Source organism: Anabrus simplex, chromosome 10, assembly GCF_040414725.1.
Source record: "Anabrus simplex isolate iqAnaSimp1 chromosome 10, ASM4041472v1, whole genome shotgun sequence".
NCBI classification, from domain to species: domain Eukaryota; kingdom Metazoa; phylum Arthropoda; class Insecta; order Orthoptera; family Tettigoniidae; genus Anabrus; species Anabrus simplex.
In genome coordinates this window covers 127,743,901-128,015,824 of record NC_090274.1, presented here as the reverse complement: position 1 = coordinate 128,015,824, position 271,924 = coordinate 127,743,901, and the positions used below count along the sequence as shown (strand labels likewise).

At 41.9% G+C, this 271,924-nt stretch overlaps 1 protein-coding gene across 1 annotated transcript; it reads right to left on the bottom strand.

The window, feature by feature from the left end:
- Positions 1 to 120,824: 120,824 nt before the first annotated feature.
- Positions 120,825 to 271,463, bottom strand: LOC136882136 (putative phospholipase B-like lamina ancestor). Its single transcript, XM_067154679.2, has 10 exons — positions 271,291 to 271,463; positions 210,169 to 210,313; positions 180,408 to 180,564; positions 174,105 to 174,254; positions 160,330 to 160,576; positions 159,674 to 159,774; positions 153,270 to 153,440; positions 135,604 to 135,856; positions 125,563 to 125,877; positions 120,825 to 123,156 (listed from the first exon to the last, which is right to left on the bottom strand). The coding sequence occupies exons 3-10, from the start codon at positions 180,515 to 180,517 to the stop codon at positions 122,650 to 122,652; spliced, it is 1,854 nt and encodes a 617-aa protein (XP_067010780.2). The 5' UTR covers positions 180,518 to 180,564; positions 210,169 to 210,313; positions 271,291 to 271,463; the 3' UTR covers positions 120,825 to 122,649.
- Between the last annotated feature and the right edge of the window lie 461 nt (positions 271,464 to 271,924).

Below are 271,924 nucleotides of genomic sequence, written 5' to 3'. Positions count from 1 at the left end.
CAACGTGTGTTTGGTAGTGGAAACACTGTACTGTAGGCTTATACGTACGTCGTGACTACACAAAGACTATTTGCACAAGTTGTAGGCATTTCTGAAAATTATTCACTTCGTAGTGCTTGAAAACTGTGTTCACGTCCGTGTCTTTATCAAATGAATTTGTTGGAGAAGCAAGGTACACTGACATCTCCCCTCCATGAATACAAGAAATAGAAATTCCAAATCAATTTTCATAACAGATTCGTTTCTTAAAACATGAATTGCATTTATTACGAAGTTTAACGGTACTTATTATTATTATTATTATTATTATTATTATTATTATTATTATTATTATTATTATTATTATTATTATTATTGCTGCAATGTTTACTTAATTTATTGAATTGTTTCGCCCAAAATTGTAGTAATTTAGCATTATTTATAAATCATACCATAAACCATTTTGTTGTCAGTCTGTAACTATTTTGAAATCATGCTGTTATTTATTTTCCTGTTGGAAACCTTGGCACATTCAGAAGCAAGTCAAATGAAACCTACTTGTACTGTCGTAACTTACTTTATTTAACTTCATGAAGGTGCTATTTTTATGTTTGATATGTCATATTTTGTTTCTATCTTTAATTTTGATATTCGATTATGTTATGAAGTAAATATTTAACATAACTTAATAACAATGATGCCAACAACATTCTTCCTGCTAATCCTCGCATCTTCCGAACGGATGAACAAGCAGCGCTCTCACATTTCTGTACATAAGAGATAGACATTCTGATTTGTTTGTGCATAATAATCTCAAAATGGCAAATGTTATTTTCTATTAAAAGTCGCAAAATACCAATAAATGTAATGAATATTTGTCCATCTTGTAAATACTCACAAAAGAATGTTAAGTTGTTATCAATGTGTATGTTTGTTTGTACAACCTACTTAGCTGAAGAGAAGAACTTCAAAGAAATATAGAATAAGCAAGTGTCAGATTTATTTATTAGTTTCTGCGACTGAGCTGAGATATTTCATTAGATATAATTTGTTTAGAATACTGTGCATCAGCATGCTCCTTTAATACGACAAACTCTAATATAACGGAGCTGAGCAGAAGCTGAAGTAGGATCCCATGGGACCTTCATCTTATTCAAAGTCAAATTATAAAGTTGAAAGTTTTATGACAATCAAACTCCTGTGGGTTTACGAGATGGAAAATCTCGAAATAATAGATTTTTTATTTTTCATTTTCATTTTTCCACATTTCTGAGCAATGTACGACTGAAATATGAAGCTCACTGACACTCCTCTAACGCTACTTCAATTGCACGTCAGAAAAGAAAACACGTTTTTGGTCGATTCCTGTCACTTCTGTTCTATATTTCAATGTGTTCTAATCTTGCATTCCTACAATATTTTCAATTTTGTGTTGAAGTACAAAATAAACTCTACTTTTTGTTTTGCACATGCGGTATGTGTTTCGCCAGTGTTGTTATATTATTTCAGATGTATCATTTTATCAACAAGGATGTAGAGATGTGATGCGACGTTGGAAAGGACACGAGGAAGACACTTTAATTCACATCATGTGTGAGTGTGATCGCTGTTAACTGGCGAGGTAGCCTTGCTCCAGATCCTTGAAATGTCACTTCGGAAAGAGATCTAATTGGAAAGTTAATGGGAATTACTCGATGGAATCATAGAGCCGAAACTTATCTCGGCTAAAGCAGAACGTCACCGTCTAGATTTTGTATTCTACTTTGAATAATTTCCTTCACGTAAGTACAAAGCCGAGGGGATACGCTGACCGTGCGTCATCCCGTAATCTGCATGGTTTCGGGCTGAACAGCTCATAGGCCAAGATCCTGCCCTGATAATCAGTTGCTGAGGACGGCCCTTCCGAGAAGATTGAAAGCACCCACACGCGGTAATATGAAGATGATACGATATTTCTCTGTCCAGTACTGTCTAATTATCACACATTTATTGGTTCCAAATACCTGAGAAAAACGGTGGATGAATTGTATGAGATATTTGGATGTTAGAAAACTCTACTCAATGAGATTTCAACGTAATCTGGAGTCAAGTTGCCTCGCAAAGAGTATGAGAGTACATTTCGTGACGAGCCTTTGTCTTTGGTCTAGACCTGCCTGACGCGCGCCGTCGACACATCAATGATTGAAGAATCGTCTTACGAATAGCTCTAGCTCTTGTCAAACACTTCATTTATAAGGACAGGACCAAAGACAAATGTTCACAGTATCATTCATATCATCTCATTTATAACGGTAACCTTTATACATTGTATTACATCTGAAAGCAATAAAATAAACTCGTTGTTTGTAGTTTGTCTTTATGATTTTGACCACTCACTGCACTACTAACCTTAAGCGATCCTCAAACATCAAGCAGAAAGTGGTTGGTATGTACCACGGTTACTAGACTTCACGCGCAGGATTGGCGTTTCCCTTAATGATCGTTTGTTTTTATTTAACCACTTGCAAAATATTATTCAGCTCTGTCAAATATATTTGTCATTTGTGCATACACCTAATTATATTGTAATTTATTCATTTTGCAGAATATTACAACACGAACTATTTCGGTAGCTTTCTCAAGTAAAATGTTTACGAATCAGTTTCGTATTTTCTGTCTAACCAGCGATTCTGAGAACCATCGCTTGACCAATCACACGGGCATGCGTTTTAGAATTGATTTGGCGGTTTGTTGGTGTTAAGCAGTGTTGTAAACTCCTTTCCTTTAACAATGTAAAAACTCCTTAATTTCTTAATAGAGTTTCCATGGAAGGCACTAAATTAATTTTCCATTTTAATAATAGAATTAATGCACTCGTCCGCGGGTTGCATTAAATACCCCGTTCAAATAGTTTCTTGCCAAATGTTGTCGCTTTATATTCCGTACATACTGGCTTTGTGTACAGAGTTCACATGATCACTCTCAACAGTAAATGAGTCATTAATCGACTTTAATTTAATTTCACAGCTGTTCGGAAAGCGATTAAATGTAATGTCGAAGACGTTCTGGAGTCTTGTGTGGTCAGAACACAGCACAGCTCGGCTTGGCGTGACGAACTCGGTCAGCGCGTGGTCAACCGGGGATTTTACGTTCTACGTACGCTTCCTCGCAGTACCGTGTCAACTGGAAGCAAGTACTTTACACTGACTTGACACAAGACATGTAGGTTTCACATATTTCACAAACAGGGTAGCTACCTCTGTCAATCAGTGGTAGAGTGTCGGCCTTCGGATCCCAAGATAGAGGGTTCAAACCCGGCAGAGGTAGTCGGATAATTGAAGGGTGGAATAAAACTCCATTCGACACTCCATATCGAAAGATGTCGAAATGTAAAAGATCTCTGGTGACACATTTGGTGTTTACCTGACAAAATTCATTAAATCTCAGCCATAGACGTCTGTCATCTAGTGGGCCTAGAGTAAACCAGAACGTCGACATAGATGAGCAGACAGCCTGATGGCGTCAAACTAAAATGTCTGCACACGGTATGATTATTATTACAAACGGGGTACAGAGTAATAGCGTGTGTCTGTGACATGGGTGCAGCGAATCAAGGGTTGTGGAAAGCGTACGGAATCGATTAAACCAAAACGTGGTTTCTGAACCCATGAACGTCAGAAAAAACTACTACTTACCTCTTGAAACTGATTAGCAACTGGTTTCTCGACACCGGCTTCGAATTGTGTAGTGGTACAGTTGTCTGGGTGCAAGTTTTGGTGTTACACCACAAACTGTACGAGAGATGGAGGCCGAGTGCGAAGAGGGTCGGGAGTGATCTCCTTCATGTGATGTGAGTTAGAAGATTCTTCTGTTGAAAGCTATTTTGAAGAAGGCACATACCGCATGATACTGTTCCAATATGTACCGGTAAAAATGGCACTGAAATTGAGGTTTGAATTGCATTGCAGGCTGTACGACTAGAACACCCTCAAAATCACTCATGCATACCGTAGTTAGTTTTTCAAACAGACATAGGAGGAACAGAACACAGTACGTAACGTTCCGGGTGCAGGACAAAGTACGAGATATGTAGAAACGTTTCTGTTCTTAGAAGTCCGAAGAGGGAGAACCTGTTTTTTTTAATAATATCTGCAAATCATCCTAATTTAAGTACTGTTCTAGTAGCCATGTTTGTAAAAATGAGGACATATCCTTATATACATTCTTAAACAAACATGAAGAAAAAAGGGAAAAAAGTGGAATCACACGTAGGATAAAGTCAAGGAGATAAAGAAAGAAGATGCGAAACTTCCATGATGTGCGCAGTTATTTAATTCTTGTTGAACCGTGTTGTTGTAATACATTGCAGTCGATTAGCGCCTGGGAGACTGATATCGCGTATCAGTCGCCTTGACATTATATTCGAAACGTCGGCAAACTAACAGCACGGTTCAAGAAGAACCAAATAAGAAAAAAGATGATGAAACTTACCGGTTAACGTCAGCACTGTTTGTTCGTTCTTTCGTTCCCTTGCCACTTTATTCGTAATATTTAAGACCCACTTTTGCTTTAACGCAGAATGGATTTCAGTAGCGCAGTGTGTCCAATAAAATCCTCCGTCTTGAGTAATACTGTACACTCTTGTGTTCGTTGTCAGTACTATTTTCAAGTCAATTTGAACTGGTATAGGAGACACACGAGCTCCGTTGGGAAGCTCTCCTGCGGACGATTGACAGAACAGCCAATGACCGAGGGCTCTACATCCAAATACCGTGATACAGTCCTACAGCTGAGTAGACATGGTCAATGTCGTATAAACCAAGCCATGCCGGAACTGTGGATCTGTCAGTCAACGAGACATGCGAAATTATCGCTGGTTGTTTACTTTGAAAAGTTCCACTTTCTTGCTGGATAGCACTTTCCGCAACTATCAAGAAATAGAAGAAAGAAAAGAAGAGGTTCTGGCGGTGTGGTATCAGTCGACATCTCAGATGAAGAAGCAGTTTATTAAGATCTACTGAGACACTTGCAGGAAGGGCTTCAAGAGTGGCAGACCATCTCCCTACTGGCAGAGAGTGGACTGCGTTCTAATGTTCAACACTTCTTTCCCAGTATTTTCCTTGACCGGATGGTGTCTACTTTCATTCCTCATGCTATGTTCTAGGTTTTCACGGTGTTCAGTACTTCCTTGTCTTACTTCATTTTCTGGGCAATCTCAACATTTGTTACATGGTCTGTAATATCCTCCTGTACAAGTAGATCTCAAAGCCTCCAAAACTCTGTCAGAGTCCGTGTTTCATCACCATAAAACAGGGTAGAGAACTCCTTCGCAGTAATTGTTAACCCATCATCTTTAAACAGATTACTCATCTTAATAAAAATTGCCCTGGATTTTCGAACTCGAGACCTCACCTCATCAGAAAGATCCCACTCGTCATTTATGGTGATGCCAAGATATGTGAACTTATGTACTTTTTCAAAGAGAATCCGGTTTTACTCATTATTATCGTTCTTGTGTGTTGAGGATTTCCATCTGGAACATATTCTTGGCTTTTTGTGTGTAACTCTACCGATACGATATTCTAGGCTATCTTGAATATCCGCAAACAATTGTCATTTAAGATCACTCGCATCTCCACATCCTGGAGAGGTTCTAGAAGATGCATTCTGAATAGATGTCAGTCTTACACGCCAAGGATTTTCTTTAAACTTTCGGCCATCTTCTGTCGGAAGCCTTCTGGTAATCAATGGAGCAGGCACATCTCTACATCTTTGAAACAGTACCGGGATGCTAAACAAAGCTTCACGTGTACCCGTTGTATTTCTGCAAACCGTACGGAATGACTTTGCTCCGGATTTGTTGGTAAGTTTCAAGCATTCCCGAGAAATGTTGCCAGAGTCGTAGTTATGATTGAAGCTCACATGGTCAGGGCCGGTCTTTCATCTAAGCTTGTACTTCTCGGTCCCGTTTCCCCATTTATTCGAGAAGGTTCTGGTCCATTATGATAAAACAGCTCTTCCATTTATCTTTTTAAATTCTCGTACCCAGCAATTATGTTTCCTTCATTATCTAGCAACTTGGTCCCTGTCCTACTTCTTTACCTTCGTGTCAGTTCTTAACTTCGCGATGAACATCCAAACTGTCATATTTCAACTGCAGTTCTCCTTCCTTAGCTGTTCGTATCTCCTTGTTGATCTTCCTATATTTATCAGTGTTGTTTATCGCTTTCCTCCGCTTGTTCATCATTTTAAAGATGTCTTCAGTCATCCACGACTTCTTTTTGGTGGCATCTGTTGTCAGATGTTCCTCATCAATTGATTGCATGGAAGAGGTTAGTTTCCCAACTTTTTCTTTAGTAAATAAGGCAGTAGGCAGGCATCTGAGTTAAGTACTGAGATGTACTCTCTCTTACCGAAGGTTGTTTTAATTTCCGTGCATAACACTCCATGACTATTTTCTTTTTAATTTATTTCGTTCTGGTTTTAAAACCACCTGCTAGGGGAACATGATCTCAGTGAATGTCAAACCTGGATATGTTTTCATAACTTTCTATAGCTTTGATTTATCAAAATGTAATCGACTACACCTCACGGTTGGAGGGAGGAGGATGGAGGAGGATAGGTTACCTAGGAGAATAATGGACTCTGCTATGGAGGGTAAGAGAAGTAGAGGTAGACCAAGACGACGATGGTTAGACTCGGTTTCTAACGATTTAAAGATAAGAGGTATAGAACTAAATGAGGCCACAACACTATTTGCAAATCGAGGATTGTGGCGACGTTTAGTAAATTCACAGAGGCTTGCAGACTGAACGCTGAAAGGCATAACAGTCTATAATGATAATGTATGTATGTATGTATGGTTTTAAAACCACCTGCTAGGGGAACATGATCTCAGTGAATGTCAAGACCTGGATATGTTTTCATAGCTTTCTATAGCTTTGATTTATCAAAATGTAATCGACTACAGCCCACGGTTTGTTCAGGACCACCTTTTGGTCTACAGTTTTTTCCATGTACAATAACTCATTTTCGACACGATCAATAAATAAATTGTCTCTGAAGTACATAAAATTAAAAAACGATTTTCCCTGGCTTATGAATCTATCGGGAGGACCACTCACGAACAGTGACGATCTCTCTTTCTGAATTACACCCAAATAGGGTGTGCAAAACGGTGAGATATGGAAATTTCCAATGATTGTTGCAAAATATCGCACAAGTAGCATTTTATCTGTTGTTTCCACGCCTTTTCTACACTACGGTGGTCTTCCGATGGATGTGGCTTGCCTGAAGAAAGCATTTTCTTGGATAAGTATATTTGCTGGTATTCCGTGTTATGAATATCAGTGGAGGTTCGGGTGACACTGGGTAAGAATAAGAATCCTGAAGGAAGAATGGGAGAGGTATTTGCGAAGCTTACACCGCCAGCACAATGACAGGTAAGTGGAAGGGCCCTGTGGTCACCAACGCACACTCGGCGTGGGGAATTTACGGCCCACCCCACTTCTTTTAATAGGTGTTAATAGGACGAACGCGAAGTTCATTAGGAAAACACACTTTCTCTTATGCTCGTATATGTGTTATTTGAATTCAGAAAAAGTATTAGCAATCTGCAGGTGTTTTAGTACGATATGCAATGAAGTAAGTACAAGGATAGAGAAAGTGAAGTCCGTCTGTGGACGGAGGAAATGAGACAAAAGTTCCGAAAAATAGGCAGTAAGTGGTGGTGGTGATTACTGATTATTGTTTTAAGATGAAGTACAACTTACACTAATTGGCACGTCAGCTCCCCTTTCAGCCGCCTCTTACAACAGGCAGGGAATAACACAGAAATGCTGGTTCATAGCAAGATGTGATGTCTTAAATGTCATTCTCTTATTAATTAACACATTTTTTTCGGGAATTTTCTACAGTTTGCTGCAGAAGGTAATTTTAAAAGAAAAAAGGAAATGTAAGTACTCATTCAGGAAGTCGCTGCTGTCGTATTAACGGGTTCGAATGGGATAAAGGGTATAAAGCCTGTGATTTGAAAAGTAGCAGGCACATAAACGCATGTATATATGGAGGGAAATTACAATAGAGTTCGTATATGTTAATAATTGATAAAGAATAGTAATAATAATAATAATAATAATAATAATAATAATAATAATAATAATAATAATAATAATAATAATGAGAATGACAGAATATTTCAAAGAAGGATTTAGAACATTCGATGTTGCGTAGAAGCTCGTAAGCCAATATTGTGAAACATTGTGTAAGTTAAATACGCATTTCTTCTGAGTTGGACACAATCACGTGTAAGGAACATAGGGATAGCTTCTCAGAGCTTCTGGAACAATGTGTGTAGTGCAACGTGACGGGGAGGTTCCATACTAAGGAACCAATCAGAGAACAGTGCCGTCGTGACGTGAATTAGTGACTTGTGGTGATGGTATATGAATCAGTAGAATTGTTCGAGAAAGAATAGAAATCCCCCTGTGGGTGGGGACGGTAGAATAACACCCACGGTATCCCCTGCCTGTCGTAAGAGGCGACTAAAAGGGGCCCCATGGGCTCTGAACTTTGGAGCGTGGGTTGACGACCATGGGGCCCTTAGCTGAGTCCTGGCATTGCTCCCACTTACTTGTGTCAGGCTCCTCACTTTCATCTATCCTATCCGACCTCTCTTGGTCAACTCTTGTTCTTTTCCGACCCCGACGCTATTAGGTTTGCGAGGACTAGGGAGTCTTTCATTTTCACGCCCTTCGTGGCCCTTGTCTTCCTTTGGCCAATAACTTCATTTTTCGAAGTGTTGGACCCCTTCCATTTTTCCTCTCTGATTAGTGTTAAATAGAGTATGGTTGCCTAGTTGTACTTCCTCTTAAAACAATAATCACCACCACCACCACCACCACCAAAGAATAGAAAGAAACTATATAACTTGGTAACTGGTAAACAATAGGGCTTTTGACTTTCATCCCTCAAAGGAGGCTTTTGACTGTGAACTCTCGGAGAGAGCTTTTGACTCTCAGACTTCGAAGATAGCTTGTGACTGTCAACTAGTGTCGGCCGGAGGTCCTATCATTCCGAGAACTGTTGGAGTGCTGGTAGACTTTGTGTAGAGCCGCAAGTACGCAGTAAAGTAATAGCAAGTTAGAGGGATATTAGGGTCTGAAAGTAAGTGTGATTCGTGAGTGAGCGATCACAAGTGTTTACCACACCGATAGTCAAAGTAGGTGTTGGAATATAATCATCGTCATAACCTAGTAAATACTTATATTTGGGAGAATAACGCCTCGCCGCGAAGAGTGACGGGTTCCAGGGATATCTACGCAGAAGAACGAAGAGAGAAGACCTCAACTGGACGAGCTTCAATTCTACTTCGTAGTTAAGTATCCAACCAGTGAACATAATAATAATAATAATAATAATGATAATAATAATAATAATAATAATAATAATAATAATAATAATAATAGACTTAGAGACTTAGAGACTTAGAGCCGAATCAGAAGGATCTGAAGTTGAGAAGGGATTGAGAGTAAATGGTGTCAGAGATACTGTATTGAAATTGTACATGTATCTTATATATATATATATATATATATATATATATATCTGTGTGTGAATAATCTTGGGTTATAGAATATAATTAATATTGAATAGCTGCCTCTGTGGATCCGTGGTAGAGTGTCGGCCTCCGGATCCCAAGATAGCGAATTCAAACCCGGCAGAGGTAGTCGGATTTTTGAAGGGCGGAAAAAAGTCCACTCGACACTCCATGTCGTACGATGTCGGCATGTAAAAGATCTCTGGTGATACATTTGGTGTTTACCCGACAAAATTAATTAAATCTCAGCCATAGACGCCCAAGAGAGATCCGGTTTAGTCTGTCTGCCATCTAGTGGGCCTAGAATGAAACGGAACGTCGAAATTGACGAGCAGACAGCCAGATGGCGTCAAATCGAAATGTCTGCACACGGTAGCTGAGGCCATACTATTATTATTATTATAATATTGAATAGCTCAAGACTTCCTAATTCCGAACTCGAGTCCTCAGTCTGTTGTTATCCCTTAGGGCGGGGATGGCGAACCTTTTCCAACTAGTGTGCCATTTGAAGTCTGGTTTATTATTCTTAACTGTCTACTGTGCCAATTGTTATTTTCGTTTGTAATAACCACCTTCCCCAACCACCACCACCATCACCACCGACTTCCATCCCTAATTCAAAATTGTGTTTCCCATTAGGGGCCGATGACCCTCGATGTTAGGCCCCTTAAAACAAGCATCATCTTTATCATTAAAATTGTGTTTCATAATATTTTATTACTTATACATATATACATTGTAAAACAATACATATTATTGTATGTTTCCTGGTCGTATTTTGCCAGTACTGCCAGGCATGTCATTCACGTTAGCTTCACTTCTTGTCTTCAATAACATACGAGAAGCGAAACGATTTCTAATTGTTGACTTTACAACGTTCATTGTAGAAAACGCCGCTCGCAGGCGTATGCTGACCAAACAAGATAACTAGCAAATTTCTTCATGGCCGAAAACATTTGTGGCAGGCTGTTCCACTGTTCAAGTATTATGTTCTCCGGTTTCTGAGAGAATATTCACCATCAACAGCACACTCGATTTTCACCATTGCTTCACCCAGGTGTACGAATTTGTTTACCCATGCAATGTTTTCTTGAACTTCAGTCAACTCCATTTCTAAATTGTCAATATCTAACCACACGAAACATTGATAGGCCTAATATCACTCATCTGTGTGAAAGTGCGATAGTTTCCCCGAACCTCGAAATTGGGATATTCTCTTTACAACTACGAGTATTAGTCTTACAAAGTTGAAAACAATAAATAGTTACTCACGAAGAATAATTACGCGATGCCGGCAAGCACACACATGCCAAACTTCACAAATCGACCGATGTAGAACAGCGAATGGCTTGTCCGTCGCGTCTGACGTGTATTTCCACTGCCTGCTCGATCTGCATCCGATGGCTGCTTATACTGCCTGCTCATTACAACATTTTAACATGGCACTAAATGAAACACTCCGTTTACAAATACCCACAGCAGGTGGCAGCACCAACCGGCTCCAGCGGCTCCAGACCTGTCGGAATGAAATAGCGGAAATAGGATAGACTGTACTTGTTTTCAGTGAAAATGGTGTACTGCTGCGTGCCTTTCTGCAAATCAAAGAAAGGGAAACCAGAATGCCGTAATATTTCATTCCATGATATACCTTCAAGTACACAATTGCGTCGAAAGTGGTTAAGTATTATATCCAGGGAAGGAAACAGCAAGGGAAGTAAACGGATTCCTTCTGATTATTCCGTGGTTTGCATTCTACATTTCGTAAATGAAGATTTCAAAGTGACCAGCAAAACGCGAAAATTAAAAACAGGATCTGTACCCAGCCCTCTCCCTGATTATCCAGCTTATAAACAACCGCTAATTTCAGCGATGATTAAGAGAAGAGATTCAAGCTCACAGACGTCTAACAAGAGCTCTTCAAACACCATTGCAGAAAATGGTAAGCGTAAGGTTTGAAGTATTACATACTAAGTAATATAATATATGGGGACACTGTACTGTTAATGTGAAGGTACAAAACAGAATAATATGTTGTCATAGATTCCATTGTCCGCCTCTGTGGTGTAGTGGTTAGTGTGATTAGCTGCTAACGCCGGAGGCCCGGGTTCGATTCCCGACTCTGCTACGAAATTTGAAAAGTGGTACGAGGGCTGGAACGGGGTCCACTCAGCCTCGGGAGGTCAACTGAGTAGAGGTGGGTTCGATTCCCACCTCAGCCATCCTGGAAGTGGTTTTCCGTGGTTTTCCACTTCTCCTCCAGGCAAATGCCGGGAGCTTCCTTCACCCTTCCTTGTCTATCCCTTCCAAGGCCCCTGTTCAGCATAGCAGGTGAGGCCGCCTGGGCGAGGTACTGGTCATCCTCCCCAGTTTCATCCCCCCGACCCAGAGTCTGAAGCTCCAGGACACTGCCCTTGAGGCGGTAGAGGTGGGATCCTTCGCTGAGTCCGAGGGAAAAGCCAACCCTGGAGGGTAAGCAGATTAAGATTCCATAACGAGTCTTTTGCTAGCAGTATAAAATCGTATCAATATACTGCTCTTTTTATTACTATTATTATTTACGCAAGTAGGGCCTATTTAGTTAATTGGTTAATTCCAGTGGCTCGGGGGCTGGGGTGTGTGTGGCATCTTCAGCATTAGAAATCATCCTAGGTAGGGCTTTCATCTTCACAGATATGCAAGTCGCCTAATAGGCCGTCTATTATTATTATTCCCTGAGTATGTACGGTACTTGATTTAAACTGGAAGATTTTTCGTGAGCCCCTTGAGTCAGTGTGTGTCACTTCGGAAACTGCTTACCAGGGATTAGTGTGTGGTTATTTAGTGCGTGTAATCGAAGAAAAAAGCAGAATGCAGCACGTGCTTGAATAACGTTCCTACCTCATTTAATTCATCCCCATTGATAGCTGCGCTAGCCCTAGCAACGATTTATTGGCCTAATTATGAGGCTTCAGAAATTTGTTGAGGCGGCTCTACCGTACTGCAAGAAATCTGCAAGTCTGCTCCAGACTATAAAAAACTATGTTCTACCTTCTTTGTGCCAATGTAAATTTTTAAAGAAACCTCTACTTAGTAATGTAGGCAAGTACCATACAGACAAAGTTTCCAGGTTTTCTTGTTCGTCGAAACCTCTTTCTCGAAAAGTGCTGAAGCTATAACTCTCTAGAGCACCACTTTATACGTAAAATTCTTTAATATTTCTCTTACTTTCAGATTTAAAATTTTGCTGGTATGCTTATCTAGTTGTATTTTCGCGGTAAATGGGTACGTTTGGTGCTGCCATCTAGCGGCAGATTGTTTGTAAGGCGTGTTACACGTTTGAGTATGGAATGAGCAGGCAGTTTAAGCAGCCGTCGGATGCAGATCGAGCAGGCAGTGGTATTTCACTTGGCTTCCGGACCTATCAGTGTTGCACTGTTGCCATAATACACGTCCGAATGGAAGAAGAATTTAGGTTTTTCAGTATTTATTGGTTAAACCTGAAACACTATGACGTTACGATGCACGAGATATGTATAGTCTATAGTAGAAGACGTACAGAAAAACATTACGGTAATATGTGCATGTGGTGTGCCACCGAAATCGTGTTCTCGTGTCAGCTAGTGACACGCGTGGCATAGGTTCGCCATCCCTGCCTTAGGGTCACGACACTACTGCTCGTAAACATACAAAGTAACGACCTAGATTGACTTCTTCTTCTTCTTCTTCCACGGTTTAGACACATTGTGGGGTCGCGGGTGAGAGCTGTGTTTTACGGCCGGATGTGTGTTGTCTGAACATAAAGTCCCCGAGCCACAAGAATGAATCCTCTGAGCCGAACGCCTCGACACTGACCACTGAATCGACGAGACTGCCGTAGATGAAAGTAATAAAGCAGAATAAGTCATGCGAGGTCCTGAGAAAGAGAGGAGGGACATAACTCATCACTGCACAGGAACAACAATACGCTCGACTTAGTGCAGCTGATGACCAGCATCAAATAATATAATATAATATAATATAATATAATATAATATAATATAATATAATATAATATAATATAATATAATATAATATAATATAATATAATATAATATAATATAATATAATATAATATAATATAATATAATATAATATAATATAATATAATATAATCTCTATAATTATAAAAGGAAGTGTTTGTTTGCCTGTCTGTGCGCGATGCCCTGCAAAATCTACAGCACGCAGAGATCTGAAATTTTGAACATAGGTAGATGGAAGGAGGTCCGAATGCACCTCGAAGCCGGAATTTTTATTTTCGCTTTCGTTGTTGAGTTATGAACGAAAAACCATCGGAAAACGTTCATTGGGATAAGAGAATCCAACGTGCTGTCACCAAGATTAAATGCATACAGTCGTTGTCGCTAGGCAACGTACATAAGATAGGTAGAGAACACAATATTCAAGGAGCCATTTTACGTCCAGGACGTAGGAAGCTGTTTTTGGTCCTATATGGTGTGAGGGCATATGACGGTGTTGATGATGATTCGTCCGTCGGATCGGGACGTTAAGTCTTGAGCTATTCGACAGGAGTGGCATATGTGCCGGCGGCGGGTTTCATCCTCTTCATTCTTGCTATAATATATCATGTCATTCATTTCTTTCAACAAGCAACTTTTACAAGAATTACCCGATGTTCTACACAGTTACAAGTCTATCGACTACATGGCAGAGCTTTTGAAAGACTTGGAGTCACCTGGAGTACCCTCGAACATCTTAGAGCGGACGATTGTGGCACCAATTATCCTTCTTAAGAATAAGAATCCTGCCCTCTGCAATGAACACCACTCTGAAACTTATGACTCATATTATTGAAGCCATTCTCATGATTGGGCATGCCGCGAGCGAAGTAATATTCATTCCTCGGATTCGAATAATTTCTTCGGATATACAGTGAAGTTTAGATGTCTGCAGTGTTCAAAATAAAATTTCTCCATGTAATAATAAAGCAAACATAATCTTCTTCTTACTATATGGATGTATGCATGTATGTGTGTAAATGACACATCTCCTCCTAAACCACTGGAGCAATTTCATCCAAACTTACGACTTACTATCTGGAGACAAACACTGTGGGTTTAAGCCATCCGTAGCTCCCTTAGGGGTCGGGGGCCAGGGGGGCAAGATATAAAAATAATCAAAAAAAGTGCCGAATCCACAGTTTTCGGGGTCGCTGAGATGAACAGTGACACTCCCGATTTTTCAAAAGTCAAAGTTCAGCTCCCTTTTGTATGGGGGGCGCGGGGGGTGATATATAAAATTAAACGAAAATAATGCCGAATACATAGTTTTCGGGGGTCGCCGAGGTGAATTGTATACTCTGCATTTTTAGTATCACGAGACAAACCACGTGGGGATAAGACAGCCCAGGAACCCTTAGGGACGGGGGGGGGGCGAGGGGGTCAGATAAACAAATTAACGAAAATAGTGTCGAATCCATACTTTTTGGGGTCGCTGAGATGAATAGTGATACTCCGGATTTTTTAAAAGTTCAAGTTCAGCCCCCTTTGGAGTGGGGGCGATGGGAGAGTGATATATAGAAATAATAGAAAATAGTGTCGAATACATAGTTTTCGGGGTCGCTGAGATGAATAGTGACACTCCGAATTTTTAGTATTAGGAGACAAACCACATGGGGGTAAAACACCCCAGGAACCCTTAGGGGCGGGGGAGGGGGCAAGGGGACTGAGATATACAAATCACCGAAAGTAGTGTCGAATCCGTACTTTTCGGGATCGCTGAGATGAAATAGTAATATTCCGATTTTTTAAAACTAAAAGTTTAGCCCCCTTTAGGGTGGGGGAGGAGTGAGTGAGATATAATAATAATCGAATATACTGCCGATTCCACAGTTTTCCGGGTCGCTGAGATGAATAGTAACATTCCGAATTTTTAAAGTCTAACTTCAGCCTCCTTTGGCATGGGGGGTTAGAAAGGGTGAAAAAATAAATTGTCAGAAATGACCGAGGTAATGGACGTGTGTGTTCCAGTAATACTTTCAAGTATAACTTACTACCTGGAAAATATACTGTGGGAGTAAGACGCCCCTAGAACCACTAGGGAAGCGGGTGAATATAATCCACACTAATAAATGGAAGTCTGTTTGGCGCGATCTATATATATATACTGTATATATAAATTAAGGTATAAAAATGAAAACAGACGCGAATTAGTGAGACCATTCTAGGCATCTTAGAAATTTAAAACTTGGTACCAGACAAGCTGATGAGTTCAGGATCCCTAGAAACATCTCAAATTCCCATAATTCTCTGAGGGGTACATGCTGGGAGTTTCAAACCTGCATAAGAACACAATCAGTGATATTTATGCAGAACCTACAGGTTTCATGGGCTTAAAAGTTTCCTGAAAGTCCTGATTTTTAACCCACTCTCCCATATCAAGGTCACAGCACAATCTCCCGGACGAGTTAGAAAATTGAAATTTTGCAAAATTATAGCTTTTAGCATGTAACCGACGGAAAATTTACCAGATGTTTAAATTTTTTATTTTTACCCCCGAAAAATATAGAAATATGGAGGCAATTTTAATGACGGTGCAGTCCTTCTTTCGATGTATTTCGTGGCTAAACGGTAAGTCGTATCACAAAACGGAAGGCTCAATCTGCGTTCAATTAGGAGTGATCTACAACTTCGGTCCTATGACCTTTTGTCGTATCTCTATCACTTATACATTAAATGTTTCTCTATTTCTGGATTTACCTAAATTTTGCACTGTGTACACATATAATTGATGGTTTGATTCACTTATAAGAAAGATGGGATCATCAAATTCCACACGAATATTGGCCCATCCAGTAGCCATATGTGAGCCAAATTCTATGTTTGAAGCTGTCGCATAAGTATCTGAAAAGTAATTCACTGTGTGAAAATCTTACACAAATTTCACCCTATTCAACGTTTCTAAAACATAATGAATTGTGGTAGACAAGTGCACCTGTCGTTATCATCACAACTCCACAACTCGCACTTTACATTGGAAACATTGTCTGCGGACTTCCCTATGCTTTTTCTCGGATAACGCCAATTTACATGCAATTTAAAAATTATTATTTACTTCATGTACAGTAATTTACTTCGATATCCGTATACAATCTGAAATACCGTAGCGAAGCACGGGTACAATTGCTAGTATAATAATAAACTCAAGTGTTTGTGTGTCTGTGCGCGATGCCCAGCAAAATCTAGAGCATGCAGAGATCTGAAATTTTGAACATAGGTAGATGGAAGGGGGTCCAAATGCACCTCGAAGCTGGAATTTTCATTTTCGCTTTCGTTGTTGAGTTATGAACGAAAAACCATCGGAAAACGTGTATTGGGATAAGAGAATCCAACGTGCTCACACTGTCGTTAGGCATTTTACGTGCGTGGCGTAGGAAGCCGTTTTTGGTCTTATATGGTGTGACGGCATATGGCCCTCTCGGTTGGGGACGTAAAGTCTTGAGCTATTCGAGAGGAGAGGGCTATGTGCCGGAGCCGAGTCTCACCCTCTTCATTCTTACTATCATATATCATGTCATGATTAGGTTGACGTCATGAAAGATATCCAGTCGTAAAAACTCGCTAAGAAAGATTCATCTCACTTCATACCCTAACCGCGTAGAGAAAGGGGACAAGGGTTGGACATGTGTACATTTATAGGATACACTCTGAAGAATATGGAAATTGCAACACCCTGAAGGAGTGGAAATGCTTGTTCCTGTGTAGTGGCAGTGCGTCTTATATCCATCTGTTAAGAAGAACTGCACTTCGTTTGTGGTTTCCAGAGGGTATTTGTGATTTTATTTTAGGTGCTGAGTTTATGCTAGTGTTATCTAGGGAGTCCACGTTCATTTAATAGTGTTTTAGGGTCATATTTATTCTCAGTTTTGTGCCCTAAATATCTGCCATCTTGTTCACTGCTACAATAGTTCCACAGATATCACTACTTAGATGGAAACTCGCTATATCTCTTTTAAACATTTTGCCCTAACTGGCACCCATCTTGTCTCGTCTGCCATCACTACACAAAGAAGATGTGCACTCTACTCTCTTTTCACGCGGTTGCCTAGGACACAGAGCCTGCCCATTTTGTCAGCCATCTTAAGAAGGGCAAATTTTGATACGACGTGTAGCGTCTGATCCAGAGTGGGCGGCTACACCCAGCGTCTGTTCTCCATGTTAGGAGCGGCTGTATTCATACAGGGTAAGGCAACGGGTTTGATAGCTGGTAGAGACCCTCCTTGGAGGCAGCTCTACCCAGGGAGTGGCGCCCCTGCCTATGCGCGTCCCAGAGCACGCTGACCCGGTGTGTAGTATCTGGTAAGGGTCCCAGCTCAGGGTTACGAGTGAAGACCTCAACGACATCAACGGCGGAGAGGGTGACCTTCGGTACGGCGGAGATGTTGGAAGAGGCAGCCCTGTACATGGGGATTAATACGTGTACAACACACAAAGGGCACGACGGTTCCACATGTTAGTGGCGGTACCCCGACAGCGTCTGTTCCCCATGTTAGGGGCGGCTGAATCACAACTCACCAACACGTCTGGCAAGCGTGGTGTTTTATTGCCGAACACCTTCCATAAACTCCTATGACTTCGAATTTTCAAACGAAACTACCCCAGGTGAGTAGAGTGAAAGACTCAGAATCTCACACTGACAATACGTCAGTCTGCCTCAAGGATTCTGGGGGAGGCAAAAATTCGAAAAGAACGACTAAAAAAGTAAGAATAGCCACATACAACATAAGAACTATGAGACTAGCTGAAGACCTTGAAAGGCTAGAACAAGAACTGCATGACATAAAATGGGATATTCTGGGTATTTGTGAGACTCGCCTTCAAGGAGAGAAAGCTGAGACCCTTCCATCAGGTCATGTCATCTTACGTAATAACGGGGATGCTTCTACACATGGGGTTGCTATTCTTGTCAATAAAAATATCAAAGAATTCATACACAAGATGATTTGTGTCTCTTTCAGAGTGATATATATCGTCCTCAAATTGAATAGTAAATTCTCCATACAAGTCATACATGTCTATGCTCCAACCAGCACTTCTGACGAAGAGGCAGTGGAACAGCTGTATGAAGATATCACCAAAGCGAAAAATTCAGAAAAGACACAACTCTGTATCATCATTGGAGACTTCAATGCAAAAGTGGGTCAAAAGGAAATCGGAGACCCAGAGAACATTGGTACATATGGACTAGGCGATCGAAACGAAAGAGGAGAACGATTGCTAGAATATCTCACAGCCGAAAATCTCTATTGCATGAATACTTTCTTTAAAAAGCCCATCCAACGAAAATGGACATGGAAGAGCCCCGATGGACAAACCAAGAATGAGATAGATTTTATCCTGACCAACAAGAAGAAATATTGTACAGATGTTACTGTTCTCAATAGATTTGATACAGGAAGCGACCATAGGCTAGTTCGAGCAACCTTTACATTTGACCTCAAACTTGAACGGTCCAAAATGACAAGGGGGTACACTTTTCCAAGAGTAGAGGACTTAGAAACACATCAATCATCATTTCAACAAGCTCTTACCAAAAAACTTAACCCAACAGAAGATTTGAAATACTTGGACGTGAACGAACTTAATGAGAAAATTACAGTCAGTATTCAAAATGCAGCAAAGGAGATCCCATTGAAGAAAACTAATAAGAAGAGCCGACTTTCACTCAATACCATGCAGCTCATTAAGGACAGGAAGACAATGGACAGGGATACAGCAGAATACAAAAATCTTAACAAGACCATTCGCAAGGAAATAAGAAAAGATCTAAGGAAATTTAATAATAACATGATCATACAGACAATTGAAGAAAATAAAAACATGAAGATTTTAAAGAACAGCATGTCTACAGGAAGACCAAAAATTACAAAACTTAAGAACCAAAATGGAGAAATAGTCACAGATAGGCAAAAGATTACTGAAGTTATTAGAGATTTCTACTTCAAGCTGTATACATCAATCATTAATAAACCATCCAGTGATGAACAACTAGCCCAGAATTATACACATGAAGTAACACCGGAAGTAACCACTGCTGAGATTGAAAATGCTCTTAAACAACTAAGGAATAAAAAATCCCCTGGGGAGGATAAAATAACGAATGAAATGCTGAAATTAGGTGGAAGAGATCTGCTATAAGCCGTGAGAATACTCATGAACAAGTGTATTAACTCTGGAAGAATACCAGAAAATTGGAAAAATGCGGAAGTGATACTTCTCTTCAAGAAAGGTGATAAGGAAAATTTAGAGAACTATCGTCCTGTGAGTTTGTTATCACACCTTTATAAGCTCCTGACTAAAATTGTAACCAACCGCCTCACAAGAGGATTGGATTTTTATCAAACTGCCGAGCAAGCGGGATTTCGTAAAGGTTTCTCAACTGTTGAACACATCCAGACTATTCGTCTTCTTCTGGAGAAAACCACTGAGTACAACATCAAGATTCATCTGGCCTTCATTGATTATAAAAAAAGCTTTTGACTCAGTGGAGATCTGGGCAATCATGAAGCCACTTCAAAATGCCAAGATAAACTCAAGGTATATAAAGCTTCTGGAAAACATTTATGATCAAGCAACAATGGTAGTCAGAGTGGACGAAGACCTCATCACCAATAAAATCCCAGTTGGCAAAGGAGTTCGACAAGGTGACACAATCTCTCCAAAGCTGTTTACCCTTGCCTTGGAAGATGTATTCAAAACCCTTCATTGGGATAATAAAGGAATAAAAATCAACGGGTTATATTTGAACCACCTGCGTTTTGCCGATGACATTGTGTTCATAAGTGAAAATCTAGATGAGCTAGAAAGCATGATCCAAGAATTAAAAACTGCTTCTGCTAAGATTGGTTTGGAAATTAACATTAATAAAACGAAAATACTAAGCCCAGAGAGTCGACCACTTAAAATGGGAAACCAATATATAGAAGCTGTCGATGAGTACATCTATCTTGGACACAAGATAAAACTTGGAAAAGACAACCAACGTGCAGAAATTCCTCGCAGAATAGGTATGAGTTGGACTGCATTCCGAAAACTAAGATTCATCCTCACTAACAAGGATGTTCCAATTAACCTGAAGACCAAGGTTTATAATACGTGCGTGCTGCCAGTTACAACTTACGGTCTGGAAACGATGACTCTGACGAAGGAAAATGCTCGCAAGCTTCAGCGAACACAACGAGCCATGGAGCGACAGATGCTAGGGATCAGCCTTAGAGATAAGATCCGTTCAGAGGACATCAGGAGAAGAACTAATGTAATAGACATCCTAGAGATAGTAGCAAAACTAAAATGGCAATGGGTAGGACACGTAGCTCGACAAGACTACAACAGGTGGACCTCTAGGATTGTTCACTGGAGACCATGGGGACACAAGAGAGGCATTGGAAGACCCCTGAAGAGATGGCTCGACGACATAAAGCTGTTGGCTGGAACACGCTGGTTCCAAGTGGCTCAAGACCGAAGACGATGGAAGCACATGGAAGAGGCCTATATCCAGCAGTGGATTGAAATAGGCTAGAAAAGAAGAAGAAGAAGAAGGAGTGGTGCTGCAATTGAACAAGCAGGACGAGTGTTTGGTTGTGATTCGATGATTACACTTTCAGGTCCCTCTGACCGCAACTTTGGACAACAATCAATACAGGATGTGCCCACCACGAGCTGCAATACATTGATGAATTCGTCAAGGCATGGAGTCAATAAGGTCCTGGATCGCTTCCTGAGGAATTGTGGTCCATGCTTGCTGCACTGCACGGGTCAGTTGTTCGAGAGTTGTGGGTGGCTGAGGACGGTTGGCCAGTTGTCGACCCATCATGTCACACACATGCTCAATAGGACTGAGGTCCTGGGATCTGGAGAGCCATTCTAAGGTTGTGATGTCGTGGAGAACTTCTCTGGAGATGCGTGCAGTGTGAACCCGGACATTGTCCTGCTGAAACATCCCATTAGCAATGTTCACCATCAAAGGGACAACCACTGGATTGAGTACCCTATCGACGTACTGTAGAGCAGTCATAGTGCCCTCAACAAGCACTAATTGTGATTTCACATTAAAGCCAATAGCTCCCAAGACCATAATGCTTGGTGTTGGCCCTGTGTGCCTCTCGACAATAAGATCTGTGTGGCCCCTCTCCCCGGTACGTCGGTGCACACGATTCCGGCGATCACCGCGGGCAAGACAGAAGCCCGATTCATCACCAAAGATGACCCTATGCCAACCGTCGACCTACGTCGATCTTTCTCGACACCAGGCCAGCCTTACATGTCGCTGTTGTCGAGTCAATGGAACACCTTTTGCAGGGACACGGGCTCATAAGCCAGCTGCACGCAGGTGATTACCAACTGTTTGTTGTGTAACGTGGGGTGCCACAGCTGCTCGAATTTGCGCTGCTGTTGCATGCGGTTCCGTCCGGGCCATCCGAATGATGCGGCGATCCTCTCTCACAGTTGTCTGTCGCGCTGGGCCTGTGCCAGATCCACGAGTGTGCGTACCTTCATTTGACCACTGTTGCCATACACGTTGTACCGTAGATGTCTGTCGGCCAACACGTGCAGCGACAGTCCTTAGCGATAATACAGCATCACACAGCCCAATCATCCGAGCCCTGTCAAACGGCGACAGTTGTTGATAGCGTGCTCTTCTCTGTCGTCGAGGCATGTTTGACGGGGAACACTTCACTGCACAGACTGCAAGTCAACTACGCTACACCAGAGTCCGTATACTGGAGTTGATTCCTCCGCGACCAATCCCGTGGGGTGACCTGTAGCAACTATCCAATGGGTCTGACACTTTGATCGTTTACAGTTTACATACCTACATGGCATCGTTCCATATCTTGAAAATCAACACAAACGACCAATGCCGTCATGGTGTTGTAATTTGCATTTTCTTAAGTGTATAGGATGCAAGATAGACGATCAGAATAAACAAGGAATAATACATAAATATCAGTCAAGATGCTATTTTAAGTCCGTGGAATAGGAAGCCTATTTCCTTCGGCCCATGATGTCTGTCTGTCTGTCTGTCTGTCTGTCTGTCTGTCTGTCTGTCTGTCTGTCTGTCTGTCTGTCTGTCTGTCTGTCTGTCTGTCTGTCTGTCTGTCTGTCTGTCTGTCTGTCTGTCTGTCTGTCTGTCTGTCTGTGTGCGATGCCCAGCCGAATCTACGGCAAACAAAGATCTGAGATATTTGTCATAGGTGGGCACAGGTTTTTACCTAAGACGAATGGCTATGTCAAAGAGCGATTCTTGCTCCAAGAAGTGAAGCTGTCAACGTCATCAACAAGCAACTTTTACAAGAATTACCCGATATTCTACAAAGTTACAAGTCTATCGACCGCACGCCAGAGCTTTTGAAAGACTTGGAGTCACCTGGAGTACCCTCCAACATCTTGGAGCGGACGATTGTGGCACCGATTATCCTTCTTAAGAATAAGAATCCTGCCCTCTGCAATGAACACGACTCTGAAACTGATGACTAATATTATTGAAGCCATTCTCATGACTGAGCATGCCGCGAGCGAAGTAATATTCATTCCTCGGATTCGAATAATTTCTTCAGATATACAGTTTAAGTTTAGATGTCTGCAGTTCCCCGTTTGTTTCAGTTTCGCTATGAACATCAACATGAACAATATCTTCAAGTTGTAGGACTCCATCTTTGAAAAGGCTGCTTCTCGCATTGTCAACTGTACGTGGTTTGCTCAACAGTGGGAAAGGCAAACGCACTGTGTATCTCAGCTCCATTTGAAAGGACACTAATATATTTCAACCGGAAGCTCTATAAGGGAAAAATAGTGTTTTTATTATATAAAACAGTTGAATTAATAACCGCGGGCAAAGCCGCGGGTATAATATAATATAATATAATATAATATAATATAATATAATATAATATAATATAATATAATATAATATAATATAATATAGAGTTAGAAAAAATAGTAATACACATACTGAGGGACTCTCTGCAAATCATTCACTTCCATCTGTACCTGAGAACGTGATTGACATTTCTCCCCCACTAACCCCGGGAAAAAAGAAGATAACAGCTTCAAAGATTAAATCTTCATTTCTGGATATTTTTAAACTCCATTGAAACTGAAACTGTATTCCGGATCCAAATGGTCACCCTCATTGGAGGACGGACGATTTATTTCTTTAATAATATAATATAATGTTTATTCTTCCTCAAATGACTGAGGTTGCCAAACGGAGAAAGAATATATTACAATATAAAATTAGTACCCAATCTGATTACAATACAGAATAATAACAACAACAGTGATAATGTAGAGGAAACAATGTAAAGAAGCAACAGATAAATGACTTAATTAAGAGAGGGGTGTATGCACGTGGTGTCTGATGGATGATGATAATACTCGTAATAATGTTATCGGTCTTACGTCCCATTAACTACGCATTAATACCGTTTTCGCAGACGCCGAGGTACCGAAATTTCGGACAGTATCAGTTGCGTTAAGCCGTGGTAAAGTCTGAGTACCAGACTGTACTAGAGAGGCTTGCCGATAGAATCCTGAAAGGCGTAACAGTCTATACTGTATGTGGAGGAGAAAGGAACACGTGAAGCGGCACATAAAATAATGTGATAAAGTTATTATTGGACATCGCCCATAAAGAACTCAAAATATTGTTATAGCAACGTAATATACGACTGTGGCATAACAAGAAGCGACTGCTACATTCCAGTGCAGGGAGTGTCTCCTTCGTCTACACTGTAAAGTGGCCGTTCTTTCATCCAAGTAACAGTTCAGTTTACACCGTAATTAAGAATAACATCTTATGAAGTGTTGATCGTAGGTACTCCACTTTAAACCACTGGAACACCGCGTTACAAATGTTCACTTGGGATCGTGCTTTGTGCTCGGTTTCAGTTTCTATACAGTTGTTCATTAATCGTCATCTTTTATTTTAAGGCTTTCACTTTTTATCTTACATAACGGATAATGTTCTTAAATATGAATTTTTTGCATAAGCAAACATGCTTCACATTGTTTAAAAGCTTCTTCGGTGCATAATTCTCTTGATCAACAAGTTACACGTTAGCATAGTTCATTCATGTTTAAAAGCACTGTACGTTATAAACGAGAAACTGAAATTAAATTGAAGGGGAAAGACTGCAGTAATTGCAAGTTATTAAATCAATTTAGCCTAATCTTTTTACCCTCCAGGTTTGTTTTTTCCCTCGGCCTTAGGGAGGGATCCCACCTCTACCGCCTGAAGGGCAGTGTCTTGAAGCGTGTGACATTTGGTCGGGGGACACAACTGGGGATGAGGACCAGTGCCTCGCCAGACAGCCTCACCTGCTGTGATGAACAGGGGCCTTGTGGTGGGATGAGTAGATTGGAAGGGATGTGCAAGGGACGGGGAAGGAAGCGGCCGTGGCTTAAGTGGAGGAGCAAAGGGAACCAGAGAAAATCACTTCGAGGGCGGTTGAGGATGGAATCAAACTCCTGTCTACTCTGTTGACCTCCCGAGGCTGAGTGGACCCCGTTCCAGTGGTCGGACCGGTTTTCAAATTTTGTGGAAGGGGCGAGATTCGAACCCGGGCCTGCGGATGTGGCAGCTAATCACACCAACCATTTCACCACAGATGCGGACTTTATCAATGTAACAATTGGAATTATATTAAAAAATTGGGAACTGAAGGATGTAATAAGTTTTCTTGGTCGAAAATTGCATGTCAGACACAATCGTGGGCGGTGAAGAAGGAACATGAGCATTAGAGGGTGATGAGCTGCCAGGCGGAGTTGATGCGGCCCCTTACCAGGTCCCGACACAGAGATGTCGCTGTATGTGGTCTGTTTCCTCGTTCATGCTACACGCCTTGCACGGTTTTGACGAAATGTGGAATGGACTCCAGTCGTCATACCGGAAGTACGTCTTTCCGCACAACATTGTCGCACTTATTCTGTACTTTGAGGAGACCGAATACAATACATAATATCGAAACCAAAGTGGCGGACGCCGACTGATGAAGGTTAGGTAGCAGCCAATAACTTCGTGTCAGCGATAAACCGACGCATACTCATAATAATAATAATAATAATAATAATAATAATAATAATAATAATAATAATAATAATAATAATAATAATAATAATAATAATAATTTTACCGGGAGGTACACCTCAACGATGCGCATTCAAAACCAGCGCCTAAATGAACTCAACTATTGGTAAAACAGTGAAACTGAAACTACACCAACTTGGAACTTAATCAGAAGATGTCACCACTAAAATATTGAGTAATTTTGTTATTGTGAAGTTTCCTAAACTGACTGAATTTCTCCTAGTTTTGTTCGCTATACATCAAGAATAAACATTTCTCCACAGATGACACTACCCACAAACTATGATCATGCACCCTGGTGCAAAGGAAAAGAACTTATAATTTAAAGAAGTTTTGTATTTCTAGGTTTTTTAAACTGATTGATGATCATTTATTTTTGTGTTGGCAATACTTCCTTTTTCTTTCCGCCAGTTTCGAATCTGGCCAATCAAAAATTTCTATAAATAATTTTCAACTTATCGCAGGTTTCTTGTTCGATTATGAGTGTCACTTTTGTGTTTAACCAATAAAATCAAGAGGGCATGTCCTGATTCATCTTGAATGATCTCGAACCTTCCCTGAGAGTTTATAAACTGCGGCTTTTCACGTTTCTTGGCCAATTGATCGAAGTCTATCTGAGTGAGTGTGTGTTAAGCGGGAGGCGGGCGGCCTCTTTCGTCGGCAGCAGAACATCTATAACGTAATGGCCACATAACTTTATTCTTTCTTGCTACTTCCGCAGTTTAACCCTAGGGAAAGGTCCGACTCTTTAGTTATGTAACAAGCTTTTCTAAAATGTAATTTTCTTCCGGCTAATGTAAAAACCTTCATAAAATCTTTAACTGTAAACCGGGGATAGGGAGTGAAGTACCCTCTCGAGCTCCCCTTCATCTTGGTTCGGGGTGACTACGTTTTTCTCTAATTGGTTTTCCTACTGTAATGTGTTAATGTAATATTGCTATGCGAGTCACCTCAGTCGTTTAGGAATAGCCCCTGCTTCATCGGCCTAGAACCCCTTAGGTTTTATTGGGTCCATATCTTGGAGCGCAGTGTGCCTCCATTCACCTTGTGGTTGGGTCAGTTATCTAACCTGTTCTTTTCCCATGAATGCCTAGTAGGTTGGGTATTAAATACCCCTGTATAAATTATTTTCAAATTGTAAGTTGTGCCTTGAGAGGCTAGTAATTGTAAGTTGATGTTGCCTTAAGTAGGCTTGAGAAACTGAGAGCCTGTTAGCTCTTTTTCAAGTTTTGCAATTGTAACGAGTGCCTCTGGAAGGCTTGATATTGTATTGTGGAGAGAAAGTGCTCTTGAATGAGGGGATTTCTACCCTTGAGTAAACTCGTGCTCTTTTGTAAATTTGAGCTGGGAGCTGAAGAATTGTAAATTGAGGGGCTTGAAGCCCAGGACCTGTAGAATTCACTAATATTGTATTTTCCATAACTTGTTTCAAAATTGCTAATTGTACCTGTTATGTTGTTATTTGTTGATTTTTGAAATTCTAAAGAAATACAACCTTTGTTAAAGTTTAAATTAATTTTGAGATTGTAGGTAGACCCATTCACTCCGGCACCTTCTTTAACCTCTTTCTGCTCCACGGGTAACCCCGTAACAAGTGGTAGTAGAGCGTGGTTGAATGGGTCTCAATTAAGCCCTTTTTTTGACGGATAAACATAGTATCCGTATCGAACTCTAAGAATTTTCTCAGTCGGAATTTTTCTTAGTCGCTGGAATTTTTTCTTCAATTTTTAAAAATTTTCCATCATCATGTCTGGCCCTCGCGATGTCCTCCATCCTGGTTACTTACGCAACGAGGAATTGATCTAGGAGTTACTCCTTAGGAATGTTCAGTCTGGAGGCACGGTTGCGGCAGATACCACCAAGCTTAAAGAGTCATTAGAATTACCTAATAGTATACCAACTTTGGGAGAGAAAGAAATTGATGAGGCTCTCTCCACTATCACCGGCAACACCACCGAGCTAGCATCTGTAGTCAGTTTTTTTTTAAGTGAGTGAGTGATCCATCTCCTAATCAGCTTAAGAGAGTACAAGCTAGATTGTTCCATTTTTATAATAGGGTTAGGGACCCATTGTCTCTCAAGTTAAAAGAAGATCGTGCTAAGGAGGCTAGTAACCTTGTTGAACAACTTTCTGAAATGTCAAATAAAGTTAGTCGATTGTTGACTGGGGCAGCTGCTCCCAAAACCGACCAAGCCCCTGCGATAAACACTGCAAGTGAGGAGGATTCTTCCCAGGGTGTAGAAGGTAGGAAATCTGTAGCAACGCGAAAAACATCAGCCCCAGTAGGAAATGAGCCTGATCGTCGCACATCCATTCCACCTTTCTTTTTAAATAATGCCAACACCCCAGGCCGTTACAGATTATGTCACCTGGGTTTAGTAGTTTGCCTCACCCATTGGCTACGTTGCTTAGGGGAATGTCTAAGTTTTGTGTAAATTCTACAAACGAGGTCATTTCATTTTTGAGGTTTTTAGTTGAATTTCAAGACCACGCGCCAGTGTTTTCCCTCTCTCACTCTCAAATTCTTCAAATTATTTACCCTTACTCCATAGGTCTCCTCTCGGATAAAATAATCAAAGCAATAGATGAACAATCTTCCATAGAAGACTCCCACGCCCATCTGCTGGCTAACTTCATTCCGGCTCGAGCCATGTCTTCATTAATTCAAAAGTACTACTTCAGAGTACAGCGACTGGATGAACATCTTGCAGACTTCATCCAAGATATTAAGTTTTACACCAGGGTATTCGCTCTTCATTTCCCTGAAGGTCAAATCGAGCAGACGATTGTTGAAGGCATTTCCCCGCCCTACAGGTCGTATTTGTGTTTCGCGTCGCGTCCTCAAACTTTTGCAGAATTGGAGGCAATGGCTGTCTCAGCCGAAGGAGTGCGGTATGCCGACACCTTAAGAGTTGCGAAGGAACCCCGTCCGGCTTCTAATAATTTTCAGCCTTCACCTCGCCGAACTTTCACCACCCGTAAGTGCTATGCTTGTGGGTCTACGGATCATCTGCGTAACAATTGCCCAGTAATAAAATCGAGTGGGACAAAGAATGGGGCGGAGTCATCTCAAGGATGTTTCAAATGTGGCTCGTTTACTCACCTCGCCAAAAATTACCCTAATGCCTACTGCTAAACTCCTGGTGCAACCTCCACGAACTGTAAGTGACTAGTGTCATCGGCTGAGTCGGCGTGTTCCTCTTCCCAAGGCTCAGCCTCTGTTAAACCCACCGAAAGCTCCGCCACGGGTAAAAGTTTTTCTAACCCATCATTAGAATGCCCTAAAGAATGCTTCAGGATTGCGGTGGAGACCCCCGCACTTGTACCTTTTCTTAAAATTGAGTTGAACAATGAACCGGTCATGGCTCTATTAAACTCTGGGGGTGTTTGTTCTATTATTTCAGCCGACTGGTATTCCAAATGAAAGTCTGTCTGTAAGTTTCCTGATTATTGTTCGTCTTTGATCCAATGCGTTTCGGCTAACTCCTCTTCCTTAGAAATTTTAGGATTCATCTTTGCCAAAATTCGTATTTCTAAATTTACTTGGAAAATAAAATTGTTTGTGGCCTAACACTTGTCTTGCCCTGTAATTTTGGGAGCTGATTTCATGTCTTATACCGGTCTGGCGCTCGACATTCAGAGCAAGTCGTGAACCTTCAAATTTGCTAATAATTGTAAAATTCCATTGCTTAAATGTAATTCTGTGTCATGTTCATCTGTTTCGCCTACCCAGGATGAGATGTTGTTAGACCTTAGACATCTACCTGAGGAGCAGGCTGAAAGTATTCGTAAATTGTGTCAGTCATTTACCGATGTATTTTCCGATACTCTCGGGGTTACTGACCTTATTGAGTACAAGATTGAGGTCATGGATTCGATCCCAGTTAGGTTTCCACCTTATAGGCTGTCTCCACCTAAAATGAAGGCTCTAAAAGAGATCATCGACCAAAAGCTAAAAGATGGTTTTATTCGACCCTCTAAGTCGGCGTATTCATCGCCCATTTTCCTGGTGCCGAAACCTCAAGGTGGCTTCAGGCCTGTGATTGACTATAGGGCTTTAAATCGGAAGGTGGTGTTACAATCTGTGCCTCTTCCCAACCTTCACTCTTGTTTTTCATGGTTTCGGAAGGCTAAGTTCTTCACCATCCTTGATCTCAATCAGGCGTACAATCAGATCCCTCTAGCTGAAGAACCAGAACATACAACAGCTTTTGCCACGGATTGGAACTTGTATGTGTACAACAGCGTGCCTTCCTGGTTCTCACTAGACTGCTAGATAGGGTCTTCTCCGACATCAGATTTGAATACTTGTATCACTATCTTGATGATGTCGTCGTATTTTCTGAGACCTTTGAAGAGCACGTAGATCATACGAAGGAAGTACTCAGTCGCCTTCGTAAAGCTGGGTTAACTGTCAAATTATCCAAGGTAGCGTTTGCTAAACCTTCTATGTCATTCCTAGGGCATATTGTGTCGCCCGATGGTGTTTCTATCGATCATCCCAGAACACAGGCCATCCGTGATTTCAAACCTCCCAAGGACATCAAAGGTATTGCCAGGTTCATTGGCATGGTGAATTTCTTCAGGAAATATATCCTTAACTTCGCTAACAGAGCGGCGCCCTTGAACTTACTTTGCAGGAAAGACGTCAAATTAAGGTGTGTGCCGTCTCAACAAGCCGCTTTTGCAGATTTGAAATTAGCTCTTTGCAACGCCCCTGTCCTTGCTATGCCTGATTTTTCAAAGAAATTCATCGTTCAAACCGACGCCTCGTCATCGGCGGTAGCTGCTGTGCTTCTTCAGGAAAATGAACTCGGAAGGCGACCCATCGCTTATGCGTCTAGGACTTTATCGGCCCAGGAGGCCAAATATTCCATCTATGAACTTGAGGGTTTGGCTGTTTTATTTGCACTAGAGAAGTTCCGACTCTATCTGGAACATGTCAAGTTCGACCTAGAAACTGATAATCAAGCCTTAAGTTGGGTCCTAGCTAGGCCGCGTCATACTGGTCGTATAGCCCGTTGAGCCATCAGGATTTCGGCCTTCCAGTTTGATGTTAGGCATATCAGAGGATCTGAAAATGTTGCGGATGGACTAAACCGCATGTTTTCTCATGATGTGGAGACCACCGAACAGGAAGATGGTTCTTCTCGTCTAACGCCCATACCTGCGGGTATTAATGCCATCCTAACAGATGCCCCCGTGTTGTTTAGGGACATTGAAAAATATCAACGCGAAGATCCCGTGCTGGCTCCTATTATTGAGACTCTTTCTTCTGGGGAACATGTCGCCACTTATATATTGAGGAACGGGATTTTATATTGCCAGTCGAGGCATGATCAAAAGATGAAAGTAGTGGTTCCAGCTGTTCTTGTGTCTATGATCTTCAAGTACCCCATTAGGGGGCATTTAGGCATCTTCAAAACTAGGGAAAAGATTCGAGAGATGTTCATTTGGAAAGGTATGATCGGTGAAATTCGTGAATTGGTAAAAGCTTGTAAATAGTCTTTGCTTAGTAAACCCACCATGTCCACTAAGCTATGTCTATTATCATCTCGCCAAGCGTCGCGCCCCATAGAACGCCTCTATATTGACTACGTTGGACCCTTCCCCCAATCAAAGGGGAACGCCAACAAATTCGTTTTAGTGTGTGTAGATAGTTTCACTAGGTTTTTCTGGTAATTTCCGACTAAGCTGGCAACTGCTCAGTCCACCATTTCTTGTTTAAATACCATATTTGCTTCTTTTGGTCCTTGTCAATATATAGTTTCTGATAATGCTAAAGCCTTTACATCCAACCTCTTCCGTAAATTCTGATGTTTAAATTTGTTCTTAACACGCCGCTCTCTAACCTTTGGTCACTTAATGAGGTATTACCAGAGACATTAGATCCCGATAATATTAGAGCTCTATGGAAGAAGGCTAAGGCCAATCTTAAAGTGTCCCATGGAAAGGTTAGGGAAAGATATGATCGTGGACGGAGGCCCACCAATTTAAAAGTCGGAGATCAAGTCATGCTTAGGAATTTTGTTCCTGCGGGCAAGCTTGTCACCATATTTCATGGGCCGTGCGTCATTTTGGTTTTTTTGACACCTGTTACCTTATCAGTAAGCAACTCAGCCACAGAAATGATCTTCAGAGTCCACCTCTCTCAGGTGAATCCTGTATAATTGATTTGCTATTTTCGTTAGCCGCTAAATTTAGCAGGAATCGGTTATATTTTTATTATTATCCGAGGCCTTCTGCCCCGATTATGTTATTAAGTGTTCTATATGATCTGTATGTACGATCTTCCCCTCTGGTTTTCCTGCTGTCAATTCCTTAGTGGCCATTACCAAGCCCCCGACTCCTGCATCTCCGCACTATTGGCACACAAGAACCTTCCACGCCACCCGCCCCTCTGCATCACCAGTAAAGATCGTACTCTCCTATCTCAAGCAACAACACTTCTAAGTCGCCTAGATCTTATTGTTCCAGTGCCCCCTCAGCCGTTCGCCGCCGTACTGCAACACCTGGGGAGGAAAACAGAAGTGGGGTAAGGGCCCACTCCACTCCCGTGAACGGCGCGCCGGAGTGCATCTCCCGGCAAAGGCTGAAGTGCGGTCACCCTACCGCCAACTATCTGGGGACTGTACATGGACTTCTAATAAGCGGCGACCATCACCACGACTACCCCTCTCATAGTAGCGGGAGAGGTGTATCTGAGAGTGCTTGAGGGGTCCGGGCGACCTCAACTGGGTAACGGCAAGCGGCGGCAGGTCTTGCCGTCAAATCCATCAAAATGTATTTAACATTATACAACAACAAGGACACTCTATAAAGCTGGAGTTAAACTAGTTTCTACCTATCGACTTCAAAAAAAACTTAGAATTTTTTTTTTCAACTGAAAATGTTTTCTCAAAATTCTTCTGTGTCACCCGCAGGAAAGGACATTTGGGGGGGGATGTCTGTACCGGGAGGTACACCTCAACGACGCGCATTCAAAACCAGCGCCTAAATGAACTCCTCTATTGGTAAAACAGTGAAACTGAAACTACACCAACTTGGAACTTAATCAGAAGATGTCACCACTAAAATATTGAGTAATTTTGTTATAGTGAAGTTTCCTCAACTGACTGAATTTCTCCTAGTTTTGTTCGCTATACATCAAGAAGTTCGGACATTTCTCCACAGATGACACTACCCAAAAACTATGATCATGCACCCTGGTGCAAAGGAAAAGAACTTATAATTTAAAGAAGTTTTGTATTTCTAGTTTTTTTAAAAAACTGATTGATGTTCATTTATTTTTGTGTTGGCAATACTTCCTTTTTCTTTCCGCCAGTTTTGAATCTGGCCAATCAAAAATTTCTGTAATTTTCAACCTATTGCAGGCTTCTTGTTCAATTATGAGTGTCACTTTTGTGTTTAACCAATAAAATCAAGAGGGCGTGTCCTGATTCATCTTGAATGATCTCGAACCTTCCCCGAGGGTTTATAAACTGCGGCTTTTCACGTTTCTTGGCTAATTGATCGAAGTCTATCTGCGTGTGTGTGTGTGTGTGTGCGTGTGTGTTAAGCGGGAGGCAGGCGACCTCTTTCGTCGGCAGCAGAACATCTATAACGTAATGGCCACATAACTTTATTCTTTCTTGCTACTTCCGCAGTTTAACCCGGGGAAAAGGTCCGACTCTTTAGTTATATAACAAGCTTTTCTAAAATGTAGTTTTCTTCCAGCTAATGTAACAGCCTTAATAAAATCTTTAACTGTAAACCGGGGATAGGGAGTGAAGTACCCTCTCGAGCTCCCCTTCATCTTGGTTTGGGGTGACTACGTTTTTCTCTAACTGTTTTTCCTACTGTAATGTGTTAATGTAATTGCTATACGAGTCACCTCAGTCGTTTGGGAATAGCCCCTGTTTCATCGGCCTAGAGCCACTTAGGTTTTTTGTTGGTTCATATCTTGGAGCGCAGTGTGCCTCCATTCACCTTGTGGTTGGGCCAGTTATCTAACCTGTTCTTTTTCCATGAAGGCCCAGTAGGTTGGGTATTAAATACCCCTGTATAAATTATTTTCAAATTGTATGTTGTGCCTTGAGAGGCCAGTAATTGTAAGCTGATGTTGCCTTGAGTAGGCTTGAGAAACTGAGAGCCTGTTAGCTCTTTTTCAAGTTTTGTAATTGTAACGAGTGCCTCTGGAAGGCTTGATATTGTATTGTGGAGAGAAAGTGCTCTTGAACTAGGGGATTTCTGCCCTTGACTAAACTCGTGCTCTTTTGTACATTTGAGCTGGGAGCTGAAGAATTGTAAATTGAGGGGCTTGAAGCCCAGGACCTGTAGAATTCACTAATATTGTATTTTCCATAACTTGTTTCAAAATTGCTAATTGTACCTGTTATGTTGTTATTTGTTGATTTTTGAAATTCTAAAGAAATATAACCTTTGTTAAAGTTTAAATTAATTTTGAGACTGTAGATAGACCCATTCACCCCGGCACCTTCTTTAACCTCTTTCTGCTCCACGGGTAACCCCGTAATAATAATAATAATAATAATAATAATAATAATAATAATAATAATAATAATAATAATAATAATAATAATAATAACGTTTCCTACGTCCCACTAACTACTGTTCACGTTTTCTGAGATGTCAGAATTTTGTCCCGTAGAAATTATTTTACGTGCCTGTAAAACTACCGATATGAGACTGGCGTATTTGGACATCTTCATATCAAGATTAATGTTAAAACGTACATACTAAGAAGAAAATAATTGAAATGATGCACATTAAAGAACAAGTGCCTAAGAGGCTACTGAAGATAAATTCATGTAGTTATGTAAAATCACTTCCTTTAGCATCAGATACGTTATGAATAACACAACACTGGCATACAGAAATATGCTAGTAAATAAATACCACACACAATAGGCTTCTTTCTGAAGCCTAAATGAATAGTAACAAGACTTAAGAGAGAAGAGTTAGAAAATAGAAAGGAATGTTATGTAAATAGCAGTTTACCTGGTAAGTTAACATGCTGTTGAGCTTAAGACCCTTGCGGATCTTCAGCTTCGTTCCTAAGTCCTCAGTATTGTTCCTCTTCATCTGTTGATTGTGAATTTTTTTAGCAATGTCCTCGGAGACATTTTTGTCATGCAGAAGTTCTGAGTAGTTTTTGACACAAATGTTGGCCAGGACATTAATGCACTTCTTCAAAAATGTTATTAACAGCATCCGACACTTGCAGACATAGTCAGCTTTACTTAAGGTATTTTCAGCCATTTGAAGACCTAGTTTCACTACTGCATCTCTCTGATTGTCTAATATTAAAAAAATATTTTTCATATTCAACACTGATAAGGGTTTGGAAAGGGCAATAGACATCAGAAGTAATGGATGGAAGGAAAGCTGAAGGATGCTTCAATCCACCTCTGTTTAGCTGAGTGAAGTATGAATAAAGTTCCATATTATCGCAATCAAGAAGTAGCTCTTCATCAGGCTGTAGCATAACTTTACATTCCAAGCACTTCTCTCTTTTACTTAGTTTCTCCAGTTTGGTCATGTTCGTATAACTAGCAATACATTCCAAAATTCTCTGAGTTTCAACATGAACAGTTGAACAGCGAGACTCATCAATAGCAGGTTCCATAACATCCAAGGGCAGACTTTAACTTCAGCAAATGTAGGACTTTGAGTCTTCGATCACATTCAAGTTTGTATTCAACAGATGCATTGTACGTGCAACCACTCAGTCTCCTATAAGCTGCGGAGGATCCCTCCAAACTATCTGTCTGTGACTTGGATGTGACTACATAGTCATAATTGTACTTATCAGAAACGTATTTACATAGATCAACAACTGAGAGGAGTGTATGAGTTAGAGATGTGTATGTGTCATTAGTGAGTTTCCCTTCGATCTCCAACATGTGCCAGGTATCCATATAACAGTTCAAAGTTTGCAAAAAGAGGAGTTTGGTGTCATTGGCCACACTAATTGGGTTTGCATCCTCATCTAAGGTTTATGTTCCTTTTACAACATGCTGAACATTAACAATGTTCCACCATTTAGAGATTTTCTCCATAAGAGCTTATGTATAGCCACCATATTGCACAGTAATCTCTGATTCAGGTTCTAGGAGTTAGTCTCATAAGAGCCCGTTTATAGTCGCCATCTTGTACAATCGCCCATTGCCGACATCTTTCTCCATAAAAAGCCGTGTATAGCCGCCATCTTGCGCAAGCGCCCCTAGGCAATCTCATAAGAGCAGCCGCCATCTTGCGCAAGCGCCCCTAGGCCGTCTCATAAGGAGCTGTGTATAGCCACCATATTATGCAATTGGTGTCGGGGAGGGTATCTTGCCGTGAAACTAAGGATAGTCCCTTCAAGATGGCGGATGTGAGGTAAGGCTCGCTCTCTCTTAGGCATCGGGAAGGGCAACTAGCCGTTAAAGTAAGGTTAGGCCCCTCAACATAGCGACTGAGGTTAGGCTCGCTCTCTTATGCAAAATTCGCAAATCGTAATTGCTCACCTACTATACTAGGGGTCAATGACCTCGGGTTAATGACCTCCGAGTTGGAACGGCCCTAGGTACACTACTGGGGGGTCAATGACCTCGGGTGCTGACGCAGCAGAAAAAGTGCTGACACTGTGGGGTTGAACTGTCACTGCTCCCCTACTGTCAGGTTCCAAGTCGTCTTTAATTAAAAAGTGGTTACAGGAGTTCCCCCATTTCACATCGGATGGTAAAATTCTGAGACGTTTGTAGCAAAGAGACGAGTTATTTTCAATTTAATAAAATAAAATAGTATTTTAATTGATGCCTATTAAAATACGAAAAATTGAAGCTGCCTAAAAGTATTTTAGAGCTATTTGAGAGTCTAAATAACATTTTACCAGCTTTAACTCCGATAACTGGTAACCACTATTGCATGTATCTGTGGTGGTTGGAGTTGTCTGAATACGAAGAGAAAAGTGTTGCAACATACACAAACCCCCAGTCCCCGAACCAGAAGAATTAATTAGAAGCGAGTAAAATCCTCGATCCCACCTGGAATCGGATGCGGGAACAGAAGGCCTCAACGCTGACCATTCAGGACAAAACGAAATCGTTATCGAGTTTCATCATTTCTATCAGTATTAGCTTTCAATATTCGTAGTAAAAAAAAAAGCAGAAATAATTACTTAGTTTCATTTTTTCTATCAGTTTTAACGCGCAACTTCTGTAGTTTCAGTCTTGCCGCCTGATGTTGAAGGTCGCACCGCCTGGAGCGCCACTGTCAACATGTCTCTCAGTTTAGTGCGGGAGAATACGGAAGTGTCCACTATTGTCTACAGTGTATTTGCTTGTACTTAGGTAACAGATTCTATTTCAAGACAGTACTCGTTCTATTACTTTTTGAATGATTAAACAAAATACATAATATTGGCGCAGTCGGTAGGACAAAATGACAGAAACGAAAAAGGGCGAAATTCTGTTCGTGTTGCCAAAACCTCATTTCAGTTATGATGTGTTTAAAACTGCTCAGTTCTTATTGTTCATGTCCACTGATCTTTCACCAAAGTCTCTTTGAAATGTTAGAGCTACAAGAGACCCATCAGGAACGCAGCTTAAATCTGAGGAATTTTATCTTGTTGACTTATTTTTAAGTCATTATATTCAATTTCCTTGAGAAACCAGGCATTAAGTGTCATTTGTGTTCTTAGCCACAGCAATAGAACTGTACCCCCTCCGGTCGTTCCCTCCTGTTATCGTAGATCTTTTTTGATAAAGTTGTCAAAAGCGCAGCGCCTGCCTGCTTTATAAGTATGTAAATTGTCTTCTCCAATTACTGAACAGATGATAGCATCGCCGGAACATTCAAGAGTGTTATCCGCTGACCAATCAGAGATAGCCGCTATTTACTTTACTCAGGCTACAGATTATTGAATACATCTTCTTTTTTAACTGAGGAACAAGGAACACATTGGCAGCAATGAGCCAACAAGAGGTATGCATGTCCAGTTGCTCTGCGGGGTCAACCTCATCAGAGGAGTTAATGAGGTCAGTTGTGGTGGTGATTATTGTTTTAAGAGGAAGTACAACTAGGCAATCTATAAACATTAGTCAGAGGGAAAAAAATGGCAGGAGTCGGACAATTCGCAAAATGAAGGAATCAGCCACAGAAAGACAAGGGCCACGTAAGGGCGTGAAAATGAAAGACTCCCTAGGCCTTTACACGGAATACCGTAGGGGTCAGAAAAAATAAGAGTTGACCAAGAGGGCTCGGATACGGTAGATGAAAGTGAGCGGAAGCAATGGCAGGCCTCTGGGGCCCTTTCTAGTCGCCTCTTACGACATGCAGGGTATACCGTGGGCGGCGGCGGTAGACTCTCGTAAGAGGCGACTAAAAGGAGCCCCAGGGGCTCTCAACTTGCTGACCACGGGGCCCTTAGATGAGTCCTGTCATTGCTTCCACTTACTTGTGCCAGGCTCCTCACTTTCATCTCTCCTGTCCGACCTCCCTTGGTCAACTCTTGTTCTTTTCCGACCCCCTCGGTATAAAGTTTCCGAGGGCTAGGGAGTCTTTCATTTTCATGCCCTTCGTGGCCCTTATCTTCCTTTCGTCCCTACCTTTATTTTTCGAAGTGTCGGATTCCTTCCATTTTTTGACTCTGATTAGGGCTACACACAGGATGGTTACATAGTTGGATTTCCTGTTAAAACAATAATCTTACCGGGCGAGATGGCCGTGCGCTTAGGGGCGCGCGGCTGTGAGCTTGCATCCGGGAGATAGTGGGTTCAAACCCCACTGTCGGCAGCCCTGAAGATGGCTTTCCGTGGTTTCCCATTTTCACACCAGGCAAATGCTGGAGCTGTACCTTAATTAAGGCCACGGCCGCTTTCTTCCCACTCGTAGGCCTTTCCTATCCGATCGTCGCCATAAGACCTATCTGTGTCGGTGCGACGTAAAGCAACTAGCAAAAACAAAACAATAATCACCACCACCATCATCGCCCCAAGCCACAGGGGTATTAATGAGATAACATGAGTGATGTATGATAGTAAGAAGGGAGAGGGTGAAACCCGGTACCAGTATGTAGCACCAAGGCTTAACGTCACCGTCCGACGGACGAGTTATCATCAACAGTGCCATATGAACAATGTGGAGAGATAGAGGCACATACCACCACGTCTCGTACCTTATCGGCCAACATTCTCAAGATGAAAAGTTTGACGACGAATGGGACTCGAACAGGCAAACGACGGTGTCACAAGGGAGGACAGCTCGCCGTGAAACTTGACCAAGTACCTGCCTCAAGAGACGTCCATCATACTGCAATACCAAGAATGTGAGAGAAAGCTAGCTTCTGACAGTAATGTATGGAGATTTATTAGGAATTCTTCGAGATTGTATATTCATAGAGGTTTCATTCCACAGCTGCCGATACACCGTGCTAACCAAATGTAGCCTTATTTACATCCAAAGAGCTTGGTGCATTTATTATCAAGTCATCAAATACTTACTTTAAAATTGTCTTTAATAAAATGATGTTAGCTTAAGTGGCTTCACACGTTAGATCCATGGGAAATTTGTTAAACGCTGTTTGTTGTCACCCAACACGGGCAATAAATTACTTGTGAAGATCACTGAACCATTAACCCTTCATTCCTCAATGTTGGAAGTTCGGACTTAGGTAGGGTCTCGTGTAGAAGTAAATCTTTTTTACATCGTTTTATGTATTCATTTACGTTTCCATTTGCACAGAACATTGTACAACGGGGAATGATGCGAGAATTTTGTCACAAAGTTTTCAGTTCTATTCTTACAGTATATTCGGGCGGTTTGTACTGCTGCAGTTCACTCGAAATGCTATTTTACAATGTCTCAAAACACCGATCTTCTTCTCATTCACACTCTCCACTGACGTCGAAGTCACCAATTTTTGTTGTAACAGCAATGAAACTACCTGTTTCACTCTTTCCATAATTCACAGCTGTATATTTAAAGATGCAATTAACTTTTACAGGAATCATAAAGCTCAATACAGTGGTAACATTCGTCTTTTTTTCAAACCTAACACACAAGTTTACAGCAACATCGCTGCTTGTCCAGAAGTGACAAATAATAATAATAATAATAATAATAATAATAATAATAATAATAATAATAATAATAATAATAATAATAATAATAATAAAAACTGAAGTAAGACAAAGATGTGGGCTCTCACCTTGACTCTTCAACTGCGTCCTTGAGAGAGTGATACAAGAATGGCGCAAACAGAAGTTAGTCCGCGAAATTCACCAACCAGTAATTTTAGACAGAGGAAAATTACCAATAGATTGCCTAGCATTTCCAGAGGATCTAGCAATCTTAGCCAGAGACATTTCCACAGCACCAAAGCAGGTTGAATTCCTGGAAGAAACTGCGGAAAAAGTCGGCCTTCAATACTTCTGAAAAGACACAATACATGAGCTGTAACAAACAAAATACGGCAAAGTTAAACTCGCATCACAGTTCAAGTACCTTGGTGAAGCAATTCACGAAAATAGACTCGAAACAAAAGCGAATGAAATTAGATGCCAAAAGATGGAAACTACATATTGACTAACCCAAAATATCTACAACAAAAAATGTATCTCCAAGCACACAAAACTAAAACATTACAAAACAGTCATTAAACCAGATGGTCTTTATGGGTCAGAAACACTAATTCTGAACAGGAAATCAGACATTGAAAACGTTGAGAAAAAGGAACACAAAATCATAAGAAAAGTTCTAGGCGCAAAACTCACCGACGGACAAACAGCACAGAAATATTCAGTGGCCCCTCCAGGGCTAAATTTAATTTAATGATTCCATTTTCCTTAATTTTCCTCAAATTGCATGGATCATTACATAGGAAGTGTATTCATACCTATTTGAAGGGTATTTTCAATAAGTTTTTCATGTGTGAAATAATTTTGGGCTGGGGAGGGTTAACTGGAAACAAGACCGGGACTCAACTAAGGGCCCCCCTTGGTCGCCAACGCACGCTTCAAAGTTGTGAGCCCCTGGGGTTCGTTTCAGTCGCCTCTTACCGCCCTCATGCACAGTAATTCTAGCTGAAGAAAGGAAGTAAGTGTAGCGTTAGGAGCTGGTGCAGCTAGCGCGGTCTGGATGAGAAATGTCCTCATGATAGTATCCGACGTTTTTGAAGGGAAGGTATGCGCTTTTGAGAGACCTCCGCGTCGACATTTCAACCTTCCAATTTGTCGTACTGGCAGAGACAGGAGGAGAAGGAGCGAATATCTGTAGAAGAGTAACAAAAAATAATGTGTTGTCAACCCTTCTTCTGTCGTGCTTCTTTTATCATGCTCTTTGAATAACAGATTATTTTTACCGTGGCGAGGTCAGGTACGAGCTCTAGGACACAAATAATAATAATAATAATAATAATAATAATAATAATAATAATAATAATAATAGTACTTTCAGAAAACCTGAAAATGCAGCAATACATTTGAAAGGAATAGCCAACAGAACAGGTTTACACATTTATGTAGAAAAGAATAAATTTATGACAAATATGAAAAATGCTCCAGAATTTCTAATAACAGAAACTGGTCGAATAAGAAAGGTAAAGAAATTCAGATATTTGGGGAAAACAATTCAAGAAAATGGTTTGAAAAAATCCGCTGTAGAAGAAGGATGGAAGAAGCATGCGGTATATCTAGGAATATCTACAATACAACAAAAAGTGTTTATCCAAAAACCTCAAAATACAGCACTACAAGTAGTCAAAGCGGAATGCCTGAACGCGAGTGAATGTTTAGTACTGAATTACAAGCTGAATACATTAAAGTAGTGGAAAGAAAAAACATCCAGAAAATGCTCGACCCGCTAACAACTACAGAACTCCGGAAATCAAGAGGTAATATAACGGAACATAGAAAACAATGCGGAAAAGACGATTGATATGTTTTGGACATTTATACAGAATGGATACAACAGGTTAACCGAACAGATCTTCAAATACGTTTGGAACAAGAAGTGAGTACCAACCTGGATTCATGAAGTCAAGGAAGATTTGGAAACAAATAACATAAGAGGAGAAGCAGCAACAGAGAGAGAGAGAGGGGGAGAGATATTTAGAAAGAAAGTGTTAAAAATGGACGGATTCCAAGGTCGGGAGAGAAAGGAAACAGGCTCAAAATGGTTCGAGGAGAGAAAAAGGAGGCACAGTGAGCTGATAAAGGAGTGTTGAAACAAGAAGAAGGAACAAAGGATGTCACGTGGTCCCTACAAGACCCTCACGAAGGAAGAAGAAAATAATAATAATAATAATAATAATAATAATAATAATAATAATAATAATAATAATAATAATAATAATAACTCAGGCACTGTCTTTAAGACTTTCTTCTCGTTTCAAGTGTGTTCACTTGCTCCTGCCAGTTCTACCTTCATTACATTCTGGTTCCTCAGCAGCGGTCATTTGCTGTACTGTTATTGTGTACTCCTGTGTTTCTCTGAACTACGGACAGTTTCATGATTGTATTGCTATCAAATGATTGGCCGAGCTATTGCTCAGGCCCACTTTCTTTAAGGAATGTTTACTGTTACCACCACTGTAAAGGAGACTAACACACAATTTAACAAAATGGCCGTCTTATCAAGAATGGTTAACTCTAACAAATTATTAATACTTGTATTAAATTAACATGACAACAGCCCTGTGTTAAAACATGGTAGGACCTAGAAGTCGTAAATTCGAAGCTATATTGCTGTATTATTATTATTATTGAATTTCCCATTACAAACCCTATTTTACAAGTAGTATATTAGGGCTATAGATAGTAAGACTAAGTTAATACATGACAATTGAATTAAAATAGAGATGACTTATAAATGAGATGGAGAAGTTTAACAAATACTTTATAACAGCATCTTTTCTGAAATACCATAGTGAGAGGTGCTTGGTATTCTATATTGTCCAACCCTTGTCCCGTTTCCCTACGGGGTCGGGTATGAGGTGAGATGAATTTGTCGTGGCGGGTTTTTTTATGACCGGATGCCCTTCCTGACGTCAACCTCATCAGAGGAGTTAATGGGAGATGAAATGAATGACGTGATATATGATAGTAGGGAGAGGGTGAAACCCGGTGCCGGCACATAGCCTACTCCTGTCGAATAGCACCAAGGGGTCTGCTCAAGGCTTAACGTCCCCATCCGACGGACGAATCACCATCAACAGCGTCATATGCCCTCACTCCATATGAGCACTGCGGAGAGGTTTGGAATTTAATCCAGGCTTTTGGCACGCAGTCTAGTATACCAGCACCTCCCCTACCCTGCCGGCCAACATTCTGATGGTAGAATGTTTTCGACCAACGGGACTCGAACCGGCTAACCTCGGTGTTAGACCGTTTTAGACTTCAGCGCCTTAACGATCATGGCCACCAGGAGGGCTGCTTGGTATTCTATATTACACATGTTTAAATGCATTAATAATTCATATCTGCTCCTGTTAAAAATCGGACACTCAAATAAAAGATGAGGAACAGTTTGTTGCATTTCACAGGTACAGCTGTAGGGCTTCTGGGTACTGATTCCAAACCTCTCGAAGTATGATCCAAACTTTCCATGTCCTGTCAAAAACTGAGTTGTAATATGTTCATGTTGCAAAAACCTACTTTGTAGTCTGTCTTGAATATTTGGAAAGAACAACTCCCTTGTTAGCCGGCCATTAGTGCTGGTGATTCATTGGTTGTTCCACATATCTTGTGTATACTCCCTCAGTTCCTTTTGTACATGAGACATAGGGGACTTGTCATATATCAACAAGGCGTCAGAAGAAGTAGTAGCTGCTTTGGCAAGTTCATCAGCTCTCTCATTTCCTTCTACTCCGTCATGACCTCGGACCCATTTCATGCAGATATGGTCACTGTAGCCTAATATGTGTGATCTTATATTAACAGCTACCGGATGAAAGTTATATTTTTCTTGGATTGCTCTCAAAGCTGCCTGAGAGTCACTCAATATTTGCGCATCACAACTGTGTTTTTAATCCACATAACTGTCTGTTGTATAGCGCACAATTCGGCTTGAAAGACTGAACATGAGGGAGATAGTCTAAATTTTTCAGCATGCACCTCACTGTTATTCTGTATCACTACAAAAGCACATCCTACAAGCCAGCCATCTTTTTCTTTGCTAATCCGGTATCCATCCGTATAAATATTGTAATGATGTTGTGTGTTGCACACTTCTTGCACAAGATTATTGGCAAATTGACTTGGGTGACCTGCTGTCAATGCATTAGCTTGCAGTTCAGGAGTGACCGTTAATATCCTATCAGGATACAAAACATCTTTTTTTTGTTAATGTAAGCTCAGCTTTGGCAATGGCTGTTAAATACAGAGGTGGGATTCCCGCCACGACAAGGGCTGCTTCCGTGGATAGTGTGCGGTACGCACGAATAATTCTGAGTACAACACCTCTTTGAATTTGGGCTAGTTTGGCTTGAACCCACTTCCTTTTCAATACATTACGATAAGCAGATGAACCATACAGTAATAATGGTTCCACTGCTCCATGATACATTGTCTTTAATAGTTCTGGATTAAGACCCCATGTCAGTCCGGTAGCAATACTGAAGCCAGACAGCAATTTGCTAGCTTTGATAGACAGAGCATTGAAATGAGCTCTAAGTGTTAGTTACCTACGTATGACATTTGGTCCACCAATTTTATAACTTGTCCATTCATGTGTACTCCAGGTGTTTCAGCTTTCCTCTTCCTCGTAATGAACATGCCGCTCGTTTTTTGAGGGTTGAACTCAATTTATTTTCAAATCCCTAGTTGTAAATTATATTCAGCGCTGTATTAGCTCGAAAAGTCAAATTTGAAACATCATCACTTTTAAGTAAGAGAAGGGCATCATCTGCATAAGCAATTATGTGACAGTCAGTAGGTATGAAGACTTTCTCTAAACTGAATCAATCAATCAATCAATCAATCAATCAATCAATCAATCAATCAATCAATCAATCAATCAATCAATCAATCAATCAATCAATCAATCAATCAATCAATCAATCAATCAATCAATCAATCAATAAATACTGATCTGCATTTAGGGCAGTCGCCCAGGTGACAGATTCCCTATCTGTTGTTTTTCTAGTATTTTCTTAAATAATTTCAAAGAAATTGGAAATTTATTGAACATCTCCCTTAGTAAGTTATTCCAATCCCTAATTCCCCTTCCCATAAATAAATATTTGTCCCAATTTGTCCTCTTCAATTCCAACGTTACCTTCATATTGCGATCTTTCGTACTTTTAAAGACACCACTCAAACTTATTCGTCTACTAATGCCATTCCGCTGACAGCTCGGAACATACCACTTAGTCGAGCAGCTCTTCTTCTTTCTCTCAATTCTTCCTACCCCAAACATTGCAACATTTTTGTAACGCCACTCTTTTGTCGGAAATCACCCAGAACAAATCGACCTGCTTTTCTTTGGATTTTTTCCAGTTCTTGAATCAAGTAATCCTGATGAGGGTCCCGTACACTGGAACCATACTCTAGTTGGGGTCTTACCAGAGACTTATATGCCCTCTCCTCTACATCCTTACTACAACCCCTAAACACCCTCATAACCATGTGCAGAGATCTGTACCCTTTATTTACAATCCCATTTATGTGATTACCCCAATGAAGATCTTTCCTTACATTAACACCCAGATACTTATAATGATCCCCAAAAGGGAACTTTCACCCCATCAACGCAGTAATTAAAACTGAGAGGAATTTTCCTATTTGTGAATCTCACAACCTAACTTTTAACCCCGTTTATCATCATACCATTGCCTACTGTCCATCTCACATCATCTCATCTCACAACGCCATACTAAGAAATAACGACTTTTTACAGTTGTCAGAAGAAAGTTTTCTACAAAGATGCCTAATTACCAAAGTCATAATTAACAAGGTACTAGAAGAAGGTTAAAGTTTACCACAGATTGCAACTTATCTGTATCTCCATAGCAGCAGTTGCTTCGATATTATGCTTCAGACTCTAGGAGACCCTGTACATGAGTACAAGACAATAGTGTGTAGAGAGTTTCTGCTGGATTTGTGGCGTTGGCAACGCATTACATTATTTTCCCTGCAGTAAAAGAATGCCCGAAAATTCATTCAAGACTTATATCAATTTCACACTTTCCCGGTGTTGCAGGAGCCTTAGATTGCACTCATATATTTATTGAATGTTGTGATATAACCGTCCGTCCTTCTATTTTTCAAGCACACTCGCATACTTTCAAATTAAATTTATAATAACGCTTTAGTTGCCTCTTACTGCACATGTTTAGGACGTCTTAGCGGTATCCACTAACCATAACCTATAAAAATTTCAACCATGTTTGATAAATTTAAATTTCATTATATCGCTCGGAGTGCTGTACGTAACGAAACAAAAGATGCTCACTGCCAAATGCGTTCAGGAATCTCATGGATACGTGTTAATTTGTCTTTAACAATCGTTTCGTAACAAATATGTTCCTGAAACAGGGGAAGAGTTAAATTGATAACAATTGATTGTTAAATAAACTTTAACACAGTTGAATAAACCGTGATGTGAGTATAATTGTGTGTCAGTAAGAGAGACGAAAACGCGTTGCTTCTGCGCAGGTGACGTCACGCGGGGAGCACTGCGAGAAACTGGCTCCGCGGTTATATTGCTTGCCGCAGTTGTATTTTTAGTGTGATAAACATGCGTTATGTATTGAAATACGTGCCGTATATAATTTGAAGCTTTGTTATTTTTCTCATTAATCTGAAAATGCCGGGCTATGCAGTAGCAGGCTGTTTAAACTACTGCAGGAAAACCAAAGGATCGAACACAAAATTTTTTTCATCTCCGAAAAATGAACACCCTGCAGACTGTGGGAAAACGCTTGTCGGCACAATGATAAATTTAGTGTGAAACACGGCACGTATTTATAATATATGATAAATTATTATTGTCTTTATTCAATACATGCTGTGTTAAGTTAATACAAAGTCTTTTAATACTTTAGGTCGAGTTTGCTGGCTTTCACCATGAAGTGCTTTGAAATCCCTTTAAGACAACAACTTCTAAATTATCGGAATAAAAACAGCCGGCTATTAAAACCGGATGCATGAGTATATACCTCTAGGAGGAAATATATTAACTCCTAATAGTGTCAGGTGGGTTGAGAGGAAAAAACAGATAAATAGACACAAGGATCTAGCTGAGCTTCTAAGATCGCCGGCTGCTGAGTGAAGAAACTCAACAAATACATGTTTAAATGTTATATAACATTCCCATTTTTTCAACTGAGAGAACTAACGAGTTAGATGATTTGAGAAGAAAGACCCTACTACTGGAAAGAGAAAATAGTGACTTAATGAAACATATGAACAGCTATTGAAGAATGAATGGGAATTACTACAACTAAAAAAGGCAAATGACATTTCTGAGAGAATTATTTCAATGTTCGGACAAACTTTTTCTCCAGGGCAAATAAAAGTTTTAATGAACCGTGAAAATAAAATCAAAAAAGATTTCGTTGGACTTCAGACGATAAATGTAATGAAATGGCGTATGGCTTTTAGTGCCGGGAGTGTCCGGCCGTCAGATTATATATCAGCAGCTGTATCATTGCGAAGTGTCAGTCCAAAGGCATACCGTTGCCTAAGAGCCCACCATTACCCGTTTCTGACTCCTTCAATATTGAGCTCATGGGCAGCATGTATCAATATAGAACAGGGTATAATACGCGATTTGTTTTAATGGAAACCAAGGCCCGTGAGTTTAGCCGTCAAGAGCGTTTAACTGTTCTGGTATTTGATGAAATGTATTTATCGAATGAAATTCGCATCGATAAGAAACTGCAACACAGAATAGGACCACACAAGACTTGACAAATCGTCATAGCTAGAGGCTTAGTTAAAGTGTGGATGACTCCAGGGCGCATAAATATGCTCGAAGCTTTCGAAGTTATGCTATCAAAAGAAGCAATTAATCAGGAAAGCTTGAAATACATTGCTGGCTATACCGCTCACAATTTTCGCGACAAATACTCCTATTTAGGTACAACTGATCGGCAGCCATAAACAAACAAACAAACTGATTTCAATGTGTCTCAAGAGGAAATTTAATGAGTTCCAGTTACGAGTTATTGAAAGTTACAAATATACTGGAGAAAGAATGTAATGACCTTCACCGTAACTATCTTTGCGGGGAACCCCACATATTTGACAAACTAATAGACAGAACCATGAACAATTACCGCCAATGGTGAAAATTCCTCGAGAAGTGATTTTAACCTTAGCGTACACAAGATCTTGTATTCGTTTAAAACGGTTAAACAGGAAGAAAAGTAGATAATATACTCTGAGAGAAACGTCCAAGAAAATGTCAAACATTATAAACTGCTAGAGCTATAACGTTTATGTGTAAGGCATTCATTACTTGAATGTAAGAGTAAAGTACTTAGAATATGAATAACATAATAATAAACTGACTGTATTGACATATTCGTGGTCTTCCGATTGCAAACGAATACATTTTGAACGACGCGCTCTCTTCACAGAGCGAGAAATGTTACCGCCTTCCTTGCTTTGCTACCAGGGTGACGTCACTGTGGTAGACTGGATGCGCAGTGACACACCATTGTACTTACATCATGGAATAAACTGGGCGTTAGCTGGTTCTTTTCCTTTCAAGGTGCCTTTTCCTTGTTGATATTTCCTTATTATATTCCGTACCTATTGTGCCCGTTGCATTTTCCAGACGTTTTCAAAAATGGCGCGGAAGGAAGGTATGGCCCACTCAAGCTGAAAAGAATACAATATGAAGTCATGATATCGAGATTTAATAGGAGGCCATGTCTAACTGGGAAGGCGGTGCAGAACAGTGCAAGGTCAAGTAGATTGTTAAAAAAAATATAATAGAAGAGATTATTATAAAAATACACTTGACAAATTGAACTTGCAAAGATAAAACGTGGATTGCGATCGCGCTATAAAAAAGACGAAGTTTGACTAGATTTCAGCGGAAATTCATTAAAAAAAACTAGATTGATCAAGAAGAAAACGGGATAATCAACCCATAGAAACACTATGAATAGATAAAATACGTCCAGATAAGCGGAGTTTAAGTCAAATACGCATATTGGGAACCCGAGGCGCAAGATCGACGATACTGCAGGGAAGTATTGTACGAACTGCAAGAGGAGAAAGGAATTAAGAAAAAGTTATTGTATTGGTGGAGAAGCTGAGAAGGAAGAAATAATTCTGAAGAATAATTAAGCTGAATTTAAAGATTTTCTCGGAACAAGATAAAAAATATATATTGAACAGAGTAATTCCAAGTAAAATCCCACTGGGTGATACGTTGTTCAAAGAGTTGGCCAGCTGTACTCAGTCGTCCATTACAAACCGATGTCCAGCCCCAAACATGGGCTCTAGGGAGGTTCGCATTGAGGCGCTGGGCATGTTCACTCAGACGTGTGCGTTGATTGTGGTCTCATGTTCGCCATAACCCAGTCACGTTGCGTTATAAGGCATTCAACTTTAATCCGGAGTTTCAGGAACTTCACCACAAACAAACAGACCATTCCACAATCAACTAGACAAACAAAACAGACAATCGCACAAACAGACGCACAAAACTTAAACTGAACCCACTTCTGAATTTTATTTAGCTAATTCGAGATAGAAACGAAGTACATTATGAGTCAAGAATCAAAACAAAATTACATTTGTATATAGAGTTAAGAAAGGTGTTGGAAACATTTCCTGAAGCAGCCTGTAGCTCTGTCTGCATCACCGTCGGAAGCCAAAGAGGAGATCGTCGATCGTGCTAGCATTAACATAGCGACAGGAGTGATGCCTCTAAGAAAGGAAACGGAGCATGAAAGACGTGAAATTCATTATTGTTTTGAGAGAAAGTAATAAACCACCAGAGGAAGAATGGCGGTGTTGACGAAGTACGTCAAAACAACAGCTGAGCAGAAACAACCTGTGGTCTTACGTCTTCCAAGGGACAGGACACCATCCACACAGAGACCAACAGAGGTGCATGAGATTACGGCGGTCTAAGAGGACCAGGAAGATATCTCACCCTTGGCACCACGAAGCATGAACATTAACGTTTTGAGTGTTAAGCATTTCCAAAGGAACAGATAATTTTAACTCCACAACCGGTTTATCAACTCATTATCACACCTAACAAACTCTTTCTGGTATGATCGTGTCTTAATTAATAATAATAAATTATGTTATTGGCTTTACGTCTCAGTAAGTACTTTTTCAGTTTTCGGAGACGCCGAGATGCCGGAATTTAGTCCTGCAGGAGTTCTTTTATGTACCAGTAAATCTACCAACACGAGGCTGACGTATTTGAGCACCACCGAACCTGCCAGCGCTTCGACCGCCCGAGCTACTCAGCCCAGTGATCGTTTCTTTGAACATCGTACCTCTGAAAGTGAGCCAGAGATAACGTCAGTTAGTCGGGCAAGTGTGAACTGTTTCGTCCAGTCGAGTTCTTGACCGCGAGGAGACAGAGACAGAGCTCCCAGAGTGACGCGAAGTAACCGTGTGCTTAGGCTCGCACAGCTGTCAGCTTGCATTCGGGAGATAGTCGGTTCCAATCCCACCGTCCGCAGTCCTGCACACGGTTTACCGTGGTTTCCCATTTTCACACCAGGCAAATGCTCGGCTACTACCTTTCCCATCCTTCCGTCGCCGAAAAGTTTCGATCTGTTGGTGTGACGTTAAAGTAGTAGTTCATACTTGAGAAGACCTCCATAAAGTAGCTCCCCTCCTCCATTCGTCTCACCGAAGCCATTTTATCATTAAGAGTTAGCCTTTCTGTCCTCGTTCCGAGTAACGTACCCTCTTGACATTGTTCCCACCTCTTTCTCGCTATTTTCATATCTGTTACTCCGACGTTACGAATAACACACGCTGGGTCCATTCACCTTTCACTCCCATACAACAAATTTTGGTCTGAAAATAAACAGGTGTAAAGATAGTTTCGTCTTTTATCTTACAGAATACTGTGGATCGCAACTGCGAGCTCACAGCAGGAGCTTCCTGTACCTCGATTCAATCTCAATTTCCCATCCTGGGAGAATACACATCCTAAATACTTGACATAATCTACCTGTTCCAGTTTTGTATTCCCAACCTGCCATTGAATTATTTTCGATTTCTTTCGTACTTGGTCCTGGAAATGCTCATATTCGCTGTATCTCCGAGACTGCAGTCATTCACCACAGTCTGCCATTCAGATGAAAACGTCCACATAGGCGCCAAATTGCTTCGGATATTCCCACCCAAGTGAATCTCACCCTTTCAGTAAGGCCAGTTTCTTTAATGAATGTGTTCAGTGTTAATCCTGCTGTTAAGGACACTTAACGCATAATTTTACAAAATGGCCGTCTCACCAAGAATTGTTAACTCTAACAAATTTTTGAAACTGTACTTCTGTTAAATTAACATGGCACCAACCCTGTGTTAAACTTCTTAACAGCTCTCAACATTTCAAAATGGTAGCATGTAGAAGACGCACGTTGGAAGCGTTACTGCTGTATAAAGACTATTTATAAATTGAATAAGGCAAAATACGGCCCATACTACGAAGAAAGGAATTTTTAGAGTTTTCTGTAGTAAGCTTTATACAAAGATAGCTAATTACCAAAGCCATAATGAACAAGGTACTAAAAACAATGAAAACAGGTTAGAGTTTCCACAAACTGCAGCGCAGCACTTGCTTATAGTTCTTATGCTTCAGATTCTTTTCATGTAAATGTACGCGACTATGTTCATGAGTGCAAAACAAGTGTGTGTAGATTTCTACAAAGAATTCCTGCTGCCATTGGAGCATTAAGAAGGCATTACGTTATTTTCCCCTCACTATAAGAATGCCCGAAAATCATTCAAGCCATATCAATTATCACATTTTCCAGGTTATGCAGGAGCCTTAGACTGGACTCATATGAGAATATAACTTATTGAATGTTTTGATATAACAGTCCGTTCTTTCATTTTTCAAACACACTCTCATACATTCAAATTCAATATATAACAACATTTGTCTCGCATTCGTGGTAATAACGCTTTTGTTGCCTCTTAATTGATATGTTTACATCTTAGCGGTCTCCGCTAACCATAACGTATAATAATGTCAACCATGTCTGACAAAATACTATTCCAACACACCGCTAGGAGCGCTTTATGTAAGGAAACATAGGCGTTCAGAAATCTCATGGAAACGTATTAATTTGTCTTTAACAACAAATGTGGGAATGTGTACGTGAAACAGAGTACTTTTAACCGAAGTGTTAAATTAATAACATTGTTAACATTGTTTTGTTTAGTAAAATTTATCACAAATTTGAAGAAACCGGGCCTAAATGTTTTATATACACCATGACAACCCGTGTAATTACTTCGAACGGAACCAAGAACTCATTTTACTATCAGTTCCTACTGCCACCCGGTTGTCGAAATAAATGTCTTTGACTGCCTTTTTCCTTGTTAATCTGCCATGGTCTTCTTCTACGTCCACGAAACTTAAACAGAACTTAGTTATAAGTGAATAAAAATGACACTTTTAATAGCTACTGTTTACTATTTTCTCCGGACCCAAGCTGCTGTGTTCAAAAGACGAGAGAAGACAGATGTGTTTCATATCATCTCCGCTAAGCTCGTCACGCTGCCTTATAAGGGACACAGTGGTGGGGAGACCGTGCACGTCAGCGCGGCTCGGAGACAGAGGATGACCACCTTCATTATCTTCCTGGTCCATGAGCACGTGGTTTTAAAACACTCGCCAGTTAGTCCATTGGCAACAGAAATCTCGACTAATAAATTACCTCATAAGGTAAAATGTAGCCTATCCGATGTAATAGATGGCCAATCAGACCCACACTTTGTACATATGTCGTCGTTCGGTAACAACACAGGTGTACGAATCCTGCTGACCCGAACCGCTCATGTTAACGGAGGAATTTCACTTTAACTGCTAGGCGGCACTTCATGCTATTGTAATAGGGGCTGGAAGTCGCTCATTCAGATATAAGCTGCGTGTGGATCCATCCTATAGGCTACGTGTTCGACCGTGTCCGACAATCAATGAGGCGGCGTGAGTTCACTTCTTGTAACATGCCGACATCTACTCGATGTGGGATGTGCCAGGTACAAAGTCTACAAGCCGGGTTTCAGCAATTTTCCCGTAACGAACGAACAAATTGAGCTGAGCCCATTTCCGAATGTTGTACCAAGAATCAGGCAACAATTTGAAGTGTGTAGACAAAAGACGACCGTTTGTAAATGTAGCTTCCCCGCTGATCTCTGAGAGTGTTCGTGGTGTAATAGCAGAGGAGGAAAGCTCACTCTGCATCTTGCTTAATACGGCTCATTTCGGTTTCCCTATAAGCACATCACCTTCAGTAGAGCAGTGGTATTCAAAGGTTTGGGTTGGTGTACCCCCAAATCCAATTGTTTAACTTTCCTAACCTCGAGAAATAAACAACTGATTGTTGCTGGACGTGGCACACAGATAGCTGTATGGCCGCACGCTCTTCTCCCCACCATCAACAGGAATCAAACCACCGTCCCACGGGCAAGGGATACCGCCCCCAGCTACAGGGATATATAAATACGGGTGTGTTTTAATTCAGGTAGGCAAGGTGACGCCGATCAGAAAATAACGCAGCTAGCTCCGCTTACATGTGCTATCTTCACGCGCGGTCTCCTCTAACAGCCATGACTTGTCACCGAGGGGAAGAACACTTTACGTCAAAAACAATTAAGATAAAGCATATATTGATTTCCCCTTACCTAGGTTAATGCCTACGTCTGGAAGAAGACAGAAGGAAAAAAACTTGTATAATAAGGTGCATAAAAACTGCTATTGGACGGAAGCCAAACTGCTGCGCCCAAGTGCTGGCTTCCCCAAGGAATATTTAAATCATGTCAAGAGAACACCATTCACTACTTCATGTCGATAGTTTCCGCGGCAAGGTAAACTACAGGCTGGCCAGCGATCGCAAATTAAAGTTGTTTTTCCCGGTTTAACAGGTTTTCCTCCTAGTTCTACTCCCCGCCACTAACTGAAGGTGGTGATTTATAGTTATTGTCTAACTGTTGTGTTTGATTCAGTGTCACTAAGCACACAGTTTAGGGAGCGTACCTTGGCACTACACAGTCATTTGCCACTGCAATATTGTAAAAATCACTAGTATTACATTTGCGGGTAGAATTAAAATATATTTCCTTTTTCTGTGGTAAGTAGAATTGAGGCATGGTCGAATTTAATGACGTAGCTGATGAGAAATGACGAACGCAGCATTTTATTAATACGGTCTTATTTCGTCCAATACTTACGTGTAGAATTCGATTAGAAGCAAGAAAAATCTGCAAGAACTGCTCCGGAAAGAAAAGCAACATTAGCTCCTCTATAACGATCAGTTCATTTCAAATGGTGGGAAATTTCGTTATGAACGTGATTTAACCTAACCTTGTCTTGTCTCGTCACGACTTTGGTACGGTTTGCGGACTTAGGCTCTATTGTACATATGTACATGAAATATACTGTATTTGCTTGTGTGCATTATCACAGCGACAATCCCACAAATAATAGCGTATTTCAAGAAGGGAGATGAATTATTTACCGAAGAATGCGGTTATAGTAATGCGTATATCAAAATAAAGGTGGAAAAATATAACATTAAATTGAGTGAGAGTGAGAGAGTGTGTATCTTCCTAATTCCTCATTAAGCTTGAAATTTGACTTAATTATGAATACCTTGACTGATCACTTACTTGGGTAAGGGAACCACTTTCACTTTTACTGGGTGGATATCATACAGTCAGGAGATTAATTTTAAATTGGAGCTATATTTCTTTCTCTTTTTTAAAAACTGTTCACTTTGCCGAGCAAATAACAATAGATCAGGAACGAGACTAGCTCGTGATCTTGCGTGACAAAATTAGAAAAGCCAACAACTGTTTACAACATGAGCTCGGAGCTCCCAGATCACAACCTTCACAACTGCAACCAAGAGTGAAGGGGACAGATCCCCCAGTTTCTTTTACACCGCCAGGAGACAAATATGCTATCTTACAGGACCACCATTGCTTCACAAAATGTATCCAGGAGATAAAGGCACCATTCAACCTCCACATTAATAGCAAGACTGTCCTTGCTTTGGAATTTACACTTAAGAATCTGTTTACGAAAATTCACACTTTCCAGGCCTATCTAGGCACAGCCTGAATTTAACAAAATTAAACAGTATTCGCTGTCTTAAATGCTCAACAGTCTGATCCCTTTAATATGAAAAGAATGACATCGATTGTAACAGGGGTAGCATGTACTCATTCTACAAGGCCTTTGGTAAAAGCAAAAGGTTAAATTACTGGCCCAAAAACCAAAATGGTGAAGAGAAGAAGACTTGCAATCCTTAAAATTTACATTAAATTCATAAAACCCTATTTGGGCTTACGGCTCGACGTTACAGACGCTAAGCCCATACTACTGGGCTGATTAGATGGAGAAAAATATTTAAGTTACAGGATTTACAAGGTAGGAAATGTTACAAAATCACAGTCACCTCAAAATCAAATTGAGAGGGGATACGAGAGGGTGCCTCACGATTTCGGTTAAGTTCTTCCGACTTTACACTTTAAGAAATAAAGTTACATTACTAAAGATCTGAAACATTCCCCTCGAGCTAGCTTTATACTGGATCTGCCATTACCTTGAGCTGGTGGACCTGGACGAGACGCCCCCGCCTCCTTTATCAACACGGTGTACACTGGAGCTAGATTTTATAGCCGAGAGGAAAGTTCCAGAAACTCTGGGCAAAGGCCCTAACACACCCCCAATTCTCATTAGATAATCAAATAAACATCAAAACGTTCTCATTGGTGAATAAATAAATGTACAAACTTTTTGATTGGCCAACGCCTTGAGTTGGCGGGAAGAGATCGAAGTGTTGATAACTTTTGAAAAAAAAAAACACTAAATATTCCAGTTTAGGAAACCTTTACAGACAAAATTATTCTAGAATTTTAACAGTTCATCTTCACACCAGGGGGCACAACATAAGTCTATAATAGTGACATCTGTTGAGAAATGTGCAAACTTCTTGCGCTAGTTATTGCAAGTTTTATATTTCAGGTGGCATTCTCCAAGGCGCTTAATTTAAATGCGCGGGGCGGGTGTACCTCCGGTACAGTTATGTCTCGTGATTTCTTTATGTAACTAGCCAAGGTGGCAGCAGTGATGAGAGAATAGGGCGGTGATAATTTGCCTCATAGTGAATAGCCTTACGTGACGAGTACTGGCGCCATAGAGCAGTGCAGATAGGGTTTTAGTGACAGATTGTTGGCATGCCTGGATTTACTTACAGATTCTCCTCAGCTTCCCATTCTTTTTTGTGTAAATGTTCGGTATCCGTTTTATTCAAATTTTGTTCAATAAAAGTCTTGATGCATTGAAGTTCTCGCTTATTCTCACTTCATTTACTGTTCATCTTCTTCACGTCGCCTTACACTTAGAAGCTGTTTCATTTCGACATGAGGATCATCCAGCGAGCTAGGATGACCACTATACACTGGCGGGCTGTGAATCCACTTGATCGCCGCGTCTGTGGGAGGGGGTTGCTCGGTTCAGCCGGAACGACGTGGGTTCGATTCTCCGTCAGGAAGTAGAAAAATTTAACAAACGCGATTTCCACTTCCGAAGATGAACATGGCCCTGAAGTTCACTCAAAGTGGGGGCAAAGGCGACCGGGCGTAGAGCTAACCACTCTACGTCACCAAGTGCCGAGGAAGCCTTTACCTTCCACATCTCCAAACCCCCTGTGGGTGGGGGCGGTAGAATAACACCCACGGTATCCCCTACCTGTCGTAAGAGGCGACTAAAAGGGGCCTCAGGGGCTCTGATCTTTGGAGCGTGGGTTGGCGACCACGGGGCCCTTAGCTGAGTCCTGGCATTGCTTCCACTTACTTGTGCCAGGCTCCTCACTTTCGTCTATCCTATCCGACCTTCCTTGGTCAACTCTTGTTCTTTTCAGACCCAGACGCTATTAGGTTTCCGAGGGCTAGGGAGTCTTTCATTTTCACGCCCTTCGTGGCCCTTGTCTTCCTTTGGCCGATACTTTCATTTTTCGAAGTGTCGGACCCCTTCCATTTTTTCTCTCTGATTAGTGTTATATAGAGGATGCTTGCCTAGTTGTACTTCCTCTTAAAACAATAATCACCACCACCACCACCACCACCACATCTCCAAGGGCCACGATGGCAGACTCAAACAAGTGGGCGTGGTGATCAAGGAAGTATACAGGCTTGAGGAATAAAGGCTGTTGTACAGGTTTCTTCATTAGAAAAACGTTGAAAGGTGCATAATGTCTTTTTAAGAGGGCATTAAAATACAAGACACTCTTAGTCTACACATTGCATAAAGAAGGGGAATTAACATATTTGCAGTGATTACAAAAGAAAGGCAATTCATTGTCATTAAATACATTTAGTCACAGGGAATGAAAATATAGAACAGAAAAGCTTGATATGACAACATGGAGAAATTATGCATATCACTTGAAATCTTTGTAATAAAACAAATTACTGGAAATTGCCGGAAATTAATCATATATCTTGAATAATAATAATAATAATAATAATAATAATAATAATAATAATAATAATAATAATAATAATAATAATTTACCGGACGAATTGCCCTTGCCCTTAGGGGCGCGCAACTGTGAGCTTGCATCGGGAGGTAGTGGGTTCGAACCCCACTGTCGGTAGCCCTGAAGATGGTTTTCCGTGGTTTCCCATTTTCACACCAGGCTCTACCTTAATTAAGGCCACGGCCGATTCCTTCCCATTCCTAGGCCTTCCCTATCCCATCGTCGCCATAAGACCTATCTGTGTCGGTGGGACGTAAAGCAAACAGTAAAAAGAGGTAATAATAATAATAATAACTACAGTACTGACCGTCAGTACTATACGCCTTAGAATCAGGCACAACAATGAACTGTAGCAACAATTAGAGAGTATTAGAAGATCTGTGAGGAAGAGGAGATTGAACTTCTGTGGTCATGTCATGAGAATGGACAATCAGAGGCTCACCTCCATCTCTAGAGGGGAAGCGACGTATGCCAAGTGGGAAGACTTGTCAGCAACTGGACATTGCTCCCAGTGACAGGAACATCAAACTCTCTCCAGTCACTAACAGTGCGTCCGGGACGAGGTGTGAAATGGACTCAGGATGTTCACAGTGCAAGCATGAAGGAGTACTGGTCCATAGCAGCCCTAACCGGAACTAAATAATAATAATAGTAATAATAAGAACAAGAAGATGTAGTATAAGCGGACGAAACTGTATGGATGGGTCTTACATTATGGCGTCCGCTATTTCGCCTTGGCGCCGGCCAGAACGCTGTACCAGTCATGTTAGCCTCTCTTTCTAGCTCGATGGGGTCATCCGAAAATTTGTATAAAGGAAATCTGCAACGGCATTGGCTATGTCTTGTGGTGATCAACAGCCGCTGACGCATGGCCATGCGGAAATTTGACACCATCGTCGACGGATTGGTTGTGGCAGTCAAATGTCCTCTTTTATAACTGTACCGGGCGGTACACCTCTACACCGTTTATTTAAAAGTTGCGCCAGTTGAAACTCCTCTTCTGGAGGAAGGTTGAACTTTATCTATTCTATTAATTCTCTACTTTCTCAGAAGATGTCACCACGTGGAAAATTTTGAGTTTTTGAACTGTGTCACTTTTGATGTGTTTTTGTTTCGCTTGAAGTAAGAAGTGTGAACTTTCTCTTCTAGAGGACACTACTGAAGATCAACAATAGTGCAACCTAGTGCGGAGTCAAAGAACTATTTTGTTGAAGAAATTTTTATTTCAAATGTTTGTTCTTTGCTAAATTTCTTTCTGTTATTGTTTAAGTTGGCTGTATACCCCTCTCTTTCCCCTTGTTTTGCATGTAGCCAATCCCGAATTTCTTAAATTAATTTCTATCCAATCAGATGTATCTTACCCCAACTTGAATCGATTGCGGGGTCCTATCCAATAAAAACATTGTGGGCGGGTGTTTTCATTCCCCTAACGCCTAGAAACTTCCGCGAGAGTATATAAACTGCTGATTTTAGGGTCTCCGGGCCACTTCTGTTCCATCTTTCAGTGTATTAAGTACATAGCAGGAGGCGGGAAGCGCCTCTTTCTTCTTCAGCCGTTCAACACCAGGTAATGGCCTATTAATAACTTCTTTTCTTGCTAGGTTGGCAGTTTAACACTCGCGGCGGGTTCGAAGCATTTCCATCATGTAACCTTTTCCTAAAATGTAATTACTCTTTTCATCTTTTTCTTGTAAAGCTACATATTGGGATAGAGAGTGCTAACCCTCTCGAGCTCCCACTCACATTTGTTTTGAGGTGAACTTATTTTTTTCAAACTATTCTTCGTTTATGTAATGTAAAGTGTTCTTCTCTAAGTCACCTCTGTAGTATGGGATTAGCCCTTGCGTTAGCGGCCCAGAGCCAGATTAGGTTTTAAAAACAAAGTGTATTAGGAGTGCAAGATCGCCTCCTCTCAAATTGTTATTTTAGAGGTCATGTAATCAACCTTCTTTTCATGTAATAGACCTCCGTAGGTTGGGTATTTTACCCCTGTGAATACGTCCTTAGAAGGACAGCTTGAAGGTAGAGTTTGGTGTGGCCTTGTGATAGGCTTACAATTTTGAGAGCGGATCGCTCTTTGAAATTTGTTTCTGTATGCCTTGTGCAGGCTTTATCTGTAATGTTTGGAGCCAGTGCTCCTGGGCATGAATGGGGTTTTCTGCCCCTTGGCTAAAATTTTTTTTGGAGTAAGGCGGGGCTGATTGCCCAAGAGTTATGAAGTAAGGGCACTGAGCCCGAATCCAGTAATATTGTACCTACATTTTTGCTACTCTGTACCTGTTATGATTGTTATCTCTTGTTTTTGAAAAGAAAATATAACCTAGTTAAATTTTAAATTAATTTTACATTGCACGTTAATTTCGTAGCTTGAAACCCATTCACACCCGCACCTTCTTTCACCTCTACCTACCACGGATATCTCCGTAACAAGTGGTAGCAGAGCGTGGTTGAATGGGTCTCAATTTAGCCCCTTTTGACGGCTAAACATTGCTTTGATTCGAACTCTAACAATTTTCTCAGTTGCTGGAATTTTTTGAGTTTTTCAAAATTGTTCTGTCATCATGCCCGGCCCTCGCGATGTTCTCCTCCTTAACTACTTGCGCAAAGAGGAGTTGATATACGAGTTAACTATCAGAAATGTGCAATCTGGAGGCACGGTTGCAATCGACACCAACAAGCTTAGAGAGTCCCTTGATTTGCCCATTTCCATCCCCAATTTGGGAGAGAAAGAAATTGATGACTCTCTTTCCACGATCGTCGAGAATATTACTGGGCTAGCATCTGTAGTCAGCTTTTTTGATGAAAACGATCCGTCTCCTAATCAAATTAAGCGTGTGCAAGGCAGGCTGTATCACTTTGCAAATAGAGTTAATGATCTGTTGTCTCTAAAGGTGAATGACGTTCAGAGGAAGGACGCTAATACGCTCCTTGAAACTATTTCTGAATTGTCTAATAAGGTCACTCAATTGCTAACCGGCGAAGTTCCTCCCAAAACTGATCAACCCGCCACGGTGAATGTAGGTAACGAGGAAGAGCCTCCTCAGGGAGAAGTCAATAGGATAACCGTTGCTGCTCAAACTATCTCTGCCCCATCGAACAACGAATCTGAACGCCGTGCGTCATTGGGTAACATCCGCTCAGAATTAACTTCTTTGCCATTGAAACCTTTAACGACTATGTCACCTGGGTTCAGTAGCTTGCCTCATCCATTGGCAATGTTGCTTAGAGGTATCTCTAAGTTTTCCGTCAACACCACCAGTGATGTAATTTCATTTTTAAGATTTCTAGTGGAATTTCAGGATCATGCTCTTGTTTTTTCTCTTTCGCCATGTCAAATTTTGCAAATTATCTATCCGTATGCTATTGGTATTCTCTCTGATAAAATCGTAAGAGCCATTGCCGAGCAATCATCTATTGAGGATTTCCATGCCCATTTGCTAGCTAACTTCATCCCGGCTAGGGCCAGGTCCTCCCTGATTCAGAAGTACTATTACCGTGTACAGCGCTTGGATGAAAACTTGGCTGATTTCATTCAAGATATCAAATTCTACACTAGGGTGTTTGCTCTGCACTTTCCTGAAGATCAGATTGTGCAGGCTATTGTAGAAGGTATTTCGCCATCCTACAGGTCATATTTGTGTTTCGCGGCGTGTCCGCAAACCTTCTCTGAACTTGAAGCATTGGCCGTCTCAGCGGAAGGAGTTAGATACGCCGATTCTTTGCGTGTCGCGAAAGAACCCCCGCCTTCCTTTAGTAATACTCGGCTTCCACCTCGCCGATCAGTCACCCCTTGTAAATGTTATGCTTGCGGGTCGCCTGACCATCTGCGCAATAAGTGTCCTCTGATCAAGTCTAGTAGGGCAAATAATGGAGCTGGTTCATCACAAGGCTGTTTTAAGTGTGGGGCCTTCTCACATATCGCCAAGAATTGCCCAAACTCAAATAGCACCCCCTCCTGCTCAACTTCTGGTGCAAATTCCAGCTATGCCAATAATAAAAAGTGACTAGCGGCGTCGGCTGAGCCGACTAATCCATCTTCCCGAGACTTAGCCCCTAGTAAACAGGTTGTAAATGCAGAGAACGACCAGCCTTCAAATTCATCTTTTGAATGCCCTAAAGAGTGTCTTAGGATTGCGGCGGATACCCCCGCACCTGTTCCTTTTCTTAAGATTGAGTTAAATAACGAGCCTATAACAGCTCTCTTAGATTCAGGCAGTGTTTGTTCCATTATTTCGGCTGATTGGTATTCTAAATTGAAATCTGTTTGTAAACTCCCTGACTATGACTCATCTCCTGTTAAATATGTTTCGGCTAATTCATCTCCATTAGAAATTCTAGGTTCCTTACATGTCAAAATTCGGGTTTTTAAATTTACATGGAAGATCAAATTGTTTGTGGCCAAGCGTTTGTCTTGCCCCATCATATTGGGAGCGGACTTCATTTCTCACACTGGTCTTGTGCTCGATCTCCAGAGTAGGTCGTGCACATTCAAATTTGCGTCCAATTGTAGAATTCCCTTGTTAAAGTGTAATTCTGTATCATGTTCATCTATTTCGCCTACCCAGGATGAGATGTTGTTAGACCTTAGACATCTACCTGAGGAGCAGGCTGATAGTATTCGGAAACTGTGTCAGTCGTTTCCCGAGGTGTTCTCTGATACTCTTGGTGTTACTGACCTTATTGAATACAAAATTGAGGTCACGGATTCGATTCCTGTCCGTTTTCCACCGTATAGGCTATCTCCACCTAAAATGAAGGCTCTGAAAGAAATCATCGATCAGATGTTGAAGGATGGTATTATTAGGCCCTCTAAGTCAGCGTATTCTTCGCCTATTTTTCTAGTCCCGAAACCCCAAGGAGGCTTCAGGCCTGTCATTGATTACAGGGCTCTCAATCGGAAGGTGGTGTTGCAATCTGTGCCCCTTCCCGACCTTCATTCTTGTTTTTCATGGTTTCGTAAGGCCAAGTTCTTCACGATCTTGGATTTGAATCAGGCCTACAACCAAATTCCCCTTGCCGAAGAGTCTAAACATCTTACAGCGTTTGCCACGGACTGGAATTTATATGAATACAACCGCGTGCCTTTCGGGCTCCCCACGGGGGCAGCTGTGCTCACTAGGCTACTAGATAGGGTCTTTTCCGACATCAAATTTGAGTACTTATATCACTACTTGGATGATGTCGTCGTATTTTCCGAAACCTTTGAAGAACATCTAGATCATCTGCGAGAAGTTCTCAATCGCCTTCGTAAGGCTGGGTTAACTGTTAAGTTGTCCAAGGTTGCCTTTGCTAAGCCCTCTATGTCATTCCTAGGGCATATTGTGTCACCTGATGGTGTAGCAGTCGATCATTCTAGAACACAGGCCATCCGTGATTTTAAACCTCCCAAGGACATTAAAGGTATCGCCAGGTTCATTGGCATGGTGAATTTCTTCAGGAAGTTCATTCCTAATTTTGCTAATAGAGCGGCGCCCTTAAACCTTCTCCGTAGGAAAGGCATCAAATTCGAGTGGGGACCGTCTCAACAAGCCGCTTTTGAAGACCTTAAATTAGCTCTCTGTAATGCCCCTGTACTTGCTATGCCTGATTTCTCGAAGAAATTCATCGTCCAAACCGACGCGTCGTCGTCGGCGGTAGCTGCAGTCCTTCTTCAAGAGACTGAACTAGGGAGGCGCCCCATCGCCTATGCATCTAGGACTCTCTCGGCTCAAGAAGCAAAGTACTCCATATATGAGCTTGAAGGTTTGGCAGTTTTATTTGCCTTAGAAAAGTTCCGTCTCTATCTGGAACATGTCAAATTCGACTTGGAGACAGATAATCAAGCCTTAAGCTGGGTCTTAGGTAGGCCGCGTCGTACTGGTCGTATAGCCCGCTGGGCTATTCGTATTTCCGCCTTCCAGTTTGATGTTAGACATATCAGAGGTACCGAAAATGTTGTTGCTGATGGACTCAGCCGTATGTTTCATAACGACGTAGAGACCCACGAACCGGTCGACAGTTCATCACCTTCTGAGTCCATACTATCTGGTGTTAATGCCATCTTAACAGATGCTCCCATGCTTTTTAGGGATATTGAGAAATACCAACGTGAAGATCCTACGCTGGCTCCGATAATGGAAACCCTTTCTTCTGGGGAACATGTCGTCCCTTATGTTCTGAGGAATGGTGTTTTATGTTGCCCTTCGAGGCATGATAAGTTGATGAAAGTTGTTGTTCCAGCGGTTCTTGTACCTATGATCTTCAAATACTATCATGAGACCCCATTGGGGGGGCATCTTGGAATCTTTAAAACTCGTGAAAAGATTCGTGAAATGTTCATATGGAAAGGTATGGACGGTGAAATTCGGGAACTTGTAAAAGCTTGTAAATCTTGTTTGATCAGTAAACCCACCATGTCCACTAAAGTAGGCCTTTTGTCTTCTCATCAAGCGTCGCTTCCCATGGAACGCCTGTATATTGATTATGTGGGACCCTTCCCCCAGTCAAAGGGTAATGCCAACAAGTTCATCTTTGTGTGTGTAGATGGTTTTACAAGATTTTCCTGGTTATTTCCGACTAAGCTGGCTACCGCTCAGTCAACCATTACTTGCTTAAATTCTATTTTCGCTTCTTTTGGTCCGTGCCAATACATTGTATCTGATAATGCTAAGGCTTTTACATCTAATTTATTTCGTAAATTCTGTTTTGACTTGTCCATCTCTCATGTAACTACTTCCGCTTATTACCCTCAACCATCTCTGGCTGAACGGGTTAACCGTAATCTCAGGTCCGCACTTATTGCCTATCATCATGAAGATCATTCTAGGTGGGACACGTCCCTGCATTGGTTAGCTTTTGCTTTGAATTCGGCGGTCCATGAATCACACAAATTTACTCCAGCTTCTTTGATGTTCAAGTTTGTTCCCAACTCGCCGCTCTCTAACCTCTGGTCTTTGAATGACATTCTACCCGAGACAATAGATCCGGATAACATTAAAGATCTTTGGAAGAAGGCTAAAGCCAATCTTAAAGTGTCTCATGAAAAGGTTAGGGAAAGGTATGATCGTGGACGGAGACCCACCACTTTGAAGGTAGGTGACCAGGTTATGGTCAAAAATTTTGTTCCCGCGGGCAAGCTTGCCCCCAGATTTCATGGGCCTTGTATCATTCTCGATTTTCTTACGCCGGTTACCTTATTGCTAAGTAATCCAGCCACCGAGAGGATATTTAGAGTTCACCTGTCCCAGGTGAAACCGGTGTAATTTCTGTGTTAACTTGCTTCATATTATTTTGAAAGGATATGAAGGTTATATTTTTTTTGAGTTTCACTTTTAAGGCATTCTGCCCCTTCTGTAATATTTTGGTTTTAGATGTAAGCCTTGTGTAAAACCTGCCCCGACCCGTTAAACTGCCATCCTGTTCTTGCCACGGCCATTACCACGCTCCCGTCTCCTGCTCCACCTTACACTGTGGCTTCATAATAGTAAATGCCATGGATATCTACACGCCGCTGGCCCCTCAACCTCTCCACAAGCCTGTACCCTCAAAGAAGATGATAGTCCAACACAATTCTGCCGCCTAGCTTTAATGTTTCAGCGCCCCCGCAGCCGCGCAGCGCCGTGCAGCGACTGGGGAGGGGGATGGGCCCCCTCCTCTCCAGCGAGGACGACATGTGAACGGCGAGCCGGAGCTCTCCTCCCGGCCAAGGCTGATGTGCGGCGCACGACCTGCTACATGCCCGCAGCCTGTATCTGTTCACCGCGGGCGCGGCGTACTTCAACACCTCTGCTCCCCTCATAGTGCGGGCGAGCGGTATCTCAGGGTACTTGAGGGGTCCGAGCGGCCTCCGTTGGACGCAAGCTGCAACGGCCGGTCTGGCCATCCGACTCAATCTACATCAACTACATGGACAGTCACCATAAGCAATAACTACACTTGGGAATTCAACAACAATATTTGGTGGACATTGCAAAATTTTTCTTCACCTTTAAGTATTAAAAGTTTATCTTCAGAAATTCAAATTCTACAAACATAAAGACTTTCATTCACCTGCAACAACAATATTTTGAAACTGAATTAAGAAATCTTGTAAATGCTTCTGCTATCTATCTTCGTATCAACATCATTACTTGGACTTTGTTTCAAACTGATTTCATGTGTCACCCCTGGAGGAACTTTTGGGGGGGGAGGTCTGTACCGGGCGGTACACCTCTACACCGTTTATTTAAAAGTTGCGCCAGTTGAAACTCCTCTTCTGGAGGAAGGTTGAACTTTATCTATTCTATTAATTCTCTACTTTCTCAGAAGATGTCACCACGTGGAAAATTTTGAGTTTTTGAACTGTGTCACTTTTGATGTGTTTTTGTTTCGCTTGAAGTAAGAAGTGTGAACTTTCTCTTCTAGAGGACACTACTGAAGATCAACAATAATGCAACCTAGTGCGGAGTCAAAGAACTATTTTGTTGAAGAAATTTTTATTTCAAATGTTTGTTCTTTGCTAAATTTCTTTCTGTTATTGTTTAAGTTGGCTGTATACCCCTCTCTTTCCCCTTGTTTTGCATGTAGCCAATCCCGAATTTCTTAAATTAATTTCTATCCAATCAGATGTATCTTCCCCCAACTTGAATCGATTGCGGGGTCCTATCCAATAAAAACATTGTGGGCGGGTGTTTTCATTCCCCTAACGCCTAGAAACTTCCGCGAGAGTATATAAACTGCTGATTTTAGGGTCTCCGGGCCACTTCTGTTCCATCTTTCAGTGTATTAAGTACATAGCAGGAGGCGGGAAGCGCCTCTTTCTTCTTCAGCCGTTCAACACCAGGTAATGGCCTATTAATAACTTCTTTTCTTGCTAGGTTGGCAGTTTAACACTCGCGGCGGGTTCGAAGCATTTCCATCATGTAACCTTTTCCTAAAATGTAATTACTCTTTTCATCTTTTTCTTGTAAAGCTACATATTGGGATAGAGAGTGCTAACCCTCTCGAGCTCCCACTCACATTTGTTTTGAGGTGAACTTATTTTTTTCAAACTATTCTTCGTTTATGTAATGTAAAGTGTTCTTCTCTAAGTCACCTCTGTAGTATGGGATTAGCCCTTGCGTTAGCGGCCCAGAGCCAGATTAGGTTTTAAAAACAAAGTGTATTAGGAGTGCAAGATCGCCTCCTCTCAAATTGTTATTTTAGAGGTCATGTAATCAACCTTCTTTTCATGTAATAGACCTCCGTAGGTTGGGTATTTTACCCCTGTGAATACGTCCTTAGAAGGACAGCTTGAAGGTAGAGTTTGGTGTGGCCTTGTGATAGGCTTACAATTTTGAGAGCGGATCGCTCTTTGAAATTTGTTTCTGTATGCCTTGTGCAGGCTTTATCTGTAATGTTTGGAGCCAGTGCTCCTGGGCATGAATGGGGTTTTCTGCCCCTTGGCTAAAATTTTTTTTGGAGTAAGGCGGGGCTGATTGCCCAAGAGTTATGAAGTAAGGGCACTGAGCCCGAATCCAGTAATATTGTACCTACATTTTTGCTACTCTGTACCTGTTATGATTGTTATCTCTTGTTTTTGAAAAGAAAATATAACCTAGTTAAATTTTAAATTAATTTTACATTGCACGTTAATTTCGTAGCTTGAAACCCATTCACACCCGCACCTTCTTTCACCTCTACCTACCACGGATATCTCCGTAACAATAACGACTGAGCAATATTTTTACGTCAGCGATGCTCTATTCCAGCTCCCATGAAAAAAAAAAAAATATCAGACTGAAAAATAAATGTTTTTTGTTTATGTTATAAACGTATTTGAAGTAGAGATATTTGGAGGTGTGTCATAATCTCCGTTCTTGTTCATATTATTCGTAAGGTAACAATATTAAACACTGAAGATCAGAAATTATATTTTATTTCATACTATGACGTAACTTACTCCTTTCCGTACTGAAAATGGCACTTGACTGTGTTCCCATCACCGCCGTCTCAATCCTATATACTGCCTGCTCTATGCTATGCGGTTAACATGCTTCTCAGCGTGAGCTCTTAGTGTCACGAACCTCCGCTAGGGGCGCCAGCTAACGCACCCAACTTATCTCCGTACCCACGTTATTGTGTTCCAGTGCGTCTGCATCGAGCATTTGTGTGTGTGTCTCTGGTTGTAAAATGATTAATTGTTGTGTTCCTCTCTGTATATCAAAGCAGGAAATCCAAATTCTTCAGGTGTGAGGATTCCTGTTATCCCCCCAAGTAAAGAAATTTGGGAAAATTGACTTAACGCTATATCAAGGCAAGGTTCAACCAAGGGTAGTCAATGGATTCCATCCGATTATTCTCGTGTTTGTAGCCTGAATTTTACAGATGGAGATAAAAAATAAAAATAAAAGAAAAATATATTGAAGCCATAGAGCGTGCCTAGTCGGTCTTCGAATTATCCCCGTTACCTTCGAACCAGAAAAATAGCTCCACGAAAGATCAGACAGCGACAAGATATTTCTTCGGTAGAAATCTGCGATGAAACAAGCTTTTCAACCGCAGGAAATACACTGGATGACGAGTACGAAATTCATTTGAACAACGATGTATCACTCCAAGTCAATATTCCAACGAGTAAGAATGACAGCAGTGGTCAGAAAATCAGACATTAGAGGCTCCGATCAAGAATTCTGAGACTGCGATAACAGCTGATGACTAACCATAATGAAGTTAAAGACTACAGAGGCAATTCGAAGACAACCCAGAAATTGATCGTCTGAATAAAGTAAAGGAAGCAGCCAGATATAAAGGAAAAACAACCGTTAAAAAAAAAAATCCATAATATTCGCAAGACAAAATTCGGCCAGTCAGAACAAAATAACGCGGTAATATGTGGGGTAGAGAATATTAACCCAAACGGTTACGGATATGGCAGGACTCCTGGTCTAGTGTCAGCTCCGTCACAAATTACTCTGGACAGGTAGCCTAAATGGAAAATGTTGATAGTGTTTGTCGGGATTTCCCAATTAGTGAAGGAAAGATCTAATGTAAAAGACTCAGACCAACAGAGAGGAGTGTAACAGCGATCGCCGATTAAATGGCTAATTAGGTACGGCTCCTCTGCGACCGAACCAGTGACAAGTTCGTTTGCGTGGTCAATGTTGTAGGTACATGCGACACAGATATTGTAAAATCTCCTGCTCTACCGAATAAACTGTTGTGTTTCCGAGTAACCCGACTTTGAAAGAAGTTCTCTAGTCCTGCTGCCTAGTTCCTCGTTAAAGGCTTAGAAGTCTCCGATGTATCCTTTTCAGTTCAGAAATTATTATTGTAAAGCCTTTCGGCAGAACAATCCAGATTGTGTGCATTTCTATTCACCAGGAGATAATGGTTGAATGATGATTTCATCGAGTACGTTAAAATAATTAAGTTGGAATCAAAACGTAAAAAACTGAAGTGTCTGACTAATGAGACGGTAGATGCAGTCTCGCTAACTGTGAAATCTATAGTGGAATGTGTGTCTTATCTGTTACTAAATCGGTTATTTTATTATCTCACTGGATGATTTTCTGGAGACGCAATAGAAGCTCTATTTAGTTCAGTGAGATTGGGTGGTAGATTTAATGACATGACGAAATCACGCACTGCATTATGTGCTATAAAACGTATCCTGAAAACTGGTCATGAACAAAGGGTCGGCGAAATAGTGATTTAATACTTTTTGCCTCCGCTGCTGGTAAATAACAGTAAGGAAAGGACTGAAAGATGCTCTGTTACTCGTGTCGAGAAAATTCTGAAATTCGTATGTACCATGCTGCAGTGGGATGATCGTAATATATCTACTGTAACTGGTAAGATTTTATATATTTTACGTTTCTGTATCTTAAGCCAATCTCAAATGTGAAATTTTACATTCCGTATGGGCATTATCTTACAAATTAGTAACATGGTAAGGATTATTTTTCATTTTATATTGATGTTACGGACCAACTCTCATTTAACCAACATGTGCTCTGGGTGCGTTAAGTGCTGCCATCTGCAATGTCGCTGTAAACGCAATTCTCGCTGCACAGAGCAGGAGTGGCAGTATATAGAGATTGAGACGGCGGGGGTTCCCATTATTTCCGTATTGTTTCTTAGATATCGTCTGTGATTGGTTGAACTCTGCTCAACACGGATCACAGAACAGCTTGGTGAATTGTTTCTCCGCCAGATCGCAGCACTATAGTTCCGTAACCATCTAATGCTTTTCTAGCTCAAGCAAACAGATACACATCACAGTTCGTATTGCCTTCATTACCATGTTTGCGACCCTGGACTGTTCAAATAACATTAATGTTGATGTTTTGCTACCATGTTCACACTTGTTATTAATCCTTCTTAGCCACGTAGGCCTACACACACCAAAACAATAAGCTACTCCTCCTTTGCAGAAAGAATCTTCAGGTTAGGGGAAATTTCATGATCAATCCTTAGGAACAGACTTCACATGAATACCCTTAAATCATAACTGCCAATCAAAATAAACTTTGGAGTGAGTTGTACATATATCTATGATGCAATACTGAACGGTGAAGGAATTTGGGCTTGTGCAGAGAGTGCTTTCAATCAAGATAAATGACATACCAGTAATAGTTTTACTTAAGTTGAGGTTTTCAGTATTTCTAAACTAGAGCTCGGAATATAGAACAAGTGCTCTTAGAAAGTACTTCATGTAACTGATAAATCTAAGAAGTGCCATGAATATGTAACTTTCTTCTATTTTCATTTTTTTTAAACTTTCGCCAACATTTAGGCTGTAAAATGTTGAATATTTATTTTATTACTTCAGAATTTGTTGACTTGTGTATGCAAGAGTCTTTAGCCCACAGACCTGATGAGGGAAACTGCCTACACAATACTTTTGAAAATGTTAAACTTTTTGTCGTTACTGCTAAAAATGTAGCTCTCTCCCAAAATTGTAGAATGTGCCCCTAGTTTTTACTGCGTCCGCACTTCAAAGAACAGGGCAGCTTGTCAGAATTCGAAAATGTTCAGGCGACCGAGCCGCAAGGTCACCATTATTACTCAGTTTGATGGTCCAGCTACTGAATGCTTCTCATGACTGCTCTGAAATTTTACGTAAAATAACGAGAAACAACTATATTTACAACGTAATCTACAAATAAAGCAAAGACCCATCAGTTATAACAATAATGTATTCATTTAATTAATGAATGTAATAATTTTCTTAAAAGCTAACACAGCATTATGTCACAAACGATTTCAATGTGGTGCCCGATTATTGTTATTGACATCTGCACAAATCGGTACCAGTTCTCACTCATCGACAAAGCTCTTATTCTCGTTCAGGAATCCAAGTTCCGGGTTCGATACTGATGAGAGAATTCTGTCCCTAGGTGGCTTTGAACCGGATGGTCGGGCCATCCTACGCTGTCCGTGAACATCACGAATTTTTAGTTGTTGATGGGTATGGAATAGCCCCCAGAACAGCGAGGAGTCCGAGGATCGTCTCCGGGAAAACTGTTGACAATTGGAGAACAAAATGGCAACCTCTGCATGTGATTTTAATCACAAAACACTGTGACACTGGCATAGTTCTGTATTACTATTGTTAATACAAATTAATGGTGATGAAGCGAAAATCTATTTGTAGTTCATTTGTGCCAACTTATAGAATGTAAATGTTATATTGTTACACTCGTAGATTATACAGCATACAACATTAGTTATTTATTTAACTTCTTTATTATTCGTAGAATAATAACAATAATACTGCAATATTGAAATATCAATGTCAGTTATATCAGGTGTTTGAACACTAACTAGCCACCTGCTTCAAAAGCGTCGTCATAAACACATCCACTTTATTTGTAACATTCATAAATCGCATTCAGGTTTGTTTGCTCAAAGCCTCCCTCTCCCGTACACAAAGTCAGAATATGTCGCGCGCGATCTCATTTCCAAGGCTTGTTGGATCCCCATCAGCTCCAATAGGCACCTGTAGAAGTGAAGTGTGGGTTCGTTTCCCGTTGCTTTCCTCACCGTGTAATCTATATTAATAAAATGATAATTCTGACTGTACACTTCACTTTAAAGAAAGATAGAGCAGTCAGCGCCACTGTAATGTAAGTGAGACTTGACTGGAAATGCAAGAAGGTGAGATCGCTTTCACCAGACGTGTTCAACAAGTAAACTACTGCATCAAATTTGCTGGTGAGTGATGACTACACCCGGTATTTTATATAATTACATAGCTAATTACAGATGTCTGTGTACAAGGAAAGTTACAGCGAAGGCCCATCATTCCCAAGTTTTAAGTTACATATTTTGATGGATGTGTATTTTGAATAAATTAATGTATTCTATAATTATCCACTATAAAAATGTGTTCTCTCACATACTGGACATCTCTTTGTAATTTTGCCGAAGAAGTAACGGTATAACAGGGAGGGTGAAGAACAAACAGGAAGTTACCCTATTGGTATGTCCGTTCTGCAAAAAACACCTCCATTGTGTCGTTCTGAAAGAAAAGACTTCCTTTTCACTTTTCTTGAGAATTTTTTTCTTACTCCTCATCCCGGCCTTGAACGACTCCGTGCATCAGAGTAGTTTCAGCGCTCGACACGTGGCGCTGCCAGCCTACGACTGTGCCCTAGAAACGGATACTCTTCTGTGGAATAGGTATTTGCCGATTTATCGTAATTCATAGGTATGGAGATAGATAAAATGATTATCCTAAAGACTATCCTAATTAATCTTTGCCAAATTAACGTTGTGTGAAGGTGATGAAGCAGTCCAGCTGACTCTGCTATCTACAGTACAGTATTTAGATACACAGGCCACTAGAACTTACCGCAATGTGTTAGGAAAGCAATGCCCTTCAGATTAAGCGTTATTGTTCAATCAGGAGTGGGCGGGGTTAAAAATGAAATTCTTATACTGAAACCTGTTTTTATTTCATTCATATTTTTAGTAGAGTTTTTCATAAAAATTTATCGAGAGAAAAGTATTTTTAGTAAAGATTTGGTAAGCTGTTGTTTCTTCGAAACAAATAATTCCATGTAGAAAAATCGTGAAGTTTTATTTGTACCTTTACAAGAGAAGCAGGAAGAACAAGTCTACTGTTCAGTCGAGTTACTTTCACACGCAACCGGTTTATCGTTCTTACCATTTCCTCAATATGTGAGACATAGTCTGGGTGCCCGGCTCATGCACGCTGGCCTTTGGTCGAAGGGTTCGATTCTCGGAGAATCGGGATCTTATCCTCCGTAGGTTTATTCCGATAGCTTGGGGCTGGAAGTGTGCCATCTTCAGCGTTAAAATTCACCATAGAGTACCGTTGTCAAGGACACGCAGGTCGCTATGAGGCGTCAACTAGATAGACCTGAGCTAGGCGTCTCTGGAGGCCACACGCTATTATTATTATTATTATTATTATTATTATTATTATTATTATTATTATTATTATTATTATTATTATTATTATTATTATTATTATTAGTTTGGGCTGATGTAGCTATCGGAGGAAGTAACCTGTGAGCAGCAGTCAGGAAAGGTGTAAGGCAGGGCTGCTCTCTCTCACCGTACCTTTTTAATGCATTCATTGAAGAAGCCATAAATAAGTTTCCGAAGGAGTGAGCGTAAATGGACATCATGTCCAATGCATTCGATTTGCAGACGACCTAGCAGTTGTAGCGGACTCCGAGGAAGAGTTGTCGAAGATGCTGGATGTATTGTCATCAGTCTTGTTACATCACGCTTAAACATTAACATCAAGAAGACCAAGATATTAGTTGTGAGTAAACATCAATCTTACTGATAAGGCAGAGGAACAAGTCACCAGCTTCCCTTATCTAGGAACCCTGATCACCGATAACAACAGGTGCAGCACAGAGATCAAAAGACGAATAGCGCTTGCCAAACAGGCGTTTAGTAATAAGTGACATCTTTAATCGGTGCAAATTTAGATTTTGGAACTAGGAAGACATTTGTGATTTCTTTTGTATGGCTGTGAATCTTGGACAAGCAGAGATCGGGATTGGAAACCAATGGAAGTGTTTGAGATGTGGGGCTGGAGACGAATGCTAAGGATTAAATGGATTGAAAAGAGAACAAACAAAAGTCTTTACCAAGAAATTCAAGCGAAAAGAGAATTGATGCGATCGATACAAAGAAGAAGAGCTAAATTCACTGGCCACACCAATTTGCTGGGAGGAAAAATGACAGGGAAGAAAGGCCGAGGACGAGGCACAGTATGAAAGGAAACGAGGAGCTGAGAATCAGGAAAGAAGACAAGGCACTGCCCTTAGACACTGATGATGTATCGCTTACCTCTTCCTTTATAGTTGGATGTTGAACAGATTGCATCACGATTTTGACAATCATAAGCACATTCAGCTCTTTTGCGTTTCTCAGGTGAGGGTTGCCGATTTTGTATTTTTTTCTGGGACTCTTGTTACTATTCAGCTTATAACTACAATAGTGATGGTACAGACCCCCTGTTGTCTCCTAATTTTGCCTATAGATGAATAATCGTCTTCTTTGAAATGAAGGCTACAAAGAACAGAAGAAGCAGAATTACTGTTTGGGACAAAGTTATCGCGAGAAATCGCTTTGAGCCACTTTGTACTTGTTTGAAGGAAATTCCTCAAATACAGTAATAGTGTCCCTTTGCTTTCCTGTATGTTTGAAATACAAAAAGACACATAAAAATACCACATATTCGAAATCAGAACAATCCACAATAAAAAGAAATTAATTAGCGGTAAAGTATCAACTATCAATAACAAACATGTTATTATGAATCCATTAGCAACATAACAATGCACCTGAAACTGGCTGTACAGCTTTCTGTCAGTGCCATGAGCTGTAATTACAGCTTTATGATGGTAATAATAATAATAATAATAATAATAATTGTTACGGGGACGAAAAAGAACTCCGTGAAATAATTACAGACTTAAAGAACAACAAAGCTGCAGGGGAAGACTCTGTCACAGCAGAGATGCTGAAAAGTGGTGGAGAAATCGCAATAACAATTTTAAGGCGAGAAATGGAAAAAATATGGGAAATGGAGGTAATCCCTGAAGATTGGAAAAATGCTATCATTCATCCTCTACACAAAAAAGGAGATAGAGCAGATCCTAACAACTACCGCGGCATTTCCATCACATCTGTAACTTATAAGACACTCTCTAAAGCACTACAGAGGAGACTTGTGGAACAAGTGGATCATCAACTAGGCGAGTATCAAGCGGGATTTAGGAAGGGAAGATCGTGCGTTGATCAAATCTGGAGTCTGAAACGTGTACTAGAGAATCATCTCTCAAAGGATCTGGTAGTCGTTTTTGTAGACTTTAAAAAGGCGTATGATTCAGTCGACAGGGAAGTGCTATTCAATATATTAGTGGAATTTGGAATTGACGCCAAAACAACAGCAATTATTAAGCAGACTTTAACTGGGACACATTCGAAAGTTAAGTTCATGGGAGAGAACTCCAAACAGTTCGAAATTAAAACAGGAGTCAGGCAGGGTGATGGATTGTCACCAATTCTTTTCAACTGTGTGTTGGAGAAGATTATCCGGGAGTGGGAAAAAGAACTGGACAGAAAAGGATTACTTAACCAAGTATACATTGGAGGGTCAAAAAGTGGTGTCATGATTAATTGCCTTGCCTTTGCTGATGACGTTGCGATGCTATCTAGGAATACTGACACAGCAATAGAACAGCTGAATGTACTAAAACTACAAGCAGAAAAAGCAGGACTACAGATTTCTTTCGAAAAAACTAAATATATAACAAACATCAAAACAGCCCCTCGGTACCTGAAGACAGAACACGGTAAAATAGAAAGAGTTGATAGCTTTAAGTATTTGGGTGAAATAGTGCAATTGAAAACAAATGAAAGAGAAGCAAACAACACCAGACGGGAGAAAATGGCTGCGGCTTTTCGTAGGACATATCCTATATACAAGAAGAAAACCATCTCCAGACGAGCTAAACTAAGGCACTACAATACAGTGATTAAAACGGAATGTCTGTATGCTAGTGAGTGCCTCCAAATGACAGGAAAAGCGGGACTGAGAGAAGCTGAGAAATTTGAAAGAAAGATCCTTCGCAAAATAATGGGTCCAAAGATTGTGGATGGACAGTATAGGCTGCGAGGAAGGGAAGAACTTTACCGAGACAATGAAAGGCTAACTGAGTGCATGAGAAAACGGAGACTTAAATTCTATGGGCATTTATTTAGAATGGATGAGAAGAGACTAACGAAAAGGATTTTCACAATACTAGACAGCAGACCTAAAGTGTCGGACAAATGGTTCAGGGAGGTGAGAAAGGATCTCAGACAGGTAGGACTAAATTCGGAAGACATCTCAAACCGAACAAAGTTTAGGTCAGTGATCGACAGATTTCAGGGATTCCATGACGAACCAAAACTTAACCGTGGGTGGACGGACGAAAGAAGACAGGCTGCCAGAGAGAGGATGCTGAAGTTCTGGGCTGTGAGGAAGGCTTCCAGAAACATGTAATTGTTATCTAACGTGGTCTCTAATGGCCGTAAACGAATATATATAAATTGTTACGGGGATACCCCTGGAGCATAAAGAGGTTAAATAAAGTGAATGGGTCTATCTATAATATCAAAATTGAATTTAAAACTTTAACAAAGGTTATATTTCTTTATAATTTCAAAAATCAACAAATAACATAACGGGTACAATTAGCAATATTGAAACAAGACTAGGAAAGTCCAAGATTAGTGAATTTTACAGATTCTGGGCTTCAAGTCCCTTGTTTTACAATTCCAGAGATACCGGATTCAGTTTACAAGTTTAATTCAAAACAATGAATCATTTACTCAAGGGCAGAAATCCCCTAATTCAAGAGCACTTGCTCCCAAAACACAATATCTAGTGTCCCAGAGGCACTCGTTACTCTTACAGAACTTTGACAAAGAGCAAACAGGCTCTCAGTTTCTTACTGCCCATTCAAGGCAACATTACAGCAAACCTTACAATTTCTGGTCTCTCAAGCCACAATTTACAAATAGAACTGGTTTTTACACAGCGGTATCTAGTACCCGACCTACAGGGCCTTTGCGAAAAAGAACAGGTTAAATGAACGGCCCGAACACAAACTGAATGCAGGCGTACACAGCGCTCTAAGATAATGAAAAAACCTACAGGGCTCTCGGCCGATAAAACAGGGTCTGTTCTCAAACTACTGAGGTGGCTCGTATGGAAATTACTTTAACAAATTACAGGAGAACACTGTTACGAAAACATAGTCACCTCAAACCAAGATGAAGGGGAGCTCGAGAGGGTAACTTACTCTCTATCCCCGATTTACAGTCAAAGACTTTATGAAGTTTTACATTAGCCGAACGAAAATTTACATTTTAGAAAAGTAGGTTACATAGTTAAAGATTCGGACCTTCCCCTCAGATAAAGTTGCGGAGATAGCAAGAAAGATAGAATTTTATGTGGCTATTACCTTATAGATGTTGTGCTGACCGAAGAAAGTGGCGTCCCGCCTCCTGCCGTAACACACACACTTATAAAGACGGCGATCAATTGACAAGGAAATCCGAAAAGCCGCAACTTATATACCCTCAGGGAAGGTTCGATAGAATTCAAGACTAAACCGGTCACACCCTCTCAGTTTTATTGGTTGACACAAAGTGAACAAGAAATGCGAGATTGGTTAAAAATTAATTACAAAAATTCCTGATTGCTAGATTCAAAACTGGCCGAAAGAAAAGGAAGTGTTGCCAACCCAAAAATAAATGAACATAGAGTCAGTTATGGACAACCTAGAAATAGGAAACTTCTTTAAGTTATAAGTTCTTTCACCTTGCACCAGAGTGCATGATCAGAGTTTTTGGTAGTGTCATCTCTGGAAAAATGTCCAAACTTCTTGATGTATAGCAAAATAAAACAAGGAGAAATTCAATCAGTTTAGGAAACTTCACAATAACAGAATTACTAAATATTTCAGTGGTGACATCTTCTGATTAAAGTTCCAGCTTCATATAGTATCAGTTTCACCTTTTGATCGATAGAGGAGTTTATTAAGGCGCTGATTTTGAATGAGTGGAGTAGAGGTGTAGGCCTACTTCCCGGTACAACAATAATAATAATAATAATAATAATAATAATAATAATAATAATAATAATAATAATAATAATAATAATAATTGTACCGGGAGGTACACCTCCACTCCGCTAATTTAAAATGTGCGCCAGTTGAAACTCCTCTGCTGGAGGAAGTCTGAACTTTATCTACGCTATTAATTCTTTACCTTCTCAGAAGATGTCACCACGTGGAAAATTTTGAGTTTTTGAACTGTGTCATTTTTGATGTGTTTTTGTTTCGCTTGAAGTAAGAAGTGTGAACTTTCTCTTCTAGAGGACACTACTGAAGATCAACAATAGTGCACCCTAGTGCGGAGTCAAAGAACTATTTTGTTGGAGAAATTTTTATTTCAAATGTTTGTTTCTTGCTAAATTTCTTTCTGTTATTGTTTAAGTTGGCTGTATACCCCTCTTTTCCCCCTTGTTTTAGATTTATCCAATCCCGAATTTCTTTTAGTAATTTCCGACCAATCCGATGTATCTTCCCCCATCTTGGATATGTTTCTGTACCCTAGCCAATAAAAAGTTTGTGGGAGGGTGTTTTCATTCCCCTAACGCCTAGAACCTTCCACGAGAGGATATAAACTGCTGATTTTAGGGTCTCCGGGCCACTTCTGTTCCATCTTTCATTGTATAAAGTACATAGCAGGAGGCGGGAAGCGCCTCTTTCCTCGGCAGCGGTCATCAATAAGGTAATGGCCGATTAATAAATTCTTTCTTTGCTAGCTCAGCAGTTTAACTCTCGGGGCGGGTGCGAAGCGTTCCACCATGTAACCTTTTCCTAAAATGTAACAATCTTTCTTCTATTCTCTTTTAAGCTACCTTCTGGGATAGAGAGTGCTAACCCTCTCGAGCTCCCACTCTTATTGTTTTGAGGTGAACTTATTTTCTCAACCTATTCTTCGTTAATGTAAAACAAATTGCTCTTTTCTAAAGTCACCTCGGTAGTATGGGATTAGCCCTTGCATTAGTGGCCTAGAGCCAGATTAGGTTTTTAAAAACAAGTGTATTAGGAGTGCAAGATCGCCTCCTCTCAAATTGTTATTTTAGAGGTCATGTAATTGCCCCTTTTCATTTAATAGACCTCAGTAGGTTGGGTATTGTACCCCTGTGTCTATGTCCAGTGAGGACAACTTGAAGGTGGAGTTTGGTGTGGCCTGGGAGAGGCTTAAATTTTGAGAGCGAGTGGCTCTTTTGAAAATTAAGTGTTGTATGCCTTGTGGAGGCTTTTCTGTGTAATTTGGAGCAAGGGCTCCTAGGTATGAATGGGGTTTTCTGCCCCTCTGTTAAAACTCGTGTTTGGGGTAAAACTGAGCTGATTGCCCAAGCTGTGTAAAATCAGGGCGCGAAGCCCAATTCCTGTAAATATTGTAACTACCCTTTTTGACTTGCTACTTTGTACCTGCCATGCTTGTTATTTCTTGTTTTTGAAAAGAAAATATAACCTTGTTAAATTTTAAATTAATTTTGCTTTCGTAGCTGGAGACCTATTCACACCCGCACCTTCTTTCACCTCTACCTACCACGGAAAAACTCCGTAACAATAATAATAATAATAATAATAATAATAATAATAATAATAATAATAATAATAATAATAATAATAATAATAATAATGTTATTGGCTTTACGTCCCGCTAGCTACTTTTATGACTTTCGAAGAAGCCGAGGTGTTGGAATGCTGTTCTTTTATTATTAATATTATAAATGAAAATGTCGTATGGCTTTTAGTGCCGGGATATCCCAGGACGGGTTCGGCTCGCCAGGTGCAGGTCTTTCTATTTGACTCCCTTAGGCGACCTGCACGTCGTGATGAGGATGAAATGATGATGAAGACAACACATACACCCAGCCCCCGTGCCATTGGAATTAACCAATTAAGGTTAAAATCGCCGACCCGGCCGGGAATCGAACCCGGGACCGTCTGAACCGAAGGCCAGGACGCTGACCGTTCAGCCAACGAGTCGGACATTCAACTGGGAAATGTTCCGCTGGCAATGATAACTTACAGTAGTGTTAACACCCAACAATAAGCAATTCCACGGAAAGAAACTATTACAAGAAATGCTACTAGTATAACTTTCTATATCTTCTGTTTCTTTCTGATATTTGCTTTACATCGCACCCACACAGATATGTCTTACGGCGACGATTGGATAGGGAAGGCCTAGGAATTGGAAGGAAGCGGCCGTGGCCTTAATTAAGGTACAGCCCCGGCATTTGCCTGGTGTGAAAATGGGAAACCACGGAAAACCATCTTCAGGGCTGCCGATAGTGGGGCTCGAATCCACTATCTCCCGATTACTGGATACTGGCCGCAATTAAGCGACTGCAGCTATCGAGCTCGGTTTTCTATATCCAGCATTACAACTTAAGTATATCCAGTTCTTAACACTACGGCTATAGGTTGAGCTTAACCTTACAACAGCGTCATACATAAATTCATAGGTACCTTAATTATTTCAAAATTTACACTATGACGTACAGTAGATTGAGCGGTCCAGTTACTAATTATTACGTTTGCACTGTAAATACAGCGCATTCATATACAAATTCACACATAACTTAAATAATTCAGATGCCTCAATACTACAATTTACAGTGGGTGAGTGTAGCACGATCACATAGAATTTTACACAATACTGGAGTCTATTCTTGAAGCATCTTATATTTTGGAAAAAAGGATTCTAAAACAGCTCCACCGATTTACAAACGAATGTTTACCACACTTAGTTTTCAGCGATCTGCCTGTTACTTTATGTGAGAGCGCTTTTCTAGTCGACTGTTGAACTCTTCCCAAGATGGCGTATTCGTGTAGGCATTATACATGGCACATAACCTTCTTGTCCCCAGTGTCTCCCACCCAAGAGTTTCTATCATACTTGTCACTCTACTTCTACGATTGAAGGCATTAATCACGAATCTCGCAGCCACTCGAGTCCTGTTAGGTATAGATCCCATGTAGCCCTGCGCCTTCTTCTGGGAGCTGCTGTGCCTTACCACAATGTTTATTGTTTATTTATGATTCCCATGCACTTGCCTGAGTCACTCCTTACCAGACCGTCCGATCCAAGACAATATTGAAAGTCCCCTTGCCTATAATTCTTTCCCATTCTTATAAGACTGCATTTTCGACAATTAATTTTCATTTTGTTATCGAGTACCCACTTACGCAGTATAGTTAGATCGACAGAATCGCCAGCGTTCTGTATTCACTACGTTCACTTCGAAATTCTTTCGGCAGATCCACACCCCCTTTCTTGAGTTACGATAATACCATTATGAACACGAACATCCTTGCAGTTCAAAGTGAACTATTCCGTCATCATTTATGTATTTTTCTTCCACACAGATTTGTCTTCACACTTTCTAACACTTGAGCATTGTTTTCCCCTCAGTCCTCCCGCAATCGATGAAAACAAATTTAGGCTGTCACTGCGGATCCATTCTAGTGTTTAAAATCTCTCTAATTCTGCATGTGACTATCGAAATATAAGGCACGGTAGCTTCTTATATGGATTGGTGTTACTTTACAATAGAAATTATTGGCGTCCATGGCTTGAGACCATTTTTCAAGTGATATATTAACCTTCGCGTTAGCGTGCACGTTACATGACTCTATAACAACGTTCAGTGAAAGAAACGAGACTTTATCGTGAAAGACAAAGAAACAGTCTCTGAAGCGTTCCTTCTTTATTTTTAAGGGAATCCCCTACAGTTCAGGTGATCCCCGTATAGCCTTTGGATGACAAGTTAAACTATTTCAATAGAGTACCCTCATTCATACTGCATAAAATTTTAAATAAAAAACCCACCCCAATATCCTATGACAATAAGCATGAAAAAGACTGGATTTCCCACTGCCCACAATATATTAAAACGACCAAGAATAAGGAACCTAGTTATAGTAGGAAAATTATGGTGTTGGCAACACTGCTCGAGTGCGACTTGATAGGACAGTACTGAAAATATAAGAGTTCACACCTTCCCATCCAAATTAACCCTAGAAAGAGAATTTCCAACGCTTCGACATGACACATTCATGTATTAGGGAATTAGCTCAGTGGCTTCTCACCCGGAAGCCTCAGGTTTGAATGCCGGTCAACCCTTCGCTGAGATTCTCACCAATAAATTCCAGTAAATTCCGGCCGTAAAACTCCGGGAGCTATGTTTTCAGTCAGTGGCTCGCTCTGTAGATTGTCGGACTCTGGTTCGAACCCCCAGACAATACCATATAAAACTCAGCCATAGACGGCGCAACGTAAAATTGACGCGTAGGCAGCCCACACGATGTTGAATAAAATTACCTGCACGGTACAACTACCGTGATATCTCGAGTCAACCCAGCTTTCACTCTCCTTCAGTCAGTCAGTCAGTCAGTCAGTCAGTCAGTCAGTCAGTCAGTCAGTCAGTCAGTCAGTCAAGAACTGTTACTTCTAACTTATAAATAAGATATCTTGAGTCAACCCAGCTTTCACTCTCCTTCAGTCAGTCAGTCAGTCAGTCAGTCAGTCAGTCAGTCAGTCAGTCAGTCAAGAACTGTTACTTCTAACTTATAAATAAGATATCTTGAGTCAACCCAGCTTTCACTCTCCTTCAGTCAGTCAGTCAGTCAGTCAGTCAGTCAGTCAGTCAAGAACTGTTACTTCTAACTTATAAATAAGATATCTTGAGTCAACCCAGCTTTCACTCTCGCACAGCCAGTCAGTCAGTCAGTCAGTCAAGAAATGTTACTTCTAACTTATAAATAAGATATCCTGAGTTTACCCAGATTTGACTGTCCTACATTCAGTCAGTCAAGAACTTTTACTTCTAACTTATGAATAAAATATCCAGAGTTTACCCAGATTTCACTCTCGTACAATCAGTCAGTCAAAAACTGTTAATTCTAACTTATAAATAAAATAAGATAACTTGAGTTTACCCAGATTTCACTATCATACAGTCAGTCAGTCAGTCAGTCAGTCAGTCAGTCAGTCAGTCAGTCAGTCAGTCAGTCAGTCAGTCAGTCAGTCAGTCAGGAACTTTTACTTCTAAATTATCAGTAAGATATCTTGAGTTTACTCAGTGTTAACTTCCGTACAGTCAGTCAGTCAGTCAGTCAGTCAGTCAGTCAAGAACTTTCACTTCTATATTATCATTCAGATATCTTGAGTTCACCCGGCATTTACTCCCATACTGTTACGTCTAAGTTATCAATGAGATATCGTGATTATCAATCGATAGGAGTTGATGTCTTCGACGGCACGGGCATAGGTTCCATAGGTCGTTGTTTGATGCCGGAATTGATGCAACTGAGCGCTTTTCCCCAGATGAATCGGGAACCGCTACAGTTTAGCAGAGTGTTTATCACGTGAAGTCATATGGAACGTGTGTGTGACAGATCGCCGGTCTACGCATGGGAGTCTGGGTTCGATGACACGCGTGGGCAATGTAGCGTGTTACATTTATTTTATTGAGGGTTTTACCTCGACGTTATCCACACGTTTAGCGTTGATGCTTAAGAAGCGTAAGGGAACAGTTAGGACGATAGGAAACTGTAGAAGCACATTTCTTTCTTTCAGGAAGCTACAGGCAAGTGTGACGGTCAATGAAGAAACTAAAGCAGACCAAGTTAAACTTTTCCTTGTAATTAAATTTTAGTGTAACCATTGTTCTTTTCTTTAATATTTCGTTTATTGAGGACATGCAGATGACATTTATTAATTAAATCTTGTTAGGCGTAATGGTGGTAGTTACTAATTTAATGCATTGATTTAATAATTATTGTTTCATTATTTAACTTCGTTCCCTGGCATGAAAATGCATTAGATTTTATTTTGGGATCTTCAATCCAGTAATCAGTCGATTCAACTTATCCTTTGCCATCAGCCCTGATAACTTAAATTAATTTTGTTAGTCGATCCACAAGCACATCGGATGATTCGATTAAGGGCTCATGCGACTGCCAATAATCCTGTGCGATGTTGAACTTAATGAGCGGCAGTAGTATAATGCAGGGATTCGGCCGCCTCCTCCTCCCCCCGCCGCCTCCTCCGCCGCCGCCTCCGCCGCCGCCGCCCGCGGGAAATTTGAATTTTGGCGGGAAATTTGAATTTTGGCGCGAGATTTGAATTTGTAAACAAAGCCACGTGCTTTTTGACAGCTGTCATCGCCAACAACGCAACGCTAACCTCACTGCTGCCATCTTGACGGGCCTAAACCTCACTAGTGCCAACTTAACCTCACTAGCATGAGGTAAACAAAGCCACGTGTTTTTTGACAGCCACGTGCTTTTTGACAGACAACAACGCATCGCTAACCTCAGTACTGCCATCTTGACGGGCCTAACCTTAGTGGTACCAACTTAACCTCACTAGCATGAGGTAAACAAAGCCACGTGCTTTTTGACAGCCACGTGCTTTTTGACAGATTTGTAAACAAAGCCACGTGCTTTTTGACAGACAACAACGCATCGCTAACCTCAGTACTGCCATCTTGACGGGCCTAAACCTCAGTAGTACCAACTTAACCTAACTAGCATGAGGTAAACAAAGCCACGTGCTTTTTGACAGCCACGTGCTTTTTTGACAGCTGTCATCCGCCATCTTTAAACTACAGAGCACCGTGCTGCCCTCTTTCGTCACCTGTCATCGGCAGTGCCGCCATCTTGACGGGCCTAAACCTTAGTGCTACCAACTTAACCTCACTAGCTCGAGATAAACAAATCCACGTGCTTTTTGACAGCCACGTGCTTTTTTGATAGCTGTCATCCGCCATCTTTAATCTATAGAGCACAGTGCTGCCCTCTTTAGCTACTTACCTTTGAAATGTGGTGGCGGATAATTTGAAAAATGCTTTTCGACAAGCAGCCATCTTTAATCCAGAGAGAACCGTGCTGCCCCGGTGACGGCAAATTCCACGTGCTCTTGTTTGAAAACAAACTCACGTGCTTTTTTTGACAGCTGTCATCTGCCATCTTTGAGCACAGTGCTGCCCTCTTTAGTTTGAAATGTGGTGGTGGTAAATTCCACGTGCTCTTGTTTGGAAACAAAGCCACGTGCAGCTGTCATCCGCCATCTTTAATCAACAGAGCACTGTGCTACTATCATGCGGGCAATTTCATCACCTGTCATCCGCCATCTTTAATCCACAGAACACCATGCTGCCCTCTTTGTGGCTACTACCTTAAGCACGTAGTAGCGGGCAATTTGAAAAGTTCTGTTAGCCATCATCCGCCATCTTTAATCAAGAGAGCACCGTGCTGCCATCTTTAGCTAGATACCTTTGAAATGTGGTGGCGGCAAATTGAAAAATTCCACGTGCTCTTGTTTGGAAACAAACTCACGTGCTTTTTCGACAGCTACCATCCGCCATCTTTAATCAACAGAGCATAGTGCTACCCTCTTTAGTTTGAAATGTGATGGCGGCAAATTCCACGTGCTCTTGTTTGGTAAACATAGCCATGTGCTTTTTTGACAGCTGTCATCCGCCATCTATAATACAGAGAGCACCGTGCTGCCCTCTTTATCGTAGTAGATGTAAATTCGTCACCTGTCATCCGCGGTGCTGCCATCTTTAGCTAGATACCTTTGAAAAGTGGTGGCGGATAATTTAAAAAGAAAAATTCTACAGCAGCCCTCTCTCGACGCTAATTGCATAAGATGGCGGCTATACATGACTCCTTAAGGGTGCTTACGCAAGATGGCTGCTATACACAGGTTCTTATGAGACGCCCTTGGGATGCTTGCGCAAGATGGCAGTTATACATGGCTCCTTATGAGATGCCCTAGGGATGCTTGCGCAAGATAGCGGCTGCTCTTATGGGACGGCTTAAGGGTCCTTGCACAAGATAGCTTGAGACGCCCTAAGGATGCTTGCGCAAGATGGCGGACACAAGATGGCGGCTATACACAACTCCTTATGAGACGCTTTAAGGGTGCTTGCGCAAGATGGTTGCTACTCTTAGCTTAGAGGCTAACGTGTCGTGATAGTTCGATTCATTAAATTTAGGGCTTAAATGCAAAATGTTAAATATATCGAAAACGGTGCACCGTAGAGCAAAACGGACAAAATTTTTCTGCCTAATACCTAGGTTCGCAGTATGAGGAACAAGAAAATCATAGTCTAATGATGGGATCAACGGATCGGTTCCTACTTAGGCCCTTTAGCATTTGCTCTGTTTTAGCTTGTATTGAAGCGAGTCTTCGTAACATGATCAGGTCTAGCTATGGTAGAGAGTATAACGTACCGTGCAGGTTCGATTCATTAAATTTGGAGGCTTAAATGCAAAATGTTAAATATCTCGAAAACGATGCATCGTAGAGCAAAACGGACAAAATTTTTCCGCCTAATACGTAGGTTCGTAGTATCAGGAACAAGAAAAAACATAGTCTAATGATGAGATCAACGGTTCGATTCCTACTTAAGCCCTTTGCCATTCGCAGCTATCTATTTCTACAAGATGGTGGCTGCTCTTATGAGGAACAAGATGCCTTGAGACGTCCTAGGGATGCTTACGCAAGATGGCAGACACAAAATGGTGACTATACATAGCTCCTTATGAGACGGCCTAGGGGTGCTCGCACAAGATGGCGGCTACTCTTATGAAGAAAGCTAGCTTAGAGGCTACTGCGCAAGATAACAGCTGCTGTTATGCATGTGGTGGAGGGCAATTTGAAATTCTATGTGCTTAATCAACAGAGCACCCTGCTGCCCTCTTTAGTTTGAAATGTGGTGGTGGATAATTTGAAAAATTCTTTTGACAGCTATCATCTTTAAACAAAGGCGACTATACATAGGCTGTTAAGGCCTTATCATTCTCCTCCTCCTCCTCCTCCTCCTCCCCCTCCTCCTCCTCCTTCTCTACCTCCTCCTCCGCCTCTTATGTCAAGGCATAGCTTTATATCGAACAAGTTTAAACCTGCATCGCGAAGGCAAGCGTGTGCAGCGATAACATTATTGTGCATGTTTAGACTTTCGAAACATAAGAAGAGTAGAATCAAACGCTGTACTCGATACGACATGTGATCAGAACATTGATTGATGCGTTCAGAAAACAAAATAAGTGATCAAGACTAGAATCGAACAATGTACTCAATACATCATGTGTTTAGAATATGTCAGGGGATACGCTTGTTCTAAGAAGATCAGATTGAAACATAACAAGACTAGAATAGAACACTGTAATCGATGTTGTTAACTTCAACATGTGATCAGAACATTGATTGATGTGTTCAGAACACAAAATAAGTGATCATGACTAGAATCGAACACTGTACTCGATACAACATGTGATCAGAACATTGATCGATGTGTTCAGAACACGAAATAAGTGATCAAGACTAGAATCGAACACTGTACTCAATACAACATGTGTTTAGAACATGTTAGGGGGTACCCTTATTCTAAGAAGATCAGAATGAAACATAACAAGACTAGAATCGAACACTGTAATCGATGTTGTTAACCTCAACATATGATCAGAACATTGTTTGATGTGTTCAGAGCAAAAGTACAATTTTGATGATTTGCGCAGCTAACTCGCTCGGTAAACGATATAGCCAAAGTATAACTTCAAATTATTTACCTTCCATCATTCGTCTTGTGTGTAAAAATCAGTCGAACAAGTTATCGCATAAACATGGCTGAAAAAAAATCGTGATAGGGTATGGAACCCAGGGGTTACATCTTATCAGAAGGGCAAAAAGGATGAAAGGACTCTTCCTCCTCCTTACCGCACATTCCTTGGCTAAAGGGCTAATGAGCTAAAGGGCTAAAGGGCTAATGGGCTAAAGGGCTAAAGGGCTAAAGGTGCAACAACCTCATCGATCGCTATCAGCAAGAACGCTTGTACTTTGTTAAGTGTAGAAAATTAATCTTTATTGGTAAATGGTTTTATGTTCAGAACAAGGAATGGAACCTAGGGGTTACGTCTTACCTAATAAAATCCCCGAGGTGCGATGAGTTACGTTTTTCGAACTAGTGTTTGGAACACTGAACTTTTCAAGATGCCAAGAGTGAGGTTAGCAATGTTCTGTTGTTGGATTTTAAATTCCGCGCTACAACATGCATAAGGTGGCAGCCCTTGAGGTTTACTCCCGTAAAGATGGCAAGAGTGAGGTTAGCAATGTTCCGTTGTTGGATTTTTAAAATTCCCCGCTATAACATGCAAAAGGTGGCAGCCTTGAGGTTTACCGCCGTAAAGATGGCAGCAGTGAGGTTAGCGACGCTCCATTGTCCTTCAAAGTGAGGTTAGGGTTCGTCAAGAAGACAGCTGTCAAAAAAGCACGTGGCTATGTTTACCAAACAAGAGCACGTGATCGTGACGTCACGGTCACGTAATCAATCCTTAGCTCGACGTCGCTAAGAGCAGCATTAGGATTAGCTATTCTTAAAAGTCTTGGGAACAGAGCAGCAGTATGAATTGCTATGTTTCAAAGCGTGTACACATCACCTATCGATTTTACATACATCGACCATCGAACTAAACTCTATCCGCTAGATCGTGCTGCTATCTTAGCATGACTTTAAAGTACAATGAATAGCCATGTTTCAAAGCGTGTACACATTACCTATCGATTTTGCACGCATCGACTCTCGTACTAAACTTCTTCCGCTAGATTGTGCTGCTATCTTAGCATGACTAAGATGCATGAACTGAAAGTACGAAGAATAACCATGTTTTAAAGCGTGTACACATTACCTATCGACTTTGCATGTATCGACTCTCGTACTAAACTTCTGCAGGTAGATTGTGCTGCTATCTTAGCATAACTTATACGCATGAACTTAAAGTACAGAGAATAGCTATGTCTCAAAGCGTGTACACATTACTTATTGATTTTGCATGCAACAAATATCGTACTAAACTTCTTCCTCTAGATTGTACTGCTATCTTAGCATAACTTATACACATGAACTTAAAAGTAGAAAGAATAGCCATGTTTCAAAGCGTGTACACATTACTTATTGATTTTGCATGCATCAAATATCGTACTAAACTCCTTCCGCTAGATTGTGCTGCTATCTTAACACAACCTATACGCATGACCTTAAAGTAAAAAGGTGTGTACACATCACCTATCGATTTTGCATGCATCGAATCTCGTACTGAACTTCGTCCGCTAGATTGTGCTGGTATCTTAGCATAACTTATACACATGAACTTAAAAGTACAAAGAATAGCCATGTTTCAAAGCGTGTACACATCAACTATCGAATTTGCATGTATTGACTCGCGTACTAAACTCCTTCCGCTAGATCGTGCTGCTATCTTAGCATAACCAATACGCATGACCTTAAAGTAAAAAGAATAGCCATGTTTCAAAGTGTGTACACATTACCTATCGACTTTGCATGCAACAAATATTGTACTAAACTTCTTCCGCTAGGTTGTGCTGCTATCTTAGCATTACCTGTACGCATGAACTTAAAGTACAAAGAATAGCCATGTTTCAAAGCGTGTACACATTACTTATTGATTTTGCATGCATCAAATCTCGTACTAAATTTATTCCGCTAGATTGTGCTGCTATCTTAGCATAACCTATACCAATGAACTTAAAGTACAATGATTAGTCATGTTTCAAAGCGTGTACACATCAACTATCGAATTTACATGTATCGACTCTCGTACTAAACTTCTGCAGGTAGATTGTGCTGCTATCTTAGCATAACTAAGACGCATGAACTTAAAGTACAAAGAATAGCTATGTCTCAAAGCATGTACACATTACCTATCGATTTTACAAGCATCGACTCTCGTACTAAACTTCTTCCGCTAGATTGTGCTGGTATCTTAGCATAACCTATACGCATGGCCTTAAGGTACAAAGAATAGCCATGTTTCAAAGCGTGTACACATTACCTATCGATTTTGCATGCATTGACTCTCGTACTAAACTTCTTCCGCTAGATTGTGCTGGCATCTTAGCATAACTTATACACATGAACTTAAAAGTACAAAGAATAGCCATGTTTCAAAGCATGTACACATTACCTATGGATTTTGCATGCATTGACTCTCGTACTAATCTCCTCCCGCTAGATTGTGCTGCTATCCTAGCATAACCTATACGCATGACCTTAAAGTAAAAAGAATAGCCAAGTTTCAAAGTGTGTACACATCACCTATCGATTTGCATGCAACAAATATCGTACTAAACTTCTTCCGCTAGATTGTGCTGCTATCTTAGCATAACTAAGATGCATGAACTGAAAGTACGAAGAATAACCATGTTTTAAAGCGTGTACTCATTACTTATCGATTTTACATACATCGACTCTCGTACTAAACTTCTTGCGCTAGATTGTGCCGCTATCTTAGCATAACCTGTACGCATGAACTTAAAGTACAAAGAATAGCCTTGTTTCGAAGCGTTTACATATTACCTAATGATTTTTCACGAAACGACTATCATACTAAACTTTTGCCACTAGATTGTGCTAAAATCATGTAAGTGTGCTGCTATCTTAGCATAACCTATCGATTTTACATGCATCTACTATCGTACTAGACTTCTTCCGCTAGAGCATGTAGCAATCGCTTTTGTGCATCCCTAACCCATGTGCACGAACTTAAAGCATAAAGATGAGCTATGTTCTAAAGCGTGTACACATCACCTATCGATAATGTATGTATCGAATATCGTACTAAACTTCTCCTGCTAGAGCGTACGAGTATCGCTTGTGCGTGCACGAACTTAAAGCATAAAGAATAGCAATGTATAAAAATCTTGTAAACAAAGCAGCAGCATTACGTATAGTCAAGATTAAATGCGTGCACACATCATGTATCCATGGCGCACACAGTACTAAACTTATTCCATTAGAATGTACAAAGTTCGCATGTGTTTGTGCTGCTATCTTAGCATAGCCTATGTGAATGAACTTAAAGCATAAAGAATAGTGATGTATAAAAATCTTGTGAACATAGCAGAGTGTTAACTACGTAGGTGTAGACATTGAACTTTACATGCTGAGGCAGCATACTACGTGACCGTGACGTCACGACCACGTGCTCTTGTTTGGTAAACATAGCCACGTGCTTTTTTGACAGCTGTCTTCTTGACGAACCCTAACCTCACTTTGAAGGACAATGGAGCGTCGCTAACCTCACTGCTGCCATCTTTACGGCGGTAAACCTCAAGGCTGCCACCTTTTGCATGTTATAGCGGGGAATTTTAAAAATCCAACAACGGAACATTGCTAACCTCACTCTTGGCATCTTGAAAAGTTCAGTGTTCCAAACACTAGTTCGAAAAACGTAACTCATCGCACCTCGGGGATTTTATTAGGTAAGACGTAACCCCTAGGTTCCATTCCTTGTTCTGAACATAAAACCATTTACCAATAAAGATTAATTTTCTACACTTAACAAAGTACAAGCGTTCTTGCTGATAGCGATCGATGAGGTTGTTGCACCTTTAGCCCTTTAGCCCATTAGCCCTTTAGCCCTTTAGCTCATTAGCCCTTTAGCCCATTAGCCCTTTAGCCAAGGAATGTGCGGTTAGGAGGAGGAAGAGTCCTTTCATCCTTTTTGCCCTTCTGATAAGATGTAACCCCTGGGTTCCATACCCTATCACGATTTTTTTTCAGCCATGTTTATGCGATAACTTGTTCGACTGATTTTTACACACAAGACGAATGATGGAAGGTAAATAATTTGAAGTTATACTTTGGCTATATCGTTTACCGAGCGAGTTAGCTGCGCAAATCATCAAAATTGTACTTTTGCTCTGAACACATCAAACAATGTTCTGATCATATGTTGAGGTTAACAACATCGATTACAGTGTTCGATTCTAGTCTTGTTATGTTTCATTCTGATCTTCTTAGAACAAGGGTACCCCCTAACATGTTCTAAACACATGTTGTATTGAGTACAGTGTTCGATTCTAGTCTTGATCACTTATTTCGTGTTCTGAACACATCGATCAATGTTCTGATCACATGTTGTATCGAGTACAGTGTTCGATTCTAGTCATGATCACTTATTTTGTGTTCTGAACACATCAATCAATGTTCTGATCACATGTTGAAGTTAACAACATCGATTACAGTGTTCTATTCTAGTCTTGTTATGTTTCAATCTGATCTTCTTAGAACAAGCGTATCCCCTGACATATTCTAAACACATGATGTATTGAGTACATTGTTCGATTCTAGTCTTGATCACTTATTTTGTTTTCTGAACGCATCAATCAATGTTCTGATCACATGTCGTATCGAGTACAGCGTTTGATTCTACTCTTCTTATGTTTCGAAAGTCTAAACATGCACAATAATGTTATCGCTGCACACGCTTGCCTTCGCGATGCAGGTTTAAACTTGTTCGATATAAAGCTATGCCTTGACATAAGAGGCGGAGGAGGAGGTAGAGAAGGAGGAGGAGGAGGGGGAGGAGGAGGAGGAGGAGGAGGAGAATGATAAGGCCTTAACAGCCTATGTATAGTCGCCTTTGTTTAAAGATGATAGCTGTCAAAAGAATTTTTCAAATTATCCACCACCACATTTCAAACTAAAGAGGGCAGCAGGGTGCTCTGTTGATTAAGCACATAGAATTTCAAATTGCCCTCCACCACATGCATAACAGCAGCTGTTATCTTGCGCAGTAGCCTCTAAGCTAGCTTTCTTCATTAGAGTAGCCGCCATCTTGTGCGAGCACCCCTAGGCCGTCTCATAAGGAGCTATGTATAGTCACCATTTTGTGTCTGCCATCTTGCGTAAGCATCCCTAGGACGTCTCAAGGCATCTTGTTTCTCATAAGAGCAGCCACCATCTTGTAGAAATAGATAGCTGCGAATGGCAAAGGGCTTAAGTAGGAATCGAACCGTTGATCTCATCATTAGACTATGTTTTTTCTTGTTCCTGATACTACGAACCTACGTATTAGGCGGAAAAATTTTGTCCGTTTTGCTCTACGATGCATCGTTTTCGAGATATTTAACATTTTACATTTAAGCCTCCAAATTTAATGAATCGAACCTGCACGGCACGTTATACTCTCTACCTGATCATGTTACGAAGACTCGCTTCAATACAAGCTAAAACAGAGCAAATGCCAAAGGGCCTAAGTAGGAACCGAACCGTTGATCCCATCATTAGACTATGATTTTCTTGTTCCTCATACTGCGAACCTAGGTATTAGGCAGAAAAATTTTGTCCGTTTTGCTCTACGGTGCACCGTTTTCGATATATTTAACATTTTGCATTTAAGCCCTAAATTTAATGAATCGAACTATCACGACACGTTAGCCTCTAAGCTAAGAGTAGCAACCATCTTGCGCAAGCACCCTTAAAGCGTCTCATAAGGAGTTGTGTATAGCCGCCATCTTGTGTCCGCCATCTTGCGCAAGCATCCTTAGGGCGTCTCAAGCTATCTTGTGCAAGGACCCTTAAGCCGTCCCATAAGAGCAGCCGCTATCTTGCGCAAGCATCCCTAGGGCATCTCATAAGGAGCCATGTATAACTGCCATCTTGCGCAAGCATCCCAAGGGAGTCTCATAAGAACCTGTGTATAGCAGCCATCTTGCGTAAGCACCCTTAAGGAGTCATGTATAGCCGCCATCTTATGCAATTAGCGTCGAGAGAGGGCTGCTGTAGAATTTTTCTTTTTAAATTATCCGCCACCACTTTTCAAAGGTATCTAGCTAAAGATGGCAGCACCGCGGATGACAGGTGACGAATTTACATCTACTACGATAAAGAGGGCAGCACGGTGCTCTCTGTATTAAAGATGGCGGATGACAGCTGTCAAAAAGCACATGGCTATGTTTACCAAACAAGAGCACGTGGAATTTGCCGCCATCACATTTCAAACTAAAGAGGGTAGCACTATGCTCTGTTGATTAAAGATGGCGGATGGTAGCTGTCGAAAAAGCACGTGAGTTTGTTTCCAAACAAGAGCACGTGGAATTTTTCAATTTGCCGCCACCACATTTCAAAGGTATCTAGCTAAAGATGGCAGCACGGTGCTCTCTTGATTAAAGATGGCGGATGATAGCTAACAGAACTTTTCAAATTGCCCGCTACTACGTGCTTAAGGTAGTAGCCACAAAGAGGGCAGCATGGTGTTCTGTGGATTAAAGATGGCGGATGACAGGTGATGAAATTGCCCGCATGATAGTAGCACAGTGCTCTGTTGATTAAAGATGGCGGATGACAGCTGCACGTGGCTTTGTTTCCAAACAAGAGCACGTGGAATTTACCACCACCACATTTCAAACTAAAGAGGGCAGCACTGTGCTCAAAGATGGCAGATGACAGCTGTCAAAAAAAGCTCGTGAGTTTGTTTTCAAACAAGAGCACGTGGAATTTGCCGTCACCGGGGCAGCACGGTTCTCTCTGGATTAAAGATGGCTGCTTGTCGAAAAGCATTTTTCAAATTATCCGCCACCACATTTCAAAGGTAAGTAGCTAAAGAGGGCAGCACTGTGCTCTATAGATTAAAGATGGCGGATGACAGCTATCAAAAAAGCACGTGGCTGTCAAAAAGCACGTGGATTTGTTTATCTCGAGCTAGTGAGGTTAAGTTGGTAGCACTAAGGTTTAGGCCCGTCAAGATGGCGGCACTGCCGATGACAGGTGACGAAAGAGGGCAGCACGGTGCTCTGTAGTTTAAAGATGGCGGATGACAGCTGTCAAAAAAGCACGTGGCTGTCAAAAAGCACGTGGCTTTGTTTACCTCATGCTAGTTAGGTTAAGTTGGTACTACTGAGGTTTAGGCCCGTCAAGATGGCAGTACTGAGGTTAGCGATGCGTTGTTGTCTGTCAAAAAACACGTGGCTTTGTTTACAAATCTGTCAAAAAGCACGTGGCTGTCAAAAAGCACGTGGCTTTGTTTACCTCATGCTAGTGAGGTTAAGTTGGTACCACTAAGGTTAGGCCCGTCAAGATGGCAGTACTGAGGTTAGCGATGCGTTGTTGTCTGTCAAAAAGCACGTGGCTGTCAAAAAACACGTGGCTTTGTTTACCTCATGCTAGTGAGGTTAAGTTGGCACTAGTGAGGTTTAGGCCCGTCAAGATGGCAGCAGTGAGGTTAGCGTTGCGTTGTTGGCGATGACAGCTGTCAAAAAGCACGTGGCTTTGTTTACAAATTCAAATCTCGCGCCAAAATTCAAATTTCCCGCCAAAATTCAAATTTCCCGCGGGTGGCGGCGGCGGAGGCGGCGGCGGAGGAGGAGGCGGAGGAGTCGGCGGGAGGAGGAGGAGGCGGCCGAATCCCTGCATTATACTACTAGCGGCCTTAACAATTTAAGGGAAAGTGTGAAGCTCGAATGTCTGGTGCTATACTTTCCAGAATCTTACGGAACAGTCCACGGTTTTCAGTGGAATTCGACAGATAGATTTTCAGTTTGTGTTGTTGTTAGGATTTTACTTTTTAATAAATAACATTTTAACCTCACACAAGTCTTTAATTTCACGTAGTTAGTTTCTTAATTGTTCCCGTAGTCATATCAGCAAGTGATGAAGAAGGTGAGAGAGCTCAATGGTGCTACCTACTTAGCCGGACGAAGGAATTCACATGCTGACAGGCTACCACGGGTTCAGTACTTCTGTCTGTTTTCCTCGGTTTGGAGATTTTCTACCCTTATTCGTCTGCAGATAGATTCCCGTTCTAACACCTGTTGAGATCACTTTATTATCTTCTCTCTGTTCCTGGTTATTTCCGCTTTCTCGTATATAATTAACTCCTATTACATTCAGACGCATCCTCTTTGCTGACTCAGCCAGCTGTACTTTCTTTTTTCCATAAGCCCAGTTAATATTGACTGGTCCCCGTCGAATTCCATTTCGTTCTCCAAGTTGTTTCCAAGAAGTCCCTCGCCTGTCAAATGGGACTGGGACTCCGTTACTCTCATAGCCTGAGGCTTGCTGAGCGTGCTCGGTGAAAATTGTGTGGAGCACGATGCTGCATAGTCCAAGTGAGGATCTGTCCTCTAACGGGTTAGGGACCACCGGTGGATCGTATAGTCCTAGCCGCCTGAGCACAAGGAGGACCATGACTCAGAATATGTCCGAGATGCCCACTCCATTCCATTGTCTGGTATCTCGACTCTCATGACTGGTCACTCAGCCGTTGCCTATGGTTCCTGATGTGGGACGTGTCTACAAAAAGGCACACTAAGATTCACTTACATATCACAAATATTAAGAAACAAATATTTAAAAAATCACTCTATTCACAGTTTTACTTTCAAGTTGTTAAGTTGCTTCCACTGAGATCGTCTTTGTAAAGCACTGGTAGAGGCACTTGTTTAACGTTTTCAGTGACACAAGGATAGGATAGAGTATTTAGGTGGAGGTTCCAGTCCACACCAGGACTATTTGATACGAGAACTGGAGAAAAGCAGCTCGAAGTGAATTCTGACAAAGGAGTGGTGTTACTGGGAAGACTCGAGAGTGAGGAGACGAGCTGCTATGTTTGGAGCTGGAGATGGCGTGGAAGAATAACATTGATGGAGTTCTTAAAAATAGGGAAGGTCATGAAATGAAGATAAAGACTGGTGAAAGCCTTCTGATGTGGAATAACTGTTCCTCTCAGTTCGTCAATATTCCTGCGAGATCTTCTCCGCCTTTCCCTCACCTGTGCGGTTGTCCCTGTTTTACGGCCGGATGCCCTTCCTGATGCGAAGGATGTAATCGCTATTACGTGTTACTGTGCTGGTTGCTAGTGTGGTATGTTGCCTGAATGTGAAGAGAAGAGTGTTGGCACAAACACAAATACCCAGTCGCCGAGCCAGAAGATTCAATTAGACGCTATTAAAATCCTCGACCCGGCCGAGAATCGAAGCCAGGCCTTGACGCTCACCATTCTACCACTGAGTCAGCAGTCCTGCCAGGAGATGGCTCCGAAGAATATGAGAAAGTTGAACCAGTCAACAACTGTCTATCGCCACAGTTTTGTCATTCTCATCTGACTTCTTCAACGCCATCGCTGCACGAGCGCTTGTTAAATATGACGTACATGTTATACTTATGAAGCTGGCATATTCCGCTTAAATGCAAAAATAACACAGTACAAAGATATTCAAGTTCGGACAACGCAGTGACGGAGCACTATGACCTTCATTGGCCTTTCGGTTCTGTTCTATGCCTTCCATTTGTTTCGTATTTATGCGCATTACTTTATCAGGGGCGGTGCTGGGTATCGTTGGAGTGCTGCACAACTCCCAATCATTTTACACTTCATTTGCCGTGTTTTCTTCTAATTTTCTACTTTAATAAACGTAACATACACTCTAAAATACGTTAACATCAACCTTGTTTCGTTGTTCGATGCTTCGTAATGGACCAATAAACGCTGCCGGCTTCGAATCGAACTCAAAGGGTTTGCTTTCCTATGGCAAGTGCCAAACGGACAGCGCGGCGCAGTGTAGTGTCACCAGGGCTGAGCCTAAGTCTGTACGTAGCATCAGGCAGGACGCGCGGCAGTATCCGTCCCTGGGTGTTGCAGAAGACCAGCAAGCTCCCTGTCGAGAAACAGTTCCAAATGTTCCCGTCAGATTGCGCCACTTCATTCCTGCAACGGTAATTTCTTTTCCACTTCACTAGGGCACGCCATACTGATCCACCCATAATATCACCAACATTTTGCATCAATGAAAAACAGGAGGGCAAATTTTCAAATCAACTGAGGTAAGCGTAACTGTAGTTATACTTCGTAATTCGCCTCTTATTGCTACTTGAGCTTCTTACAGAATGACGCCCTCTCTCACATACGGTAATTTGTGATTTGACAAGGTGAGGAGGTTGGTGACCATGGAACTGCCCCATAGAGCAGGAGAATGCACAGCTATCGTTATATTACCAGAGACAACATCAAGTGCTCGTACTGATGTTCACACGTAGCCTACTTTGACAGCGCTCCTCAACATATTAAGAAGGAACCCATCAGCGATTCATCGTTGTTCAGCTTCGATGCGTGGCACCAGTCAGTCGTCAGCCCCATTCCCCTCTATCGCCAGTTACATCCATCATTAGAGGTCGCACGGTAATGCTACGTCCACGTTTTAGATAGTTCCCCGAGATATTTGAAGATTGTAATCTTGTACCTGTAATAATAAAAATGTGCCTTTTAGTTTGAAACCATTCCGGGCCCTTTAGCCCTTCAACTTTCGGCACGATAGTATGTGGACTCTACTTTGCCTGCTGAGAATGCAGTGTCTTCATGGCGGAGAGATTTGATATTTCCTGTTGTGATCCCCTTAATTTACAGTAGTCTAGTCCACAACCCGGGTATCATTCGAGTTTTGTTGAGCCCTTTTCCCGTAATGTCGCCACAGACAAAACTTGAGCTGGACCTACCTACTACGGTACACGTACGGTGACGTACTGCGGACGAAGGTGTCTTAGAGGAAGCGCAAGAATTCGGGTATGGCTCTACCGGAAGTGTCTGAGCCCCTGGGCACGGCGCAAGATGTCCATGACCTGGTTCCAAAAGTTCACGTTCCTTGATTATGAAGTCACTATTCGTCACTGTTTGTTTAAGGACATTTTGACAGCCGAATTGTTTCTTTATTGTGAACTAACTTATCTGAATGAGATGGCGTGAGCTTACGTTACTCACAAGTCAACGGGAAGCAAGTTACAAAATGTTCACGTAAGTTTGACCTAAGGGTGGTACGTACCACCATGCTGGGCTCAGACAAAGCTTTCCAACGGTACGGGGTGGCAGTGGCGGCGATTGGGGGGGGGGGGGGCATTATAATTTTAGAATATAGCTACAAGATCGTAGGTTTATGATGCGCTCTGTGCGAACGTCGATAGACGAAAAGGTTAGCAGTCTACCAATGAAATGCGGTAGGTGATAGTAGTTTTTTGACTTATGGATTCAATACTATACAACAGGCTAATGTGGATTTGAGGGTCAGAGAGAGAGAGAAATAACGAAAATGAGTGTCTGCTCTGCGGAGAAGAAGAATTTGTAGGTCAACCTAAGCAGTGAGCGTGAATAGAAAACAAAATAGAAAGGCAGAGAAAATTCTATACAATCCCCAAAATATAAAGTAAAGAGTGGGTTAGACCGGGAAGAATAGCAGTTTTTTTGTATTTTTAAAAAATATGTGGAGAAACGAAATCAAAAACATCAAACAAATGCACACTGACGCAGCACATACTACAACATACTGCCACGTGAATCTACCTGCTTGCCACGGTGCTCTACAAATCGGCTAGCCTCCACGAACGACATCTTTTGCATATTTCCGCTGTTTATTTTTCTTAATAATTTAAGAAATTAAACAAAAGAAATAGCTGAAAAAACATCAGGGTTTGCACATTTTTAAAATATAATTTCTAGCTTCAGGCTACTGATACGAAATAAAAAAAATCTCCAGAAGGCCGGGGGGGGGGGGGGGGGTGGCATCTGACCCAGTCGACCCCTACTGTTCGCCGCTATGGGACGGTCAAATCGCCATGTTTGCTCCTTGTTGGAAGTGTAGGCCTACTGAGCTACTCAAAATCCGAGGATGATGACGTCAGCCGTGGCCAACTCGATGGGTAGTTCCGTCCTGCTACGCTTGACAGTTCACACGCAATCCACGTTATTGACGGTCTCCCTACACTGCCCAGCACAGTGTTTCATTTTAAATGTCAGCAAGTTTTTATTTGTCAATCAAGAATGACCAATCAGATGAGAGGACTTTGTACCTCAATACGTTTTTTAATTCAATAATCATGATCATTGTCATTTCACTTCATCAAGATTTTTAATTTGTTTTTGTGTTATGTAATAATTGCACTGGCCTTGAGAATAGGCTGAAACATGTATGGATGGTGTTCCATCTAACAGATGATTTGATTTCTATTGATAAGGAGGATTTTATAAATACTTTTATTTGTAAGGTGATAACCGTCAATACAGAATGAGATTTATAACTTGCAATGTGGAAACGACATCTTCGTAGATGAAGTAAATAATGTACTGAAGAGGAGGACAACTGATACTGTGAATAAACCAGTCTAACATACAATAACCTGAAGTTCTAAAAAATGGATGAACATATGGCATATGGGCAAAGTTTTGGTGTACAGGGCATATTCTTTGTGGGCCACACGCTATAAGAACAGACTCTCAGGAATATACTACACGATCTTCCAGAGATGACAAATTTTCTTTGTGTTACAATGTCTTCTTGAGGATATACTTGTAAGAAGGTAGGCATTGTGCGGACATAACTCAGCTGGTAGTTGAACATAATGTTCCTAGTGGATATGAATCGTCTAGATTCAAACCCCTCTATGGCAAGATTTTCAAATTTTACACAAGGCAAGACATGTTACACTATGATATAATACATTTATAAATACAGAACTTATGAAAATTTTACATCATCCTAAACTGAATTGGTTGAGCCATAGTATTCGTAAGTAGTAATTATATTTTGAACATAATAATTAATGATAAAATCGTATAGGGGTTTTGTAAGTAATTTTCTTGCATAGTGGGTGATGATGAGACTCCAGTTTGAAAATGGCGTGAAAGATCTATTTCAGTTGTATGCCCCACAAACTGGTTGCATAGATGAACATCTAGAGGACTTGTTAGAGGAAGTGGAGAGACAGATAGAAGATAAGGAAGTGCTATTGATGGGAGATCTAAATGCAGAAGTTGGAATGGAAAGACAAGGAAAGGAAGATGTCGTAGGGCCCTTTGGATATGGAAATGTAAATCCAGAAGGCGAGTTGTTGGTGGATTTTTGCATGAGGAATCAAATGATTGTTGGAAACACCTGGTTTAGGAAGAAGAACAGTCAGAAGATTACAAGGTATGGCTGGGGAGACAGACGAACAAAGATTGATTATATAATCATAGAGAAAGAACACCGGAAGAACCTTGTAGATGTAACAGCCATGCCTGAAGAAGCCTTTGGTGGAGATCATAGAGTTGTGATAGAAAAATTGAAAGTCGGAAAGATTGAAAAACCCCAAGTAAGAAGAGAGAAAAGAATTAAAGTATGGAAGTTGAAGGAGAAAAGCATACAAGAAGAATTTCAAAGGGAAATAATACCCTTGGTATCCAGGACAGAGGTGGGGAATGTTGAAGAGGAATGGAAAGGATTTAAGGAAGCACTGGTTGGATGTGCAGAAAAGGTGTGTGGTAGAACATCAGGAAATGTGAAAGACAAAGAAACACACTGGTGGAATGATAGGGTAAAGATTAAAGTGAAGGAAAAGAAAATGGCATGGAAAGCATGGAAAACATCTAAGACTGAAGAAAGTAGAAGAAAATATGTGGAGGCAAAGAATTTGGCCAAGAAAGTAGTGGAGGAAGAAAAGAGGAAAAGCTGGGCCTTATTCACACAGAAATTGAGAGATGATATGCAGGGCAGCAAGAAATTACTGTATGGTATCTTAAGAAACAAAAAGAGAGATCAAGTAAACACCAGATTTGTGAAGGATGAAGGTGGCATAATTTTAACAAAGCCAGAAGAAATAAGAAATAGATGGAGAAAGTATTTTCAGAAGCTGCTGAACATAAGAACGGATGATAGTCATTCAATGGACGACCAGGAAAGGCAATTAGTTGATGAAGAAATGGATAAAGAAATTACAATGAATGAAATTGAAATGGCAGTGGAGATGATAAAGGCAGCTGGAGCTGTAGGCCTGCAGTGGACATATCGGGTTCTCAGGAATGTCTGGGAGAATAAGGAAGTCCCTGAGGATTGGCAAAAAGGAATAATCATCCCAGTTTTCAAGAAAGGTGATAAGAAAGTTTTGAAGAACTACAGGGGAATTACTCTAATATCCCATGTTGCTAAGATAATGGAAAGGATACTGAAAAGTAGAATAAGGTTGAGGGTTGAGAAGCAGATACAGGAAAATCAGTTTGGTTTCAGAAGTGGAAGGTCAACAATAGAGCCCATTTTCATTATGAGACAACTAATGGAAAAGCATTGGGAGTACGGGAATGATATGGTGATGACATTCATTGACATTGAAAAGGCATATGACAGTGTCCCCAGGACGAAAGTTTGGGACAGTCTGGTGCAAAAAGGAATTGGACAGGGATTAATAAAAATGATCATGGCATTGTATAAGGAATGTTGTAGTTGCGTGCAAACACAAGTTGGTTCAAAATAACTAGTGGGCTGAGGCAGAGAAGTGTTCTATCACCAATCCTGTTTACAATAGTAATGGATGACATCATGAGAACAGCAAAAGCAGCATATGGAGGAAGAGAAATGAACATGATGTTATTTGCAGATGATATTGTGATTTGGGGAGAAGACGACAGGAAGGTTCAAGAACAGTTGAATGTGGTGAATGGGAAGATCGAAGAATGTGGATTGAAAATAAGTGTAGAAAAGAGTAAAACTCTTGTTATGACTAGAGGGGAGAAAGAAGGTAAAGGTCAGATTAGACTTGCAGACAAGCCCCTGGAAGTAGTGGAGATGTTTAAATACCTGGGGAGTGAATTAATGGAGAATGCTCGACTGGATGCTGAGATTAGTAAAAGGATTCAAGCTGGAATTTGTTTCTATCATAGTGTAAGAAACATGTTATGGGACAAAGATGTGCCAACGGAAGCAAAGCATACTATGTACAAGATGTATTACGTACCCATAACTACTTATGGGACAGAAACTTGGACAATGACAAAGAAGGATGAGAGTCGAATGCAGGCAACCGAAATGAAGTTCTTGAGGATTATGATACAGAAGAGTAGAAGAGACAAAATAAGGAATGAGAAAATCCGGGAAGAAATTGGAGTGGAAAAAATGAATGATAGAATAGAGAAGAGCCGACTAAGATGGTTTGGGCACGTAAAGCGAATGAGTGATGAAAGAATCCCAAAAAAGGTGATGGAAATGCAAATCCAAGGAAGGAGAGGCCATGGACGACCACAATTGAGATGGAAGGATACCATCCAACGCAGCATTATAGAAAGAAACCTGGACTGGGACACAGTGTTGGAGGACGAGTGGTGGAAAGACCGAAGAAAGTGGAGAGGAACCATATTTGCCCCTACCCGGCTAGAGCTGGGTAAAGAGAGAGGATGATGATGATGATGATGATGATGATGATGATGATGATGATGATGAGTGGGTTTTGAACTTAGTAATGGCGAATGTTGCATAAAATAGTGGATTTTGTACCTAACCAGAAAATGATAACACACTTAAGTTTTGCAGAACTTCTAGTGCACGTATTGATCCTTCAGTTCACAAACAGTTATAATAATATCTTTATCACAGAAATAGTAACATTTTCACTGAAAAAATTTGCACAAAATCATAGTACAGGTAAACAAATTTTAAATTTGGAAACAAAGTTTAAATATGCAGAGCTTCCTCTTCCAGTGGTTCACATCTTCCTGAAGATCAAGCTCTGGAGCTTCAAATAGATAAACCTGGAGGTTTTCTAACTCTTTCCACTGCGGTCCATAATGTTTCCATACAAGTTGGTGGATATCATTTACCTTTGCAGCACTTAAATATCTTCCTGATGTCATAGTCGTAGGAAGGATGTCGGAAGCCTTGAATCCATTCTTAGTAATGTATTTTCTTACACCTATATTACTCTTTAATTTGATTCTCCGTGTAATTTAATGTTTCCTTTGGTTGTGAATAGTGTAAACCTCTTGCACGAGTTGAAGCTGACATGCCAACTTCCAACACCGTTCAATACTCGCTGTGCTTTGCTTTTCCAGTCATAAACACATACGCCATTATCACCAAACTTGTGAAGCATTCCATGATTCTGCACAGTTTCTTCATAGTCCTTTGGTTCCACAATGCCATCTTTTTTCTCACTTCCTTCTCCCTGTCCGGAGGAATGATCAAATGCCCAACTACAGGAAATATGAATTGAAGTAGGAGCATCGCAGGACAGTCACTTACTTGCCATACAAATCATGGTGCAATTTTTGTTCTGTCCACCGCAACCATCTGCGACGAACCTTACAGTGTGCACGCCATTCATAGATGTGCTGCACAAAATGTGATAAACTGCACTTGCTACATCATTTCAGCTTTTGGGGTACTCATTCTCTGTCCAGCAGTATGAGTGTACATTGTCATCGTGAAGTTTTGTTTTGGAATGTCCCCATACTACTGCAAAATGATAGAAATTCAGCTGTCTACTAAAATAGACAGACTGGTCTGGAACCATTGACAGACGAAAATTTTCTCACAGTCGTATGAAAGAGTTAGAACATTAAGTTCATCCTGTCTTAAAATAAATAAAAAAATCCAGTTACTGAATTGCGTATGTGGTAATTGTAGGTTACATTATCCTTGTTCCTATGGTTTTCTTTGCTTTGACCATAGTACAGTCTTTGAGAATGAAATAATCCTGTTGAATTTTATTTCTGGAACTGTAATATACCTTGTGAAATTTCTTCACATCATGCACTCTTATCTGAGTGCATTTGAGCTTTGTCAGACTGTGTCCACATGTTGGCAGTTCGGAAAGACCCTTGAGAATACATTTCTCTCTTCTTTATGTTTCACTTCCACCTTTCTGGCTGCCTAATTCATTTCCTTGATTCATGAGGAGCCACTTTAGAAGCATACTGATTGTGATCTGACATTATATACATCAAAAACTCACCCACAAACTCACTTTAAAATCCTTCAGTTTAATCTTGTTATCAACAAAACATTATAGATGAACAAGATGCCCATTATTGGCTCTAATCGCATCCGTCACAAACCTCGTGACTACTTTTATGCTCGCTCTTTGGCTAATTATCTATAGAAGCTTTTGAACGTAAGTGTATATATTAATAGTGGGTTTTGAACCTCACTCCAATTTTTGAGTGTATAAAACTAGTGGAAAATTGTGGATTTTGCTCCTAAGGGTACTCAATTCATATGCTCATGAGAAAAACGAACCGGGGTGCGCAATAAACGGAATATTGAAAAAAAGTTGCCAAAGAGGGTTTTGCATCTAGACGAATCATATATCATTGTGTCGGAAAGGTGATGGAACTGCAAAATCATAAATGAATGCTTCTGGGTTCGTGGAAGATTTCTTTCATCTTGGTGAACGAGGCACACTTTCACACTCATTCTTCCCCATTTGATCACTTGACAACAGAAACAGTTGACTGGATAGTGTGATCAGCGATTCTGAAAACTCCCTGTGTCTTGCTCATCAGGTGTTTCCAAATAAAATCTCAGAAGTTACGTGTTAAACCATACATACTGTTTGGATATACAGAGTTTTTCAGCTTATGGTGTTTTCAAAATGACTAATTGTTTAACTATAGCCCCAGGTCCAGAAGTCCCTCCGCAAGGGCTCAAAGAATGGATCTGCTTAAACAATCTATAAGTGTTGTTAACATTGCTTAGATTTTGTGTTATAAGTGTGTTGATTTTTTGGGTCGTCAGTCCATAGACTGGTTTGATGCAGCCTTCCATGCCACCCTATCATGTGCTAACCTTTTCAACTACATCCTGCATCCTGCATCTAATCTGCTTGTCATATTCATACCCTTACCGTTCTTACCACCTACACTTCCCTAAGAAACTAACTGAGCAAACCCTGGCTGTCTTAAGGTGTGCCCTAACATTCTATCTCTTCTTCTCAAATTTTGCCAATCACAAATTGGATTCACCAATTCTATTTCGTATGTCTTCATTTGTGATTCAATCTACCCATCTCGCCTTCAGTGTTCTTCTGTTACACCACATTTCAAAAGCTTCTATCCTTTTTCTTTCTGAGCTACTTACCGGCCATGTTTCACTTCCATACAATGCCACGCTCCAGACGAAACTCTTCAAAGTTTTCCTATATCGATATTCAAAGTGAGAAAATTTCTTTTCTTAAGAAAGGCGTTCCTTACTTCTGCCATCATAAGTTATTTTACTAGCCAAGTAACAATATTCATCTATTTCCTTTAAGACTTCATTTCCTAATTTGATACAATGAGTGGCACAAAAAACGGAACACTTCGATTTCTTTCAAAACTGAAATTTATTTTAAATTTATGACACTTCTATGATACTAATCCATTATCTTATGATAAAATATTGTGGTACAATCCTATCAAAGTGTCTAACAATGAAAAGAAAACACGATGATAAACAAATTGAACAAATTAAGCCAGAGATGCACATTTTGTTTTGATGTTATACAATTCACAGACCTCGCAGACGATCTCGGGGATATCTGTTCGCATCTTCAAAAGCGTGTATTGCCACCTCTTGCACCAATGATGGCATTCAACCTCTCAGGCACGCTCCTCATTAATGCGGTAATGTCGTGGTGAGGAATGATCTCCCATTCTTCCAGGAAGGGTCTCTGGATAGTGTTGATGGGCCCTTCTCCCCAGATGGTCCCAAACGCACTCAATAGGATTCAAATCAGGGCTTCGAGCAGGCCAAGCCATAGCACAAATTCCTGTTTCATCCAAGAACTCTTGCACAATTCTCGCAACATTGTCGTGCATTAGGGTAAAATCATCACCAATAATTGGAGTAAAAGGCACAACTCCCTCCAGAAGGATTTCCTCCACATACCGATGTGTGGAAAGGCTCCCATTCTCCATGAAGACCAAATCTGTCCTTGCAGCTGTATTGATTCCTGCCCACACCATCACAGAACCACCCTGAAAAGGCGTCCTGAATGAGAATGTGCATTCCCCTGGCATTGTCCAGGCTCTCTCTCTTCCGTCAGGTGATCGGACGCCAAATCGTGCCTCATCGGTGAATAACACTTGATCCCATTGTTGTACTGTCCAGCCAAGATGTTCCCTTGCAACACAACAATACAACAACAATAAGCGCTACAAGAGCAGGAAAACATTATTGGCTCACATCCAGCATTCCGTTTTCTATGTTGCGTGGGAAAAACAATTGAGACTAGTGCAGTAAACTTCATTGTTTGCTCGCCAATAACATACCCCATCTTAAGAAATTGGTTGAAGTGCTTCAGTTTGATTAAATAGATAATTACACAGCATTTGTTGGGCGTTATGTTTTTGTGCCGCTCAGTGTATTTCCTTTATCGCCTGACTTCATTCGACTGCACTCCATTACTTTTCTTTTCTTTTGGACTTACTTATTTTCATCTTGCACTCCTTACACAAGACTCCATCGATAACATTCAGCAATTTCTCCAGGTCCTCTGCAGACTCGGATAAAATAACAGTATCACCGGCAATACTCGGCGTTTTGATTTTGTCTCCTTGGATTGTGATTCCCTCTCCAAATTCCTCTTTCATTCCCTTTACCACCCATCCTATATAAACATTGAAAAAGAGGGAAGACAAACTGTAGCCTTGCTTCACTCCTTTCTGCATTACTGCTTCTTTCTCAAAGCCCTTGATTCTCACCACCGCAGATTGACTTTTGTACACATTAGTCTTTTCAACATATCAAATGCCTTTTCTAGGTGTAAAATACGCCATGTATGCGGCCTTGTCCCTAATTCGATCCTCTTAAGATCAGGCATAAATTTAACATTGCTTCACGTGTTTCTACATTTCTTCTGAAGCCGAAATGAGCTTCTTCCAACTCAGATTCAACTTGTCTTTCCATTCTTCTGTAAATAACACATGTTCAATTTTTCAGGCGTGAGATACTGAACTAATGGTGCAGTAATTCTCACACTGCTTTCTTAGGAATAGATATAACAACAATCTGCTTTAAATTGGATGGCACTTCACCTGTCTCATCCATCTTACACACTAAATGGAATAACCTTGCCATGCTGGTCAGTCAGTAATTCAGAAGGAATGTTATGTATTCCAGGTGCCTTGTTCCTATTTAGGTTGCTCACAGCTCTGTCAAATTCTGACCTCAAAATTGGGTCTTCCATTTCATCAGCATCAACAGTCTCTTCTTGTTCCAGATCCAAATTATCTTTACCTTGATACAACTGTTGGATATGTTCCTGCCGTCTTCCTGTTTTGTCTTCTTTCCCTAAAAGTGTTTTTCCATCTGATCTTTTACACCTAGTTTTCCTTTCTCTAAAGGTTTTCATGATTTTCCCGTATGCAGCATCTACCTTTCCTAGGACCATACAACCTTCAACATCCTTCAGCCATTCTTCATTATCTGTCCTTCATTTTCTATCTACTTCATTCTTTAATCGGCCTGTATTCTTTTCTGCACTCCCAATTTTTTGTATTCTTGTACTTTTGTCTTTCTTCAATCAATCTTCAATCTCCTGAGTTACCAATTGATTCTTAGTTGATCATTTCTTTCTTCCTAACCTTTCTTCACCATCTCTACTGACCTCATTCTTCACAACTGTCTATTCTTCCTCTATTGTGTTTCCTTCAGCGTTTTCATTTAGCCATTGTGCAGCATGTTCCTTTAAACTTTCCCTCACACTCTTTTCTTTCAACTTATCTAGATCCCATCTCATTGCATTCTTTCCTTCCTTCAATTTCTTGAAGTTCAGATGGCATTTCATGACCAACAAGTTGTGGTCAGAGCCCATATCTGTTCCAGAGAACGTCTTGCAATCCAAGACCTGGTTTCTGAATCTCTGCATAATCATAATGAAGTCTATCCAAAGCAAAAATTAAAACCAACACAACACACATTTTCAAAACAGTGGGGTTTGAGGATGATTGAACGCTGCTTGTTTAGAAGAGAAAAGTAGCATAGAATCGTGCTGGTGTTGGAAACGGAGCTGTAATTGTTGCGAAGCCCCCATGTGGAGGGGACAGACAACTGTCGGGAAATGAACGAGACATTCCACATGCTACTGAAGGCTTGGAAAGTGGAGTTTTACATCCTACTATCATTGTCAAACTACTGAAAAGTAGGGATCGTTTTGAATCTGAGTAAGTACTGTGTGTGAATTCGTCGTTAATTTAACTTTTTTCCTCAGTTCTTCAGGTTTATTATTATTTTTATTTTAGGTGTATTTTTTATTTTTTGTAGAGAAAAGTTAACTAGTAGGTACTCACTCGACCCATCCCAAATATAGAATACTGGAGTCGCACGCTATGCTGCCATATGCAGTAATTTAGTTAAAACTTAAAACACTTAGAATACCATAATATCCCACCCAGTCTATAGGACAAAATACAAATTCACCTAATCTTTTCATTAACCTTCAGACTTAGTAAAGATGTAGTGAAAAATGAAGACGTGAAATTAGTTCTTTTGTATCGCAGTAACTTACAAATTGGGCCCATGATGGTGGTGCTGCCATCTTCACGTGAGTGTTCTTTGCTCTTTGTGTCGGCGGTAAGACGTCTTCCTTGCAGGTACCAGCAGCTGACATACGGAAGAGGCTGAAACACCCGTAAAGCAGGACATACCAGCTACATAAACGTCAATAAACTCTCAGATTTCAGGTGTAGAGAAGCCGTTGTTGGTGTAAAGTTCACAATCACGTACAGAGATAGACTGATTGTCTTCACAAGTGGCAGCAATTTTCTCCTCGACAAGGAATTCGCGAGAACTTGCCTGTCTAGAATCCTTAGCCACCAAAAGTGACATTAACGTGAACATTATCTGGATACAGTACTTTTCTCCATTGTGGTATTTGTTTGTCTCCTTTTCTTAACAGATGATTTTTCAGCCGTTGTGTCAAGTTGTCATTTCACAATCGTGATAGCATTTTGTGTTGGCAGCTAGACTTCTTTCTCTCCTCCCCAAGATAACTTACTTACATTTCAAATGACTATTAAATTTCCTATCTTCAATCTACCTTAATATTACTTTATGAGCCTTATAAAAACTCTAAATTGGGCGAGTTGGCTATGCATCCGGGAGATGGTGGGTTGGAACGCCACCATCTCCCGGATGGTGGTTTTCCACAGTTTCCCATTTTCACACCAAGCTGTATGTTAATTAAGGCCACGGCCACTTCCTTATCACTCCTAGGCCTTTCCTATCCGATCGTCGGTGCGATGTAAAGCAAATTGTAAAAAATAAATAAAGAATGATGATTGATCTACGACGGGAAGTCCTTCATAACTTGACCTTCAACAGAGAGTTCAAGTCTTTGGTTACCACAGTTCCAAAACAAAACATGTAGATATTGCTCCGTAACAACACAGCTGCTACTGCAATATGGTTCTCTTTCAAAACATTCATCAGACATTTGTAACTCAACAATATTAAGAAATATAAGTTTATGTTCATCCATGTCAGGAGGCATTGTCCTTATTAAGGATGACAATTGGCTAGCAGAAGTGCTCTTGTCAATTAGCAAACAAATCTCACAATAAGAATCAATTATTTCCCTAATAAGGACTTTCCTTTTCAATTCAGCTCCAATTAACTGTATTGATACAAGCATTTGTCAAACAAAGATCAGCCCATGTCAGAGCCATTTACTTCTTGGAGATCAGTTTCAGGTTCAAAATCACTGAATGCCCGATTATAGCCTGTTCTGAAGAGTGTGCTGGTTATTTGTTCATGTTCCAAAGCTTGAGAGAAAGTGAACTCTCCAAGTTTTTTTTTTTTTTTTTTCTTTTCCAGCACTTAATAAACAGAACTAATTTTATGATCATGGATCTTTTTTTCCATAGTGAAGTCACCTGAACTTTTTATTGTCGCCAAAATAAGTAATCTGGACATTTGCCCATTTCTTAGAACTATTCATACCGTACTTTTGTTGTTTCTGACCGAGCCCAACAGTTGGGAAGATCACTATTAGCAACCAATGTTCAGTTGTGTCTGCAGTGTTCTCCCTCAGCACACTACATCCTTCGACTTACTCTCCGACTGTCTCAATTTCTTAGCTGCTGGAGCAGAAGAGATGAACAGAGTTTTTAAAAAATTAATTATTTTTGACAAAGACTGTACAAAACAAATTGACTTACAGAATGCAGCAAAGCAACAAAGTAAAATGAATAAGAAGTGAAGATGATCAAAGCTGCATGAAGAATTTCCAAAATTTGAACTGGAAAGCACATACAGTCAAAAAAGGAGAACTATTGCACCAGACTGATATAGTTTGATACAGTCCATAAGTATCATGAGAATTCATCTACTGATATTTCATGAAGCCATCATTCGAACATCCAGCGATGATGCAGAACCTAACTGGAGACACGCTTCTACCTATGTAAAATAAGACTTGTGTCTGTACATTGCTCAGAATTTGAAAAGAATGGCATTTTTGTGTTGGTCGTGTTCACAGTAAGAAGGAAATGCACTGTTTAATTTTCCTTCGCTTCTGTCTCTCTCTATGAACGGTCATTACAAGAAAATGGCTGAAGAGGATTTAATGAAAAGCAGTGTGCAATGTCGGGGAATGAGGCGCTAGAATCTAGGCAATAAGTAATTTTATTCAGGCTCAGTGAAATGCTAGGCCTAAAATTTAATTTCAAATATTTATTTTATTAGTGGTCCTATTGGTAAATATTAAATAACTAAAGATATATAGAATTAAATTTCCAATCATTTATGCCTTATAGGTTTTTACCGTACCGACTATGATGACAGAGACATTCATGAATTTCAAGTCTGTATCAACGCTCAACCATGAAAAAATGGGTGAACAGAATTTAATGAAAATCACTACGTTAAGTCGGGGAATAAATAATTTTTTATGCACTGTATGAAATGGTAATTAGGGGAAGGGGTCTGAAACTTAATTTTTAAATACCTATGTCATTGGTGCTACCGAAAAGTAGCTACTACATAAGAAAAATTATAGAGAATACAATTTCTGATCATTTATGTCTTGTACAGTTTTACCGTCCCGACTATGACTTTTGTAGCTTAATCCACACTAACGTTGAACATTGGTGACACACAAGTAGGCTATTGTTGAAACCGGCAATGGTTTTTGTCTTAAGGTGTAAAAGTGCGTGGTCATCGCCTCCTATCGACAAGGAAAATTGTAAAGATGATTATAAAAATCAGAAACAAAGAATCGTAAACGAACAATCATTTGAAGAGGGAGTCATGAGAGAAGGAAGAACTCTCTCTGCCCTAAAATCACAAAGTTGAATACCTAGAACACAATTAAATTGACCATTGTCTCTTCTGTTGCCACTCATCACCGATAGATGGGATTACTGGTGTGTCCAGCCTTCCTGAATATTGGCGCGAATTAGCTGGGGTTTTTTCCCATGGTTCATAAATTTTCTGACAACTATTGGTACATAACACACTGGTTCATCATAGTATTTGAGCTATTCGATCCCTTCCCTGAGGCACTGATTGGAATGAGCAGCGTGCAAACTTACGGATTATGGCAGAAGAGCAGTCACGGCTGTCTGCCGCCTGCTCATTCTGTAAGTTATGATCTTCATTTCCGTGTTGACGTTTAACTAATAATGTAGAGTTTGACGGATCTTCCACCATTCAACACATTGCAAAAATATATTAAATTATAAGAAGACCGGTTTCGACTGCCTTGGAGTCATCATCAGTTCTTGGTGAAAATTAAATTGAGGGGAATCTGATAACAATCAGCATAACGAAAAACCATGTACCTACAGGTGATTGCATGGGAACACATCATTGAGTTGATAGACATTACCTTGAAGTGCAACATACACTTGGCAAGCAGAACTTGGAGCTTAGAAAGTTCCCAGTTCTGGCTCTAACAGAACACGGAACACTGGAATGATATGTACTGGTTGAAAATATATACAAAACACAATAAGGACACTTATAATGGTGTGGAAACTTGGCTCTCTAAGAGCATTCTTGGATATTTCAGTCCTGTTTCTGTCTGAAAAAAACTGGATGAAATACACACAATGAAACAAAATGTATAAAGACATAGATCTAGTCTAAAGTGTCGCGCGTTCATGTACACGGAACACTGGGAACACGTGTATTGTTTGAAATCACATGCGTTCAAATGAAAACACTTATAACCATATGAAATTTTGGCGTTACAAGAACGTTTATGGGTTTGACTGTCCTGCTTCCCCTGACTAAACTAGTGAAATATATATACATTGAATGTACAAAGATAAACTACTTGGTATTTAAAAGTTCTGGTTTTTGGTTTCAAAAATTGTCATGTGTTCGTGGAACACAGAATAGAACTGCTGGTCCTGCTTCTGTCTACTGGAAACTAATGCATTAACGCAGTTGAAATTAATTGATTGAAAGTTTATACACCATTGCGAAACACTAGGCACTTTAATGTTCTTGGATCTGAGAAAAAATGCCGTTTTATGTTTACACAACTTGGCATAGACTTGTCGAGCGGTCTTGTTACAATCAACCGGAATATGTGAACCTTTTTAAAAAAAGACTTGTTGAATATTACAACCACACATCACATGAAACGTTTGGTGAACAGCTGAAATTATATACTGGCCTGAGATGCTTAGTATTTAAGAGAGATCTTGGATCTAAACTAGAATTGTTACCATGTATTAGTGGAACATGGAACTTAATTGTCAGTCCTGATTCAAGTTACTTGCTGGTTTTAGTTTACATGAGTAGAATTAAGATGGTTGAAGAGCTGGGGGAACATCCTTCAATATGGAATACTTGCTGTTGTAGTCGACTATTGTTGTCGTGAATGGTGATGGTATGGCCTTGGCTTATGGAAACGTGCATTGAAAAAGAGAAAGACAGAATGAGAAACTGTTGTGTGTGTCTTCAAGTTAAATTGAAATGTTGTTTTCACTCTGTACCCGCTCGTGCTGACTAGTCGTTTGAAGAATGAGTTGCGATCTGTTCAACTGTGCTTGTGTGTGTGTGTGCGCGCGCGCGCGCGTCGTGCTATTGTTGGTTGGGAGAGGGGGGGAAGGGTGTGGCTCTCTTTGGGTTGGTTGAGGTGTGGAAGGGGTGTGTGAGAGAGTGGGGGAAGTTCTGTCTAGATAAGTCTTGAAGATGAGGGGATGAATGGCCTCGTAAAGAATGTTTGTTTTTTCGGTGGATTCATTCAGATTATGATTAAAATTAACTTGTTGGTCTGAAGATATGTAAAACATTTCTTTGATATTGAGTAGGGGTCCCTTTTCCATGGTTTCAATAATTTGCATGTCTTTGTCTATGTCGGAGAATTTATGATTGGATTAGTGCATGTGTAGACCCATGGCTGAATGTCTTATGTTTAAAGTGCATTAATGTGTTCGGTGTACCTGGTGTTAAAGTTCTGTCCTGTCTGTCCGATGTAGCTTGCTGTACAAGTTTGGCACTGTAATCTGTAAATGCCTGATTTGCCAAATTTGTCTGATTTATTCACGGTCCCTGGATTGTGGAAATGAGAACGATTGTTGTTGGTTGTTTTGAATGCTATTTTTACCCTGTGTTTCTCAAATAGGTTTGTTATTTGGTAAACTGAATCGTTGTTGAAGGTAAAAACTGAAAAGCTGTCCTTTTGTTTCTTTTCTTTGATAAGAGTCGATTTAGGTTTGTTTTGGATTTTAGATATAATTTGGTCGATGAACCTTTTGTTGTATCCATTGGAAAGAGCGATTGTCCTGACGGTGTCTAGTTCCTTTTTTAGATTGGAGCGAGTTAATGGAATATTAAAAGCCCTGTGGACTAAGATATAGTAGGCCGCTTTTTTGTGGGAGCTAGGGTGGATTGAGTGTTGTTTTATAGTGTTGATAGTTTGTGTAGGTTTCCTGTAAATGTCGTGGGTGAGTGAGTGTTGATTTCTTGTGACTGTTAAGTCTAGAAAATTTAGAGAACGGTTGGACTCTGATTCCATTGTGAATTGTACATTGATTGTCGAAACTTGAGCAGTAATCAGATACTAGACAAGTTAAACCTTCACCCGTTATCTAGTCGCAGGAAAGTAGCCGACCTTAGATTCCTATATAACGCTGTTAACGGTTTATTTCGTTCTCCTGAACCTGCATCCTTCTTTTCCTTACATGTTCCAACTCGCAAAACCAGGATTAATCCGCCCCTTCATATTCCGTATTCCCGCCTCTCTCTCGTTCAAAGAAGTTTATTTATCCGCATACCAACCCTCCTTAACTCTTTATCTTCTGACAGGAACTTGGATGCTTTTTCTTCGTATGCCTCCTTTAATCGATTCTTCCTTAACTTAACCTAGTTCATTTTCTTCATATTCCTTTTTTCTCTTTTCATTGCTGTCCTCTCTTCTGTACATAATACACTGACTGACAGAGCAAATGCAACACCAAGAAGGAGTGGTCAGAACTTTATGCCAATTGCAGGGTAGACTGACGTCACTGAGGTATGCTCATGATGTGAAATGCGCTGCTGTGCTGCGCACGTAGCGAACGATAAATGGGACACGGCGTTGGTGAATGGCCCACTTCGTACCGTGATTTCTCAGCCGACAGTCATTGTAGAACGTGTTGTCGTGTGCCACGGGACACGTGTATAGCTAAGAATGCCAGGCCGCCATCAACGGAGGCATTTCCAGCAGACAGACGACTTTACGAGGGGTATGGTGATCGGGCTGAGAAGGGCAGGTTGGTCGCTTCGTCAAATCGCAGCCGATACTCATAGGGATGTGTCCACGGTGCAGCGCCTGTGGCGAAGATGGTTGGCGCAGGGACATGTGGCACGTGCGAGGGGTCCAGGCGCAGCCCGAGTGACGTCAGCACGCGAGGATCGGCGCATCCGCCGCCAAGCGGTGGCAGCCCTGCACGCCACGTCAACCGCCATTCTTCAGCATGTGCAAGACACCCTGGCTGTTCCAATATCGACCAGAACAATTTCCCGTCGATTGGTTGAAGGAGGCCTGCACTCCCGGCGTCCGCTCAGAAGACTACCATTGACTCCACAGCATAGACGTGCACGCCTGGCATGGTGCCGGGCTAGAGCGACTTGGATGAGGGAATGGCGGAACGTCGTGTTCTCCGATGAGTCACGCTTCTGTTCTGTCAGTGATAGTCACCGCAGACGAGTGTGGCGTCGGCGTGGAGAAAGGTCAAATCCGGCAGTAACTGTGGAGCGCCCTACCGCTAGACAACGCGGCATCATGGTTTGGGGCGCTATTGCGTATGATTCCACGTCACCTCTAGTGCGTATTCAAGGCACGTTAAATGCCCACCGCTACGTGCAGCATGTGCTGCGGCTGGTGGCACTCCCGTACCTTCAGGGGCTGCCCAATGCTCTGTTTCAGCAGGATAATGCCCGCCCACACACTGCTCGCATCTCCCAACAGGCTCTACGAGGTGTACAGATGCTTCCATGGCCAGCGTACTCTCCGGATCTCTCACCAATCGAACACGTGTGGAATCTCATTGGACGCCGTTTGCAAACTCTGCCCTAGCCTCGTAAGGACGACCAACTGTGGCAAATGGTTGACAGAGAATGGAGAACCACCCCTCAGGACACCATCCGCACTCTTATTGACTCTGTACCTCGACGTGTTTCTGCGTGCATCGCCGCTCGCGGTGGTCCTACATCCTACTGAGTCGATGCCGTGCGCATTGTGTAACCTGCATATCGGTTTGAAATAAACATCAATTATTCGTCCGTGCCGTCTCTGTTTTTTTCCCCAACTTTCATCCCTTTCGAACCACTCCTTCTTGGTGTTGCATTTGCTCTGTCAGTCAGTGTATAATATTTATTTATTTTTTACTGTACTATACCATTACTTAAGTGTTATATCTGTATTTATCTTACTGTGCCTAGCTATAAGTTCTTCTCTTCGTTTTACGTTCAGCAAGTTTTCTCGTTGTTTCTTTAGCCTTATTTTTTGTTTTTATATGTTGTGTCTCTAATTTCGTTAGTTTTTAATTTTTTCCTCTATTTTTATAGATGTTTTTTCGTCATTATTCTTCCACTTTTCTTTATGCTTGCCTTGTGCTACTCTATTGTAAATATGTATTTCATTGCGGAACTCTGTAATTCGGCTTCTCACTGTTTTTGGTTTCCCAAATAAATAAATAAATAAATAAATAAATAAATAAATAAATAAATAAATAAATAAATGGGGATTCAGTTTGTTCAACTCTTCAAGAATGGTTAGGCTGTTGGTGTGTCTGCCATCTATAATTGTGAAGGTGTCATCGACAAACCTGGCCCAGAAAAAAATGTGTTTCAATTCACTGATGTGTGTATGTTGTAGGCAGTCTAGGCAAATGTCAGCCACGATGCCCGATGCGGGCGATCCCATTGGAAGGCCATTTTGTTGATATATTATTCCGTTAAAAACAAAAAAGTTATTGTTAAAAGTAAACTTAACCAGACTGATGAATTCTTCTATTTCAAGTTTACTCAGTTTACTATGTTGGTGCAAGTTACGTTGTATGATGGAAATGGTCTCATCTAATGGAATGGTAGGGTTCATATTCTTAATGTCGAAAGATGCTAGTGAATGGTAAGACTGAATTTTAAGGTTTTTGGTGTTGTTACAAAATTCTATTGTGTTTTTAACGGAAGTTTTTGCTTGATGGACATAGTGTTTTTTAAGGAATTTTTGGATGAATTGGGCTAGTTTGTAGGTAGGGCTGAGTCTGAAATTTCTTATTGGTCTTATCGGGGTGTTTTCTTTATGAATTTTAGGGCGTGCTCGTGCTATTGGAAGTTTGGGGTTCACGTTAATTAATTTACTGGCATCTTGTTCACTGAGGATGAATGAAGTGTTCTTAAGTAAGAGTTTCAGGTTTTTTTGGATTTTTTGGGTGGGGTCTTTTGATTGTTTTGTAATTTCCTTCTTGAAAAAAGTTGGTGGCTTTTGGATGTAGTCTTCTTTGTCTAATATGACGGTGGTATTTCCTTTGTCCGCTTGTGTAACTATGAGATTGTTGGATTTTATTTTCTCTTTTAACTGTTTGATTTGTAGGTGATGGTTGGTGCTATTGTTAGGTTTGTTGTTCTTTTTGGTTGTTAATTAGTTTCATTAATCTTTTTCTGGCTTCATATCTAATTTCTTCTTGTTGTTGTGTGGGGATTTTACTAATTGCGTGTTCAGTTTCTGTAACTAGGGTGTTTAATTCATCATATCTGGATTGCGGACTCCAATTGAATTTCGGTCTTCTGCTTAAAATTTCAATTTCAGTTTCATTAAAGGTTGTTTTAGAGATATTTACGATTGGTGGGTTGAAATTATGCTCCTTGTGTATCTCTTTGTCAGTGTCTGAGAATGTTTTGTTCAATTTGGGTGATGTGGAGTGATTGATATTGTCGTTTGCTTTTTTGAGGTTATCTCTTTTCTTGTTAAAATTACCTAATTTCCTAGCGGCAATGTTTTCCGTTACGTAAAGTGAGTGTGTTAGAAAATCGTCTCAATAAGTTGGGGGGAAGGTTGCGAGCTGCGTCTAAGTGTGCCTCGTAGAGTTGAGTGTTCACAAATGTCTTTTTTCTGTAAAGGAACTTAATTTCTTCTTTTAGCCAAATTTTGTTGGTTTTATCAATCAATCAATCAATACTGATCTGCATTTAGGGCAGTCGCCCAGGTGGAAGATTCCCTATCTGTTGCTTTCCTAGCCTTTTCCTAAATTATTTCAAAGAAATTGGAAATTTATTGAATATCTCCCTTGGTAAGTTATTCCAATCCCTAACTCCCCTTCCTATAAATGAATATTTGCCCCAGTTTGTCCTCTTGAATTCCAACTTTATCTTCATATTGTGATCTTTCCTACTTTTATAAACGCCACTCAAACTTATTCGTCTACTAATGTCATTCCACGCCATCTCTCCGCTGACAGCTCGGAACATACCACTTAGTCGAGCAGCTCTTCTTTCTCTCAATTCTTCCCAACCCAAACTTTGCAACATTTTTGTAACGCTACTCTTTTCGTAATCTATAATCTTCATTTCCGTATTGACGAATTACACAATTAAAAATAGGAAAGAATTTCCACCAATCAATACTTGTTTATTGCTTATATTAAGCTACAGGACCGGTTTCGACACCATATACAAGGTCATCTTCAGCTGAACCATGAATACATATTTATATGATGAAGCTTTGATTAAATTGCATTGTCAAAGGAATGTCATATGATGATGTGCATTTAGTCACATACAAATGGGGCATGTCTTTACGTGAATTGGCATATTCTACATACTGACATTTATGCCAGTTCCCCATTTGTATGTGACTAAATGCACATCATCATATGACATTCCTTTGACAATGCAATTTAATCAAAGCTTCATCATATAAATATGTATTCATGGTTCAGCTGAAGATGACCTTGTATATGGGGTCGAAACCGGTCCTGTAGCTTAATATAAGCAATAAACAAGTATTGATTGGTGGAAATTCTTTCCTATTTTTAATTACGCTACTCTTTTGTCGGAAATCACTCAGAACAAATCGAGCTGCTTTTCTTTGGATTTTTTCCAGTTCTTGAATCAGGTAATCCTGGTGAGGGTCCCATACACTGGAACCATACTCTAGTTGGAGTCTTACCAGAGACTTATATGCACTCTCCTTTACATCCTTACTACAACCCCTCAAGACCTGCATAACCATGTGCAGAGATTGGTACCCTTTATTTACAATCCCATTTATGTGATTACCCCAATGAAGATCTTTCCTTATATTAACACCTAGATACTTACAATGATCCCCAAAAGGAACTTCACCCCATCAACGCAGTAATTAAAACTGAGAGGACTTTTCCTATTTGTGAAACTCACAAACTGACTTTTAACCCCGTTTATCAACATACCATTGCCTGCTGTCCATCTCACAACATTTTCGAGGTCATGTTGCAGTTGCTCACAATCTTGTAACTTATTTATCACTCTACAGAGAATAACATCATCCGCAAAAAGCCTTACCTCCGATTCCACTCCTTTACTCATATCATTTATATTTATAAGAAAACATAAAGGTCCGATAACACTGTCCTGAGGAACTCCCCTCTCAACTATTACAAGGTCAGACAAAGTTTCACCTACTCTAATTCTCTGACATCTATTTCCTAGAAATATAGCAACCCATTCAGTCACTCTTTTGTCTAGTCCAATTGCACTCACTTTTGCCAGTAGTTTCCCATGATCCACCCTATCAAATGCTTTAGACAGGTCAATCGCAATACAGTCCATTTGACCTCCAGAATCCAAGATATCCGCTATATCTTGCTGGAATCCTACAAGTTGAGCTTCAGTGGAATAACCTTTCCTAAAACCGAATTGCCTTCTATCGAACCAGTTATTAATTTCACAAACATGTCTAATATAATCAGAAAGAATGCCTTCCCAAAGCTTGCATACAATGCATGTCGAACTTACTGGCCTGTAATTTTCAGCTTTATGTCTATCACCCTTTCCTTTATACACCGGGGCTACTATAACAACTCTCCATTCATCTGGTATAGTTCCTCCGACCAAACAATAGTCAAATAAGTACTTCAGATATGGTACTATATCCCAACCCATTGTCTTTAGTATATCCCCAGAAATCTGATCAATTCCAGCCGCTTTTCTAGTTTTCAACTTGGATGTTTTGTGTATTGAATGTTGACCTATGTTTTGAGTTGTAAGCTTTTAAAAATCTAGGAGTTAGATTATTAAGAAGGCATTCTTTCAAAAAGGTGATATCTTTGTTGATGATCGTTATCTTTTTCCTTAGATTTAAATATTTATAAGCGTATCTGTGGGCCTGGTTGGCCGTACTATCGTAAGTTACGTTTAACGAATAATGTAGAGTTTGAGGGATGTTCCACCATTCAACACATTGCAAAAATATATTAAATTATAAGAAGACCGGTTTCGACTCCCTTGGAGTCATCATCAGTTCTTGGTGAAAATTAAATTAAGGGGAATCTGATAACAATCAGCATAACGAAAAACCATGTACCTATAGGTGATTGCATGGAAACACATCATTGAGCTGATAGACATTACCTTGAAATGCAACGTACACTTGGCAAGCAGAACTTGGAGCTTAGCAAGTTCCCAGTTCTGGCTCTAACAGTCTTGTGTTCATAGAACACGGAACACTGGAATTACCGCATTTACGTGAATAATAACCGCATATTAAAAAAAAAAAAAATTGAGGCACGAAATTGGGGTGCAGGTTTTATTTGAGTCAATGTTGGCATTTCTTTTTCAAAATCAGCCTTCCTAAAGTTAGGGTGCGGGGAATTATTCGCGTAAATACAGTAATTCCAGTGTTCCGTGTTCTATGAACACAAGACTGTAAGAGCCAGAACTGGGAACTTTCTAAGCTCCAAGTTCTGCTTGCCAAGTGTACGTTGCATTTCAAAGTAATGTCTATCAACTCAATGATGTGTTTCCATGCAATCACCTATAGGTACATGGTTTTTCATTATGATGATTGTTATCAGATTCCTCTCAATTTAATTTTCACCAAGAACTGATGATGACTCCAAGGGAGTCGAAACCGGTTTTCTTATAATTTAATATATTTTTGCAGTGTGTTGAATGGTGGAACATCCCTCAAACTCTACATTATTTGCTCATTCCGTAGCGAAGCACGGGCATGTCAGCTAGTTTAAACAATAAATCAAACTTTTACCACCGTTCTTTTCAGTCTAAAGTTTCGTGGTAAATGTACTCATCACCATCATCATCATCATCATCATGATTTCCTAGTGTTGAAAACTGGTAGTCATCAGTAGAACACAAATGTAGGGCTGAAATGAAACAACGGACTTTGTACAAAATAAATTTATTTAAACAGCTAACTTTCTAGATGTCAGCTCTGTCTCACATTACATCACAAATACTTTTAAAAAATAATTTATTATCATAAATACAAGTTGTTCTGAGGATGTTTTAATACTATTCAAAGCAAAGAAGGAGACAGGAACAACGGGAATGGAAAGAGTCATTCAGAGAATCTGTGGGTCATCCACGCATCAGGCACGCAAGATGTAACAGAATGGTAAGGTAACTCAGTTTCAAAATTAGCAGCATAATTGATTCCAGGGCTACCAACAGCAAGAAGAGGTAGGAAAAACCAAAATGTAAGCACCAAAAATGTAGCAACATTTTGTATTTCTAATACACAAATAAAAGTTACGTTGCTTTCTTGTGTGCTTTTCGAGAACACTTTCTCCTACTACTGTCAGATTAGCTGAATGGTCAGCATTTTGGTCTTTGTACCCACTTGTTCTCCCGACAGAGTCATGGCTGTTTGTTCTAGTACTAACGTTCCTGCTACTCCCACACCGCACACTAGACTTTTGACGACGGAGCCTACACTTATCGGAGGCCACGGATAGCTGAAACAGGCCCACATGGTTTATTTTCTTAAAAGAATATAAGAAAAGGAAGAAGAAGAAATTTACGAAAGGTAATGATGAACGGGCTAAACCAAACCCTTAAACAGAGGAACAAAAGCAGGCCCATTCAAAAAGAATGAGGGAAGTCTGTGCTCAAACAGAAGCAAAGTTCACTCCTAAGTATAACAAAACTTAATGCGGTCCTCGATGGCTTGATGAGCCTATAAGTCTACTAATATGATGCTGATGTTGAGCACCACAGGACTGAGCTGGGCTCAGAAAGTAGCCTCAATCTGCATTTATTTAACACCCTCTACCAATTCGAATCTTGTGCATTTGAGTGGAAAGTCTGCTCCAGTCCAACTGGTTTGGAGATGTTCCCTGGTCAGCATGAGGTCCACTGGTTCTCTCACTGAACAAACCAAGAACCTAACAAAGTACCTAACCCAACACAATGAGATTCTACTGAATTGTGAGGCCTGTTCAACGTTGAAACTACAACGCAAATGCGAAGTCTTGGCAATTTCCGGTACACAGCCCTGTATACTGATATTCATCATTGGTAATCGCTTAGCCGCTGTTTGTTTACGAGCGCATTGTGATTGTCAATATGTCTGAATATTATGAGTAGCAGATCAACATTCGCTACAGCTGGGAACTGGGGAGACCATTTACTGAGACAGAGACCAAAGAGGTGAGACTAAACGTGAAATTGTTGCTACGGTCCTTTTCTGACTACCAATCGTATTGTGCACCATGAATTCCTACCTGAGGGTCAAACGTTGAATCACCGGTATCACGTAGAGGTCTTTCGACATTGGAAAGAAGAAGTTACCAGGAAAAGACCAGACTTGTGGAAATACCATTCCCGGAGTGCTTACCTATCCTCCCTATTCGCCTGCGGACTTTTCTCTACTCCTCAAACTGAAATCAAAGTAGAAGTGTACAGGATCCGGGACTGCGTTGTGAGCCCACTAAAGAGTTATTTTCTGAACAGACGTCATACTCTGCATTAGGTCACTAGATTTGAAGGAAAATTTTGCCGTTAACAAAATAAAATTGTTAGAAGTGATTAATTTGAAATGAATTTTGAACGACACGAACGTTATCAAATCCACTTCCGCTCTAGAAAATATCTGCGTGAAAGGTATATAATTTGTATCTCAGAATTTCATTGGAAATGAGCTAACAGTTCTGTTGACAACCCTGAATCACAGACTTTTAATGAAGGATAGTTCGAACAAACTGCCAGTTCAGAGCATTTCCTCATACTTGTTGACCCAAACCCATTTGCATGGGACAGAGTCAAAGTGCCAGACATCTGGATGACCAATGTGATACAGTTCGCTGAACAGGCTAGAGGACCAGCGGAAAGGTTGAGGCGTTCTCTTAATATCAGCAACATCATCATCATCATCTTGACTATCACCACCATCTTCACCAGCAACGTCAACGGGAGCAGGTCCGGACGTGACGTGTAGCTGGGTTCGCAGGCCTGGCCAGCCTACTATCACCTTTGTGTCGATTGCTCCAAGAGGTCTTGGGAACTCTTTGGACAGATCACCTCTACCGGCTATGGCCTGGAGTGGGTCTCGCGACGAAAGGGGATCCTCGGTGTAGTTGTTACTCCTCATGAGAAGACGAACCGATTCAAGATCTGTTGCCCGAGATTGGTCTCTGCTGAAGATCTGTGCAACGGGCGACTTTTCGTACGAAAGAAGTATCTCGTTCTGCTTTCCCCAGCTCGCTTCACTAATGTCCTGGAGAAAAACAAGCAGTTAGTTCTGGTCTTGATAAGAAACACTCTCATATCACAAGAAGCAAGAGGAGGAAGTGCAGAAAGCTGGAAGGGCAGTAGAGATGGCTGCTGGAAAAGTAAAGGGAATGTTGAAGAAAACTGGTGATAACATACCTCAATTTAGAAATGATGTAAGATAGCATATCCAGAGCAAAGTCATGAAGTAGAAAGGATTTCAAAAAATAAAAGTTCAGACACAACAATTATTGAGTACTCTCCAGACTCCTGTGGATTAGACTGACTGATTTTGAAAGAGAACTGCCAGAGAAGTGTTCCGACGTCACTGTTGTTCGTAATGAAGCTGTGAAGGAAACAAAGGAAAAGTACGCGGACAGAGAGCTTGAGGTGATGTGCAAGGTTGACTGGTAGTTATGGAATGAATGAGAAAAGACTGTAAAACCTGGGGGACAAGACCTTCATATTCTGCAAACAAACAACACTGAAATTACTGCTCAGGGTTGTGTTCACTTCTGGTTCTCACAACAAACAAGAAGGTATATATCGTGGAACATACGGAGTGGGCACAGTTTGCTTCAGGTTGAGGAACGATTTAATAAGGAGAGAAGTTCTACCATAGAGGATGAGTCTTATGTCAAAGAAAAGAGGTAACAGGGAGCCCACAACTTCTCCAACAGTACTGAAAACGTAGTCATGGAATACTGGGCCCCTACTTCATGGAGGACGCTGCACAGAATCCAAAACACAGTGGACCTAGTCTACAGACACCTCATTCTTACCCCATATGTGCCGTTTTCGTCGCACCAGAAACTCGCCCCTCCGACGACACTGGATGAGCAAGATGGAGGAAGAGCCCATACCGCAATGGAGTAACTTACCCTTTTGCAACGACACTTTGCAGATCACCTAATTCCTCGTGGAACTCCATTCCTGCTCCTCTGGTCTGATGATCGCAGATGCAAACATATGGTGCATGTTAAAAGAAGATGAAAAATATTCCTGAATTACGCAAGAAGATAACATGTCCTTACAGCAACATTTAATAATGTTCAGAAACGTTATGAACAATGTGTGGAGCGCGATGGCTCTGTTGTTTGGTGTGCTACAGGAGAAGCAGACAACGTGAGGAACATGACGTGAGACGTGGACACTGAAAAGATGAAGTATAATAGGAAAAGACAAGAGTAAGAAATGAGGATGTTGGGAACGCAACAGAGTGGAAGTATCAGGCCATACTGAGAGGATGGAAGATGGAAAGATGCCATGACTTCCCAGCAAGTTGGTCGTGCGGTTAGGGTTGCACAGTTGTGAGCTTATATTCGGGAGATAGTGGCTTCAAATCCCACTGCCAGCAGCCCTGAAGATGGTTGTCTGTAGTAGCAGGCAAATGCTGGGGCGGTGCCTTAAATAAGGCCATGGCCACTTCCTTGGCACTCCTACCCCTTTCCTAAACCATCATCACCATAAAACCTATCTGTGTCGGTGCAACCTAAAGCAGATTGTGAAAATGAAAATCCACAGCCTGTTCGACCGAGTCAGGAATGGAATGAATGAAGCCCCATCTAGCGGAAGGGGCCTGTCGCACTCCTATGAGGCAATGATTAATGTCCGACAGATGAAATGAAATGATATTGGAGAATGTTCCTACAATGAAAGATAAATGGGAAAACTGGAATACTTGGAGAAAAACCTGTCCCCCCTACACTTTGTCCAGTACAAATCTGACATGGAGTGACCGGGATTTGAACCACAGAACCCAGCGGTGAGAGGTCGGCGTGTTGCTGCGTGAGTCGCAGAGGCTCTGTAAAGCAAACTACAAGATGCCAAGACCAGACACGAGTACATAAGACAAGCACGGCAGGTCAGCATAGGAAGAAGAAATTAGGATATCTTGAAATTGACAACAAGCTTTCTCTTCATCAATTTGCAATTTCCTGAGCTCCAACACATTTGTGCTGCTTCCCCAGCAGGACAGAGAGTGTCAACACTCATCTCAGAGCTTCAGTCTTGATGCAGGAATTTAGAGTAAGAGGAAAGTTGAATAAACACAGGAAAAGGGAAGAAAAGGATGTGTTGACTAGGAGCACAGGAGAAATGGGCAGAAACAGGTTTTTTGGTGAGAGCGACCAAGGTGACGACTGACGAGGCAGACTGAATGCTGCAAGGCATTACTTCCTGGCTAAAGTAATTTTGGATTTTACAATCTGACCAATTGGAAATAACTCTAGATGAGTAAGATTCAAAAACAAATCTGCTTCACTCTACCACTTGTTATAATATTGTATTAAAGTGCAACATGCAGCCACTAGCTCCAAACAACATCTCTACTTCATTACTTTGCCTGTGTCACAGATTTCCTATACACGCGCACAGTCAAAGCAAATTTCTACAAATTGTTTTGGAACAGTACCTCAAAGAAGGGAACTCCACCAGAAGCAGACCAGTAGCCTTGTTTCTCGAGCTGGTGGCTCAGGTCGGCTATGTGTACCAGTTCCGGGAGTTGTTCAACAACCCACAGCAGGCCTTTCAATTCGAAGTGCTGTTGTATCTTCTTGGGGTTCTTCTTCTTCTTGACGATTGCAGAACGTGATGCCAGGCGACCGTAATCTACCACCATCCACTGCTTATTACCAGTTCCGCTGTTGTGCTGCGTCAGACGGCGAGCCCAAGTGCGCCCGCAGGTGGCGAGACGATTGGCCGCCATGGCTCGGGGACCAACCAGCACCTTTAAGCACCAAGCAAAGTTGTTGACTTTTATTCCTACAACTATTGCATTCAGGCACATCGAATAGGAATATATTTAAATAATGAAAAAGAACAAGTCAAATCATACAAGAAAACATAACAAGAGATAGAAGAAGGAGACAAGGTGGATGTTCTCTCCTCATCAATGTCTGTTCTTCTCAGCCCCCAAGGAGCTCGTTTCTCCTTCATCTTGATGTGGCCGTGAAACATAAACGAGCTTGACGTGTTCCTCTGTCTGAGATCTACGTCTGAAGAAGAGGACCTGTGTCTCGTGAACCCCTCAATACTTCTTACGTCAGGCTCTACATCGAGAGCGGTGATGTGTCCGTCAACTAGAAGAGTCGGGAGGGCGTATAGTCTTTCATTCACAGATGAATGTGCAAGGAGGAACAATGGTGGCTCTGTATTGACTTGTGACTTGAAATTACTTTTTGAGAATGTATTGGTCTATCTTTTCAATGTTAATTAATTATCCACTAATTAAATAGAATTTAGAGCATCTTCAGGTACTAAATACTGTATTAGTATATTACAAGTTCAAAGGGATGTGCCCTACACAAGCTAAGGCATGACTAAAAGGGCCCCAGGGGCTCACAACTTGGCAGCGTGGGTTGGTCAACACTGTTGTGTAACAATATTCTTTTTAGACTAGCATCGGTGGAACGGAATGATTTTAACGGCAATCTGTATATACTGATGTTTTAGGAACAAACATCTGACAAGCGTAGTTTCTATATGGACAGCAGGTGAGCATGCGAACTGGTGGCAGTACAGACAGACAGACAGACAGACAGACAGACAGACAGACAGACAGACAGACAGACAGACAGACAGACAGACAGACAGACAGACAGACAGACAGACCTAGACAAAATATCGCAAAATTTCGTACAGTACGTTCCCAGGGTAAAAGGTCTAAATCAGCAAGAACTTACAATTAAAGATAGGACCACAATTATTAGTAAGCAGAGTTAGCGCATAGCGTTGCTGAGACGAATCCAAAAGGGCTTGTGTGGTAAGTACAGAGTTCACAAGAGAAAACAAAGGGGAGTGATAGAACTATCAGGAATATTTGTAAGAACAGAGTTCATTTGCAAGATATATTTTAAAACACATTAAGAAAAAACAAAGTGATTACAGTAATTAAGTTTGACAGAGTTTAACATCATAGAATAGGGTGGGTAACATTTTAAAAGTGAATATTTATACAAATTTGGAAAGAGTAACAAGGAACTTTAACAAATGTGATCATATTGATCAGGACTAGATTTGAAGATACACGAAGAGTTTTATCGAACTTGAAGGAAGTAGACACTTTTAAAAACACTAGTATTTTACAAACAAGGAGTGGCAAGGCCACAATTACAATTTAAAGACCACCAGGGTTACAAATTTAATATAAATGACTTACAACGAAAAAAGATGGGATCATAAAACAAATTGAAGAAAGGTAAGAGGAAAAATCGAAAGACTGGCGAGGGAGGGACAAGCAAAAAAATCAGGCTGCTTTGATTTTTACAGGGTTAGTTAACTCACGTGGACACTAGGTGTATAAAATGTTTTCCCAAGCTGATTGTTATTATTTTAAATAAACTGGGAGAGTCTTGCGGCACATCCATAAGGAAGTGAAAGTATTATGTACTCAAATTTGCCACACTAAATAAAGTCCAAGCAGCACTTGATGCCTGAAGGGCAAAACTGTAGTTAAGTCTTAAGCCGAAACACCTAATTAGTGCATGATGAATTTTTGCTCACCCAGCATAGCGATGAACTTTCAGAAGTGACGTTGCAATTTGTAAATAAAATATCGCAACGGACCAGCCGCTTGAAAATAAAACTGCTCCCTGCACTGCAGGCGGTCACTTAATGCCTGACTGCCAGTTCGAGGGTGGAACGAGGTGAAGTCCACAACATACTAGAAGTGCACACGATGTAGAAGAGGGGAGGGTAAGGAGCGAGAGCAGCAGTAAACCGGCAAAGAAGACAAAAACACAGAAGTAGTAGATGTTCTAGGGAGCATGTAACACCAAGGGGCACTTAGCTGAGTCCTGGCATTGCTTCTACTTACTTGTGGCAGGCTCCTCACTTTCATTTATCCTATCTGACCTTCCTTGGTCAACTCTTGTTCTTTTCTGGCCCTGACGGTATTAGGTTTGTAAATCTTAGAGAATCTTTCATTTTTACGCCCTTTGTGGCTCTTGTTTTCCTTTGGCTGATACCTTTATTTTTTGAAGTGTCAGATCTCATCCATGTTTTCTCTCCGATTAGTGTCTGGGTAGACCGGAATTGTCAGCCGTTCCGAAACATTGGGAGCTTGAAGAGGAGTACACTGTACCGGCACACAGAACTGTAACTGCTCTGCATCAGCGGGGAAGTGCCTGTACCGGACGGAACGTGAAGAAATAGTCGGAACACTGAAATTCGTGCCCAATAATCATGTTTAAAGGTCGCTTTCAGGTTAAAATTTTGCAGTCAATCACATATCATGGTTACAGCGACAATACAGATGTTTAAAAGTAAATATTCCAAGGATATTTTCACCAATTGAAATGTATCGGCCTATAGTGTGAGCCAGTAAAACTTCACGCCACATGAAAAAGAAGTCGGAACTGTGAAACGCACCCAAAAGCATCATGTTTGCATGTTACTTTCAGGATAAGAATGTTTTAATTCATTCGGAGATACACCTGTCACAATTACACTGACAGTAGGATGTATTTACAAATATCACAAATAGAACTCCAGTGAGACATTCTGCAAAGTTTACCATCTTTTGTACGGTACACAATGTTACTAGACTTCAATGAAAACGCTCTTACAGAACAGTTGAAAACAGAACACATTACTGTAAGTGATTCGCACGAACTGAAGGCGGGTGGCGGTGCAACGGGACTCACGGAACAAAGAGGATACGACAGAACACAGAACACTCCATCATGTGGCGGCACACTGCCCATATCAACAGTCAGCTAGTACGAAGGGGATTGCATAGCGGCCCTTCTGGCGGGACAGCGAGTCACTGTCTCGGTCTCACTTGAGAACGTTTCGGAACAACTGACACACAGTGTGCCAAAACAGGGACGTAGTCCTCAACCCTACGTTACATTAAGACTAAGTGATACGATGTGATATCCTAAAATGTTTAGTTTCTACTTGCAACTTTGTAATTTGAAGTAAAAATGATCCATTTGGCAAAATACTGATAGGCATCTCAGGTAATGAACATAAATTGACTGATTTTAAACTAAATATTTCTTATTGTTAGTACACAAAATATACAATCTGGAACACCAGGCTCCAGTGGGTGCGAGGAACATTCTGGTTGGCAGTAATGACAGTAACGTATGAAAGAGGAAAGGCTCTAGGGAAATGCGATGGCTAGGACAAGGTAAGTTGCAGAATCAAAGATCATTTTGGCTGTTTCTCAGGAAACAATAGACCGAATCATCTAAACAAAATTTGCATCATACTGCGAAAGCAAAAACAAAACAGTAAAGGCTGTCATTCCGTTATCAGATAGAGTTTTATTGATCAAAACCAAACCAAACCCCACGGCACTTAACGCCCTTGAAAGGGCCTTGGCCCTCCCAGCGACTGCTGCTCAGCCCAAACGGCTGCAGATTACGAGGGGTCATGTCGTCAACACGACGCATCCTCTCGGCCGTTATTCTGGGCTTTCTAGACTGGGTTTATTGATCAAGTTTAACTCAAATCCTTTTGATGTGAATATCATACAAGTATATCCTCCCACATGTGATGACAATACTGAAAAGTTTTATGGAAACATTGATGAAGCCCTAAAAGTAACAAAAAAAATAATTGAAATAACGAAGGATATTAATGTGAGACTGTAAAAGTGGGAAAAGATGTGGGGGGAAATGATGGCAGGAACAGGTTTGTTCAATTTTCTCAACAAGAGAGATTTCTTATGACAAATACTTTCTATAAGTTACTAGCATGGAAAATGTACACCTGGAAAGCAAATACCAAATTCTGATTAAGGCAGTGAAAACTTATCCTGGTGCTGATATTTCAGATAATAATCCACTAGCCGGTAAAAATAACCTGAAATCAAACAAAATCTTTTTTCTTTCTCTACAAGTTGCTTTACGTTGCACAGACAAAGATAGGTCTTATGGCGACAATGGGACAGAAAGGGCTAGGAGTGGGAAGGAAGCTGCCATCGCCAGAATTAAGGTACATTTTCGTGGTGTGAAAATGGGAAACCACTGAACAAAGAAGATGACGAAAGAGTTTGTCAGTCAAACTTGATACTGCAAAACTCCAAGATGCAAACATTAGGAGTACAATACTCAAAGACGTCTGAACAAAAGGAATGAAATGCCAAAGGACAATTCAGTACAACTGTACTGGATCCAGGAAATCATCATCAGAAAAAACACATCGATGACTGTTGAAATCCTTGATTGGATGGACCAATGGAGGCTGGTACAAACACAAGAACTGAAAAGTATAAAGAACTCGAGACCAAAATATGCCAAATCATGCTGCAGGGTTACATACTCTTATATAACAATGAAGGGAAGATCGTCATCGAACATGAAGAAATACTGAACAGCTGGAATGTCTATGCAACTCATCTTTTCCATGATAACACTTTGCGGACGGAACCCGAATCTACTTGTGTTTGTATATATATATATTTGTATTGAAAAGGTGGACACAATAATTTTAATCTTGAAAGAGTTTACTTATTGTATCTTCAATACGGAACAAAATGAGATTAGTTACTCGTTGCTGATGTGTCGTGATTTAACCCGTGTTCACGAGACTTGTACATTTGGTGACATCTGTTGGAACTTCTGAAAGTAGCTAGCAGCCTTCATTTATAGAATCTCATTGTTGAAAGTTTTGTTTATTTCATGCTACCTTTACTTTTTGTTCTTCTTGTGTTTTATGCTTCAATTTCTTAGTTTTCTGACCCAATGTTTATGTTGTTCAAAGAGCCATGTGGTGGGTAACATGGCACCTCCATGTTTAGATTAGGACAAATGAAATGCATGTGGATAATTATTCTTAAATGCCCAAGTAACTTCCAGGAACTGAGTTTAATACTGAAAGCTCTTCTGAAAAAAGTGTGAGTAGTGATGGGGAAGATACACCCCTTGAAAAACGACGTGAAATCTGTATAAGTTGCCGTATGCCTCTTGCTACACAAATTATCACACCAGAAAATATTAGGACTCCTTCAGAAGATTTCCAGTGAATGTTTCCAGAATCAGTAGAGCCAGGCTCATATGCTTGCACTAAGTTGCTCAGGAAATGACTGGACGCAGGTCAGCAATGTCCTTCTGCTTGTGATACAGACGAAGGACCATTAATAACTCGACAGGAAGTAGAAAATGCACTCAAAAACTGCAAAAACAGAAAAGCACCTGGACCTCATGGTATGCCTGTAGAAATATTAAAAATGGATATCCTGATAGAGCTGTTCAATCTAGTATACACCAATGGATCAATCCCTTCTGATTGGCTGACATAAACTTTCATCCCTATTCCAAAGAAAACAATGGTTAAATCTCGTGGAGATTACAGAATTATAAGCCTAATGAGCCATGTTCTCAAAATCTTCCAAAAAAGTAATACATGCAAGAATATACAGCAAATATGAATCATACATAGGTAGCACCCAGTTTGGTTTCCGTAATTGATTCGTCACCAGAGAGGCATTGCTGGGGATGCATAGATATGTCTGTGAATGTATACACTTGTTTTTTCGGTTATGAAAAAGCTTTTGAGCACATGAAACAGGAAAGTTGCTGCATATTGGTGGGATGGTAGACACATCTGAATTATTGCCAACCTGTACTGGAGTCAGACCGCATCACAAACGCCTGTGCTACTGAAATAAGTCAAGGGCATGTTCTGAAGCATTAGAAGGAAAACAGGAGGCCATCACTGTTAATGGGATCTGCAATGATACTGTTCTGCTTGCAACAAGTGCTGAAGACGTTGAACACAGTGCTGCAGCAGGTCTGCGTTTAAACACGAAAAAGAGCAAATTAATGGTCATAAGCAAACATGTCAGTGAACCTGTTAACTTGACAGCAGCTGGCACATCACTGGAGCTTTAGGTATGTCAGCAGCGAACTTGATCACAGCTGTTGATGTTAGGCCCCGGATTGAACAGGCAAGGATTGCATTCAAGAGAATGAGCAAACTTCTCTCGAGATCAATATCCGTCTCCGCTTACTTTGGTGTTGTGTATTCTCCATATTACTTTATGGTACCGAGCCTCAGATGCTAACAGAGAACACCTTTGACATGTGGTACTACCGATGCCTGCTCTGAATATTGTAGGTTGACAGAATATGTAACAGTGAAGTGCCTGAACAGAGAACTAAACGTCATGTGCAATATCAAACAGACGAAACTTGAGTACTCTGGACATTCAAAATTATATAGACTCCTTCAACTTATCTTAAAAGATAAAACTGAAGGACGAAGAAGTAGGGAAATATCTTGGCTGCAGAATATACAAGAATACAATGCATTCAATAAGTCCAGTCTTTTTCATCTTGCTGACAACAAGAATGAGGTCGCCCTGATGACTGCCGACATCCGATGATGAATGATACAAGAAGGAAATGAAGAACCCCGTGTTGACAGCATGCAGGATCCACAGCTGTGATTGGTGGGCGAGTTGAAAGCAGTGCAGTGACAGGAAGTGTGTAAAGTTATACGAGGGCGAATCAAAAAGTAAGCTACACTTGCTCACCGCAAAAGCACGCTCTATGTCGTGACCCTGACCAATGCGGAGCGAGCTACAGCAATTGCTGACACGTCCAAAAGGAAGGCTGCTGTGGTATCACATCGTGTTGTGTGTGCAGAGCGAGCTCGGCTCAATGGCACGCCAACTGGATGATTACTCTAGACTGGAGGTGCATGCAACAGTCAGATTTCCATGGGCTAAATGGTTCAATTGCATGAAATCACTGCTGTATATGATAAGCGTGCAATTTTTCGCCCTGATATTGTAAAGTAGTGTAAGCAATTTGACGCCGGACACACGGATCTCACGGATGAATATTCCGAAGGCAGGCTGGCAATGTCCAGTACCATTGCAAATTACAACCATGTGGATGGGATCATTAGAGAGAATTGGTGCATGACACTGCAGAAAATTGGCAGCGTGTTGAACATTTTCTCCATTGTCCACCAGCACCTTGAATTACATAAACTGTGTGAAAGATGGGTCCCATGTCTGCTAACCTGTGTTCACAAGGGACAACGTTTCCAGTTGTCACTGGCATTTTTGCAACGGTATTCTGTGGATGGCAACGAGTTTCTGCGGTGAATCATCACAGGGGATGAAATGTGGGTCCCACCACTTCATTCCCGAAACAAAGAGAACATCCATGGAAGAAGGAAGGCCAAGGCCCAACTTTCAGCAGGAAAGGTAACAGTGATAGTGTTCTTTGACATGGAGAGTGTGCTGCACGTGGAATTTATGCCAAAAGGCATGACAATCAACTTGGCTTCATACTGTCAAACACTGAACCGGTTGCGTAAGGCAATTAAAGAAAAGCGCCGGGGAAAATTGAGTGATGGTGTCATTTTGTTGCACGATAACACAACAACTCACACTGCAGCGATTCAAGTGGAAGGTATGGCAACATCCTCCATACAGCCCAGACTTAGCGCCATGCGATTATCATGTGTTCGGTAAGCTGAGAAAGGATCTCAGTGGACGACAATTCCAGAACGATGAGGACGTGAAAGCAGTTGTCTCCAGGTGCTTACATAGTGGTGAAGGTGCTTTCTACGCGTCCGGAATCAAAGAGTTCCCAGAAATGTTTACAGTGTCTTGGGACTACGTGGAAAAGTGAACCTACAGTGTATGTTGTCATATGCGTGTTGCCTATGTGTAGGTGGCCATAACTTGGAAGTTGAACTTACTTTTTGATTCGCCCTCGTGCCTTCTGAACCAGACTAGGTTATTGGTAAAATCATTACAACAGCAAAACTCTGTGTTAAAGTCACGTAAGACATAGATGGGTCGCCCAATTTTTATCTTGTTTGCCCATTATTTACCCAGCCTGGTTTGTAGGTGATCTCACAGAACAGAATGTATTTGGAGAACGTTTGCACAAACAGCATTTACAATCCATTTTCCACCACTGGAGAGTAAGTAGCACCTCTACAAACAGAACTAAATCAGCAGTTGGTTATTCTCTCAAAATATAACAACCATTGTTTCCTTCCTTTAAAAGATAGGAAAGTGCGTCAGACATCAATCGCTAATTATAAAATGTGAGTTTCTGACACACGCTGAAGCCATATTCACGATCATGGTCAATTCTGTCCGTGTTACAAAAATCTTGGTGACCAGTAATTAGCACAATTATTGTGATCCTGAACAAATTCAGTCACTGGAAGCTCAACGCTTCTCTACAAGTCACCAATAAGCCACGTCAAGCCTAACACCAAAACACACATCGTCTTGCACTGAAACTGCACAAGTTCAAGTGTGAAATTTCATTGAGCTCAATTAGACAATCTAGTTGCTTTTAACACAAACTAGATTTTGAATTGTGCACAGGCTTGTGTGTCCTAAGGAACATTCTTGTCTAAATCTGTACAGGGGTTATCTTCTCCCTTAATTCCATTACAAAAAGCAGTAATACAATATTTGAAAGTTCTGAAATATGCCAGCCTTGAGTTGGAAGATTGACCGGCATGTACAGGAACTAATGAAATTCATCAGAACAATGAACCAAAAGCCCAGGAAGGACAAGATTTGAAATTAAGCAAGTCTGAAGGAGATTGGCATCAAAATACCTCTTACCGAGCTTTTAGGAAGATGCAGGCTACAGTGGTGTGGAAATGTTATGAGGATGGATGGAACAAGAACAGCAAGGAGTTACTTTGACAGAGAAGTACAAGGGGAAAGGCCAATTGGGCGGCCAAGGAATCTATGGATAGACACAGTGAAATCAGAGGTCAGCAAGAGGAATGCCAAGTGGGAGGAACAGAAACTATACTTGGAAAGGAAAAAGTGGCGAGCGCTTGTACACCACACCCGGGAAACTGGAGCTGGAAAATCATGATGATGATATAAAGGAACTCACATGAGGCAAAATTCTGGCACCTTGGCACTACCAAAAATCTTAAAAGTTGTTAGTGGGACATAAAACCTAGAGCTTCCATTTGATCCACTGAACTGTCAACTCTCTCAGGCTGAATTCATCGTTGGAGGTGGCTCGTGCTGTTCGCATTCACACCTAGTAGAATGCAAGTGCCGTATATTTTCTTGTCAAGTTTCATCGGCACCAGGATGTAGCCGAGTACGCTGGTCGTCAACCTGTACTTCCCTGTGCTTCAGGTATAAGTACTCCTCAACAATTCCAAGCACTCAATTGCCAATGCTTCCTTGATTTCACATTGCAAATATTCCAGTTCCTCAGAAATGCTGCTGGTAATGATATCATAGGTGGTTAAAATAGGCATCATCAGTGTTAATGGTTTTTTTTGACCCCCATAAGAGTCAAACATAAAACCAATATCTTTTAATATTTTCTGAACCCATTGATCCTTTCTTCATTTTATAAGTTGTGACAATCTGCAGTTCTGTCTCCTCCAGGAGATCTCTGTGCTGTTCTCAGTGGGTCAGCCTGTGGAACACTATTCCTCTTAAGCCTCACTATGAGACACGGAAAACTCTCGTATCCAAGCAGAAACTTACCCGCTTTGTGGGGCGGACATCGTCCCAGGACGCTTCATTGTTGTTGCTTATAGCAGTTCCCACAACAGCCAGCTGGTGTTTCTTGGTCTGACTGCCTGCTCCTGACACCAGGTACAGATCGTCCTGGGAGTGTAATGCTCCTGGGTAGCTCGTGAAAGAAATCACTTGACCAGGAACTACTGCTGCGTCTGGAGCACTCGTCATGTGGTAGTTAAACTCGTAGCGTTTGCGAACCCGTAACATGGACTGATACCTGAAACAGAAAGTCTTAGCAGTTACATCGGTATATTTAGCATTCTGAAGTTAATTCTGATAAATAGGTAATGTTTTTAATAATATCAAAATGAGATTCAAATCACATTTGCATAGACCTGATAGTAAAATAAAAAAGGGCATAAAATATAATCAAATTGTACATTTGTTTAAAGCACATATACGTGGAGGAGACGTCGCAGTAGAATCTCACATCTTACTGAAGAACCACAGCGAGTTTCTCTCGTCGGTTCGTAGGCCGCCACACTGAGCTCAGTGAAACCCCGGCTTCTTGTCCAAATCATCTTAGGGACTTTGTAAGCATATGTTCCAATCTTTCAGAATTTTCATTTACTTTTTCCTCGTTAAATACACGTTTTTTAACATTTTGCTTCTTATTGAGTAAAGAAGCAGTTCCTCTCAATTCATTTACGAGTTTCTACATGGGGTTTTGATGTGGAGGGTGTACACCTGGAAATTGTGTTACAAATCACTTCTCTGCAAGACTCTGTTTTCACATAATTATCGTACATAAACACTCTTCCCTCTACTGTGTACACATGTGGAGGCATTATGAGAATTATACCCCAAAGTAACAGTTGGAGCGACTTAACACAAGTTCTAAGCATGGACCTGAACTGTGAAGTGTGGGCATTCCCGTGCTGTGTAACGGGAAGTGACGATTCAACGGGTGACATAACTGGGCCAAGCAATGAGAGAAACTAATTGTATGTGTCAATACAACTCACTAATGTGCTATGAAGTAAATATTTTTTATTTGTGACTTATTATACTTGCCATGAATTTACCCCACTCTAGCGAAAAGCTAACCCAGTTTATGGCAACAGAGAAAAAGAGAACAAATTATTTCTTCTTCTGCTGCCTCCCGGTACCAGGTTCTCTACTGTTGTTCTCTGAACGCTCTGGGTCCTTTCACACCTCTTGTTGCATTCCATCATTATTCTGACGTTTCTTATTATTTCCATCCCGCCAAAATGACCAAACCACACCAGCCTACTAGTTCGTGTTCTTTTTTGTACCTTGTCTACCTCCAACCTTTCCTGTATCTCTCTATCCCTTAGACGGTCCTTCATCTTACTGAGCATCCTTTTCACTCCCTCGACCCTTCTCTGTAGGCCCTGTTTCTGCTTCATATGTCAGAATAGGGACCAAATAGGTCTCTGTGCTACATCACTCATGCTCTGTCCCACTGACTGGTAAAGGCCTGAATTTGTTTCCATCAGATGTTTTAATGTTGTAAACGTTTCTCACCAGACAAAGTAGAGGCCCCCACACTATTGTGCCGAAAGCTGAAGGGCTAAAGGGCCTGCAAAGGTTAGCTCTATCACTTCCAGAAAAACAACCTAAAATTGCTTGTTTCTTTACTCCTTTTATTTTTGATTCAAATCCTTGACAAATTAACGTTTTTACACAATTTTTCTGCAATGTGTTCCTTAATTCAATACCCTCATGCATTTTTTGATGTTTTGAAAAATGTCCACACCGAATGTAGTTATGTCCACACCGAATGTAGTTATGTCCACACCGAATGTAGTTATAAGGGCTTGAGTGGAACTCTGCAATGACTCACATTGGCGCTCGTAGTGGAAGAAAATGGCAAACTGCTAATCTAACCGACCAGATAACGATAATGAAGAAAAGGATTGTAATAAAGAGTGTATTCTCATACTTTATTTGCGTAAAATTCGTAGCTCATATCCCTAGGATGTTTTCAACATTGAGTAGCTTGCCCGAACGGCTAGAACTGTGGATTTTTGCCAATAGATGTCTCTGATACAACCACAGTGGATGTCTGTGACTCAGCCACTTATTGCTCTCCAAGTATATTTGGTGTGTTATGTGAAAATGGTGAGTGACGTAGTGGGTCTGATAGTTGTGGTGTAGTTTCCGAACACAGGAGATGAAAGCGATTCCTCAAGTTCATCTGCAAGTGCTGAAACTGCCTCACCATGTTATGCACAATATTAGTCAGTGCAGTGACTACAAACCACAAGAAACACATTACAGAAAGAGCTATAGCAGCTATTCGTTGCTTTCAAGATATCAGTAAGCCAGAACTAAAAACAGCCATTTACTTATTCAGACAAAAATAGTACCAATTGCAATACATCTCACGGCTACTGGAGCGGGTGAAAACAAGTTTCTTGAGAAGAGTACTTGCTGTCTCAATATTCACACCTATAAGACTCGTCTATGAACTCACAAATGAGTCCTCCTCCATACAGGAACTCAAATTACAAATGCACCTACCAACAACCAACCCATCGGAAAAACATCTAAATGAAAGAACACAGAAATGAGCAAGCATCTGAAAATATTTCTATTGCATTGATGCAGTGATGAACTAACTACTCTCTCAGGCACATGGTGATGCAGTGATGAACTAACTACACTCTCAGGCACATGGTGATGCAGTGATGTACTAACTACACTCTCAGGCACATGGTGATGCAGTGATGTACTAACTACACTCTCAGGCACATGGTGATGCAGTGATGTACTAACTACACTCTCAGCCACGAGGCGATGCAGTTCGCAGTTCATGGGTTCCATCACCAAATTGGTTACCGGGTAACAAGTGCATTTGTGAACTCTGTGACAATAAGTGTGGCTCTACAGCTCAAAAAGAACTAGATCTCTCATGAATTATAGTGAAGAAAATTAAATTGTCTCTATGATTTTAAACTGGCTATTGGCTGCAATAAATCTATTATTATTACAATTATTCAATTCATTCAACTTCACTAATCGGCCAACTAGGGACCACGGTAAGCATCACTTTACATTCTGGCATTTGTTCATCTTTCGCTTGATCCACATAGTCTTCATTAGCTCACTGTGTTTAGCATGACGTTTTTTGTCCATTTAGCACCAGTTGCCCGTTTTTCGTCCCGGAAGGTCCCAAAAGTCTTGATGGCTGCTCTGAAAAGATTTTGGTCTTGTGCATCTTCTGCTTGTAGGCCCAGTTCTTTAAGATCTTTCTTGACATTAACGTACCATGGCATTGCTGTTTTTGGTTTTGAGGCAAATATACTGAAGATACGTTTCGTTCATCGAGAGTTGATCATCCGTCGTATATGACCGTAGAAGTGAACTCTGCCTTTACGCATTGTGTCCGTGAACTTCTCTATTTTAGAGTATACTTCTTGCCTGGATTTTCTAATGTAGATGCTATTTTTGTAGTTTGGGCCAAGTATGGTGTGTGGGATATTTCTTTCTTTCCTCTCTAAATCCGTGAGCAAACATTTCTCAGACAGGATAAGGCATTCAGGTGCATGCAGCGATACTGGTTTGATGACAGTATTGTAATGACGAATTTTTGTGTTCAGAGAAAAGCACCATTTATTGTATATGATGCGCATGGTTTGGAAAGTGACTTCCATTTTCTTGATTCTTGCTGCTATGGCCTCTTTGTCAAGTCCATTTGCTGGATCCATTCTCCAAGGTATTTAAATTTACTAACATGGTTTATCATTCCATATTTGGTGTTTAGTTGTGCCGTATCATCTTTGATATTTGATATAACTTCTGTCTTTTGAAAGGAAATTTGTAAACCTGTTTGTTCTGCTACTTCCTTCAATACATTGATCTGTTCGGTTGCACTTTTCAAAATTTTCCGTCATCAGGGCTATATCGCTGCCTGCTGTCATTTCTTGATGGATACAGTACTTTTGCATCCATCTCTTGGCACAGGCCAGAGTAAAGAGTAGCTTCCACCGAAGTCCCAGTCTCATCCATGGCTGTGACAATATGGAAGTTGCTGGGGTATGGGTGGTGCTGAGTAATGACATTCAGAGCATGACTAGTGCATCTGAGTGTTATGAAAGGTGCTGCTCATAGGGTCAGTCATGCTGCAATAGTACTTTCTGACCCAGTGAGGAAAGCAATGGCAAACTACCTCACTCCTCATCTTGCCTAGTACGCCTCATTTTGGTGCTGCCATTGGTTTTTGGGGTTTTCTTGTAACCGCATAACCTTTGGTGGTGCTATTTGAGGATCCAACCAGCCTCTGGGCTGATGACCTAACAGACAGACAGGGCTATATCATCAGTGAACACTAAGCAATCTATATCCACTTCGTTGTTCTTTGTCCCAATCCTTAAGGGTTTTTAAAGGTTTCTTTCCATTAACGTCTTTTGCCACTCCTAACTTGACAAAAAGGCCATAGCAGCAATAATCAAGAAGATGGAAGTCACTTTCCAAACCACCCGCAACATATACAATAAACGGTGCTTTTCTCTGAACACAAAAATTCGTCACTACACTTCTCAAATATGCAGTTGAACAAAAGAGGTGAAAGCCCATCTCCCTGTCGAACGCCTGTCTTGATCTCAAAGGGTTCAGAGGGACATCCTTGGAATTTTACTTAGGATTTAGTATTATTTAGCGTTGCCCTTATTATCATCAGATTCTCATCGACTCCCATTTCTGCAAGTATGTTAACCCTCCTTTAGTCGCTCACAGATATTTCCTCCAGGCCGATTACATTTTGCACGGTACTGAACTTCTCAGTTGAACTTTTGGTCTCCCCACCCTTATACCTTTCTCTTTGTTCATTTGGACTCGTCCTGTCAGCATTCCGGTGCAATCGTGCATCTTGTGAGCGAGTGTGGGATCATTGTTGTGACAAGTGACATCACCTGGACGTTTCCTCCGTGTGCAAATAAGTAAAAAACCTTATATTTTAGTGCATATTATTCATTTGTTAGGTCGATGACTTTGTCATTCTGTTCTTCTAAACGTATTTTAGAAAAATATTATTTCATATTTCATATGATGTGATCGTCGTAGGTAACATCATAAGACCATTCGTCACAGTTAAGGTCTACAGTATTCTGATTTTAGATCAAACAAACTGTGTAAGAATAACCTACTAATACTTAAAAGGGTTTCTTTTAATCATACCGAAGAATACTGCAAACGAACATGCCAAAACAACATCTCAAAGGACGAAAATTACCGCATTTTTAGCCCTGGAGGTTACCTCCATGTGTGACTAGTAACATAACTTTTGCGCGACTAAAGAAGGGTTAAGCAGCACATCATGGTTGATGGAGTCATATGCTTTCCTGAAATCTACAAATGTTGATACATAGGTTCGACCTCTCAGCATATGGTATCTTATTATCGATTTTAGGTTAAGTATTTGTTCTGCACTCGATCGGCCTTTCCGAAAACGTGTTTGGTATTCCCCAAGTTTGTGTTCAACTTGCTGTTCTAGTTTTTTAAGGATGAATAGTGACAGGATCTTGTAGGCTACAGACAAAAGAGAAATTCCACGGTAATTGTTCACATCACTTATATTTCCTTTCTTGTGTAAAGAATGGATCAAAGCTAGCTTCCAGTCCCTTGGTAGTTGTTCTTTTTCCCATGTATCTACAACAGCTTGGTGTAGGATGTCAAGTTGCTTCTTCGGGGGCATGTCTCCACAGTTCTGCAATCATGGAGTCTTCACCACGAGCCATGTTATTTTTCAGTATCTTTATCTGGCGTTTGATTTCATCACGATTTGGTGGAGAAGATGGCAGGTTTTGGCTCACTGGTTTGTTTGTTTTGATGGGGTATGCTGGTTTTTCACAGTTTAGAAGGTTGCCCTGTATTGTACAAGACATCCTGTATTTGAGGTGAAAATTTTGTGTCCCGTATTATGAACTGTTGTCCCATAAAAACGAGCGTTTGTCTTTTCTCTACTGTAAATATTTTAAAATCTGTATTTGATTTGAGTGCCATTGAAGTACAAAGTAGCTCCATTATTATTTTCTCTTTGGAGGCTCAGAAGAAGGAAATTATTTCTAATAATGTTTTTTCTGCTCGTTTTGTCATACGTAATGCTACACTATTAAGAGGGTGTAAGTTAGTTTCTTTTACGAATTTCAATTATTATCTTATTCTGTTAATGAAACTAATTATAATGTAATTGAAACTGGTACCTTGCATTCCGGAGATAGTGGGTTCGAACATCACTGTCGGCAGCCCTGAAGATGGTTTCCCATTTTCGCATGAACCAAATGCTGGTATTTATGAACTGTCCCTTATTTTTGTGAAAAATCCTTTTTTTTTTTTTTAGGTAAATGTCCCTTATTGCTTATATCAAAAAGTGGCAACCCTAAAGGTCGTTAAAATACTTAGCTAAGATTTTGCAGTTTTCTACGTTTGATGTTGCAAGAGTTCCATCTCTCCTTAGAAAGCAAAGGGAAGGTGCCTTCTTTTTAAAATTCCTTAAGTATTCACAGGTCTTGCCTCTATGAAAACCTTGTTCAATCTTGTCCAGTACTTGCGTTTCTTGTGCTTGTTGTGTTCTGTACATCTTCCAATCTTCTTTTCTTGAGGTGTAATACTTTTTCCAGGCATTCAGACAATCCCCTAAACATTGCACCGCATGTGCTTCTGCCTCTTCTCGATTTCGGCCACTCCTTTTACAGCTTGTATCATCTGCTTTCTTGTGCTGTTGAAGTCTTTTTCCACTGGTTGGGCAAGTTCTTTGAATTCATTCTCTCTTTCTCTGAGCTTTTTTGGGTCAAAGTGAATTATGGCAGGTTCGTTTTTCTTTTTGTTGAGGATTGGCCAAAACTTTATTACTGATACATAGTGATCTAAGTCTATGTTTATTCCCTTTATTAGAGTAATGTTCCTGATTTCCGGACAATATGTTCGAGATATAACAAACTGGTCTATTTGGAATTCTCCTATTGTTTTCTTTGGGCATCTCCATGTCGTCTGTTTTCTAGGTAAGTGACGAAAGTGTGTTGACATCAGTTGGAGGTTATGGTTATCACATAGCTCAATGAGATGTTCTCCATTCTTGTTGGTTCTTGTGTGCTGGGTAGAGCCCAACAACTTCGCTGTGTTTCCTTTCACGTCCTGCCCGTGCATTAAAATCGCCCATTAGGATCTTGATGTGGTGTTTCGGGATTTTTTCTAATCTGGCATCCAGGAGGTTCCAGAATCTATCTGTGTCCTTCATGTCTTTTTGTTTGGTTCATTAGTTGGAGCATGTGCATTGACTAGCGTATATGTTTTTTTTGCACAACGCAAGGATAGTAGGCATAACCTATCATTAACAGATTCAAAATTTGAGACTGACCCAAGGATTCTGGAGTTGACAGCAAAAGCTGTACCGAAGATAGGGGTGTATTTCATTACTCTCTTATGGGATTTGCTCTTGAAGAACTGATACCGTTCAGATTCAAATGTATCTTCATCAGTGAAGTGAGTTTCTTGCAGAGCCATTAATGCAATTTTATTTTTGTGGGGGGCATTGAACAGCTGTTTCATCTTACCAGTTTATATAAGACTGTTTATGTTCAACGTTGCCAAAAAAGTCTTAGATATGGGTTTCAGCTTTCGCGACTGTTCAGGATTTCCGACTCGTCTTTAGCATGATGTTGCACCTCCCCAGAATCCGAACGGGATGCATGCGTCGCTTGTGCACGATAGTGGATTACTTTGAAAAGTTGCCACCTGGTGTATTAACACGTTGAGTGCCATACGACCCCATATGGGTACGTGAGAGTAGCCAAGTTTTTGAACTTCACGTCCCCATATGAGGTCGTACGTTCGTTCTAAATCGAGAACTGTGCGAACCCATTTGGGTGCGCGGTAAGTATGTGATTCGAAGATGTATAAAGTCTCTTCCTGCCATCTGCTGGTCGTCTATTTAAAGTACGTGCATAGTCCACCTTCCATTTCTCAATTCCTGTTTTGGCGCGACCCCATATGTGTACGTCAAGAGTGCTTTGTAGGGTGACAAAGTCATTGTCTATCTCACGCACGGGTTGTTTATGTAAGTGTGCAGTGCTGTGAGATTCATTTTCTTTTTTAAGTCGTTACGAGTAAATCGAGCAGTAAAAGACTTAGTGCAGACTGTCTGGACGATATATCGAACAAGTCGGACAATGATGATGTAGACGAAGTATATAGTTACAGTGATTTTGAACCCAGTATACAGCAAATATCGATCTCGCACGTTCAACCACATTCATGAATTACAGTCTTCAGCACACACTTCCCCACTGTACTCCAGGTTTCCCAGCCAGCTGTAGCAACAATTATGACTGTCTTCAACGATATAGTCACTGGTTTCCCATGTGCACAACCAGCGCTGCCAGCTTCTCTTACTCAAATTGAAAGTTATACAAAAAAATTGTATACTTATTCAATATTCCGTAACTACTAATTCTTCTTATAATATTATTCTGTTACATCCTAATTTACCAAATTCACATGATTTTCACTACTTTATATAACTATATTCTATACGAAAATTTCCTAACCTAAAATCGGAAGATCGTCATTTACAAACATTTCCTGACCTCAAATCAGAGATCGTACTTTTTAATGGCTCCAGTATGAACAAGATAACATATCTATCATAATCAACAGCATATAACGCGTCCCCGCAAAGGAAAATGTAAGTATGACCGAGCGTCGGGACAGTAACTACTGTATAAGTACGACCCCATATGGGGTCGCGTGTACGTGTACAGTTCGTAATGACCAATACGACCCCATATGGGGTCACAATATTTTACCTAATATACATAATAAGTTAACCTAATATATCATAAATACATCCTCATATCAACGATCATTTGCTTGGTTAAGCCTGTGAACATTTTGGCACCAGGGAGTAACTCGATGTTATTAGCTCACGGCACTAGACGGCAAGCCTATGAAAATCGGTCTGGCACTCAACGTGTTAACTTCATGTCTTTGTTTTACTATCATGCTTGAGAAGCTTTAGCTTACCTGAAAGCAAATTGCTCATTCTGAATAAAACCAAGGTTGTTAGCCCTGTAGGGCCTGAAGATGTTGTCCAGTTGCAGGAAGGCATTTCCTCCTAACCCAAATAGTTATGGTTTTCCCGCCAATACTCGGATGGCTGATTACAGCAGTTTCCCACTGGGCGATGGGTTCGCCACATCCCTATGCCATTCAGTTCATTAATGATAGTCTTATATATATATATATATATATATATATATATATTGTAATAGTCCGCCATGGCAATTTGCTGATGATGTCACCCGCTTACTGCACCAATCATGAACAAAGCTTGGGTGCTAGGCGGCTCCCTCTTTTGTAGAACTATGGAAATTATGAGACGATTAGCTTGGACTCTTTTACCTTGTGAGGTTTCTGGATACGTCCAGCCCAGTCAGCGAGTGACTGCCATCGATCGTGGTGGAAAGTGCAGCTGTGCAATGCGGGACTTTGTGCGTGAATGTAAGACTGCGTAGCGTGCGGCCGCTTTTGGAACACAGTGTACACTGCACTAGGGTGTAAGTGTGTGTGAACGTGAACTTAGTGACATAAATGTTTAGCTTGTAAGAATAATCTCTAGTGTTAGAACACGTGAGAAACTAAGAGAGAGGGAGAAAGCACCAACTATGTAACTGTGTCTCCTATTCTACGAGCATTTGTTGTGTTCTCTGTGTGTGTAATGTATAATTTTAGTAATTAGTAAATAAATCTTAGTCTAGCATTAATTTATCTACTACCCCACCAACTCGCACCAATATTTTGATGACTGAGACTAACAGATACGCAAGACAGACTAATGTGCTGGAATGGAAACACACAACAATGTATTGGTTCAAGATGCCTATATTAGCTACATCTTCTGCCTTTGCGAAGAGTTCTGAAGCTGAAGAAGTACCTACACTTTTCAGATAATGGTACATATGTTACCATTTAGCGCCCTACACTACTTTATTAACAGAACATGCGTAACATCTCCTGTTTCTCCAACACTCACATTAACTTCATTTCTTCTCCATTAAGTTACATCTTAAGGGGTAAACTTCGACATATCTAAAAAAATATAATTTTTTTTTTAAAAATAGCATTTTTGGTATATTTTGGTGAGGAGTTCTAGGGTTACTATACCAAGTGTAGCCACCTATGCCTTGCAGTAGAAGAAGACAACAATTAGAAACATAAAACAGAATGTTTCATGTCTGAGCCAGAAGAGGATAAAACAGGTGACGTATCAGATAACATCTCTATTATCACTTCAGGTAAGGCAATTCACGAGTTCATTTCAGTGAAGAGTCTGGATATGTTGAAGTTAAGATGGATCCTGCTTCTTGGGTTAGACTATGAAGAATGATATGGCAAAGCGAGGAGTGAAGTTAATTCAAGATTTCAACGAACTCTTAAGAGCCGATGTGTAGAAGATCAGCGGAGGCAACAACCTGATTTTAGAAAACAGACAGAGAGAAGAAAATCGATCTAAAACTGCTATCGGTGAGTTGACACATTTTGTTTCATTCTACAGGGACATTCTTCTTTTTTCTCCCAGGGGGATCGTCGCTCGCCCGGTCGCCTGCGCTGCAAGCCTGTCTCCTGCAAAGCACTTTCTCGTGATGCGCTACTGGGCAGCAGGAGTTCCCGCCCTGTACAGTCGGTCAACAGCTTTATCAGCGTAAGGTTCAGTTTGTGTTTACTGTTCAGTGTGTAGTTCTAATGCCATTTTCATTACCTCACTGTGTGTATATACATGATACCTTCATAAATTACAGGAAAGCCTCTATGACTCAGTGCCAGGCGAGTGCTGTCCGCATTACAGTGAAGTGCTTGCCAGGAGACCGGGCGAGCAACGATCCCCTGCAGAGATAAAAAAGAATGGCCCTGTAATATAAAATAATATTTTATTTCATCCATTTAAGTATATTTGCTGATATCAACCGCTTACGAGAATACACACAGTTCATTAGTCTTTTTTAGGTTCAGTGGAGCAAGGGTTAACATTAATTAATTGTAACTAAATTATTAAAACATGACACTAGTTAAAACACAGTGGTGGGTGCGTTGAAATCATTAGACATTTTTATGCATGCGCAATATAAGGACCACCATAGACATCACTGATATGAAGAGGTCGGCTTGTATTTACGATGAGAAGATCACATTAACTTGTATCAATTGATCTCTGAGGTATGGGAAATGGAGAAGGTCAATTAACACTCTACCCTGGTCGCTACAAGGAGACGACCTTGGAATCTTAACTCACAATATCTGAAGGACAAACCATATTGATCACCTGAATGAAATAATGCAGAAAGTTGGTCTTCTGGTCAAATCAAACAAGTCCCACAATTTGAAAACATTGAAGAAATAATTCAGGAAAACTAAAATGTAAACAAAAACAAATTAAATTAGGTGCCAAAAAATGGAAACAGCACATGAACCGACCCAAAATATCGACAACAAAAAATTCATTTCCAAACACACAAAACAAAGGTATTACAATATGTCATTAAACAAGGACCGAGAACATTAATTCTGAGCAGTACTTGGCCCAGAACTCGTAAAGTGAGAAACGGGCATTCACAGCGACACTTCTAAAATCACATGAGAAGAATAAACCCTCAGAGACTCACAAAACAAATACTCAAATTCTATGAAAGCAGGAGCAAAGTCAAAATATACACTGTGAAATGGAAACGACTTTAAACTGGCAAGAAGTCTTCCAGAAAATGAAGCATTCATTAACTGAAGAATATCCAAATGAAAGCAGCCCCCCTTGTTCCGAGTGATTTCGACAAAGAAAGAGCTGGAAAGAGTTGCGACAAGGGAGATGAGATGCTCGACCATGTGCAATACATAATTCCAATACAATTGGTCTATCATTGCACATTATACATTTTCCAGCCGACTCATTCTTGGTGACGTGCTTCTTGCCCCATTGTGCCAATTTGGCCTCAACAGTTTAACAAAAAGTAAGGTAATGAAAATCAGGTGTAATGGGAAAATTCTTAAAGAAGTAGATGCTTTTAAATACCCCGGGACCGAGCTCGACAGCTGCAGTCGCTTAAGTGCGGCCAGTATCCACTATTCACGAGATAGTAGGTTCGAAACCCACTGTCGGCAACCCTGAAGATGGTTTTCCGTGGTTTCCCATTTTCACCAGGCTGTATCTTAAGGCCACAGCTGCTTCCTTCCCAGTCCTAGCCCTTTCCTGTCCCATCGACACCATAAGACATATCTGTGTCGGTGCAACATAAAGCCAATAGCGAAAAAAAAAAAAACCAGGAAGTAAGCTAACTGGGAAAGGAAACATCAAGGAAGAAATTTCAGAGGGGATAGAAAATTGCTAAAAATTTTGTACTGTGTATCAGACATAATTATAAATTGGAAATGACCTGCCAAAGCAAAAATCATGATATATAAATCATATTATTTGCCATTATTGACCTATAGATCAGAATGTTGGACTTAGACAAGAAAAGATCTCAGTAGATCACAAATGACAGAGATGTGAGGGATGTGAGTAAAAGATAAGAAATGCAATAATACGAAACACGCCACAGATCAACAGAAACCATGGAGAGAAATAGGCTGAAATGGTTCGGCCACGTCAAAACAATGGGACAAGAAAGATTACCAAGAAGAGCTCTGTAAGCAGACCAATTGGAAGACCACGAACAAGATGGAGGGATCAGGTGGAGGATGATGTAAATCAGAGAGGGCTACAGTGGGAGACAGTGATGAATGATAGACTTTGGGAAAGGGAGAAGATTGGAAGGGGGTCTCTGAACAACCTGCATAAGCAGAAACGTATCAAGAAGAAGAAGAAGAAGAAGAAGAAGAAGAAGAAGAAGAAGAAGAAGAAGAAGAAGAAGAAGAAGAAGAAGACTCTGGTAACTAGCCCACCTATCAAGACGCATGCGTGGTGCATACTGTGGAGGCCAGGGAGTAGGCTACTTGGAGTAAAAGGCAGTGCCAATGCTCTATGAGAGACTCACGCCTGCGACAAGTTGTGGTAGCTGTGCTAGTTACCAACTGATGAGCTCAAATTGGCACACTGGAACAAAACACTGGCAACCAAGGTCGAAAATGTATAATGTCGAGTAATGCAGCAATTATATTGGAATTACAAATTTACTCATGTAGGACAAATATTTCAAGTTCCCGCACATGTAAAACAAGCAGAATGTTCCGAGCTGACAGCGGAGAGACGGCCTGGAATGAGCTTGAGTGGAAACAGTCGTTTAAGAAAGGGCACGTCACTTCCGTACGCAAGTGCAGTCGTTCAATGTCTGTGACAGATTTGGCTATCATTAAAAGACCTGTAAAATAAATGGATTTAATTTATGACATAAAGCAATCTTGTCAAATCATCATACGGGCACTTGTCATGACAAGTTCACTATCATTCTGAACTTTAGTGCAAGGTGGCCAATCTCGACGAAGGGGAGTGCACTTTCTTTACTCTGCCAAAGATCCAGGAACTATACGGACTAAACAGTTCAACAGCCTTACTGAACACAACTTCTGTTTGAATGTAGGCAGCAACGCCTTAACAAACTAGCCTTCGAATTGATGGGAACAAGATGAATGACATAACGTGTCTACAAGTGACATTGGGGTGGAGTACAAATACTTCTTCAAAGAAATACTTGCGCGGCCAACTGTTCGTGTGACTGACGATGATTCTGATTGACTGTCATCCTTCAGATCATTATTATTTTAGAACAATGACACAGTGTGTCCAACTTATCTGAGTAAACAGTGTGTTTTTGCTGCAATACCGATTTTCATTCAACCAACATTACACACATACACTTTCTTTATCTGCCAATTTCTTTACTCGATATTTTATCAAGTAGGTAACCTAGCCACAAACACCAACACTAACACCTAGAAGACTGGATTTTAAATCAGTTTTTTGTTCCTCCTCAAAAGTTACATTTCTGCACATGTGCCCTTTCTTAAACGACTGATTCAATTTGAATTCTAGAGGACAAATTGCGAAAAAAATTTGTCTGTAGCAAGAAGAATTAGTGACTGGAATAATTAACCAAGGGAGGTGTTCAATAAATTTCCAGGTTCTTTGAAATGATTTAAGAAAACACTAAGTAGAGAACCGATAGGGAATCTGCCACCTGCGACTCAACCCTGATAGACTAACGAAACAAATACCGGAATTCTATGAAACCAATGAGCATGATATGGATCAGTGAAATCAAGAACGATCTTAAACTGGCAGCAATGCAACAGGGGCATAGCCAAGGGGCTGTTACTGGGAGGTTAGGACTCCCCCCCCCCACATGGAATTTGTACAAAATAAAATAAAACAGAAACTCACAACAAAAAGTGACAGTCAATTCACTGTGTCGGCTCTTTTCAACATTCATAGGGACATAATCTTCAATCTATTTTCTAAGAAATGTTTGATTTTAGGTTGTAAACTGAACATACCATATTGTACACCCTCGTTACGTTCTATCATAACCCCCAATTTGGCTTCGGAAGAAATGTAGGAACACCTGAAACAATCCTGACTTTACGTCTGATCCTAGAGCATCCAATTAAAAAGGACAAGACCACGTACATGGCGTTTGTAGATCTTGAAAAAGAATTTGGTACTGTTGATTGGACCAAGCTATTTGGGGTTCAGATACCGAGAACGAAGAATTATCTTCAATCTGTATAAGAATCAGTATGCAGTGATAAGAATCGAGGGCTTTGACAAGAACCAGCAATCCAGAAAGGAGTGTGGCAAGGCTGCAGTTTGTCCCCACTCCTTTTTTTCAATGTTTACATAGAACAGGCAGTAAAGGAAATCAAAGAGGAATTTGGGAAGGGAATCGAAATCCAAGGAGAGGAAATCAAAACTCAGATTTGCTCATGATACTGTTATTTTATCTGAGACTGCAGAAGATCTGGAGAAATTGCTGAATGGTATGGACAGAGTATGATATGAAAATAAGTAAGTCCAAAACAAAAGTAATGGAGTCGAGTCGAACAAAGTCAGGTGCTGCAGGAAATATTAGATTAGGAAATGAGGTCTTACAGAAAGTACATGAATGTTGTTACTTGAGTAGTCAAATAACTAACGATGGTAGAAGTAAGGACTAGCACAAGCAAGGAAGGCCTTTCTTAGGAAAATAAATCTGCTCACTTCAAACACTGATATCGGAATTGGAAAGACATTTTTGAAGACTTTCGTCTGGAGTGTGGCATTGCATGGAAGAAAAACATCGATCATAAATAGCTCAGAAAGAAAGAGCATAGAAACTTTTTAAATGTGGTGTTACAGAAGAATGCTGAAGGTGAAATGGATAGATTGAATCACGAATGAAGAGATACCGAATCAGATTGGTCAGAGATCAACTTAGCTAAATTTGACCAGAAGGAGAGATTTTTTTTTAACATGTCCAGGATATCAATTTTACATAGTTAAATAGAGAAATCTGTAAGTACACAATCTGCATTATTAGATGGAATGTGTTGGACCAAAATTCAGCAGTCTTGATGGCCTTCTCACTAGCAGAACTTATACCATTCATGCTACAATTTTCAGGCAGGTTTCTGCAGATCAACAGGTGTTGTGGGTCCTGTAAATCGCCACACTCACAACGCTCGTCTTCAGTGATGTATCCCCATGTCTGAAGTTTCACCTTGCATTGGGTCACTGCAGTTCTTCCGTCTTCCTTGTAGCATGCAGCTCACCGCAGTTATCTCCTTAAAATTTACCCAATGCTCTTCAGGTAACGAATCTCACCACATTTGCAGTCGACGTTTACTAGGCGATGATGTAATTGGCACTGTTGACTGCAAGAAGCTCTTTCTTGATCTCAGCATTGGAAGCTGTTGTGTCTGTACAGGTCCTCCTCCTCCTCCTCCTCCTCCTCCTCCTCCTCCTCCTCCTCCTCCTCCTCCTCCTCCTCCTCCTCCTCCTCCTCCTCCTCCTCCTCCTCCGGAATACGAAGGGCAGATGTTGGAAGTTCATTCGGCTCTGCACCCGTGGTGGTGCCAGTTAGTTTACGAATTATGTTATTTCTAGCAGATACTTTCAACTCCATCTCTTCACAGTGAGACAGTTGTTGTCCCTATTTTCCTTCTTTCTTCCCTATTTCTCACATGAAATACACATACCTGATAGAACACATCTTAAGATACCCAGGATTTCTACAGTTGACTTTTGAGGAAAGTGTAGGTGGCAAGAACTGTAGGGGTAGAGCAAGGTATGAATACGACAAGCAGATTAGGGCAGATGTAGGATGCAGCAGTTACGTAGAAATTAAAAGGTTAGCACAGGATAGGGTGGCATGGAGAGCTGCATCAAACAGTCTATGGAATGATGACTCAAACAACTATCGGTCGATCCTGGCGAGCAGCCGATGGTGGATATAGTTACAAATTATGACAGAATAGAATGAAGGTGCGTGCTCATACAAGTGGATTATGTTGATATTGAGACTGCAGTACAGAACAAGAACAATATGATCAAAGTCAACCGGCGAATGGTAGGTCTAACATCTGACTTTGGAGGTTTCTCAGAAAACAATCCAACAGATCTCTTGCTCCTGTCTCTGATTGTTTATTGCCAGTTCCCATATATTTTCATTTTGTAAAGTGTCCATGGGGGTGTTGTGATCCTGACTACTGCAATCGCACAAGGTGTCAAGATCAAATATTGACAAATTACAAGAGCAAGAGGACAACCCAAAGAAAAACATTGGAACAAGGAGAGGTAGGACTGTCATAGCAAAAGAATGGGCACAAAACTCATCTTTTTTTTTTTGCTAGGGACTTTACGTCGCACCGACACAGATAGGTCTTATGGCGACGATGGGATAGGAAAGGCCTAGGAGTTGGAAGGAAGCGGCCGTGGCCTTAATTAAGGTACAGCCCCAGCATTTGCCTGGTGTGAAAATGGGAAACCACGGAAAATCATCTTCAGGGCTGCCGATAGTGGGATTCGAAGCTACTATCTCCCAGATGCAAGCTCACAGCCGCGCGCCTCTACGCGCACGGCCAACTCACCCGGTAAACTCATTCCTAAGAAATTAATTTTTTTTTTTTGAACAAGTTGCCCTCAGAATTGACACACTTGAAAACCAAATATCAAGTAATAAAACATGTGAAACTATGGATCATAGAGAATAAAATTACAGTTTAAATATTTGTTCATCAATGAAAAATGCACCAAAGACTCATCTATTTTGAATGATACTTTCAGGAATTAAGAAAAACTCACACCACAGGACAAAATTACAATGCTAATGTAAATATACAAACCTTATTAATGTTGTAAACAGTAAGGATTGCAACATTGTATACAAGTGTGAAACAACTACACCGGCAGATAAGCACATCACGTGCTTTGCAGGTGTAAATAATTGCAAAGATAATGCATACTATCCTACTGCATATTTGCAAATGGATTTTAAATAAATAAATAAATAAATAAATAAATAAATAAATAAATAAATAAATAAATAAATAAACAAATACACAAACAAACAAACAAACAAACAAACAAACAAACAAACAAACAAATAGTTAAATTATTATTATTATTATTATTATTATTATTATTATTATTATTATTATTATTATTATTATTATGATTATTATTATTATTTTGAGGAAGTACTCACAGTCCTCCCGTGTTGTGTGCTACAAACATTTGTCTGGCCTCAGGCAGCAGCTTGATGAAAGCAGAAGAGAGTCCTCTTGCCGATGACAGTTCCAAAACGTGGTTCGGTCTTTCGGAGGAGCTACCAAACTTTTGTTCCAGATCAACTAAGTCGCTCATAACATTCAGCCAACTGCAACAAATAAAGAATATCAGCATTTCTGTTACCGAGGCCGAACACGAATGACAGAGGTGACGGAATGGATCAAACAAGGATCATGCACAAGATGGTAGAGTGGCCTCACTCGGCAAACTCTAAACGGCCCTGTAATGCTGTAGCTAGCGAGGCGGATGTTCCCTCACACTTTGTTCAAAGTTAATGCACAAGGACAACCTGTGCACTAAGGAAGAGAAGTTCTAAGGATGAAAGTGAGCTGACAGCAGGGCCTTGTCATGCTTACGCCCAACTAAGGAGCACGTTATTTCCATTCCTGTCACTGTGTTGTTCACTCCATCCTGTATTTAGTTGGGGGGGGGGGGGGTTTACAGAAAATTTGTGTTTGTGAATTAAGGTTCTGATATTCTATCTCGAATGGTTTTTTCATTAATGCCAATTTCATTTTGGTCTTCTGTGATTCCTTTTAGCCAATTATTGTGATTGTTTATTGGCAAGGCTAAGTTTAAACCTTTCTCTGTGAGCCTCTTATTATCCATTTTATATAAGTAACCATAATATTGTAATCACCGTTCCCTGATTGTATTTGTGATTCTCTCTGTAACTTGATAGATATCATGTGATTTTTTCCCCATCCAAATTCCGTTTTCACATTTTGGCAGTAAGATTTTCCTGAGGACTTTCCTTCCTTGTTTGATGATCTTTATTCCAGATCTGTTTCAGATGTATAAAATGCTTCTGTCTTAACTACTGTGTTTAAATACCTAATGGAAAAGAAACACTTTTTTCTTATCCCACAATTTTCCCAATGACACCCTCCACAGCTTCATTAAGTTCCCCACCACTCAGAACCCTTCTTCCTGCTAGTTTCTACCTCCATGTCCACCTGGCTTTCACTCCCATACAGTAAACAGACCCTTGTTTCACTGAACAAGTGGCCATGCAGTTAGGGCAGCTCCGCTGTGAGCTTGATTTCCAGAGATAGTAGGTTTGTACCCCACTGTTGCCAGCCCTCAAGAAGGTTTTCTGTGGTTTCCCCATTTTCATACTATGCAAATCCTGGGGCTGTACCTTAATTAATGCCATGGCCGCTTACTTCCCAATCCTAGCCCTTTCCTCTACTGTCATCGCCATAAGACTTATCTGTGTTGGTGCAACGTAAAACAAATTGAAAAAGAGAAGGATAGTTTCGTCCATACGCTGACTTCCTTCTTACAGAAGACTGCAAACTCATTGCACCTTGGTTCAATCTCACTTATCATCCATGCATCCTAAATACTTAACACATTTGCGCCCACTCAGATACGGGCAATCGTTACCGTGGTACTGTACTACTTTTTCTTGCTTAACAGATTTTATTTCTGTGTAAGGGAGCCATGATGCACATGGAACGTCAGTGGCACTACTGATGAGCGATGTTGATCGTCACAATGTCTGCGTCATGCCAGGTAATGAAATGGAATCGGAGAAGTAATATTTTGTTTGGTCGTAGATACTGAATAACTTTCCTACGACGGTTTAATATATATTGCAATTTACAAATTTAATTATATTTGTCCGTATTGATATAGCTCAATTAAGAACAAATATCTGGTTTGATGATCCACCTAATCCATACACTTCACTTTACAACTGAAAATCCATTTAATTTAGGCAGATTATACGCAATTTTAAGATTAAATTTATTTTCAGTTGTAAAGTTTTAAGTGAAGTGTGTTGATTAGGTGGATCATTAAACCAAATATTTGTTCTTAATTATTGATAAATTAATGAATAAATCAAGCAGAGAAATTGTTCCACCTAATTGATACTTTTTATTTTGCCTTTGGCAAATTTGATTTGTGAGCAGTACGTGTTTCATTCAGATTGACTAAACATCAACTACACTTTCTTGGTTTAGGTAGAAATTTATAAAAGTACGGAGACATATTATTCTATGTGAATCTTAAAACAATCTCTAACATAATAAAAAATTAGAGGCTTAACCTTTGAAAACGTGGGCGAGGATGAGAGGGAGAGGGGTAGGTGGAGGTGGAAGAGGTTAAAACTTATGGCTAATAAACATTTCTAAAAACATGTTATAATTTGTTCTTTTTGTGTTCGCATGACATGGAGCGTAGAAATGTAAACTGTCTTCTTATATCACCGTGTTAGAACCGGAAATTCCCAGTTTCATCCTGGTGTACTCCAGGTTATAAGGTGATGCTCCCAAGGTAGTAAGAACGTGGGGCAACGCTCCTATATTCGGGGTCGTGTTGCAAACAAACTAAGCATTCAAAGCACACACATGTTGCACAAACTTAAGAATTCTCAGAGTAACATTAAATTCCACCACAAATATCACAAATGTTCATTTCAAGATACCAAACAAAGTGTGGGAAAACAAATTCTTTCCTCCTACAAGCCTTGAATAAAGAGATATAAGTTACTCTGAAAGAGTCTTACAGGTTACAAATTTTCCTGGTCCCTGTAAAGAATGTTTAAGTGGTAAAATATGTCACTCAAGAAAGCTGGATTGTTTTCTCCTCATTGATGGAGTTGATGAATTGAAGTGTCTGGTTACTGGGAAAACTTCAGTGTTCAGTTCAAAGAATATGGAAAGAGTTTCCTTTGCTAAGCCAGTGAACATTATTGTGAAGCAAAAGAAGCACCAACTTCTTCAAGCTAGGTGTGAAATGTTCATCTGTAACGTGGCTGCACTCATAACATGAGCTATGCAGTGGCAAAACACAACATTACTGTTATGATGCCGCTATATGCTACAGGCATCATTTGCTACCACCGATAACAGACTTTTGCTTTTCATATCATTCTCGGACATAATGACGCAGAGCGTCCGATATATGTCTTCCGCATGACTGCGTTCGATGTGCTTCAAGCCAAGCAGTTCTTCCTCAAATCAAACACCATTAAGGAAACAGTTGAGCGCAGTCTACAGAGCTACAGAGGGATTACACATTTCCTGCTTCAGTTTAGTACGAACATCCACTGATAACAATTCTACCCTGCGAATATTTGTAGCAGCTGGCAGTGGTATAATTTTGATGTCTTGAAACACTTTCACATCACTTGGCAATGATGTGTGGAATGTTTCAAAAGGACACGCTTTTACAGTTGTAGAGATCACAAATGAATTTTTCCCCTAAGAAAATCAAAGATACTTCTATTCATCTCATGCATTCTTGACCAACCTCTAATGAAGCTTATTTTTAAATTCTTGTGCAGAGCAAGCAGCAGATAACTACTAACTGAGGCAGGGAAGAAGCCACAGACTAAACACTCACTGCTATCTGTGGAGACCAGGGAATATGTAAGTCATACACTACTACCCAAGATACAGTAATTTTACTGTTTTTAACCATAATATTACCCTTTCTTTTTTATGTAGGCTTGACGTTGTTTACCTGGAGGTCCAGGAAGAAAGGCAGCAGGGTCCAGATCTGGCCTTCTGTCTGCCATTGCAAGGAGACATCTCCTTCTAGACACAGTCATTTCTGAAGGTTTTATGAATCAGTTATTTTTGAAAGGACACGTCAACCGTAGGAAATAAAACCAAGCATCACTTATGAAAACTTTAAAACTATGATTTTATTTCTACCACATATTGGACAAATTTTAACAATGAAAGTCTCTACCTCAACAGCATAGTTTAATAACAGATATATGAATACATTTTTGAAGAATAGCTGATGTATGCCTCTCCATAAGTTAAACATCATTAGAATCCAAAAAGTTACAGAGTCAGTTTACTTACTAATGTTTCCCTCCTCAATACAACAGATTTAGCAGTATCTCTAGCTGCAAAACCGAAAAATTAACAGGAGAACGCAGATCTAATGTTCACGACAATTACTACAGTAATGTGAGTCTGGTTACTTACGCTCTCCATAAATAATCGGCAAAAAAGACAGGATATTTTCATACACTTCCAAGGGTCAGACTTTCATGACTAAAGATGCATCTACACCCATAAACTCATTTCTGGCCCAAAGTGACAAATGCCCTTTCATAAATGACCGATGCAGATATAGTAGAACCATCCAAGAACTGTTAACTATTAACACATGGGCGACGGGCCCCGAGAAATCTCGTAGTACGCTCGCCAGCGGTAGGTGACGGGTCCCGAGAAATCTCGGTTTTATTCACGACATTGTTTTCGGTCTTCCTGTGACATCTCTTGACCATATATTGAACTATTTCGAACTTGCACATTGAATAGAATAAATCGTAGATGTATATCTGCCACTTTTCTTTTATTCATGGCCTCTTTTATTCTTTGATTTAGTTTTGAAACGTCGACTTTCTTTCTGCCGCTTCAGTCAATGACAAGATGGAACGCCTGCGGAATACAGTGTTAGCTGACGACGATAAGAAATATATGCCGATAATCGTTCAAATGGATATAGGATAATGAATAAATGGAAACTGAATGTGAGAGTGATAGTGGAAGTGATATTCAAACCTCTACACGCCGTAATTTACCTAGTGTGCTTATTTATTCAAGTGACTGACGACGACAATGATGTAAACATTAGTGATGTGTTGTTGAATTAACACGCATTTACTTGCTTAACTTAGATATGTTGAAGTACTACTAGGGGCATTGGTTGAGTACTCATACGAACTTTGACTGGTTTAATATTTATGTACATTTTTATAATCAAGTGCACCCTAGTATGCTTAGTAGAAAGATGTCTGGTCCAGAGGGTATGTGACAAGCTCAAACATCCAGTCAGCAATGTGTTAACAGAGTTATGGAGGTCACACCCTGTTACAGAAATCTCCAGGTATTGCTCCAACCTACAGTTCGGGGATTTGCTCCTGCTTGCCTGACTTATGTACAGGGATTTTTTTTTTTTTAAGCTTGTTCCATGTGTCAGGGGAACATGCACAGAAGGCGATAGCGAGGCCGGGTGACTCATTTGACGAGGGATAGATTGCTTCTTGACCGGCTAAGATGATCTAATGCAGTACAGTAGTGATGACTATTGCTTCACAGCAATACTTTAGTTGGTAGCGCATTCAATGTGTTCACTTTAAAATAGTGTCGTTTCTGTAGGAATAATAACTGTCTTTAATGAGTGATGTATACAGTGGAACAGCGTGTGTTGTGCTATGAGAAGCATTCTTCTTATACAGAATGCTGCTTTCGATTAATTCGCAAATTTCCTGGCATCTTCTCTCCCTACGGTACATAAATTAGTAAAGAAGTTCTGCACCATCGGGTCCATTCTTAACAAGAAATCATGCAGGAGACTAACCATTTTAACAGAGGAAAAGCTTGACGAAATAGGAGCTCTGTTGGAAAGAACTATAACAAAATCCCTGTCGCATCTCGCCGTACAAGCTTATGTGTCATTATATTCTGCCCACAAAGCAAAAAAACTGTTAAAAGCAAAACCGTAATAACCCACACCTGCCCAATATTTAAGAGGACCTGACAGTTTCGCTAGAGTTTGGTATTGTAAGTGGTTGCTTTAGTCAGTTCACGATGGGTATGTTGACTGAGAACTTTTATTTTGTAGTGATGAAGGATGGCTACACTTAAGTGGCTATGTAAATAGTCAAAACTGCCGCGACTGGTGTGCAGAAATTCCCCATCAGCTGCATGTCCGTCCACTTCATGATGTAATGATAGGAGTTTGGTGCACAGTAAGTGCTCGCAGAATTATACGGCCTATATTTTCCCGTGAAACAATAAATGCTTATCGATATATAGACTTCATTCTCAGACAATTCTTTCAAGAGCTGATGGAGGAATAAAGGAGTAATGGTTACATCATGCAAGATTATGCAATGGCACACACTGCTAATCGGTCTATGGAGGTAATACGGAAAGTTTTCGAAGATCGTGTAGTTAATTATCCCCCTAGATCTCCTGATTTTACCTTTGGGGGATGCTGAAGGGAAAAGTGTATGTGAACAACCCTCACACAAGAGAAGAACTACAAGAGAACATTACACAAGTTATTTGGAACATTCGTCGAGTGTCTTCAAACTTATTTATACGAGGTGTCAGGCGTGTTTGACAGCTGAGGGACAACATTGTGAACATCAAATGTAATGCCAGGTAGGTTTTAGATTAATAGTTTCACTAGAAATAGATTTCTATAAATGTGAATTGCTGAGTAGGGGGGAGGAAAAGCGCACATTATACCAGCTACCGCCAGCCGTACCGTGCTCCAAGTGGTGCTGCGGAACGAGCTGAAAAAAACCCTACATCTGTTATTCTAAATTAACTTGAAACTTACAGGAAATCTATTGAAGGGATGTCGAGTTCTTGGAGACTCCTCTCTACTCCCAGTCTCCACCCATTTTCCAGACCTTCCAGCTGCATGTAGAAGAGAGAGACCTGGAATCACAAACCACACTCGTTCTGACCTCTTCAAGTATTTCAGATGTTTGTCTCCCAGGATGGTAGTACTGCACCTACCCCGACATTTAGATGGTGAACATTTTTCCATGGCTAAGCAAGAAGTGAGAAGACTTCACACTTTAATGATCATGCCACCAGTTGGGGTAAAACACTGAGTATAAAGGTCAGGTATGACAGTAAACTAAAAAATGTTCTCACAGAATTGGACCTTAATAAAATTGGCATAAAAGAAAAGAAAAAAGTGTCACAACGAACAATAAATTCCATTGACAATTTATTAAATACGTTTTAATTTCTATTTGTTTTTAGAAACTTTGTGGTTTCCTTGTATAAGAGCAGCTATCTATAGAGGACTCTCTCTCAGCAGAAGTCTGCAATGCTTGCAAATACTGGCTGTATCTTCATCATCATCTGGATACCCATAATTGTGAACAGTTGGTAGGATACTTTTGTTATCTGATGTTGGCAAGACAGATGCTCAGTAAATCAATCGGTTTTCTAGAATTATTTCCCTCCGAGAGTGCCCTGTACCTGGTGCCAAAAAGGATCGCTCTGTTGAAGTTGTTCTGCTGTTTTCTTGACCCACTCGGTGTTCTCCTCCAGGAAGTGGCGCGTCTGCTCACAGAAGTTCTCCCGGCCCTCGCAAGTGTCCCGCACCATGTTCGTCCAGTGCCAGTAGATCATCTGCCAGCACAGGCTCCCCTCCAGGAACCCCGCAGCGTAGGCCTGCCGCCAGTCGGGACTGTCCGCCTGCGACTCGATCTCCAAGACGGCCCACCTGCACAAACAGTGCAAACTGAAGGGATGCTGCTGTTATAGATTTGTTGGGGACACTACTGAATTATCTACCTTAATTAATTTTAGCCTCATTTATACCTAATTTGCTGAAACAGTTAACAGAAGGTAAATTAAGAAAGATTTGGTTTAACTGGAGCAATTAGCTTAGAAATTACACCTTTTTTCTATATAAACATTATTTCAAAATGTTCTGGGCACACCAAGTTTTTAGTTTTCTCGTCTGAAACTTGGTTGTTAAGATCAAAGGAATAATTTGTAGTATTAAAGTGTTTATTATGAGACACAACAAGTTGACTTATTCCAATATTTTGCGATATAGCTCGTTGAGCTTCTTTTTGTGGTGCTACACCTCAAGGATTAGCTGAAAGTTAACAGCCGTTTCAAAGATGGATACTGCATATTACTGTGAAAATGAAAGTCAAGTTTGAAGAGGTGACAGAGTGAGTGGAGTGCCGGTGAGCTCGACCCAAGTGGACAGGTTTATATAAACAGCGAGACAGCACGTGGCCTGTTCCGGAGTGACACTGCTCTGTGAGAAATCCTGTTGGAGGCCAGGAGTTGAACGTGCCGGTGTGCAGCGGATTGTGAGTTAAAGTTATAAATAGTAACACGCTATCTCTCTGCGTAATCAGATTAAAAATGGATTTTGAATTCCAGAAAAAACAAACTGGGGTTGTTGAGAGAAAGTGCAGAAGTCATTAGAATGTCTCAACGAAAACTTTAAAAATTCTGTTGCATGAAAACAAAAGTGTGTTGCTGAGTTTGGAAGGTCTACTAGCACTAAAATAAAATTTTGATCCTTTTGGCCATAAATCTCAGTAGGGTCAGCCTTAAATGAAATGGTCCATTCATAACAGGTAATTACAGAAAGAGCATTCAAAACTGTTGCTGTTTAGTGACAAAAATAACATAAAACAACTTTCTATAGCCTGTAACTTGAGTTTATTAACCTACGTTGTAAAATATATTTTCGTACATAACACTCGGTCAAAACCTAAGACAAGCCACATGTTCTTTGATTCACATCTCATTTTTTCAGATGGTGGTGGTTATTGTTTTAAGAGGAACTACAACTGGGCAACCATCCTCTATTAACACTAAACAGAGAGAAAAAGATGGAAGAGATCCGGCATTTGTAAAAATGAAGGTATGAGAAAAGAAAGACAAGGGCCACAAAGGACGTGAAATGGACTCCCTAAGCCTTGAAATGGTCAAATACCATCAGTGTGAGAAAAGAACAGGAGTTGACCAAGGGAGGTCAAGTACGATAGATGAAAGTGTGCAGCCAAGAAAGTGGAAGCAATGCTAGGACTCAGCTATGGGCCCCGTGGTCGCCAATCGACGCCTCCAAGTTTGGTACCACGTTCAGTCGCAGGGGATGGTGCAACAGATACACACGGTCCATAACGAGCTGAATACGTAACACATATCCCAGCTTTTTGTGACGTCCTGGTGAGTGGCTCAGACAGAAATTGGCAGGTTCGATCCTGGCTCAGTCCGTGTCTCGTTCCGGTAGATTTACTGGCACGTAAAAGAACTGCCGTGGAACTAAATTCCAACACCTCGGCATCTCCGAAAAGCAACAAAAGTAGTGCGACGTAAACACAATAACATCATTTTCTCGCGTAGTTTAACACGATAAACGCACTGCTATTATTATTTAACTTTGAGTGATTAAAGACGGTGATCACACCGCTATTAAATACACTCATGTTCATAAAAAACAGAATACCTTGAAAGACTAGAGATAGGAAGTTCATTTTTACAGTACAAGTTCATTAGTATGTTCTGCAGAAACGATTAGCATTTCAGTCACCTAGGTTCGGCACGTGTCCTGTTGCCCAGTAGACACTGGCTCCTCCATGGGCACTGTTAACTTGTTCCACGCATGATGGCATCGACACGTAAAGGCGCGAATGGCGTCATGGGGTATAGACATCCATGCTGCATTCACCTGGTTCCACAGTTCATCTTTGGTGGTTGGCATTGGGCCACAGCGCCGCACCCATCATTTCACCATATCCCATACATTTTCGATTGGCGACAAGTCCGGTGATCGGGCAGGCCAGGGCAACAGTCTGACTTCCTGTGACAAGAAGAAGGCACGTGTTCGTGCACATGTGGTCGTGCATTGTCCTGCTGAAATATGGCGTCTGGAGTGACATGCAGAAAGTGTATGGCTACGGGTCGCAGGATGTTATTCACGTAGGTCAAACTGGTCACAGTGCCCTGGACACGCACAAACTGTGATTTGTGGCTGTACCCAATAGCACCCCACACCATAACGCCTTGAGTTGGCGCTGTATGTCTTGTGCGAATGCAGTCAATGCGATGCTTCTCCCCCTGTCTGCGGCGAACCAAAATGCGGCCATCATTTTCAAACAAAGAGGACCTGGATTCGTTCGAAAACACTATCTGTGCCATTCCTGTCCCCAGTGACATCATTCCATTAGCACATGTAGGCGGAGAAGTGAACAACGCATCGGTAATAAACGGCGACATACTGTCACTCCTGATGTGTTACGCTGTTCCATTCTGCGCCAGAGCCGAGGAGGACACAGATCTGTCAATCTTCTCGGGGGGTGCGACCAGACCCATCTCGTCGTGTACTACGGCCTTCTAAGAACCATTCTGTACACACCCGTTCTACTGCCGACACACTTCATCCCACACGAGCAGCAGTGCCCCGGATGGATGCATCACATTCTCTCATGCCAATAATGCGCCGTTTTTTAAACTCACTCATTTGACGATACGGTTCTCACACACGTCTGCTCAAGTCGCACTGAGCCATTACCTTCTGTTTATAACGACAACGAGAGCTGCAGGCACATTTTACCAGTCGGTGGTGGTGCGCCAAGATTTCAATGTGGACGTTGAACCTGAGGACCGACATGGTTCAAATGCTAATAATTTCTTCGGAACATAGTAATGCACATGTCCTGTGAATATGAACTTCCTATCTCTAGTGTTTCAATATGAACGTGAGTGTACTAAAAGTATCATGTTTCCGTATTGACAGCGGAACTAATATTTATTGTCCTCCTTATTCAATAGCTTATGATCCATGTGAATTTTAAATACTTAAATTTCACGTTCATCACATCTACACATGTTTCGATCCTAACTGGATCATCTTCAGTAGATTGCTAAAATTGACGTCACATACTGTAGTTAAAAACATTTTCTCTTAGCAGACTTTCAGCTGATAACATCACGACAAGTGGATAAGTGCACACTGACGACTTAATAAGAGCATACAGTTTTTCTTAATAAGAACATGACATAATTCTTACTTCAGTTTAAATGTTTTATGTAGCGTCAATTTTAGCAATCTACTGAAGATGATACAATTAGGATCGAAACATGTGTAGATGTGAACATGAGGACACTGTTCATTGTTATAGTTACTTAACGAATATTAATAAAAATGATGTGCCTCACGAGCAAACCACGAGGATTTGAGCTTGGTCTGCTCTCAATGGAGCAGATCTTGTGCAAGCTGCCGGCAGAATCTTATCCCGCTGACCCAGATGAGCTCGTACGACAGCAACCTCTTATAGCTCATGTGGTAACGAACTTCATTACTTTATTGTTATTTTCCCTTTGATTAACATTGTATTAATACTGCATTTGGCATAAATAGAGAAATACCAATAAAATGTACCTAATACAAACTGTGATGCCTTTGAAACTTATCTTACAGTAGTTTAAATCAAGCTCGATTTCCTAATTCCCTTTATATGTTTGGCAGCCTCAACTGTGAACTCGAATTTTCCGACGGGGTTGGCAGGGTCATGACGCGACGTGACCCAAAAGAACCTTTGTCTGAAAAATGATGCAAATACATCCTTCGTATATGAGTTTCGTTTATTGAAAGAGATATTCACGATCATTAGCAAAGGGAAAAGTTTGTCTTTCTTCACACCAGTCTGACACTTCATAAGCTAAGTAGGCAGAACATATATTTTGATAGAGGGTACATCTCTCGTACCTGTGCCCCGTCACACGAGAATGTGTAGCAAGTTCGAAATTGACGAGCAGGTGTCGAGAAACCTGCTGGGGACTGAGCCACACCCCCACCCTTACCGACAACACACCTACGCATAAAACGCACATGTCGGGGATTTGAGGCGTGGACCTCGACTAGGAGAGGCCAAATACAGCCCTGAACTGGAAACGGTGCTCATATCAAAATCATAACAGGAAAAACACAAAGCTACTAGCAATAAAATGCCATGAAAATTTAAATGAGGGTTTATTATAATAATAAAATCAAGTGGAAACAAGAAATGAAGCCAGCAATTAAATAAAATAAATAAATGATACGTACATGTACACAGCCCATCCAATTGAAGTCATGACGCTAATGCGTGAACACAAACTTATCAAATACCAACCTCAAATTATTCATAACACGGGCTCGCCGTTTTATTCTCAATCTCATAGCATAATCTGGTAACGCAAATACAATACATACGGCTTATTTCGGCGATTCTTTCCGCGAGACTGATAAAATGCATTATGAACCCGTCGATTTAACTTCCACATCCACAACAATTACAACACAGATCAAAGCTTCCACGCAGCATGGAGGGCCAAAATACAGAAAAAAAATGCGAGAAATCGCGACATAACAATAAACAAACATCTCTGGACCACGGAAGTAAGGTTTAAACTACAGGAGCATCACAGGCATGCACATGGCCTGAATAAGAAAAGAAAATGGCGGCCTCTTAGGCAAACAACGGCCGCGATAAAAACCAAGGCCAAACAAATATTATCGTGCCGGAAACGAACATGAGGCACAGAAACGAAGTTAAAATATAAAATAAGCAGATCGATATGTCATCCCTTCTCCCTATTCACTCACAAGCACACTCCCAAACATTCAGACATCGCCGGGACAGCAAAAAATCTGAGCATTAGCTCTCATAAATAAGTAGAACTCAATCACTAGTAGTATGACTCACACGGTCACAAACCAGGGTCTCGTGTATGACAGAGCAGCGCCAATGGCGCGCACAATTACCAGCAGAATAATATGGACTCAGTAGTCACACATTAAACCATCATCTCACGCGCTGCGTACAACACGAATGGATCTCGCGTCAACATGCAGGGTGTGCATTCATTGACGGCTAGACACAATACCATGAAGTGCACGAAAATAATCAGAGACCCAGTTATTAATACATCGCAATCACATCAACCACAGACACACGGCCCATTCATGCAGTAGAGGACAAGGATGCATATCAAGCGGCCATCATTACTAAAAGGTGAAGGGCACAATTTATGCATAGTAATAATATACATACAAGATTTACCGTGCCTGCCATATCAATACTCAAGACATCAAGAAGAAAGGTAGTACGGATCAAGTTTAAATCTGTTAAAGATCTATTTGTGGCACAAAAACGCCACTCCAATATACACTGACTGACAGAGCAAATGCAACACCAAGAAGGAGTGGTCAGAACTTTATGCCAATTGCAGGGTAGAATGACGTCACTGAGGTATGCTCATGATGTGAAATGCGCCGCTGTGCTGCGCACGTAGCGAACGATAAATGGGGCACGGCGTTGGCGAATGGCCCACTTCGTACCGTGATTTCTCAGCCGACAGTCATTGTAGAACGTGTTGTCGTGTGCCACAGGACACGTGTATAGCTAAGAATGCCAGGCCGCCGTCAACGGAGGCATTTCCAGCAGACAGACGACTTTACGAGGGGTATGGTGATCGGGCTAAGAAGGGCAGGTTGGTCGCTTCGTCAAATCGCAGCCGATACCCATAGGGATGTGTCCACGGTGCAGCGCCTGTGGCGAAGATGGTTGGCGCAGGGACATGTGGCACGTGCGAGGGGTCCAGGCGCAGCCCGAGTAACGTCAGCACGCGAGGATCGGCGCATCCGCCGCCAAGCGGTGGCAGCCCCGCAAGCCACGTCAACCGCCATTCTTCAGCATGTGCAAGACACCCTGGCTGTTCCAATATCGACCAGAACAATTTCCCGTCGATTGGTTGAAGGAGGCCTACACTCCCGGCGTCCGCTCAGAAGACTACCATTGACTCCACAGCATAGACGTGCACGCCTGGCATGGTGCCGGGCTAGAGCGACTTGGATGAGGGAATGGCGGAACGTCGTGTTCTCCGATGAGTCACGCTTCTGTTCTGTCAGTGATAGTCACCGCAGACGAGTGTGGCGTCGGCGTGGAGAAAGGTCAAATCCGGCAGTAACTGTGGAGCGCCCTACCGCTAGACAACGCGGCATCATGGTTTGGGGCGCTATTGCGTATGATTCCACGTCACCTCTAGTGCGTATTCAAGGCACGTTAAATGCCCACCGCTACGTGCAGCATGTGCTGCGGCCGGTGGCACTCCCATACGTTCAGGGGCTGCCCAATGCTCTGTTTCAGCAGGATAATGCCCGCCCACACACTGCTTGCATCTCCCAACAGTCTCTACGAGGTGTACAGATGCTTCCGTGGCCAGCGTACTCTCCGGATCTCTCACCAATCGAACACGTGTGGGATCTCATTGGACGCCGTTTGCAAACTCTGCCCCAGCCTCGTACGGACGATCAACTGTGGCAAATGGTTGACAGAGAATGGAGAACCATCCCTCAGGACACCATCCGCACTCTTATTGACTCTGTACCTCGACGTGTTTCTGCGTGCATCGCCGCTCGCGGTGGTCCTACATCCTACTGAGTCGATGCCGTGCGCATTGTGTAACCTGCATATCGGTTTGAAATAAACATCAATTATTCGTCCGTGCCGTCTCTGTTTTTTTCCCCAACTTTCATCCCTTTCGAACCACTCCTTCTTGGTGTTGCATTTGCTCTGTCAGTCAGTGTACATTTCACACACATAACAATGCAAGGAAGAGCTGCAAAGAGATAAAACTACTCTCTCGCCGAAAGAATGATCTCCCGTGTTCACGACCGAGGGAGCTGCCCTCTCTGATAGAAGCATGGAAACACTTAAGTGAATTGAGGCGAGGCCGATACAAGTTCTTTATAATACGGGAAACAACATCTCAATGAACATGCTATATTAGCATGGTTCAGGACACATGAACATTATTATTGTTCGTGCCTCGACAGTAGTAAATGAAGGGGCCTGAGATTCATCACGTAGCCCAAGAGTGCACAGTCGTCATGACAACAAACACTGTGTGCGCCAAGCCCGAACAACAGGTGTCATTTTAAAAGGTTTTGTACCTCTCAGTTTCTTCGGAGTATTTCTGCCCTAACTGAAGGGTAACATTCCTTGCATTCATCGCAAGAATTTTTGCTGTCGTGTGCCTGAAGCATTTGACCCTTAAGTTCATTTTCCGCATATATTTTCCCCATTGAGAATAGTGAACCAATTTGTATTTCTAGGACAATTTGTCAGCTGATACTTATTCTACCATATTAGACAATCAGCCTTCGCATAACAACGTTAACTGACCTCGAGGAAGAAAAGGCGATTGCCAGAGAGAGTCATCGTTATCTCGTCGATTACATTAACAGTTTGTCTTCTTCTAACACCCCGAGCGTTAATGTGAGTGGATGTATTGTTTTATTTAAGCACCACCAAGAGCACTAATTCGGTGTAGACATTATTCAAACATCAAAAACGCCTGAGTGTATTGAACCAAGGGACATATTACAGAAAGAATTATGCAAATAACTTAATTTGGCTAGGATCTGAATAAAAAGAAAACGACTGAAGAAACAAGCGATTTAGGGCGGAAGTGATGTTCGAAATTTGTTTTTTAGTTTGATAGATGTAAGTAAAATTCTGTCAAGAATAAAATTTACTGTGTCCACCTATTCAATACAATTATATTCTGTAGTGATTAAATCGTACATGAATTACATATAATAATTAGGAACATGTTTCACCCTAGTTTTGGGCATCTTCAGCCTAATAATAATCTTAAGGTCAAGTCTTTACACCAATTAAACATTAGAACTTAAAACGAAATACAATGGTCTTATGCTTAATTTTTTTTTTACAAAAAGTTGTGCTTAGGTGATATTTACATAGATTTACAATGTGTACATTAATTAAAACCCAGAATTTGTGACACGGAAGCGATTAAAATTATCATACAACGACTAGAAAATATCTAAAGCGTAGATTGGAGGGGGAGAAATTTTAACGTTGTTTTAACACTATTAAAGTTTAAGAACTGAAACTAGATCACATTACAGTACTCACCAGATAAATTTCCACCGCTTGACACAGCACAAAAGAAAAAATAACATTTCATTAATGAACACTGAAAGAAGCATCACAAGATATCCTCAACATTCAAGACAAGTGCAATAAACAATATTTTGAGTGACTTGGGAAGGCTACGAGCTCCTTCACACGAAGCCCCCATGGCCAGCGATTGTCTTGGTAGCGCCACCGTCTCTATCCTATCAAGTCTCAAAATGGAAGTGTCGGCCTCCATAGCTAAATGGTTAGCGTCCTGGCCTTTGACCACAAAGGTCCCGGGTTCGATTCCCGGCAGGGTCGGGAATTTTAACCATCACTGGTTAATTCCTCTCGCATAGGGGCTGCGTGTATGTGTTGTCTTCATCATCATTTCATCCTCATCACGACGCGCAGGTCACCTACGGGAGTCAAATCAAAAGACCTGCACCTGGCGAGCCAAACATGTCCTCGGACACTCCCGGCATTAAAAATCATATGCCATTTCATTTTCAAAATGGAAATAGAAAAATTCACGGAAAACAGAGAAACAGAAGATTGTGGGGTCATCCTGGACAATAATTGGGAAGTTTTGTTGATAGTTCGGTTATTTTAAGTATTTTGCTATGTTAGGTTGGTAGTATATGCAAACAACGAAGACCAGGGCCTCTCAAACGCCCCAAATCTCATGCGTGCAAACAGAGGTGCAAAGGTTCTGTGCATTGTGCATCGGCCTGATTCGACTCGGCTCAACTCTGTTCGGGCGCTGCAGAGCGACAGGAGTGAGGGTCTGCACTCTGGTCAGGCTAGCAAAGTCCCCTTTTGCACCTTACGCCGTGCAATGCACTCCGAGAGGCCCTCATCACGTCTTCAGCTGTTATTATTGACTATTCATTCCCTTAATATTCTAATGCAAGGAAATGTAATCAGTATATGTATTTATTTAAGTATTATCAATAAATCAGTAATGTCCGGAGAACTAGTGGCTTTCTGAAATACACGTTAAGTTTTAAGCAATTAAGTCCAATCCGCTTTTACAAGACTTCTTCCATCATCCACAGAAAATTGTATTCGGCTCTTTAGTATTCATATCCCACAAAGCAGGCCTCAACCGGGCTTCATAAATGTTCTGCTTGCATCCGGGAGATAGTGGGTTCGAATCCCACTATCGGCAGTCCTGAAGATGGTTTTCCGTGGTTTCCCATTTTCACACCAAGCAAATGCTGGGGCTGTACCTTGACTAAGGCCAGGGCTGCTTCCTTCCAACTCCTAGGCCTTTCCTATCCCATCGTCGCCATAAGACCTATCTCTGTCGGTGCGACGTAAAGCCCCTAGCAAAAACTGTTCTGCTTAACACCCGAAACAAGGTACAAGGCAAGTCTAGTCTGAAGTGTTCCATCGGTAGTCTTCCCTGTCTCCGAGCTAGCAGCTCTACGATTTCAATGAAAAGACTGACTGCATGGATCATGAGATTGAATATCACATGTTAAGTTCGTCCACTTTATCAGCAGATCAACTTGCCATTAGCAAAATGGTTGGTTCATAAACAGATTTTGTATCTGCTGCATTCGAACCAAGGTATGTTCCATGTTGTTGATTTTCTTAACTTTGTAAGTTGATGTGTTTGATGTCAGGATGACTCACTTTCCACTACTATTTACATAAGGGAAAGGTCTTCACTTCAATCAAGATTCAACAACTCTTCTCTCATCTCTAGGGAAAACTATATAATATATTCTGTTAGTAAAACAAAGAGATTGTTCTGCGAAGGCAATATTCCCCACATTACTCCCCTGTCAGTAACCAAGTTACGTTTATATTTACACTCGAGTATCAACACAAAACTAAACTAAGAATACTACTGATAATAACACAATGACACTAGTTATTCCAATTAAATAAAATGCACTTGTTGAATATATGTGGCAGAAAATTTGATGTTTCGGCGTCTTCGTGAGGTTTTGATCGGTCCACGTCTTTGCACCTCCTTTCCTGATCTCCGATCAGTAACAGGGTGTTTACTAACAGGAATAGGAAGCTGTCGTACTGTCTTTTTATTCTCAGTTATTTTTTATTCTGCTAGTAGATTTGTGCACGAGAAGTCAGAAGTCAAGGCCGTAAGTCCAGTAAAATACATGTGCTGATACAATTCAGCTGACAAGCAAAGTGAAGTTTCTATAAGCTGATAAGAGGGTCAAAAGTGACAGAGGATTGTGGATAGCAAATTTGTGTGTGGCACGTACACAGTTGGTGCTCTTCAAGACGTGGGGGGATATCTTCTGCTATAATATGTGATGTGTATGAAAAACTCAGGAACAGAGCGACAGTCAAGGCAGTTGGATACAAGTACGTGAAGGAGTTCATTAGTGCTCCTTTGTGTCGGATGTGTCCTCTATGCTCCACACTCACTGTGGCTTCTGGCACGCACCACCACCAGGGTGTTGACACCTTAACAAACAGAACCAGCAGGCACCTTGAAGAGAGGCTCTTTCCGCACTTGTTTCACAGTTCGAGTGCTCGTTGTAGCAGGGAAGTCTCCTGAGGATCGTCGTTTCCAGTGTTTAGCACTTCGCTGCTTTGGCTGGCAGCAGCTCTGTTGACCAAGACATTCCAGTCTAGACCTTCTCCTACAATTCTTCCATCCACAGAGCCCTGCTAGTAAATTCTCACATCTCACTCCATGTATTTCTATTTTTCTTCATATTCATTGACAAGCTCGGGGTTTCTCCACTCTTTCCATTACTTCCCCATTAATAACTTTCTCTCCCAGGAATTTTCAGTATTCGTCTATGGCTCTGCCACCCTCGGTGTCCAGATCTCACCGTACAGAAGTACGCTCCATACATATGTCGTAACTAATTGTTTCCTCAGTTTTAAACTGATATTTGTAGACTGTAGGCTATTTTTGTCTGCTTAAGTCTGCTGACCAGATCTCTCTTACTTAGTTTATCACCTGTTATTTTGCTTCCTAAGTAAGAAAACTCTTCAGCGTTACAGAGTTGGTTCCTTTCTTGCTTACTTATTATTACTGTTTTGTCTGAATTTATTTTCAGTTATATTCATATGTAAAAGTACTGTCCATTACTTCCAGCACTGTCGTTAATTGTCCTTCACTATCCGCTATTATTGCTACGTCGTCAGCAAAACGAATTGCATCTATTCTATCTCCTTGTATCTCAACACCACCTCTTTGTCGTAGCTTCTCGCTTGTTTCATCTACAGCTTTCTGGATATATCCGTTGAGTATTACCGGTGAGAGCGCGCATCCTCGTCTTATGTTTGTTCCTTTCTGTTTCCCAAAGACACTTCTTTTTAGAGACTCCAGATAACTCGCCTGTCTTCATACACTGGCGGAAAAAAATAACAAACACCAGGAAGAGGGTCATATCAGATTAACGAACGTTGGTAGCCGTGTTTATACATCTGAAAGATGACATAGATTCAAATTTCCTGCAAATCGCATTAGCGTGGCACCAGTAGAGGCCCCATGACCTGCACATCAGGTTTGCTGTACTGAGCGAGAGCGTTAGTTATCTGTGAGATTGGACTGTGAGTGGTTCAAGAATGCCTTTACGACGACGAAGAGGCCAGTATGAACAGTTCACTGCCGTTGAACCAGGCCGTATAATAGGGCGACAGGAATGTCTCCACTGTGCATGCATGCTGGCAGCAGTGGTACGAGAAGGTACGTTTGCAAGAAGGCCGCACTACAGACGTGCCCGGTATTTTTTTGCTAGTGCTTTTACGTCGCACCGACACAGATAGGTCTTATGGCGACAATGGGATAGGAAAGGCCTAGGAGTTGGAAGGAAGCGGACGTGGCCTTAATTAAGGTACAGGCCCAGCATTTTCCTGGTGGGAAAATGGGAAACCACGGAAAACCATATTCAGGGCTGCCGATAGTGGGATTCAAACCTACTATCTCCCAGACGAAGACGACTGCATTCGGCGCATGGCTGTGGCGCAGCAGACTGCGTCTGCAGCAGCGATTCGAGCGGCTGTCGGCACCACAGTGACGCAACGAACTGTTCGAAAACCGTTACCTGAAGGACAACTCCGAGCCAGACGCCCTGCGGCGTGCATTCCGCTTAGCCCAAACCACCGCTGTCTGCTACTTCAGTGGCGTCAAGCGAGAGGTCATTGGAAGATGGAGTGGAGGTCCATTGTGTTTTCCGATGAAAGCCGATTCTGCCTTGGTGCCAGTGTTGGGCGTGTGTTGGTTAGAAAGAGGCTAGGTGAGACCTGCATTCCACCTGTCTGCGGCGTCGACACACTGGACCTACGCTGAGAGTTCTTGTCTGGGGAAGAATTTCCTATGACAGATGTGTATGTCTGTCTTGTGATTCAACCTGATGTGCTGCCATTCATGAACACCATTCCCGGGGGTGTATTCCAACAGGATAGTGCACGCCGCCATTCCGCTGCTGTAACCCAACGTGCTCTATAGAGTGTCGACATGTTGCCTTGCCCTGCTCGATCCCCCGATATGTCCGCAATCGAACACGCATGGGAGACCATTGGACGACAACTCCAGCGTCATCCACAACCGGCATTAACTGTCCCTGTATTGACCGACCAAGTGCAACAGGAATGGAACCTGACATCCGGCACCTGTACGACAGAATGCATGCATTCAACAGTCAGGCGATTACACCGGTTATTAATGGACCAACATTGCACATTTGCGATGGCTTTTCTCGCTCAAATATTAACATGCAGTCTTGTACCTTTAATCGATTAAATATGTTGCCTCGACAAATATATTGTCCAAATTTCTGTAATCCAAATTCCTGATTTCATGGTGTTTGAACATTTTTTCCGCCAGTGTATTTGACTCCTGTTTCTTGTAGCATTTGAAATAACTGCATGTGTACAATTGTAATTTAATCTTTTATGGCATTTTTAAGAAAGACACAATTTGAGTTAACTCTCTCTTCATAATATTAATGTAAATTATAAACAGCATTTAGATTAAGCTGATAGTGACATGAAAATCCATAAAATATAATCAAAATGAACATTTATTCTAAAACCATACCAGGTGAAGCTAAAACAAAAGTGTGTACTGATGCAAAATTGCAATAATAGAAAGAAAGAAAATCCAGAATTACTTAAGTCCTGTTCATGAATGAGTGGCAGAACAAGGTGAATATTTTGTTCTGTGTTCTCTTGGCAGAGCAGAACTCCTTCAGTAAATGTTCTGTTTCTGTATCCAGATGAAAACAGAAATAAAGTACTTGTACCTCATATTTTAATTCTTATTTTCAAAACACATTAAACATTGGTAAGATCGCTACGCCCAGTGAAAGACCGGCTCACCCGTTGTCATCCAGTTCAGGCTTGTAGTAGGCCCTGGCGATGCCCTCAGGGACCTCCTCCAAGGTGTTCCCTTGTCCCCAGAAGGAAATGCGGAAACCCAAGTCCTCGCTCCAGTGGACAGTAGCGGAGTAGGTCCCATCTTCTACAGCACTGGAAAAGAAAAATACAACATTGCTGTAAGCAGTGCGGGGAAAGTAGGAAGACATTACAATTATGTTGCGATGTTCTACCTGTAAAATAATAATAATAATAATAATTGAGACAATAATTTACGATACCCTCATTTGTTGGACATGTATATTTGTGTGTGGGGACCTTTATCTGCAATTATCGGCCATTGTTGAACTGCCGTTAAATTATGTGCCGGTACTGTGGGTATTTAAAATGCATTTAAAATCCATTATTACGTCAATAATTTTGATTTTCCTTATTGGCCCAAAAGCTAATCCTTGACTTGAGCATGCGTAGTGTCTCTCTTGAAGGGAGCGCTCTGCAGTTGTTTTGCTGTCTCGTCAACTAGCGAGCAAGAAGTCTTGTTCTGACCGAGCAGTGAGTTGGACGCCATTAGCCTTGTTCCTTAAAAGACTTTGAAGACTGGCGAAATGGAGTTAGATACTCCCGGTTAGACGGGAGATAGAATAGGCAATGGCCTGAATACGTTTTCTGTCTTGTTATGTTCCACTAGTGATAGTAACTTTGTATTTTGGTGATTCTTTTATTTCTACTATGTGAGTGTTGACTGTGAGCCTGCATGCCAAGGCAGGCAGGTTACCTCTGAAAACATGTGTCTGGTGTAAGTTGTGATAAAGGATTGCACTAATTTGGATATAAAACCACCAGCATGTAAGTAATATTTATTCAAAAATTATCTTGGAGCAACTCGTACTTCAGTGGATTACTTGGAGGAGACATTGTTTACAACCGTCGTCTTGGAATTTTCAAAAACATTATCTTGTCCGTTAACGAACCAATGTTATCACTGTTATTTAATTTTAGGCCTACCTCGAGTTATCGCCAATGTAGTGTGAATTGAATTTGAACTCTATACCCGGTATTTGGAAATTTACTAGCCGACTGGAAAATTTAAATCACTATTGATAAAATTCTCATGTAAAAGTGATATGTAAATTTAATTACGAGGCGAATTGGAAACTCGCGGTGAGCATATGTGCTTTATGTCATTCCTTCCTTGCTGTTATTGAGATTGTTGTACGTTTTTGGTTTTCTGCTCCATATACGGTGTGCGTATTGTTTTGGTTGTTCGTATTGTTATTTTATTATTATTATTATTATTATTATTATTATTATTATTATTATTGCTCGGTGTGTTTCTCTCTCTGCCTGTTTTCTCTGATTTTGAAATGCGTACTCTGATTGTATCGTGTTTGGTGTGATTTTCCGAATTGTGTCATGTTGCTATGTAGTCCTTTCTTGCCGATATCTCCCGCGTTCGGTCTTATCTCATGTGCTCATTGTTGTGGTTCCAAGGCCGCCTCGTAGTAAATTTAATAACGACCATCTTGGTCTTATGTAAAATTATTCTTTATAGGAAATGCCACCTTCTATGAATTTAATCTCATGATACATGTAATTATAATTTTTATTATTATTATTATTAGTCATGTCAGTACTCCTCGGTTGTAGAAATCTGAAATTTCTTTGCCCGGTTCATGAACTTCGGGGTGATTAACGCTCACATTCCTTATTCTTACGTAGTTTTGTTACGTCACTAGCCTAAATACTTATTATCTGGTAAACGCTAAAATTTTGGCAGGCTTTGCCTATTATTAAATGAAATTTTAATAGCTTGGGTCGTGAGTTGCTAGTGGACCTTTAGCGTGTGTGGTTGTTCGTTTTACATTGTGGAACATAATTTTTTTTTCTTCTCCCCTTGTAATGCTGTATGAATTTGGTGAATATTTTTCTGGTTCCTAGTTATTAACTTTTGGTTCGTTTCTTTAAGTTATTTTGTAATTTTGGTTCTGCTTGCCACATATTTCGGGTTTGTGTGTATGGTGTGTATTGCCTAGTGATTGACAAAAGGAAGATTGAATCCTTGTTGCAACAAGTTAATTATCTATGGCCAGTAATTAATTTACAATGGTATACCTTAAAGTTTAAAGTCTAATATTAAAATTAAAAATAATATTTTTTTTTACAAAAGGCATTTGTTAATAAGATTGTAATCCTCTTCTGTATTATAATTCTGCTACTGGTCTGAGTTAGTACCATTTAGTTTTAATGAATTCAGTTCATTTATTTAAATGTTAAGTGTTTTGAAAGAAAGTTATTTACCCTTTATTTTTTTTTGAAAGAAAGTGTTTATTTAACCATAAATGCTATGAATTGTTTTTTTTTCTCTTTAAGTAAACATCTTAGTTACAATTTTATTTCGTCTGTCATTTAGTAGTTAACAATGTTGACCTGCCAACCTGTCAAATGTTAACGTAAGATCCTGCCCTTTTCACTCCCTATTTTGCCCTCCACGCTTCGTATTTGGTGCTACTGCCCTTATGGTAAGTATTGTGTTTGGTTTTCGTTGTTGTTTGGTGCTTTTCTTGATAAGGTTGCAATAATAATAACAACAACTTGGAATTAAAGTACCAAAGAGCAACCTACATATGTTGGGAACCGCATTCCTAGTACATAACAGTATTCAGAGCTCGGTGATAGAGTTCACATCGCCCTCGGAACGCCTCTCCGTACTCACGGTTTAATGCGCCACGCTCCGGTCAACAATGAACCTGATAAAAACGAAGTGGAGAAATTCCGGCCACATGTGGAACGAGCACTTACAAAGATCCATCAGCATGTCAAGATTCTCCTTGGAGAACACAGGCATATTATCGGAGATTTCTCAGCACACAGGAAGACTAACGCCAATGGGCATCGTTTAATCAACGTACGTGGAGTGGCCAATCTCCAGTTGATGTCTACACATTTTAAGAAACCACCACGAAAAATGACTCCATGGAAATCACCAATCAATCACATTGGCCAGACTGACCATGTAGCGATCACTAGAAAGTTTTCCCCGGAAATTATGAACGTGAGAGTACGCAAAGGTTATGTAGAGTCCCACCACCATCTCTCACAAATCAAAATTACATTCAGACCCAATCGAAAAAAGTATCAAAAACCTAAAATCCCACGAATTGACCCAAAGAACATGCACAAGAGTTTGCGCAATCAGTACAAACATGGGACACGCTTCTTGAGGCCATCCAAGAATCATCAAGGAAGCTCAGCCAACCTCCACGGAAACTGAAACACAGGTGGTGGATCTCTGACTGTGACAAAGCTCTGGAATCACGTAGTCGAGCCTGGAAGACCAATCGCCAGAGAATTGGAAGACATTTTCAGTGAACGTCAAAAATACTCAGACGAATGAAACGCAAATACCACCTCAAAAGATTAGAAGAAATTGATGACGACTTCAAAATAAACAACACACGGAATTTCTACAGAACCTTTACGGAAGAATTGAGCAACTATAAGCCGCCCACTCTTTGTTTTCGTCGCCCTGATGGGACACTGCAGACCAACACAAAGGCCAACTGTTACATCCTGAAGCAGCACTTTGAGAAGTTACACAACTGTGAAAGACCTACGGAGAAACTGCAATTCCACATACCTGTTCCAAACGCAGATTAATTTCCACCTACACATGATGAGGTACGAAGTATCATATTAAATCTCAAAAACAAAGCACCAGGAGAAGATCCCTGAGATGCTCAAGACAGGAGGTGAGCTCCTGACTGACCGATTACAAGCCATCATTGCAAATATACGGGGGAGCGGCGGAGTCATACGAGCAGACTGGGAAACTGCCTTGATCCACCCACTGCACAAACAGGGCGACAAGGCGGATTCAATCTTACTTCTGCGAAATGCATACAAAGTGCTTTTACGCGCCACCCTTACTAGATTGGAACAGGAGACAGAACACAAGATCGGTGAATACCAGTCTCCAACATCGCCAGTCAAACCGTACAGTAATCATTTTCGTAGACTCTGTTGATCGTGACACCCTGTTTAATGTACTCCGCGAATATGGCGTTGGCAAGAAAACAACCACATTAGTTCAACAAACACTGACAGACACAACCTCTGAAGTGAAATTCATGCGTGAAATCTCTGAACCTTTTGAAATTAGAACAGGTGTTCTCCTGTTCAACCTAGTACTAGACAAGGTCATCTTGGGAGAAAGAACTACCTGGAATCCATATGGGAACAAATGATAAGCGGATCAACATAATATGCCTTGCTTTCGCTGACGACGTAGCAATAATTACCCGAACTCCTGAGGAAGCCAGACATGTCATCGAGAAACTTCATGAGATTGCTGTCAAAACTGGCCTCCACATCTCTTACGAAATAACACAGTACATGGACTCCAAGAACTCAAACGTGGTGCCACTCGTGAGCCAATATGGCAGCATCACCCAAGTAAAACAGTTTAAGTACTTGGTGAGGTTATCGGGAGCACTGGCAACGAAAGAGATGTCAACAAAAAACCGCGCCTATACAATCACTTGGAACGTTTATTACAAGAAATCACTTTCCACCAAGGCCAAACTCCGACACTACAACACTGTTGTTCTCCCAGAGGTACTCTACGCAATTGAAACATCATCATTAGACATCAACATTAGAGACATTGAGAAAATGGAACGACAGATACTGAGGAAAACGTTCGGACCCAAGTTTGAAGATGGCATTTGGATGCGAAAAAGCTCGGAGGAAGTCTGTTCACTGACTGAGCGATTTACTTCAGTTGCATGCAAAAGACGTATGAAATTCTACGGACGTTTAGCACGAATGGATGTCTCACGATTGACCAACAAAATGTTTTTCGTTATCAATGGAACACGACAAACCAAAGTGCGCTGGGTAGTAGACACCCAAAGCTCTCGCAGAAGTCGATATTGTTGACCCACTGGAAACAAGGACTTCATATAGACAAAAGATCAACACCCACAAGTTTGCGCCCGAGAAACCGACGGCAAGAAGCGGGTGGACACAAGGAAGACGACAGGCGCATAGTGGAAGAATGAGGAAGTTTTGGGAAGATAAGAAGATCAAGGAAGGCAATGCTAAATAATGGTTCTGCGTGCTCCTTAGAGGGCCAAACGCATGTATATGTAATAACGTGGAATTACTAAAACAGCAGAGTCATATCACGGAATGAATAATAATAATAATAATAATAATAATAATAATAATAATAATAATAATAATAATTGTGTGTGTGTATCAACACGGCTGCTTCTGGAAGTGCTATTTTTATTGTAGCCTATTGTCTTTTGTTTGATGTTAGCGGCACATTCTCTTTCATTAGAGACTTGAATATGTTTAAATAACTTCCATTTTGTACTTCTTTGCTTATTGCAACCTACTATTTATTTTTCCTGTACACGATCATTACGAAGCTCTGCTGAACACATTTATTGTACGGAGTACCGTAGTTATGAACGTGTAACCGATCGTCGCAGAGGATGACACTCGTGTCTGAAGTAGGATCAACACAGTTTACAATATTCTGGTGGTTTGAGAATGTATAAAGTTAAAGATCACTTCGCGAGCCGATGTTTGTGCAGGAGGTCCTGGGCTAGCGCTCGTAGCACCCGGAGCTCTCACTCCTGTAGGACACCCATCCTCTAATTGCTGGAATATCCAAAAGCAAACCTGTAGGTCCAGAAGCAATGTTGTTGCTTTCTTAGCAGCCCCCTGGAATCAAATATACGGTACTATAAGGCGAAACAAATGTCATTGAAAAGAGGATGGGTTAAATGCGTGAAAATGCTCTCCTGCCAATACATCAGGACTGCTCACATGAACACCTCAGGTTAAGTTCGAGGAACCTATCACGGGTACTAGGTGAGAGACTCGTGAATGAAACATGATGCTATATGTGGTTCGCTTCGAACCCTAACAAACCGCCCTCTTGGTTTCAGCCTGGCCAGAAACATGGCAGATGTCATAAGTGGAAGGTGACCGACTCTTCAACATACCGCAACGGATTGCCCACTCAGGAAGTTAAACAGAACACGAGGCCACTGAAGAACCTGTAAAATGTTGGACGTTCAACTCTGACACTGCTACGTCATGTGACCTAAGTCTCATTTTGTATGATTTAAGAATGTATATACTTTTATCATTGTAAACTTGTATCCTTCTGCCGTGAGTCGCTTTGCAGGCCTTGGCACTGCACTCAAGACGGGTGTTTCTTCTGAGAGACACTGACCTCACACGCTGTGATCTGCAAACAAACACTGGCCTCAGAGAGTGTGCAGTACTCACCGCTCATACTCGCCGAAGATGTAGACGACGATTCCCAGAGCCATGAGGGCAGCCAGGACGGTCGAGATGATCTTGGTCTGCACCCAGGAGGCGCCAACGACCTTCAACATGATGTTGGCCGGTGTCGACAGTGATGATATAGATGATGACTTGCAGTCTGGGAACAAGACGTCACAGGATTTTACTTTGCCAACCATGTCTTGGACTTCTATGGCACTGGGACCTTCATATCAATACATAACCTTATCACTAGGGTTCGGAAGTTTAAGACCTAAAGAAGTACAAAACTTGCAAGTAAAATATGACCTAAATATGACCCTAAAAGGTAAGTATTTTAGCAACAGTTTGCAAGTATTACTAACGTTAAACGTGATCAGCGATAATACAGCAGACAGAGCGAGAGTACGTACGTTAAAAATTTATACAATTATTCCGCTCAATCCTGAGGCTGAGTTCTCACCCTGTTTTTCTAACAAAAGATCCAAAAAACGAAGTATTAGCATGCATTTTCTATCTCTCGGCGTCTCTTTATCCGAATGACGCCTTGTAAACCCGCCAGCTGTCTGTTTCAGGAAGAGTAAAAAAAAAAAATAGATCTACTACAGTATTTTGAAATCCTGTGTTTGAAACTCGACGCAGGCAGCATGTGCGACGCCTAATTTATACAATGACCTTATATCAGTAAAATGAGCAAATAGGACGACAAGCTGTGATGTTCCTAACGAGGTCTTCGATTTCCATGGCAATAGAACTTGTGAGGAGGAGTTAGACCTTGATATCAGTACATAACTAGTGTATTTATATGGAACATAAACTTGAGGTCACCATTCACAGTTATTTTTCAGATTTCGTATGAAATGAGATAATGAAACAATATGACCTAAGGACGCCAATATTTGAGATTTGGGTGTTCTGTAGGCCAACTGAAATAGATGTTGTTAGCTTTATGAGCTCACAAGTCTGTATGTAGTTCATGGTTTGCTTCTATATAACCAAAATGGCTTCAGGAACGACTGTCTGTAGCTTATTTGTTTATGTCGAGTAAATCTTTCCTTGCTCGAGCTATGTCCTTCTCGCTTTTTCCATGACTGGTTATTCTTTACCATCCATGTACTTCCTCACTTCCGGCTACTGATTGCCGAGTTCCATTCAGTTTCAGTTTTATGTTTGTCTTTCAACACAAGGTCGACAGCGACTCTTCCAAGTCGAGTACTGATCCCGATAAAACGAAGTCATCCACAATAACTCATTCCAACTATCATTGGTTCTCAGGGTACGAGGTGTTAAATGTTACTGTCCAATATGTAGCACGAGTTTGAACAAGCTGATAACTTTCATGGACCTGTCTCAGTGTCATCCTTGGATCTGACCACATAAACGATGCATTTTCTATCTGTCGGCGTACGTTCATACAGCATCTCTTTATCCGAATGACGTCTTGTAAACCCGCTAGCTGTCTGTTTCAGGAAGAGTATCGTAGGCAATGGGGAAGCACCTCGCTCAGCAATGTTCGCGATGAGGACACGCAATTGCTAAGCCTGGGTGGACTCAAACGCGACGTGCCTATTGTTATGCTATGCCGCAGTACACGTGTGCTGTCAGTGTTGCAACAGACAAAGATACGGGCAGTAAAGCGAGTTTTGTTCTCGGCCACAAGATGACTTGCCCCTACACCCTGTATGTTGAAAGTAACAAGCAGGAAAGTACCGAGACTAGTACAGTCATATAGGTGAGGATGATGGCGTCACATGCACCCAGCGCCCACCGGCCGCGAATCGAACCTTACAATTTGCTTTACACACAGAGAGGGAAGGGAGCGGCCGTGTGCAAATCAGAACCTACGGAAAACCATCTTCAGGGCTGCCGACAGCGGAGTTCCAACCGGCTATCTCGCGAATGCAAGCTCGCAGCTGCGTGACCCTAACCGCACGCCCAACTCGTTCGGTGCAGCACGCTAACCATTAGGCACAGAGACGGACAAGACAAAAAGGTGTGAAGTCTCGAACAGGTAAAAGGTTAATTTAGGCTTTGACGCAGAGCAGTGTTCTCATCCTCACAGAGGACGGCCATGGTACAGAACGAGAGTAATGGTAGAGCGGTTAAGTACAATCCTAATTAACAGGAACCGAACGAAGACTGAAGGAAAATTTCGTGAATTTTTAGACTGAATATGCTTTTTTTTGCTAGTTTCTTTACATCGCACCGACACAGTTAGGTCTTATGGCGACGATGGGAGAGGAAAGGGCTAGGAGTGGGAAGGAAGTGGCCGTGGCTCTAAGGTACAGCCCCAACATTTGCCTGGCGTGAAAATGTGAAACCACGGACAACCATATTCAGGGCTACCGACAGTGGGATTCGAACCTACTATCTCCCGAATACTGGATAGTGGTCGCACTTAAGCGACTGCAGCTATCGAGCTCGGTAGACTGAATATGCAACAGTTCCAGAGAAGTTACGTCTAACGAAAGTTAGGTTTATCGTATGCCTTTTAGTGCCAGGAGTTCTGCTGCACGTCTTTCTATTTGACGCCCATGGGTGACAACGCGTCTGCGTGTGAGATGGTAATGTAGCGGCATGTAGCCTCCTGTTGAATATCGCCAAGAGAACTCTTCAAGGCTTAACGTCTCCTTCCGACGGACGAATCACCAATAGCCTCATATGCGCTCACTGCATATGGACACTGTGAATCCAGTCCTTAGGCACGTAATTTAGTGACTAGACCTCCCCTACCCTGTCCGCCAACATTCTGATGATGACATTTTTCCAACAACGGGACTCGAACCGGCTGACCATGGCCAAAGGATACTCTAACGTAGTGTACCTACTCAATTCTTACATAGCGAGCAGAGTGGGGAGACGACTGAGTTCGAACCCCGCCATCAGTTGTCCTGACAATCGTTTTCTGTCGTTTCCCATGCCGGGACAGTTCCACTCCCACCTCCTTACGCAATGTCACCAGATAGTTAGGCTCGCTGGTATTAAGTAATACTTACATCTCGTAGTTTCACTTTGTATCACAAAGAATGCTCCTGTAACTGAGATGAAAGTCCTGGAGCAACCAATAAATTAAATTAGCTCCTGAACTGAAGTTGACGTCAGCAAGGGCATCCGGCCGCAAAAGCATTCCGTATAATTTCATCTCACTATGGGGTACACACATACACTAGTGTTCAAAAGTTAAACATAATCACTAAGCGAGGCCATACCGCCTGATAGGAATGTCAGACGGATTGCTAAACAAACGGAAGCTGAATGACACACAACTTGTGCAAAAACCAGTGTCAGAAAGGTTCTGGTAGCTAAGGTACACCTTTGACAACAACTAACAAAACTTGGCAGTGTCCTACACAACAAAATATGCTGTAGGGTGTATGGTTACCCCTAACGACCACAAATGCTTCGCAGCGACGTGGCATGCTCTCTATCAGACGGTCCAAGACTTCTTGTGGCAGTCTGCCCCATTCCTTGGAGGGTCCTTGGTAGAGGCAGTGCATCCCAGGCATGTTCTGCAGGTTTCATATCCGCAGACCTCGCTGGCCAGTCCATGCGATGAATGTCTTTCCCAACCAGTAATTCATCCACCAGAGCAGCGCGGTGCGGTCGGGAATTATCATCCATTAAGAGGAAGTCTGGACCAACCGCACCTCTGAAGAGTAGAACATGTGGTCTCATCCCTCATTCCTCGGACCACCGATAAAGATGTGCATGTCCGTACGGCACCACCACCATACTGAGCCCGTTCCACGATGTTTCTGTGGTTGTATCGGCTACCCGGTTCTCTCCAGATTAATGTGCGACGTGAATCGTTCTGCAAACTGAAACGCCACAGTAAACGGGCCCTTCTCTGTGCTGGAGTGAGAAGGACGCACACCACTGGACAACGGGCAAACAGCCCTGCTGTTCTGAGCCTCCGGTACACAGTTTGCCTGGAAACGGCAACCCCTGATACCGCTGCAACCTCCGCCGACAATTGTCTTGGAGGTGCAATGAGATTTCGTCGGGCGGTTAAGGCCAGATATTCGTCCTGCTGTGGGCTGGTTACCCTTGGTCAACCTGGTACTGGCCTCTCCTTTGTCTCGAAATCGTCTCCAAAGCCTGAAAATGACACTTTGTGGCACATCCAAGGATACGGCGACTTCGGTCTATGTCGAGCCTGCTTCCAGGCGGCCGAGTATTCTACCCTGCAAATCGGGGTCCAAATAGCGTCGTTGTGCCATTATGTTGTCATGTTCATTACGAGGCTACACTGCGCACACTACAACAGCGCAAACACGACTGACGGAATATGGGGCGCAGGCACTGGCTGTGTTTATCTTGCGGTTACGCCACTAGTCTTTTCCTATACAGAGCGATCACGTAAGATTGGTAGGTGCATATGTCGTGCGATTTGCGGTCTGTTTCCTGTTGCCCTGCTTACGCATAACTTATACTTAACTTTTGGACACTAGTGCATTTATAATGTAATATTATTTAGTCTTTTAATAATAAGTTCAATATAGAAGAACTAGTAAGCAAGTTCTTTGTTTGAATATTTATTTATTTTTAGAATTGGCTTTACGTCGCACTGACACACACACAGGTGACGATGATATGGGAAAGAGCTACGAGTTGCAAAGAAGTGGCCGTGGCCTTAATTAAAGTACAACGCCAGCATTTGCCTAGTATGGGGAAACTACGAACATTATTTAAAAATCACTGGTAAAAAGTGAAGGAAATTTTGAGTACAATTGCCCTGTTTATCAATTTCGTTAACAGTGGTGAGCTGTTGTGTCTTTCAGGTCACAGATTGGTGCGGCGACTGTGAGATCGCACATCGGTGGGCCGCAGAGACGCAACTTGCTATGCGTCCCGGATTTTCTGGGGCGGTACAGGATTGCACTCATACGTCCCGGAGCCTTTCGGGACAGAACTGTCCCAGATTTCATCAAAATGTGCCGGGTTTTGCTTCATGCAGTGATACGCTTGAATTTTACCATACATTTGTGAGATTGCCTGTGGTGTGAATAATAATTTCAGAATCGAACATTAGTGGGTACAAATTTCTAGAAAATTTGTTGAGAACAACATTGAGCCCGTCTCCCCGGGACTGAGTGTGTGTTTTATCGCATGGATTGACTGCGAGGACACAGTTAATGCAACTCAACATTCTAAACGACAGAAAGAAACAGTAGATGAAATCCATGGTTTTGGCAACTACTTCTGTTATGGAAAACGAAGTGGTGATAACTGCAGCGTTTCTTCATTGTAGCTATGAAACCTGGCAATGTGTAATACATCATCATCGCTATTATTATTATTATTATTATTATTATTATTATTATTATTATTATTATTATTATTCATACATACATTATCATTATAGACTGGTATGCCTTTCAGCGTTCAGTCTGCAAGCCTCTGAGAATTTACTAAACGTCGCCACAATCCTCGATTTGCAACTAGTGTTGTGGCCTCATTTAGTTCTATACCTCTTATCTTTAAATCGTTAGAAACCGAGTCTAACCATCGTCGTCTTGGTCTCCCTCTACTTCTCCTACCCTCCATAACAAAGTCCATTATTCTCTTAGGTAACCTATCCTCCGCCATTCGCCTCACATGACCCCACCACCGAAGCCGGTTTATGCGTACATCTTCATCCATTGAGTTCATTCCTAAATTAGCCTTTATCTCCTCATTCCGAGTACGCTCCTGCCATTGTTCCCACCTGTTTGTACCAAAAATCATTCTTGCTACTTCCATGTCTGTTAATTCTAACTTATGAATAAGATATCTTGAGTCCACCCAGCTTTCGCTCCCGTAAAGCAAAGTTGGTCTGAAAACAGACCGATGTAAAGATAGTTTCGTCTGGGAGCTGACTTCCTTCTTACAGAATACTGTTGATCGCAACTGCGAACTCACTGCATTAGCTTTACGACACCTTGATTCAATCTCACTTACTATATTACCAACCTGGGAGAACACTCAACCTAAATACTTCAAATTATCGACCTGTTCTAGCTTTGTTTCACCAATCTAACATTCGATTCTGTTGAATTTCTTACTACTGAGATCAATTTCGTCTTCGAAAGGCTAATTTTCGTATCATACCCAGTGTTCCTATTTTCAAGTTCCAAGATATTAGACTGCACGCTTTCGGCACAATCTGCCATTAAGACTAAGTCGTCACCATAGGCCAGACTGCTTATTACATTTCCACCTAACTGAATCCCTCCCTGCCATTTCATACCTTTCAGCAGATGATCCATGTAAACTACGAACAGCAGAGGTGAAAGATTACAGCCTTGTCTAACCCCTGTAAGTACCCTGAACCAAGAACTCATTCTACCATCAATTCTCACTGAAGCCCAATTGTCAACATAAATGCCTTTGATTGATTTTAATAATCTACCTTTAATTCCATAGTCCCCCAGTATGGCGAACATCTTTTCCCTCGGTACCCTGTCATATGCTTTCTCTAGATCTACGAAACATAAACACAACTGCCTATTCCTCTCGTAGCATTTTTCAATTACCTGGCGCATACTGAAAATCTGATCCTGACAGCCTCTCAGTGGTCTGAAACCACACTGGTTTTCATCCAACTTCCTCTCAACGACTGATCGCACCCTCCCTTCCAAGATGCCAGTGAATACTTTGCCTGGTATACTAATCAATGAGATACCTCGATAGTTGTTTGCAATCCTTCCTGTTCCCTTGCTTGTAGATAGGTGCAATTACTGCTTTTGTCCAATCTGAAGGTACCTTACCAACACTCCACGCTAATTTTACTACTCTATGAAGCCATTTCATCCCTGCCTTCCCACTATACTTCACCATTTCAGGTCTAATTTCATCTATTCCTGCTGCCTTATGACAATGGAGTTTATTTACCATCCTTTCCACTTCCTCAAACATAATTTCACCAACATCATATTCCTCCTCCCCATGAGCTTGGCTGTTTGCAACACCACCATGATGATTTCCTTTTACATTGAGAAGATGTTCAAAATATTCCCTCCACCTCTCCAGTGATTCCCTGGGATCTATTATGAGTTCACCTGAATTACTCAAAACACTGTTCAGTTCCTTTTTCCCTCCCTTCCTAAGATTCTTTATTACTGTCCAGAAAGGTTTCCCTGCTGCTTGACCTAGCCTTTCCAGGTTATTACCAAAATCTTCCCATGACTTCTTTTTGGATTCAACAACTATTTGTTTCGCTCTGTTTCTTTCATCTACGTACCAATCCCTGTCAGCCTCGGCCCTTGTTTGGAGCCATTTCTGAGAAGCCTTTTTACGTTTACAAGCTGCTCTCACTTCATCATTCCACCAAGATGTTCACCTTTTCCCATCTTTACACACAGTTGTTCCTAGGCATTCCCTTGCTGTTTCTACTACAGCATCCCTGTATGCCACCCATTCACTTTCTACATTTTGAACCTGCTTACTGTCTACTGTTCGAAACTTCTCACTAATCATATCCATGTATGTCTGTCTAATTTCCTCGTCCTGGAGATTTTCTACCCTTATTCGTTTGCAGACAGATTTCACTTTCTCTACCCTAGGCCTAGAGATACTTAGTTCACTACAGATCAGATAGTGGTCTGTATCATCGAAAAATTCCCGAAAAACTCTTACATTCCTAACAGATTTCCTGAATTCAAAGTCTGTTAAGATATAGTCTATTATGGATCTGGTACCCCTAGCCTCCCATGTGTAGCGGTGAATAGCCTTATGCTTGAAGAATGTATTCGTAACAGCTAAACCCATACTAGCACAGAAGTCCAGCAAACGCTTCCCATTCCCATTAGCTTCCATATCTTCCCCACATTTACCAATCACCCTTTCGTATCCTTCAGTTCTATTCCCAACTCTCGCATTGAAATCGCCCATTAGCACTATTCTATCCTTGCTGTTGACCCTGACCACGATGTCACTCAATGCTTCATAAAACTTGTCTACTTCATCCTCATCTGCACCATCACATGGTGAATACACTGAGACAATTCTAGTCCTAATTCCTCCCACTGACAAATCTACCCACATCATTCGCTCATTTACGTGCCTAACAGAAACTATGTTGCGTGCAATGGTATTCCTGATAAAGAGCCCTACCCCAGACTCTGCCCTTCCCTTTCTAACACCCGTCAAGTACACTTCATAATCTCCTATATCTTCCTCATTATCTCCCCTTACCCGAATATCACTTACTCCTAGCACATCCAGATGCATCCTCTTTGCTGACTCATCCAGTTCTACCTTCTTTCTTCCATAAGCCCCATTAATATTGATAGCTCCCCATGGAATTCCATTTCGTTCGCCAAGTTGTTTCCAAGGAGTCCCTCGCCTGTCAAATGGGAATGGGACTCCGTTACTCCCATTGGTCCGAGGCTTGCTTAAAGTGTTCTGAGCTCGGTAAATTCATGAAGCAGGATGCTGCCCTACTTGCACATAGTCCAAGTGAGCATCTCTCCTCGGTGAATTGTATAGTCCTAGCCACCTGAGCACAAGGAGGGTCATGACTCAGAATATGTCCGAGATGCCCACTCCCATTCCATAGCAACTGGTATCCCGACTCTCAGGACCACTTACTAGGCCAGTCAGTCGTTGCCCATGGTTCACGAATTAGGACGTGACTACAGTAACCCACAAACATGAACCATTATTATTATTATTATTATTATTATTATTATTATTATTATTATTATTATTATTATTATTATTATTATTATTATTATTGTTTCGTTCCGGCCAACTAAGGACCACGTCATTCCAACTGTTTCCCTTGAGCTTTAATGTTGGTCCAGTACTCCTTCATTCGTATACGGTGTTGCTCCTTTCGTTCTTCCGTCCATGCCTTTCCAGTTTTCATCTTCGGCTTTGGTAGGAAACTCTGATGTTCTTGGAGTTTTTTCTTAAGTGGGACACGCTCATGGATATCTTCAAATGAGATCCCAATCTCCTACAGATCTTTCTGTACCTCACTGAACCATGCCCCCTTTGCCTTTTTCTCTTGGAGGAAAGTGAAATTGCGATTGGTTAACCGTGTTGAATTCATTCGGGCCATGTGTCCATAAAATGTAATCCTCCTTTTTCGCATCACATCAGTTATTTTCTCCACATGCGAGTACAACTCCTGGTTGTGCCGTCTCCTAAACTCGCCGTTGTCTTTGACTGGACCTAAGATTTTTCTCAAAATCTTTCTTTCCTTGGCCTCCAATTTCTCCATCATGCCTTTTTTTGTTCATGGCGAAACATTCCGCAGCATATAGAGCCTCTGGCCGGATAACAGTGCAATAGTGTTTGATTTTTGCATTCAGAGATATAGATCTTTTGTTATAGACATTTTTACTCAGATGGTAAGCCATTTCCATTTTATTCATGCGTGAAGAAAAGGCTTCTTTTTCGGACAAGTTAGGTTCTATCCATTCACCAAGATAGTTAAATTTTTCAACTCGCTTGACTTTTCCGTGAGTCCCTTCTAGCTCACTTGGCGCCAGTTTGATGTTTGTAATGAATTTCGTTTTCTCAAAGGAGATTTGGAGGCCCGCCTTTGCAGCTTGTGTTTGAAGCTGGTTGATCTGCTTCGTGGCCACATCCAAGGAATCAGCGAAAACCGCGAGATCATCTGCAAATGCTAGACAGTCAATTGAAAGATTCTTGTTCTTGTGGCCTAGTCTGACTCCGCTTTCGACTCCTTCATAACTCATTTCTCTGCGCCATTCACGGATCACTTTCTCAGGAACGCAGTTGAACAACAGAGGCGAGAGACCATCTCCTTGCCTAACTCCTGTCCGTATTTCAAAGGCCTCTGAAATCTCTCCTCTAAACTTCACTTTTGAGATGGTGTTGGTGAGAGTCTGTTGGATGATCACTCTTGTTTTACCGTCCAAGCCAAATTCCTTTAAGATCTGAAGTACGGTATTTCTATCAATTGAATCATAGGCCTTCTTAAAGTCGATGAACGTTACTACAAAAGGCTTGCTCCTATTTTTTAAAATTATTATTATTATTATTATTATTATTATTATTATTATTATCATCATCTTAATACGCAGAGTTTGACCACCACTAAATGACATAAGAATTTGGTCGCCTAATGTTTACCACGGAGACTGTCCGAGAGGATGTTTACCGTATACGAACCCAGGGTCTTCTCATCACCATCCTAAAGGCAGATCGTCACGTGATTCTTGTCACGGATAGGATTGGCAATATTCTCAGAAGGCACAATATCAAGACCCTAATGCCATCATACGTAATTACTTGAGATGTGTTAAAGATCCTATTGGTTTAAACTGTATTGGAATACATATGATCCCTTGCTCCTGTGGGTTGGTTTATCTTGGCCAAACATGCAACGAGGGTTAAGGAACATGGCTTCTCCGTGACTCTGGAGGCTCTGTTCTTGCTATGGAGTGAATTTGCCAATACATGCTCTGAATACGATCCTGTTCGCAGGTTCGAAACGCGTCAGCATTGCGCGATCTAATATCCCGAAATTATTATTATTATTATTATTATTATTATTATTATTATTATTATTATTATTATTAAGGTCTGAGTACATACAAAAACCCAAGGTTAAAAGCGACTCCAGTCTATTACTATATTTAACAGCACATGTGCCACTAATTCGCTAACAAATGTCAGTACTCCAATTAGAACCGAGCTGCTGAGTGTCGTAACACGTGTCTGGTACGTGAAGAGGTTCCGGGAGAGCCACCAGACCTCAGACACTGTTAATCGGCTCTTGTACTATGATTTTAAAATAGTGACACGCACTTGAGGTTTTTTCGTATCGTAACGTTTCGCCGGAGTGACGCATTGCGACACCCTTCCACTCTCATATAACGTCCCAGTGAGGACTTGCAGATACGACCGGTAGCCTATATACAAACAAGAGGTACAACAAGTGCTGAACAAGCTGCGCCTTACTTGGAATGGGGGAGAGTTCCTACGCCCTGACAAAAGATTGCAGCACAAGGTTGTCATCAATGCCTGCAGTGTTCAGGCGTATGGTGGACATATGTATTAGAATTCTCGTACACAAGCACTGGGATACCTACTCGACATGGGATGCGGCAGGTAAGACACTGTAACTCGTTCAATGTTCATAGGACTTTTGCCAAAAACATGACTTAGAACTGTCCGACTCGTTGGCTGAATGGTCAGCGTACTGGCCTTCGGTTCAGAGCGTCCCGGGTTCGATTCCCGGCCCGGTTGGGGATTTTAACCTTCATTGGTTAATTCCAATGGCCCGGGGGCTGGGCGTTTGTGCAGTCCCAACACGTAACACTATCCTCCACCATAATAACACGCAGTTATCTACACATGGCAGATGACGCCCACCCTCATCAGAGAGTATGACTTACAAGGGCTGCACTCGGTTAGATATAGCCACACGAAAGTAGTAGTAGTAGTAGTAGTAGTAGTAGTAGTAGTAGTAGTAGTAGTAGTAGTAGTAGTAGTATGACTTAGAACTGGCGGTCATCTGAAAACATGTGCAACCGAATAGTGTCATGGAACAAACTGTGTGACGGAAGCTTAACCTAGCAACCGCGCAGCCTTTAAAGTACCGTTACCTAGCAACCGTGCAGGCTACGACGTAAAGTACTGTTACCTAGCAACCGTGCAGGCTACGATGTAATGTACTGTTACCTAGCAACCGTGCAGCTTGTGATGTAAAGTACTGTTACCTAGCAACCGTGCAGGCGGCGGTCATCTGAAATTACCAACCATTGATACATGGTCATGATTGACGGGGTAATAATCATAATGGCGGAGGCAGCCAACAGCTTTCGACACACTCGGTATACATCACAATTTGATTAATACGAACCTGAACGATCCAGAACGAATCAAACAATATCACACACTGTAGCTACCGGAATTTCAAATTACAATGACAGCCCGTGAAACTACACAGGACATCCATTTCCATTTCCAATTAATGGCGCATACTTTTTCAAGCCTTCAGTAACCAGTATAATGTTTCACTTTTTGAGCTACTGATAGCTGACAATCGACACGTCGTGGAGTTCTGAGTTTAGCCATAATGAGCAGATTTTCGGAGCTATCGAAACTCAAAGTTCGCAGACATCGGAGACCGCACACGAAAAATCTCAACAGACACTTGAACCACACAGAAATTGCACATCGAAAGGTTTTATTGCCTTTACGGTCGGCTGGAAACTGCACACCAAGAATATTCTACATGGTGCATTCCCTCTACGTGGTCTGTCAGTGATTACCGCCCTATTTCTCGCATTAACGCCGACCCTGCCGTAACCATGACAACCGGTGTTAGGTCACTAGCGTCATCTTCTCACTGTGCGCTTTCTAGTCCTCAGTCCAGGATTAAAATACTTAAACTGGAAAACGAACCCAATACCCTGGAATAAGAAACAGGCGCGCTACCTCTACAGCGCAGGGCTGAATAATAATAATAATAATAATAATAATAATAATAATAATAATAATAATAATAATAATAATAATAATAATAATAATAATAATAATAATGGCGGAGGTAGATGTTTGCAGAAGCGAACTGTACTCCTGGCAGTGTTTGTGGCATGTGTGAGTGTATGTTGATGTTATCTGGTAGATCTGAGATCATTTAGTGTTGGTTTTCGGTACAAATGTTTTGTGTCTTTTGTGCCCTGAGTGTCAGCCATCTTGTTTTATTTGCCATCCCTGCCATGGAAATCATGAAGAAGAGAGGCACACTACATGCACTCACCAGCGCTACATAAAGCACGCAATATATACGTCACGGTGTCATTATAATCGACGTAATGATTTTATAATGCTTTTATCGGTATTCATATGGTCAATGTTCTGTCAGATTTACTGCAGTGGACGTTTATCAAGATCAAGACTTGAGAAAGTTTTATCGAGCATTTATCTTCGTACGCTCCACGAACTGACAATGCCTGGTTCTAACAAACCCAGTAAGCGATTACTGGACACTTGATGACAAGCAATCATGACTTAGTGCAAGTAATGACAGGGTAACCAATCCACCCGTCCACAGACAGCAACCGGGGGAGCCGGGCTTACACGATTACAGAGAACGTCGGAGTTCTCTGGGAATCTTCCACAGAAAATACCAATTTTCATAGGCACCTTCAACATCAACAACCCTCTACAACCTGAAAAGCTGTATACTCTAGTGACAGAAGATTCTGATTCTTGCGTTACAGGAGACGCGTATTACTGACGAAGACACCATGGATTACAGCCATTATCGTATCTTCAAGAGCAAAACTGACCGGCGCGTTGCCAAAGAAGCTCCTCTACTGACTATGGCCTTCGTGGTCCGTAAGTCCATAGTTGATTCTGTCGCAGAAGTTACACCAGTCAGCAACCGACTGATGACTATGCGCGTCCAGTGCGCCAATAAAATGTACACACTGATCAACGCACATTCGCCCACTAACCAGAGTAACAAGAAAGACCCACAGTCAGCAGAGGAATTCTGGTCAACCACCGAGAAAGTTATGTCCAAAGTTCCCAAGGATGAAAAACTCCTCCAGGGTGATTTCAATGTCCAGATTGATAGAGAAAAATGCACAAGAAAACAGTTGGAAATTATCCTGCACATAAATTCACTAACAAAAATGGCACGCGCCTCTCTGCCAGAAGAACAACCTCAAGCTCATGCCGACATCCCTCCGAAAACAGGAAACTTGGCGCTCCCCAAACCAGCACTTAGGTGGCAATCTCGTACCCAGTGCAGAAAGAGGTACAGAGGGGAGCCAACATCGACTCAGACCAACCTTACACGAGTCAAAATCAAGCTCACCCCGAGGAGAAACGTCCGTTCCTCAACAGAAGTTTGACACAAAGAGGATTGCAGACTCTGGAGTGACTGAAGCATGGGAACAAGAACAAGCTGAGGACTTGCACAAGCCCTCGTTCCTCTGAGGAAGAACACCAAACATCCCTGCGAGAATGCACTCGTCACCAGGAAATTGGCATACCGCAAATACAAACCCCAGAAAACTTACGGGTTTTCAATGAAACACGAAAAACAACCGCAAAAATTATCCACAATCCAAGAGGAAATGTATGTAGAACCAGATGGATTCCGAAGAGGAAAATTTCCGTAATTACAATGTAATGGACTTTTACATATCCGAGGGTGCACACCACCGAATCTATGCTTTAGGAAAAATGACGGAAAATTGGCACGCACGAATAAGGAGAATCGCCAGGTGCTGGCACAGTGCTTCTCAGAACTTCTCAATTGTCCGGAGCCCACAAAGAGATTCGAGATGGAAGAACCCAAAGAGACATATTGACTCCCCACCTCCGACTCAAGAGGAGATCCACTAACATATCCTCAGACTCAAAGACAACAGGGCATCTGGGGAAGACGGCATAGTGGCCGAACTGTTGAAAAACCTCGGACCAAACTCACTTAGAGAACTCACGCAGATTATCACGGACATCTGGATATCAGAACAGCTGCCAGAAGAATGGAAATGATATACCCTCAGCACAAGTAACTTGCAAGATCCTTTCAGCTTCCCTGGAACATAAGATCGGTGAACACCCAGCAGGCTTCCGCCCTGGTCTCTCTTGCGCAGAACAAATCTTCAACCTAAAGGCTACTTTGAAAATCAAAGCCCTCCGGAACACTGCAGTCATATGTACTTTTGTTGACTTCAAAAGGGCCTATGACTCTCTTGACCGCCAGTCGTTGTTCAACATCTTTCACGGACAAGGTTTGGATAGCAAGACACTGCGACTGATCAGACATTGACAGACACGACATGTGAAATTCATGGGGGAAATATCTGAACCCTTTGAGATCAAGACAGGCGTTCTTCAAGCTGGTGGTCTCTCACCGCTCGTCTTCAGTCTAGTGTTAAATAAAGTCATCAAGGAATGGGGGAAAGAGCTGAAGATACAAAACCACTGGAAACCAGTGCGTTTAGGACGACGCAAGGGTGGACTAGAGGTCAGTTATCTTTCTTTCGCGGACGATCGGGCACTACTAACAGATAACGAAACCACTGCATTCAGAGATATAGAAGTACTTACAGAGTGTGGAGAAAAGAATAACGATTGTACCAGCAAGAGAAAGGAAAGGGTGAAGGTTGTGAAAATGAAGAACTTCCTAGGTCTCGCAAACTTAATATCGTCCGAGTCGGAAGAAAACAATAGTTGACCAAGGGAGGTGTTAAAAGAAAGATGAAATTGAGGAGGAAAAGTAGGCCTACAAATCTCCTACCAAAAGACTGAGTTGTTCTGCACAAAATTTGATATATCGGATTTGAACACGAAATATGGCAAGATGAACAGAGTCCCACACTTTAAGTACCTTGGCGAACTGCTCGGACAGACCGAAAAAGGTAAAATTGCGCAGAAAACTAGGTTAGTGAAGATGAAGAGAGCTTTATACAAATCACAGGGTAAGAAATGTTTGTCCATTTCCGCCAAAATTCGTCACTACAACACTGTGATTAAACCGGAAGTGCTATACGCAAGTGAGATACTGAAGTTACACACCAAAAGCGATCTGGAGAACCTACTTAAAGAGGAAAGAAGAATCATCGGCCCAAAGCTCACAAATGAAGGGTGCAGGCTTCACTCCAGGGATACCATACAGAGGTTGTCTAACCACGCAGCAGACATCCCAAAAATGCGACTGAAATTTTATTGACACGTAAGCAGACTCCCACAATACTCAGGTACATCCACTACACCATGTGTGACGCAAGTAAAACTCGATCTGGAAAGGGCGCAGGTAGATTCAGCGGACAAAATATACAAGTGGGAAGTAATGCCAGAGAATGCAACACCAAGGCCGAAGTGGACCGAAGAACCATAAACCTCGGTCGGAAATCGAACTCGGCGTCCTCTGCATGAAAGATCAGTACGTGGTCCATTCACCGAAGGAGGTGGACTTCAGTATTATTATTTCGCATTAAACAATATGATATTCGAATTAATCACAAATGTTTAAAGACTGTAGGCCACTGTAATGAGACCGCGAGTAAAGTTCGAAATGTTCACAAATTTGAAAGGTTGTATGAGCGCTGGTAGCGTGTGAAAGTGACGACATTGTTAATCATCTGATGCTATGAACTTTCTCTTCGGTCGCAGCGCTGATGGACATTCGGCACCTTACCGCTCATTTGCAAGAGTGCACGACCTGACTGGCTCATGCTGCCACAACTGTCAGCTACATATGTGCTTCACATCACAAAATAAAATAACCCCTAAATACTCTGAAGAAATTTGTAACCTTTCTCAACAACCTCATTAATATGATTACACCATTGAGGATAATTAACATCTAGGTACTAGGTACAGTAATATCGCCCATCTGGAGGACTGTTCCTCTTGGTGAAACTTACATCTTGACTTATTGTCTGCTGTCCATCTCACTGCAGTCGCTCATAGTTCTGCAACTCGTTTACTACTCTATACAGTAAACATCATCCGGACATCGCCCTATCTCTGATTCCAGATCTTTTCTCATATTATTTATATATATAAGAAAACAAATGCTGTCCTGTGACACCACTCTCTTAATCATTACATGAGCAGATAACACTTCACCTGCTCTAATTCTCCGAGTTCCCCAAGTGTCGAAAAACGGTGTTTTTGCCAAGTATAGTGACCCTGAAAAAATATGTTTTTGTGCAACGAGTGGTCAGCACACTTTCTCATAAGCATGACAACAAAACTAGCCTTCTGGAAATGGGTATTAATCTCATACACAAATTTCCAGAACGAAGTGCACTAAATAAAATCGAAGGTTCCCATTTTGACCTACCGGGCGAGTTGGCCGTGCGGTTAGGAGCGCGCAGCTGTGAGCTTGCATCCGGGAGATAGTGGGTTCGAACCCCACTGTCGACAGCCCTGAAGATCGTTTTCCGTGGTTTCCCATTTTCACACCAGGCAAATGCTGGGGCTGTACCTTAAATAAGGCCACGGCCATTTCCTTACCATGCCTAGGCCCTTCCTGTCCCATCGTCGCCATGAGACCTATCTGTGTCAGTGCGACGTAAAACAAATAACATTTTGACCTATATAATATTTAAATTAGGTCACTTTGCAGAAACAATAGTATGAAGCGTACTGCACTGCAGCAACACTCAAATTTTCATACTTACTTTGAAAGAAAGCACTTTCCGTACTTTTATTATAATATACTCCATCATTTTGTAAATCCTTCAAGCACCATACTTCATCCTTCTTTCACATAACTCACTTCAAAACTTGACGCAACACAGCTCATACTTTTAAATATGTCGTAACAACATTCCACGAACTCTAGCAGCCAACAAAATAACACCTGTATTGAACGAGTTCTGCACCTCCACTTACACTTCTGTAAGAAGTATGGTATAAATAACAGGAGTTTTAAGACGCATCCCCCTGATATTTATGCAAGTTTCCCAACAGAAGCACAGTGCGGACCACATAATGTCCATTACAGTGTAAGAACGTGGCAATATCTCGTGAGGTAAGTATCCATGCTGATTCGCGAGCGGGCAGCTATCACCAAGAACTGAATTTAGCAACTGAAGTGTCCGCCGTCAAGTGACAGGCGCCGGGCAGATCATGCGCCGAAAGTGCGGCCTCCACATTAAACTTAAGGTAAATAAAATGTATTTTTAAACGTATTACATCACGCAAATAATAAGTGAAGATCACATACCGTAAATCATTAGGACCAGTGCATCAGCGAGGACAAATAAACAGACTCAGACAGACAGTACCAGACAACAAACTACGGCCGAGGGCAACAGACATAATATTATTAGTTTCCCTGTAGCATTCCTCGTGTTACAGGGCGTAAACAAGAAACAACGCTAATCCCATGGCCTCCTTAAACACGAGTTATAAAACAAGGCAACAATTCCATGGCCTCTTTCAATGTACAATGCTTAGACTAGCCCCTCATTCATACGAAAACTTAAGAACAGTAAAAAGCACAGTGGAATACGGATTTTTTTAAAACACGGCCCTTACACAAAGTGGTTCATTCCATCGTTTCAGTTCATAGCGCCTGGTCTGCTGTTTTCATTCTTTGTCTTGAGTCCATTTCAATCTGCATTTCGTACTGTAACAGCGAATATCTCGCCTTGTGATGCGACAGTCTCAGTACAATTTGTCTGTACGATACAATATTTCCATATCTAATGTCGTTCACCGAGTCGTGCCAGTGTAACTGATGAGCCCAAATGGCAGGCTACATGAACATGTCTAAGAATGTCTTTGAGTGGTGCTCCGAGTTCAATGTTTGTTTCTGAGATTTCATACTTTAAAAGATGCTTACTGATCTCCACCAACCGAGGAAGAATCAATTTGAGACTTCTGAAGCAGCATGACAAACGTTTACAGCTGCAATCTGAAGAGCTGAGCGCAAATTGTTCTCCTTTTCCGGATTACATGTGATATGTATCATTACCGACCAGCTTTGGTTTCTACCGTCCTGGAGCGTGAGACATTTTGCCGGGGATACAACTGGGCGGCCTCGCCTGCTAGGAAAGGAAGCACCCGGTATTTGTCTGGAGAAGAAGTGGGAAATCACTTCGAGGATTGATGAGATTGGGATCGAACTCAACTGATATCCCGACGCTGAGTGCACCCCCCTCCAGTCCTTGTGCCACTTGGCAGAGCCGGGAATCGAACCAGGGCTTCCGCGGATCCATAGAGGCAGACATTACAGCTCGTTAACGCGTCAAGGCTGACAATACGGTTCGAGTCCCACTTTTCACCATCACACTGTGTGGCTGTATTATTATTATTATTATTATTATTATTATCATTATTATTATTATTTAGTAAGAGAAGTGGAAATGGTGGTATACAATTTGTAATCACTAGATTGCGTGCCAAAAGCCTGGATTAAATTCCAAACTTCTCTTCAGTGCTCATATGGAGTGAGGGCATTCGTTTGTCGGATGGAGACGTTAAGCCTTCAGTGCTATTCGACAGGCTGTCCTCGATCCTCGTAAACGTTCGCTGTGCACGGTTCACAAAACTTTCTTTACGCTGACTTGTGTAAAATGACCGCAGCTATTAAAGTTTAAGAGAGTGCTCGCCGTTTGATTTAAAGAGGAAGTGTGGATTAGTGGGCAATAAACAAGCGGAAGGGCAGACTTGCTGCTGGTTGTTGGATCTCAAACTACTAGAGTGAATAAGAAGAACTCAGGCGATGGCTAATTCTCTCCCAACTCCACCAGGAGACGACACACAAAGCAAACAGCCGTAGTGTTTTCATTACAAGCACACTGAAGATATGCGCAGTATTGGCCGCCTAACGTGCGTCTGTCTGGGAAATATCAATTCATAGACTTTTTCGAAAACTGCGTAATTGTTTTATGCCTGGGTGAAAGTATGTGCTTGTTGTCTGTCATTTAAAGTAGGAGTGAAACATAGCGAAGATAAGAAAATACTATGGAGGCGAGACTCGACCTGTGTCGTGCGCTAGAGGGGTCTTATGACGCACTCTCGAAAGATTCAAATTCCATTTTCTCGAAACGAAATGGGAAATGAGACTTGCAATTTCAACGCCTGAAAGTTCTAGCCATTTACATTGAACATACTTCAAAGGGGAAGGGTACACGTTGCCGAGATTTCCTCGCCGTAGTCAACTACATTAGAGCTTTAATCATCTCAGAAACCCATCTGACGTGTAAGCTGACATTGTTAAGTCACTTGTAACAGCATAATTTTATGAAGAATCATTACAGTCATAAAGAAGAAAACTGAACGTGACTGGCCATTCTCCCCATTATTTTGGTGTTTAGGGGATAAAACACCCGCAAGTTCAGTCTCCCGTTTATACAATGTCCATTACTGAAACATTAGGAGAATTAGGCTTGTATATGAACCGACTATGCGACGAACAGTACACCCGTAACAAATCTCAGGTCAGTTGCCCAGGCCTGGCTGAGGGAGGAATGAAGACACATCATCCCATTTTATACTGATGATGATGATGCTTGTTTAAAGGGGACTAACATCTAGGTCATCGGTCCTTAGTGGTAGGAAATGTAATGACGATATGAAAGTCCAAACTTCATCCACTGACCAGAATTCAAAACGTGATGATGAACAATGATTATGAACTTATCCGACCCCAATGCCCCACCTTCCCAGAAACTACCTTAAAACAATGGTGTATACACTGACCAAGGGACTGCTTGCAATCCACAATCCTGAATCGATGATGAGGTCCAAATCCAGGTCAACTGCCCCTCATAATGGTACTTATAGCTAGAGAGTAAGAACCATGTTATTTCTCATGTAACGGTACTCACAGTGTTCCTCACACAGTGCTACTACTCACAAGTAGTCTCATGGTTTTAATTCCATCATTTGTTGGTCGCCCCTTTCAGTCGCCTCTTACGACAGACATTCATTTTGAACTACTACGCTATTTTATTTACAATAATTTCATTACTACAGTATAACGAATCGCAAGGGACCAGTCCATTCTTCCCGTTCAATGAAAGTGTGCTAGAAATAGTGCACATTCTTCATTTATTCGCACCAGAAATAAGGTCAAACGTTACTAGACTTACACTTTACACCTGTCAAATAGGTTTGTTTCCAAATGCATTCGTACACGTGACTGCCGAATTTTCGAATAGAACTTCTGACTGAGAAATTACAACGAACTTGTCCAAAGAATTCCGGGGATATGTTGAGGAGTCAAAATCGTTTCACCTCTTCTTCCTTTCTTGTAGTGAGAACCACTAAACCACAGGGAACTCGATCGTCTAGGCGATGCAGCAGGTTTGTGCCGGTTGCTTCACAACCGTCGAGAATCTTTAACTTTCTGTTTAAGGACATATTTTTCCTTCCCTTTGCGCGTTTGACAGTTTCCGCTTAATCCTGACCGATGTGCATTACACTTTACACACAGAACAAGGAAGTGAGATAATTTGCCGTTTTCCGCGTAACAGAGGTTCCCTTTAAGACAGGTTACTGTCCGGCTGATGCGTGGCGTACATCGTTCTCCTTACCTTGATGTCTTTCACTCACGCAGAGCAAAGTCTCAGCGTTTGTTTGCTGTACAAAGAAGGGCCTCAATTTGTAGCGCTTTAAAGCGGGATTATTTTGATATGTGCTTGGTATGAATAGTTTCCAAATTTACACAAGTTTAGTGTACTACGGTTCGAATTTCAAGATCCTATTCCGTTTTATAATTATAAAATGACGAATAAGCCACGTCGTGAATTTTAATTAAATTTCTCCCAGAACGTTTGCCCTCTTGAGGTTTCTCTGATTGTAATCTGACGTACTTTCACTACGCTCGGACTGCGGTCACAGGATCGTCTTTGTTTAGAGCACACTCGTGCGACTTGCCTCTCTTAATGTAATATCGTGTGACTATTTGTAGCCGAGTGCAGCCCTTGTAAGGCAGACCCTCCGACGAGGGTGGGCGGCATCTGCCATGTGTAGGTAACTGCGTGTTATTGTGGTGGAGGATAGTATGTGTGGTGTGTAAGTTGCAGGGATGTTGGGGACAGCACAAATACCCAGCCCCCCGGCCATTGGAATGAACCAATGAAGGTTCAAATCCCCGACCCGGCCGGGAATCGAACCCGGGACCCTCTGAACCGAAGGCCAGTATGTTGAGCATTCAGCCAAAGAGTCGGACTTGCCTCTGTGATGCCGGTAGATTGAATCAAGGTGCAGTGAGCTCGCAGTTGCGATCAACAGTATTCTGTAAGAAGGAAGTCAGCTCCCGGACGAAACTATCTTTATATCGGTCTGTTTTCAAACCAACTTTTCTTCACGGGAGCGAAAGCTGGGTGGACTCAGAGTATATTGTTGATAAGTTAGAATTAACAGACATGAAAGTAGCGAGAATGATTCCCGGTAAAAGGACGTGGAAACAATGGCAGGAGTGCACTCGGAATGGGGAGATAAAGACTAAGTTAGAATTGAACTCGATGGATGAAGCTGTACGCATAAACCGGATTCCCTGGTGGGGTCATGTGAGGCGAATGGAGGATAGGCTACCTAGGAGAATGATGGGCTCTGTTATGGAGGGTAAGAGAAGTAGAGGTAGACCAAGACGACGATGGTTAGACTCTGTTTCTGACGATTTAAAGATAAGAGGTAGTGAACTAAATGTAGTTACAAATAGAGGATTGTGGCGACGTTTAGTACATTCACAGAGGCTTGCAAACTGAACGCAGATACATATTACTTGAACGTTTGCGTTTTCGTGGACCACCTCGACAAGAGAGTAAAGTTGTTTTCACCAACTTTTCTGATTCTTCTTCTTAGTTTACAATCTTTCAGCAAGTATGCCACTTCTGTATTATGTTTATTGCATAAAATGAATTGATTCTGCTTATTTTCTTCTCTTATGGCTTTACCACGAAATTATCCATCTCATTTTCCTATTTGTTAGCTTTACTGCCTTATTTTCACTGTTCTGTTGCTATTACATTGCGCCCTTATTCTTTGTCTTTCTATGTCTGCTTTCTTTGCACAAACTTCTTTCACAATCTCTCTCATCCCATCCACCGAGTGCGTCTCGCTCATCATCGGCCCGTATTATATTGAAGGCAAACTTTCTAGTGTCCACTCACTTCTGTCAGTTGAAAACTTAAGTTAAATATGTCTCGTTCTTAAAGGAACATCAGAGTCACACTCAAACATTTAGAAACAATACTTATGTCTATCTAGGAACTTAAATTCTTTGTTTAATGCTGTGTTCCACAGATTGCAGTCAGTTCCTGTGGCTGCTGACCGCGATGGTCCAAGCACAACTACGTTTTAAGATTGTCCTGTGACGTCGTGTCGTTTGCATATTTATCCAGATGTGGGTTTATTGCTCCTGCTCGAGTGATAAGTTTCTGTTTGTGGCGCCGCTAAGAATAGTACAAGTAGAACCGGAACTGCGTGAGAATTGTCTTAAAGTGTGTTTACCCACTTTCTCCTGAAATAGAACAGTTTAATTACAATAATATTGTTTATTTTACTTCCCTATCACGTTTTTTGATAGTTTTCGGATACGCGCAGGTGGCACGCTTACATACTTGAGCACGAGACTGAGCCGGATCTGAACCCTGAACCGCCTGAGCGTCTCAGCCGATTGAAAAAAAACCTACAACCTGTTCTCCAGTCATTGACTGGGTCAGGGATGTAATGAATGAAGCAGATATAGGCTGTTAGTACGATGGGGTCACCACTCCCAAAGTTGACTGGTAGATGCTATGAAATGAGAATGGAGAGTGTTGCTGGAAAGAAAGATGACAGAAAAAACCGGAGTACCCGGAGAAAAACCTGTCCCGCCTCCGCTTTGTCCAGCGCAAATCTCACATGGTGTGACCGGGATCTGAACCACGGTATCCAGCGGTGAGAGACCGACGCGCTGCCGTCTGAGCCACGGAGGCTCCCCTCAGCCGATTATTATTTATTTATTTATTTATTTATTTATTTAGTTAGTTAGTTATTTATTTATTTCCTATCTTGTTGTTTAGGGCTAGCACGCCTGCCTCTTACCGAGGAGACTGGGGTTCGATGTTGGCCAGTCGGAAGGTCCTTTTTCTTGGATTCAGGCCAGAAACGCGGTTCTTATGAAAAGAAGAGATTGAGAATAAAGGGAATTAGTGGAGTTCATTGAACTCACATCCCCTGCAATGAGGAGCTCATCGTTTTACCAGTGATCCATTAAAGATTTTTGATTACTTTCGTATTCGTTCGATGAATTGTTGTCAATCGTTGAAGCAAGTTTACACACCAGATGAGAAACTGCATTCCAGCAAGGAAAAACCAAGTGTCTGAGAAGTGGAGAGAGCAGTGGATCGTGTGAAAGCGGCCAAAGGCACAAATTAACCAGAATATGAAAAATGTACAAGACTGTGGATGAGCAATACGGAGAATTGCGAGAAGAGTTAGCGAAGTCGGACTCACTCTCACGGTGGCGGAGAGGAGCGTTCCACAACCAGGAGAGAACCTGCTTTTCGGGGCTATACTATGACTGCGACAAGAAATATGAAACACTTGTAATGATGATTATTATAAGGGAACGTATTTCTATGTAAATACATATCTATTTAGGAAACTAAAAATAGTTATATTTTCGCGAAGTTCAAACATGTTGGCTTTATTCTCCATACTTTTCTACATTTTGGAGTTTAGAACATATGATCGCCCGCCCTCCTCTAAGCGTATATACAATCTTATACATTTTCTGCACATCAATAGCGAGAGTTCACACGAAGATTAAGATGAATCCAGGCCTCATCCGAAAAGAACATAAGTTGTGTGTGCCATAAACGATCATTCAGTGATACACGATATCACTCAGCTCTTGTAGCTGTAACGGATCAAACACCCGATATAGATAATTAACAACAATTGCACGCTGGACGCCAGGCTTCGAAATTAAATGTAATTTGAAACCGATTTTAGATCTAAAAAGTACTAAACTTAATTTAATGAGACTACCCCGGTCGTGAGGTATAAGGATACTAACCATTAAATACCATGTGGAAAAACATAGGGAACCTACAAAAAAGTAAATTATTTAACGATGTACAAAGAAAAAGGTTTTATTCCAAAAAAGATGAAATTACGTAAAAAAAAGTTTTTCTCAAAATTAAAAATAACTGACTGAGATTACAATTCAATACTACACGCGCGGACCTGCGATAACAGGGCTTACTAATGCTCACCGGAGGTTGATCTTTTCGTCGTCTGCTTCCGTGGTTGATAGTTGTCGTCCCTCTTCCAACAGCATCATCCTTGTCATCTGCTTCATGGAATGGATTCCACCCTGAATCTATCACTCACTATTTTGCTGAGTACCATAAAACATAGTACCAACCTTACAATGTGAAATTCCACATCGGAATTAATTGAAGTGAGAACGGAAACATCCAGTCCTTCTATATTATGTTAACTTGTCTTTCTAAATAATCTGAGTAAGTCTCACAGAGCCGATAAGAAATGTTGAGTATAAGCACATCGTAAGCGATGCACTCAGATAGCAGGGTGACTCTAAAAGCCCATGGACTACCTGAGAATGGAGACTCAAGAAAGCTGGATGCAGAATGATCTTCACCACGCCGTGTAAATCCTCTTCATATTCCCACTTCCTCCCTTCATGTCACACGACATACGTCACCACCCTGTCGATATATAGATGAAGTGTCTGTCCTTGACAGAAAAATTGTATGGAGTGATTTAGCGTCCCAACAAGGAAATTATGTATCTTCCTCCTGCTGTTGCGTACGTTTCCAAGAACCTTCCAAAATTAACCTTCCTGGACTATTGCGAGACACCAAGTAGCCTGTTAGCGCAAGACCTGTCTTGACATTACCACGGAATATTCTAATATATTACAATTAAAAAATATTTCTCGTTCTTACGTACAATTACATAAATGATGATGATGGACGTTAATAATGAATAAAATTACATATGATACATGATACATACATATATATATACAATTAATTCGGGTGGGCAATCAAATTATGTAAATGTCGTGGCGCCCACGATATTAGATAGCTGTATCAGCAGGTTTTCAACAATGGGCCCGTGTAAACATGTGCAACACCTCCAAGTGCAGAATAAACCCAAGCCGCTACTTGTTGTGCTGATTTTGTGAGCAGTTTATTCGGTGACCGTTCAAGAATGGCTACTCTGTTAAAACTGTCCGTGGGCACGCATGTGTTTGTACTGAGCACTGAGACAGTAGTTTCAAATATATTTACAATTACGTGAATGTGTGCTCATGAAGGTGGCACTTCACCAGGAAACTGCTGAACAAATGCATCGCGTCCCCGTCCAGCCAACTCGTACCGTTGCCTGCGAGATACACAAGGCCGGGAAATCCAGCACACTAGACTCGTCCTCGAGATACTTCCGGCAAGTGCCGCTAGAGTTCTCTTTACTGATCTGTCTCGCCCGCTCATTGCAACACGTTCGAATATGAAGAACTATACAAATTCATTAAAAGTAGTAATTTCAGAAGACAGCAAACAGATATGAGATCAAAGATAGACCAAGAGCAATTGTTTTACTTATTTTCTACAACGTATTTCTTACAATATGCTAAAACGAAATAACTAATTCACGAAAGAAGCAGAGACATCTGAAAGCGAGTTTGTCACTTCTTACCGATTCCTTTAATTGTGCCTCAGAATATCCGATGAGCGGATGGAGATTGCGGTCATAAATAACTTTCGGTTTAATCGTCCTTTCACCAATTGTCAGCGATGCAATCTTTTCCTGCGCACATCTGATATTTTGACTTTCGTATTCATGCCTGTGTTTGGTGAGTGATGTTATGCCCGTTACGCGGCGTTTCACCGTATTTCTCTTTTTCTTCCCGTAAAATTAAATTTGTATTCGCCTCTGCGGTGTAGTGGTTAGTGTGATTAGCTGTCACCCCCGGAGGTCCGGGTTCGATTCCCGGCCCTGCCATGAAACTTGAAAAGTGGTACGAGGGCTGGAACGGGGTCCACTCACCCTCGGGAGGTCAACTGAGTAGAGGTGGGTTCGATTCCCACCTCAGCCATCCTCGAAGTAGTTTTCCGTGGTTTCACACTTCTCCTCCAGTCAAATGCCAGGATAGTACCTAACATAAGGCCACGGCCGCTTCCTTCCCTCTTCCCTGCCTGTCCTTTCCAACCTTCCCATCTCCCACAAGGTCCCTGTTCAGCATAGCAGGTGAGGCTGCCTGAGCGAGGTACTGGTCATCCTCCCCAGCTGTATCCCCCAACCCAAAGTCTGGTGCTCCAGGACACTACCCTTGAGCGATAGAGGTGGGATCCCTCGTTGAGTTCGAGGGAAAAAGCGACCCTGGAGGGTAAACGGATGAAGAAAGAAGAAAATTTAATTCGTTCTAACAGGAATAAAGCTCCTAAATGACCAATTTTAGCATGCTTTTCAATTTGGTTTGCTTTTTGGTCAAGTTCAGACACCGTAGAACTTTTTTCTGATTCCATTATCCGCATCCTACTTCTCAATTTACAGATTATTTTCTGTAATCTGGTATTTAATTTTCTCATCCGTATATTGTTTAGATTTAACAGAGATACTCGTAGACTTTCCTTGATACAGAAAGGAGACTTGTACTCGTTTTTCGTTTGTGGCTGACGTATGAAAATGTGGTATGTTCATCGTAATCTGAATCGGAACTTTTACTAAATTTTGATGGCAATACATCATTTTTGGGAGCTGGACGCTTCCTGCGTTTGACATTTTCCTGTTTGTGAACAGGATACACAATAAAAACAGACGGAAATTTAATTGATGTGCTCACAATGAAATCTGTTTTATGAGAATTGGTAGGTACCTAAAGAGATCCTACTATATCACCTTGCGTAGAAATAGTTTGCTTGCATTTCTCCCTTAAACCGCACTCGGAACGGAAACTATGGAACGTCAATTTTCATGCTTTTTTTAGTGTCATCCGAAATACAGAGAGGTACACAACAGAGTACCTTGTTCTCAACCTCACAGACACTCGCCGACAGAAACAATATTCACCGTGAACACGGTCGGGCCGCTTTTTCAGCGAGAAATTAGCAGCTATGACCCGGCCTTGTATATCTCGTAGGCAACGCTCGTACTTAAATAACTTTTACATACGAAAATACGGTGTTGCAATAACTGCCTCCCGTACAGCTCCTTAGGTCTCGGAGAGTAGAAATGCCACTGGACGGTCTGAGTTTATAAGAAAGGCCATATATATTCCAAATTCTTACTCATTGTCCACATTTTGGCTAAAAAACTTAAATTCTATTAAATTAATACCCCTCTCAATAATTGAGAAACACATTAACAATTTATATTTAAGCATGCAATATTTTAACCTGTGTAGAAGTGAAGAATCGACACTGTGCCTGTGGTTTCCTGATTATTTCGTAATTCGAGCATTCCCTTTCATGGCTTCGTGGGACTGCTAAGAACGTTCTGCATGTCAGGGACTCTGAAGATCCAGCCTCAACTAAAGTCTGTCAGGAATTACTAAAAGTTACACTCAGCATAATGTGTAACATATCACAAGAGCACTCATAAGTCTGCAGAACTTTCATCTGTCACTTTCTGGAAGTTTCCAAAAGGTGAATAATACTGTGGAACAACTGAATCGTGGAAGGGGTAAAGCAGAATACCGACACTGTACTTCAAACAACCTTGGATGTCAAGAATCAGAAAGGTTGCTGCAATGTTGTGCGGAAACTTATGTGTGAATTTAACGTTGGACTTGACCCCAGGAGACAAGCATGAACTTGTCTAGTGAACGCAGTTTCACTGAATATACCGTAAACATTTCCTCAGAGAAAACAGATGATTTACTTTCCAGCACTTAGAGAACATATCGTGTGTTCTTCACTAAACTCAATGGAAATGATAGTCTCTAGGAGCTAAATAGTTGCTTTACGTCGCAGCGACACAGACAGGTCTTATGGCGACGATGGGATGGGAAAGGGCTAGGAATGGGAAGGAAGCCGCCATGGCCTTAATCAAGGTACACTCCAGCATTTGCCTGGTGTGAAAATGGGAAACCACGGAAAACCATCTTCAGGGCTGCCGACAGTGGGATTCGAACCCACTATTTCCTGGATTGGGCTCACAGCTACGCGCCCTTACACGCACGGCCAACTCGCCCGGTGGAGCTAATTTTAAGTCCATATATAATTCCATATTTCAATAAAAATATATATGTACATATTTGATTAATTACATTGTTCAACACATTTTTTTTACACTTTTTCTCTCTCAGAAATAAAAATATGCTATTTTAGTTGATTCACATATGCTGATTTCGAATCTAAAGCCAGTTTTTCTCCATCACCTAACAGTTATTTGAGAGGACATGATGAACTTCCCAGAGCATACTGCGTAGCCTTAGTGCGGTTTTCTATGTTCTATTATTATATTTGGTGTAATTTCAACCCAAATCATCCATAATCCAAAATACACAACAACAAAAATATATTTAGTATGTTGCAATCAAGACTTTATATAGTAGAAACTTTTACCTAAAAGACTTGCGTTTACAAAATGGCTCCGAAATATCTGTGGTACATTGCCAGAAGTAATCAGCAAGCATGTTGCATCGCCTTTCCCCGTGCTCATCACTAAGGCTCGGTGCAAAGAAATCCAAGTGCGAATGAAGGAAGTGAATCTTAAGGGACATAGGAATCTTTCACCGTATCTCTGTAATTTTCTGCTCTATAGTTTCCCAGAAAACTCACACAAACCGATTTAAAAGCAAGTTAGGCTTTTTTTCAACAAGAATGAGAGCCCCCTCGAATACAGAATCCTGTGAGAGCGCATATTTGTGGTCCTATAAAGACACCTTCCTTTAGACTCACCTTTAAAATGTTCCCCTTAAATACTGAAATCTCTTCCTGATGTGTCTATCGCCTTAACAAAGTTCTTCATCAACCGCAAAGGGGGAAAAATTATTTTGGTGACAACAAGTGGGACATTTTTAACACTTTTTTCTCCTAATACTACACTTTCTCTTGAAGACCATTCTCTAATTTAATAATGGTCACGCTTATCTCGACTGTGCTACTCACAGAGGAATAAAACTAAGAGGTATAATAAGAAAGTTGCCCAGACAGGGAGACAATAGCGCCTTCCACTCCCGCTATAGGGTTCGCGATACATATATCTCAACAATGTTAGGTGATACGAAAATACTAACTTTATTTTCGTGATCATCGTGTCTGTTGTACTGGGTAAACAGTTCCCTGATGATATAAAATAGCAGAGAATAAGCAGGAACTGTGGATTGAATAAGAAATCACCAGATGGAACTTACCTTGTAGTCAGTGATGGAAGCGTTAAAATGATGTTGCCAATGGTTAGGACTTGAAGACGTGTTTAACTGTTCTCAACCCATCGAAGTAGACTGTGTGGTTGATGTGTGCTCGCTAAATATTTGTCTTTTCCAGCTCGGCACGCACCTGAAACAAAGGACGGTAAATCACTCCACTGTTTGGACATGTCCTTGCCTCTCTTAAGGGACAATCTCATATTTAAGGGAACGTCCTTCCTACGTTTATCTCAGCTTCACTGATACAGCCACGAACATGCACTCGCAGAAATCACTGGGATCACTGGGGATCGAGCGGCTGTACCACTCAGCTCCCATATTACAGTAATAATAATAAGTTGAAGCAATCCAGTTTGTAGCTAGACCAGGTAATAACAGGCTCGCAAAGAAAATGTGAAACTTAGCCTTATCAATGAAAAACCACAATAACTGGCGAAAGAAATCAGTGAAGACCTAAATGAAATTGGCATTAATGAAGAAATCAATCAAGATAGCATAAGATTCAGAACGTTAATTAACAAAAACTTTTCTGTAAAGCCCAGCCGACTAAATACAGGATGGACTGTACGACGTAAAAAGGAACAGAGGGAGCGGATGAAGAGAGATTGGGAAGAGAAGAAAATACAAAAGAGTGCTAAAACGTTCAAACGTGTTTCTTAGTTGGGTATAACGAATCAATAATAATAATAATAATAATAATAATAATAATAATAATAATAATAATAATAATAATAACAACAACAACAATTGTACCGATGTACCGAGAGGTACATCCACCCCCGTTCATTCAAATGAAGCACCTTGAAGAAGGCCGTCTTCAGTATAAAACTTGCAACAACTTGTGCGAGAAATTTGGACTTTTCTTCACAGATGTGTCTACCAATAAAACTTATGTTATGCCCTCTAGTGTGAAGAGGAACTATTAAAATCCCAAAGTAATTTTCTATTTTAAGGTTTCCTAAACTGAGTTGATTAGTCTTTGTTTTCTGTGTATCACACTTTGCTACACTTCTCTCTCTTCCCGCCAACTTGTGATGTTGGGCAATAGAAAATGTTGTGTATTTAATTTTCAACCAATAATCGTTTTCTTGTACAAATTTAATTATCCAATAAAATTTGGAGGTGTGTCGGGCCTTAGCCCAGAGCTCTCCAGAACGGGTACAAAAGCTGGCACTTTTTCAAGCTACCTTGTCTTATTGATCGTTCAGTTTACTGAGCATGTGCTAATAGAGGAGGCGGGGGCATCTCCCCCTTCATCGAGTATTCCACCAGACTAAAGTAATGGCAGCCATTTAATAGCTAGCTCAAGGGGAAGGTTTCCAATATTCCAATATTCTAAAGTGTAAATTTCAAACAAGCCGAAGCTAAAATTAGGGAATAGAGAGTGTAACACCCTCTCCAGTTCCCTACCAACTTGATTTCTAGGTGACTATGACTTTGTAACCGTTCTCTGTCTGCAACTTCAATTTTCTCCATCTAGTCACCTCAGTAGTATAGGATTAGCCTCTGTAACTTCAGCCCAAATAGAGTTTTTAATCTTTTAGTGCGAATTTCTAGGATATGCCGCCTTCGCATCATTTTGATTTTCGGACCAGTAACTTTAACCTGTGTTTTCTTTTTCTCTCTCACGAAGGCCCGGTAGAATGCGTATTCGATACTCCTGTAAAATAAGATCATTTATGTTGAGAGAGTGTGGAGTGTTTAAGACAGTGGATACTGTTTGAATTGTAAAATGTAGAGGCCCGGAAAGTATACATTTTATTGAGCAAAGATTCTAGGGTAGAAAATGTAAAATTTGAAAATTGCCTTGAGAAGCCGGTTAGGATATATGGTTCGGAGCGAGTCGCCTAGATAAATTCATAGAGCATATTATTATTATTATTATTATTATTATTATTATTATTATTATTATTATTATTATTATTATTATTATTATTATTATTATTATTATTATTATTATTATTATTTGCAATAATTGGCTTTACGTCGCACCGACGCAGATAGGTCTTTTGGCGAAGAATGGATAGGAAATAGATTGTCCGCTGTTGTGATATTTGGAAAGTTCTCCACTAAGAACAATTACGTTGTCCATCTCCACATTCCACATTGTGGTATCGTAAAGCAGACCAGTGCTGCGGTCAAGGCGGCGCTCTCTATAACTGTTATCCTCAACAATTATATTGACAACTTAACAAGACGTGAGAACGTCTCAAGACGACCACTCTGCACGTTACGTAACATTTCCAGGACGTCTCGTACAATGTCGTCATGGTTACAGTACAGGGGACTTTGGTGTCTGCTTCTCTGGCATGTACTGTACTGTATATAAAGTACTGGTAGTGGCGTCTGGTTACAGTACAGGGGGCTTTGGTGGCTGCTTCTCTGACATGTACTGTACTGTATATCCAGTACTGGTAGTGGCGTCTGGTTACAGTACAGGGAGCTTTGGTGTCTGCTTCTCTGACATGTACTGTACTGTATATCCAGTACTGGTAGTGGCGTCTGGTTACAGTACAGGGGGCTTTGGTGTCTGCTTCTCTGACATGTACTGTATATCCAGTACTGGTAGTGGCGTCTGGTTACAGTACAGGGAGCTTTGGTGTCTGCTTCTCTGACATATACTGTACTGTATATCCAGTACTGGTAGTGGCGTCTGGTTACAGTACAGGGGGCTTTGGTGTCTGCTTCTCTGACATGTACTGTACTGTATATCCAGTACTGGTAGTGGCGTCTGGTTACAGTACAGGGGGCTTTGGTGTCTGCTTCTCTGACATGTACTGTACTGTATATCCAGTACTGGTAGTGGCGTCTGGTTACAGTACAGGGAGCTTTGGTGTCTGCTTCTCTGACATGTACTGTATATCCAGTACTGGTAGCGGCGTCTGGTTACAGTACAGGGGGCTTTGGTGTCTGCTTCTCTGACATGTACTGTATATCCAGTACTGGTAGTGGCGTCTGGTTACAGTACAGGGAGCTTTGGTGTCTGCTTCTCTGACATGTACTGTATATCCAGTACTGGTAGTGGCGTCTGGTTACGGTACAGAGGGCTTTGGTGTCTGCTTCTCTGACATGTACTGTACTGTATATCCAGTACTGGTAGTGGCGTCAGGTTACAGTACAGGGAGCTTTGGTGTCTGCTTCTCTGACATGTACTGTATATCCAGTACTGGTAGTGGCATCTGGTTACAGTATAGGGGGCTTTGGTGTCTGCTTCTCTGACATGTACTGTACTGTATATCCAGTACTGGTAGTGGCATCTGGTTACAGTAGAGGGGGCTTTGGTGTCTGCTTCTCTGACATGTACTGTACTGTATATCCAGTACTGGTAGTGGCGTCTGGTTACAGTACAGGGGGCTTTGGTGTCTGCTTCTCTGACATGTACTGTACTGTATCTCCAGTACTGGTAGTGACGTCTGGTTACAGTACAGGGGGCTTTGGTGTCTGCTTCTCTGGCATGTACTGTACTGTATATCCAGTACTGGTAGTGGCGTCTGGTTACAGTAGAGGGGGCTTTGGTGTCTGCTTCTCTGACATGTACTGTACTGTATATCCAGTACTGGTAGTGGCGTCTGGTTACAGTACAGGGGGCTTTGGTGTCTGCTTCTCTGACATGTACTGTATATAAAGTACTGGTAGTGGCGTCTGGTTACAGTACAGGGAGCTTTGGTGTCTGCTTCTCTGACATGTACTGTACTGTATATCCAGTACTGGTAGTGGCGTCTGGTTACAGTACAGGGGGCTTTGGTGTCTGCTTCTCTGACATGTACTGTACTGTATATCCAGTACTGGTAGTGGCGTCTGGTTACAGTACAGGGGGCTTTGGTGTCTGCTTCTCTGGCATGTACTGTACTGTATATCCAGTACTGGTAGTGGCGTCTGGTTACAGTACAGGGGGCTTTGGTGTCTGCTTCTCTGACATGTACTGTACTGTACTGTATATCCAGTACTGGTAGTGGCGTCTGGTTACAGTACAGGGGGCTTTGGTGTCTGCTTCTCTGACATGTACTGTATATAAAGTACTGGTAGTGGCGTCTGGTTACAGTACAGGGGGCTTTGGTGTCTGCTTCTCTGACATGTACTGTATATCCAGTACTGGTAGTGGCGTCTGGTCACAGTACAGCGAGCTTCGGTGTCTGCTTCTTTGACATGTACTGTACTGTATATCCAGTACTGGTAGTGGCGTCTGGTTACAGTACAGCGAGCTTTGGTGTCTGCTTCTTTGACATGTACTGTATATCCAGTACTGGTAGTGGCGTCTGGTTACAGTACAGGGAGCTTTGGTGTCTGCTTCTCTGACATGTACTGTACTGTATATCCAGTACTGGTAGTGGCGTCTGGTTACAGTACAGGGGGCTTTGGTGTCTGCTTCTCTGACATGTACTGTATATAAAGTACTGGTAGTGGCGTCTGGTTACAGTACAGGGAGCTTTGGTGTCTGCTTCTCTGACATGTACTGTACTGTACATCCAGTACTGGTAGTGGCGTCTGGTTACAGTACAGGGGGCTTTGGTGTCTGCTTCTCTGACATGTACTGTATATCCAGTACTGGTAGTGGCGTCTGGTTACAGTACAGGGAGCTTTGGTGTCTGCTTCTCTGACATGTACTGTACTGTATATCCAGTACTGGTAGTGGCGTCTGGTTACAGTACAGGGAGCTTTGGTGTCTGCTTCTCTGACATGTACTGTATATCCAGTACTGGTAGCGGCGTCTGGTTACAGTACAGGGGGCTTTGGTGTCTGCTTCTCTGACATGTACTGTATATCCAGTACTGGTAGTGGCGTCTGGTTACAGTACAGGGAGCTTTGGTGTCTGCTTCTCTGACATGTACTGTATTGTATATCCAGTACTGGTAGTGGCGTCTGGTTACAGTACAGGGGGCTTTGGTGTCTGCTTCTCTGACATGTACTGTACTGTACTGTATATCCAGTACTGGTAGTGGCGTCTGGTTACAGTACAGGGGGCTTTGGTGGCTGCTTCTCTGACATGTACTGTACTGTATATCCAGTACTGGTAGTGGCGTCTGGTTACAGTACAGGGAGCTTTGGTGTCTGCTTCTCTGACATGTACTGTACTGTATATCCAGTACTGGTAGTGGCGTCTGGTTACAGTACAGCGAGCTTTGGTGTCTGCTTCTCTGACATGTACTGTATATCCAGTACTGGTAGTGGCGTCTGGTTACAGTACAGGGAGCTTTGGTGTCTGCTTCTCTGACATGTACTGTATATCCAGTACTGGTAGTGGCGTCTGGTTACGGTACAGAGGGCTTTGGTGTCTGCTTCTCTGACATGTACTGTACTGTATATCCAGTACTGGTAGTGGCGTCTGGTTACAGTACAGGGAGCTTTGGTGTCTGCTTCTCTGACATGTACTGTATATCCAGTACTGGTAGTGGCATCTGGTTACAGTATAGGGGGCTTTGGTGTCTGCTTCTCTGACATGTACTGTACTGTATATCCAGTACTGGTAGTGGCATCTGGTTACAGTACAGGGGGCTTTGGTGTCTGCTTCTCTGACATGTACTGTACTGTATATCCAGTACTGGTAGTGGCGTCTGGTTACAGTACAGGGGGCTTTGGTGTCTGCTTCTCTGACATGTACTGTACTGTATCTCCAGTACTGGTAGTGGCGTCTGGTTACAGTACAGGGGGCTTTGGTGTCTGCTTCTCTGGCATGTACTGTACTGTATATCCAGTACTGGTAGTGGCGTCTGGTTACAGTACAGGGGGCTTTGGTGTCTGCTTCTCTGACATGTACTGTACTGTATATCCAGTACTGGTAGTGGCGTCTGGTTACAGTACAGGGGGCTTTGGTGTCTGCTTCTCTGACATGTACTGTATATAAAGTACTGGTAGTGGCGTCTGGTTACAGTACAGGGAGCTTTGGTGTCTGCTTCTCTGACATGTACTGTACTGTATATCCAGTACTGGTAGTGGCGTCTGGTTACAGTACAGGGGGCTTTGGTGTCTGCTTCTCTGACATGTACTGTACTGTATATCCAGTACTGGTAGTGGCGTCTGGTTACAGTACAGGGGGCTTTGGTGTCTGCTTCTCTGACATGTACTGTATATAAAGTACTGGTAGTGGCGTCTGGTTACAGTACAGGGGGCTTTGGTGTCTGCTTCTCTGGCATGTACTGTACTGTATATCCAGTACTGGTAGTGGCGTCTGGTTACAGTACAGGGCGCTTTGGTGTCTGCTTCTCTGACATGTACTGTACTGTACTGTATATCCAGTACTGGTAGTGGCGTCTGGTTACAGTACAGGGGGCTTTGGTGTCTGCTTCTCTGACATGTACTGTATATAAAGTACTGGTAGTGGCGTCTGGTTACAGTACAGGGGGCTTTGGTGTCTGCTTCTCTGACATGTACTGTATATCCAGTACTGGTAGTGGCGTCTGGTCACAGTACAGCGAGCTTCGGTGTCTGCTTCTTTGACATGTACTGTACTGTATATCCAGTACTGGTAGTGGCGTCTGGTTACAGTACAGCGAGCTTTGGTGTCTGCTTCTCTGACATGTACTGTATATCCAGTACTGGTAGTGGCGTCTGGTTACAGTACAGGGAGCTTTGGTGTCTGCTTCTCTGACATGTACTGTATATCCAGTACTGGTAGCGGCGTCTGGTTACAGTACAGGGGGCTTTGGTGTCTGCTTCTCTGACATGTACTGTATATCCAGTACTGGTAGTGGCGTCTGGTTACAGTACAGGGGGCTTTGGTGTCTGCTTCTCTGACATGTACTGTACTGTATATCCAGTACTGGTAGTGGCGTCTGGTTACAGTACAGGGAGCTTTGGTGTCTGCTTCTCTGACATGTACTGTATATCCAGTACTGGTAGTGGCGTCTGGTTACAGTACAGGGAGCTTTGGTGTCTGCTTCTCTGGCATGTACTGTACTGTATATCCAGTACTGGTAGTGGCGTCTGGTTACAGTACAGGGAGCTTTGGTGTCTGCTTCTCTGACATGTACTGTACTGTATATCCAGTACTGGTAGTGGCGTCTGGTTACAGTACAGGGGGCTTTGGTGTCTGCTTCTCTGACATGTACTGTATATCCAGTACTGGTAGTGGCGTCTGGTTACAGTACAGGGAGCTTTGGTGTCTGCTTCTCTGACATGTACTGTATATCCAGTACTGGTAGTGGCGTCTGGTTACAGTACAGGGAGCTTTGGTGTCTGCTTCTCTGACATGTACTGTACTGTATATCCAGTACTGGTAGTGGCGTCTGGTTACAGTACAGGGAGCTTTGGTGTCTGCTTCTCTGACATGTACTGTACTGTATATCCAGTACTGGTAGCGGCGTCTGGTTACAGTACAGGGGGCTTTGGTGTCTGCTTCTCTGACATGTACTGTATATCCAGTACTGGTAGTGGCGTCTGGTTACAGTACAGGGAGCTTTGGTGTCTGCTTCTCTGACATGTACTGTACTGTATATCCAGTACTGGTAGTGGCGTCTGGTTACAGTACAGGGGGCTTTGGTGTCTGCTTCTCTGACATGTACTGTATATAAAGTACTGGTAGTGGCGTCTGGTTACAGTACAGGGGGCTTTGGTGTCTGCTTCTCTGACATGTACTGTATATAAAGTACTGGTAGTGGCGTCTGGTTACAGTACAGGGAGCTTTGGTGTCTGCTTCTCTGACATGTACTGTACTGTATATCCAGTACTGGTAGTGGCGTCTGGTTACAGTACAGGGAGCTTTGGTGTCTGCTTCTCTGACATGTACTGTACTGTATATCCAGTACTGGTAGTGGCGTCTGGTTACAGTACAGGGAGCTTTGGTGTCTGCTTCTCTGACATGTACTGTACTGTATATCCAGTACTGGTAGTGGCGTCTGGTTACAGTACAGCGAGCTTTGGTGTCTGCTTCTCTGACATGTACTGTACTGTATATAAAGTACTGGTAGTGGCGTCTGGTTACAGTACAGGGAGCTTTGGTGTCTGCTTCTCTGACATGTACTGTACTGTATATAAAGTACTGGTAGTGGCGTCTGGTTACAGTACAGGGGGCTTTGGTGTCTGCTTCTCTGACATGTACTGTACTGTATATAAAGTACTGGTAGTGGCGTCTGGTTACAGTACAGGGAGCTTTGGTGTCTGCTTCTCTGACATGTACTGTATTGTATATCCAGTACTGGTAGTGGCGTCTGGTTACAGTACAGGGGGCTTTGGTGTCTGCTTCTCTGACATGTACTGTACTGTATATCCAGTACTGGTAGTGGCGTCTGGTTACAGTACCGGGAGCTTTGGTGTCTGCTTCTCTGGCATGTACTGTACTGTATATCCAGTACTGGTAGTGGCGTCTGGTTACAGTACAGGGAGCTTCGGTGTCTGCTTCTGACATGTAATGTACTGTATATCCAGTACTGGTAGTGGCGTCTGGTTACAGTACAGGGGGCTTTGGTGTCTGCTTCTCTGACATGTACTGTATATCCAGTACTGGTAGTGGCGTCTGGTTACAGTACAGGGGGCTTTGGTGTCTGCTTCTCTGACATGTACTGTACTGTATATCCAGTACTGGTAGTGGCGTCTGGTTACAGTACAGGGAGCTTTGGTGTCTGCTTCTCTGACATGTACTGTACTGTATATCCAGTACTGGTAGCGGCGTCTGGTTACAGTACAGGGGGCTTTGGTGTCTGCTTCTCTGAAATGTACTGTATATCCAGTACTGGTAGTGGCGTCTGGTTACAGTACAGGGAGCTTTGGTGTCTGCTTCTCTGACATGTACTGTATATCCAGTACTGGTAGTGGCGTCTGGTTACAGTACAGGGAGCTTTGGTGTCTGCTTCTCTGACATGTACTGTACTGTATATCCAGTACTGGTAGTGGCGTCTGGTTACAGTACAGGGGGCTTTGGTGTCTGCTTCTCTGACATGTACTGTATATCCAGTACTGGTAGTGGCGTCTGGTTACAGTACAGGGGGCTTTGGTGTCTGCTTCTCTGACATGTACTGTACTGTATATCCAGTACTGGTAGTGGCGTCTGGTTACAGTACAGGGAGCTTTGGTGTCTGCTTCTCTGACATGTACTGTATATCCAGTACTGGTAGCGGCGTCTGGTTACAGTACAGGGGGCTTTGGTGTCTGCTTCTCTGACATGTACTGTACTGTATATCCAGTACTGGTAGTGGCGTCTGGTTACAGTACAGGGGGCTTTGGTGTCTGCTTCTCTGACATGTACTGTATATAAAGTACTGGTAGTGGCGTCTGGTTACAGTACAGGGGGCTTTGGTGTCTGCTTCTCTGGCATGTACTGTACTGTATATCCAGTACAGGTAGTGGCGTCTGGTTACAGTACAGGGGGCTTTGGTGTCTGCTTCTCTGACATGTACTGTACTGTATATCCAGTACTGGTAGTGGCGTCTGGTTACAGTACAGGGAGCTTTGGTGTCTGCTTCTCTGACATGTACTGTACTGTATATCCAGTACTGGTAGTGGCGTCTGGTTACAGTACAGGGGGCTTTGGTGTCTGCTTCTCTGACATGTACTGTATATCCAGTACTGGTAGTGGCGTCTGGTTACAGTACAGGGAGCTTTGGTGTCTGCTTCTCTGACATGTACTGTACTGTATATCCAGTACTGGTAGTGGCGTCTGGTTACAGTACAGGGAGCTTTGGTGTCTGCTTCTCTGGCATGTACTGTACTGTATATCCAGTACTGGTAGTGGCGGTCGTTACAGTACAGCGAGCTTTGGTGTCTGCTTCTCTGACATGTACTGTATATCCAGTACTGGTAGCGGCGTCTGGTTACAGTACAGGGGGCTTTGGTGTCTGCTTCTCTGACATGTACTGTACTGTATATCCAGTACTGGTAGTGGCGTCTGGTTACAGTACAGGGAGCTTTGGTGTCTGCTTCTCTGACATGTACTGTATATCCAGTACTGGTAGTGGCGTCTGGTTACAGTACAGGGAGCTTTGGTGTCTGCTTCTCTGACATGTACTGTACTGTATATCCAGTACTGGTAGCGGCGTCTGGTTACAGTACAGGGAGCTTTGGTGTCTGCTTCTCTGACATGTACTGTATATCCAGTACTGGTAGTGGCGTCTGGTTACAGTACAGGGAGCTTTGGTGTCTGCTTCTCTGACATGTACTGTATATCCAGTACTGGTAGCGGCGTCTGGTTACAGTACAGGGAGCTTTGGTGTCTGCTTCTCTGACATGTACTGTACTGTATATCCAGTACTGGTAGTGGCGTCTGGTTACAGTACAGGGGGCTTTGGTGTCTGCTTCTCTGACATGTACTGTACTGTATATCCAGTACTGGTAGTGGCGTCTGGTTACAGTACAGGGGGCTTTGGTGTCTGCTTCTCTGACATGTACTGTACTGTATATCCAGTACTGGTAGTGGCGTCTGGTTACAGTACAGGGAGCTTTGGTGTCTGCTTCTCTGACATGTACTGTACTGTATATCCAGTACTGGTAGTGGCGTCTGGTTACAGTACAGGGGGCTTTGGTGTCTGCTTCTCTGACATGTACTGTATATAAAGTACTGGTAGTGGCGTCTGGTTACAGTACAGGGAGCTTTGGTGTCTGCTTCTCTGACATGTACTGTACTGTATATCCAGTACTGGTAGTGGCGTCTGGTTACAGTACAGGGGGCTTTGGTGTCTGCTTCTCTGACATGTACTGTATATAAAGTACTGGTAGTGGCGTCTGGTTACAGTACAGGGAGCTTTGGTGTCTGCTTCTCTGACATGTACTGTATATCCAGTACTGGTAGTGGCGTCTGGTTACAGTACAGCGAGCTTTGGTGTCTGCTTCTCTGACATGTACTGTACTGTATATCCAGTACTGGTAGTGGCGTCTGGTTACAGTACAGGGAGCTTTGGTGTCTGCTTCTCTGACATGTACTGTACTGTATATCCAGTACTGGTAGTGGCGTCTGGTTACAGTACAGGGGGCTTTGGTGTCTGCTTCTCTGACATGTACTGTATATAAAGTACTGGTAGTGGCGTCTGGTTACAGTACAGGGAGCTTTGGTGTCTGCTTCTCTGACATGTACTGTACTGTATATCCAGTACTGGTAGTGGCATCTGGTTACAGTACAGGGAGCTTTGGTGTCTGCTTCTCTGACATGTACTGTATTGTATATCCAGTACTGGTAGTGGCGTCTGGTTACAGTACAGGGGGCTTTGGTGTCTGCTTCTCTGGCATGTACTGTACTGTATATCCAGTACTGGTAGTGGCGTCTGGTTACAGTACAGGGAGCTTTGGTGTCTGCTTCTCTGACATGTACTGTACTGTATATCCAGTACTGGTAGTGGCGTCTGGTTACAGTACAGGGGGCTTTGGTGTCTGCTTCTCTGACATGTACTGTATATAAAGTACTGGTAGTGGCGTCTGGTTACAGTACAGGGAGCTTTGGTGTCTGCTTCTCTGACATGTACTGTACTGTATATCCAGTACTGGTAGTGGCATCTGGTTACAGTACAGGGAGCTTTGGTGTCTGCTTCTCTGACATGTACTGTATTGTATATCCAGTACTGGTAGTGGCGTCTGGTTACAGTACAGGGAGCTTTGGTGTCTGCTTCTCTGACATGTACTGTACTGTATATCCAGTACTGGTAGTGGCGTCTGGTTACAGTACAGGGGGCTTTGGTGTCTGCTTCTCTGACATGTACTGTATATAAAGTACTGGTAGTGGCGTCTGGTTACAGTACAGCGGGCTTTGGTGTCTGCTTCTCTGGCATGTACTGTACTGTATATCCAGTACTGGTAGTGGCGCCTGGTTACAGTACAGGGAGCTTTGGTGTCTGCTTCTCTGACATGTACTGTACTGTATATCCAGTACTGGTAGTGGCGTCTGGTTACAGTACAGGGGGCTTTGGTGTCTGCTTCTCTGACATGTACTGTATATAAAGTACTGGTAGTGGCGTCTGGTTACAGTACAGGGAGCTTTGGTGTCTGCTTCTCTGACATGTACTGTACTGTATATCCAGTACTGGTAGTGGCGTCTGGTTACAGTACAGGGGGCTTTGGTGTCTGCTTCTCTGACATGCACTGTATATCCAGTACTGGTAGTGGCGTCTGGTTACAGTACAGGGAGCTTTGGTGTCTGCTTCTCTGACATGTACTGTACTGTATATCCAGTACTGGTAGTGGCGTCTGGTTACAGTACAGCGAGCTTTGGTGTCTGCTTCTCTGACATGTACTGTATATCCATTACTGGTAGTGGCGTCTGGTTACAGTACAGGGAGCTTTGGTGTCTGCTTCTCTGACATGTACTGTATATCCAGTACTGGTAGCGGCGTCTGGTTACAGTACAGGGGGCTTTGGTGTCTGCTTCTCTGACATGTACTGTATATCCAGTACTGGTAGTGGCGTCTGGTTACAGTACAGGGAGCTTTGGTGTCTGCTTCTCTGACATGTACTGTATATCCAGTACTGGTAGCGGCGTCTGGTTACAGTACAGGGGGCTTTGGTGTCTGCTTCTCTGGCATGTACTGTACTGTATATCCAGTACTGGTAGTGGCGTCTGGTTACAGTACAGGGAGCTTTGGTGTCTGCTTCTCTGACATGTACTGTACTGTATATCCAGTACTGGTAGTGGCGTCTGGTTACAGTACAGGGGGCTTTGGTGTCTGCTTCTCTGACATGTACTGTATATCCAGTACTGGTAGTGGCGTCTGGTTACAGTACAGCGAGCTTTGGTGTCTGCTTCTCTGACATGTACTGTACTGTATATCCAGTACTGGTAGTGGCGTCTGGTTACAGTACAGGGAGCTTTGGTGTCTGCTTCTCTGACATGTACTGTATATCCAGTACTGGTAGTGGCGTCTGGTTACAGTACAGCGAGCTTTGGTGTCTGCTTCTCTGACATGTACTGTACTGTATATCCAGTACTGGTAGTGGCGTCTGGTTACAGTACAGGGAGCTTTGGTGTCTGCTTCTCTGACATGTACTGTACTGTATATCCAGTACTGGTAGTGGCGTCTGGTTACAGTACAGGGAGCTTTGGTGTCTGCTTCTCTGACATGTACTGTACTGTATATCCAGTACTGGTAGTGGCGTCTGGTTACAGTACAGGGGGCTTTGGTGTCTGCTTCTCTGACATGTACTGTACTGTATATCCAGTACTGGTAGTGGCGTCTGGTTACAGTACAGGGGGCTTTGGTGTCTGCTTCTCTGACATGTACTGTACTGTATATCCAGTACTGGTAGTGGCGTCTGGTTACAGTACAGGGGGCTTTGGTGTCTGCTTCTCTGACATGTACTGTACTGTATATCCTGTACTGGTAGTGGCGTCTGGTTACAGTACAGGGGGCTTTGGTGTCTGCTTCTCTGACATGTACTGTACTGTATATCCAGTACTGGTAGTGGCGTCTGGTTACAGTACAGGGGGCTTTGGTGTCTGCTTCTCTGACATGTACTGTATATCCAGTACTGGTAGTGGCGTCTGGTTACAGTACAGGGAGCTTTGGTGTCTGCTTCTCTGACATGTACTGTACTGTATATCCAGTACTGGTAGTGGCGTCTGGTTACAGTACAGGGAGCTTTGGTGTCTGCTTCTCTGACATGTACTGTATTGTATATCCAGTACTGGTAGTGGCGTCTGGTTACAGTACAGCGGGCTTTGGTGTCTGCTTCTCTGACATGTACTGTACTGTATATCCAGTACTGGTAGTGGCGTCTGGTTACAGTATAGGGAGCTTTGGTGTCTGCTTCTCTGACATGTACTGTATATCCAGTACTGGTAGTGGCGTCTGGTTACAGTACAGGGAGCTTTGGTGTCTGCTTCTCTGGCATGTACTGTACTGTATATCCAGTACTGGTAGTGGCGTCTAGTTACAGTACAGGGGGCTTTGGTGTCTGCTTCTCTGACATGTACTGTACTGTATATCCAGTACTGGTAGTGGCGTCTGGTTACAGTATAGGGAGCTTTGGTGTCTGCTTCTCTGACATGTACTGTATATCCTGTACTGGTAGTGGCGTCTGGTTACAGTACAGGGAGCTTTGGTGTCTGCTTCTCTGACATGTACTGTATTGTATATCCAGTACTGGTAGTGGCGTCTGGTTACAGTACAGCGGGCTTTGGTGTCTGCTTCTCTGACATGTACTGTACTGTATATCCAGTACTGGTAGTGGCGTCTGGTTACAGTACATGGGGCTTTGGTGTCTGCTTCTCTGACATGTACTGTACTGTATATCCTGTACTGGTAGTGGCGTCTGGTTACAGTACAGGGAGCTTTGGTGTCTGCTTCTCTGACATGTACTGTACTGTATATCCAGTACTGGTAGTGGCGTCTGGTTACAGTACAGGGAGCTTTGGTGTCTGCTTCTCTGACATGTACTGTACTGTATATCCAGTACTGGTAGTGGCGTCTGGTTACAGTACAGCGAGCTTTGCTGTCTGCTTCTCTGACATGTACTGTACTGTATATCCAGTACTGGTAGTGGCGTCTGGTTACAGTATAGGGAGCTTTGGTGTCTGCTTCTCTGACATGTACTGTACTGTATATCCAGTACTGGTAGTGGCGTCTGGTTACAGTACAGGGAGCTTTGGTGTCTGCTTCTCTGACATGTACTGTACTGTATATCCAGTACTGGTAGTGGCGTCTGGTTACAGTACAGGGAGCTTTGGTGTCTGCTTCTCTGACATGTACTGTACTGTATATCCAGTACTGGTAGTGGCGTCTGGTTACAGTACAGCGAGCTTTGGTGTCTGCTTCTCTGACATGTACTGTACTGTATATCCAGTACTGGTAGTGGCGTCTGGTTACAGTATAGGGAGCTTTGGTGTCTGCTTCTCTGACATGTACTGTACTGTATATCCAGTACTGGTAGTGGCGTCTGGTTACAGTACAGCGAGCTTTGCTGTCTGCTTCTCTGACATGTACTGTACTGTATATCCAGTACTGGTAGTGGCGTCTGGTTACAGTATAGGGAGCTTTGGTGTCTGCTTCTCTGACATGTACTGTACTGTATATCCAGTACTGGTAGTGGCGTCTGGTTACAGTACAGGGAGCTTTGGTGTCTGCTTCTCTGACATGTACTGTACTGTATATCCAGTACTGGTAGTGGCGTCTGGTTACAGTACAGGGAGCTTTGGTGTCTGCTTCTCTGACATGTACTGTACTGTATATCCAGTACTGGTAGTGGCGTCTGGTTACAGTACAGCGAGCTTTGGTGTCTGCTTCTCTGACATGTACTGTATATAAAGTACTGGTAGTGGCGTCTGGTTACAGTACAGGGAGCTTTGGTGTCTGCTTCTCTGACATGTACTGTACTGTATATCCAGTACTGGTAGTGGCGTCTGGTTAGAGTACAGGGAGCTTTGGTGTCTGCTTCTCTGACATGTACTGTACTGTACTGTATATCCAGTACTGGTAGTGGCGGCTGGTTACAGTATAGGGAGCTCTGGTGTCTGCTTCTCTGACATGTACTGTACTGTATATCCAGTACTGGTAGTGGCGTCTGGTTAGAGTACAGGGAGCTTTGGTGTCTGCTTCTCTGGCATGTACTGTACTGTACTGTATATCCAGTACTGGTAGTGGCGTCTGGTTACAGTACAGGGAGCTTTGGTGTCTGCTTCTCTGACATGTACTGTACTGTACTGTATATCCAGTACTGGTAGTGGCGTCTGGTTACAGTACAGGGAGCTTTGGTGTCTGCTTCTCTGACATGTACTGTACTGTATATCCAGTACTGGTAGTGGCGTCTGGTTACAGTATAGGGAGCTTTGGTGTCTGCTTCTCTGACATGTACTGTACTGTATATCCAGTACTGGTAGTGGCGTGTGGTTACAGTACAGGGAGCTTTGGTGTCTGCTTCTCTGACATGTACTGTATTGTATATCCAGTACTGGTAGTGGCGTCTGGTTACAGTACAGCGGGCTTTGGTGTCTGCTTCTCTGACATGTACTGTACTGTATATCCAGTACTGGTAGTGGCGTCTGGTTACAGTACATGGGGCTTTGGTGTCTGCTTCTCTGACATGTACTGTACTGTATATCCTGTACTGGTAGTGGCGTCTGGTTACAGTACAGGGAGCTTTGGTGTCTGCTTCTCTGACATGTACTGTACTGTATATCCAGTACTGGTAGTGGCGTCTGGTTACAGTATAGGGAGCTTTGGTGTCTGCTTCTCTGACATGTACTGTACTGTATATCCAGTACTGGTAGTGGCGTCTGGTTACAGTACAGGGAGCTTTGGTGTCTGCTTCTCTGACATGTACTGTACTGTATATCCAGTACTGGTAGTGGCGTCTGGTTACAGTATAGGGAGCTCTGGTGGCTGCTTCTAGTTGTGGTTGCGGGTTCTAGCGACTGAGCTCGACTGGGTACCTGTAATGTGGAGACTACCAGTGATGTGGTGTGTTTAACAGTAATGCCATTTTTATGGAAGTGCAAGAATTCTTCAAAGACATAGTGCCTGCCATGTGAAGCCTATGAAATGTGGTGGGACCAGCCAGGGACTGAAATGACCAGTAAGAGGTCGCTCCCAACACTTTCTTGGCTTATGCTGCCTAAACCGTTTTAAATATCCACAAACTATGTTCGATCTTCAAACTTCAAACTTGTATATTTTCGAAAATATTAAAATAATTCATCATTGTGTGGTTCATGGCCTTGTACTTTCCCATCGCCTGTCTACTCTGGTGTGACGGTAAAGCAATAAGTGAAACATTCCTTCAGAGTCCAAACCAACATTCCTATTGTGAGTGGGTATAAACGTTGCTAGAACACTTGCACAATGAAATGATAGAAAAATCGGATTTAAAAGTTATATGTCTTCCAGTTTCAAGCACGCCAAACATAATGCCACAATTGTGTCACATGTTTCACTTAAAAGGTCGAGTTAATTAACAATAATAATAACAAATCAACACCCAGGAACAACTCAGTTAGCAAACCGGAAGCACTATACGCCCTGGAAACCTTGATCATTGGAGGCAGGACACGAGAGGAAAATCTTTGGTCCAGTCTCCTCAGAGGCAATCTGGATGAAACGAAAGTCGCGCGAGCTTTATCATCAAAATATCACCCATCACGACAAATAAATCATGGCCCGAAGAACGGAGGAGCCCAGATGAAAGAACATGAGCTACATGAGTTGTATCGCACTCCACAGATGGGCATAACGCTTTACGTTGAACTAACTACTATTTTTACGGGTTTCGCAGATGCTGAGGAGCCGGAATTTCGTCCCGCATGAGCTCATTTAGTAGCTAGACGTACTGGAGCCACTCAGCACTCTACCGTCTCAGTGTAGCGAATTAAGTCATACTTTTTCTCGTCGTCTCAGGCTGTTTATCGTTTCACTTGTGCTGATCTGCGTGATGTCATCTGCTTTACGTTGCTCCTGCCTATGTTGGAGTTAACAAGTGGAAAATGGAAACGTAAATTTTGTCACAGCAAAAGACCGACATTTGTCTAAATAGGAACACAAAAGGGAAACGTGTATATACAGACTGCTCAGTCTGGAACTGAGTACCTCAGACGGTAAAACACGGCGAAGATGGTGCGTTCGATCGCAGCTCAGTCCGGAACTCCTGCTGGTCAGCCCACTCGGGCTGCGCCATGTGCTAGTCAACGGCCTTTCCATTCGATGGACACGGGGGCCATTTTTAATTCTTTGTTCATACAACTCGGTTGTGCCAAATCTCCGTTCATCCGGTGCCATATGCGAGAACTGATCTGGCCATCACTTCGTGGTTTTGTATTGTTGACGTTTTAGTGTTGAAACTTACCGGGCGAGTTGGCCGTGCGGTTAGGGGCGCGCAGCTGTGAGCTCACATGCGGGAGATATTGGGTTCGAATTCCACTGCCTGCAGCCCTGAAGATGGTTTTCCGTGGTTTCCCATTTTCACACCAGCCAAATGCTGGGGCTGTAACTTAATTAAGGCCACGGCCCCTCCATTCCCATTCCAAGGCCGTTTCTCTCCCATCGTTGCCATAAGACCTATCTGTGTCGGTGCGACGTAAAGCAACTAGCAAAAATGTTGAAAATATTTTTCAGCAGACAAATATATAATAGATAGATGTATTTATCATCAACAGGTTATTTTCCCAATTAAAGATGATTCAATAAAACATAATATACAACAAACACTAATTTCCTAAAATAATAACCAAGTTCAAACTAAACCTAAAGACCATTTATATGCATATTTACAAAACCTTAAATAAATAAATAAATAAATAAATAAATAAAACTAAATCTCCTTAAATAACTGACATTATTAAACTACATCTAGTAATATTTACGTATCTTAGAGATAGGGCCTTACATTCGTGAGGTCATTTAGACGGGGGTGAGTGAAAGAGGTCGACTGATTGACCCAGCTCATTCAGTGATGTTAGTGCCCTCACAAGCCATGAGTAGGGGTCCCTCATACTAGCCTCGACTGTGCCGAAAGTTGAGGGAGTCAGGGCTCGGAAGGGTTTCAAATTGAGAGTCGTTCTCTCAAAATAAAAATAAAAACAAATTTGGAAAACCATTTCCGGCTGAAATGCGGTTCCGGAAAAACAGCCTAAAGTCGCTTTCTTTACCCGTTTTCTTTTTAATTCAAATCCTAGCCAAATTACATTATTTACACAATTCTTACTCTAATGTGTTCCTTGGTTCAATACCCTAAGGTTCTTTTGATTTTTGAAAATGTCCACACCGAATGTAGTTATAAGAGAAACTCTGCACTGACTCACATTAGCGCTCCTAGTGGTAGGAAAAGGCAAACTGCTAATCTAGTCGAGTGGATAACGATGATTAAAAAAAAAGAATTGTAATTTTTAGGAATAAATAAAGAATATATTCTCAGATTATTATGATATATTGGTAGCTAGGGCATTTTCAGCATTGAAGGGCAACAAGTGCGGATTTTTAAAACACCCTGAGTGCTCTATTGTAATGTTGTCTCTGAAAGCGGTAGTTGTGCGCCTCCTTCAATCATCGACTATCACTCTACCAAGTGGAGGCTACAGCTATGCGGTCACAGAATCACTTCTAATTTTGGAAAGTTAGGTCCGTCAATAATTCGTCTCAAATTTTGGTCCTTATTTAAAGGTAAAGTGATCCCTTACAGCCCGCATATCTGTTCATTTTGCCGAGAGTACCTATAGCACTCGCACGCCGCGCCGGAGTTCCGTGTTCGACACACCCCAATGTTTTCACTTTTTCTCTTCTTTTACCGTGTTCTAAATCTGTTTTATCTTTGTCCACGTGGGCTTACTGTTAAGAAATACAAACTGTATCACAAGAAACAGTGTTGTAAACAGTCTTATGATAACTGCCTGAGTGGTTACAAATCAGTAAGTCAGTTTATCATACGGACAGGGAGAGAGATAAGAGAAAAAGTAGAAATAAAAAGGAAGCGGTGGTGTTTAAAGGACCAGTGAGTCTTAACCGCAGAGTGCAGGACGCCGTCTCAGTGGCTCCTGGACAACACCGCACTGTCGCCAATGGACAATCGCTAACGACACAAACAAACCTTTATGACATTTAACACTGTGTTAATTACTCATATTAGTCGTCTTGTCAATTTGTTTCCTTCTTTGATAACATTATGACTTCTTCTGGTTACACTACGCCGCTCTGAGAACATGAAGGGAATTCACAGAACAGAACGTTTCTTTTCGTTACAAAATCACGTCCGGGATTGAAATGAATGGAATATCGTACGCTACTGAACACCCCTTACTTCTACTGTAAACGGAGACTAAAAGGGGCTCCAGGGTCTCTGTTCCCCTAGCTCAGTCTGGTATTGCTTGATTCTCTTGTCGCCACGGGTTTGCGAGTTCTCTTCTGTCGGTAAGTCTCATCCTTCGTGACGTCGGACCTCAATGACGTACCGCTCTGTAGTTGTTCTCTTGAAATCATGTGGAGATTGTAACATCTACAGCCTGCTGAGGGCGAACACTTCCCACGAGGAGAGGGCTAAGATTTGGCACAAATGTTTCTTATCGGTCTAACGATTACAAAGGCTCCATGCTTTCTGAAGACCCTCGCCTTATAAAATGGCACATATCTTGCGAAATTATATTTTAGAGACTTCAAAATGTTATAGAAATAATTAAAGTAGGAATGCTCTACCACACAGAAGATCAAAACTGGCTCAAACAATGAACTAAGACAACACAGAGTTACACTCCTATGTGTATGACCAACGAAACATGATGGTGATTATTGTTTAAAGGGCCCTAACACATAGGTCATCCGCCCTTAATTTTAAAAGATGCAACGAAATGAAACGATAATTACAATTCAAAGCGTATCCGCTGACTACAATCTAAAGCAAATGATCGTGAAACAAAAACAATGAGTGGATCCAATTCACACTTATCGGATGATACGTATTGTGTAAAGGGTCTAAACTCCAGATCACCGCTCCTTATAATGGTACTAACCACAGGTAACAGACCCATGGTGCTCCTCACATAATGGTACTACTATTTATTAATTTGTTATTTCTTTACGATTTTGCTTTACGTCGCACCGACACAGATAGTTCTTATGGCGATGATGGGACACGAAAGGGCTAGGAGTGGGAAGGAAGCGGCCGTGGCCTTAATTAAGGTGCAGCCCCAGCATTTGCCTGGTAAATTAAATGGCTTTTAGTGCCCAGAGTGTCCGAGGACAAGTTCGTCTCACCAGATGCAGGTCTTTCTATTTGACTGCCGTGGGCGACCTGCGCGTCGTGATGGGGATGAAATGATGATGAAGACAACACATACACCCACCTCCCATTCCAGAGAAATTAACCAATGATGGTTCAAATTCCCGATTCTGCCGGGAATCGAACCCGGGACCCCTGTGACCAAATGCCAGCACGCTAACTATTTACTCGGACCGACTATCTCCCGAATGCTACGCGCCCGCGCCCCTAACCGCACGGCTAACTCGCCCGGGTGATGGAAACAACACATTCAGCCATAGCGCTCGGTAGGATGCACACGATGGCAAGGCCCATACCGTAGTGTTCCTCACATTCCAAGTAAGCTCACAGTTCCATCATCCATTGGTCGCCCCTTTTAGTCGCCTCTTACGACAGGCAGGGGATACCTCCTCTATGTCTTGCACCCCCAGGGGGGTGAATTCCTTCTATTTCTTGGCCTTGTAAATAGCGGAAAGAACACTTTGGTCCAATTCACACTCATTATCGTGATAAGAGTATGGAATAAGTACCTCGGCAGATTAACGCTAGAGTCTCTCCTACATGCCTACTTCGAACACCAGGCCGGTATTCTACCGTAGAATCCTTCTTAAGCTGACGTTGTCATGGTTACGGCTGGTCAATTCTCCATCCGATTCCTAGAGCGGCGTAGCGTGATGCAAATATCTCCATAACAGTTGGTTATAGGCCCATAAAACATGGTTTATGGAGCCCGTAGGGCATTTCTGATATTTATTCTTCGCGTCGTGAGGTTTAAAATGAGCCTATGTTAATGTGCCAAAGGGAACCTCACGACGAATCATATTGGACTCTCTGGAGACTCCATTGCGTACATGAACGAAAGCATGGTTCCGGAGAACAGAAAGCTTCCAGCTACTGCCCGTCAGAACAGGCGGGAGGAAAAGTACGCTTTCTTATGGGTAAGAAATGAAACTATTAAAATGCGGAAAAGTCAGCGTTCACCGGTAGTGATTATTAATTGTACCGAAGACCTTGAAAAACTATAGAGGGTGAGCTAGAATTGATAAATATTTACTATCAGAATGTGCCAGGAATGAGAACCAAATTAGACTCGTTTAATGACAGTTTATTACGTGAAACCTGGCTTGATGGACAGTGAGATCTGTAGCACAGGATGCAGACAAGACAGAGGTAGCAGCAGGTGACGGGGTGCGGTGCTCATAGCAGTGAAGGAAAGCATTAAGATCCTCAAGGCCGACGGCTTTGCACGTAGGGCAGAGACCTTGTTGGTAAAATTAGAATTACAGGGAAACATTTGTTTTGTTTGTGCTGTCTACATCCCCCCGCCGCTAATCTTGAGTCATACCAGGAAGTGCTAGAGTGGCTCGAAGCCCATTATGAAATTGACAGTAATAATGTGATCATAGCAGGCGACTTCAACATTCCCACGATAACAAGTACAGACCGCAATCCCTATGATGGTAACACTCAATGTCAGATGATAAATTTTATGAACCTTTTCGAACTAACTTCTCATAACACTGCAAAATTCCAATGGGAAAACCCTTGAGTTAATTCTTACCACCCTTCATTAAAATTAAATTTACCACTAAGAAGTGCTATAGAGAATTTCAGGCTGAAAATTGAAACAAGATTTAATTTTAGGAAAGCTAAATTTGAGAAGCTATTCACGGAAGGGACACTGACTGGAATAAGCTATACAGTAGCATGGAAATAAATTTGGCAGTAAATACGTTTTACAGTCAACTGTACATGGTGTTGCGGAGAAAGTTCCATAGAAAACTTAAGAGCATTTCCCAATATTGTGATATTAAATTTAAACAACTCAGAAGCAAAATTAAGGCAGATATTAAAATAGGTTATAGGAAATTATGTAACGACCGTCGAAGACACCATTGTACATGATTGTAAAAACATTTGGTCTTATGTAAAAAGCAGAAAACGTAAGTTAGGAACTTGTAATACACTGAAAAAAAAAATGGAAATTGCAACACCCAGGAGCAGTGGTGCTACATTGCTGCAATTGAACATGCAGAACGGGTGTTCGGTCGTGCTTCGATGATTACACTTTCAGGTCCCTCTGACAGCAAGTTTGGACAACAATTAATACAGGATGTGCCCACCACGAGCTGCGATATATTGATGAATTCGTCGACGCACGGAGTCAATAAGGCCCTGGATCACTTCCTGAGGAATTGTGGCCCATGCTTTCTGCACTGCACGGGTCAGTTGTTCCAAAGTTGTGGGTGGCTGAGGACGGTTGGCCAGTTGTCAACCCATCATGTCCCACACATGCTCAATAAGACTGAGGTCCGGGGATCTGGCGGGCCATTCTAAGGTTGTGATGTCGTGGAGAGCTTCTCTGGAGATGCGTGCAGTGTGAACCCGGGTATTGTCCTGCTGAAACATCCCATCAGCAATGTTCGCCATCGTAGGTACAACCACAGGATTGAATACCCTATCAACGTACTGTCGAGCAGTAATAGTGCCCTCAACAAGCACTAATTGTGATTTCACATTAAAGCCAATAGCTCCCCAGACCATAATGCTTGGTGTTGGCCCTGTGTGCCTCTCGACAATAAGATCTGGGCGACCCCTCTCCCCGGTACGTCGGTGCACACGATTCCGGCGATCACTGCGGGCAAGACAGAAGCGCGATTCATCACTAAAGACGACCCTATGCGATTCATCGACCCATGTCGATCTCGACACCAGGCCAGCCTTACACGTCGCTGTTGTGGGGTCAATGGAACACCTTCTGCAGGGACACGGGCTCGTAAGCCAGCTGCACGCAGGCGATTACCAACTGTTTGTTGTGTAACTTGGGGTGCCACAGCTGCTCCAATTTGCGCTGCTGATGCATGGGGTTCCAACCGAGCCATGCGAATGATGCGGCGATCCTCTCTCACAGTTGTCTGTCGCCCTGGGCCTGTGCCAGGTCTACGAGTGTGGGTACCTTCATTTGACCACTGCTGCCATACACGTTGTACCGTAGATGCCTGTCGGGCAACACGTGCAGCGACAGTCCTTAGCCTCACACAGCCCAATTATCAGAGCCCTCACAAACGGCGACAGTTGTTGATAGCGTGCTCTTCTCTGTCGTCGAGGCATGTTTGACAGGGAACACTTCACTGCACAGACTGCAATCAACTACGTTACACCAGAGTCCGTATACTGGAGTTGATTCCTCCGCGACCAATCACGTGGGGAGACCTGTAGCAACAATCCAATGGGTCTGAAACTTTGATCGTTTACATACCTACATGGCATCGTTCCACATCTTGAAAATCAACACAAACGACCAATGCCTTCATGGTGTTGCAATTTCCATTTTCTTAAGTGTAATATGTGGTACAATAATGAGGAGTTAAAGAGCGGTGAATCAGTTGTGGACGGGTTTGCTAGGTGTTTCAGATCTGTCTACTCTCAACACACTGCTCTGTACGATATTTCCACAGATAACATTATAGTGACTCAGAAACTTTACACATCGATGAAATAACGGTGGAAGACATTGACAGACCGTTGAGAAATTTAAAACCGAAGACATCCGCAGGTCCGGAGGGATGTGCGGAAATTCTTACGAGGCCATTATATATTCTTTATAATCTTGCTCTTAAAACGCAAACTTTTCCTGATGTTTGGAAAAAGTCTCGGGTTTGCTCCATACTAAAATCAGCTTAGCGACCCCGAAAACTATGGACTGGACACCATTTTCTATTTGTTCGTACTGCTTTAACATGCACTAACACATCGACGGCCTCCGAGAACCGTAAAAGTAGTTAGTAGGGCGCAAAACAAGACGCCGAGGTGCCGGAATTTTGTCCCACAGGCAGTAAATCTACCGACATGGGGCTGATGTATTTGAGCACCTTCACATACAACCGGACTGAGCCAGGATCAAACCTGCCAAGTTGGGGTCAGAAGACCAGCGCCTCAGCCGTCTGAGCCACTCAGCCGGGCAGTTGTTTAGGAGATGTGTGCGGTTGTTTTGTGATTAACAAGCGAAGAACGAGCATTTCGCTGTTGTAATGTAATGCAATGCTGTCTCATGTATAATGACGATTACTTGACCTCCAGAAACTTGTTTTGCTCTTCTGCCCAGCTGATAACATTGACAAAATACACCTCCTGTAATAGCAAGGCCAGTGCCGGTAATATCCGGGGGCACTTTCACCACAGTTCGTCAGCTGGTGACGTCATAGTGCGTCACTCGTGTGGGCACACAACCTTGCAGGAGCGGCTGTGGCCATCTACCTGTTGAGCCGCGAACAACGTCCTCATCCGTGCGAGGTGAGGAATAGGGGATGAGTCAGAACAACGCGTAGAACGGCGTAGGGTTACCGTACATTCCACTGTAAACATCGAAGAGGTGGGGGGCATACTACATTTTTAGTACACAGTGCTCTTGACGAGGCGGTTCTCGGAGACTTGCAATAAATGTTTCTCCTTTCGGGTGTCACTGCTCAGGTGAACTTGATCATCATTATTTCCGAGGTCAAGTTGCGGTGAACAGAGACATGTGAGGTGTGTGAACACTTACCGTTCTTTATTAAACATCACACGTGATATACAACAACTCCTGCCATTTAGCCCACCGGCTAATTGGTTCAGACGATTGGGAAGTAACAAGTGGGCGGGCAAAAAAAGAACAAAAAATGGGCAGACAACAAAAAGTACCGGGTTTGTGCACTATAGCGTGTGGGGGGGGGGGAGGGGAAAAAAGCTACAAAATGCTAATTTTCTTAATGGTTTCTGAGCGAATTTCGAAAGAGAGGTAAAGGTTGACATTTTACCAACGTAAGTGTCGTAATAATAGGTTATTTTATTCGAATCAATATTGTACAATGAAACTTTCACCAAAGGAGCATGTGAGGCCAGTCCGAGCGTCTGACAGCCGTCAAACTGTGTCGTGCCGGGCATCCGACAGATAATGGGTTCGAACCCAAACGTCGGCAGCCCTGAACATGGTTTTACGTGGTTTCCCATTTTCACACCAAGACAAATGCTGGGGCTGTACCTTAATTAAGGCCACGGTCGCTTCCTTCCCACTCTTAGCACTTTCCTGTCCCATCGTCGCCATAATGCGTACCTGTGTCGGTGCGACGTACGGCAAAGAACTGTGTCGTGTTCACGCCGCGAGTGTTTCGCCCGGAGAAAGGAAGGCTCTATATCCTCCTTGTTTTACAATAGGAGCGGCTCGTCTGCATAGGGCAGCAGCTGCCTGGGACGGTCTAATCGCAGGTCGCACAAGTGGCGAGCACCATAGTTTTACGCATGCGGACAGGAATGCACGACGCACTTGTCGTCGTGTAGCTTATGGCTCTACGACCAGCACTTTGTGGGAGACGTTCACGCAGATGAGCAGATGTCGCACATGGCTTTGAGGGTCGCTCATCAGTGCAGTGTGGTGATACTCTCTAAACAGCCCACAATTGCTTTTGTCCAATTGGTGCTCGCCATTACAGACAGACTCACACGTCGACCTGGCTGCAGATCGTGGCAGTCTAGTGCAGCTTCTCTTGTACAATCCGTTTGGGTTGGACGATGGCCACTTTCTTCGCCTGCACCGTGGTTAGCCGGTTCGAGACCCACTGGTGGGAGATCCCAAACCTCTCCGCACTGTCGGTAGTGATAAGTTAAGGCTTGAGCAGCCAGGAGTACGGTATGTGTTTCACCGTCATCATGATCCCACATCGGGACGCGGAGGTTGCCCAAGGTCGCCCGGCGAGCCGACAACCTTTCCAGCTTGTGTTTCCTGGTTACGTGATTGCTATGTCTTCTGGACCTCAAGGACAATGTTTCCTCCTTACGTTACTTTCAAGTTTCCTATCCTCATTACGTGATGACATGTTTGTTTGGCAAGCCTCGCGCTAATGAGATGGTTCATGCAGCTCTAGCCCACAGTGCCGAACCTTCTTAGGACTCTGTAACTAAGTGTACGGCCACACTTGCGGGAAGAAGACGCTGCTCTTGTTCGTGTTTAAAACTTAGGAGAATGTTATACAGTGAACTGATAAGTTTGGAGGTACAAAGGTACCCATGCCTTAACGACACCTTAATGTCAATGCGAGTCTTTCTTCCTCAGGAATACATTCCCGCAGCCTTGTGTTTCTTTTGCTAATAGCATTTTTCAACATACAGAAAAGCAGTTCAAATAAGGTCACCAGTAGCGTAGCCAGGATCGCCCAATGGGGGGGGGGGGGTTACAGTTACAAAATTAAGATATAACATAATGAAACTGCTTGTGCGTGTCTGGTTCGCGCATGTATGACTGTCATAAGGATACGCCCCAAGGGCTCTGAACTTTGGAGCGTGGGTTGGCGACCACGGGGCCCTTAGCTGAGTCCTGGCATTGCTTCCACTTCCTTGTGCCAGGCTTCTCACTTTCATCTTCCTATCCGACCTCTCTTGGTCAACTCTTGTTCTTTTCCGACCCCGACGCTATTAGGTTTGCGAGGGCTAGGGAGTCTTTCATTTTCACGCCCTTCGTGGCCCTTGTGTTCCTTTGGCCGATACCTTCATTACCTTTGGCGCTTTGCTATACGAGGAATGGTAATTTGTGTGTCCAATTGAGAAGCTTTCTTGCTTGCTTGCATAAATATGTTTATGAACTCCTCTTCTGCGTTTCCTCTGATCTTGATAATTCTGTCCTCCACAACATTAGCATATGAAAATGCTTTTGCAATGTCCAACTCTTCACTTTGAAAAAAATCTGCTAAGAAGAGCACTTACATTAAATACTTGATTTAGTATATGTAGAGCATTAGTGCAGGCTTCTTTATTATTCCATTATACTATATTTTCAAGAACTGCAACGACGGCATCAAACAGTTCTAGAAATACTGCAGCTGAGTCATGGCGCTCCACCCATCTTGTTAGACACAATGCTTTAAGCCTCGTTTTGTCACTTTCAGGAACAGTGGCATCTATCGATTCTTTAAATGCATTTAACCTTTTAGGAAAACTAAGAAATGAACAAATATTCCCCACAGTACCCAAACAGTTTCTGATTCCTTGGATTGAGCATGCATGGGTTATAGCAAGATTGAGAACATGTGAACTGCAGTGCACGTACAAAGCCAACGGGTAGGTCTCCCTTATTATCGCTTGGACGCCATTAAACTGCCTACTCATAGCGTTAGTTCCATCATATCCTTGTCCTCTTAAATATTTTAAGTTGACTCCTATCTTCTTAAGCACATCAATTATTTTGGCAGCCAAACCTCTTCCAGAGGCGTCAGTGATCGGTACAAACTGGAGGAAGTCCTCCCTGAGTGTCTGAGAGTCAGGGTTGACATACCGAACACAACGTGACATTTGTTCCATTCCAGAAATGTCACTTGTCTCATCGGCCATTATAGTGAAACTGTGATCTGTTCACTCGCGCACGATGTTTTCAACAATAAAGTAATTGCATACGTGAATGATCTCGTTTTGAGTTTGTGGGCTAATGTACATAGCATTGCGGCTGCTTGTAAGCAAATGAGTTTTTAAATCCTCATCCCCATTTCTTGCACGAAAATGAAGGAAAGTACTAAAATTTTCATCATTTTCAGTAGGCTCTTCATCATTCAATATAATGGGTCCATCGTCTCTATGTCCTCTAAGGGGTAAACCTTGGCGGCCACACAAAATGATAGTTTCGATAATAGGAATAATCTTCTTTCTGTTGTCTTCAATTTCCTTTTTCATGTTCTTCTTACAATTTACTTTTCGTCGCACCGACGTGGATAGGTAGATACGTAGATGGGACAGGGAAGCAACCATGGCCTTAATTAAGGTACAGCCTCAGTATTTGCCTGGTGTGAAAATGGGAAACCACGGAAAACCATTTTCAGAGCTGCCGACAGTGAGGTTCAAACCCACTATCTCCCGAATGCAAGATCACAGCTAACTGTACGGCCAACTCGCTCGGTTTTACGTACATGTAACCATGTGGTTACGAAAGCATGGTAAGATAGTTAACAACTAAGTGAACTAGTTTGAATGATTATAAAATGAGTAATGCATCTAAGAAGAGTCGAATATCGGTATTATTTTTATTTTATTTTCAAAATCCACTTGGTGGCTGCGTAAAAACAAAGAATACACTATAACAACTTCGTTAAATATAAGGATTTTTTTGTAAATGATAAATCCATGATCTTTGTCTGGCGAATATAAGTGGTGTCTGAATGAGTGTCAGAAGAGAATCCCTGAGCGCTTTGAGGTCCTTGGTACTGATGTTGAAACTCGTCTTCTTAGGGATTGTCCCTCTTGCACCGATTATGAGAACCCTCACGTCTACGTCGTCAAGCTCGTATTTATTGTTGTTATATGGCTCTGTAGGCAGGTAGATATACTTCTTTTCTCTGTCTACTTCATCTGGTTGGTCGTACAGTAACAGATTTGGCTTAATCCAGCTTTAAAATGTAGTTCAATTTGAAGTTTAAAAACATAATTTTCGAAACGTTTGTACTTGACAAATGGGAGCATAGTATGACCCTGCTTTGAGAACAATAATGTCCTTTCTCTATGTACAACAAATACCTTACAATGCGGAGTACATTGTTCTTTTAGTAACTTGACTTGCGGTGCGGAATATGAAGCGTCTATTAACGAGTGTCAGTTCAACTTCAGGACAATGTCAATCGGAGTGTTTCTATTGAGGCGAGAAGATAAACAAAGCACCGTCACCGTTTCAAAAATCTTTTCTGTTTCAAAGCATCGATGTAGTTGACATGTACGGAAGGACTGAGCTTCTGTTCACGCGACACACGGTACACGAAACGTTGTGGTGTCGAGGCATCGAGACAGCTGATTGAGTCGGCGGTGTTTCGAAACACACACACACTACGACCAAAGGGCCGGCGCTGCAGTCATGCAGACACTGAATCACCTCCATACTGACTTTGCATATTCCAACACTTAATAGACATTATCTATTTTCTATTATCTATTATCTATCTATTTTAAGCAATTTTTATTTAGTTTATTGTTAACTGTCAGTTTATATTTATTTTCTTTTTGTGAAAGTTCCATGGGGGGGGGGGGGGTTCTAACCCCCAGTAACCCCCCCCCCTGGCTACGCCCCTGAAGGTCACGGACATTCTGTAATACTCAAAAAAATTATCTTGGTTGTCTTTTAGTTCATTGTGTAGGAGCACAAATTGTCCATTAATACAGGATGGATCCAATGTTTTCTTTGACGCTGACGACGGCGAAGAACAACCAAGCACATAACACAACAATAAATAATAATTCCGTTGTTGGAATGCCTTCTATATGAAGAGCAATGGCGATGTTTTGCTACTCACAATATAAAACCAAAACCAAACCCCATTGCACTAGAGCCCTTGAAGTGCCTTGGCCTACCAAGCGACCGCTGCTCAGCCCGAAGGCCTGCAGATTACGAGGTGCCGTGTGGTCAGTACGACGACTCCTTTCGGCCTTTATTCTGGGCTTTTTAGACCGGGGCCTCTATCTCACCGTCAGTTAGCTCCTCGATTCTAATCACGTAGGCTGACTGGACCTCGAACCAGCCCTCAGGTCCAGGTAAAAATCCCTGACCTGGCCGGGATTGTGGTAGTGGTGATTATTGTTTAAAGAGGAAGTACAACTAGGCATCCATCCTCAATATAACACTAATCAGAGGGAAAAATGGAAGGGATCCGACACTTCGAAAAATGAAGATATCGGCCAAAGGAAGACAAGGGCCACGAAGGGCGTGAAAATGAAAGACTCCCTAGCCCTCGTAAACCTAATAGCGTCGGGGTCGGAAAAGAACAAGAGTTGACCAAGAGAGGTCGGATAGGATAGATGAAAGTGAGGAGCCTGGCACGAGTAAGTGGAAGCAATGCCAAGACTCAGCTAAGGGCTCCGTGGTCGCCAACACACGCTGCGAAGTTCAGACCCCCCCTGGGTCCCCTTTTAGTCGCCTCTTACGACAGGCAGGGGATACCGTGGGTGTTATTCTACCGCCCCCACCCACAGGGGGCCTGGCCAGGAATCGAACCCGGGTCCTCCAGGTAAGAGGCAGGCACGCTACTCCTACACCACGGGGTCGGCATCATACTAATATAATCACGCCGTACAAACACGCAAGTGTGGCCGCAGCCTAACAGAATGACTGCAAATGTGGGACAAGACTCGCTGGATAGACGTGCATGATTTGGTTGGCGATTAATTACTCCAAAACTAAAAGACATCTGTGTCCTTATGCGAGCAGCACGAGTGTTCCACAGCAGTTCACAACACATACTGCGGCCCACACACGCATTTGTTTTATACTTTTGCACTTTTAAGCTTTTATTTTTTACAATTTGCTTTACATGCCACCGACACAGATGGGATAGGAAAGGGGTAGGAGTGCGAGGGAAGCAATCGTGGCCTTAATCACGGTTCGCACTTGCCTGGTGTGAAAATGGGAAACCACGGAAATCCGTCTTCAGGGCTGCCGACAGTCTCCCGAATGCACCGCACGGTACATTCTGTAATTACTCGCGTTCCTTCTTCTTCCTGGCCTTTTCAGATGGGTTTAGCCCAGTTTTACGGGCGGATGCCCTTCCCTGTGTCGAATGATGGGCGTGTTGTTTTACATCCCACTAACTACTTTTTGACGGTTTTTGGAGACGTCCAAATGCCGGAATTTTGTCCCTCAGGAATTATTTTACGTGCCAGTAAATCTGTCGACACGAGCCTGACGTATTTGAGCACCTTCAAATACCACCGGACTGAGCCACGCGAACCTGCTAAGTTGGGGTCAGAAGGGCAGCGCCTCCCCGGCGTGTGTATTAACACGAATACAAACACCTAGCCCCTGAGCTAAAGAATGTTAAAAATCCCCACCCCAGCCGCGAATCAAAAGCGGCAGACAGAAGTCGAACTCGAGACTCCCTCTAGTGCCGGCCGATTCAGCGCGGCCCTCATCCGTATTCTGACGAAGACCTGGGTAGTGTGTCATTTGACACGATGTTGCCTAGCAACGGCACCGTGACAACTGCCATCACAGCCTGCACGGTTGCTACGTGACATTCCGTCACACAATTTCTTCAAACATTTGATTTTCCAGCGGTAGCGTGCCTGCCTCTTACCCGGAGGCTCCGGGTTCGATTCCCGGCCAGATCAGGGATTTGTACCTAGATCTGAGGGCTGGTTCGAGGTTCACTCAGCCTACGTGATCAGAACTGAGGAGGTATCTGACTGTGGTACAGCGGGCCCGGTCTAGGAAGCCAAGAATAACGACGGAGAGGATTCGTCGTGCTGACCACACGACATTTGATAATCTGCAGGCTTTGGGGGTGAGCAGCGGTCGATTCGGGGCTGTTCGCAATGGGGTTTTCCCAAAGGAAAATTAACTTTAAAAAAATTGGACTTCATATCTCGTTTGTGCAGTGTGTTCCTGTTCGGGAAGTTGTGTGTGAAGATTCACTTTCCCCTTTATCAGTCATGTTCCTTCACCAGCAGCACGTCCTTAGCAGTAACGTTTAGACCATCGTTGGTTTTCAACTTGCCGGAATACTTATGGTATTAAACCACTATTTCCGGGAGGAAATGACGTCAGATATCTTATATCATTTGTTTAACGTCTGTCTTAACGGCGACCTCTCGAGTGGCCGGAAATATACGGGTTTTTTTTTCCCCACCAGGAAGTCTAGAAATTCAACTTTTGCACAGGCACACGGTCTGGTAAGTCTACACTAGAAATACGTGCTGTGCACTTGGTCGTGTTTCACGTCCAGATGCCCTTCTTGACGCCCACAGGCAGCTGTCCGATTCAAGAGGCCCTTTACGAAACTAATTTTGAGCCCCCTTATAACAGTGAGCATCGCTCAACACCGTTATATTAACATCTGTATTCATGAAATTTAGCAAGAAGCAGTAAGCAACAGTGTAGCACTGAAAACAAAGCATTACGGCAGTGAATTGGAAAATGTAACAGCAGTCAGGAACAAGTCTCCTGCTTTTAGAAGGAATGACAAAAGGAAACATCTCTTTCAAATGAAAGTCTGATTAATCAACTTAAAATTTGAAAATGATTGCGTGGCAGGTGCAACAGACAGTCACTTCATACTGGTCCTCCAATACATAGAGAAAGTACTTAACAATGTACATGTATTTCTGTAGGCAAGCACTACATAAAACTAGTCTGCACTTCGCCTGGATGTTCATACTCAAGAAGATCTGAGCAGGGAGGTCGCGATCAATCAAATCAAATCAAATCAAAATCTCTTTATTTGCAAATGAGGTGTCTACCTCGGTGGCAAATGGTACACTAAAATACATTATTGTCAAGCACTAAATTTTAAATTAACAAGATACAAAGAAAATTTTCCTAGAATACAATATTATACAATTTACGCTAATAATTTGTTCTATTAAACACATACATCATCCTTAATAAATTTATATTGTTTACAAAATTCTACTTATAATATCTTACAAACATAGTCAACTCATATACAGTATGTGAAATTACTTCTAATAATAATATACAACTGGTATAAGATTAAAATTAACATTGAATTTATTTACATATTTATATTTTACCCATTTTGGAACATAAGTAGCATAACGACCTGCTGCGTCTTAACCAGAGCCCCTTTTGCCACCACTTTTCAGAGTTCCTGAAGGGCCTTCACAGCTACCGTAGCGGTCCCAGGGCCCTCGAAGTCCCCACTGTACTTCACCCCTACAGGCAGTCCCCTACCTGGGCTGTCCAAACTCCATAGACCAGGGGATGGAATTAATTTAATCACACACATTTTTTATTTACAATATCCTGCACTGGTCGAATGCCCTCTAACATTTCATTTATTTTCTCTGTTGTTGTTTATTCTCTTCTTGAATATCTGTACAGATTTTGGAAAAGGATCAAACACTACCCCTGGTAAACTGTTCCACTCCTTCACACCCTTCCCAATGAATGAAAATTTACCCCAATCGCTTCTGCTAAAATTCCTTCTAATTTTGTACTTGTGGTCAGTTCTACCAATATAATTATTTTCCAACTGAAGCCTCTCACGGATATCTCTCCATGCTTCTTCTCCTGTATAGGCTCTATATAATCCTATAAGTCTAGTTTTCTCCCTTCTCTTACTTAAAGGTTCCCAACCAAGTTCCTTTAACATTTCTGATACACTACTCTTTCTCCTGAAATCCCCTGTTACAAACCTTGCTGCTTTCCTCTGCACACCATCTAGTTCTTTTATTAGGTATTCTTGGTGAGGATCCCAAACACTGTTTGCATATTCCAATAATGGACGAACCATACTTTAGTAACTTTTTTCTTTTAATTCTTTGTTGCATCCTTTAAGTAGCCTCATTATGACATGTAACGATCTGTATGCTTTCCCAACAATGTCATCAATATGACCCTTCCAGTGCAAATTACTTTCAAATCTCACACCTAAGTATTTGCACTTGCCATCTTTAGGGATAACTACCTCATCCAAAATATATTCAAATTCAGTTTTAAAGCTCCTGTTTGTAAATGTTGTAACAGTTGATTTGCCTCCATTAACCTTCATATTATTTTCTTCAACCCATTCTTGGATACTCTCAATGTCTCTTTGTAATTCTGAGCAATCCTCAATGTTATTTATTTCCCTATAAACAATTATGTCATCTGCATACAATCTTATTTTCGATGTTATATTGTTCCCTAAATCATTTGCGTATATTAAGAAAAGTAACGGACCGATTATACTACCCTGTGCAATTCCCTTCTAAACTTTCTCTTCCTGTGATATATAATTTCCTACTTTGACTTTCTGAACCCTTGAATTTAGAAATGTTCTTATCCAACGTATAACCCTTACGTCCAGTCCTATTCCCTCCAATTTCTTTAATAATATTCCATTGTCCACTCTATCATAGGCTTTGGAAAGATCTATGGCTATGCAATCTAACTGGCCTCCTGAATCCAACTGATCTGATATGCCCTGCTGAAATCCCACCAGTTGTGCCTCGCAAGAAAATTTCTTTCTAAATCCATACTGGCTCCTCATGAACCAATTTTTATCATCACATATCCCTCTGATGTACTTTGATATTAAACTCTCCAGTATTTTACAAACTATACTGGTCAGGCTGATTGGTCTGTAGTTCTCTGGTTTCCTTTTATCACCCTTTCCTTTATAAATTGGTATTATTATAGATTCCTTCCATTCCTTTGGTATTACACTATTATTTATGACATAGTCAAAGAGAAATTTTAAATAAGGCACTATATACCACCCCATTGTCTTTAATACCTCCCCAGTAATTTGATCACTTCCTGCTGCTTTTCCTTGCTGAAGCAGTTGGATTTCTCTGAAAATATCTTCATTTGTGAACGAGAAGCTTCTTGTTTCCCTATGTGTCTCCCCCTCTCTATCCTCTGTTATGGTTTCCAAGTCCTGACAATCTTCTACTGAATCTCTGAATTCCCTACTGAAGAGGTTTGCTTTCTCAGTATCTGTTAAATAGTGTTCACCCCCTTCTCCCACCATTGTAGGAATTTGGATTCCTTTTCCTTTTTGATTCCTAATATATGAATACAGCTTTTTCCATTTCCCTTTGTGATCATTACCCTCTTGAAGAATGCCATTCATATAATTCTCTTTTGCTTCCTTTTTCACTCTATTCAGTTCCCTCATTAGCTGTTTTCTAGTTTCTCTATTCTCCCTACCCTCTTTGATTTTCCTGTTTACTATTCTACATTTTCTTTTTAATTTTCTTATTTCCCTTGTATAATAAACAGGGTCTGAGGTCATTTTACCCTTCTTAACAGGTACAAATCTCTTCTCTCCTTCCCAAATGATTCCTTTAAATTTAGCCCAAAGTGTATCCACATTACTCCCTTCACTTATCCAACAACTGAATTGTGATTTAAGGTAAGTCCCAAATTCATCAACTTTAGTTTTTCTGTATAATTTCTTGTCTTGTGTGACCCTCTTATTAAGCCTTTTTGGTACCAGTCCTACATCCATTATTACAGCCTTATGGTCACCTATTCCTTCAATTACCTCAGTTTTATCAACAATTTCCCATGGTTTAACCAAGAATACATCTAGTAAGTTATTGAGACGAGTCGGTTCTTGTACTACTTGTGTAAATCCTCCCTCCCAAATTAACTTATTTGCCAGTTTCTGTTCATGGGCTTCACTTGCAGCTCCAGCGATCGTCACGTGTAGGCTACCAGAAGACTGGCACCTACGTTCGACGACGACGCGTACATGAAACGCTTTTAGTACAAGGCGCTTATTTAACTTACGATTATGTTTAATGGGTCAATTAACAGATAACAGAAGAGGCTACCGGAAATCTGAAAGGTAGTTTTCATGTGACGTCACACGTGGCGCTCACTTTCATAGAATAACCAATTTAATCATGGAAAAGAAAGATTTAATTAGCATTCGGCAAAAACGTGCAAGGGAAAGAGTTGAATCGAGAGAAATGAATGATTAAGGAATACAAGAAATATAGGTTTTACTATAATATATATATAATTTCGTTTGGCTATTTCTAGCCGGGTGCAGCCCTTATAAGGCAGACCCTCCGATGAGGGTGGGCGGCATCTGCCATGTGTAGGTAACTGCGTGTTATTGTGGTGGAGGATAGTGTTATGTGTGGTGTGTGAGTTGCAGGAATGTTGGGAACAGCACAAACACCCAGCCCCCGAGCCATTGGAATTAACCAATGAAGGTTAAAATCCCCGACCCGGCCGGGAATCGAACCCGGGACCTTCTGAACCGAAGGCCAGTACGTTGACCATTCAGCCGACGAGTCGGACAGGTTTTACTATGATAAATTGAAACAACGAAAACAATTTACAATAAGTAATTCTTAAGATGTGTGTCTTATACCGCGTGATAATGAATACAATTGTGTGCTAAATGAGCCACCATGTTTAGACAGGTGACATGATGTACTCGCTCTGAGCCTTGTCTTTACGGACAGAGAGAACTCCTTGGCAACATTGAACGTTACACGCCAAAGTTCTAAGCTAAGATGTTTGACACAGTGGTTTGTTTACGACGATATATCTTGTCTGTAGCTCAGTTTGATTGCTATAAAGAAATACACGGCGCAGATCTTAACCGCCTTGATGAGCTTTTCTTGAGGCGGGCTGTGTAACACAGTAGCGTAGCCATCATACTTACAATATGCATAAATCTCACTGATACATTTTATATTCAGACTGCAGTGGAGACTTCTTAGAAAATAGATCCAACAGATGTCTTGGACTATTTCTCTATGAATGTTGAACACACTGACTCCAGTATCACTTCTTTCTTTTTTTTGTCTCTGTTCATTCTCTTTCGTAAAAATTCCATGGGGTGGGTCCTAAGCACCACTAACACCTTCCTTGGCTACGCCCCTGTCTCCACACCTCTTCCTTCCCGACAGGTTCATTCATGTGCTTGCGTTCAACTGTGATTATTCAAGTCAAATCGCATACCGTACACATGTCGGATGTATTTCAGGTCGGTCTTTGTCGACGGATACAGCGCGCTGAGAGCTCTAGCAAGCCTCTGTGCGGTTTGCGACAACTAGCAACCAGGACAGAAAAAACTCGAGGGTCCAACACTCCTAGCCCTCCATATCTAACACCGTCGGGATCAGAAAAGAAGAAGAGTTGACCAAGGGAGGTCGAATAAGATAGATGCAAGTGACGAGTCTAGCACAAGTGGAAGCAATGCCATGGCTCAGCTAAGACTCCCATGGTCGCCAAATCACGTTCCCACCTTTTAGTCTCCTGTTCAACCCACACGGGGATTTGCATCACGTAGCTGGGTTCAAACCCGACTGTCGGCAGCCCTGAAGATGGTTTTCCGCGGTTTCACATGAGGCAAATGCCGCACGGTCGCTTCTTTCTCACTCCTAATCCATCGTCGCCATTAGAACTATTTGTGCCGGTGCGACGTAAAGCAAATTTCTTCAGCAGTAGAAGAAGATTAGAGAAGAAGAACAAGTGAAATGCTGGTCTGACATCGCAGAAAGTAGGCCAGGTTGAGCGTGACTTGCTTTAATTGTGACGACCAAGGCGACACACAAGTGATGTCTTCCATTCACTCCACATGAGACAGATGTTTGATCTCACAACTGCTCTACCACTGTTCCCATCATCATTGCTGTGATGGCGGCCCACAACTCAACTCAGCCATAGGAAATGTCCTGTGGAATTTCCCCTTTCGTCGGTACAATTGGACCGCCCAGATCAATGACGTGAAACTACATTCATGTCTCTTGTCTCCAACTTTCGTGCTTATGGTTTAACGTCCCACCAACTCCATTATTATGAGATGCCGAGGTGCCGACATTTTGTCCCGCAAGAGTTCTTTTAATAATAATGTTATTTGCTTTACGTCCCACTAACTACTTTTTCGGTTTTTCGGAGACGCCAAGGTGCTAGAATTTAGTCCCGCGGGAGTTCTTTTACCTGCCAGTAAATCTACCGACACGAGGTCCCCGACCCACTCAGCGCGGCAGCTTACCATTAACGTACTCTTCACTTCCCGGCAGCAGATTTACATTCAATGAAAGCAACAGATCAACGATGTCATTTCTTATTTGTTGAAAAAATTTCGTACCGTATATTTAAAACACAAAAGTCACTGAATCTGAGCGGGTCGGCTTTGTGGTATGGGCCACGTCGCTCCACGACATGGTGGCCCGCCATCTTCAACAAGAAGAAACTGAACGCAAACTAACCATAGGAATGAAGCGATTCCCATGGGACAACTCATTCCTTGCCCTCACTAGGCATTCCAGAACGCATGTCTTCTTCAGTTGCATGTTTGAAAGCATGTAGTCCTTAGGCCAGACAGTCCGAGACACTGTGCTACTAGAACAGATCGGGAGTGTCCGAGGACATGTTCGGCTCGCCAGGTGCAGGTCTTTTCATTTGACACCCGTAGGCGACCTGCGCGTCGTGATGAGGATGAAGATGACACATACACCCAGACCCCGTGCCAGAGAAATTAACCAGTGATGGTTAAAATCCCCCACGCTGCCGCGAATCGAACCCGGGACCCCTGTGACCAAAGGCTGGCACGCTAACCATTTAGCCATGGAGCCGGACGCTAGTGGGAATGAAGCAACTTCATAAGTAACAGTAACTTGGCGCGTACATCTTACGTCTGGGAGATTTGGAGTACAATTCTGTCTAAGGTGATGGTGGTGATTGTTGTTTTAATACCGTCGGGGTGGGCAAAGAATAAGAGTTGACCAAGGGAGGTCAGATGGGATGGATGAAAGTGAGAGTGTGGTACAAGTAAGTAATGCCAGGACGCAGGTCGCTAACTCTGCCCCTAAGTTAAGAGCCTCTTACGACCGGCAGGGGATGTATTCTACTAACAAATGGTGGTGTCGCAGTTGAAGATTAGTCGTCAAACTCTGTTCAACTCTATAAAGTCGACGACAATTTTGCCAACACAAACAACTTACAGATATCAAAAGTATGAAAAGAGTAAAGGAAGATGATGCACGAAGTGACGAGGTAACCATGCCGCTATACTAGAGCGTAGGAAACACTTCATAATTTATTTTCAACATCATCTTCGTACGGGTTAATGAGGTACCTAGGGGATCGAACCCAGAACACTGGAGGATGGTTGCCAGCCTTAGTGTTTTGTATTCGATTTAGCACTATCTTATTTTTTTTGCAGTATGCCAGTACTTATTCTGGAACCCTAGTAACTTATTTGAGAGAAGTGGTAAATAGCACACAAAACTGTAACGCTCGATGTGAGAGCGATGAGAAGTTGCTCATATCCTCGATTTCAAATAATGTGTCCGTCACGTGCGCCTTAGTCAATGCGTGTTACTATTAATTAATTAGAATATTAATAACACTAATATTGACAATTAAATGACATTTAGTAGCTTTTTGAACAATGACTTTGCTTGTGGCAACCCTGTCTACGTGATGTATGACCTTGACTGCCTTCCTTGACGTGATCAGAGAGCTCCTCAGCCCTCAGTGAGAATTAAAATCTCTGGATTGGCCAAGAATTGAACCCGGAACTTTCGAGTAAGAGGCCGGCATGGAATACAAAGAACGCATTCCATGTATAAGGAAGGATGATGATGTGTGTACGTGAAACCCTTGTCTACGGCGTCGGCTATGAAGTGACGTCAGAGGAGTTAATGACGTAATGTGGCACATAGCTAAAAGAGCGTCTTATGAGCAGCGCGGAGATCACCACCCCTGACGAACGGGACTCGAACTGGGTCACCATGGTGTCACACCACGAAGCTGATGCCATCTCGGCTACTGCACGTCAATTTCAACCTTCTGTTTTACTCCATAAGATGACAGATGTGTGGCTGGGATTTAATGAATCACTAAATGTCTCCCATTCAGTCCGCCCACCAGTGACACCTGAACGCGAGCTTGGCGGCTGCAACACTGTGCTACTAACAAACTTCTCTCACCATTTCATCCGGAAGAAATAGAACTTAACATTTCAGAATCTCTAGAAATGTATAGACATCAATCAATAGATCCTCAAATATGAACCTGAAAATGAATATTTAAACGCAATATTAAAATTAAGCAGACGACACACCAACATATCACAATGCACATATTGCCTACTCTTAAATCCAATGGTATAACATTCTTCACCAGGCGAGTTAGCCGTGCGGTTAGGGGCGCGCAGCCGTGAGCTTGCGTCCGGGACATAGTGGGTTCGAACCCCTCTGTTGGCAGGCCTGAAGATGTTTTCCGTGATTTCCCATCTTCACAGCAAGTGAATGCTGAGACTGTACCTTAATTAAGGCCACAGCCACTTCCCTCCAACTTCTAGGCCTTCCCTACTATTCCATCGTCGCCTTAAGACCTATCTGTGTCGGTGCGACGTAAAACCAAGTGTAAAAAAAAAGAATAACATTCTTCTATCAAGTAGAATGTCATCTTCACACCGTCTGGGGATTGAACGATGTCTCTATCGCAGTTATTTCCTGGGTCGCTGAAGGTCATCCAGGCTCATTTGTTGGATTTGACCGGATGCCGTTCCTGACAGTACGTGATTTTGAGGTAAAACTCTCAACCCAAGGTTCGATCAGGATTCGAGCACCAGACTTTCGGATGGAAAGGCAACATCTAAGCGATTGAGGTAATCAGCCCGTGCCACAATTCAAGGTAACATTTTTGTTTCGGGGGGCATTAGGGCTCTAACACTGTTTTCATTCGTAGTGAGAACGCTTCTGTGATTATTCTATACCATAAGCTCACACGACAAAGAAATTAGTCACCTTAGTGTGCACGGACAGACCTTGTAATAATTAAGAGGGGAATTCCTCAAGGCAGTATTACCGGACCTTTATGTTTTCTTATATATATAAATGATACGAATAAAGGAGTGGAATCTGACGTAAGGCCTTTTGCGGATGATGTTATTCTCTATAGAGTGATAAATAAGTTACAAGATTGTGAGCAACTGCAACGTGACCTCGAAAATGTTGTGAGAAGGACAGCAGGCAATGGTATGTTGATAAACGGGGCTAAAAGTCAGGTTGTGAGTTTCACAAATAGGAAAAGACCTCTCAGTTTTAATTACTGCGTTGATGGGGTGAAAGTTCCTCTTGGGGATCATTGTAAGTATCTAGTTGTTAATATAAGGAAAGATCTTCATTGGGGTAATCACATAAATGGGATTGTAAATAAAGGGTACAGATCTCTGCACATGGTTATGACGGTGTTTAGGGGTTGTAGTAAGGATGTAAAGGAGAGGGCATATAAGTCTCTGGTAAGATCCCAATTAGAGTATGGTTCCAGTGTATGGGACCCTCACCAGAATTACTTGATTCAAAAACTGGAAAAAATCCAAAGAAAAGCAGCTCGATTTGTTCTGGGTGATTTCCGACAAAAGAGTAGCGTTACAAAAATGTTGCAATGTTTGGGTTGGGAAGAACTGAGAGAAAGAAGAAGAGCTGCTCGACTAAGTGGTATGTTCCGAGCTGTCAGTGGAGAGATGGCGTGGAATGACATTAGTAGACGAATAAGTTTGAATGGCGTTTATAAAAGTAGGAAACATCACAATATGAAGATAAGGTTGGAATTCAAGAGGACAAACTGGGGCAAATATTCATTTATAGGAAGGGGAGTTAGGGATTGGAATAACTTACCAAGGGAGATGTTCAATAAATTTCCAATTTCTTTGAAATCATTTAGGAAATGGCTAGGAAAGCAACAGATAGGGAATCTGCCACCTGGGCGACTGCCCTAAATGCAGATCAGTATTGATTGATTGATGGCGCAGCGAACGAGTTGCGTGCAGTGGATCTACGTGAGTATAAGACAGTAGCGATGTCTGTTTCAAGCGGACAGTGTACGTCAATACGGGTAGATGTAAGGATGTGACAGAGTGGCAAGAAGGGCCGTGCCCATGGCCATACGGTGCTGTTCAACGTGTCTACAAGCTGTGGTGTACTACACCTGGCCACGAAACACGACGTCAGGATCGTGGTCCTGACTGATAGAGTCCGGAGATGCGTTTCACGGCTTGTGAATCAAAATCGTTTCCAAACCGGACAGGAATTGCTGCTGTCAGTGAATGAACCATCATCCCAACCAGTTAGCGAGGGAAAATTATGAGGGGAACTGCATGCACAGAACATTTGGAGTCGGTCACCTGGCAAGAGGGCAATACTCACACAGGCGCGTCTTCAATGGTCGAACGTGGACAGTCGCTGATTGGCGGAATGTATTCCAATGACGCATCTCGTGGAGTCGACCGAAGGCCAATTGGATCATTTCAAGGTTCAAGCCGGCGGTGGGTCTGTGGTGTTTTTCGTATCAGGGATTGGGCCCGCTCACTGAGGTGACGACTGACATGAACCAGCATGATCAGGTGTTGCCATTCAGTGAGCATCTGCATGCTACTGATGTCCCGATTCTCAAGATGACAACAGTAAAGTTCATTGCGCTGGACGCGTAAGTTATGTGACTGGTCATACATCTCGACTGGCCTGCAAGATCACCTCACCTGAACCCCACTGAAAATCTGTGGGATACGTTGGAACCGCGGACAGAACGCCAACATCGGCATCCTCGTTATTTGGTGGGAATGGCATAACCTTGTGTCCAGGCGGTTATCAAGTCCAGAAGCGGAGTTCCACGGTATTAAATGATGCAGGGGCGACATCTTTTGTTCGGTGACCTTAATATAGCCAGTCGTTACCGTTCCCTACCCTATTGCTTTAAATCCATCACATAGTTCCCTCACTAAGTTGTTATAAAATGCAGGAAGGTACATTGTAATACCTATTTTTCAAAATAGTCTTACTTTGAAGCCTTATCAGTTCTCTTTGGAATTTGACAGGAACTTCCCCATAAACATGGGAATTCTTCGAAATCCTTATCGTGCAATGCAAGTTTTTCCTTAAAGGCCCCGAAGGTGGGCTAAACTGTCTTTATTATAACGGGCAACGGGTTTGCAGGCTTTTCTACACTTACAAATATTATATGGATAATAAATTGTATTCAATAGAACGTAGTGCAGCTGGGTCTGTGATATGACAAGAGAGTTCGGGAGTGATATTACGAGTAACAGTACGAGAGTTGAACAGTGATGTTCTCGAACTGAGCGCGTCATACAGTATGGCGATATTTCATGAAAACTACGTTCTGCAGCAGATGTCCTGCTCTAATATCTGTCAATTGAGGCATTAAGTTACATCCTCTCCGCGATAAGCGCCTTCTACCCAAACAGTAGCCCTTGTCGAGGACGGTAAAGAGTAGTGAAGCTTTACGTCCAACTAACCTCCTATGGCGTTCGCAGAAGCCGCGACACGTGCATGAGCCAGCTTATAAAAGTATAACATCGGTAGATGCAAAGTGGGTTTCGTCCCATAGAGGCCACGGCTTGCCCGTGGTCCAACAGCTCTGTACTCTGACCGGCCAACCGAGCAGAGGAAAGGTGACCACAGCTCTATGCCTCTGCATTCGGGAGATAGGTGTGGGGCACAGTGCCGGACTTCACGCCTGCCCCCCCCCCCCCGTCGCCTGTCCTGAGAATGGTTTTCCGTGGTTTTCCATTCTCCTGCACTAAGGCGAATGGCGGGACAGTTCGTAGTATCGGCCACGGCCGCCCACCTCCAAACCTTCTCCACACATCTCCTTCACCGTAACAAATCTCCCGGCCTGAGAGAGGCCCGCCTCCCCCCTTCAGGGGAGGAATGAAAATGTTTAGTAGTACTATAGTTCAGTTATTATGAGTTTCGACTTGACGTTTGAGCGCTGCCTTTTGGCGGAGGGCAAGTGAATTAATCAACAGCCAACCATAGACAGCCGATCGCTCCGATAGAGCCCGTTAGACTCCAGTTGCGGTTAGCAGTGTTGTCGATTTGTTGTTTACTGTAACCACGTGCTATCAGCTGTGTGCTGTATTGTGCTCAGTTCTTTTCGCGGTCTTTGTGTGTCTTTGTGCTCAGTTGTTCGTTTATATTTCGCAGTGTAGAGTTTATAAATGTATTGTTTAGTATTTTTAATAGTAAACAGTGTGTAACAGGTGATCTATTTTATATAGTAGCTTAGTTTAACATTTCGTTCGGTAGTTATATAGTAGGTTAATTTTAGGCCCGTGAGTGAATTTGATGTTCTGTCATGTCGACGCCTACGTTTAAGGATGAAGCTCCCAAGAGAAGAAAGCCCTTCGGACGCGGTACTCCACTAGGAGCCAGGCCCGGGAAATTGTTTTTAATGTTAGAGAGTCATTCTTGACATAGCACCAACAATGGCGGCTTGAAAGAATGAGTTGATTAAGTGGTTGAAGGAGCACAATATTTCGGTTCACGATGACATAGGGAAGGGGGATCTTATGCATCTCTTGAAACAAAACAAGCCCTAATACCCAGTTTATGTGGTGGATAGCCAGAAGGAACGGGCATAAAGTAGTTCAGACGATTAAGTTGAAGACTTTATTATCTCTTTAGGGTCAAGCGAGAGTGAAACCTCAACAGACAATGACAATGCCGATAGTGACTGGGAAATGAGAGGTATATTCGCTTTGTAGGATTATTTCCTTCGTTACGGGTAACTGAATCTAACAGTAACGCGAGATCTTCTACATGGTGAGTAGAAATTTAATTTAATTTTCTCACGGTTTATCTGTTCGAGCATTGACATATTTTTATCTTGTAGCCTTATCCTAAATGTTAAAAGTAATAAACTTCATTGTTAGGTTCCGTATTGAGTTGAGACTATGCTTAAAGTAAATACAAAATTTTAATATTCCACCTTCTCAATACTAAAAAATCATTTGATGTTTTTACAAAAACATTACAATGATATTAAAAGGTACTAGTTTCGGTCCACTGTGGACCATCATCAGCCTAGCCAAATTACAGCAGTAAAAGACAAAGTGATAAAAATAGTGTGGAGAAATGAGAGAGGATCTAGAAGGATGGGATGGTGGTGGAATGACAGATAAAAGTGAAAAACCGTATTTGCGAATAATGATAAAAGTAACAGAAGTGTTCACAATGACAAGTAAAATCTTGTGAAGTCACGTAAAAACTCTTGATGAGATAGTCTTTGGTTAGCAGTTACTCCTGTGTTGCACGATTGACATATATAACTACGTATATGCTTCTAGAAAGGTGTAGATGTAAGTTCCATTGGGGTCCCGATTGAACTGAGACTACTTCTGTTTAACACAGAAAGCCTTTCATTCCACCGTAGAACAGGTTCAACTTTGTCCATTTTTAATCTTGTGCTGGTATCATCGGACAATTCTTTCCTCTACGCAAAAGTGGAACTTACATCTACAACTTTCTAGAAGCATATACGTAGTTATATATGTCAATCGTGCAACACAGGAGTAACTGCTAACCAAAGACTATCTCATCAAGAGTTTTTACGTGACTTCACAAGATTTTACTTGTCATTGTGAACACTTCTGTTACTTTTATCATTATTCGCAAATACGGTTTTTCACTTTTATCTGTCATTCCACCACCATCCCATCCTTCTAGATCCTCTCTCATTTCTCCACACTATTTTTATCACTTTGTCTTTTACTGTTGTAATTTGGCTAGGCTGATGATGGTCCACAGTGGACCGAAACTAGTACCTTTTAATATCATTGTAATGTTTTTGTAAAAACATCAAATGATTTTTTAGTATTGAGAAGGTGGAATATTAAAATTTTGTATTTACTTTAAGCATTATCCTAAATGTGTTGTGCATTATTGATCTTACGTGAATCACGTATGTTGCTACAAAGAATAACCGATTATGGACTTATATTCCAGTATTTACATTTCTGTTCGCGTTGTGTATCGTAAATCAGCTGTTTGTATCGTGGCAATGTGGCACCACCGGCTGACTTCCGGCTAACTGTCAAAGTCGAAACTCATAAAAACGGAACTATAGTAAAAGTATGACTATTAGGCACTACCATACGGTTGATAAGAGAGGCGCGAGAGAACTTAATGTTAACGGCGTATCTCATGGAACAGACCTGCTATATCATAACAGAGAGAAGGAGGTGCAGGTTAGAAACAAATATGGTTGTGGAAGTAAGGAGAAATTGAACGAACTTACTAGGATATAGAATTAGCAAAAAAATCAGCTAAGAATAACAGAACAAGGATACGAATTTTGGTGAAAAATGAAAGGTTACGTATAGATTCTTTTCGGTAGAAACAGGTTCCAGGAAGATCATTCCAGGAATGATTAATAGGCAAGGGGAATGTACAAGTGAGGGCATACAGAAAGCAGAACTATTTAGTCTGCAGTATGTAAAGATTGTTGGACACACGGATAATGTCCTGGTAGAGGAAGTAACTAATGCTACTAAACTACCGAATTTTACCTATTATAATAATAAAGTTGTTAATAAAAATATACGCAATTTTAAGGCTAAAAGAGCACCTGCAATTGATAAGATTTCTGGGGTATATACTGAAGACAGACATTACTATACATTCCACAGCATTAATGGTCATATATCACAGCCCGTCGCGATTTCTACAGGAAAAATATCACTCAAAGAATATCAGCCAGGTTTCCGAAAAGTAAGATCTTGTAGAGAACAAATCCTTAATCTTAAAACTATCCTACAAATACGCAAAACCAAACAAAGCGTCATTACTTTTGTAGATTTCAAAAAAGCATATGACCCTATAGACCGTGAAACACTTTTCAATACTCTAGAAGAATTTCAAGTGGATAAAAGAACAAGGGCATTAATCGGACAAACATTAACTATCACTACTTCAAATTAAATTCGTAAGCGGAATATCTGAACCTTTTACCATTAAAACCGGGGTCCGTCAAGGTGACGGATTATCTCCCTTACGCATCAATCTTGTACTTGAGAAAGTAATCAGGACCTGGGAAAAGGAAATTAAAGGACTAACCCTTGGCAGACTACTTAAAAACAGAATTCCCTTGCACTGTCTGGGCTTTAGGGATGACATAGCAAACCTTTCCAATAACAGTCACGAAGCAGTTCATTCCATTGAAACAATTACATGAAATGGCCATCAAAACGGGACTTCCAATCTCGTATGAGGAAACTCCATACATGGAAGATGGACGACCTATGATAACTAAATCGGCAAAATATTTCAGGTGAACCAATTTAAATATTTGGAAGAAATTATTCAGCCTTCTGGTTTAAACCGTGAAGCAAATAAAGAAAAATTGTGCAGATTGCAGAAAGCTTACAGGATCACTTGGAACAGGTACAATGAAAAATCAATATCTCGGAAAACGAAACTTAAGACAGTATAATACAGTACTCAAACGTGAAACGTTATGTGCTCAAAAACCTTAACGGTTGGTGGAGGCTCTCTAACAAATACATACAGCGTTCAGTCTGCAAGCCTCTGAATTTACTAAACGTCGCCACAATCCTGTATTTGCAACTACTGCTGTGGCCTCATTTAGTTCTATACCTCTTATCTTCAAATCGTTACAAAGTGAGTCCAACCATCGTTGTCTTTGTCTCCCTCTACTTCTCTTACCCTCCATAACAGAGTCCATTATTCTCCCAGGTAACCATTCTTCCTCCAGTCGCCTCACATGACCCCACGACCGAAGCCGATTTATGCGTACAGTTTCATCCATCGAGTTCATTCCTAACTTGGCCTTTATCTCCTCATTCGGAGTACCCTCCTGCCATTTTTCCCACCTGTTTGTACCAGCAATCATTCTTGCTACTTTCATGTCTGTTACTTCTAACTTATGAATAAGATATCCTGAGTCCACCTAGCTTTCGCTCCCGTAAAGCAAAGTTGGTCTGAAAACAGACCGATGTAAAGATAGTTTCGTCTGGGAGCTGACTTCCTTCTTACAGAATACTGTTGATCGCAACTGCGAGCGCACTGCATTAGCTTTACTACACCTTGATCCAATCTCACTTACTATTACAATTGTGGGAGAACACACAACCTAAATACTTGAAATTATCGACCTGTTCCAGTTTTCTATCACCAATCTGACGTTCAGTTCTGTTGAATTTCTTACCTACTGATATCAATTTAGTTTTCGAAAGGCTAATTTTCATACCGTACTCATTGTTTGACCTGAGCACCACTACGGGCGCTAATGTGAGTCAATGCAGAGTTTCACTTAAGGCCTTATAACTACATTCGGTGTGGACATTTTTTCAAGAAACTCAAAAAACGTCTGAAGGTCTTGAACCAAGGAACACATTACAGAAAGAATTATGTTAATTTGGCTGGGATTTTAATAAAAGAGAAAACGAGTAAAGGAAGTCGCTATTTTTCCGAAACTGCACTTAGGCCGGGGTTATTTTCGAAATTTGATATTTTTAGCTTGATAAAGCTATTTAAGACTCAGAATTTGAAATATTTCTGGGCTCTTTATCGTATCGACTTTCGGCACAATTGAGGAAATTGCTGTTTTCAAAATTACGAGCCCCTCTACTTATTGTCGCGCGTGACGTGATAGCGAAGAACTGTGCGAGATTATTGACGAAAAACTGAAATGTGAGTTCGATGCCCTCAAGGCTGCAGTGATATTTTTGTGAGGAGAACCTTTAAAGTGTCTGGTGAGATCCACATGGACAAAGCTTGAGCGAGATAAAGACTTGGCAGGAGATCAGAGACTCAGTTACTTGGCTGATGGCCCCGGGTTCGATTAGTGGCCGGGTAACTCGACGGCTCGTCACTCTACGAAACACCTCCCTCCACAACGAGTCGTAAAACTGGGCTCGCACCCACAAGTCGCATGCTACGATAATAATAATAAGAAGATAAGGTGTCACTGAAGAGGCATAGTTGGGAAATGACGAGTGAAGTAGTTTCCCGTTGCTATCCTCGCCAAGCCGGAGTAGCAGTCTACCATTATCAGGTCTATCTGGCCAATGTTAAATAAGCCAAGTTTTCGTTCCCGTATCCTTGGAACCAATGAAGATAAAAGACTGAGTTTTACAGCTGACTTTTGCACATTATTTATGTTGAATGAAGTAGAATTAAGAAAGAAGATACTAAAGAAACAAAGATATTCATTTTTAATATGTAAATTTTTATACAAAATATCTGTACATGCAGACAGATAACTTTATGTCTATGTGCTACGTGCGGATAGTGGCGCGCACCTGTAAGCTGTGGTTCGAATCCTACTGTCGGCAGCCCTAAATATGGTCTCCCATCTTCACACCAAGCAAATGCTGGCGCTGTACCTTAATTCTTTAGTATCTTCAGTAGGAGCAGTAAAAGCAGTTCACGAAGTTTCGTGTGGTTATCACTCGTAGCTTTTCAGATACAGGAACATTAAGAGTAAAAAATAATAATCTTGAGACAATCAAGTTTGAAAATTAAAATGACAATACTCCCCCCCCCTTGGCACTACAGCTCTCGAAGGGCCTTGGCCTACCAAGCGACCGCTGCTCAGCCCGAAGTCCTGCAGATTACGAGGTGTCGTGTGGTCAGCACGGCGAATCCTCACGGCCGTTATTCTTGGCTTTCGAGACCGGGGCCGCTATCTCACCGTCAGATAGCTCCTCAATTCTAATCACGTAGCCTGAGTGGACCTCGAACCAGCCCTCAGGTCCAGGTAAAAATCCCTGACCTGGCCTGGAATCGAACCCGGGGCCTCCGGGTAAGAGGCAGGCACGCTACCCGTACACCACGGTGCCGGCTAAAATGACAATAATTCATTCATATTTTCACATGAAGGCTCAAAATCACCAGGATTTGTCCTTCTCTTTCTACTTGGGGATGGACTCGCTTCTTTGGTGCACGCCGTGGTTTGCCAATTCTTCATTTGTGTAAAAGTTGCAGGCCGTTAACAGCGAGGGTTCATGTTGACATTTAATGATTTACTCTCCATTTCAACATTTGTAACCCTACAACTACATTCTCAGGCCCTGGAGAACAGACAATATTGTTGAAGGACTTATTAGGATCCTGAGTGCGGCCATGCAGACACGTTCTGAGGTCTGGTAAACTAGCTACCTACAGATTCGTTTTAGACCTCCTAACAGACTCAGGAAAAGAATTCTCATGTTCAAAAACTCTACTCTATCAACAGGCAAAACCACAGCCTTCTCCGCGGAGTAGATACCCATATGGAAACAAAGCATGTCCAAAATTAACTACCTTGACAGATATTATGCAAGTAATGTTATAAAATTAAAAATGAAATAGTTGTAAAGATGAAACTGTTTTACTCAGGAAACACGTAATGATATTGTAGGAATAACATTCTGCCCTCCCCACTATTCTTAACAGGGACTGGCCAAGCCAAGGAGACAGTAAGAACCAAGTCAAAGGCGGCACAGTTTTAAAAGAGAACACTTTCACCAAGCTGCTCGCGAGACTCCACAATGTACCAGTGAAAGCGCAAGTCTTCCAACGAACCAATTGCTTTTTAAATAAACCTCGTTGATTTCCCTGTTCCGTTTTCATTTGAACCACATCCTGATGTCTCCCGTGATATTTCACAGTTTCCAGGAAAGTCTCGACGTTCTCAAGTACAGGGTGGTCCTCAATGTCTGGAGAGAAGGCAATCCTCACCTTGCAGTTTTACAAGTTGCTTTACGTCGCACGGATACAAATACATCTTACGGCGACGATGGGACAGGAAAGGGCGAGGAGTGGTCTTAATTAAGGCATATTTGCATGGGTGTGAAAATGCGAAACCACGGTAAACCATCTGGGACTGCCGACCAGGTCGCTCGGTACTTAACGTTATACTTATTATTGAAAAGTGAAAATACACTTTAAAATGATTAGGAAGGATTCTGTTCAAAATAGAGTCTTACTAATATAAGATTTCAGAACCTGCAGGAAAACTATCCCGTACGACAGGTAATTAAACTATGAACAACGAAGATGGTTTCATTTCGTTAACATAAATACGAATTTTAACTGAACATGTAGAACTACTATTTATTTGGTTCAATTATTATTTTGTAAATTAATTTCACGTCCGCGCGTAACGCTAGTGTATCTAGGACCTCACTGCTGTATTATCACCGAAAGTTTTTCCTCCAACGCAGATGTCCTATCTTTGATAATTATGTCATCTTGCTCACAAAACGGCTTATTTATATTTTCCATCCTTAATTCGTATCACGATTGTGTAAAATAATAAGAGTGAGTGAGATGTTTTATCATCACCAGAAAGAACTTTCCAGTTTCTTATTGATGGCAGAAGACAACGGCTCAGCAACTATAAAAGAAAAGCTAAGGAGGTAGAAATGAAACTCCCGTAAGATCGTCATTGGCTCTGCTGATCGTATGATCCCCACCACTTCAGTGTGTAATGACCGGCCGCATGGCTAAAGGGATTCAGCTCGGGGATGCCCCATCTGACAGACATTCTGGTCACGTGTGTAATGCCCGGCCCATGGCTAAAGGGATCCAGCTCGGGGATGCCCCATCCTAACAGACGCTCAGGTCACGTGTCTAATGCCCGGCCCATGGCTAAAGGGATCCAGCTCGGGGATGCCCCATCTCACAGACATTCTGGTCACGTGTCTAATGCCCGGCCCATGGCTAAAGGGATCCAGCTCGGGGATGCCCCATCTCACAGACATTCTGGTCACGTGTCTAATGCCCGGCCGCATGGTTAAAGGGATCCAGCTCGGGGATGCCCCATCTGACAGACATTCAGCTCACGTGTCTAATGCCCGGCCGCATGGTTAAAGGGATTCAGCTCGGGGATGCCCCATCTCACAGACATTCTGGTCACGTGTCTAATGCCCGGCCGCATGGTTAAAGGGATCCAGCTCGGGGATGCCCCATCTCACAGACATTCAGCTCACGTGTGTAATGCCCGGCCCATGGCTAAAGGGATCCAGCTCGGGGATGCCCCATCTCACAGACATTCAGCTCACCTGTCTAATGCCCGGCCGCATGGTTAAAGGGATTCAGCTCGGGGATGCCCCATCTCACAGACATTCAGCTCACGTGTCTAATGCCCGGCCGCATGGTTAAAGGGATTCAGCTCGGGGATGCCCCATCTCACAGACATTCTGGTCACGTGTCTAATGCCCGGCCGCATGGTTAAAGGGATTCAGCTCGGGGATGCCCCATCTCACAGACATTCTGGTCACGTGTCTAATGCCCGGCCGCATGGTTAAAGGGATCCAGCTCGGGGATGCCCCATCTCACAGACATTCTGGTCACGTGTCTAATGCCCGGCCCATGGCTAAAGGGATCCAGCTCGGGGATGCCCCATCTCACAGACATTCTGGTCACGTGTCTAATGCCCGGCCGCATGGTTAAAGGGATCCAGCTCGGGGAGCCCCATCTCACAGACATTCTGGTCACGTGTCTAATGCCCGGCCGCATGGCTAAAGGGATCCAGCTCGGGGATGCCCCATCTCACAGACATTCTGGTCACGTGTCTAATGCCCGGCCGCATGGCTAAAGGGATCCAGCTCGGGGATGCCCCATCCTAACAGACGCTCAGGTCACGTGTGTGATAATAATGCTGTTATTCTTACGTCCCACTAACTGGTTTTGACGGTTTGGGGAAACACCGAGGTGCCGCTATTTTGTTTCGCAGGAATTATTTTGCGTACCAGTAAATCTACCGTCACGAGCCTGACGTATTTGAGCACCTCCAAATACCATTGGAGTGAGCCAAGTTGCGATCACAAGGCCAGCGCCTCAACCGTCTGAGCCACTCAGCCCGCCATATTACGTATCCAATACATTCGACTTTCTGTCGAGCTTCTTATTGCCATCCGCATTTCCTTATCCATTCACTTCCATAAGGCAGTGTCCCTCATAGAAATGGTTTCGCTAAATATTTCCTAATCTCTATGTTCATGACATGCCTCCTTTGCAATTCTCTTTATCTTCGGTAATAATAGTTTCCAGATATCAGTATTTCTTACTTCATCACTTTCGGCGCCATCCTTCTGATCTCCGATATTCTTTCTTATCACCAGGGATAGGATTTTGTTGACGTATCATGTTTTAATTGTTGAGTTGAACAGAAATCCTGATCATAGTTCCTACATTGCAGAAATCATTTTCTAAAATCATACGTCATTTGGTCATTTTATGGAATTTATTAGACCATTTTATACTTTCTGAGCCATTTTCTTACATGTTTGAAGATGTGTGGTATTAGATACTGGACGAATACGGAGATTTGAGAATCTTCACGATGCTTTGTCGTTAAGCCCTCACTTCTGGGAAGTGTGCACATTCCAGGAGAGAGAATTCTTCGTCGGGAACAGTCGAGATTTTCTTCTGAAGACGCCGAGCCGAGCACAGTTCTCTGCGAAACGCTAAGAGTTCCACCTTGTTTCTTGACAACAAACATAATCCATACCGACTGGATTGTTTTCATTTTCTTTAAGTTTTCGGATCATATTACCGGATTTTTCCCGTCATGTTATTGCTCGTTTTGTAAGCATAATGACCATTGCCTTTTTAAAATATTTGTGTTCGATTTCAGTATCCAAGAGTAGCATTTGTGACATTCTGTTCATACCTCAGAAATTAATACTTTAGAATTATCATGTAAATTGCATTAAGTGGCGCCAAAATTTCAATGAAGATAGGGAAGTCGAGATCGCGATGCACGTACAGATGTTTGAGACAGCGCAGCAATGTGACATTAAGAACAATTAAAGCGACATTCTTAGGCAGTGTATGTGGCGCGCTAACTTGTTTGAACCTGAAGCTGCGACCTAGCAAGCAATATCGTTCGTCACGTTTGAAACACAGGTTACTTAACTCATCTCAGTCCCAGCTGGTGGGCGTATCGACGTGTTCAAATACGCCAGCCACGTGCAATATAAAACAACAATTGTCCAACAAAATTCCGACTCCTCGGTGTCTTTGAAAACCGTCAAAGTACTTAACGGGACGCGTCTTATCAGTCATTCCGGCGCTTAAACAAGAAGAAATCTCCTTTTATGACAGCTGTAGTAGGAAGGTGCATGGCGCCGACAGTCCTCGGTTTTACATCTTCACTCAAAAAGTCAGTGTGTCAAACTTTGTAAACTTCGTCGCTCCCTTAAGCCCCATGCATTCTCAAACACCGAGACGAACTGAACTCAGGATCTGCAGATATTGTATGTGTTTCTTTTTGTGAGCTCTGTCTGTGCGCTTATGAAGTCACGTTATCTGCAATCGCTAGCAGGGCAAAGGCGGTGTTGTGTTTCGTATCAGCGCTAATGTTATCAGCAATATGGAGTCCGATCTGGTAGCCTACTTCAGTCGCAAACCGACTGTAAGAACTGCTAGGAAATTTGATAGTTATTCAAGAATGGACACATTCAATGATTTGTTAACTGCGCGGTCATGAAAACATTGAAACTGTCGACTTGCAGGGACGTACAGATTGTCAGCTTAAGTACCAAACTCGGGCTCTCAACAAGTTGCTTGTCTCGATCCTCGTAACCCACAGTTCAGGTAAGACACGCGGTCGGTGGGCTTGGCAGACTGACATGCAGTAGCAACTTCTGGCTCAGTGAGGAAAGCAATGGGAAACTACCCTAGTTTGCCTCTTCAGTGACACGTAGCCTATCCATGACAGCTGTTGGTGAAGTTGTGGAGGATCCAACCAGCCTTCGGGCTGAATAGCCAACACGAGGGGTCACAGTCAAGAGCTGCACATGCCTTAACACTAATTATATTCCACTCATTTTTCCCCAAGTTACTTTACGTCGCACCGAGACACAGGTAGGTCTTATGGCGGCGATGGGACAGCAAAGGGCTAGGAGTGGGAAGGAAGCGGCCGTGGCACAGCCCCTGCATTAATCTGGTGTGCAAATGGGAAACCACATCATGTTTTTAAACAATGGTAGAGTAAATAATAACATGATAATAGATTGTAAGTAGTTATGTAATCCATCGGTAGTAGGCACTTTGAATGAGAGAAAGGGGTGACTAAGGTCAAATGGCAAAATATTCCATCTCTATGTTTGAGTTATCTCGCCTTTATGAAGAAATGTTTGGCGTTTTTTGAGAAGGGCGGAAGACTTAGACCTTTTTTCAATTTGTTATAGGTACAAAATGTACAAAAAAAGAAAACATTGACAAAAATATCTGAAGGTTGTCAGTAATTCACTTGACAGAAAAGTCACAAGTGATGCCTGAAAATAGCTGTCAAGTGCAACAAACCACACACAGGCACGAGATCCCAGTTTAATGTGGATTCTTTATGAACGAGACGTTCACTCACAATTCGAAATCCTCACGTACATTGACCGAGTTGCCACTCGGCTATCACGGCCGATCGCATTTCGTGTGAGGAAGTTTATCCACTTAGTACTTGCTATACATCTGCCGTGAGCCGCCACCCTGCTTCACACACACAGAGCACTGATCCCTCAGACTTATCAATTCATATGGAAATGTGCGACAACTGACTCCGCTACAGGAGACACCAACCAGCTGCTAGGAACTTCTCGCACAGTAACACCGCAGTCTCCAACATAGCACAAATAATAATAATAATAATAATAATAATAATAATAATAATAATAATAATAATAATAATAATAATAATAATAATAATCAATGCTAGTTTGCTAGAGAAGCAGGTGGGTTTCCCGAACAAGTGCCGCACATCTGTGATCACATTCTCGCGCGGTATAAATGGCAACTAGCGAACGATATGGCAAAGAAGACAGCAAGTGGGTCAGTACACCTCCAAGGTCATGCCAAGACCTTGTCGAATCAAGAAAAGCGACATCGCACATCAATTATCGTAAGAAACTAACAGACTTCGCGCCAAGGTCTTCTGATGTAGTATTTCATGGCGAGTAGAGGTGACCTACTTGGTGGAGGGGGTCTGACCTCCCTTGCTCAATTGTTTCTCTCTTCCGACCCGATGTTTGTGACGCCTTTCGTTACCTCAAAGGGTCAAGAGAAAATGGTCGAACTGTCACCATACATGTTCTGTCGGTTGGTTGGCTGTCAGGTACATCAGGTTCTACCAGTCCTATCGTCGATATAACGAATCGTATCTCTGAAAGAGAATAATAATTGCTTTCACGCAAACCAACAGTAAATTAGTGGTACCATCATTAACTAGAGAAATAACTACTGTGGCATTCCCCTTCATCGTGTCGGCTTTTATTTCCTTCCTGGCGTCTAGGACGAGCGCGGGCAGCAGGACACAGCGAATTATACGAAAATTGTAAAACCTACGACTAAATCATGTATTTCACCCCCGGACCAATAATAATACTAATTAATGAATTACGGGCAAAAGTCAACAGATCGGAAATAATCCGAATACTTCAATAAATAATAATCACGCAAAGCAAAGTAAAGCAAAGAACTTCAATCGCGGAAAGGCTTCAAAAACAAAAGGCTTACTAAAGTGCAGTGACGTAGTAAATTCCAGTAGATAGGCCTACACGTAATGTACACGGCAATGTATGTACGTAATGGTATTTATTAATCCACCGCTAATTTGACTCTTGATTTACCCTAAAACAATTACTATGTTTAATTTAAAACAGAAATAAACATGAAATTCGATGGATACGATTCGTTCACATAATCTAAGGCGTGTCTTCAACGTAAAACAAAGAGCCCTGGAGGGCTTCAGGTGTCAGGGGAGATCTATGACTAAGATGTAATTAATTTCGTTCAGTAAACACCAAATGAATCATCCCACTCTTCGTGTGATACGGAGCGTCGTTCCTGCTATTCAAAAACCCAGACTAACATTTGTTGCAGCAGTCGTCCATCATTCTCGACTGTGGTGGTATCATCCTCTGTTAAGACTAATCAGAGGGGGAAAAGAAGAGGTCCGACACTTCGAGAAATGAAGGTATTAGCCAAGTGCCAAAGAAAGGCAAGGGCCAGGAAGGGCGTGACGACGTAACCAACGGAGGTCGGATAGGGTAGATGAAAGTGAGGAGCCTGGTACAAGTGAGTGGACTCAGCTAAGAGGCCGGTGGTCGGCAACCCACCCTCCCAAGTTCAGAGCCCCTGGGACCCCTTTTAGTCGCCTCTTACGACAGGCAGGGGATGCGTGGGAGTGATTCTACCCCTCATATCTCTGCGGCGCGGCTGGAGATAGACACCCCCGTTTGTTTTCTTTGTGCAGTGACTGATTTCACTGGATGCTGTCTCGCATCGTGTTTTCTCCTTTCTATCCTGTGGTATACTACCGTTTCCAGCAGTCGAGCTACCACAAAGTTGCACGTTCCTTTCAGCGGAGTCATCGCTTTTTGATACATCTGCTGCCTGAATAATGGACATGTTTCAAATCTGTTTAGTTAATTCCGGTTCAAGAAGCAATTAAAATATTTAATTACGAAACACAGAAGCTCTAAAAGGTGTGGCGTCAGCCTTGCAATGCAGATAGGTGGGTGGAGATCGACAACTCTGATTGGGGAAACACAGAATAGTAAAGGTAGGAACAGCGTCTTGTGACGATGACATTCCAGTATGAACTTCAACATTCGACAAGCAAGGTGAAGTTAATGTGCTTCCTGCTAGACAATGACTCAGTGGCTTATATAAGCTGGCGACCTGCACCACTGTCGTGAAACATCGCGGCTCTGCTACCTTCTTACCTAACTGGGACAGGACAGCAGCTCGCATATGCTGGAAACACTGACATGCCCGGTACATTGTTGATCATGGCCATGCGTACTTACTGAGGAATTATTTCGTCAGTTTTTCATTTGTTACTTTTAGGTCGTTTTAAAGTGTTCCTTATTTGTTTAACCATTTTCAGCAATTCGTTCCATTAAATTATTGTTTTTAAGTCATTTTTCTTTGCGTTATTATTTGGCCATAAGGAACCTAAATAAATAATACTCAAACATCGAAAGGTTTTAGTACTTAGTTCATAAATAAAGTCATCTTCTACAACCCTCATCCGAACTCTTCAGAAATCCAACCCCTTAGAGAGCGAGGAAAGACTGCTTCCAAACTGGATGGTGGTGATTATTGTTTTAAGAGGAAGTACAACAATAATCAGAGGGAAGAATGAAAGGGGTTCGACACTTCAAAAATGAAGGTATCGGCCAAAAAATATACAAGGGCCACGAAGAGCGTGAAAATGAAAGACTCCCTAGGCCTCTAATAGCGTCTGGGTCTGAAAAGAACAAGAGTCGACCAAGAGAGGTCGGATCGAAGCGAGAAACCTGACAAGTGGAAGCAATGCCGGATTTAGCTAAGGGCCCCGGGGTCGCAAGTTAAGAGCTACGCTATTGGTTTCAAGTCGCACTAACACATCGAAGGTTTCCGGCGAAGCAAGGATGGGAAGGTACCGGTCGACGTCGTATCTAAGAAATTCGATCCAATCATCTCCCGAATGCAACACGATCCTAATCGCACGGCCAACTCCAAGTTAAGACAACCTGAGGCCCCCTTTAGCCGGCTCTTACGACAGGCAGGGGTGTAAATCTGCCGTCCCCACGAGAAGCTCTCATCCACTACACAGTGAAACTCTATAATCGCAACAAAAACGGACCTTTTCGAGATAATCCGGTTTAATTTATACTGCGCTCAATATAAACAGTCAGTTTTATTTTCTTATATTTATTCATTCATTCAAAGCAAAGTGACACGTTATAGTTTGTTTTACAATCTACAAACGTACAGGGTTCAAGCATACAAGCTACGAATTACAATATGCCTTGGATGGGAATGACAGTATTTCCATTTTAAAAAGTAATATTCCTGTTATTCATCAAGCAAAACGTAATATAATTACATAATGCAACAATGATTTTATATACTGTTGTAGTGTTGTGTGACTTTTCCTCTTCACTGAATTTCTGAAAATAGTATTTCAAATTCAACAGCCGTCCGGTGATAATAGCGGCGACTCTCATCACGAGAGGGGACATAAATATTTACTACCCAAGATAAAAGTACAACAATCGTCCTGGCTGTGTCTGTGCGACGTAAAACAAGTCGTAAAAAAATACAACAATGTACCTGTATGTTTGTACCAGAACCGCATGATATGAGGTTGTAGCATGGACAGGATCAGAGAGTGGTTAAAGTTGACACAGAGCAACACACTTGCAAACACTAACGCTCAATGCTCGTGCTCATCTTCATGCGATAAGAATATCGTCGAAATATCTAAAAATGGACTCAATATACCTGTGAAATTACTGAGCAGTATTCCCGAGATTGAATGGAAGTTCTACGAATTCAATTAAACCAAAAGCAGTGATATCTTCTGCCAGTGATACACGCATTACAGTCGCAATGTAAGTTACACTGAGAAATGGACATGAAGCAAGTTTAGAAAATATCACCCATTCGTCGCTAAATGTTACCCAGAGAGAGCAGGTATCTTTGTACCAGTTTGGTATCATATTATCACGTGTTCCACACTTCCAGTCAAACGATCGGATATTCAGTACCGGAGCTTACACAAGTTACGTAAGCCGGTGTTTATTGCACAATACTCAGGATCTTGTATCAGATGTCCCAGTTCAGTTCACTCTTATTTGGAGGTGTCAGTAGATTTAGGGGAACAAGCGCCATGGTGTCTCGGGCTCAGACTGTAGTTTCAATTCCTAGCGTAGATGTTATAAGTGTGCCTTCTCCTGAAGTTGAAAAAGAGCCCATGGCTCATGTTCAAGTTTCGCGTCCAACCTCTCTTGGCGAACTGTTGTTCTCTTCAGACCCAGACCCCTTCCGCTTGTTCATTCTTAGAAGGGTGGAACGTCCGGAGTTATGCGGAGGAAGAATTCACTATTACGTGTTAGAATACCCAGTGCCGGAGTCACGAGAATTAACCGGGTGTGGTGTTCGGCTCCATGCTGGCCTTCGATTCCCGGTCGGGTTGGGGGTTTTAACTTTCATTACACGATTCCTATGGCTCGAGGACTGGGTGTTTGTGATGTTTCTAGCACTGAGTCCGAGGGAAAAAACAACTCTGGAGGGTAAACAGATTAAGAAACAAAGATAATAATAATAATAATAATAATAATAATAATAATAATAATAATGGCTTCACGTCTCATTAACTACTTTTACGGTTTTCGGAGACGCTAAGGTGCCGGAATTTAGTCTCGCGGGAGTTGTTTTACGTCCCAGTAAATCTACGGACACGAGACTGACGTATTTGAGCACGTTCAAATACCACCGGGCTGGGCCAGGATCGAACATGGGGCCAGAAGGCCGTCTGAGCGACTCAGCTCGACGAAAAAATAAATAAAAAATAAACAGAAACTGGCAATAAAAAATCAGAGACAAACTGTTCAATCTATTTTCTGAGAAACCTCGAAAGTTGGATTTTAGATTGTATACTGAACGTACCGTTCGCAGGTTGACCTTGGTCATACTGTTCTTGCTCTGTATTTGACTGTAACGTGCACCATCGTGCTGTCTCATCGCACAAATCACTTGATTTTTAAACAGACCTACCAAACCCGTGGACAGGCCTTGGCGTACCAAGCGATCGCTGCTCAGCCTGCTTTGTGCAACGACACCCTCGGCCTTTCAAGTCCACAGCTCAGTACGTTGACTGAACCTTAGATCAGGGTAATGAAATCGTTACCAGCACGGAGATCGAACCTACCGCCCTCGGGTAAGAGGCAGACCCCTGTGAATAATCGTACCATGAAATATACCGTGCCGGGCTCAGGCAGGACATTCGATCCCGGTTTAGTGCATTGGTATTTGAAGCTGCATGACAGGTGATGTAACACGACCTCTTTCAACACTGACCACTGAAAACAAACGACCTAATTGCTAGTAGATCGCGCCTGGAAAACTATGAACTCGCGTGCAGAAGTTTACGGGTTTGAATTCTAGCACACTTGATACCAGTTAAGGTCCTCTTTTAATAGACTCCAGCTTCACTTAATCTAGTAAACGTGTATGAGTATTAGCAACTCTGTCGTTGTATTGCACCACAATGCCTCGACCTCACAAAGTTCATAGTAATTGGTTAGAAAGAAACACATCACCTGGGATAATTCCGTCCCCCTTCTCTTCACCCTTACAATGCGTACGAAAAACAATGAAGCACTGTAATTGTTTTCTATGGACCATAATGTGATCACTGCTCCAGGAATGCTAACAGAAGACATTCGTACGCACTGTAAGTGTGAAAAGTTGGACGGATGAAAATATCCCTACACTAATTACGATAATTGTAGTATTTCTTACCTTCTGGCATTGATTGTGTTTCCTCGGACAAGGTGCTGCTCTATGCAAGTTGCCAGCGACTACATGCCAGTAAAGTAACAATGAGATGGACTCGGAACCGCTCCGATTAGTTCACAAGCCCCACAGTACGTCTGCACCGTCTTAGAGTCACCACGCGAATGGCTGACAGCATGGCCGACGGCTGGGCCATGACGTCACCCCACCAGAGCGCACTCTGCTACACGTGCGGACGACCTTGCTCACGGAGACTCGGCTCGCCTCGCCTCGCCCTATCTGAGGGCGCCAGGTGTCTATCTCCTACTTCTAACTATACCCATGATATTGAAAGAAGTGTTTTGACAGACAGTGAGTAGCATTCCTTTCTGCCTCCCCTCGCTTCCGGCTCAGTTGTTCGCTGTGTTCTCTTGTACGTAACTGAGAACTCGAGCCGGCTTATCTCCATGGCAACCGCCTCACGTTTCCATGGCAACCATAACTGTAGAGTGGCCAGGTGATACTTGGGCCTTGTTTCCTTTCTCATCTCACACATCACGACTCGTCACATGATCTTGCACCTGTTTGGCTGTGATGATTATTGTTTTAAAAGGAATGAGGGTGACAAGTAGGTGGAGGCAATGTCAGACTGTGGTCGCCA

Coding starts and splice junctions, on each gene's coding strand:
- LOC136882136 (XM_067154679.2), bottom strand. CDS start 180,517: ATGTTGAAGGTCGTTGGCGCCTCCTGGGTGCAGACCAAGATCATCTCG. Junction 153,441..159,673: donor ATCCCTTCAATAGATTTCCT/GTAAGTTTCAAG, acceptor TATTTGTTGCAG/TTGGCTGAATGTTATGAGCG. Junction 123,157..125,562: donor GTGGAGTTCCCTTCTTTGAG/GTACTGTTCCAA, acceptor GTTTTTCTCCAG/GACATTAGTGAAGCGAGCTG.